The 243,793-nt window shown below is 41.7% G+C and overlaps 14 protein-coding genes, 4 long non-coding RNA genes and 1 other non-coding gene across 55 annotated transcripts; 10 read left to right on the forward strand and 9 right to left on the reverse strand.

Moving 5' to 3' along the window:
• Window positions 1-8,115: 8,115 nt before the first annotated feature.
• Window positions 8,116-14,424, reverse strand: LOC105283589. Of its 2 annotated transcripts, none has more exons than XR_002193598.2 (3): window positions 14,340-14,424; window positions 14,114-14,255; window positions 8,116-9,622 (listed from the first exon to the last, which is right to left on the reverse strand). It is a non-coding gene; the product is annotated as an uncharacterized LOC105283589 (long non-coding RNA). The 2 variants fall into 2 exon arrangements; XR_894709.3 differs by lacking the exon at window positions 8,116-9,622 and adding an exon at window positions 13,837-14,040.
• A 972-nt stretch (window positions 14,425-15,396) lies between these two features.
• LOC105283588 (homeodomain-interacting protein kinase 2) lies at window positions 15,397-42,114 on the forward strand. Of its 10 annotated transcripts, none has more exons than XM_011346458.3 (18): window positions 15,397-15,788; window positions 26,400-26,747; window positions 29,611-29,919; window positions 30,037-30,129; window positions 30,247-30,465; window positions 30,551-30,923; window positions 31,011-31,228; window positions 31,326-31,649; window positions 31,798-31,974; window positions 32,255-32,401; window positions 32,480-32,644; window positions 32,837-33,267; window positions 33,513-33,602; window positions 34,295-34,561; window positions 34,768-34,927; window positions 35,140-35,363; window positions 35,802-36,089; window positions 36,797-42,114. In XM_011346458.3, exons 2-18 carry the CDS (start codon window positions 26,403-26,405, stop codon window positions 36,963-36,965), a joined length of 3,999 nt encoding a protein of 1,332 aa, XP_011344760.1. In that variant the 5' UTR covers window positions 15,397-15,788; window positions 26,400-26,402; the 3' UTR covers window positions 36,966-42,114. The 10 variants fall into 10 exon arrangements, with proteins under 10 accessions (XP_011344760.1, XP_011344757.1, XP_011344759.1 ...); XM_011346455.3 differs by having other exon boundaries at window positions 34,771-34,927; window positions 36,767-42,114; XM_011346457.3 differs by having other exon boundaries at window positions 32,492-32,644; window positions 36,767-42,114.
• A 7,365-nt stretch (window positions 42,115-49,479) lies between these two features.
• On the reverse strand, window positions 49,480-52,583 carry LOC105283590 (protein YIPF1). Its single transcript, XM_011346464.3, has 4 exons — window positions 52,254-52,583; window positions 51,764-52,149; window positions 51,471-51,651; window positions 49,480-51,350 (listed from the first exon to the last, which is right to left on the reverse strand). The coding sequence occupies exons 1-4, from the start codon at window positions 52,441-52,443 to the stop codon at window positions 51,142-51,144; spliced, it is 966 nt and encodes a 321-aa protein (XP_011344766.1). The 5' UTR covers window positions 52,444-52,583; the 3' UTR covers window positions 49,480-51,141.
• A 275-nt stretch (window positions 52,584-52,858) lies between these two features.
• Window positions 52,859-56,337, forward strand: LOC105283592 (zinc transporter 9). Its single transcript, XM_011346466.3, has 11 exons — window positions 52,859-53,038; window positions 53,201-53,741; window positions 53,803-53,992; window positions 54,089-54,171; window positions 54,400-54,523; window positions 54,607-54,745; window positions 54,810-55,133; window positions 55,350-55,562; window positions 55,642-55,776; window positions 55,850-55,963; window positions 56,074-56,337. Exons 2-11 carry the CDS (start codon window positions 53,267-53,269, stop codon window positions 56,116-56,118), a joined length of 1,842 nt encoding a protein of 613 aa, XP_011344768.2. The 5' UTR covers window positions 52,859-53,038; window positions 53,201-53,266; the 3' UTR covers window positions 56,119-56,337.
• A 100-nt stretch (window positions 56,338-56,437) lies between these two features.
• On the forward strand, window positions 56,438-59,409 carry LOC105283591. Its single transcript, XM_011346465.2, has 6 exons — window positions 56,438-57,088; window positions 57,327-57,657; window positions 57,946-58,295; window positions 58,393-58,511; window positions 58,601-58,781; window positions 58,888-59,409. The coding sequence occupies exons 1-6, from the start codon at window positions 56,894-56,896 to the stop codon at window positions 59,065-59,067; spliced, it is 1,356 nt and encodes a 451-aa protein (XP_011344767.1). The 5' UTR covers window positions 56,438-56,893; the 3' UTR covers window positions 59,068-59,409.
• LOC105283599 (CD151 antigen) lies at window positions 59,312-148,752 on the reverse strand. 2 transcript variants are annotated; one of them, XM_011346492.3, is made up of 7 exons: window positions 148,311-148,752; window positions 123,781-123,875; window positions 92,807-92,985; window positions 77,960-78,151; window positions 64,844-65,017; window positions 61,749-61,910; window positions 59,312-61,437 (listed from the first exon to the last, which is right to left on the reverse strand). In XM_011346492.3, exons 3-7 carry the CDS (start codon window positions 92,924-92,926, stop codon window positions 61,291-61,293), a joined length of 795 nt encoding a protein of 264 aa, XP_011344794.2. In that variant the 5' UTR covers window positions 92,927-92,985; window positions 123,781-123,875; window positions 148,311-148,752; the 3' UTR covers window positions 59,312-61,290. The 2 variants fall into 2 exon arrangements, with proteins under 2 accessions (XP_011344794.2, XP_011344795.2); XM_011346493.3 differs by having other exon boundaries at window positions 148,307-148,752.
• A 1,688-nt stretch (window positions 148,753-150,440) lies between these two features.
• On the reverse strand, window positions 150,441-153,731 carry LOC105283653 (skin secretory protein xP2). The gene is made up of 5 exons (XM_026968857.1): window positions 153,666-153,731; window positions 152,914-153,166; window positions 152,526-152,753; window positions 151,898-152,110; window positions 150,441-151,595 (listed from the first exon to the last, which is right to left on the reverse strand). Exons 1-5 carry the CDS (start codon window positions 153,729-153,731, stop codon window positions 151,474-151,476), a joined length of 882 nt encoding a protein of 293 aa, XP_026824658.1. The 3' UTR covers window positions 150,441-151,473.
• A 1,184-nt stretch (window positions 153,732-154,915) lies between these two features.
• Window positions 154,916-180,702, reverse strand: LOC105283597 (troponin I). Of its 19 annotated transcripts, none has more exons than XM_011346476.3 (10): window positions 180,577-180,702; window positions 177,869-177,912; window positions 174,510-174,527; window positions 173,801-173,929; window positions 172,229-172,352; window positions 168,014-168,114; window positions 160,985-161,028; window positions 160,705-160,846; window positions 156,419-156,436; window positions 154,916-155,610 (listed from the first exon to the last, which is right to left on the reverse strand). In XM_011346476.3, exons 2-10 carry the CDS (start codon window positions 177,881-177,883, stop codon window positions 155,542-155,544), a joined length of 660 nt encoding a protein of 219 aa, XP_011344778.1. In that variant the 5' UTR covers window positions 177,884-177,912; window positions 180,577-180,702; the 3' UTR covers window positions 154,916-155,541. The 19 variants fall into 19 exon arrangements, with proteins under 19 accessions (XP_011344778.1, XP_011344777.1, XP_011344776.1 ...); XM_011346475.3 differs by lacking the exon at window positions 168,014-168,114 and adding an exon at window positions 168,835-168,935; XM_011346474.3 differs by lacking the exon at window positions 168,014-168,114 and adding an exon at window positions 166,339-166,439 and having other exon boundaries at window positions 180,577-180,700.
• A 7,689-nt stretch (window positions 180,703-188,391) lies between these two features.
• On the forward strand, window positions 188,392-209,762 carry LOC105283596. Of its 2 annotated transcripts, none has more exons than XR_003406400.1 (3): window positions 188,392-193,403; window positions 208,856-209,072; window positions 209,236-209,762. It is a non-coding gene; the product is annotated as an uncharacterized LOC105283596 (long non-coding RNA). The 2 variants fall into 2 exon arrangements; XR_002193593.2 differs by having other exon boundaries at window positions 188,703-189,351.
• Window positions 204,409-205,731, reverse strand: LOC109611256. The gene is made up of 2 exons (XR_002193594.2): window positions 205,647-205,731; window positions 204,409-205,506 (listed from the first exon to the last, which is right to left on the reverse strand). It is a non-coding gene; the product is annotated as an uncharacterized LOC109611256 (long non-coding RNA).
• Window positions 206,381-208,328, forward strand: LOC105283595. Its single transcript, XR_894710.3, has 2 exons — window positions 206,381-206,474; window positions 206,592-208,328. It is a non-coding gene; the product is annotated as an uncharacterized LOC105283595 (long non-coding RNA).
• LOC105283594 (tetratricopeptide repeat protein 17) lies at window positions 209,185-216,042 on the reverse strand. Of its 4 annotated transcripts, none has more exons than XM_011346472.3 (16): window positions 215,324-216,039; window positions 214,884-215,140; window positions 214,683-214,794; window positions 214,364-214,590; window positions 213,955-214,242; window positions 213,487-213,818; window positions 213,185-213,398; window positions 212,840-213,083; window positions 212,539-212,763; window positions 212,216-212,396; window positions 211,655-211,816; window positions 211,098-211,246; window positions 210,799-211,019; window positions 210,500-210,728; window positions 210,155-210,244; window positions 209,185-210,059 (listed from the first exon to the last, which is right to left on the reverse strand). In XM_011346472.3, the coding sequence occupies exons 1-16, from the start codon at window positions 215,435-215,437 to the stop codon at window positions 209,904-209,906; spliced, it is 3,201 nt and encodes a 1,066-aa protein (XP_011344774.2). In that variant the 5' UTR covers window positions 215,438-216,039; the 3' UTR covers window positions 209,185-209,903. The 4 variants fall into 4 exon arrangements, with proteins under 4 accessions (XP_011344774.2, XP_011344772.2, XP_011344771.2 ...); XM_011346470.3 differs by having other exon boundaries at window positions 210,155-210,418; window positions 215,324-216,037; XM_011346469.3 differs by having other exon boundaries at window positions 210,155-210,728; window positions 215,324-216,042.
• Window positions 216,043-216,355: 313 nt separating this feature from the next.
• Window positions 216,356-218,955, forward strand: LOC105283593 (soma ferritin). 2 transcript variants are annotated; one of them, XM_011346468.3, is made up of 3 exons: window positions 216,356-216,674; window positions 217,392-217,599; window positions 218,324-218,955. In XM_011346468.3, exons 1-3 carry the CDS (start codon window positions 216,658-216,660, stop codon window positions 218,507-218,509), a joined length of 411 nt encoding a protein of 136 aa, XP_011344770.1. In that variant the 5' UTR covers window positions 216,356-216,657; the 3' UTR covers window positions 218,510-218,955. The 2 variants fall into 2 exon arrangements, with proteins under 2 accessions (XP_011344770.1, XP_011344769.1); XM_011346467.3 differs by having other exon boundaries at window positions 216,359-216,674; window positions 217,375-217,599.
• On the forward strand, window positions 218,084-218,155 carry Trnaa-cgc. Its single transcript has one exon. It is a non-coding gene; the product is annotated as a tRNA-Ala (tRNA).
• A 298-nt stretch (window positions 218,956-219,253) lies between the features above and the next one.
• Window positions 219,254-220,603, forward strand: LOC105283602 (ER membrane protein complex subunit 10). Its single transcript, XM_011346497.3, has 4 exons — window positions 219,254-219,543; window positions 219,626-219,889; window positions 220,131-220,397; window positions 220,506-220,603. Exons 1-4 carry the CDS (start codon window positions 219,460-219,462, stop codon window positions 220,593-220,595), a joined length of 705 nt encoding a protein of 234 aa, XP_011344799.1. The 5' UTR covers window positions 219,254-219,459; the 3' UTR covers window positions 220,596-220,603.
• Window positions 220,604-220,782: 179 nt separating this feature from the next.
• On the forward strand, window positions 220,783-225,105 carry LOC105283601 (Bardet-Biedl syndrome 2 protein homolog). Its single transcript, XM_011346496.2, has 12 exons — window positions 220,783-221,218; window positions 221,304-221,423; window positions 221,487-221,675; window positions 221,749-221,931; window positions 222,075-222,297; window positions 222,389-222,600; window positions 222,671-222,841; window positions 222,933-223,037; window positions 223,119-223,431; window positions 223,553-223,807; window positions 223,881-224,062; window positions 224,313-225,105. Exons 1-11 carry the CDS (start codon window positions 220,994-220,996, stop codon window positions 223,973-223,975), a joined length of 2,091 nt encoding a protein of 696 aa, XP_011344798.1. The 5' UTR covers window positions 220,783-220,993; the 3' UTR covers window positions 223,976-224,062; window positions 224,313-225,105.
• Window positions 223,902-226,893, reverse strand: LOC105283600 (ras-related and estrogen-regulated growth inhibitor). Of its 2 annotated transcripts, XM_011346495.3 has the most exons (5): window positions 225,936-226,893; window positions 225,547-225,769; window positions 225,218-225,404; window positions 224,404-224,503; window positions 223,902-224,043 (listed from the first exon to the last, which is right to left on the reverse strand). In XM_011346495.3, the coding sequence occupies exons 1-5, from the start codon at window positions 226,072-226,074 to the stop codon at window positions 224,027-224,029; spliced, it is 666 nt and encodes a 221-aa protein (XP_011344797.1). In that variant the 5' UTR covers window positions 226,075-226,893; the 3' UTR covers window positions 223,902-224,026. The 2 variants fall into 2 exon arrangements, with proteins under 2 accessions (XP_011344797.1, XP_011344796.1); XM_011346494.3 differs by lacking the exon at window positions 223,902-224,043 and having other exon boundaries at window positions 224,193-224,503; window positions 225,936-226,851.
• A 10,296-nt stretch (window positions 226,894-237,189) lies between these two features.
• Window positions 237,190-241,209, forward strand: LOC105283606 (insulin-like growth factor I). 2 transcript variants are annotated; one of them, XM_011346500.3, is made up of 3 exons: window positions 237,190-238,045; window positions 239,281-239,539; window positions 240,285-241,209. In XM_011346500.3, the coding sequence occupies exons 1-3, from the start codon at window positions 237,714-237,716 to the stop codon at window positions 240,372-240,374; spliced, it is 681 nt and encodes a 226-aa protein (XP_011344802.1). In that variant the 5' UTR covers window positions 237,190-237,713; the 3' UTR covers window positions 240,375-241,209. The 2 variants fall into 2 exon arrangements, with proteins under 2 accessions (XP_011344802.1, XP_011344803.1); XM_011346501.3 differs by having other exon boundaries at window positions 237,259-238,045; window positions 239,281-239,387.
• Window positions 240,970-243,227, reverse strand: LOC105283605. Its single transcript, XM_011346499.3, has 3 exons — window positions 242,432-243,227; window positions 241,849-242,093; window positions 240,970-241,593 (listed from the first exon to the last, which is right to left on the reverse strand). Exons 1-3 carry the CDS (start codon window positions 242,643-242,645, stop codon window positions 241,393-241,395), a joined length of 660 nt encoding a protein of 219 aa, XP_011344801.1. The 5' UTR covers window positions 242,646-243,227; the 3' UTR covers window positions 240,970-241,392.
• Between the last annotated feature and the right edge of the window lie 566 nt (window positions 243,228-243,793).

The raw sequence follows: 243,793 nt of genomic DNA on the forward strand, positions 1-243,793 counted from the left end.
TTTTTTGTTTCTGTCGTATCATTAACTCCTTTGTTAGCTTGACTCGTGCCAGTGTGCGTTTGCAATTGGGGCCCGGTGAAATAAACCCGTGCTCTTTCTACCCCCCCCCCCCTCCCCCGTGTGAGTACCCCTTTTCCGATTGCGGTGACTCGCGAGCGGTTGCGGTTTCGATTATTACCTGAATGTGCGGCATGTGGAGGCGGAGGCGGAATTTCTGTTGTGACAAAAGTCGCATTTGACGTGGTTGCACAACGCACCCCGCAGTCATTAATCACGCATTAAGGCCGGATCAATCGTCGCTGTTCTTTATTGCAACGCCATTATTCTTCCAGCTGCCTAATTCGCGGTCTTGCCTAATGTCAGGCACCATTGTCGTCCACCATTTCAGTCGCGTCGATACTCGATATAAAATACTGGATTTATTTCGTGTTATCGCCAAAGGTTCCCCGATAAAGGAATTTGGTGTGTCAATATACTGTTTACATTAGAATTAGTCAGTTGATAATTCGTTTCTTAAATAAAGGATAAATCCCTTTGACCCTCGTAAATAGTAAGATTTATCTTCTAATCATTTCCGAGATTTTTCAGAAGTGATAGTTGGGTATTCACAAAGTAAGGCTTATGTAAAAGAAAGTAGTGGTTAACTAAACGCGATTTCAATGGCATAGATGTACGTGTGTATGCATTTCCTTGGTTAATTTAACTCAGGTTTTGCTTTTTCTCTAGTTTTTTTTCTATAAAGAAGAATGGACTTATTTCTTGCCTCGCATTTAGTTATCTAGAATATCTATTCTTAGTATTTTTCTCCATCGGTTCCTGAACAGTGTCCTTTCTATTTCTATCTTTATCATTAAATAATTCATTTCTCTCAGTCCTCACTCACTAGGAAACTTGTTATAGATTGTTTGGCCTTTGGCGAGCAGAAGGTTAATGGCCTACCAGGTAATCTTCCGATATTGACCCACGGACTTTTGACAACGCTCAGGTCGTTTTCGTTCCGTTGACCATTGTAATTTTCGATCTAACCATCTTTTCTGAAATTTTGAAAGCAGCTTTGTTGTAGGATTATAGGATTATCAAAGAACAGGAAATCTCATTGTATGTATTTAAATAAAATGTTAATTGTTATGAAAATGTTGATGAAGCAAAACTGTCACTTTGAATCTTAAATTTATATTTCGCATGATTTTGAAAGTTTTCGACCTTCAACAATGTTTATTTAGTGCAATCGTTGACGATATCGTGATTCAATGCTTTTATTCGAACCATTTAATCTGCTCTGCAAATGTACCCCGGAATAATAAAAATACGATAACAGAAACGCAATATCGCGAGCACGTTACATCTGTTGTATTATAAAATCGTGTATTAGCCGATCGTTATCTGAAAATCATTAGAATAAATGTCGGGGAACGGGTGGGCCCGCACCCCCGCAGAGTCGCTACGTCAAGATTTCGACAGATCAAATCGGAGATTGATTTTGTGTTCACTCCACCATCTGTCCGATCGAAGGACTATTTGCGCCAACCCTTTTCCTGGACCTGTGGACATTTACGTGCGAATGGTTACCCACAAAGCAAAAGGTGCAACAACAATGCAATAACGAACGAACGGTTACATCGATTGCTGCATTCATGCCAGCAACATTCTTCGAGCAATGCCGGCTGTGACTGTCGAGTTAAAATCATCATCTCTGCTACTCAAAGTAATCTCAGAAATTACGGGCGAATTCATGTTGACTCGTATGATAATTATAATTTTCATTATGTGTACTTTGTAACGGTTCGTGGAATCACTTTTCGTAATGCCAGGTCTATCTTCATACGAAAGCATTGTTTCTCTATCACGCACGTGTGTACTAGTAGTGTCGAGCCGTGATTTTTATGAGAACTAGAACCGGAAGTGATCCAATTAACGGCTGGCCGTTGGCTCGATAATTTATGTGTGAGTGCGCGTAACGTGGAAATTCCCACAAAAATTCGTACTAGGCAAGTGCGTTTCCACCCCGTATACGCCCGCGCGCGCGTGCAGGCTTTCCCATAGAACACCCCCGACGATAAATAATATATGTCGATCTGCTCTCCGTTCCGTGGCGATTTCACGCGGAGCGTGACAGCGAGACGGGACAACTGGACAAAAGGGAGATTTACACGGATTCCGCTTCTCGTACGAGTCGACATCGCCCGAGATTGGCGCTTCTGATAGACTTTTGCAAATGCGTTTATGGGAAAATTAACAGAGGAAATCACGAATCGGAGGAAAACTCCATATTATCGTGGGAGGATCTGGAAGTGTTCATGAATGGACACAAGTATGAACGCGTGCGTTATCTCTGTGATTCTATCGTGTATACTTCGGTGTATGTAAGTTATGTGAGCTCGTATTCGCGTATTCGCGTCCGTGTGTGCACCTTGCCAGTGTGAGAGCGAATTAAATTAACGACTACAGTCGGAGGAGAGCTCATTGCATAGGCAATGGTCTGCGTACCTGGAATATGCAAATTCATAAAGTTTTGCGCTGCATGTTACCGAGTACCGATCATCATCCGCGGTGGTCAATGCTGGAACGAAATTTGTTGGAACGAAAGGTGTATCAGATAACGTTTCTCATTACGTTTTACAGCGCATTACTTCTTGTTTTCTTTTTGTCACTTATTTCTTTATTTATTTCTGTTTCCTTTTGTATAATAAATTTATTTTATGCATATGCCGTGCCCAAATATCTACAAAGACTGTGAAGATTATTTTGCAATATTTAGCTCTTCTACAGTTCTTTTCGCTTTTATACTGTTGATTTATTCTAAATTACGCAAATATCTTTAACCAAGTATTTAAAATTTAAATTACCGCAGAAGCTTCCAATTGATTTTGATACCACATTTTATTTGGCCTTTTAAGCAATGATTTTTTTCACACGCATGCGAAACGCTACGCATCGCGGAGTAGCTAATTTTTGCTTGACTCGATATAATTACAGGGGGAGCATTAACTTGCCCGTTAACTCAATTTCGGCTACCCTCCCATCGCGTCGCAGATTAACATACGGTCCGAGAGCCGATACGCGTAAATTGTGCGAAACTTTCGCGAGGAACACCTGCAAAGACTCGAAAAGAGATGGTACGAGCACGGTTCCACGCGTAAAATTTATGTTGCGTGAAGTAACCGTCCTTTTGCAAGAATACTTTTTCCTTTGTGAGAAACGGCTGCATTGGCGATCGCCCGTAACACGTCGAACCGTAAAAAGTTTTACGAGATGATTGTAATGCCTGCAAATAACGCGTTGGTATGCGAACGAGAAGTTTTCGCAGAGAGTTCGAAGGAAACAACTGAATTTCGTTTATTATGAAGCCAATCTTTTACTCATATAATTTCAGTAATAATAATTGAGAGAAAAAGAGAAAAAGAGAGATATCGATCGTTGAGAAAATGTGTATTGTTAAAATATAAAACGTTTAATTAGTTTATATTACGAAATTTTGTTATTATCGTTCTTCTTTGTTATTACCGTATTTCTCGCATTGCATTTTGATATTATTGTTCATTCATTATTCATTTACGTAATTCAGTACCTGCATTTTATACACACACGAATATATCATAATTTGCTGCCGGTTTCATAATCAACGTCATTCATCGCTTTCTACCGTTCATAAAAGTGTATCCGCAACATTGCAATCTCGGTCCGAATGGCAACCTCGACATGCCATGAGTTTCATAAACATTAAAATTTCCGTTAGCACGTTGCAGGAAATGGCGAACGGAATCCTTTGAAGGTATTTCCTTTTGAAGAAATCAACTTCCGGATTAAGAGCCCATCGCTGCGAAATCGATCGGGACGGGGGAGCACGCGCTTCCTGTGTCGGTCGTTTGGCTTCCAGTAAACGCATAGTCATTGATATTAATTAAATGCATTGATCTTGACAGAAGAAAAACGACTCTAATTGTTGAAAATAAAACTTCCGAACAAAAACGTTTTTTATTTAATTGGTAAAAATTATATTTTATAAATATCGAAGTTCGCATTATTATTATTATCTTTTAACTGTCATGAACTCAATTTTTATTATTATTCTCCAATTTATAACAGTCAGAATGAGAGATGCGAAATTGTACCACACCTATTTTTTTCATGATTGCGCATTATCATTCTTTCGGAGAAAAGGGGGGAAAATCAATCGGGCTTATCGGACGCACAACAATGCCAACGACCATCATGAGTCGCGATAACGCATCGATTGGCCTTCACGAATAAAACGAACGCAATAAAAGAAGAGTCGTAAACTTTATCGGATGCTAATGCGCCAATCGGCCATGCAAATCGACGAACGTTGCCGATAAATACTGGAACGCGTGAAAACTCGCATACGCATATGCCAACACCGATAATATGTGCGAGAATTGTTTCCATTTAACGCGATCGCGTTTTCTATAACATCTGCACCGTGTATCCGCTTTCGGATAGGTAAAGACAGATCGCCGTTCAGACGAGGGTCTTCTTTATGTAACCGTGACCCATTACTTCCATGCTGGGGGCACGCGAACCATATGGTTCGCGTGATCGATCATGCACGCGTTGGCAATCAAGCTATCGAATTCGCGAAATTCAAACTTTGCACGCGCATCAAGTCATCGTCACACTTGATTAGCTGGGAAACGGAGTCTTTATGGAACGCCTCCGATGTCTTTTGTGTTGCGTGTTTTTAAACGCGTCATTAAAGCTGATAAAGGATAAAGATTGAGTGATTTTCTATATAGTTTATCGATTTCGGAAATTATCATGATTCAAGATAATATTTAGACAATATTTATTTCTGAAGTTAATTTAGTTAATGAAAGAAACATACGATTAATTAATTTCATTCCTCGGATGCTTCCATTATTTAGTATGCGAAACGTTTCATTAATGAAAAATATAAACAATGAGAACGGAAAGAAGAATAATCGGATGAGCAGCGGACTCTGAGCACCAATTATCGTTTGATTAAGATCAATTAGCGAAAATTAAATTAATTTACAGCGCTGAGAGAAAATATTGTTGAAAATGCTGCCAATTTGTCTGCAATAATGCAGACGTTTCTTGTTTTGCGTATACCCACGTTTGTGCTGCAAACTACAGTTGCATAATTCCTGGATTCGTTCTAAGTGTTTGAGCATTGTTCATTGTGTGACAAGTTGCACCTGCAGTTTTACGATTACTAAAAGCGGAAGAACTCCCCCACGTGCATGCTTCACCTGTGCTTTTCTGTTCTGGGACTTGCGCGGGACGCGATAAAGGGACAATGGGCGTGTGTCAAAAACGGCATTTATCTGCATAAAAATCGCTGTCCAAATGCTATGAATGCAAACATGACGCATTTTAAATACTTCACGCAGGCAATCGTCGTCAGTGATTATAATTTAGTCGTTACTTAATTTATGTGAAGACTAGTACAAAAATTGTGATATAATGGATTTTATGCGAAAATTAAAGTCATAACTCTTTTTTTGCAAATTAGTATTATCTTACAATGGCTGATCTATTTTTTTATGACAAATTTGATCCATTGCTCCCAAACATTTTTGCATACATATAAAATTACAATTATACTTTATAATATGAGACGATTTTAGATATACTATTTTAAAATGTTGTTATTTATTATTATTTATTTTAACTAACGTGTCGAAATTTTATGCATATCTATTCCCAGACTATTTTATCAATATAAAATATATTATATTTTATAGTTGATTTCTGCATTATTATAGTTTTTAATGTGCCTTACTTATTTTCTGTTGGTAACAGCTAATCCTCTTTTACTTTCTTTTGCCTTGCCGACGCAAGAAATGCAGGCGAAATACATGCAATCGGTTCAACTGTCCGTTTTTAGGGAATAATGAGCGTAATCAAATACATTAGTACATACACACAAATCTATTTAATATTTATTATGGATGAATAATTTAACTTGGTAGGATAAAACAAACACTACATGGTCAAATCTACAGTTACCATCAGTAGCACAATTGACAGTCAAGGGTTCTCGATTACTACTCGCTGAAAACCATGCTTTCTCGTCTCGGTACAGTAGATTTTTTTATTTAGAGAAAAAGGAGAGAGTAGAGTATATAGGGATTCTAGAAGAAAGGCCTTGATAGCGCCATCCGGCCAGAAAGGTATACATTACTTGTACATGTGGTCAGTAAGGAAGTACGTGGAAAGATACAATGAAATATTGATCGGTAAAAGAACCAGGAGCTGTTGCCCTCTTGCGACCAACGCTGCAGTAGGATGACGATATATGTATATATCATATAAAGAAAATGGGTGCTTTCGAGCAAAGAAAATTGTATTACGCACATATTACACACATTTTATATATTATTTTCGAAGATATTTTAGATAATATGTAGCTAATAAAATACCTTTATGTAACACAACGTTCTTTACTGGATTGCATCCAGTATAATTCTGAATATCTCGACTTTGCCTCATAATATATCTCCACTTGTAGAGTATATAGAGAAAAAAATAAAAACAGTTTTATAGTGTAAAGTGAACCTGAGCTATTTATTAAGCTATCGATTAGGAACTTGATTCGTTTAACCGTTACTGAATGAGATCTCATGATGGTACGCTCAACTAGTTGAGCGTATAATTTGATTTATTGTAGCATTTAAGTGGATTTTGTGTTAATGAAGCTATAAGCTGATATGCTATATAGATATTTCTTTTATACATATAAGGGTATGCAATTACTAGTCTTTCCTTCTTTTATTTCCGTCTGTATTATCAAGTTTTTAAAAGTAGATTTGAATTGTTTGTACTGTAGGATTATTTTTATACTCACCCGCGATCAGATACTACTAAATCTGTCTTAAGTTTTGAATGCAAAATGTTTTGACATTTTTCATACTTTACTGCAGCAGAATATGCCGAACGAAATTCTACACGAACGTGATCATACGTGAACCGAATGCTAAGTAGAAAGTAACCGAAGATTCACTGAAGACTGGTAAGTCTTATAACAATAAATACTTTGTGTTTTTTCAGTTTTTAATTGAACAAAGTGAGCTTTTATTATATTAACTTTCTGCATGTGTAAAAATCATGTATGAATTTTACTTAAAATTTCTGAAGATGTTTCGTCTGGAATAGACTTTAATAATGGTAATTTACTTACTGATAGTTGATTGTTCAATTCCCAAGATAATGGAAAGTTGTATGGCCCAATTCCATTATTCCCGACTGATCGCTATTTTCGACACGGTATTGTCTTTTGAAAGTTTCCTCGATCGAGTGAAAGTTGACAGTTACATTCGATAAAAAACTGTTCGTTGGAGTTTTTAACATATTAAATACTTTCGTTAATAAACTCGTAATGTAAGAGTAAATATATTTTATTCGCACCAAAATTAGGCATGACACTAAAAAATTTCATATAGTTAAATTGTACGATCTATTATTAAGAACACTACATGTATGTTATTACGATATTAATTAATTGTTTACATAAAAATTTAAGTAGTTACAACTTGATTGTTAATTCTAATTTTTTATCATAACTAAATATCGTCGAAATCTAAAGCAACCTTCCGAGAAGTTGTAAGCGCGAAGTATTGTATAAAGATTTCATATAGTGAGTGCATCGTGGAATCGCGTGTATGTCGAACTATACATACATATATACATACGAAGTGGATAGATATCAAGGTGGAGGACTCGCCGACCAACCACCACTGATAAATTTATCATTTGCTTCTATTTACAACTGAATCAATAATCGATGTCTTAGGTGTACTTCGCGTGTAGACGCAATCGTGCAATCGCATCGTGGAAACGTGACTTCAAAGTATTTTGTCCTGTCGATTTCAACTTTCATATCGAACATTTCGTGCGGACATCTGCTCGTAAAAATTGCACTTCTATCTATCAAGTAGAATATTTGTCCAAAACTGTTTCTCGTTCAATAAAATCGTAGAAGAGTACACGAAAAATATTTTCACGCAAACAGTTATGTGAAACTGGAGAATGCGCTTGGTAATTGTAAATGTTGAAGTCATAAAACTCAGATAGATCAACATTCCTTCAGGAAAAGGGACAAACAAAAAGCGAGTAAAATTTTACACAAATAAAATTGTACGAAATATTTGTATTGTTCTCTGAAAAACATATAGAATATTTTCAACTTAAAACTAGTAAAACTGGTATACTCTAGACTTATAATTCGCATACAAATATACATATATTATACAATTAAATGAATCGTGAACTTATGTCTTGTCTGCAAAATAAATATTTGAGTGAACGTTAAGATACAATATAAATAAAAAACTTAAATCCGTTGGCGAAATTATTAACATTGCTGATTATGTTTTAACGAACAATGCTAGTGAATTAATTGCGCTCTTTGCAATCTTGCGCATGTATAATACAATCTGTATTCGTGTATACATATACATCGCCAAATAAACCGTTGTTTATCGTTGCCGATTGCAAAGCGATAGATAAACAGTACGTGCTACGCACACGTTCGAATTTAAGATTACGACCGGTACCACCGATAGGGTCAGCATTTCCGCGATTGTCGCATATACGAATGCATGTACATATACACACACACGCGCGCGCGCGAACATATACAGATCGTATATCTCGTTTCTACATATGTATATATTCCGTACATGCGCAACTGTATGAATGGATTCGCGTGATTGGCTTCATCTCGATTAAATTGAAAACCCATCGAGAGACAGCGGAAAATACCGTCTCGAGACGCAAGCATTAACCGCACCTAACTATAAATATTATTCGTTCAAACAATACCGCAATTGTCGTCGCAATTTGATCTGTGTATTACATACCGTATAATGCAAGTTGCACGTACATTGTCGCATTGCCTTAGGCAGAAAGTAATTACACATACATGTTTCGCTATGTAATCTAGCGTGCCGCATCCCGTGTAAAAAAATGTATAGGGTCCTAAGTAGGACCCGATTAATTTTCCTCAATATTAATATGGCCCTAGAATGGTATGTAACAAATATTTTTTCGGGACCTTATAAGGAAATAATAAAAAATATAATATCTAATCGGGCCACGATGTGGCAATGATAGGGCATCTCTTTTTAGGACATCCCTATTTATTCCTTATAGGGGCCTTTACTTTCATACTAGGCCCTAACAATTTTCTGCACGGGATCTGTATAGAAATATCTCGTTTAGTTGGATTGCGTTGCACATACAAACATTCAATTTACATTTGGTATAATTTTTCGGTGATGCAAAATTGGGACGTTGCGTTCTCTACATGAAATTCACGTGTTTTTAATTGCAATAATTCGACATAGCGGATGAAAAATATATCATCCAGCTGTAATAATAATTAGTGTGTTGGCAACGCGATTTTAAGCAAAGCAAAACACGTAGCGTCAGAATTTAACGTTAAAATGTGTATTTTGAAACTAAATTCGCGCAAATAATACGAAATATCGTTTCATATTTCCAGTTATTCCAAGCGATTCGACATTTACTTGCATATATTTGCGCTGGGCTACTGCACGTAGAAACATCACAAGTATAATACCTGATATTATCTGATTGTATTGTTCATGCAGACTTCTTCATAGAATCGATTTTTTTGCTGTAACAGTTAAAATGTGATTGTTACAATGAGCCCAGTTGACCGATGTATTGATTTTAAACATAAATAGAATTCAAGCTAGAATGCCTACATGAAAATATAAAGCCATCTTATGAGTACACATTATTTAATTGTTGCACTCCATTAGCAAGTATATTATCTTGACTATATTATCTATAGACCCGAAAATATATCTAAAATTTGGAGGTCGCTCGAAAAATTCACATTTCACACACACACGCACGCACGCCCACACGCACGCACGCACGCACGCACGCACGCGCACACACTCTCTCTCTCTCTCTCTCTCTCTACTTTTATTATACTCTTCTTTTTTTCATGATTTTTCATTGTATTTCATTATATATTCAGGACTTCGTCCTCAGAGTTCTTTTCTTAGTAAACGGTCCAGGGCCACTCGCGAAGCAAGCCTTCGAGTAAAGCGACTTTCAGAGTCCGCAATAATGTACTTTCACATTTGCGAGATCAAGGCATTGAATCGTTGGAAACTCGTTTCGTATTACGAGAGCCAGAGGAAGACGGAGGATGATTCGAGGTACGGGGGGAATAAAGATGAGAAAAGAACGAGGAAGAGAAGAAAGCAGGGAACGAAGGAGGAAACCGAGTTGTGTTTTTCGCGATCGGCGATTTGTAGATTTCCCAGCGAGAATCACGTTCTATAAACGAGTCACCTATCGATTATCTGAGCAACGTGAGACAATGCGTGAATTTGGATCGCGCGCTGATAAATGACAAAAAATCTTTATTGTTATATAATAATCTCGCATCGACATAATCGAGTCATGTCGAGGATGTCATCGAGGATGTCATTGCGATCGTAGATTTTTACCTTCGTCGACGAGCACGAACCAGTATGTTCTCATTGTACTCCGGAAACACCGAGTGTGAGCATCGGCGTTACGATATATTTAGGGAGTGATTTGTATTCACGTCCTCGCACGCCAGGATACCCGGGATACGGTGACCCAGTGACACGTGGGAAATCTCGACGTGCAACGCGTAACGTCGTGCCACACCACCGTAATTGTCAGCCAGCCTGGATAGGATTGACCGTTGATTGAAAGTTGTAAAAACGGATGCGCGTCAATGGGTTTATGGGCTAATGTTCGACGACGATCGGCTGAGATGATAGTGATCGGCGTCAGTATCCGTAACACGGCCTTTATTACTTGAGAGGCATATATGTGCTGGCACATATAAGCTATTCGATGCACAATAACCGTGTAAATTGATGGTACTAGTGGCCATACAAATTCGAGTCTGGTGTGAAATATAAAAACAGTTGTTTTGATATATGAGACATAGCTTCCAGTTCAAAATACTACTGCATTTTCTCAATAGAAGTTAACAGTATCGTCCTTGGATGCGCATTCAAAAAGTTTGGAAGATAAAAGTTCAATAGGGAAAATTGTATTTTTTAAGTTTCTTTTAAATTATGTCTTTCAAAATTGATCTATTTTAGCAGGAAGTTTTGTCTGAAAAGTTCAACAGAAAACGTTAGAAAACATGTTGAGAAGTGCAATACGTTTGATACTTAAATCTGGATTTCATAAATTTTAAGACACAAACACTACCATAGACAATAGTAACGAATAACGACCTTTTCCCGTGACAGAGAAAAGAGAAAGTTTTAGCAAGAGTACATGCTGTATTGTATTGTATCTCGTCTTTTTTATCTGGCCGACATATCGAATTAAAGCAAAAATGTTGGGTTGCTACATATATTCATCCAGTTTTTTAATGTTTTTAATATGGGTTGTAACGTATATTCTTTATTTATTAAAAACACTAAAAAACAGGACGAATATATGTTACAACCCAATACATCTGGTCAATATACAAATGGATGTTTTGAATATCATTTATTTCATTTATATTGTATATCATATTTCATTTATATGCAAATGTTTTGATTTTTAGCCGTTCCAAGAATTGGCGCAATTTGTAATCGGAAATTTGAATTCGTAGAATTAGTGTCTGCATATTCGTCGGATTTCTCGATGAATCGTGGTTTCGGCCCGAAATCGCCGACCGGGTTATCACGAATCGTAAAAACTGCTTTCTGGTTATCGCCTAAAATTACTTGTGATGGAGTTGGAAATGCACGCACGGGTTCTGCCGCGTGCACCGAATTAGAAGTATTTCGCGCCGACCGTCTTTATATTGGCACTGACGATGCGCCGCGTTCCTTCGAAGATCCGGTTTCACTTGGCTCGCAGACGGCAAGATATTGCGGTGGTACGCAAGTGATTCAAGATTTCTTATTATATTATCACCTCTCGCGATGTAACACAGTGGCAGACATTCGCGAGCAAAGAAGACAATCTCAGGTGCACCGCAGAATCTTGTACACATAGTCAAACACGCATTATCATCATTATCACACGAGGAAACGATGATGATGCGAATGATAATTTCGGATTTTAATGCGTACATGTTTGAATATTATTCCCTGCATGTTTGCATTCTTGGCTTGATATATTTGCATGTCATGTCTTCGACTTTTTTTTAAACGTCAAAACGAACGCGTGGCGTCGCTTGGAACCGCTATGTCCGCGACGCACGGTTGCGCTATTTTTATAATTTACAAAGAGACAGCCGGCACGTTATTAATACTTCCAACCGTCCGATGAAACGGTTATGGAGAAATCGTTCTCGCTTTGCGGCGCATCAGCAACAACTTGGCTCCTCCGCGAAGCAAATGATCGCACAGGAGCACAGTACATTGTGTGCAGTTTCTTTCCATTCGCGAGGATCCTCTAGATTTTCGGCAGAACGCCAAATCGCCGATTGATAGTTTCGCTCGAGTTACGAGTTTCAAAGTCGACGACGTGGACCTCACGGAATAGGCCAAAAAAACCACGAATCTGCCCTGTCCGAACGGAGATTTCTGCCTGACGGAACTTTCGAGTGACGTGGACAAAGTTAAGAATTTTTCAGGAAGCATGACGATGACGTAAAAGGAGAAAGCAAAATGTGTATATGTACGAGAAGATTCAGAGAACATATCGTTATTGTAGATGCAAAAATAGAATTAACTCTGCAATTCAAGATAACAGTAATTCTTTATCACATGCAACAGATAGACGCGAGCAAGTCGTCATTAATACTATCAATCCCGTAAATCATTATTATTCTCGGAAACAGGCGTTCCGTGCGCCTCGGTCATTTTGTTTAAATTCACGAGTAACACGCATTGGAGTGATGTTTTTTTTTACAAAAGCAATCCAAGAGGCTGACGTCATCATATGTGTTATCGTAAATCACATCGTCGCTAAAAACTCCGTGTCTGTTATATTTAGCTGGACATCCGCGCGGCTCGACCGTGTCGATACGACGCAGTTGTTCGTTCGCGTGTTTTATTATTTGAGCTGCGTTTTTCTGCCACGGTGCGCCCGCGATGCCTGACGCAATCGCGTCGTGAAAGTGCTTAGGACGTTGAAATTTTGCTCGTCTTTGCGCGCACCGGTTTCACACCGACGCGGTCATAAATCGCCGACTTAACTTCAGCGTGGGTCCATTGTTTTCGCACTTTTTCATGAGGAATCGCATCAGGCGCAGCGCGACGCGACGAGACGAGACGGGACGCGAAAGGAGAATAAGAAACCGCCGACGATGGAAATTGTTACGCTCGCGCACTACATAGCTCGATGTCGAATATTACGGGGAATCGGCGACGAGCCATAAGGAGGACGTAACCGTGCAAAACATCCAACAGAAAAACAACGAGCCGAGATCCGTTTCAAACAAATAATCGACTTTTAGATCGATATCTTGTCTTCATAAAAATGCGAGTTTTTAGGCTTCCTTCGTAGTCGTACGTAAAGTCGTAAATAACGCATCATTCAGCCTGTAATTCTGCACGATATTTGACAATGCGGGACAAATTGGCTGAATTTCCGGGATTACGAGTGAAATTCGCCTCGAATGTAAAAACGAGCCGAAGCGGTGATAAAAGATAAAACGCAGATTACCGCAGCAATAATAGATAATGAACGAACGGAGCGTAATCCTGGGTTTCTCTTTTATTATCCTTATCTGGTCTGCACCTATCGCAGTTAGGGGAAAATAAGGATGGCATAAATAGAGATTACTCCGATAAAATTTCTGATCTCTGGATCAGAATTTCTGGAAATTTCTTGACGAGATCGCTATACGATACTCGTAAACATCCAAGAGTTTGACGAATTTAAGCACGAAAATGTATATTTCCAAACTTTCTTATTGAGCTATTATACATATAAGTATATATTAATATAAAATAATATACAAGTATATAATGGAGTCAATTTATCTGCGAATGTTTGTGAACATATAAAAGATTCTATTTATACGTAAATTTGAGCAAAAAGATTGTCAAAATTGGCTGCCATCGGATTGTGTCCATTGCGAAGCAACTTGAAAGAAATTTGTGACAAGATGATGGAAAAATCTCGCAATTTCTCAATTGAGGAACATAATAAAACTTACCTGCATTCGCGTTACACGAACGAGCCTCGTTTCCTAACCTCACAATTCACCTTACTACAGCTTCACGATTCGTGCCTCACCACTAACGATCACTAGTGACTCCTTCGCTTGTTTCGCCCTGAATCTTCGAGTTACTTCAAGTCTGGATTGAAAATCAACTTTTATCCATATATTTTTATCATTTATAATGAAATTACAAATGAAAGTTTTCATGTTCCTTTATTACCAATTAGCTCCTTTTCCGTATTAAAAATATTTTAATTATGCGAAGCTGGTCTCTGTATTCATTCTAATTAAAAACCCGAGGGCGTCAACGGCGCCCGCGTGTCGGCCGCTCCTGCGGTCGGCCGAGTGACGGCGAAGATTCACGAACGTGGCCGCGTCACGGTCGTCACGCGGCTCCGAAAGCCGCCGAGCCTGATTCAGACATTTCGGAGCGACCCAGTCCGAGCGCGGCCGTGTCACCGTGTAGTAACGTTTGGTGGAGTGCGGTTATAGGAACAAATCGACGGTGTTAACCGCGACGGTAGTATCACACTACCTAGCTAGAGCAAGAAAAAAAGAGACGAAGAAGGCAGTGTAAGTAAGTAAGAGGTTAGGGGAAGAGAAAACGCGGACAGGCAAGGATATATGATCGCTGGAGTTGACCGAGACGAGTCGCGTGTAACTAGGACGTCGCGTCGCCGCATCGCGAGGCAGCCTCCTCGCGTGAATCGCTCGAATACAACGAACATTGACGACACGCGAACGCGCGCGAGCGTGCGCGCGTGTAAAGGATAGAAGGAAAAGGATTCTGAGAGACGTACGTCACCATTCGTTCGCTGTCTACCGCGTGGAACATGTACGTGACGGAGGTGGCCGGGGATCGTCGTATCGCGAAAAAGTGGCCGAAACCGTAAGGAAGAAAGGTGGTGCAGTGCGCCTACGTCGGTGGCGATAGTAGTCCGCAGTAGCGGCGACGGCGACGACGGCGACGGCGACGGTGACGGTGACGGTAGCAGCGGTGCTAACGGTAGTGACAGTAGTGGATGGTAATGGTGCCGAGGTGCACTCCGATGGTACTTCGGTGTGAGCCTGTACGCTAAGGAGAGAATAGGAGAAAAGAGGAGTCGCATGGTGTGTTACGTGTACACTGGTGCCCGGTGGTGTACGCGCGCGCCCCTGTGTTAGTGCGACACGCACCTCGTCGGCGAGGCCGCGTCTCGTCCTCCTCCTCGTCGCCTCCATCGTCGCCGTCCTCGTCGTTGTCGTCGTCGTTGTCATTGTTATCACCATCATCATCATCGTCATTATCGTCGCCGTCGTTGTCATCGTCATCAACATCATCTCAACATCGTTCTGCTCCGTCCTCCGTGCCGTCGCGCGTCGTCATTGGGCGGCGCAGTGGTCGTCTCGCTCGTTGGCCAGCGGCATCTTCCCCCTCCACAACACATCGCCTCCACCGTCGTCGCCGCCGTCGTCATCGCTTCTCTCAGTCGCTCTCGCCGGGGGCCACCGCACCGAAGGTGTCCGTGCGACGGGCCAGACCAGCCGCTACGCAAGATGGCTGTGTGTCGCTGACGAGGACCGACAGACCGGACCGGGGATACAAACAGTCTGTGGATAAGTCGAACATGCGGCTACGTGATCGTCGGGCCCGTCCCTGAAGCGAGAGACACTGGCCAAGAAGCGAGAGGTGAGATTTCTCCGCTTACGTGCGCAATTTCTGCTGTTCCGTCTTTCTTTCCTTTTCCCTTGGCCTCTCTCCTTCTCTCCTCTCGCAACACCAGATTTTTTCATCATCTGTCTCCGTCGGGAGACGATCTCCGACGGTCGGTTGTTCGTTCGTTCGCTCGCTCGTTCATCCGTTTTTCTGCCTTCTCCGTTCGTCGGAAGCAGGAAGCCCTGATCGAGAACGATACTTTCGGAGTATTTTCGCTTTGCATTCGCAATAGTATTCGTGATACACCGGTGACGTGACAGGCGAGGGTACGTCCGGTCCGATTCGTTGAACGGTGTGCCCGATCCCGTCGCACGTCGCACGCGAGCGACGGACGAGCGAGCCATACGTGGACTCTACCAGCCCCGAACGAGCAGAAGCTCACGCACGTACGCACCGTACGGTTCGCGTATATATCGGGTGTGTGAGAAGCGTAAACAAGTTGGGATCTGCTGCGTGCTCGTCTCTTCGGGTAATCTTCTTCAGCGACGTTACGCCCGCGCGCTCGTTTTTGCAACTTTGCGATAACAACCTGTCTGACAGTATCACACACATACATACACTCTTTCTTTGTGTCTGTCTGTCTTTCTCTTCCTTCTCACATGTAGATATTCGTACAAAGATATCTTTTCTCTCTCTCTCTCTTTCTTTTTAGCCAAAAATCCACTTATCATCGGGTATCTTCCGTGACGATGTGGAATTGCACCGCGTGCTCTCGTGCCTCGCGCAAAATTGTCGCGTATCGATAACGACCTGTCTCTTCTCCTTTCCTGTGCCCGTCGCTATTCCTCCCTGTTCTCGCATCTCTGTGGTCGTCCTTTTTCTTCTCTTTCTCTCTCTCTCTATATATATATCTCTCCCCTGGCTAGCCGTACGTCTGCCTGCGTGGCTGTCTATCAGTGTCTGCACTTTGTCGGTCCGCACTTTCCCCCGTGCCAGGCTCCGTTCCGTCAATTGAATGGTCCCCGCTCTACTCATTGCTCGCTATACAATCGCGGAATAGGAAACCGAGGACCCCGGGAACATCTGTCGCGCGGCCACTGTTTATCGCACTAACCTCGAAAACTTTAGGGTAAAAGCTCGACATCATCGTCGTCGTCGTCGTCAGCGCGACGGTGCGCGCGTGCGACGCCCCGGTGGCATTTCCCGGCACATCGATGCGCGTCTTATTTTTGAATCGCGTCCGCGAGCAATCCGATCCGGCCGTAACCGTGTTCCACCGTCCGCGTCGTGCACGTCTCTCTTCGTGCGACGTGCGGTTGTATTTTATCCAAAAGGAAACGACTCTTCCATCTTTCTCTCTCTCTCTCTCTCTCCTCGTTTCGCATGACTCCGTTCCCTCTCTCTCACTTACTCTCAATCTCTCTTTCTCGCCCTCGACACGAGGCGCACCGGTTCTTTTCCATGTACGCCGCATTACACTTTGCGATGCAATTTTCGCTTGGCGATCTTATCATTGCGATACCATCCCAATCCCGTTTTTGATCCCCTCAAAGTTGCCGATTATGCCGGATCCTGTCTCTTCCGCGTGCGTTCTCTCGCGCGCTCCCGGCCGCACTCGAAAACTCGAGCAAAAGTACGAAAAATACGACGACGGAGAGGGAGAACGAGAACGTGCGTTTTTTGCAAGACGACTCGATACGCTTTCCCCGTGAGTCGAGTTGACCAGCTGAACATAACCTAGAAATTGCGGTGCTATATTCGCTGAATGACGAAGGCATTCCTTACGTCGTATGTCGCGGCGCCGAAATGGGCGTAACTGCGTTAAGAAACCTCCTGTCATCGGTATTGCGAATTAGTCGTTACGGTCTCCCTCGTCTTTTTGTCGTTTTCTTTGCCATCTATTCTCGCCTGTTCTCGCATTGTTCGACGAAAATGGTAAACCTTCGCAATTTGCCCTATTTTTTCTTACCTGTGAACACTGCTATGTTCCAGAAATGATTTTGGGTACAGGTCATTGACTTTCTTCGATTTTGGGTACACAGGTATACTGACCTTCCTCGATTTTGGGTATACAGGTATACTGACCTTCCTCGATGCAGCATGAAGTTTCAAATTGCTAACATTATTACCCTTTACAAAAATCGTTGTGGATTTGCTTCTGTTCTACACTATATTATACCACTTCTTTATACGTCAGGACTTTTTACATAAATATTGCCGCTCTATCGCACTGAGCATGAATAATCTAGTCATAAAACCGTGTACGTGTCGTTAAGACTTATTCAGCTGTTCGAGCGTGATTAGAGCCAGGTTTGCCTTGGCTCCGCTTTAAAACGTAGTGGACCGCTACAACCGGCAGCCATTCTACTCACTTTCATTTTATTCATTTAAGACACGCTGAGTTTTAATCGCGCGTAACCAATCGTCCGCGTTACGTGCCGACGGAACGCCGAGCCACTCGCAGGTAAAACTCGCAGGTAAAACTCGCAGGCAAAACGCGCAGGTGTTCCCGGAACCTCGAGGTCTGGATGGAACCCTGCCGTCGTTATTGTCCGCAAAAGTTCGCTTTCTGTGCGCCGATAATGTGACCGTTTGTAGCTTAATGTCGTATTCTTGTACTCGACCAGGCCTCAGGGCCGTGCCGTCGTGCAAGGTAACGTCCACGACGAAACATCTGTCGCGTTGTAGTCGGCGTAACGCGTCGCAGAAACCTTTCTGGATCGCGATTTCCTCGCGTCACGCTATTGCTCGCGATTGTCGGCGCGCCGAGCGGCGCGGATGCAGTCGTTGCCTCCGTGCCTGACGTCGACGATGTTGTGTTAACACACACACACACACACACACGAATGTAGATTGATCTATACATGTCAGTAGCGAAGCTTCGAAAGAAATCTTGTAAAAGTATTTTTTTACTGTTACATCACATTGCGAGATATTTATTTATTTATTACACCTTGCAAGGATATCTTGAATGCCTCTTTTTACGTTAATCGCTCTGGGTTTTGCCGTTGTGACTGCGCTTGAACGACTCGACCATCGCATCATACAGGGTCGCAATATTGGCTGTGAAAAATCGTTCCGGCGCCGCACGACGTGGTGTGCGCGTAACGTGTATTGGTGTTGCGTGTATGTGTGTGTGCGTGTGTTGATTTTCGGGCACACCCCATATATGCGCGTGGTAGTTCCTATCGAGCATCAATGCTTCGACCGTTTCATGCGGGTATCTCCCTATACCTGAGCATTAGCATGGAGAGCCCGTCGGCTTCGTTTTCGGTAGTAGACATTGTCCTGGACGTAAACGGGGATTTCAGTCCACTCTCGTTGGTGCGCGCTGAAACGCGCGCCGGGGAGCGCCCCGACCGAGCGCCCGTAATGAGCAATTTTGCGAGGAGGTAGGTAGGCAGGCAGGCAGGCCTGAATTCGGTAAGAGCTTATCGATTCGCTCGCTTGGCCCGTGGTTACGTTTCGGCGTAGCTCGCCGCCAGGAAATTCGGTTTCGCTTGCTCGCGACAGCAAGCCGTGTCGTTTTCGTGCGTGTCACGCGAGAAAAAGTCGTCTCGCGCTCGAACGGAAACGGCCAAACTCTCCCTTGCCAGAAGAAGAAAATTGAGAATGACACGTCGCGAAGAACAAAAAACGGTTTTTTTAATCATTCCTCATGATGAGTCACTATTTGCCTTCTAGGTAGATATTTCTCTCGTTCCAGCTGTATCGGCTTGAGCAAATGTTTCCTTGGGTAATGGAAAGTCTTTCGACGTAATGGCTTTTAACGTGCTGCTATACGTTCATTGGCACGTCTGGTGGCGCGAGTTGTGAGACGAATGCGAGATATGACAAGAGATAATGTAACGATTCGCAGCGACTCGTATACTCGAGATAGCAGACCAGCCAAAGTATTAGGCATTGCAGTGTGCCACATTTCAGAAATATTAGCGACGCTCGAAATGGTTCATCACTCCGCTCCGAACGACACAATATTTCACAAAGAGCTCGTTTGAGTGATAGATTAAACCCCGTCACTTAAAAGAGACAAATGTATCTTATTTTCCAAAAATTCTTCATACGCTTAGAAACTTCTTCTCTGGAACAGGCTATTTAGTTACTGTTCATTTAATGACGTGTTTGAGTTCTATGAAAATTTCAGTTCTATGAAAATGCATTGCTTGCAATTTTCATCATGAAATTATTATTATACGTTGAATATTGCTCGAGCAAAAAATTCTTAATTCTTTTTGATCTCGGAGCAGAATGGTGTACAAACTGATGACGAACTAATGTACTGCGTAAAAAGTGGATTGTGAAGCTACACGGTAGAATGATACATGACAGCTCGTACGCACACGATGCGGGTTTTCTCGATCGGGCTTGAGAGCCTTCTGCTCTCGAGTCTTTTTCGAGTGAACCTTGCAACGTGGATACAGCTATGACGTCGCGTTACACCTATACGTGTAGGCATTTAACGACACACGTTGCCTGTCCGTTAGAGCATTTTTATATGGCGGTTCTCCCTCACGGAGGCATACATGGAGACATGTGTGCAAGTGCGTCAACACGTGCACACGCACGCACGCACGCACGCACGCACAACTCACGTACTCGTATTCGGAGTACGTTGCACCGGCCGTTAAGCAGTGGTGACACGTCCATCGTTCCGAAGGAACGCATCGTACTACTATGGAAATTTTAACTATGTAAGTTCCATCTCTTGAAATCGGCAATCACATCCAATCGACAAACGCATCGCATTAATTGTGTGCATCTTTGCTTTTTGCGAATTTGCTTCTACGCGTATAGAGGAATAGAGCATTTCTTCGCCGAATCGGAGATTTTTGGTATTGTGTAGGATATTGTTGTTTTTTATATATTATAATACACGATATACCTATATATGTATCTGTATATAGTCGATTTGGCTTTATGCCTGAAGGTGCAGCTTTCGATACTTTCGTATGCGTCTTAAATTTCAATTTGCGAGAAAACATATAACTTCTCGGACGGGGGGAAAACATTCGGAAAACGGGTGGAAATTGTGGTCCGGGATACAGTGGTAAATTGAATCCTCGTATCCTCGACGGTTGTGGAGGTTTCAGCCGAAGAAAAGATACCTTTTCGGGCCATAATGACGCGCCGCCGTCATATGTTTCCCTCGCACAATGTTCTATGTTCGTTTATGTCTGTACAGGCTCTGCAGGTCACAGTATTATTATAGGCTGCGGAGGGTTTCCACAGCTTCTCGTTCAGCAAGAGTCCGTTCACTCCGGAATCCAACTGCGTTAAATATACGTCGCTCCAAGTGTCTTCTCCCGTTGCGAGGAGAGGCGTCACGTCGTCCTTCCATCGTCCAAAGGAGTTTGATCGATATAAATATCGTCTGGCGTTCGTTCGGGCGCGGTCCCTCCTCACAAAACACACTCGATGTTTTATCGGTCATGTATGTATGCACACAGCAAAAATAAAAAATGGAGAACGATTCGGCGAAGCGTGCGAGCGCGCAGTTCGGGTCTCTTGAGCTGCGAGGAAAATTAAAGATCGTCTTCGCGCGGAATTTTCGCGGTCGCCTGAACAGGAAGCGAGCGTTTTTCGATGAGTACTGACGTCATAAGGACGTGCACGTGGTCCCCATTGTTTGTTAATCCTATGTAACAATTACCTAATCGTCATTGGCTCGTCGGCGCTCCTCATGTTCCTCGAAAAGCCGCGCGTTTGTGCCTCGGCGAGGCACACCTTGCGTAATAATTACGAGCGGGCGATTTATTCCGCGTGGACGCACGTTTATTTGCGCAAGGGTGGGTTTACGTAAAAATTATAATTAGACCCCACGGAGACGACGTACATCGACGAATCTTGCTTCGATGGCGAGTCTTTTACTGACGCACATGCGTACGCGAGAGCATAGAGTGCATCTCTCGGCGCGCTGCGACGTAACGATGTCTGCTCGCTCGCGCAAAACGGTTTCGATTGAGATTCATTAAACGAAACCATTCCCTGAAAGTGAAAACCTCGAACTTCTGCAATCCTTCTTCAATCAAGCATTTAGTTTTAAAAAGAGTAAACGTAAAACATTCTTAAAGAGTAAACGTGGAAGAAAATAAAATAAAGAGAAACTTCTGCAGCGCATCTTTGAGGAAGTGCAAAGCGCAAAGCTCTATAGAAAGTGTCATTATATTTTATTTCCATGTCATTATATTATTTTCAGCTTCTTTTGAAGTATTGAAATTATCGTCATAACGTCAAGAAGCTTTATAGAGGACTTCTCCGTCTTCTTTATTCTCCCCATCATTCGTAATTTTGTAAACTGCGGGTAATATGCAAGGGACGATTCGGAAATATCAGCGCGTTCATCGCGGCGCTGACGCGCGTCTTTATTGGGCGCTCGCGGGAGGGGGATTATACATTACGCAGTTACATTTGCATTAGGCGCGATTATTTACGGTGCACCATTTGCGAAGGATTACTCGGCACCCTCGATTGTTGGCGATGCCGTTTCACTCGGCGCCTCCGCGCAAATGAAACCCAAACGCACGAACGCTTCCAATTTGTCGGCGAACTTTTGCGCGCGCCAGCGAATCGCCGCTAGTTATAAATACAGGGGAACGTAACGCCGGGGACGTTTATGGTCGCGATACCGGGGCGCTAATTTACAACAGGCCGGTGCCTCCCTGCGCTGCGCCGGGAATTAATATAATACCGCATTAAGAGCTGCGCGCGCGTCTCGTTTGCGTCACGCGTCTGATTAGTCGGCTCTCGAGGGCAACTAAAAGCTGCCCGTGATAATGCTAAACGAGCGCTGATGCTTCTTCCGGCGACTTCTTGGTATCGTACGTCGCACGTTCTGCTAGACATTTTAAAAGTGACTTCTCGCAGCTGTCGAGAGGCATATCGATTGCGTACTATCAATGTGCACGTCGCGCGGGGTGCATGCATCAGTGAATGACCGGTCACCGGTGTATGACCGCTGAATCTACGCTTTATTTCTGTGGCCACGTGAGCCGATGCGCGTTCTCCTCCCCGCGGAAATGAAAACATGATACCGCCGTGTGTCGCCGGTCACGCAGATCATGGACGAAATCCCGATGAGGCCGAGTATAAAGGAGCAATTTCCTGTGTACGTGTACGCGAATGAACGGAAAACGCGCAATCGTCTTTATTATCCGCATTTAGCCGCGTGCTTTTGCTCTTTCGCGGGCATTGAAAAAATATTCCACGTATCTCGTCTCTCGGAACATGCAGCCGTATTACGCTTACGTACGCACACACGCACGCACGCAGGCCGTGAATACGGTACGAGACGCGCGCGTGTTCTTCCGCTGATTTTGCGGGCTTCCCCATGTTAAGAGCCTCCTACGCGCGGCAACAACCCAGAAAAGTGTGACACCCTTAAAAATGAATAACCTTCCCGTCGTCTTGTGGGCGACGGTTTCTCCCGGCGATATCGCAGGTGTTTCTCTAAAGATAAGCTTAGATGTGCCACCAGTCTCCCTCCGACGATTCTTTTTACGGTATGCACTCATCGGGGTGCACTGTCGGGGAGCGAACTCGGAGTCACGACACAGGCGGGTCCCGGTATTGTTAAATGCGCGGTTCTCCGTAGCGATTTTCGAAAAATACACGAAAATATACGACGTACACGGTAAATCTGTCGGCGTGCGCAGCGAGAGGTTAACGCATTATTTGTGTCCCGCTTGTGTTCACTGACTCGCGGTAAAACACCCGTAGCCGGATGTACCCGCGTACAGGTCGCTCCAGAAAACACGAGAAAAATATACGGATAATAAAACGTAATTACCTTTTGCATGCGCGCAAGTCAAGATAAATACCGCATTAGAGGAAATTTAACGCATGCGATTTAATCTGAGAATAATCAGAGATAATTTCATATTGAAAGTTGGAGAATTTTCCGTGCGCTTCGAACTGCTTCAAATTTACGGCGACGCAGAAATTTCACTCTTAGAAAGTTGCCGTTACCGACTGCCTAATAAATCCGCTCGATTATTAACTCATTTAATGTTTTACGCGTGACTCGATCACCCTTGATCGCGAGTCTTGATCTCTCCACCATCGCGTTGGTCTCTTGAGTTTCGCTGGACGTTCTTGATCACCTCTCGAATCTCTCGTCAGGAAAGTTTTCGACGAGCTCGGATTTCATCAATCGATCGGCTTGACTCATCGCGCGGAATATAAGCGCGTGCGATGCATACCTATATACGTATCTCCGGACACGCGGTACATATACGGATTACGTGTAGCGGGGGTGGGCTGCTACAGGGTGACGCAAAGTTTTATTACTTTCATCCACAAGGCGGTGAGTCATCGTGACGTGACCTGACGAATTACCGCGAAGCCACGCTCACCCCAGATCCTTCCGCAAACGCCGGCGGCTTTCGCGGAGCTGCCGCCGGCTACTTATTATTTCACCGAAGCGGATTACCGGCAATTTTCCCGATTTGCAATTCGCGAGACTTCCTGATACGCCCTGTACGTCCCTCTTGTTCTCCGTGCAATTTTGAGTAAGATGCGCGCGCGATCATTACGTACGTATCAACAGGTGCTGCATTGTTTTCTATACGCGTTAATTACTATAATTATGCTATAGTTGATCGTGATTGTCGAGGATTGCCGGTTAAACGGTGCGAACGCACCGCAAATCTAAACCACGAAGCGTATTGAATGCGACTCTCCGATCGCTCCAATCGATATTATGATATCAGTCCCTCGATCTCCGATCTCGCAGATTGCCGAGTACGAAGAGAGTGTGTCACTTTGCGACTGACGACGAAGCTGCGTCGTCGGGAGAGAGAGAGAGAGAGAGAGAGATGTCGTGTTTCTCTTTTTTATTTTCTTCCACGGCTTGCCAGACAACCAGCACGATCTCGTGCTACTTGTTTGCACCAGTTTGTTAAGATCCGACGGGTGTCGAGCCGGTTAACTCAAACGTAACTGTACCTCATGGTACCGTAGATCGTTCATAATGCGGACCAGCACTATTTCTGACAGTCAGTGGTATAATTAGAGCACGTCGCGCACGCAGTTAAATTGACGATCAGAACAATAGAGGGAACAGAAAGAGAGGAGGAGAAAACGAGATGTGTGCCGATAGATCGATAGATAACGACAGAGGAGAGCAGAGGAGGAGCCATGACGGTGGAATTGAAATCGCGCTGTGTTCCCGAGACATTTAGGATAGCGATCGATCGGATGTGTTTTCGTTCGCCCGGTATTCTTCGTCCGGCAACTCCGGCTATGAGTCACAAATGCATTGTGCAATATTGCGTATCTAGGTACGATCAGGGGGAATTACGTGAACGTACGGTGTGCGTTGACAGCGAACGGGAAAATAACCGTCCACGATATACCATGAGGACCAGGGAACTTCAAAATGTTCTTTTTACTTTGATAAAAATTTGATAAAAATTCAATTTGAGGCTAAACTCTTCTTTTTCTTAATTAATTCTGCATCACACTTGATATTCTATAAAATTATAGAGGTTGAAAGTGGTAGTACGTGAAGTTTCTATGTATTCCTGCTGTATATTCATGCTTCTCATCTTTCCCGAGTTTCTCCGTATTGCCAGCGTCATTTTCGCATTTATGGCAACGATAATTTTTAATGCGCGACGTCGCTGCGCGTTCAGATTTACGAGGAGCATTTTTTTGGGGAGACTCGCAAAGCCAAGTGGTATTCTTAAAATAGCCATGAAACTGGCAAGTTGTTTCGAAACATTTAATATATTCGAATGATAAGAGCGAACAAGCAACGAGAACTCTCAATCAGAACGAGAACGACGAGACAGAGAAGATAAAAGGCCGTTCCTAGAACGGCGCGACCAATAAATCCGTGGAGACTGTTTGCTCCTCACAAACGTGTGCGGGCAGTCAGTATTTATTGAAAAAACGGAAAGCGGCCACTCTTCTCTCTGATGACCATTTGCGCGTGGAAATATGATATCCAGTGATGCTTCTTTGAGAATCACTGACCCAAACCGACGTTGGTGCCTTATGTGAACGCACGTCGGTGAAGGAGACTCTAAAATATTCATGGTCGTTGGCCTTACTGACTTTTTCTACTCTCTCTCTCTCTGGTGTTTTTCCGCTATGGCAACTCACGCTTTTGTCGAGGTTTCTTTCAAATGCCCAAGGAACTTGGCGTCACTCTTGTGAGCGCGAGAGTACCATTGTCATTGAGTTACAGCTGGTATGCGCAGGTCTCGGTTCAGTTGATAATAGTGTGACTATTTTGGTAGCATATTCTAGCATTAATAGTTATCAGAATTATTGTGTCCAAAGTCATAGTGCAATAACGCCGGTTTGAGAATATTACAACGTGTCAATTATTTCAAGGTATCGGCAGTCAAGAAAGAAGACAATCATCCAGATTACTTAGACCTCATTGTACGTGGTGCATTGTCAGCAGTGCTAACCTTTAGCTTTAGGATCTCTATTTGAAAAATTTATTACAATTATACACACATTAATATCTCTGTGCTTCAATAACGTCAGGCGGACAGAATTATCATCTTGATGCGCATTCATCCCGATTAAGGACACATATAGTACCGAATGATTATCTATAGTACAATGGAATTTCCAAGTTTTATAATAGTAGTTTTATCATTATTCGTAAGACCATGTTCTTTCCTATTGCAGGGAATGTGTGACATGTTCATCCAAACACAGCAGACGAGTAGCGTCAACGGCAGCAGCAGCAGCAGCAGCAGCAGCAGTAACAACACCGTTCATCATCCTAGCAAGAAGCGCAAGTTAGATTACAACGTGAGCCAACCGGTGATCCAGCACGCATTGGTCCAATCGGCCGGCGAATATCAATTGGACAGTACTGGTCTGCAACAACGGTATTCCGTGAACGGTGCTAATACTGCATTTAGCTCGCTGCACAACAATAATGCGCTGCAGAAGAGTAGCCCGAACCAGCAGACCCTGGTACGAGCCTCGACGATCAAGCTCTTAGACACGTACCAACGCTGTGGCCAGAAGGTTGGTGCCACTTCCTGCACTGTTGTATCTTGCCGCGCTTTCGGGGAATCAGAATCATACAGACAGAAATCATACAGTACGTCGCTTCTGCGACAGTGCTCTACTTTTTTTTATTCGACTTTTATTTAATTATGAAGATTGTGTTTGAATTAGGATTTCGCTCTGTAACCAGCCGCGGGATCCAAGATTTGCGTTACTTTCGTTGCTCGATTATTACGTATTATTTCGCAATCAAGTTTTCAATGCCGTGACCTCCTTTTCAGTTGCGCTCAGGATCAACATGGGTCGTGTTTAAGCGCTTAATGCGCGGCGCAAAGTATCGACTTCGGTTTGTTTCCTTTCTTTGGTATCGTGCATAATCTGCACAATGAGAAAACAATCGCGGCGATGTTTCAGTGTCATTTGTTTGCCAGTTTCGTGTTTCGCGGTAGCCTGTCGTAGTTGTTACGCCATCGCTCTCGTATACTTACGGAGCCAACCGCACCGTGCACGGTGCACGTGTAATTACGAGAGCGCGAATAACTGTGGCCGGCAGTGCAGCAGTTACAGTTTTCTATATTGTTCTTAACAGCAGGCAAGCAGGAAGAACTTTCTTTCACGGTCTTGTACGTGTCGTCCTTAGCTCTGGCGAATAAAACTTAATGACTACTAACCGCTTATTGGCATACAGCGCAGCCTGAGAGTCAAGTCATTTTCTGTCGAGGGGAGGCTACGTTTGGCAACGAGTCGTGATACTTCTTGCTTCGCAACTGATGCCTCTTGCTACAAGCCAGGCGAAAGGGAAAGGCTCGATCTCTAGCTTGCAGCAAGAAGACACAGCGTACTGTTCGCTCGCGTGTCGCTTGCCACTCGTGTTCGCATAGCGATCTATTGTCGATTAAGCCGCTCTTTCTCCGATTATTTCCCAATAAGTGTATCACGATCGTGCGACGAAGACTGTCCCCTCGATTAAATTGGGTAAAAGGAAGCGAAATTTAATTCCGCTACTCGCAGCTTGTGGAGCTGTGGATCTGGTTTCTGGTGTGCGTGGCACGAAGCCGTTCCGAGTGCACTTAAGAACCGTATCCCGTACTAATATCTCGTTTAATAATCGTCCCCGGTACGCTCGTACGCTTAGTGTTCCCTCTTCCTTTTCACCTCCTCACCAAGTTTCCAAAACTGCGCTCGCTCACGTCGCTCGTAACTCGACCACCGATCCGGTAACGTCGGACGGGTAATGTTTGCCGCAATATTGCCCTCGCTGATTCATTGCGTTCGCGATACCGAATGTCTCCTAACGTTCTCGCTCGCCGTGCGATACGCAAACGTCTCGCAACGTTCGTCGCCACACGCTGCGCCGCGCGATTCTCCTCGCTGTCCTCGTTGCGATCGAGACCCAATGCGTTCGCTCTCGACGGCCAAAGTTCTAAATCGACGTACGTTGGACTAATCTAGGCGTTCGTGCCATTTCGAATATACACATAGTAGGCGTGACCGAGTCCATTTGGCACGTTGATTCACGATACATCGTCCGTGATTTAACGTCGCAAGCCGAAGAGTCGCGTTTGCGCATCTGAGAGTTAACGAGCTCTCCCTTCTAATAGCGAGGAAAAATACCTCTCGGCATCCTCTCTCGGCGCTCATTAATTTTCCGATCGCGGGATCAACGACGCGTGCGTCTCGACGTCTCGTGGGAAAATGACGTCTAGTACCGGGAACTTATGAATACTAATACTCCCGAGTAGGCGAGCGCGATACCCGTGCATTTATACGTCATCCTCTCGCGATCGATTCGAAGGAGCGCCGACGAAATCAGGCGACGAGATAAAATACTGTTTGACTGCTGGTCGTCGGGCGAGTCACGCGGGAGAGATAGCCGTCAGAGTGCGATATCGCGGTCCGTCCGGACGGACGCGGAGCACTCACCGCATCGGTCGGTTGCCACCCGGAAACGGGTGTATCGGTATCGTTGATGGGCCAAGGAGAGCCTTCACGCGGATAATCCGATTCCTCGAAGCCGTAAAGGCTCTCCCTCCCGTTTACGCTTGTGTCCGTCGCTCTTCCTCGTCCTCGCCCTCGCAGTCGTTCTCCTTTCTTTTCTGACTTTCGTCTTTCCGAAAAATCCGAACGGATTTATTAACGTGCACACCGAGCGCGTGTGTGCACTCGAATTGCGCATCGAGGATCAGGGCGTGTGGCGATCGTGTTTCGGTAGTTGTCTATCGTTGCACCGGGGTGTCACGAGCGCGCCGCCAGCGTAGATAACATTTCCGTATGGCGTAGTTAACTATCGATTGCCTTCAAGGTTCCCATTACATATTTCATGCCGAGCATCATGCGAATGTGTGCACGTTGTCGGACGTGCGCGCACCGCATGTATCGCCGTGATGTTCGCGAAATTCTGCCGGCGTAGCGAGCTCGTGGAATCACGATTTCGATGACCATGCGCGACTCCGAGAGCGACTCGCCAAAGAGGACGAAAATGCTCGCGAATCAGACCATCGGGAGTACGTTTTCCTCCTCGATCATCACTGATAAGTGACCAGCCGACCAAGCGGATGGTTGTTGATTCACGACGTCACGCAGCACGAAAATGTACGGTACCAGCGTTCGCCGCGTGGATACGCGTCCGTTAATTAATCTCCAACGGCGCGCGAGCGCGAATCACGCAATCGGGCTGTAACCGCGGCGATCGAAGCTCTCCTTTTGCGTCGTAGATGTCGACGCGGCAAATTCTCCAGCTCTCGGTATTTGTCTAGCGTTTGTTACGGATATCTGTTTGCCGGTCTTTCTTCCTACTACTACCATCACTTATTCCTCATGTCCTACCGGTGATAAATTTTCAATGTAAAAGAATGGTACGTAAGACATGTTCTTTCTACAGAGAAAAACTTGGTCGAGAGAGGGTAATGACGGTCTGGCAGTCCATTCCGCCAACGCGATTGAAGCGGCGAGTAATATAGTGCCGCTGCATCAGACCCAAACTCAGCAACAGCAGCTGCAACAACAGCACAGCAAGCAGACGGGCATGACGGCGCATAGCAAGCAAGTGGCCAACGCGGCCAACGGAGGTGGCGGCGGTAGCAATCCCCAAGGCGACGGGGATTATCATTTGGTGCAGCACGAAGTCCTCTATTCTATGACCAACCAGTACGAGGTCCTCGAGTTTCTTGGCAGGGGTACTTTTGGGCAGGTACGTATCGCGTATAAACTTTGCCGTTTGTCCAGGACGTTTGTGCGAGACTACATGCAGCTATAAGTAAAGCAGCTACAAATGAGAAACCTGTAAAAACGTACCGTTTCCTTGCAGGTCGTGAAGTGTTGGAAGAAAGGAACAAACGAGATAGTAGCCATCAAAATTTTAAAGAACCATCCATCGTACGCGCGCCAAGGTCAGATTGAGGTAAGAAATGTTAAGGACGGAAGCACTCGTGCTCCTGTACTCGCGTATCTCTGTGTAGTAAGTACAGTGTAGTATATGTATAGTGCGCTTTATCATGTTTCCATATGCGTCTCGTAGGTCTCCATCCTGTCTCGACTTAGTCAGGAAAATGCGGATGAGTTCAATTTTGTGCGCGCCTACGAGTGCTTCCAGCACAAATCGCACACCTGCTTGGTATTCGAAATGTTGGAGCAGAACCTCTACGACTTCCTGAAACAGAACAAATTCTCACCCCTACCTCTCAAGTACATCAGGCCCATCCTCCAACAAGTTCTCACCGCCTTATTGAAACTGAAGGTAGATGTGGCTCGATATGTGAATGAATATTCTAATGAATATCTAATGAACTGTGAATTAACTGTGTAAATCTTCGTCCTCGCAGCAATTAGGATTGATACACGCTGATCTGAAGCCGGAGAATATTATGCTGGTGGACCCGATGCGTCAGCCCTATCGCGTGAAGGTCATCGATTTCGGATCAGCCTCGCATGTGTCCAAAGCTGTCTGTAATACTTACTTGCAGTCGCGATATTACCGCGCACCCGAGATCATACTGGGACTTCCGTATTGTGAAGCGATAGATATGTGGTCGCTCGGCTGTGTAGTCGCGGAGTTGTTCCTGGGATGGCCTCTATACCCGGGCAGCTCCGAGTACGATCAGATACGATACATAAGTCAAACACAGGGCCTACCGACGGAGCACATGCTAAACAGCGCCAGCAAAACCACCAAATTCTTTTACCGAGACGTGGACAGTACGTAACTCGATCGTAGCAGAGTAATAATCACTGACATCGCGCAGTCGACACCCGTCTCACGTATTTTACACGTATATCTTGTAGGTACATATCCATTTTGGCGGTTAAAGACACCAGAAGAGCACGAGGCGGAGACTGGTATCAAATCCAAGGAAGCGAGGAAGTATATTTTTAATTGCCTTGACGATATCGGTCAGGTTAATGTACCAACTGACTTGGATGGCGGTCAACTCTTGCCAGAGAAAGCGGACAGGAGAGAGTTCATTGACCTATTGAAGAGGATGCTTACGATGGACCAGGTAGTAATATCTAATTGATGCTTCTGATTACTTGGGCCGTTGAAGTTTCTCATGCTTATTCAACGTGAATCTCTCTCACCTTTGCTTCGGCAATGCGTAGGAGCGGCGTATAACACCGGGCGAGGCACTGAACCATGCATTTGTGACCCTGGCTCACCTAGTCGATTACGCGCACTGTAACAACGTCAAAGCTTCCGTCCAGATGATGGAGATTTGCAGGCGCGCCGGGGACTTCACCGCGAGTCCTGCGCACCATCAGGCTCCACCGGCACCTCAACCACCTCCACCAACGTCTTTAGTAGCCAATTTTGTACCGACCACGAATGGCAGCGCGGTGACGCTCACCTTCAATAACCAACTGACGAATCAAGTGCAACGATTGGTTAGAGAACACCGTACTGCGCAGACAGGATATGACAATCTGGTATATATTTCCATACTTTACTATTCTTTTGCATTTGCTGATTAACTGCAATATGTTATCGGAAAATTCAATATTTAACGTTAGCGATGGAAACTTATTTCTACAGCTAATAGTTTCTTTGTATAATTCATAGATTTTCGAATTTCAGTATCAGATATACAGCAACAGTAGTCGACGCGCACAGTACAGCAGTTCGTCCAGCGGATCGAATAGTGCGCGAAGCGGCGTGCACGACTTCCCGCATCAGCTGGTGCCTGGTATATTGTGTCCGCCGCCTGGCTATCAAACCATGCCGAGCCCCGCGAAGCATGTGGTTGTCGCTCAGGTGACGCAGATATTATTTACGCGTATGAATATGTATCAGGCTGGTGCAAAAATAATCGCGGGTTTTAACCGTGAACCAAAAACCGCCAGAATTTTTGCACCAGCCTAATATGATACTATTAGGTGCGTGAATAAGTTCTACCCGCTGTTAATATTCATCTATTAATAGTGGGTAGAACTTATTTGCGCATCTACTAGCTTATTAGATGCTGCACATATATATATATATATAGCTAATTAGAATGATTAATTATTAACAATTTGATTGATTTACACAACAGCCACCACAAGCGCAACAAGCACCGCTACAAATTCAGTCGTCGATCATATCGCAGCAAGCCGTGGCCGCGGCAGCCGCGGCCGCTCAACAACAGTATGCTGCGGTTCCCGTTTCGATGGTCGAAACCGGTCGACAAATGTTACTTACGGTAAGTAAAACGAGACCGTGCTCCCTTATAAGTGACCTGATGGTCTGGTATGTTGATGTACGTTTATGATCATCATAGAATGCTGTACAGACTTCTTGGCCTGGTGGGAGCCGTCAGATGGCCGCGATCGTACCATCGTGGCAGCAGTTGCCACCGCAGCACGCAGCCATCCAGCAGCCATTGCTGAGTGACGCCGGGGACTGGGGAAGACCTCTCATCGTTGACAGTTCCGCTATTCTACAGGTAGGACTCGTCGATAAACAATTCGTACATATTTTGGAATTATTTTATTTTATTGAATTATTAATTATTATTTTATTGTTTCTCCTTACATAATATTTTTTACACTTTCACGTATAGAATAATGTCTTTTAATAAAAGAAAAGATATTTTTTAACGATCAGTGTTTAACTAATCTCCCTTGTTTTGGGGAAGGATCAGCGACCGGTATTCCCTGTCGCGGCGGAAGTGTATAACGCTAGTGCACTCGTTGAGCATCCGTCGCAAAGTTGGGGCAAACGCACTGTCACGAAACACCATCAGCACCACGTTGCGATACCTCAGCAGACTCAGCACAGGCACGAACACAAGAAGGAGACGCAACAGCTGAGCCCGGTGAAGAAACGGGTGAAGGAAAGTACACCGCCCAGCAGCATGCGACGGCACTCGCCGGCGAGTAGTCATTGGCAGGATCAGCCGGTGCAGTCTCACCATCACAGCGGCAAGCATAGCAGTAGTAGTCACAACGTGGAGCATCAACCGGTTGCAACGGCGCGACAGCAAACCATCACGATCGACGACACGCCTTCGCCGGCCGTCTCGGTTATTACGATCAGCGATAGTGAAGACGAGGTAGCTGGAAAGTGGTAAGTGCACGAGTCGAATGTACAAGTCGATTGGCGAGTCGAGACCGCGCTAAAAAAAAATTAAGACTACTACTCAAAAATCGTGCATATCCGAAGCCGAAGAAAAACATTGAAATTGCATTCTCTCACTTTTCCAACAGTAACGTTAACTGATTCCCTTTGTAAGAAATATTTGGTTAGGTACGCGTCTATCTGTTATTGCATTATTAGTTGGTAGTAGAATCACGCATGGGTATCCTTAACAGCTGCGGAGACCGTCAGTGCAGCGCCTGTCAAAGTTTGGCAACTCGCCTGTCGGGCGACGGACGTCCTGTCCGTGAAGAAGTCATACGAAGGTACATTAATGTGTGTAACGTGCCATTGCGGGCGATCTTGTTGTGATTAACGATCATTAATGGAGCCTCGTTAAGAATACGCAATTAACAGAATGGATCAGGATTGATTTCTTACTTTACTTTATGATATCGAGCCTACTTTGCTCCTAAGTGTTGTTCGAGACCGGGTTTTCCTCTTAACACGTGTGCTTTGCTTTCTCGGAAGGGATCGATATTTAGTTCCTTATCTGGATTTCGAAGAGTCTTATAAATTTTGTACTTACATGATTACGCAATAATAATCTTGATGTACTCGGATACGTTTTGCGAAATAAATGTACAGGCTATTCAGGGATCTGGTTGCGGAGCTTAGTGTGAAACAACTGTCAACTAACACAAACTCAAAGACTCGTATACACGGTTTGTCCAGGCTCTGGTGCGACTGATTTTTTAAAAGTTAAAATATATCGATTCAGGAGGAGTGTATCGTGAATGAGAAAAAATAATCGACTACTTTTTTCGGCACCAGTCGCAGTCCAGAGCCTGGACACAGTCATACAGCGTAACATTATTGCAAATCTGTGTATCTGTGGCATGTGATATTTCACGGATGTGGCGCTAGCTTGCCGATGGTCGAAGCACGCAGTGCTTCTTGACGTCTCTATGATTTTATTAACTAGATCAAATGGATTAACGTCCTGCTTGCATTACAGCAGGCAATCGCCACCGGTTGTCGTACCGATCCACCAGGTCACGCACACCAGCAGCCATGCTACGGCTCACGGCAGCTCTTCGTCGCATCGAACATCGCAACGCAAGAATATCATCAGCTGCGTCACCGTTGGCGACAGCGATGGCGAAGTCAGCCCGAGCCGAACGCATGCTTATTTGTATCAACATCTGGCTCAACAACCGACTCAGAGTCAACAGGCCACGCAGTTAATCAAACACGAGCCACAACAGCCACTTCACGTTAGCAAGTGAGTATTCGTTTAATAAATAAGTGATGTTGATGGTATTATCAGGTTTTGAACTTTATCTGACATTTTTATTAAAAGCAATTTAGCAATTTAGAGAATGAAGAACATTCTTACTGTAAATAATTTTACTACCATTTCATATCATTTATATTTTTATTTATTTTATTATCTATATTATAAATTTGTAAAACTATCAATGTTTGCAGCAGTAGCTCGGGATATTGCTCACAAAAGAAACGGCTGTTGGCAAAGGTGCAATCCGAGTGCAACATGATAAACGTTGCGACGAAACCGGAACCCGGCGTCGAGTACCTCGCTCCACATCCGTGCCATGCGCCAGCTTGCAAAGAGCCACCGACCTATCAGGTTGACTACAATTCTTTTTTGGCATTTTGTCGCTGGCATTGATTTGATTTAAATCTCATTCCTTTCATTTGCAATTTCCTCGGAATTGCCGAACCGCTCCGTTTATTTGGCATTTTGCAGAACGTCCTGAAGGGAGAAGTGCGCGTATAGGACGGTATTCTTTACGCTTTTTTCGTTTTTTAAATAATTTCCTTTGGTTAATGTTTTTCTAGGATGACGTCTATGACATGCATGACCACTTCTTGCAGTATGTGACCACGAGTAGTGCGCATCCTCACCTCCAAGAACAGCATATCGTGTATACAACTGGCACGGATAAACGAGTCTCCTGGCCTGGAAAACGCGCCGAGTACAAGCACGAGTATGTTCAACCACCGGCTGCTCATTCGAGAGATCATCAGAAGTGGGTAGTGGCCAATCCGGTGCATCAGTATAGGTAAGAATCCCCTTCGGCATGATCCCCTTTTCGTCCGTATGTCTTCTCGGGGCATGTATCGTGATTACGGAACCGAGTAACCGTGCTGGGTAGAATGATTTATGCGATACGACACAGCGACGTGCGATGCATGCTCCGCGTCGAAAACAATAGGCGCTACGTGCATGCAAACTCCCCTTTCTTTTCCTAAAAAACGATACGATCGAGCCCGATGCCGAGCAGTTTGCACACCCTGGGCAAGTAAATTTGATCTTCGTACTGCATGGTGGATCTTGATACGAGTTTTCGTAGAGAGCAACATATGTACCGTGAACCAGTCGATCATCTCGGGAGCGCATCCGTTAATTCTCCGTCTTTCCCCTTAAAGAGCGACGTGTTGCAGTAAGTAATTGAGGCATGTGAACCGCATAACGGACGGGTGCATTTTGCGTTTTGTAGGCAGAACCAGGTAGTAGGTTCGGCGGCCCATCCGGGTCATACTCACAGCCATCACGGACACCCAGCTCATCTGAGCCCCGGCGGCAGTGGCAGCGGCAGAAGTCCCACGGGCGGGCCTGTACTAAGCAGTGCTCAGCATTTAGGACAACCTCTCTACCAGGAGTACGCTCATGTGCGCACGAGGCCTCATGCGGTGCCACCGCCGGTGTACGTTACTGCCGCGCCGTCACAGGCTGCTACCGCTATCCAGCAGCCGCAAGTGCCCACTTATCAAGGATTCACGCCCGGGTGTGTATCTAGTGACTTAGATGATGCATGCATGTGTACCATATATATATATATATATATATATATATATATATATATATATCGTTACTACAATTTTGTTCTAACGTTCAATATCACCATACATGTGTGTGCGTCTGTGTCCTTTCGAAGTAGAGTTGCGAATTGTGAATTCTTTCCCTTTATGAATCCACACACCGTTCCAGATGCATGTTTCTCGGTGGGACGACAAAAAGAATCAATTGCTCAATTTACATATCTCCCGATACGTATCATGGTTTCCTTGCAATTCTTGATTCGTAGAATCGTGCCTTGATCTTTGAGCACTCGCGTCGTATTTAATGTATGATTTAATGTATAAAAATATTTCATGTTATTTATTTCGCGTTTCGCGTGGAATGAGTATTCATGCCGAGACTGCATTGAGTTCAGACATTATGAGAATATGCGCCAGTGCTTAAACATTAAGTGCAACAATATCCTGCTCAAGAAAATTTATAATCTCGTTGCAATCTTATTGAATGTTCAAGTTGATCACTCTCTGATTCTTGAGTTTATTCTCAAGGAAATATGCATATATAAATCCGTAAATCAGCCAATCTCTATTATAAGAAAAACTTATAATTTCTTTTTTAGAGCTTTATGAAGACTTTCTAATGTGCGTTATCCGTTTTTTACAGCTCGTCTCCATTAACGTTGTATGATTCTAGTCGAGCGTTGCCACCGCCAGCTCATCACAGCTCGGCCAGACCATTACTGGCAAGTCACGCAGCACATCCGCTGCCTGCGCATATGCAACCTACAGCAGTCTACGGATTGGCCCCGCTTTCGCCAGCCAAACACCAATATCAACCTTCTGGTTTGTGGTTCACCGAATAAATTAATTACCGTCGAGCGTTATAAATTAAGAATCGTATGAGGGAATAAATATGGATAACCATATGATTTTCTGGGAACTTACGAGCCGCTCATGCCAAAACCAGTGAAACATCAGTCCGGGTAAATATAATAGAAAAAAAAGAACGCATTCTATCGTGCATATTTTTTCTCGTCTCCTTCGTGTGCTTTTGGCCAGTAGATGGCTTCGGTGGCGAGGGAACGTCCGCATCGCTGCGATTTGTCAGTACGATCGGTGTTACGGTACATCTCGCAGGGATTTTATGACCGAGCATAATGTGGTAAAAGGAAAGGAAAAAAAAACGATGGGCAGGTGCGCGTTTAAAAGTGAAAATTTTTGACAATCCGTCCTTGGCAGCGACCACTCCCTTCCGACCATTCTAGGAAGAGTAACACGAGACAATGCAACAAAATCTTTTGGAATGTTTGTTATACACCACTTGTGTGTCTATAACAGCCTCCTCTTCGTGACAATTTCGAGATCAGTCGAGAAAAGATCACGTGCGATTGTACGTAAATTGATCTACTTGTGAAACTGTGCATGTTTTTTCCTTTTCTCCTTCGTGCGAATTTGAAGACACGTTATTTTGGCGTATGCGGCATGCTATAAATTTCGTAAGTTTCCAGAGACCGAAGTTTTATTACGGAAGAGGTAGAGTTTATATACGGACATTGTACAGACCAAAATTTTCTATCGAGGTGTCCCGATCTATTTAACGTTTATACGCATAGTTTCTATTGTACATATACATATATACGCATATAAGAAACACATTGGTATGCAACTTAAACGGGTCGGGAACACCGATAGCGATAGAGATACGCTGCACGTAGTGGCAGCAGCAGCAATTCACGTATGTGTACGTGAATGAAAACTGTTAATGAACGTCATTCATATGTGATTCATTACGCGATTTGTATTTTGCGATTGACTTTAAACCGCAAAATGAGTTTGCATTTCTTCATGGTATGCCGTGGAGCATATTGCGCGCATGCGCACAGATATCTTGTTTTATAATCCTCTTTAACAAGATTATTTTAGTGAATTAAGTTCCCTGATTGTCGACGTAGCGATCGGCTTTGTTTTCCGCTGGTGGGATTTTTCGATTATATTAAGAGTTTCGCTATGGGGGTGTATAATGCTGTAGTCTTTTACAATATTTTATTTATAACGGGCACTCAAGACTAACGAGGTAGCCACATTATCCTTTGTAGCTTGCGTGTTATACTGAAGTATACGTTAACAAATAAATACACACACACACACACACACACATTACACAGATACAAAATTTAGTTCTATCACATGTTCGGAACTTTAGGAAGTTCTTTGCGTAGGATTATTCCGGTTGTCGTAAACGTAGTCGCGAAGACTACTTGTCAGTAAGTAATTTCACACAAGACACCAATTTCTTCAAGATGATTCGTACGACATCCGAATTGACGAAAGCTTGACGTGCCTTTTTTGGAACAGTCCCGTTATTTATTACCTTTGTGTTATATATATATATACGTACATATCTTTTTTTAGAAATCGTCTTCATTCTCATCGTCGTTTTCATCATTGTCATCGTCGTATTAATTTCTCATTATATTCATCATTGTTGCTACTGATCATCATTGTTCACATGCACAATATCTTGTTTCGAATTGTACAAAGAAGCGTTATTGTACGCTATTTCAAGCATGTTACTTGAAATACGAAATTGTGACCGCAATTTTAAAGCTTTCATAAAAATTGTACATAAGTTTAACTATCATTAATTAATATTCAGTAATATTTCTTTCTCCCATGCACTAACATTTCGAAAGTGCAAATTGAGAGATTTCTTTTTCGGATATTGAGAGAGAGAAACAGAAGAGGAAGAAGTGTATGCCAAACAGCAATAAAATGTTATAGTGGGTCTTACGATAAAGAGTATCTCGCGGATATCACAAAATCGCATGTAGCACATTTCTTTTCCGCGCATACATAGACTTTTTGTATGATAACAATAAGAATATCTATAGGAAAAGGGAGGGAGGGGGGGGAGAGGCAGGGAGAACAGAGAGCTCTATTTATAGATAGTTTTCATAAAACGAGTTTTTTCGCAATTCCGTTCTTCTCGTCTAATCGCGTTCTTCCTTATCGCAGACTTTCTGTGTGAGTGTCCAAACTGAAATCAATAGCATCAATTCGTAACATCATCGTAGCTCATCCCATTACATCAATTTTCACTCTTCAGGATCATTATTCTCAGGCGGTATCGTTATAGTACGCGTATACATATTCTTTAGATACCGGCATCATATATGCAATCACTAATATACATTTCGTGATTTTATGGAATAACGCTTAAGGCATTGTTTTTTGCTAATTCTATATTATGATAAGTGTATAGAAAGTTCTAACGGTAATATATTCGGCGTATATGGGATTAATTGCGATATGTTGTTTAGAGAGTGATTCACGTCCAGAGTTTAATTAGAGATATTGTACACATAGGGTGAGAGAGGGAGAGAGAAAGAGACAGAGAGTGTGGAAGAGAGTGAAAGAGAGAGAGAGAGTGAGAGAGAGGAAAGAAGGGAGGAAAAATATAGAGTATATGAATATATGGAGGTACATAAGTGTAGCATAGGTGTGTAACGGAGTTTTAAACATGTTACCGGTATCACGAGAAAAGAAAAAGAAAGAACCCTTTACGCGATACAATAAAGTTAAGTAACAATCGATATACAACTGCAATTTCGCTACATTTAACTTATAGAGCAGGGCCGTTACGGCTATCGGGTCCATGATAGCCTCGCAAATCTCTCGAGTGCCTTTATATCGAGAGGCATCAGACGAATCAGTGTAAATCTAACGATGCCGAACTAGCTTTCGGCAAAAGCGACGTTTAGACTTCTTCGTTTCTTCACGCTCTTCTTCTCCTTTCTTTATACGCGATTATGCAGTTTACTCCCCTTAAGATTTAAGCAGTTTGTGCCCGACATCCTTTCGTATACGCATCAGTACGTTTACGCATTGTACGAAAAGAAAAAAAAGAAAAGAAATATTTAACCAACTCGATGTGCCTGTTTAATCGTATTTATACTATAACGGGAAAAGAGAAAGATTAGTAGAGAGGTGGCGAGTCTTTTTTTTCGTTTTCTTCAACATAGACTGAACGCGCTATGACGTTATCAGTGATAAAGCATCGAGATCACCGCACGGAACCGTGCGTGTTGCATGCTGTATCCACTCTTCTCGGTTTTCGGGCCACTTAGACGGCCTTTAGATGTGCCCGAGTTTGCGTGTACATACATGAATACATACATACATGCTTCCACGTATGGCAGTAGAGATACTCGTGTCGCATTGAACAGAAACTACCATACCCTTCTTCGCAGTAAGTCATGTGAAAAACCAAGTCATATCCTTTAGGTTTTCATCCTCCACGTAACGTCGGATACGCCCCCGGATGTGCGCGTGTACGCACGGTCTGCACGCACGCACGCACGTACGTGCGTACTCCGCAGTAGTCGTATAACAATATAAGTATATCGCATTTCTTGTTTTTCGTCCTCGTATACGTATTGCGCCTATTGTCCAGATCTACGAATCTACTTTTAGTCATAGTTTATTTCTTCTCATTCTGCGAGCAAGTCTTGACTGACGACGGGATCGGTGATTGATCGGAAGATTGTTCGGATCGTAGAATCTATAATGATCGCGCTAGCGTTCGATTCATTTTCTTTTCTTAGAATTACGATGTGTAGGAAGAATACGCGAGCAGAAAGGGGAGGCTTTCGAACAGCATCGACATATCGACTATTTTAAGGGTACAAAAAGGACCAACCATTCAGGTCGGCTTGATTTCGCATCGATATGTTGTTTGGGTTGTCTCGGACCTTGATCGTCGGTCAATGCGTGCTCCGAGTCACGTTTTACGCTCTCATATTTGATTTTATTTTAGAGCATACGTTATACAATGTATAGTGAAAATACACGCATACACACATGCATACACGTACACGTACACACAAGAAAACACACTAACACACGTAATAAACTACCTAAATAAAAAGAAGTAGAGACGCTATAAAACGCTGTGTGGAAAAAATTAAGTAAAGGATACCATAACTGTATCAATGATTCTAGTTGTGATATTTTATTATAATACGATAATCGTGTGCAGTTAAGTTCGATCGGGCACAATCGCGTGTGCCCGATGGTATATACATATATTACGCGATATAAAGCGCATAGGAGAGTGTATCTTAATCTCGACATATTAATTAAACGCAGAAGCAAGATTACACGTTGCAAAAGCTGTTTATAAAACTAATTCACGATGATCGATGGGACGACGTGACGTTACACGCGACTGTTTGACAGTGTTATGGATAAGTGGTTCCTTATTTTCTTCCTATTTTAATTCCGAAGTCCAAGTTATATTGTATTAGCTTATCATGGATGTTTTCTCTCGTTGTAACATCAGTCTGACATCTCTAATTGATAAATTGCACAAAAATATTCGGCATTATTTTTGGTTCAAGGAATTTGGAATTATTTCACGTTGGAATCGCAACTGTATTAAATCTTTTTCTTTTCGTTCTGTTAACTATACAATTGATAGAAAGTTTTTAGAGACAAAACTGAATTTTTCATTGTTCGTGCATACAATCGTGCGTAATTGCAGCAGTTGTACTTTTCGGTCAGATAGTACGATAATAACACGCATTACAAGTAGATATCTAGTTCTTTTAATCGTTTTGAAATATGTACATATGTTTCTTATTACATCGGGGTGGGGGAGTGATATATTAGTCTTAGATGTAGTGCCTAAAGTGATGAGATTGTGTGTCTAGTAATAAGATTTATTTAGTGTAGAATCTCCAAATCAGTCCTGCACCGATAAAAGCAAAATTTAAGTCGTGATAGATTGAAAACTGAAACTTGATTTATATTAAAACTACTAAAAATTTTCAAATTATGAAGTTTTAATATGTCAAGGATGTAAAAAGTGAAAGGAAAAAGGAGAGGTGTAATAAATCACATGACTCATATTTTTCTTGTATCGGTTTCGGGTTATAAAGTCATGCAAAATTGGGAAACGCTTGGATGTGCTTAGCGTGGGAAGATATTCGTGTAAAAATAATCAACCGCAAAGAAAAAAGAAAAAAAGAACATAGATTAAGGGGGCAAGCTTACAGTTTCATTGTGGAGTTAGGATTATAATATTCATCGCGTGGTACGGATAGTTCTTATAAAAATCATATTATCATTGTAAACAAAGTAACGCTGACTTTTACTGAGAGATATAGATATGTAGCTATATATATATATATATATATATATATATATATATAAAATATAGGAAAAGAATAACATATTTTTGGAGTTAATAGAAGATTGATATTGTACTGTGCTCCGTAAGTTATTGAACATTTCTCTTTCTTAGGTTCTTGGTCTCTATTTGCTAGGTCGCTCGTCATAATCGGACCACATTTGCGAGTATAGACAATTGTTAGCGAAAGTACGGCCAGCTTCGCCAATAAATCGAGTTAATTATCGAATTTTATTGATCGCAAATTGTCTTGCAAATTATTCTCATCTACTTGACTGTATTCGATTAAGTGTTTCTTGAGATGTTTCTATCGAGGTTCTAGCAAAACCCCAGTTTTACATCCCAAATTTATAAAAGGGTTTAATATTCAAAGAAAGTTCTTAAAAAATGCAATTCTGTATATTTACGTCTGAAACTTAAGCGAGCTTGTGAAATATTTTATCGAAAGCAGAATATTATACATAGTATCGAAGTTGACCACACACAAGAGAGTTCTAAAAGTTGTCGTTACTAGGATAAATGAAGTCCGATTAGGAAGGCAAGGAGATGAATAGTTTATGGTGCGGATAATTATACGAAGTAGGGATGACGAGATTCACTATCTGACTGTTCTTCGATGTTCTTAATGTTCACTATTATACTATAGTAACGTAACGGCAAATAATAATTAACAGTGGGTCTTGTATTATATACGTTTATCGATTTATGCATAATGCTGTACTATAAAGATTAATCGTAGATGAAGATAATCCCCTTGTATGTATAGATACATCACTGTTTAGATTCTTTGACTGTTTTACGAGTTTCATCTCTGCGTGGCTGGTAGAGGCAACTCTCAAATTCTAGGCATGTCTTTTTTGTGAATAGAACAGTGAACAGAAGATACATTTCTCTCTACGAGTCGGATAGTAGATTCGGAGTTAATTTTGCAGATTGGATGTTTCAGGTTCTATCTTCTACGTATCGTAGAAAACAATCCGGTCACTCATGTTCGACAGATCGCTTGTGCACATTGGACTAGATAGAAATCAGTCGTTACACTCGTATTTGTAAAATCAAAAAGAAAAAGAGAAGAGATGTACATAATTAGGAGAAACTTTTTTCTATGGATGTAGATCGTCCGTTTGCTTCTTCAACTTTTTTCAAATTGTCGTTTCGTGCTTTGAGGGACCGAAGTCATTTCCTTAGTATTCAGCGACGTGCAAAACTCGTATCGTAGCTCGAAATGGGCAGTATTTCTTTGCTATTCATGACACTTAGATGATTGTTTCTTAGTCATTCAAATTCGAGATAATCAGAATAATAACTGGGAGGGAGGAGGAAATAAATTGTAGCAGAGATGCGTAAATGTGCGCTCACTTTGATTTCTACAACTATGTATTACTGTGAGTGCCGGACTTGCTACTTTATCGATAAATTTTATATGGCTACGCTATTTATACCGTATGTAAATTTATACATTCTCTTTCGCGGTAGCGGTAAAATATAATTTTGCACACTTATTGATACGTCGTTTTGGTAGGAATCGTGCAAAAGTTTATCATCGCATCGTCCGGATCACGGGTTTTTTCAATTTAAGCATCTGTGTTATTTGCGTTCTCGATACAATAATCACCAATACGTCAATTTTCAAATTTGTGTTTATCTCTATATTTATATTTCGTATTTAGTCTATACTTGGTCCTGAGTTCTATTCATCCGTACGGAAGATTTCGTATAGCTGAGTCTTATGTGATAATAACTGCTTTTAGCTCTAATGCGATTTACGCGATTTAAACGCGACCCCCTCAAATTATCAGATAATATCGAACTTCGTTCGGAAAAGAATTTTCGTATAGCGTTGCCTTATTAATGGATTATTGTCGATATATATATACAGTAATCACTGTACACACATACATACATAACATATATGCATATATACATACATACATACGTACACGTTGTCGAGTAAATTGAGCTGTTAAAGTCTCATCGATTAACGTACTGTAACTCTGCCAAATCTTTTTCTCTTATATCAATGAACAAACGTCACACGCACTGCATCTAATTGCGGAGGATCCATGTTGTGCGAAAATTTAGTACGAGTATTTCTGGCAATCGTGAATCATCAGGCTATCATCTGATTAATTAAATCGGAGGCATCACGATAAACTGGAAACGCTATCGACGTTCCTAGGTTGCGCGTGCAAGGTGGAACCTTCTCTCGACCACGCATACATGCATACGACAAGAATTCTAGCAACCCCAATCGATCGCCCAAAGTGGCGAGTAAGTTAAAGTTTCTAAAGTATGATTACTAAGTGTATAGAATGTTTTTAAGCTTTCGCAAAAAATCTCTCAAAGTATTGCAACAAATTAGATGAGAGAGAGAGAGAGAGAGAGCAAAACTGTCTCCGCTTGCACATGTGGTGATCCTTTGCGGATTCGTTCATTAACATACAGAGGCACACAGGTCGTAGAGTCATAAATGTTTGGAACATAATACCTAAGTACGGATAGCTGTCGAACAATTAATCGTTTTAACGTTTTCATATTCATGATTATTCCGAAATTTAATAACATAAAAAGATATGATGAAAGAGATTCACTTTTGTACACTGATTCTTTTACTGATCTTTTTGTTTGTACAGTTTCTTTTTCAACATGAGCATCAGATTTATCAACTTTTTTCTCTTTCTATTTCATTTTCATGTATTATCATGATGAAACTAAATTGTTTTTAGAAAGTTGTTGTTTGGATCTGTCATTTATGTTTTATGTAATTCAACCAACAACGGATTGCAGTCTCCTGAACATTTGACACATTTTTATGATTTGCTCAAGATTTGTTCACGTTTCAAACTGGACAAATCATAGAAGTGGGTGTCAGATATACGCAAAACTAATGGAAACTCGAAGCAACATAGAATAGTAAGAAAACATAGTTACTATTGTAAAGTATAAAGAGAAATTCTAATTAAGAGATCTAGAATAGATTTAGATAGAGCGTGCCTTGCGTTACCGTGATAACGTCTGGATATCACTTTTTCGGGATCATATCCACACTAATCCGTACTTAGGCACTCGACAAGTGTGCATCTGAGCGTACATCGCGTGTGCAACCGATCATCAACAAATACATATATAAATGTACACATACACCTACATCAATATAGATGCATATAGATAATAGAATTACGCAATATATATATATATAAAATAAATATATACATACTGTGTAATACCAAGCTTGTGCACGTGCAACGGATTATTCTGGAGGTCGACCAGAGTACAAAGCGTAGATTTAGTTTGGCCTCGGAAATACTCCGTGCATGAAATCGAAATGAGACGTCATCGACGAGAATGTTAGCATACCGAAACATATATTTAACATTTAAAAAAAGTATGCATAGAGGGTGCAGAAAAAGAGCCGCCGACCGCCACGTTGTAAACGTTGTCGCGTCGACTGAGAGCGGACTGTTGTCTTTACTTTTCAATTGACAATAAGTAAAACTTGCGACGAACAACAATCTGATTGAGCAGGAAAGTGAAAATTTCTCTAATGAAAATTTTAATATGGAATTTCTTTTTATATGTTAATGGAGATTAAGATCCGTGTAACGTTAGCAGTGTCTGTCAATCGACAAATTTTGGAAATGGAAATTGCCTGTAAAGAGGAAGTTCCGCCTCTCCATCGATGCGGCGTGACACTTGGCAAAACCGAACGTATATGTAAGCTATCAAAAAATTCTAATCTCGTCGCGATGCAGCTCGTGACTATTGAGGAATCAAATCTCAAGAAACTCTCTTTCCAGAAGGGAGAGAAAATAAAAAAAGAAAGAAAGTCGAAAAGTGTTTCGTAATAAATCCACGATTTTGAGGTATCCCCTAGCGGTCACGAGGTTCTTCGCTCTTCCGATAATAGAGGTTTTAATAATCGATGACACTTACTTAATGACTAGCGTGCGCGCGCGAGAGAGAGAGAGAGAGTGTGTATGTGTGTTTCTGAATTTTTTAAGTCACGCATCGACATTAAGGTGCATATATCCTGTGGGCGCAAGATGTCTATTTGATATTTATATTTTAATACACACACACATACACACGAGCCGATTATATTTAGTATAATTGTAATTATCGAGTACATTGAGTAACGATGCCCGATCGTTCACTTGTTCGTCGCGGATTCCGCTGGAGGCTCCTTGGGTGATCAAACTGATTGGAACAAAGGTGAAGAGCGGGGTGCTTGTGAACGATCGGGCGTGCCACGATTTTCTGTATATTACTGTAGTATAATAATCAAACACTAAAGACTAATGCTTAAGGTGATCGATGATGAAGCTCCGTTGTAGCTCGGGGTCGCGTGTAATTATATTCGAATTAATATGCAATGTAAACGGCATGAGAGAGAGGGAGAGGAAGGGAGAGAAAGGAAAGAAATTTAAGTATAAAACAAAGATGCGAAAAAAATCAAGAAGCACATTTAACTAAGTTAACAAAGGTCGGGTACACGCATCGGTACAGACGTCACTTAGTTGTCTAGTGTCTTAGTTCATAAATAAATGTCCACATGGACAGTCTGTGAACTAAGTTGAGTAGTGTTAAGTGCACTCTTCTTTTTTTATTCAACATTTTCCTTGATTAGATGATCATTCAGCAATTCCCATGCCTGCACTGATAAAACATCTCATAATCCGTTCCTACTTCCTGACGTTCTCTGCTTGTATGAGAAATCCTTTTGTTTTATCGAGTTCAGTAGTTTTAAGTGCACTCTTTATTTTTTTTATCCAGTGATCTGAATTACACGCTCTTGTGTCCCTTGATAACGTCCAAATCAAACCAGCAGATATTCCATATCTGAAAAATCACTGTCACTTCTTGCATCTGCTGTTTTATATGTGCAAGATTCTTTTTATCCGTTTGCAATAAGAGCATTCTTGTCGTCAAATGAGAAAACGCCGCTTCCTCGCGAGAGGTTTTCCTAATACCAATTTTATGTATTTTTTAAAGAGGAAAAATGAGTGAGCTCGAAACTCGAGCTTCACGTAACAGTGAAACATTTTCATTTGCTGTAGCATAAACGTCAATTATCTTAATATTTGCGACTCTCAGTCAAGAACTGAAAAATAGCAGTTACTGAATACGCCTAAATTAGCTTGTCGCATCTAAGAAAGTCTTACTCGCTTCGCCGAATGTTTTGTCGGGTAGCAGCATTGCGACGCAGCGATTTCGGAACGGCGGCTTCCGAGGAAGAGGGACGGAGAAGTGTTTTGTGACTCTTACGTACCTGTTCTCTATACGTCTATAAGTGCGTAATCAAAGTAACCGTTTCACCGAAAGTAAGTGATCAAAATGAGACGTCGATCAAAAAGCCTCGCTTTTGTAATAATAACGTAGAATCTGTAGGCGACGTGAGACCCGAATCGTCCCTTTTTATATGACATTGTATCGAATCCAGTAGCACGACTTACGTGATTAACGATTAGAGGAATATTCACTTCGTCTCGTCGGAGCCGTTCTGTACTTTGCTGTGCTGTCATGTAACTTTAATCAACGTTTCTTGGGATTAGATCAACGAATGTGATTCTGTGGCTTAGCACCCTCGATCCCCCGTTTGCATTCCCACTCGAATCCAGCAAAATTGGACCTGCCGCTTTCAGAACGGCACGGTCGTATCCCGTAATCGAATACACCACTTCCTTTCCTCTACTTTCGAGCTGTAGAATAACATTGATTGTGACACCGATAAAACGTTTTCGGGCATTTAAAGAGAATCACACAAATATAGATAGCCGCATAGCCGTTAAAAATTAAATCTGTAAGATAGATCCTTCGCTGTAAGTTCCATAGTTTTTCATCAAGTAGAACGTAAGAATTTTTACTCTAACATTAACGTGTTGGCAAAGATGTACCGATTTCGTGAGGTAGTATCGGGATCGCTGAAAAACGCGAGATCTGTGTATAACGTTGTATATTCACTATATTGTAGTCTTTATCGGCCAAATTCCGCATTAGATTACACGAACGAAGAAAATTATTGCCTATGATGCCTCCACATCTCATAAACCGGGAAAGTTTATTAATAAATGTGAATAATTTGTTGCAATTATTGCTTGTAAATATTTTTTTTCTAAAGAGTTCTGTCTTGAATCAATTTTGAGGCAGAATTCAATTTCCCAACGCAAAAGAACATATCAAAATAACTGTACTACAGACTCCAACAATTTTCACTAAAAAATAATAAAAGGAAACGCAAACTATTACTGAGCGTTTTAATAATGCTTTCTATTTATGCATAAAATTAGCATAAAAACAAATCGCAAAATTATATCGTGTAGCCAATAACTGCACGAGCAATAGCGAGGAAAAATTTAAAACATTTTTAAACTTTGCATATTATAAGAACGTAAGTTCTTTCAAAATTACTTTCATATTATGTTTAATTAGAGCTTGCAAAATTGCACTTTGAATAAAGAATCGGACGCAAGATTGTGCTCATTTGCGTCGATCAATCATCAATAGAACCGCTATGGTGAACCAGCACATAGTCTACTTTTCGTTACCATGAGACTTCGAGTTTAATACACACGCGTTGTTATTTGAATGACAGATTACATAGTTGTTAACTAAGCATGCGACTGAATAATCAACCTGAAATTCCTGTAACAAAAAGAGGTATGGTGGGATATATATATATATATACACGTGTATGCTGCTAAATGTATAGTTTATCCGTAAATGACGTGTTCGCTTCGTATGTTGTTGGTCCGTTATGTACGCGCTATGATGCAGCGAACCGATTTCGTATAAATCGAACGCTTCAATTATGAGCATTGTTGCATACGTATATTGTAATGTAATGATTGATAAAACCAGGGTACATATTAATATATATATATATATATATATGTATATGTGTAACGCATTAACACGGTGGTTCATTTACGTCACATGCGAGCATCGTCGTGAGCAATGAACGAAACAGTTACATTGTATGTATTATAATAACGGACCGCGAGGCGCGATTATATTGTAAATAAACGGTGGCATATTTCACCAATTTCGGTTGTCGAGCACGTGCTATCATACGAACGTGTAAATGTATTGACCCACACAGCACAGAAGCTTGCAGCAACGTTGTTGCAAGATTCTGTGATGTCTAGGAAGGATTATATAGTAGGGGAAAAGGGAAAAGTAGCGTTGCGTGTGTGTAACATTGAAAATATATTAATAGAACAGAAAAAAAAATAACGAGAAGCAGTAACTCGATACTAGACTGTCATAGATTTATCAACTATTATTATTATTATCGTTCCTGCCTATTCGCAATCTTTGACTGCAATATCTGGTAAACATGTCGGACCAACGTCGTTGTGAGCACTTAGCTGTATTAAATTTCAACAGCCGTTACAGCCTCTCATTGTCGAGCACCACTTCCTGAAAAGAGGAAAGAAAAGATATTACATGCTTGGACATAGGCACATTTGGCCTTCTCTACCAAGTCACAAAAAGATTAGATTTCTTGTTCGTATATCATGTTTATATAAGATAAATGTCTCTCTTCTCTAGATGATAGCGTTAGCTATAACACGTGTAGCTACTCTATATATTGCATACGTACACGTAGAAGGAGAAAATTCAATTATTCAAGATTAATCAACCTTGACGTGACTAAACGATCAATAGTTTCTAACTTGCGATAAACGCAAGTGTGATTTCTCCGTGTTTCAATATATAATAAATTGCTTCGTGAGAATTAAAAGAATTCGACACTAACAATCTCGAGTCATCTGTATAATTGAAGACGATGTAATGTAAAAGAAGAAGAAATCTGGTGCTCGACCAAGTGTAATAATTCTAGACTTTTATCCGTAGCATTCTCTGGTATTTTATACGTACGCTCACATCGACAAGGCTTGTAAGCAAATCATCACCGAGACGAACGATCCGTTGGAGCGTTCCGGTGATGTTTCGAAAGAATACGATTTTTCGAAAAATTAGTTTTCGAGATACGTCGGACTCTCTCTTTGTGGATACGTGCGGTGCATTATTGATAGAGAGCAGATTTCCTTTAGCCGCGGCTTTTCTCGAAATCCGCGATTTCTTTTTTTAGGGAGTGCGAATTATCCCTCGCGGGAGAGACTCAACGGAAAACGGAGTCAGAATCGAGCGGCATGTGCATATATTTCACCGGCACACCGCAACGCGAGCAAATTACTATTGTCATGGCATATGTATTAGACTACACCGACGATAATAACACTAACGATTAACAATTACAAAATAAATGTTGCCTTTTGTCACATCGGTAAAATGAGCAAGACACTAATGAATTATGTGCGATCAATAATGTAATCTACTGTATATTATAAGTGCTGAATACCGCGCGATCACATTATTGTACAACGTCGTGGAGATTATTTCGTATGATTATAAATGATATGTGTGTTGCGTTGATGTGGTGACGCACCCCTATATTGCCATAGGGCTGTGAAATAAATCAACCGTACACTCTCTTCGGTACTCTTGTGTCATTTTACCCTTAGTTTACGCGACTGAGGACGACGGACATCGAGCCGACGGGTAATTTTGGCTCCGCGGAAAAACGTGGAACCAGTCAATGTACAATATTTTTCTTTATTATTAATATATTATAGCTTACAATCACAGTATAAATGCTAAATTTACACGAGCAAAGCTGACACGTTGATTAGCGCCATGTGCGATGAAGTATGTCGAACGAACATCGGGGTAACGATATCTCTTTGCATAAAACGACGTTCGATACGCGAATAAATGAGTTCTCCCGATTCAATCCGAGGAGTTACGTCTATCTTTATCATCAGATTTCATCATATTTGAATGATTCAAGATGCTGGCGTTGACCCCACGTTTAAACTGCTGTTTTGTGCTACTTTGTGCAACATATTAGCGTGTTGCGTTGTGGAAGCTATTACTTCAGCCACGTTTGACACACCTTTCTTGTATGGCACATGAAAGAAGTACAGCATAAATCCTGCTGCTAACAGTAGATGCATCCCCAGAATTACAGCGACGTATATGATCCTATGTTTCCCTGCAAAATCAATTGGCGATTCTATTTATTTCGCTTGGTATCACATTAATATTTACAAAATTCATTTGATCGTTTCTTATACTACGTTATGTTAACAATATTTGCATGTCTTGTTTCTACCTGCAATAATTGGCAATAATGATCTGAGTAAGACACCGCCAGATAAGATCGTTGCCAGTATGACTAAACACCACTGTAACCAACCAATTTGAATTGTCCACAGAAATGTCACTGGGATATATATCGCCAGAGAATAGCCATATAAGCATAACAATTCCAGAAGACCGGGAACAGCTTGAGACTAGGGAGGAAGATTCAGATTACATAATAGACATGGAACATTCGGATAGCGAGATAATAAACCTTATGGACTAGTACACAAGACGAACAAAGGACAAAGCTCCATGACGAACCTCGATCAGCTCTTCTTCCGTGTTTCTCGAGCTGCTACTCCATTTTAATGTGCCCCACAGGGCTATTGGCAATAACCAGGCATATAAAAATATAAAAGTAGCTGCGTACGACACTACGTGGAAGTCATATTTCCAATGATACTTGGCGGAGTCAGCGGTTTGTAAATAGTTAGCCATATTTTCGCTGACCGCAATGGAGAACACCAGCGTCACGCATATCCAGAACGGACCGTACAAATCCGGATTCGGTCTGATGTGCGTTAGGAGATAATTGTCACTACCGTGCGGTATCATGGATCTCTTGAGTCGTTCCAGAACATCGTTCGTATTGACATTGAAAAACTTTTGATAATATTCGACGGTCCAGAAGCTGTGCTCGGTAGTAGCTGAAAGAAACATTTGTAGATAAGACTTCATGAAATGATCTCATAGAAAATGAAAATAAATTTGTATTCATTAAGCGTAACTAACAGTTGATGTAATCACTAACCTTCGCTTCTGCCCGGTATTCCTTGCAAATCCTCTATAATGCCAATGCCCGTAGAATCATTTGACAGGTTATTGAACGGTTGAGTAGAAGCGCCTAGCTGTCCCTCGGCATTGCCAGCGTAACTTATTGATGGGAAGTCCTGAAAGGACATAAATTGCGGATCCGTGTTTTTTGGTTGACCGCCGTCCATCGTTTAGCGTGAAATTCCTTTTTATTCTCGATTTGACATACGCACTCCGTTCGGTTAATCAATGTATCTCCATGACATTCGTGACAGCTCACCACGAAGTAGAAATGACACGTACTATTTGAAATTACGGCTGACTCAATATTGACTCGTACTATTACCTCGTTTCTCTGTCAAAAACAGTGGAGGCTCGTAGCGGAGTTTTCGAGAACTAAAAAAATGGAAGTTTATACGCCAGATGCGATAGAACAAGGGTCCAGTTGACGTTTCAAATGCTACATATATCTATCTTTTTTTCTTTTCAAAAATTAGTTCCTAGAATGTCCGCTACGAGCCTCCACTGTCTTTGATCGCCAGGTGAGATAGTAGTACAACTCAATGTCGAATGCGACATTACCGACAATCTTTGTAGCAGCTATTCTGCGACGAATGTAATTATTGACAGTTCGAACAGTGGCACTATACGTTTGTGATATTTTTGCTCGCTTTTTTTACGACCAATCTGTTAAAAGGTGCTAATATTGTAGTTACATTACAATGCGTATTCTATATTGACTGGAAACAAATAGGAGGAACCTGGAATTTGTAAGAAGGAAAGGTAAACATTAGCGCAGTTAATATTTTCAAGAGAAATGCCTTGTCTTTTTTACGTTATAACCTACACGAATTCTGAGAATTATTTCGTTGCTTTTCACGTACAGTTATCTGCGATTTTTTATTTTTGCAGATATTAATTTTAGATGAATTTATTTCTTTATAGATCAGGTGATGCGCGTTCTTGTAATTATACAATCTCCGTGAAAAAGGAAGAAGGGAAGCTACAACGATGTTGCTGCAATCTCGCACTTTTTTGAGCTATGTTAGGAACATAAATTGGTATCATATCGATCAGTTGTGTATATATCAGATAGGACTAACTAGAAGACATGCTAGTATTTTAATAATGCCCAAGTATGGTACACGATACAAAATACATACGCTTTCGAGCTCTCAACGAGTACTTGCTAACAGAAAGGTGGATAAGTACGAAGGCTGCACTTACGCAAAAAGATTTTCATCCGATACAAAGGCCAAGAAGGACAAGCTTGAGAAGAAACTGACTGAAGAATCTCAGCAGAGAGTGATAGAACTAAATGAAGAGAAATTAGGTAAATTAAAAGAAAGAGTATTAGATATAGAAGCAATTAGTTCTACCGACGAGAGGGAGGATGAGAAAGGAGAAGCTACAAAGCTTGCTGAGAAACAGTCCGAGTCTAAGGAGTCTAAAGAAGCGACAAAAGACGATATTACATCGAAAAAAGGTAATTTTAATACTCGAAGTACTAATTTATACCTCAGATTACTGATTTCTGACATTTGTAGCGAAAAAGAAGGTCAGAGTTAATAAGTCGACGTCGTCGTTGGAACGTAATTTCATTACGCCTGTGAGAGCTATGTCAGACTTTTTATTGAAGCCATCCGATTTGGAGTCTCTACCGAAAACGAAGAGACGTTCCCCGTATGAGTTTGAACCGCCCATCACGGTTTACTGGAGGAAGGACGTCGAGGCTAAGTAAGATAATTATTCATGAACGCGATTGGCTGTGTAATACCTCGTACATTGCACGAAAGTAATTCATTTAAACGTTGAAGCATTATTCGTTTGCAGAGCTCTGGAAGTTTGGGGGTCTCAAGAGGCCCTCTTGAAGGAACGTCTGAAGAAGGAAATTGAGCGGAAGATCTATCAACAAAGTAAATAGTCCCGCGTATACGATTTTCCACTTGCTCGATCCAGAGTTGTTCCTATGAAAGAAAAATTGATTGTCTCTTGTCAGGACAAAGAATGATCGTGCTTAGAAATCGTTTCATCTTACGCACAGGCATATTACTGACATGACCTAATAATATGATAGGAACATCCTCTTGAGAGAGCAATAAATCCGTACAGAACCTAATTGAAACCTAAGCTTTCCGTCGTAGATCTTTTTACGGTCAAACGAAGACTGAGGGACTACAGGCGAGAAATCGGCAGTAAGACGGAGATAGTTCAGAAGGAAGGCCTCTTCGGCAGATCCGGCAAAGTAGTACTGACTGCGATAGTAATGTACGTATACGTAAAAAAAACCGAGTGTATATTCGTCATTAAATTTTAGATTGTTTCTAATTATTCTATTTCTTTCTTTCCAGAAATGCCAGTAACTTCTTTTGCAAATTGATTGCTTGGCTATATACTGGGTCGCATAGTATGTTCTCCGAGTGTATACACTCCGCAGCGGACACTTGTAATCAACTGATTTTAGCGTATGGGATCCATAAATCGGTGCAGGTAAGTAACTAACGCGAAGAGTGCTAATTTATTTATTAACAATCTTGATCTGTCGTGCTTTCAGAATCCTGATCCTGATCATCCGTACGGTTACACGAACATGAAATACGTATCGTCATTGATATCAGGCGTGGGTATCTTCTGCGTTGGCACGGGTCTTTCCGTCTATCACGGGATTCACGGTCTCCTCTTCCCCGCGCCATTGGACTCTCTTTTCTGGGCGTATTTCGTCCTAGGCGGCTCCTTGCTATCCGAGGGAGCGACCTTAATGATAGCGTTGAATTCTATAAAGCAAGGTGCGAAAGAGAAGAAAGAGAGCTTCAAACAGTTTGTTCTGGAAGGACAGGATCCATCCGTGAACGTTGTACTGATGGAAGATTTCGCAGCTGTAAGAATTGTCGTTTTTATCTTTTGAACCCGTTTGTCATCTGAATTTTTATCTTAAATTAATCGAGAGAGTTTCATTAGTTTGATGATAAAGATTTATTTAGTGAAAGGGAATATCCTTATATATTGAGAGAGAAGACACTTGTAATAAAACTCTCGAAAGTCTCCTTAGAGTTAAGTGTTTTATGCATTCAAAAATATCTAATCCTCGTCGTAGGTACTTGGAGTCGTTGTCGCAGCTGGGTGTATGGGCTTGACCTCCTATTTTGGGAATTCAATGTTTGACGCAATCGGTTCGCTCCTCGTTGGCGGACTGCTCGGTGGAGTGGCTTCCTTCATAATTTATTCCAATATCGCTGCGCTCGTAGGCAGGAGTATTTCGCAAGAGGATCTCGATAAAATTAATGCCCAATTGGAGGCGGACATAATGGTAAGCGTCTCGAGAGTTGGCTGTCTCGATATCTCAGTTGTTTAAATGCATTGATTTTTATGTCATATGTCAAATTCAGGTGCGCGCGATTCACGATGTGAAGGGTATTGACATGGGTAATAATTTAGTAAGGTACAAAGCCGAAGTAGACTTTGACGGGCGGGAACTTACAAGATTTTACCTGGATAAGCATGATCTCACTGCAATATTGGAGGTACTGATTATCCTGTTTTTATTGAAGTTGTAGTAGTAACGAACAACGAAATAATCGTTTTGTTTTTATGTAGGAAGTGAAAAATATGCAAAATATCGATGAGTTTGAAGCGTTTTTATTGGGACTTGGTGAAAATATCGTAGACATGATTGGAGGAGAAATTGATAGAATAGAAATGGAGTTAAAGGTGAGCACACAAAGTTATATATTTGCATAAACAATCTAAGATGATTTGTGATAATATAAAATTATTAGCAATATTGTATAATTCACTCCATTATTTGTTTTTACTTTCAGAAAAATCATCCGGAAATACGACATTGTGATTTGGAGATCTTATGAAGATTCACCTACGTAGCTTTTAAGTTAAATTTGAAAATAAAATTGGATGTAAATTATTCTTTTAATGTGTTAAAGTAATTACTTCGTAGGCATTCGTAAGATAGAAACTGTGCTTTGTTTAGTATCGAAGAACAATTATTTTGTAAATTATGTCTTACATAACTTGTGTGAACTAAGATTATTACACACTCAGTACAATAAAACAACTGAAATTTCTTAGAAATATTGCAATGTGTTTATCCTCCATTCATCCGAGAATTAAAATAAAAAAAATCCTTATTGCACTTTCTTAATTTTCTATTCCTCTTTTTATATGTAGTAAGCATAACATCTTTTAATAGGAACTTGACTAAAATAAAATAGTCTTTCGTTTATTTTATTCTACTTTTATCCTTTGAAACCAATTAATGAAAAATATTGATACAAATTAATAAAATAGAAATAATTCCACTAGCGACAGACCGGTGCTTTCTCGCATCGATTCCTTTAACTGGTTTCCACAGAGCCGCATGATGACAACAAAGCGTTACTATGAGCGCGTTGTGGCAGACCAGGCAGACCTTACCCTAGTCGACACGACAATTTGATACAGAATTAAGCCATTAAACATACTCAGAGTTTTGTTTTGTGTTCTCTCGATACAATCGTTAGTGTCATATTTCAAATTCTTTTCCAAAGAAAGCTCTAGGAATTGCGTGTACGTTTGAAATTTGTTGTGAAATGCTTGCGAATCGATAGAAAGGCGGATTGAACAATTGATGTGTCTGAGTCGAAAATGTCACGCGGAAGTCGAACTTCCCGTGAACGAAGATCTACGGTTGCTGAACCACTCGAGCAGGATGACAGCGAGGATGAAGCGTCGGTTCGCGCTGCGACGAATAACAGTCATGCGAGACGTGATAGCACACCGTTGCAGAAACGATGGAGCAGCTCGGAAGAATCAAATCAACCTTACAGCCGAGAAATTAAAGTTTGTAACTTGTATTGTATTGGGATGATTAATAATTAATCGAAGTTCGCGTTTGCTTGCTGTGTAAAAATTAAACCAATTTTTATTAAGCGCGAGTTGATTCCTCACACGGCAAAAATAAAATTGCAGTGTTCGCAATCAAGACGATTATTTCCATTAAATTATTGGTATGGTAATCTCGTGAATTGTCAATTGTAATAACAAATGGTCATTGCGTTCTCTTTATTCAACATCTCAGAGCTTGCCTTTGAAAGGAGACAACACCGAAGATACAGAGACCGAGTCTCCGGACGTTAAGAGTAATGACGAACCCCATAGAAGTGAGAAACACGCTCGTGGAAAAGCGCGCTATTCTGACGTGCATGCGAGTGAAGAAAGAATCGCAAAGTCTCTTGGAGAGAGAAGGAGGAAACGCAGTAAACGGATTGAAAGACGGAAGCTTGGAGAACGGCCTCGCACGGCAGATCGCGATCGTGATCGAACCGACACTGGATCTTCCACGAGACGCTATAATGGAGAAAGTAGCCTCACCGATAAGTCACGAAAAAGAGACAAGAACATTTCTCGAGGTAAAGAAAGATTTTCTAGCTTTCCAAACGTAAATAAATTCGAATTCATCACTCTCACAAAACTATGAATTCTCGAAAATAAAAATTATGACTCAATAAAATACTTTTGTATTTTGAGATTCTTGATTAATTAATCGAGAATTAAAATTTTATAATCTAAAACGTTTGGTCAAAAAGAAATAAGTATCTTAAAGTTTTACAAAGTTACAATGTTAACAAAATCCTCATGTTTGCGAAAATGAAATCTAACAGATCTCATTTTCACACGGAGATTAATAATTGTTCTAGGAAAGCAAGCGGACGATGAAATGCCTATCACGGAGATTTTAAAGAAAGCTCAAGAAAATGCTCGCACCAAGTACGAGGAACCTGTACCGCTTCTGGAACTGTCTACGGACACGATCTATATTCAAGGCAGGAGTGGCTTTAGCGCCGTGAAAATTGGCGGATTTAGACGTGCTTTGGAGAACGATACGACGCGTGCGACAAAAGGTGGAATGGCAGACGATCGCGATTTCGCCGAGACTCAAACGCACACACTCATAAGGGTGGCAATTACGGCCCAGAAGTTCTGGAAACGCACAGGGCTCGTTTATCAGGGCCTCTTGGGTGGGATGGCGCTTTTGCATTTCATGATGGTGAATGTCTCCTTTTAATTGTAGCAAGTATTCTTTGACTAAGAGAAATTGGAATATTGCATTTATTTTAAAAATAAACGTCACCTGTGATTTGCAGATTCACTTCTTTTTCGACACTTCGAGAGAGTTTGTATCGAATTACTCAATTTTTTCCGAGGCGTATGCAAATATATTCTCCTTCTTGATCACTCTTTGTGTCATCTCTATCTTCGATAAGTACGCGCACTTGCTTAATGTTTCGAAAAAAACTGACGTGATTTGATGTATATGTGTATCAATTTCAGGCAAGATATTTACTGTTCCAGATTCGATCTAGTGCGGCTTGATATGGATCACTTGCGCGAGATTTATGCGGACCATGCGAAAACTGCGCTCTCCATTCCACTTTACCTAGTAACGTTCGGTCTTCATCAAGTGTCGTCGAAGATCGATGATCAGTTAGCTTTGGCGCATTATTATAACAACAACGAAACCACGTGGTCAAATGTAAGAATACCGTAACGATGAGTATAATTAATGTATAATTTATAAATGGCAAAAGTTATTTAATTATATGCAATTTGTATGAAAAGAGTACGTGACAATTTTTTAGAACACAATGTCGGAAAACTTTTTCGATGAATTAAACGGCTGGCAGAAGATAACGACGACAAAAGACCTGCTAGCGGTTTTCGCTTGGTTGTTCGTCGCTCTCGGAACGCGGGATAACATGCTATTGATGCATCTCGAGTCAATGGAGAAGTATGCGAGCGATGAGGAATCCCCTACATGATGCGGAATTCCCTACATGATGCTCGACAAACGCGTCGAATTGCGATGAACATTTAGAAAGTTGTTCCGCGTCGGAGATTACGCGTAGAAATTGATTTTTATGAAATACTAAAACTCAGAAATATTTTTCAAATGATGATTCGTTCTCCTGAATATTATATTACTTACCCCATCCTTGATGCAAAGAATACGTATTGATATTTACAGGATATTTACAGGTATCAACGCAACGCAAAGGAAAAGTACAGTTTAAACATTTATTCGTAACAGAATAGCGTTTGATATGTACAATATGTATAAAGTTTACCTACATGCTAATCGATAATATATTTATATATATATATATATATATATATTTATTTATGTGTACATAATAGCAAAGAGAGGACAATAATATATATTAAGATTAAAATAACATATGACACAATACAGTAGTAAAATATGTTTGGACTTTCTCGAGCGCGGCAATCGGCAGAATCCGCAATTGAGAGATAATAGTCGTCGTTTCGGTGCTGTCGGTGCCGAAAATAAATGACGTATCAAAATTCTTAAACGCGAACGCGACGAGAAGACAAATGGGCAATCGTCGTTAAATACGTTAGAACGGAGAGATTTCAGTGACTCGCAATCGCTGATTCAAGCGGCCGCGCTCTCGTTATACGAGAAAGGAAGCGTTCGTTATTATAAATAATGTGCAAAGGCTTGTACTCATTCGCGAAGCAACGGATAGATATATACATGCCGTCTGGGTGAAATTTATTACACGCTAGTCTCTCTCTTATTTTTTCCCTCGCTGGTTCTTCCTCAACAATATACACCGCGCCGCCACGGCATTTTCTCTTTCACGCGTACGCTAAAATATCTCTGAGCTTAACAAATATATCATCAAGGCACTGTTTACAGTTCTATCCGATGTCTAAGTCGAGTTTAGTATCGTCTTCGCGCTGCCAATCCGTCATCGCATTTATGGCGGATGATAATCCGATTACTGCTTGTCCATTGAACGCGCGGAGAACGCGTAAAGAATCGTGCACGTAACTGGATTCGATGATGCGCGCAATCCGATTGCAGAAAAATTGACATTACTCGACCGGATCAGATCTCTTTGTTACGTGGGAGAAGTTAGACGATTGTATATGATACGCGAAAGAATTTCTCCTTGTCATGGCTTATCACTAGAATCACTAAAAATCGGTACACTTGACCCGAATGAAAAATTGTGCAAATTCGCAAATGGCAGTATCGAGCGAAGTCGTCGTTTACGCGAAATTTTCGTCGAGCTTGTGTAAAAAATATTACGTTCGGCGGAGATTAGCGGGTATGTATTTAACGTCACGTCTGACAACGCGTTATAAAAAGGGGTCCGAGTTCATTCCTATCCGCGATAAAATACCACAGAAAGTATTCGTACTCCATTGTCACAGCGAGAATTACAATCGCGCTAGTCATAAATTACACAATTGATTTGTTGATCACGAATGATCTCAGACGCATATTCGAGACGATTTTACTGGTCCAGCGTGCAATCCACACATTCTCCACATTTCAAAATCGTTTATGTTTTCCTAATTTCTTGCGTGGCAACGCTGTTTTAGAAGACATTAAAGCCAGATTTAACTCGGAGCAAAGTATTGCTCCGATCTCGTAAAGATTCCTGCAACCACGCCACAAAGATAGTATCATTACAACGTAAATGGAAAGCAAGAACAAAGTCCGTCGACTTTTGGAAGTAATTCTCGTTCTAGAGATTCTACGTTTCCCTTCGCGTAATGATACTATTCTTGAGGAAATGTTCGTAGTTTAAACCAACTTCAGTGTGCAGACAACGGCGACAAGCACCTCTTTTATCTTCAAATCGCGATCCAAGACGATGGCTCGATAGGTTCCTACACGTGTTTTTATCCTTAAACTTTCACTTCTCCCTTCGATTGTTCGTCCAATCGCGAGAAGCGAGACGATATTTCGTGAAGCCAGCACGGTTTCGTCTTCGCCGCTTCCGTTTTCACTTTGTTGATGCCTTTCTGAGAGTTATGGAAAGAGGAGGGAGTCGCAAACGAGGGTTTGCGGCCGCGGATGAACGATATCCGTCGTCCAGGCAATTCTGCGGTTGCAATTGCGCGTCCTCCCGCCCCTACTCCGACGATCAAACGGTCCCCGGGTTGTTCTGCATATACCTGCACCACGACTGGCCGTTGTTGTTGCCCTCGGGGCATGGAAGCAATTCTCAGTCATCGAAGTCGTGCCTGAGCTTTATATAAAGGCAGGAGCCGAGAACGATGCCGAAAAGCTCGAGAACTGATAGGCCGAGTCCGACGGCGCCCAGGATTATCAAGTGGTCCTTCGTCGTCTCCAGGAACTTGTAAATGCAGCCCTGATATATAAAAAATAATAAGATTTATCGATCTGCAGTGATTCGCGTAATAACGCTGCTTCATTCAGCTTTACAAGCTCGAGTTTTATGTTGATTTATCTCAAAACTAAATGTTTCGAGCTAAATGTGCAAACTCGCGGATATGACTTCTGGCTATATTTTATTTCATGCCAATACCGCGTTAAAAATTGCAATCTTATCCTAAGATTAGCCAAGAGAAAATAGATTGAACAGTATTGAAGCAGAGTTAATATCGCATCTGATAATCAGGTAAGGAAAGCCGGAGAGAAGCTCGAAGCCGCGGGACATACCGTGTATTGAATATTGGAAGGATGATCCCTTTTCCCGCAAAGAAATGTTGGCGTCTTGCAGCAGCTGTCAGGCACGACGCTGCCGTTCTTCAGGACCTTCTCATCCTTATGCCACTCGCTCACGAGCCAATCCTCGAATCTTAACGCTCCGCAGCATTTGAACTGCAAATTTCGGTAATAACGTTTTCTGTGATAATATGGAGAAATAGAAAAAAATGAACTAAGAACTCTCATCTTTTACATACATATATACTTTCTCTTTGAATCGTTATAATATCAAAAAGAAAATCTGATTGATTATTAAAAATTTTAATGATTTTAAATAAAACAATATTCCTAAATTTTGAGTTTATCAAATTATTATAAGTATCGCGTTTAGTCGGAAAATAATTTCGATTTTTTAAAACTCGTAAAATAGGAAAATAAGATATCTTGAGCCAAAAAGAACACTAGACTTTCCACATAATCTTGATAAAAAATCCTTATTTTAACGAGGATCACGTTAGAATAAAAAAAGATGATAGGCTTTTAGCTACACTGACTAATAGCGACAAGCTCACCCTTCTTATTTCCCAGTTCCGTTGTACGAAGTGTGCAATAAAGCACACGCGGATAACGCAGAAAGGGGGACGATGATAGCGGCGATAACAACGATAATAGCCGTGCACGATAATAACGATAGCGGGACGCGTTGTACGCCGGAACATCGCGGAGTCATTCAAAGGGGAGGACGGGTCCGAGGAAGGATGGAGAGGGCAGATTAATGGAGGTGAGAAACGTATTCCGGCAGCGGCAGCAAGTTAAATGGTAACTTTAATGCGGGCACGTAATCCCGCGGGATTCATCGCGCGCCGGAACCATTAGTCGCGATAAACACTTCTGCAGGCCCTTTACACGTGCAGGTGCTACGGTCAACGAATCCCGTCCGTGTCCTTCCGGAACATGCACAATTTGGCGTCTCGCCTTTCTGGACGCGACGCTGGTCGGCGATCTACTCCAAAGATCTACGAAACATTCTTGATCCATTAACGATCCGCGTTTTCAGAATAAAGAGCTTGCGAAGGATGATTACAGAGATTAACTTGCGGATTATCTTCTTTCAAGATTCATAGAATATTCAAACATTTTGCAGGCTGGTAGCTCAATGCGTTTGCGTAGAACGGCAGGGGCTACGGCTGCGATCAATTATTCACCGTCCTCTAAGCGGATGCCCCGGATACTTCTTTTGAGGGGGAACGCCGGAAGGTAGAGGTCGAGGATCAAAGAATCTTCTAGGTCTTCCGGAAAAAGGGCGCGGAACGCATTTGCACGTGTAGACGTGTACACATTACATATGAATGGTATATCAGCGGCGCAAAAGAAACGTGTAAAAGATGCGCGCGAGTGATACAGAAAACACATCAGATTTTTTTCTCCGTAACAATGCGATTTACATGAATCGAAATAGGAGTCGCTCGATCTTGTCTCTTCGTCCCCGGAGCGAATCTAAATCAAGACGAATGAGCAGGAAATAAAGGGTTGCGTGGAACCCCGGCGAAAACCGCGGAATGAAAGACACATCGATAAACTTCCGAGCACGTTGCGAATGCGAGGGAGAGCGCGCGCGCGAGACATTTATTTCCGTTCACGGAGTCGTTCTAAAAATTTCCGACAAGCGCTGTCGCGGATAAAACCCGATTTCCCGAATGGAATGAAATGCTTGTACACGTAGATCCACCGCGTGTATAAATAAAATACTGGATCCTGAATTTCCCGCTCGCCCGACGGCTTCGCCAATTTCGGCGGAGGATGGGGAAGGGTTTAGCAGTGAGCGCCCGGAAGTACGGCGTGAAGAAATGGAAACGGAAATCCTCAGACGGCCAATGAGACCCGACAGAAGGGTGAAATTGCGGGGCTCGATTTATCAGAGCAATGGCATAGAGAGAACGACTCAGCTCCCCGGTCCATTATCAGCGCCGTAAATCGCATCACGCGTACTTACAAGCCTAATCCAAACCAAGATGTTGCACTCGACATAAAGTGGATCCAACTGGAGAACGGACGTGATTAATACCTCATGTGACTGACGTTAAGAACAACTTTCTTAAGAACAGTATGGCGATTATGTACTCGATTAATATTTTTCGATTGTGACTCGATTATGTTTAATATTTTTCAAATATATAAGTTTATTAAAAATATACCCGTCGGTTCAAATAGAAATCCTCAAGATACGAACCAATTTAATCTTTTGCTGTTATAATATTTTGCGCAATCTTGCAAGTCGCGTTGCGCAAGTATATTTTGAGGATAAAGTGCAAAGTGAAGATATCTCGCGAAAGCGCGGGACGAAAATGTGAATTTTTCGGCGCGAATTTACTACGGCGCTAATCGATTTATAGCGAATGGCCGGAAACTGTTCCGCGACACGATACGATGATTTATCGCTGTAAAGTCTCTCGTAAGAGAGTGCCCCATCGTCCCGACGAGGACGTAAATAAAACCGCTGCCAGGTGATATCACGGGAGCCGCCATCGAGTCATTTTGATTCGATGCATTCGTAAATTAACGTCGAGCACTGCGAAGTGACGCGGGTGCGGCTTACTACCAATCAAGGGGATGAAAGGGCACGGCATGTCACGGCAGCATCATCGCTGTGAAAGATGAATACCGTTATGGATCGAATTAAATGATCGATTCACATCTTCATTGACGGAAAATCATTCCCGAATTGATCGAAGGACGTGCGATTACAAGGACACTCGCCGTTTTCGGGGTAGTCTCTATTTTCCAACGGCGATCGTGTTACGCGTCGACGATGCATGCGAAATGTTTTCGTGTGTATGTAAATGCTTGACGCGAGTGTCGCGTTGTCGTATTTCTGGTAACGTCGCAACAAGCGAAGCACCATCGAGGCCACCGGAGAAACGTGCGCGCGGGGACACAACGGGTCAGGAAATAAAACTGACAACGAGAGAACCGATACGGAGGGAAAAAGCAACATCGTTCGCTTCGCAAAACTGTTCGATGGCAAAGGTTTCGTTTCCACCAAGCCAAGAGCTTGAGTCGGTTTGAGAAATGGCCAAAGAAATTCCTCCCGATGGCACGATACTTACTTCTTTCTGCATCTGGTCGATGGCCGCCGTCTCCCTGGATCGTACCGAATAGTTCTCGAGGAAGGTGCGGTTCAAATTCATCTTCAATTCTGGGCCGACTTGTTCCTCGTAAAGACGCGCGAGCGCGCCGACCCCGGCCTCCAGCACGAGCACCGCCATCACCACGAAGACGTACTGCGGCAGAAAGAAAGAACGGGGGTGAAATTAGAGCCGGTTGAAACAACGTCGGACAATCTTGCCGGAATTGCGCGGCGATCTCCGCTTGCATAAATGCCCCTGCCTCGGCTAATGAAAGGGACGGAGCAATGAAAGAGCACCGAATGGCTCTTCCAGCTAATTAAATGGAAACCCTGAAAAAACCTGTCGAACGAATTCTGCGAGCACAATGGAGGACTGCTTTCAATAAAAACCGGTTTATTCCCAGGTACATGCGCGCTCGTGCAGTTCCACGTCCCGAAGTACATTTTTTTTAGAAACCGTGCGGTGCGAGAGGAAGTTTTTGACACGGTGACATCCGGGCCGTGATTTCGCAGACCCGTGTGTCGCTTGGTTCTCAGAGCGCAACGCGCGTTATGTAACGATATTTATTTCTCGATGCTCTCTCAATGCTCCCGCACGGCCTTTTCGTGTGACTGAAATCATCGATTCACTTGGGATCCAAGGTATAAATATCTTTCGTGCAATGCCACCCTCGCGCTGCAGCCGCGTGCAGCGGCACGCATGGCATGTATTCCTGTATTCCTTCTCCGTGGAATGCTAATACAGAGGCAGCGTCCTAAGCGAGCGATGTTTAATACCGTGTTCTCGCATAATTTGTAATACGGATTTACGGAGTCAAGTCAAGCGCCGGAACGTACCAGGTGAATCGCCTCGCTCGCTTGGAGTCAACGTGCCCTCTTTCTCATGGAAGAGCGAGCGACGTATTAAAATTGCGTAATGCTTTTCAGACTTTTCATGAATACAAACCCCCGGCGAGAACCGGCGCGTGCTCCAGGACGGTCCCGGTTCCCATGAATATTCAAACCGCGGCGACTAACTATCGCTCGTTCGAGAGATTTCGCGGCAGGAACGCGCGTTCAGCGCAGGAAAATCTTTTCTTATTTAATAATACGAAGTTTATTAATACCGCTTCTTAAATATACATTGCGGCATCGCGATTAGCGCTCCTGAAACTTTTCGTCGAGCTACGAACACCGCGAGAGAGTTAGATCGACGAAATATACCGCCGAGAGCAGAAGAACAGGACGAGAAGGAGGCGGAAGAGAGGGAGAGAGAGCTGCATCGGCGGCTAATTTGTGATCAATTCTCGGTGTCGCCGGGAATTAAGCTGTATCATGCGAGATGAGTAAAGGATGCTTTCGTGCAGGCACTTAACGAGTTTCGAACTGACGCGTTTAGCGACGAAGAGAGAAAATAGCTATTTTCTCTCCATTGCACCGGGAGATAGATGAAAGTTCGGTGAACTTCACGATTTGAGTGTTTCAAAAGAAGGCAGCTGCGCGTCGCGTTTCGCGAAACGTTCCGTCTCACAGAATTCGAAAGTTCTTGGACCCCGTTGCTATGAAATATGAAAATTACGCGTTACGTTTTCTCAACCTGAAAGACTTTGGGGCGGTTTGCAAATAAGTCCCCCTCAATTGCGACCGGAATGAACTGTGCGGGACATACGTCGTCTTTGCGAGAGACCGCCTTACCTCGGCTTTAAAGCTGATTAACAACGTGCTCTTTCAGCTCTCTAATTAGATCAGGGCGTTCAAGTCGAGCATGTGTGTGCGCGCGTCTGTACGTGCATGTGCGCGAAATTAGAGCAGCCGAGAGACCGAGAGACGGCGCGCGCAATGATCGATCGCGTGCACGCGCGCGGAGACGAAGCGAAGTAAAACACGGAGTTCCCTGACGGATGACGCAATAATGCATAATTCGCAATACATTAGAGCGCTCAACGAGCGAGCAAACGACGCGGGGTGAACGCTCGCTCCGTCGGTTTCCATCTTTGTAATCGTTAGTCAGTATCCGTTTCAGTCATTACGTCAAGCACAGAGAGGAAACGAAGACGAGCAGACAGGGATGAACGCAGATCGCGATGCTCTTCCGTTTCCTCCCTTCCCGCCGTTTGCTCGGAACCGACTGCGTCGGAGTACACCGAGAGGCCTGTGACGTCTGAGTACACCGATCGTATCTCTATGTACTACCTAAGTGTACATACGTATTAATACCTAAGTCAATAAATCGCACGGGGTATATAATATATATACGTTATGGCGAAAACGGTTACGGCGGGAGGGGGTGGGAAGAGGATAGGAATGGCAATCGACAGTTTGGGATTGGTGAGCAAGCTGACAGTGAACGGGAGAGACGATAGATCAAACGCACCAATTGCTTTCCCGCTATACGGCCTTCTGTGTATCGCGTACACGTACGCGCGAGTGATGATACACCGAGAGGAAAAGCTCGAACGTGCCGCATCCTGGAATAATTGTCAAAGACCGATGCTTTCGTCGCGAGTGCTTTCGCCGGAAAACGTGAAATCTCGACTATCCGATAAAGTTTGTAAAATACGGATCGTTGCGCGGTGTCACGCGAGCTGAGATAATAAAAAGTGATCTATGAAGATAAAAAAAAGTGACGGGAAGAGACACGCGTCATAAAATTGGATATCTAGATTCTGAGATTTTTCATTTGCCTCTATAATTTTTAGTACGCGACTGAACGTAGCGATTGAATAATCGCTGATAATCTGAAATGCCAAATTGCAAAAGCGAAGAAAATATTACCTTCCCATAACGCTTCGGAGACATAAATTTTTTAAATCGACAAAGACATTCATCTCCTCGCAGCGCTCGAAGCGTAGCTGCAAGATCATGATGAACATCGGAAGTTGCAATAAATTTGGCTAATGTTTTTAATCTCCTAACACGGATAACGTATTCTATTGTGTCTGTCCGACGTAGCGCATAGCGCAGCAAGATAAACTTCGTCTTGGGATTACTGTCACGAGACATCGAGAATGTAGTTTAAGCTGGTCATGGTTCTTGGACTTAACACGAGCCTGCGACGGAAACACGAGAAATCACGGAATTGCGAGCTGCATGGAGAAGACAGACTGTGAATATACGGATGAATACTACGCTTGATGAGATGTCAATTACAACTAGTGCTCCTGGTGAAGACCGTAATGGAAAATAACCGCACGCTATCATTCGACGCTGTTGATTACCCGTTTGTTAACGAGATTTGTCCATCCGTTAGATGCGCCTGCAAATCTCAGAACATTTTACTAAAGCGAGCGTATAATAAAATTGCTATCGTTCAAACATCGCCGTTTTTAGATGTTTTATTCGATAAAACGTAGTTAAAAAAGGAAGAGATTAAATGTTTTTTCATACGCGAAATTCCAGATCAGAATCTGACTTAGAAATGCTGAGCGCTCGATGCAAAATCGAGCTGATCGCAAAAAAGCCGAACAGGCTCCGTACTTGACTTTCTCCGTACATCGATAAAGTCTCTCTCCCTTCCATAGGATCTCCATCGTGTTCATTATCTGGATTTACCTACCTACCATCAGCAAAAATTTTAATTGAGCGCCATATAAGGCCGCGGCTAATGAGACGATTCGCTCGTGCCATTCGTGTATGGGTGGTGAAAGGGAGCAGGACCAACGGGAAAGCCGAGGCAAAAGGTTGTCGAGCAAGAAGGGAGGAGGTGGCCTTCTTGCGCCGAGAATCGCCGATAGTTTATCGCCAGCACGGTGGATTAAGCTCGTTACTTTGCCGTTATTAAGAAGCGAACGACGTTTCGGGGATCGTAAAAACGAGTAATGACAGTATTATATTTCATATCAATAATACACCCTGCGAGAGATTAACATCCATACGGCACTTATTAAAACGGTAATAAAGTAGCACAATAAATTCGGGTGTTCCCAAAAGCGATACGGGATAAAACCGTATACGAGCGCGATAAGAGCGGCGACATCGAGCAAGATAGGAGCGCAAGCTGTTGACTGGTTAAACCGTGAACGCGCTTCGCGTTCTTGCGTTGATTATCGATAGTTTCGCTAACAACAACGTGACTTGTTATTTTCTGATTATCAAGGCACGGGAGAGAGGGCCATGTGAAGGCAACCGCTATTACCAGGCCTGTCTTCTTAGAGGGAAACTAACGGTTGACTCGCTCCAGCGGTATCAGAATTTGCCAATCAATGAGTCGGCTGTGCGGTAAAAAGCGTTACAATAGTGCTGACACATGTTGTCGCTGGCTCTATTTTGTTCCGTTTGTATTCCAACATTGTACTCGTATTCATTAGCACCGTTGTCGTAACAGATATTATTTTCTGCCGTAACAATGGTCGTTGGCGGAATTTCGATGCACGTCGCTCGTCAAATGTCCCCTCCCTCCGTCTTCCGCGCTTCCTTTCAACTGCGAATCCTCTGATCATTTTCACGCATTGTCAGAGAGGATAATTATCAGTTATCACGTTTCGCGCGTTCGGAGCTTCGCGATTCCAGGAGGAAAATGACCGGTGTTTAAAGCGTTTTATTCTGCAAAACGCCCCAGCTGTGTTTCCCATCTCTGTAGTTGAACAACTAGCGGCTCTGTTATCTCGCAATAATTACGCAACTCGACAACTCGAGAGCCAGAAACGTAATTAGGAAAAAAGTTACCGGCTCCGCGACAGCATCCGCAATAAGCGGAATAAAGCGGCGCGCGAGACAACAGAACGTTACCGAGGGAGAAGGAGAGAAAGAGGCGGAAGTTAAGAAGAAGGAAGTTGAGAAAATGCTAGGAGAGTAACTTCTCTCGGAGATCACCGATAACTTTGTTAAAGGCGGAGTAAAATCGTTATTCCGCCATCGCGAGGTACGCGCGCGCGCGAGCACATCCCACGCGGATGCGAGCTCACGAATTTTCCGCAGGGCGGAAATTATGCTTCTCGTCGGCGGGACAGCGACTACAATCAGACGGGATATTGTTCGTTTTCGCGACGCTGAAAATTCGCCGGGCACACGTACACGTGCGCACACGTGCGCACGTCGGGAACACAATGAAAATACGAGGAAAAATTTTGCATCCCGCCGTGATTGCAGCGCACGATTTTCCACATGAATTCCCAAATTCCGCAAGTGTCGCGGCAACGGTACAACGAATACCTTTCTCTATCGTGTCTCGTTCTCTGGCACGATATAATCCCAATATTGAATTTTCCAACGAAATTGTTTGGCTCATATTGCAGTGCGGCTTGTGTATCTTGTTCACCATTTGTCAACAGAATTGAATATGAGCTAATGCGGCTTAATGATGCAAAATAAATTCGAGCTTGATGCATCTTCGTTCGTATGTGAAGGGTCGAATTGAATGGTATATAAGCAGGATAACATTGAGAGTTTCCTGAGTGGTAGCTAAGGAGATGCGATCCTCCTCGAAAGGCATGGAAGCGCGCTTTATTCCTTTCGAGATCCGGAACGATCGAAGGGAATGAAGGCATAAAAATGAAACAATAATGGCTAATACCATGCAAAGTGCTTCGAGCCCGTCGTGAAGCTCTCAACTTTATGCCTTTGAATTAAATTGCCCCGTGAACTTGCGCGGCTGTTATTCCAAGAGCGGCACGTGCGGAAATACGACGTGGCGTATCTATTTTTATGTCGCATGTTACATAATACACTGCCTTCAACGTTCTATTATTAAAAGCTTACACGATAAATTTCCCACATAAAATAAAATAACTCTGTGGGTTCGCGTTTCGCGCAACTCGCGCAAAAAAAGTCGATGTATCCTTCAACGAGCTTGTTACATTGTACAATGTACATTGTACAAAGCATGAAATAATGACATCGTGAGTTAAAAGCGAATAATTCCGAAATATTTGTTACTTCTGCCGCGTAATATCTGTCCAATCTGCGAACGTAAAATACTCGAGATTCAGGGGTTAATACCGTATGTGAGATTAAATTATTCGCGGGAGTATCATCCACGTGAAGTGGCAATTAAGAAAGTAACGTAGGCCATTAAGTACGCGTCGCGCTGAAATATGTCAAGTAACGTGCAAGCTGCACTTGCCGTGGTAGAAAAAAGACGAAACTTCCGACGAAACTTTATTAAGCTATTACGAATGCCCTGTCTGAAGGGCCGTCGAGATAATTAACGATAAGAAACAAGCTCGTTTCGCGAGCGGCGTTTTCCCTTTCGTCGCGATTGCACGCGCGCCCGCGGAGAGACAGATGGAAGAAAGACGCAAGAAAATGTCGGTTACCGTTCGTTCCGTCCGTGGAGTACCGAGGGAACTGCGCAATTATAAAGACATTAAATCTGACGAGAGCTCGTAGGGCCGCGGCTCGTTTCTCATTGAATCTTTACTGCCGCCGAAGATTGCCGCACCTGCAAAAAAGGGCGCGACGTTGAATTCCAGGCTCGCCTTACGAGCAATTCGCTTCAGATAACCCGGAGGCATCCGTCTCGAAACGTCTCGTATAACGAAGACCACCCACTCCAACCGACAAGGCGAAACGAGGAATTTTATAGGAATACATTCGAGTCGGACGAAGTGTCGGCGCATCGCGCGAATTCATTGGTCCGAAAGTGAATCTCGTCGTTGAACGTCGTTCACTGCCGCGGACGAACGTCTTTCGCGTTCGATACGTCGCGAGTAAGGCAAGATCGAGATACTACGGTGAATGAATCTATTAATATGAAACAGCTGCAATCGCGTTCAGCCCGGCAGAGCTTCTTATGTCAAGAGAGCGTTTTGTCTTAAAATGTTAAAGCGATAAAACGCTACGTTGCTGGCAGATGAAGGTTTCTAATATTATTTTTTAGAAGAATTTATCGTTATGATAACATGGTTTATTTTTTAAAGGGAGAATCAGTTTCCACAGAATTATGGAATACTGTGTTCTCGTTCTTTTATAATAGGAATTAGTTAATGCTGTGTTCTCGCGTTCCCGAATACCCGCGTATGTACAACTCAATCTGTAATCGTATGTACAGGAAACACGTAGCGCTTTCGCGCACGTCTTGGCGCACAATCTCAAGATTCACGATCGAGGAGGTCGTTATTCTTCGACGTGGACACGTTTTAACAAGGTGCTCGCCATCATGCTTCGAAGATCTCCGTTTACGTCCCATCGTAACTCTAACGAGCTTTGTCATGTGCTTTCAAGAAGAAAACTCTGTCCCGAGTTCTTCAGATTTCACCGTCAATCACGGGACGTTGTCAATTACTTAAACTTGTATAAAATAGTATGAAAATATACAATCTTCTTGTGTCTCAGTAAATGACAAAATCAATTACCGTAAATTTATTATTATTATTAAATCAATTTTTATCGCAAGTTTGCACAAAAAGTATTATACATATAAGAAAAACTTATATGCACGATAAATTATTCCTTCTTCAGGATCTGCAAAATCAGCTGAACAAGAGAATTTAGAAGAGTGATGCCTGGAGACATTCATACTCCATTGTATCCCTCTTATTGAGCCTTTAAACCAGCCATTACGTGATTCCTGTGCAATTTCGCGTGTATCATCGATCCGGCCTCGACAATAAACATGCCAAATAGCATTTTGCGGTTTGCGATATACCTGTCGAATCGACTCGCTCGTCTTCTTCCCCTCCGGCGGCTTATTGTACGTATGTGTTCCCGCATAAATTGGCCACGGGCATCGCAATCGCGGCGCGTCAGATACTTAGAATGTAATGCGGTCTCGCCCGGAGCATTCGGATCGAAGCACCCGAGGGACGTTAAACTGGTTCAGAACCAGTCCGAGGCGTCAAGCTCCGCATTCGTAGATCCCACCGCCGCGATACGTCATTCCCGCGATTGCAAAATCGAAAACGTGGACTGGCGGCGCCCGAGCGCTCCAAAAAGCCGACGGCGTTCCAAAAAGTCGATCGCCACTTATTTTGATTGCGACTTCAACCGCGTTCCATTCGACGTTCTACTTCGCCTTCGAGAAGCTCGAGAGGTAGGATAAAGTTCGGAGAGATCGGCTCGGTCGGGATTTCTATCAGTGCGCGGTGAATCATTATCATGTCCCTTTCCTTCGAGCGGACTCTGGAGAAAATCACTTTCGTACGTTTGGATTACAGCTCGTATGTATTTATTAAAGGATCACAAATCTGCGCGGCGCGGCGCCGCTATCTAATGACGTCCATTTACCATTTAATAACATGCACCGTAAATAAAAAGAAGATCAACCGAGTAAAAGGTCCACGAGCTACGAGTAGTCTCTTTTGCATCCGTTCGCCGGCACATCGGCTGGATGTAATGTGGAGTGGAGTGGAGTGCGCGAGATGCGCTCGGGAAAGTCTTATGCAATTAAGATCGAACGGATGGATAGAGTCGTGATTGGAGAACGCGCAGCGACCGCGCAAGTAGTAGTATTACCTGGTGATTAGTGACGGTTGTTACCGGTTGATTTAACGTTTCTTTTGCGCCACGGACGGCAAGGCACGCGGTATGCGAGCCTGTCGAAGCGCAGGCGATTTATCACGTTGGCAAAAGCGCGGGATAGCCGTTCGATGTCCGATAATGTGCGAAAATAATCAGAGGATTATGGTTGTAATACTGTTGTAAACGGCCGATTAAAAAGTTCGTAACCCAGGTGCTTTGGAGGAAAATCGTGCAATTAAGACTAGTCTAATGATCCGAAAGGAGGCTTAAATGGAATTATCTAGTGATTAGCGACGGTTATTACGAGTGATTTAACTCTCATCTTTATGAATAGATGAATCGACTACGCGGAAAACGCATTACGTGCCGATTGGAATTAAGTGAACAAATGAAAAAATTTTCTCTCCCGAGCATCTGAATCGGATTCCGATTAATGTTTTACGCATCGACTATAATTCTTTTCGCGTAAATGGACATTTTATTAAATATCAGTCCGCAATCGTTAAATTTTCACGAATACCTCTAATGTATCATACATTTTTCAAGCTATATGATTTAAAAAAGCATCATCATGTGAAATAATATTCTCTGGTGACTGGAGAAGTCTAAAAATTGTGAGTGACTTATTGAATAACAAGCGAGGAAAAATAATTCGTCTCGCTATATAGCGATCACTCGCGTAATTAAGATCGTGTGCGTGAATAGAGTCGTGATTTGAGTGTGTACACAGGCCTCATTGGCCAATGACGATTGTAAAAGAACTTTAACTGGGAGGCAGATTGAATAAAAGATAATTCAATTGCTCCGATTAGACACTTCACGGAGTCTTCTGTTGGCAATGATGGTGTTGAAACTTGATTTCTTGTGCAGCGATTCCTGCACAAGAAAATGATCGAAGGGAAAGTAAAACTTGCAGCAGTCATAATCAGTAAGAGCTCTATGGCTCTCAAAATATAATAAATACTGTAAAAGTTAGGATATTAAATTTATTTGAAGATATTTGTAAGCACATTTGTTTTAATTATTTTTATTCATGTATCAATATATCGTTGAAAATTTATTTATATCCAGATAAATCATAAAATAATTTGTTTAACAGAATAATGCATCGAAAAGATATATGTATATCTATATTTCTTCAAGTGCATGCTCTAACATTACACATAAGGAAAGAGAGATTCATATCTCGGAGTTTTGTTGGAAACAAACTTATGTGGTCGAGTGGCGGCATAATTCCAACGAGAGCCACGTGGCGGAGAACAGTTGCGGTTAGTAATGATCGGCAAAGCTCGTTACTGGTGTTTAACTATCATTTAGACAGGATTAAAGATAATCCAGTCGGTGTTGTTGGAGATATAGCCAAAGCGCGAGTTACCACTTACGGTCGCCGCGCTAACTCCCGATTAAGGTCGATTTATTACCCAGTGTAGGGTGCCCCTCCTGAAAGAGAGGACCCGAACGGAGATAGAGGAAGATCGCTAAATATATCTTTAAGTAGGTTTATCGTGCGTAACCGTTATAATTCCCGGAAGTAAGGAACTCTCCATTGGAGAAAACAATTTATAAAAATAATCGATTGACATAAAAAATGAAAGCTAAACGGTTCTTTTGACGTAGTACACATCTTCTGTAGAAGCCAAATATAAAACAAACTAAACCATTTAACGAGTCCCTGAGGGAAATATCGCGCCGCAGTTTTAGAGAGGTCTTAGAGAATTTATCGCCGCTCGTGATGGCTCGGTCGTAAAATAATAAATCGCGAGACGACGTATGAATTTGTCAAATTTGCACAATTTGTCAAACTCGAAGCACAACGTGGATGATTCAGAATAGCGTTTCGCGTTTAAATCTTTCTCTCGAAAAGATGACATTTTTCCACATACATCGTATTACATAATCATCCGCAAAAACGTAGTAAAGTTATTGTGCGACGTAGCTTGCCGTGATACATTTCGGGACATGATATTTCCGTTTTATTCCATAAGTTCGCATTAATACGTGTTTTAAGCCCCTGTCTCGTGGGTGTCCGTGTGCAGCCGCATTTCCGATGAATAGTCCTCCCTTTGCGCGAGAGTTAAGCCGCTTTCAAAAGTACCACCATAGACGACTGCGAGCTGGCCTCAGGCGACGTCGAGGGAAAGACTTTGTCGGCCGACGGCGATAATGTCGGAGGTGGTAGACTATGGGTAAGGTCAAAGGCGAGCTCTGAAACCGTCTCCCCTTTTTACCTGAAGGACCGAAGGAGGAGACCGGGCATTGTTAGTAGCGACTTATGGAGAGAAGGAAAGCCCGACGCCCAAGTCGCGTCGCTGGCATGGTGAATTATCCCGTATCGACATTACGGTTCATTGTAATCGGCCGCGAGGTTATCGATTTTTCATTTATAAACCAGCAGAGAGAGAGAAGGACTTCTTTCCTGCACGACATCGTGCAAAAAAGGTCGAAGGCCAAAGGCGCATATTTTTAACGAAGTACGTGGGAGAACTTCGCGAGTGTGAAATCTACGGAAATGCAACTTGCGATCTCGTTCGCGACAAAAACCTGCATTGCTACTGCGAGAGAATGGCGCTCCACAAATCTGTAACGTTGCAAACAATTGTACAATAACCAAATTGTAATATCGTCAGCGGTATCGAACAGTACTCATAGTTGCTGTAAAATTAAAATTGGAATAATGAAATCAAAAATTGCATGTTTTGTATCAAAATAAAAAATACCGTAATTTTTGTTTTCAATAACTGTGGATGGGGATTACTTTTCGCGGAACGGAGATTATTTCGCTTTGAGTAACAGTTTTTAATTTACTCGCATAACTCCCATCTCCCTCCCACCTATCATGCTGCTTTTCCCGCTGGTCACGTAACTAACTGACTTCCAACAAAGACTGCAGACTGCACTGCCTCGGGCAATAATGTTAAAGCCGCCGCTCGGCTAAGTCAAAGGAATGTTCGAGCCCGTAGGTGAAGAGCGACTCGACTCCGAGGAGCATGCTCCCGATACTTTAACAAAGTCCTTCATGAAACTTCTAAAGAACGATATTAACAACGAACGGCATAAATAAATTCTTTTGAAGTCGCGGGGGTATCCCGTGATATTCAGGATTGACAAGAGATCATTAAATGGGATACTGATAAACGGATAAATGTAACCAGAGCGGAGTGAGGACCTCAGAGGGACGCATAAAATTAAATTGATATTGAAACTAGTTGATTTACGAGCGCCGAGTTAATTGAACATTCCTCTTTCCGTCCGCGTCATAAACGGCATTGTGTGTGATTCCGCAGTTCGGAGACGGGGAGTTGGCTAAATTATAATTGGAGTTAACTGATGCGGAGAGGTGTAAAACTGTATTCGTTATTTGGATAATATAAACTTTCTTTAATAGCCTTGCGCGCATCCACCTGCAGAAATAATTTTCATCATGCTGTATGCATGCAACTTCCATGCGACTAACTTAGTTTAAATACCACCGGTGTCTCTGTATCTATATATATTATACCATTCTCCTTCTCACTCTCTAATTTACAGACTCCGTATCTGTACCGGTCGCTGATATCTCTACTCCCAAAGCTCCGTGTGAGTTATACAATACATACAAGGTGACCGCAAAATTTGCGCTATAACTGAAAAAGAAATAATACCAAGAAAAGATTTATCGAATCTCTTGTCTTGTCGCGAGGAACGTTTTCTTTCTCAGTTGCGCGTCGCTTTTCAACTGTTTTAAAACGAGTAATTTTAAAAAGAACAATTTCAAAGAAAATTTTCGAGCATATTAATTTAAAACTTTATTTAATTTACTTCTAAGTAGTGAATTACGAATGAATTCTTTTTGCAGGCGTCATGATGATTTTTGATAATACTGAGAGAGTGCTCGACGTGACAAAGCTTGTAAAATATCGCGACATTGCGAGCAATCGCGTGTGAAAGCACGTCTAGCTTGCCAGATAGAGGTACTTTTTAGAGCGATAGGGCTCGTCTTAGCCTAATACTCGACTGCGATATCCACTTCCCCGCCTTTTCAAGCCGAGGAGACGCTCTCGCGGTGCTCTGGCAATCTCGATTTGGCAGATCGGGGGATTAATTAATCAGACGACGCCGCCTGGCTGATAAATGATTCTTCCCGGGATCGATAAAATCAACGAAAGGGCTTCGTGCGATGTTCCTCGATATTTCTTTAAGCAAAAATAACGCTGGTTGACAAACTCGTTATCTCCCATCGTTTTAGCGCATCTACTTCCGAAGAGCGGGGCGAAGGCGAAGTGAATTACGTAATTTATTTGCCATTTATCATCTAATGAATTAAGACTCCCGCGAGAACTGACGAGGGTGCTGGAAGCGGGATTATTACTGCAATCGATCCGACTATATTACTTCGCGTCAAACTCCCTCGCGCACTTCGCATCAGTTTCCGGAAGTCGATTAATGCAGTTTGGACGCGCAATTTGATTAATGAATAATTGCGCAGCGTGATCCGTAGCTCTAAAAAGAACAGCAAAGGTAAAAGTTGCGACGCAATTGCTTTTAAATGGCGTATCCTGTATGTGACGCAGTGTGCAGTCCGACGAAGTGAAATGAATTAACTTGTTCGGTCGAACAGGCTTCATTGATAAAACCTGCGGTATTGAATAATCGAACGAGTTTATTTCCTGCGACTTTCCGTGTCGACGTCGCGGCAAGAATTATTACGGGCGACGAACGTTGATATACGAGCAGGACTTACCACGAGGAGGACACATCGATTTTCAGAAGTTACCCCGCCGCATCCGAGCCAGCTACCGATGACAGCCAGTACACCTGCGACGATCAAGGCGTAGGCCAAAGTGGGATACGTCGAGGTGGACATCAGGGACACGTAGCTGTGCTTCGCCACTACTGTCCAGATACCGATGCCACCCACCACCAGTCCGGACAGCTGCAACATGAGAAATCTTCGAGTTAATCTTACGAGGGGATGAAACGTGTCACGAAACATCCGCCGTAATATTTCGCGACGTAAACGTGCACGATAGCGACGAAACGCGATCACACGAACGAATTTAGCTTATCGATCCCCGCGTTTCACCTTTGCTGGCACAAATAATTAAAAGCAGCAGAATCTCTTTTAGTAACTATGTATTTTTAACGGAAGGATCTATTCTGGCACCCGCTGAAATAAAAATTTTTATCGTCGCCGATATGGGAGAGACTGAATAAACTTTTCCGCCGGACGGAACTTTGCTCCTTGCCGGAAATGAATTCTTGTTCTTTAGAAGTTGGCAAACTGAGGCCGGATCCTGTGAGGAGAATTCAGTGAGGAAAACTCGAGACCACTTATATTAATCCCGCCGACGTGTGTCGTCGACGAAAATCTCATCATCCGTGTAATCGATACGGCCGATCATCGGACGGACATAATAACCGGAGCGTGTGGTTGTCTGCGTCCGCGGGAACTTCCGATAGAATCGGACCACGGACAGTGCGTTTTATTCAATTTCATACGTGCCCGCACCGGTTCCACCGCGGGCGTAAAGTCGGTTCGATGACTGGTCGGATATCGTCGCCGCCCACGACAGCTGGCACGAGAGAGCATGAATAACGGATATCGGCCCGATAACTGCACGCACCGTTGCATGTGTGCATTGCGTATATAGGGTGCTCGGTAATTAGCACCGTTCAATAAGCAACGCCCATGCTGCTGCAGAGTGACGTTCACAGAGAGACTCAAGACACCGTTTTAATCTCCATATTTAATTGCAAATCAAGATTTCAAATCGTCATCTTAAAGTTCAGGCTCGATCTAAGAGAGAAGACCAGAATGATCAGGAAAGAAGCATTGGAAGAATTATTTTTAAAGTTTCTTCATCTCTCCTCAGGTATCCATGCAGAATGGAGTGTCTTCGGAGTTGGTTTCGTTTCTCTCTCGATCGACAGGTGCAGATTTCTCGCATAACGTTCTGTTCACCCCGTGAGCGCGTAATGGACGTGTTGTCCTCAAACGTCATGGATCGCGTCGGTTAAACGCCGTGTCCCGCCGCGATTTCCCCGCCGGTCTTTTTGCTCCCCGTGCCTCGAACCTCGTTTTTCTTGCGGCACGGTATTTTTTCCCGCCCGTCTCGCTCCCCGTGACACACCGAGCGCAGATATCTCCCGCGGGAGAACAGTCGAAGGTATTCCGGGATATACGAGCCACACCGACGTAAATATCGGTCGACACGCGCGATATTTACGGTATCGGGGGAATGCGCTGTGCACGCGGAAGTGCACTCTGTCCCGGGAAACAATGAGCAAGTTACGGGCCGCTCGTACGCCCCGCAAATGGCGCAAATGTGCGATTTTATAATTACGTGTTGCATCCCTCGGATAATCGTTATTACCCGGCAGAAGAGGCGATCTCCATGGTAATGCCGAGGTGTCGGCGGAAATAAATGGATATTGCTTGAATGGCGCGATAATTCCTGTTTAATTAAAACTCATTGATCTTGTTTGGTCATTGATTGACTCGCTGGAACTTTTAATCTCGCTGGGAGACTCGAGAAAAAATTATATTCGAAACAATTTGCGTGATATGTATCGTAGAAATTATTACGTCAAGGCGAAAATTAATTATCGTGTGATATTAGTAGAGAGGTTATTATCGAATATAAAATTTATCTCAGAATCAGAAAGCTCGTGCAGTTAACGTTTTTCACCAAATGCTGCAGTGATAATAATTCGTAATGCTGCAGCCGTTTTAATCACGATTAAAAGTTTCGTGCAAATTTCGTTTGCAAGTAACTATGAAAAGTCGACGCTGGAAAAGTATGTGAGATGCAAAGTGATATTTACAAACCAGGTGAATATCGAGTTTGCCATGCGGTATTTACGATATTGAGGAATGCGGCACGTGAGTGGGCGCGTGTTCATCGTTGTTCAACGTGGAGGCTCAAATTATGAGAGGGAACTTGTGGCACGCGTAAATGCGCGTGTAACAGACGACGTTATAACGGCGCGTTACGATAAATTTGCCTTATGGCACGCTGTTACCAGTCGGGGAATAAAAAGGCCGCAATTTCGCTCGCAGTTTCCGGGGAATGCCGCGCCACCGCAAAGTATCGATCCAACGTCGCAGGTAATCACAGAGAACCGCTCGTAAACAGAAAATAATTGATCACCCGCGCCTAATTAGACGGCATTACCGTGCGATCATTCATGCGAGAAGAAATCACTTTCGGAGACGGAACAGATGCGCGGCTCGTCGCTCGCGTGACCGTTGTAAGAACACCGGTTCGACAAAAAAAAACAGCTGGTATCACCCGTCGTGTAACAATACGCATTATGATACGTCATAAAACCGGCCAGGTAGTAATATTTTATACGACGGAGTTTATGTCATTTCGCGCGCGACTTTCTCGCGCCAAATCATACGCGACAATTTTACTCCGGTATCGCGGCCCGCGTAGCATCACGTTACACCGTTTCCCGGAGACTGTTCCTGCGTATAAATAACAAATGGCCCGATGTATCCGCGCGGACCGTAATGCATCCATTAAAGATCCAGAGTCAACGGCGACGTGGCCGGGCAATATTCCAATCGGTCACCGCGCTCGCGTCTCGAGGCAGCGCGTGCACACGTACGTACATCGGAGGAACTCGATTCGATCCCGTGCGGATAGCTTATGGGGCCATCCGCGGCAGCGAGCCGCAATTTATTATTTTATCATTGTCCCGATGGCACAAGCGAAGCCGCCGCGCGCACGTACGACCCTCCCGGTGTGCGCCAGATCGAGCATGTATCGTAAATCGTATGTATCGCGCCGATATTCTTCGCGTCTACGTGCTCGTATTTCCGATCACCGCGCCATATCCCTGTGTCCGCTCTGACCGAGAAATAAAGCGAGAAAACGGAACGCCGCGACGAAATTGCAGCGCGAAACTTGGAGTCTCGGCGAGACGTCTCTCCTCCGATCGCTCTCGCCGCAGCGTCGCGACGCGTCGACCGCGCGATCCCGCTCGCATCGGGAATGGTTTTACATAATTGATCCACAACGGCGAGGGAGTCGTGGCATGAATTAAGCATGAATTACGCGGTCTCCGTGAAATACGCAATGGGAAAATGCGCCAGAGTTTAAATTTGCGGTGGCGGTGGCGGTGGCGGTTGTCGAACGGCATAAACTCATGACGGCGTTTGCAAAATATTTTTGTGATGCAATGTTCGTTTTCTGACACGTAATAAATGGCAGATAAATAAAAGAAACATTTTTCACGTAAATTTTTACACCTCTGTGGAACACTCTTGGTGCAACCTTGTTTCTTTCATTGTTCGCGGTACGTTGTTCGAGTATGCTTCAGTAAGCGATCGCTTATGTACTTATGCATATAGTGCAACCGCCGCGCGAACTGCATCCAATGTAACGAGACAGCTGGTGAACCGAACGTGCCGGCCAATGCAAGCGCGCGATCAGCTCCGAGTTAAACTACGTTGCAACTTGGGCCAGTGTTATGCTAATCCGTTCACGTACCCGTTAAATTTCGCCGGGTAACGCGATGCGCGAACACGGTGCGGAAAACGAGACGGAAGTGACGAAATTAAAAATCATACATCACGCAGCTGAATAAACATCGTGGAAATTATTGTCGGCTCGCGTGAATTATGATGCAACGCGAACGCGATGAAATATCCTCGTTGCAAGAAACGATTTAATTTCTTTATAGTGCATTGAGTCTGGTCGACGTATTTTTTTGTTTTTCTACAGAAAGCGTTTAATTAACATTCACGCGATTAACATTCGCGCTTAATTAACATTCACGCGATTTCGTGAAAAACGCTGAAAAAAGGGACGCAACGTTGTTTAAGTACTAATTAAATGCATTTTGCGCCAGGAGTTTCCACCTATTTGTTACTTTTTACCACCGCGACGTTTAAAAGAGGGAAAAAGAGCGGACGAATGAGAGATATACATTAAACCGTCCGTGTGCTTATACAACTTTAATTCCGCCCACTGATCGTGCGCGACGAGGCGTTTACGATCTCTACTAGATCGTAACTTTCAACGAGTCGTCTATCGAAAACACGCGCGCCGTGACAGCCACGGAAATCTCGTTCGGACTGGTTTTCTGGTATTCTCAAAGGGACATAAGAGCGGCTTCTCCCCTCGGTCGACGCCCGTCCTCTCATCTCATTTTATTTTATTTTTTATCTCCTTTCCCGGATGATCGACCGCGGCTTATCTCTCCTCCGCGTCCGCCCAGTCCTCCTCCACCTCCTCCTCATCGTTACCAATCTACGGGGCAAATAAAGTCCTTAAGATGTAACGGTGTTTAGTCCCTTTTTATTGCATTCCCCGATATAATTCTTTGTGGACCATTCCGGATGTGGAAAGCCGGCGGGCACGATCTCCCGAAAGAAATTCCGTATCGATACAACAGCGAACAAACGGTCGGGAGACACAGTATAAAGCACAGAGTGAAAAGCGGCGACGGCGGTATTCCCCGCGATCCGACTTTTTCCACTTTATTCCACCGCGCCCCCGGATCTCTCACAGATCTATCGCCGGAATTGGAAGCATCTGTTTCCCGGACCCGAGAGTTACTCGAGGGTTACCCTCTCATTCGAGAGCAGAATAAATGCTCGCTCCGTTAGAATGGAGAATCGGGCGGAATGAAGGCGAAGTGGAATTAAAGGCAACGCGATACTTCGAATTTGTACTTTCTTCTTCTCTCTCTCTCTCTCTTCCTCTCTCGCTCTTCCTTTCTGCTGCGCCTTTCTCTCTCCGTTCCTCTCTGTGCGCGCAATCTCCTCCTAATAAAAATTCACCTCGTTGCTCCGGCTTCTCCGTTAAGAGAGGAAAAAAATGCAGTCGTCGTGCAATTACCGTCGCGCAATAATTGCGTTGGGGAAGCGCGATTCAGGATACATGGTATCCTACAGGACGCGCGAGGGAAACGGTATAATGTAACGGCGAAAAGGGCAGAATCACGTAAGGAGTCAACAAAACTGCACAACGTCTCTCGTCGAGCGTTTTGGTGCCAGCCGAACGAAATTCCAGACGCCTTGAAACGACGTTCTGCATTCCTGGGGATAAGTATTTCGTCCGGGTTTCCTCCGCAGAACTTCGATCGCAAATACCTGACATTCTTTACATAATTAAATTATCCCCGCCTCCATAAAACGAGCGTTTATTCGATGCCGTTAAGATTTGAGTACCCTTGAGACCTACAACGTCGATGTTGACGACTCGTTGAATCTCCACGTAATCGACGTGATTCTGGAACGCTTAGATGACTAAAAGAAGTAAAAATTTCGAATACGAGTCACTCATATTTTATTCTCTATCTTTTTTTTCGTTTGGATCCAGAAAGATGAAAAAATAAAAAATAGTTCGAGAGTTGCCAATGTGAAACTACATCTCAATTTAAAAATAATAAAGGAAGAAAATCGATTTGAAGAACAATGTTTATTCACGGGGTTATAATCAGAATTAATGACACATTATTTATAGCGAATAACGCGAAGTTAATTAAAAGAGGATCACATCGACCGCGCTCAGCGCCGTCAGTCTACCGCGGCAAAAAGTAACCGTACAATGGCGCAATTAGAGAGTCATTAGAAAGATAATTCGCGAGAAAAAAATCGAGGTAGAAATTTCGCAAGAATCGAGGAAATTATGTAGAGATTATCTTAATTATGTTTTATTTGACCGAATTCTAGAAAGAGAGAGAAAGGGAGTTCATTTCGTTAACTTCAAAGTACTATTTATCTTTCAATAATGTTCTGAAAATAATCTTATCATTTTTAATTTAATCTTAACAAGTTTACAGTCATGATACTGAATTTTTCATGTCTCATTTCGGCAGCGATCCGGCAAAGCTATTTTGTGGGACATGCCAGCTTGCCAAATGCATTCGGGCGCCAGAAATCAATCTTTTTTTCCTATCGATGCTGGCGCCGACCAGCATTTTTATTACATTAGACATCAGGATTTCAATATCTCGACGATGTACGACCGGACGACGAGGAAATAAATTTTTGCGCGCAGTACCGTTGGCTATGCAGTACGTGAGAGCCATCCCATTACCGGGACCAGCATCCGAAATCTGTGCCGGACAACGCGTATTCGCCGTGTAAAGTCCAGTCGCGCCTGTTTACGCCGGATATACTCGTTTCCATTTTAATTGCACCGACAACATTTTGCGATGCGCTTCCGGCGATTTCATTCGCCATACCGGTATTGGGAAACTGTGCTATTGTTTTACCATTCCCCTCTGGCGTCTAAAATTTGCGAGGTCGCGAAATTGTCTCGTCCGGCTCTTTCTCTTTTCTCGTACATATTAATTCGCGCGTGAAGTTGCAAAATATTTGCATGGTATCGTGTGTTTCGTGTGTGTGTGGTACCACGATATTATTTATAGCGGGTAATTTGATCAAGATTTCTGGGAAAACCTGTTGTTTATGATTTATTCGATGGTATGTGAGCAATCGTTTCCATGCTTCTCGACTGAAATTCGACACAACGAGATTCGCAGAATTCTATGAAACACGAACCAAAAAGACATCCCAATGCAATAGCATCATGTCTAATAACAGAACGCGTACCAAAGTAGAATTCGCGCGAGCAAACAAAAATGTACCGCTGCTTCTCCCTTATTTCGGTGGAAGAAGCGTTTGTACACGGCCGTAGTTTAGTTTATCGCTCCGTATTGTGTTTCGTCTTGTCTACTACAGATACCTGCAAACGTGGTTATCTATCTACATTTCGTTGCGGTATACTGCTTGGTGTACTGCTATGACTGACATAATCAGGTTCGGAATATGCACTTACGTAATTCCGGCCGCTCCGCTTGGAGTTGCGTATCTGCTCGAAGTATGTCGGGGTTGCGTCTAATTTTAGGTTTCGCTTGCAGCCTCAAAACTACGCGTCTGGACCTGTGCAGGCGCACGCGAATTTCGCACGACATCCGGCTTTGCGCTCGCTCGAATGAGGTTTGTGTGAATAAAATTCCCGTATTTATCTCTTCCATTTATATCTCCCTAGTCGCATCTTCCGAGCGGTTGATCATGCAACTTGAGTTTGCCAATCCCTCTCCGTTCGCGGAACGCATAAGTAATCGGCGCACGCGAGTCTGTTATAATATTATATGTGCTGTCACGTGTTTCTTCAGTGAGTTCCAGGCGCATGTACGTCTTCGCGGATATTTCCCGACATTTTCCTCGATAATTCTCGTAAACTTCCGTGGTCCTCTCTGTCTCGCGTTCTCCGTCTTTCCTGAGGCTTTATGCGGGCGCATAAACACTGCCGTGAATTCATAAGTATGCATTACGATCCGGAATGATTACGTACGACACGGTAATACCCCAGCACAACCTTATTCAAAAATACAGCCCGGATGCTGCCGTCGCGCGAGATATCATCTGCCGTGTGCACTTTCTTCCAGCTTCTCCCGTCCTCTTTACGACCCAACGATGGCATTGCGGGTGCGCAGTTGTATCTTATATGTGTGTGTATATATGCATGTGCGTGTGTACCCGGCAACCGAGCTTTGCATGATTTACGGCAAACGAGTTAAGAGTGCTGCCGCCGCCGCCACCGCGTAATGATAAACATTTTCGACGTTGCGTGCACAAGTTGCAGACTCTGCGATTCTCAGACCACGAGAGTGCCTAAGCGCGCCGCATGTAATTTAATAGAATCGTTTACGAGGAGAACTTTATGATAATCGAAGTCCTGAGGCCGCATTGGACATCAGACAGACGGACGCGCATTTTCACGCCTCGTCTTCGTCTCTTTGAGAAATCGTCAAATTATTTTCGTCCGTCCTTTCTCTCGCCGCTTCTTCTTTCTAATCTTCGCAAATGCTCGAAACTAGCGCACGACATCCTTTGTTCAAGAGCAGGTCTCTCACGCTAAATGCGAGACGCGAAGCAGCGACAGCTGCGTCGAGCGCTAAATATACTGAGAGAAAACGAGCTATTATCTTTATTAGATGCTTTCTAAAGTAAATTGGCGGCCGATTGCTACCGCGGTACGGATGCGATCGAAAGTTTCTAATGCTCGGCGCATTATTCCGGTGCGAAACCGAGGGAAAAATGGTCCGTCGTGGCGGAAGTACGAGTGCTCGCGCGAGTGCTCCCGCGAGTGCTCGTTCCGTGCGAGTCGAGCACAGTCGATACACTCGCGGAATATACTTACTCGCCACCCAAGTCGTCTCGTGTTTGCACCCGTACATTAATATCATTTTGTGTTAAACGCATTTAATTCGATTTAACGGCGAACATCGCGTGGGAACATAAAGTACGGCTGCGGCGTTGAGCGGAAACGGCAGTTTCCGTGTGTACTTTCCTCCTCTCCCTGCATCTGTTCCCGTATTTTAAGCTACTTTACTTCGCGGGCCGGCTTTTATCGCACAAAGGATCTATTGATCTACCGTGAGCCGATAGCCGTCTCCGATTAAAACTCGGCTTGTAATAGCGGCCGATAAATTTCGCTTCGGCAACAACGACGGCATTTAATCGGCCGCGGCGCGTAGAGCTGCATCTCTCGATCGAGGAAGCTTGCTCGTAACGTACGTATGTCGATGCCGAGGCGAAGGTAAGATATCCATTAGCATAAGGCTCGGAGAAGATCTCCGGTCGAAGATAGCCAGCCCCCCTTATTTATATAGTCAGGACCAATCAGCCGTTCTTAGGCGTCCTGAACGCGCAACTCTGATAAAAGCCAGACCCTGTGTCTGATACTGAACGAGCGTTGGGTCATTTATAACGCCAACTATCATTAAATGCACCACCTCAAACAGAAAACATGGGAACGATGATTTACAATTATCGCGTTGTAATTCGATCGAATGATATTTTCGATAAATATGCTATGAGAAAAAATAAAGGGGAGATGACGAAGGAAGATTGCATGTTAAAGGAAATGTAATGGGATGCGTGAAGCAGCAGAGAGGAATAGAGAAAAAGGCCGAGAGAACAACACCGGAATATATACGTTAATAATTATTACGATGATAACGAGATTATTTCTTTATTATGTAATATGCATGACAACAGTAAATTAAATAATAATCCATCACTGGACAGGAGAAGTGAAAATTAATGTTGTCGTCACGCGCATCAATAATCCGCGCTTGCGTTCAGATTATTTAGAGATATATCGGGTCCCGTGAAAGTACAATTTATCAATTTATTATTCTCCCAGCTACCCCCTCTCTCTCCGCCTTCGCCTCCGATAGTCGATCCAGAAATGTCATTTCATGGCGCATTGGATTATTATTCCGCGATGGCGAGCGTGAAACTGGCCTTAAGCCGTCGGAATATTCCAAGATCCAATCTCGTGGAGGCACGTAAATCCTCGTGAGGAAACCCGGAGGTGAACCCGTTGTATCCCGGGGCGAAATTAGAATAATTACACGTATATTCTAGCTCGCTTCACCGTCGTCTGCTTCTTGGCCGACTTTAAGGAGAACGCGCGCATCGCATCCCTCCACTCTTTCGGGAGTATTTAGCGCCGAGTTGCATTCCCAGCGTTCCGCACAATGATATGCAACTGGAGAAATCCAGTTGATCCCCTTTTCCACCCGTTTCTGGACGCTATCCTAGTTTCGCAGCATGAAAAGATTACTCGCATCTGCAAAAAATTAATTCGCGCCAACTCGGCGCGAGTTTTATCAACTGATACCTAACACTGACGTTTTAACGTTCATTCACAGTAAATTCGTTAAATCTGATTGCCAATTTCCACGCCGCGCAATTAGTCCATCAATGATTCGGGGAATTTATACCGGAGAATATTTTACGAGAATATTAATCGAAAAATGTTCATCATTGTTGCTACTTCGAATGTTCTGAAACATTTCGGAAAAATATTCGAGAAATTTTCGAGTGACTCCATTCTGTCACGTTCTCGTTCTCCAGAGCAATTTTCGTCATCAATTTTCGTCACCACGAGTGTCTCTTTCACGCGTATCGCGTTTAATCAAAAGAGTCAATGTCCGTGCAGGTGGATGGACGGACGGACGGATTGAATGATCTCGTGTCTGAGCCTCGACGTTATTCGTCGCACGTTACAGGACGCGACGTTTGGTAATTAAGCGAAATGCCTGCGGGACGTGAAATAATTCAGCACACGATTCCTCCGCGTGAAAGGGATTTCGGTCGGCGCTCCATGTTCGCAATCGTTCCCGCCAGCACGTCGATCGCATTCTATCGAATGCGTCGAGCGCGTCGGCATGTGCGTTGCGTTGCATTGCGTTGCATTGCGTGCGTGCAAACGCAATGAAACCCAAGTACGGAAATCCTGAGGGATCGCATCGTCAGGATGCGTCGACTGTCTCGCGCCAACCGCACGCGACGCGACAGTCGAATCGCGAATATAATTAATGATCAAAGTGCCTGCAACGTGATTCATTCACGATGAGAGGGAGAAGATACAAAGTTTAGCAAGCAACTGCGAGCGATCCATTGATTTCATTCGCTTGAAAGTGTTGCTCTTAAGAGAGCATCTTTCCGTTGGTGCTTACAATGGTCTCTGAACGTTATTATTATTATTATTATTTTGTTGATGGAAAAGCAACCTTTTCGTACTGCGAGGTGCACGTGAACACAGACGCATCGCGTAAGAAAATGAAATGAAAATGACTCTTTTGTACGAAATGAGTAAAATGGTAATGTTACGTCGGTAGAGTTAACGAATTCGTGAACGCGTAATTGCAACGTCTGTTCCGCGTTGTATCGGAAGACGTAAAAGTTTTTCGCAGATAAACTTTCTGCTAAACTTTCGCGTAATATAATTAATTGCGCGCTGTAACTCTTCAGTTGAATTATTATAAATAGTTTCTGAATGAAAATTTGTATTGGTGACAAAAATTAATAACTTCGTAATATGGTTGAAGAAGTGAAAAATAATCGGAAATTATTAATGACTACAATAACACATCAGATATTATTATTTAATGTAGCGTAAAGAGAGCCGCCTCTCTCATTTCATCTAAACACTGTCAATAAAATTAGAGCGCAATATTAAGAACACGAGTAAGAGAAATTGCGACAACAGAATCAAGCGAAACGCTTCATTTGAGCACCGAAAGTACTTATTAGTCAGTAATTAGCGACTCTGTCGGCGATATAGTTAATTATTACAATTAAGCTGTTCTGAGAGTATCCCAATTCCCCGCGGAAACTTGCTCGTGCATGTACGGAACTATTGCATTATTACTCACGCCTGGATTTAGCGCAGTCTCGCACAAATTCAAATTGCGAATGAAACATTGCACCTCCAAGAGCGTTTGCAAAAACTGCTGGTAAGCAGTAGGCAAGTAAAACGAGATTACGGAACGCGCAGGAATTTATCGTGAAATGTGTACCACAGCGTAAAATTATTTTATTAAGAATGTGCAAACGCAAACTTCACCGAAGGCGCGGATTTACGCGAGTGTCTTTCTTATATCTCGTTAAAACTTTATCAGGAAAAACTTTAAGCTCTAAGCTGTATCTTATTTAAGTCTAACAGACTTTTCGACTTTCCTTGATTAATTAGATCAATCCTCACTCTTTTATCAACCGATATACGGTCAAGAGCAAGAGGAAAAGAGAGAGAAGGAACAGCTGGTCATTTTTCTTGAGTAATGTAATCACTTAATGGAATGAAGTAGCAGTAATTACTTTATTATCTCTTCATATTTCCAAGAAGCTATTATATTTCCAAGAAGAAAACTTCCGCGGAAAGTCGACGCATTTTCTTCGCACGGTCAACAAAAATTCAAATAATATTACGTTGAAAATACTTTAACGTGCACACGAAATTAACTTAATCAAGACGCGTAGTATTGAAATTCTTCCTCTTCGGTGCACGATCGCTGACGTTAACAAAATAATTACTTCAAGAAACCTCAAATAATTAGTTTAGCGAGTATATATTAAACTAATTTCAACGTACCAACATAATTATGGCCAATTTGTGCAGCATCTGCCCGGAGAAGAAATTTACGTCCTCGTCAAGTAGATCTTTTGCAAATGTGTCTGATTGTAACCGCGTCATTAAAGTGAAATGAAACCGCTCTTCGGTTTGCTCAAAGTACCTGCTCCAAGTTACAGTTCCAACAATTACGTACTTACATTAATGTCTTGCCTCATCGCTAAGGCGACGGTAACATTGAATTCACTGACTTTAGTCTAACAGATTCCACTTCTCTGAATGCGATCAATGAGCGTAAACGCACGTGTTAAGCGATCGGCATTGTTGCACCAGCATTGTTCGGAGCTGGTTATTGTTACATTATGTCCGCATTATTGAACCTTATTACGCGCAGACGTTTAAAGCCATGCATTCAGTGCGACTTATGTCACTGCACAAACGCAGCTCAAATGCGAGGAATGCATTTCATGTAATAAAAAAAAGACAAGGATATATAAAGTATTTCGAAACTTTTGAAAAAGTTAATTGCATTTATTGTCACTTTACGTATTATTCTTATCGAGGGAAGCAAAGTTGTTAGATATTAAAAGCAGAGTTACTTCGTCTCAGATCGGAGCGTGTCTTTTCTTCCCTTTCGCGAAGCCACGCAGCGCGAAACTCGCGCGTATTACTTTTAATTACATGATAATGATCTTCATTAAAAGTTTTGGCGTTCCGGTGATCAAGATTCGTCGGTGCGTATCGTCACGGCGCGGGAAGGAAAGTGATCTCGGCGAATAGGGATGCCGAGAGAAAAAGAAAGCGACGGTATATTGGATCGCAATCTCGTCGATCAAGATTCTTGTTGATTTAATCAGGGAATCGGTCGTCCACCGGCATCACGCTTTTTAACGAGGTGCCGACGTGCAGGACCGAAATTATAAAGCCTGTATGTTGGCGGACTATACATCGATTTTCCCCTATTCTTTTTTTTATCCTATCATCCTTTTTTTCTCGCGTCTCCGCCTTTAAAACGCTCTGTCGTCTCTGTCGCCCTTCGTCGCTCGCGCTTATATTCCAGGCAACGTACAAGGTGTCTGCACTTTACGACGAGGACTTTATTAGCATTTTACGGCATGTATCACCGCGCGAGAGTCGATGTAGGTGCCCTACCTTTTTGTAATATCGAGAATGGAAGGGTGAGAACAAGTGGCGGCAGGAGAGAAAAGAGGATCGCTTGCTACGGAGCAGAGGTGTCGAGTTTTTCGAAAAATAAGACTACCTTCTCTCGTAAAGCCAGAGAACAAGCGAGCGGGCGAGCGTCTCGTGTGCTGCACAATAATCCTACAGTGATCCGGAGCTGCGTACTTTTTGGAGCACACGCCATTCCGTGGAACATTGTTTACTTTCCACCAAAGCGATCACTGTTCAATCATTATAAAAATCTAATAATTTGCGACTTGCGTAATAGGATTATCCGCGTATTAGAACGTGAAGCCTCTCTTTCCATTGAAAGAGACAGAGAGAGAGAAAGAAAGAGAATGCCTCCCGTTCATTTGACGCAATATCTATTCTTTCCTTCAATTATTCGCTCCCCGCATGCGGTTCAAGATTATTTCTCGTTATACTTCTCGTCGATTTATTTCTATCGGTTTCCTTTGCGCGCCGCACACGCGATAGAGTTCCTTTACAAGAGCGTGCACGAGATCAAAGAAACGCCCCGTTCGCTAGTTCGGCGAGTTCTCGCGACGCGGCTCATTTGCGCGGCGATTCGTTCCGCCTGTTAATTTCATCCGCGCTGAAAGCACGCGGGGAGTCGCGATAACAATTAAAGGCAGATAACCGCGCTGCTGGTCAGCACGTCGGTGATTGCAAAAGCTCGCCGGATATCCGGCGAGGCGATGACCGAGGGAACGGCCCGTCTTTACGTTAAACGCACCCTGCGACAACGAGTAATCCTCCCGTCGCTTTAATCCCCCGTAAATTGTGCAAACGGAAGCGAGATGAGAATAATTGCCGGACAATGCCGCGCTTTTTTCGCCTTATTTCAGCTTCGATCGCCTCGGTGTTCACGAGCGGAGCACTGCATGGAACGTCCGTATTATCGTATTTCCTTGTGTGAGAGCGAAAGGCCGAGACGTTTTTCTTAATTGTTGCTACCTTTTTGAGTAACATTAGTGCAGGCATATATTACAAAGGATTCGCTTGATATATCAAGTTATCAAGTATCAAGGGTCTCATGTACGTAAAAGTAAAAGGATATCCAATTTGTTCCGAAGGACTCTTACATTGAAGCTTGACGTACTCCATAATGACCCTCGCAAGAGAATCGCGTATGTGCTCTATGAAAATTTTACATCACTCGGCACTTCGGCACCGAGGGATTTACGGTTTAAAAAATTCGGGATCGATTTTGTCGCTACACTCGCGGTGGTACGATCTCGGTTGATACGACCGAGCGATTTTACGTCTCACGCCGGAAAATCTGCAACTGTATGAGCCGCTCGCAAAAACGAGGTTTTGATTAAAGCGGTTCTGTCGGGGAGGTGAGAGCGTAAGGGGCGACCGTCAAGCGGGACGTCCGTCATAAAGCGAGACAGCGAGTTTCACGGTCCGCGTCTTTCATTTATGCTAACGCGCGCTCGTAAACAGCGTTTCCAAATAAAATATTCTGCGCTCGTGCGCGTGCCTGTGTGGCGGCAAAAATGTAGACCACTTACAAACAGCACCACGTTGTATATGTGAAGAACGTATTTCAAGAAATTCACGGAACAGCAACCGTCGTCCCTGGTCCTAAGTCTGGTGGAGGTACTGGGCAATCTCTCAGCGCTCTTGGCCATTTTCAATCAATTGTTGGCTGTGTGCGTTACCGTTCCTCGTTGTCACCTCGTCACCGTTGCTGTAAAATAGAAATAAAAAAGAAAAAATGAATACATCAGAGAGGAATCGCGCAGAAAAGTAAAATCGCGGGTGGGCTGGAAAAATAAGTCCATTTTGTATTAAAAATACAGGCGAAATGTAGTACGAAGAATAACATGGCTGAATACGACTGCAATATGTAAATTGTATTAGTGCAGTTGTAGTAAAAACTTTGCAAGTGATGTTAACTAGTGGTACCATCAGATAAACATTGAAAGAATTACTTTCGTAGCGGGGGAAAAAACAAAAGGAGCATTTTGTTGCTTCCTTAAACAACGTTTAAGAAAGTAATCAACAAGTTTTCGACCGTCTACCGCCCAAGAAAGTAATCAACGAGTTTTAACGTCGGAATCTGCGTTGCTTGCTTACACTTGCTTGGACACTGGATAAAGTTAAAGCTCTTTTTGTTCCGGTTCGACGTAACTTTGTTGAAGCAACATCATCCGGCTCCTCACGGTTGCTGTAAGTCAATACAAATCGAAAACACGAGTGTAAAATATACATCAAACTGCACTCTTTAAAAATCGCTCTTTAATCACCAGAGTAATTTGCATTTTCGCGTCGATTCCCGCAAAGAATTTATTCTTAATGACGAAAAAAATATGCACCAGTGAATAGTAGAAATTTGCATATCGACGCCTGCAAACGAACGCTGATAAAAATTGCACGATTTCTCGTTAAGGTTAATTTAATTGCTGTAATTGCACCGAGAAAACGTATCGCGTTTCCTCTTGGAGAAAAGCAGAAGAGCGAGTTAGCTTTAACGTCGTCAGGATTCTCAGGAGGGCAAAAGATGTTCCATCGTGCCATTACGTCGTTACGTCGCCGGTTGAGATACAGAGAAACTGATGTAATTTGATAATCACGTTTTCGATGGCCGTGCCAGATGCATGTGTGCATACCGGGTGCAGGTATGAGGGATGACGACGACGTAGGACGTTGATCGAGGACCCGGGGAGCAACTTCATGCCGGTTCCAAGTGAAAGCAGCGCGTGCTGGCACGCGGCCAACCAAGAGCCCAACCAAGAGCGTTCGTACATTTTGATCCGAGAGGGCCGTGATTAGAGATAGGGACACTTTCGTTGCATAGACTGTTTATCGAACTAATGACGCGATATGTCAACTTCAACAAAATCTTTAACGAAAAGTCGATGTTATGTTATGCTCGAAATGAATAAACGATTCACAAACACGAATATATAAGTACGTAAAATCTTTTCAGATTTATTCATATGTTACAAAATATTACTGTTTTCTTTTATTTTTGTTATAACGTGCGTCTCCACAACGCAATGCACAATGCAAAGTTCGTAAATCTGAAACGAGGAGAGGGGTACGGCCTTCCGGTCCGCTATAGCCAGCCTTGGGCCTGCGTAATGTCGTTTCACGTTGCCAAGAAATGCGAGGGTCTGCTCCTACGCTCTAATGCATCGTGTTCTCCACCGGTGCTTTCCTCCTCCCTATTTTTTCCACGATTCTCTCGTTTGTGTACGCGAATCGCATACCACGAAAGAATGCATGAGAACGCCAAGTATTTCGCGTCCCCTCTTGCACGAGATCTGACACGACAGATTGCGCGAAATATTTCCGTCTTTTTTATGCGTGACCATTTCGCGAGAGAGATGCGAGAGAGAGAGAGAAAGAAAGAAAAAACGGTGAGACAGAGTCGGACACATGACAAACATATGTTGAGTAATACGGCTCGCGGGCTGTAAAACATCGTAAAAATTTGTAATACGCGATTTACCACAACGAATGCCATCATGATACTGCCTTAATCAAACATTCGTGCAATCGCATTTCACAATACCACACAAGTTCCCGCAGGATTTAACCTTAGGATATTGCAAAAGATAGGCTGTGTCGGGACACGGCCGCAAGTTTAACGTGAATACGTCATGTTAATGGAAAGAGTTCAAAGAAAGATAGTAGTTTCAATCAACTGTGTATATTTTCAATATCACAATATTACAAGTTTCTCGGGTTGGTCAAATCGGACACCCTATATATTTAAATCAAAAGTCGACACCGAGAATATTATAAAATCGCAAATAAAAATTTTTCGGTTGGTCAATAAAAATCGGACACCCTATATATTATAATCCAAAGTCGACACCTTGTATATTATAATAAGATAAAGTGAGATACCCTATATATTATAATTATAATTAAAATGAGACTGTATATTAAAATTGAATGAAAGAAATTTCGTTACGCGTCCCGTGACGCGTGACGCTCAACTTTTCAAATTGGCATCCATCGAGTTATAAGACGTATTCACGTCAAAAACGTTGAATAATTCATACTTTGATCATGGTGCCGCACTATCCTGCGAATTTTGACCCAGCAAAATTGCAATTCACCGGAGGAAAATTACATTTGTTGTGGCCGACATTCATTCGCACGCAGCTTGCGTAGCGAGCGAGAATAATGCGCGATCATTCGATCTTCTCGATCAGCAAACACGAACGACAATCTCACAGAAGACAACTCTCTAAATAATACAAAAGAAAAAGTAGAAATTCTACGTCCTGGAAAATAACTGGAATTATCTTTCATCCTTTCTCTTCAAATCTTCATGGAAATTACACGCATACATTTTCGAGATTAAAGTCCGAAGATCTTTGAAATAATTAATGCTAAGAAAAAAGGGAACATTTCTGTTTACTCAGATAAATATTTTTATTCTTATAGGGTGAATGCACCGTTTGTGGCCATTGCGCCTATTTTGGCCATCTTCGTCATTTATTAAGATTTTCTAAGTTAGGGTTGGCTGTAGTGCGCAGCAATTTATATAAAATTGTGTAAGATATATTTATATATTCATTTCGCGATTGCTGCGCACTACAGCCAACCCTATAACTTAGAAAATCTTAATAAATGACGAAGATGGCCAAAATAGGCGCAATGGCCACAAACGGTGCATTCACCCTATTTCGATACAAATTTCACATTTTACATTTCACATCATCGATCATTGCATCGTCATTTGGTAGTGTTCAATGAAAAATCGAATGAAATCGAATAACGAAGCGAATAACTGTCCCTTTTAGTATCTCGAGGTGTTCCTCTCAGCCGATGATCTCGCGACGAGAGCGCGAAGAATAAATGGCGCATAATGAGGAGCAGAAGGGAGGAGCATGCGGAGGATCACGTCGAGAATTGGAAGGTGGATGGAGAGCGGAAGACAGACATGATTACAGCAACGGGGCCCCGAAGAAACTCGAGGAGGGAAGATGAAAGAAGAGAAACCGCGAAATTAAATGGGTGTGACCTGTCTCGCGTGTGGGCGAAGTCGCTCCGAGCGCGCGCGCACGAGTATGTAGAAAACTTCCCTGACGTGTGCGTGAATAAATTTTTCTCTCCGCCGCGAGTGCAAGGTCAAAGCTTTTAATGCAAGGCGGACGGTTCGATGCACCTAGCGGTTATTGGCCTCCTGAAGTTTATCGGTTATATCTTCCCGTAGCCATCGCCAACATCTCGCCCCTGATAGAACGGGAGCTATCGACGTCATCGTGGTACTTTAACGGATGATCTAATGATATTTTACGGCTAGCGATATATACATCACTACGCGATGTATACATCGTGCAGAGATGCAAGAACGCGTAACTTTAACTTCGGCACATGTAAGCTAACTTTCTGAGTTGCCACAATGTCGCGGATGTGACATTTATACATGCAAATTATTGGTATTGATTTATCGACGAACACATACCTACACGCCAATAATCAAGAAAAACGAATTCATGATGGATGCTGTTAATTTAATCGCCTGAATTAATGCGCAACGTTGAACTTCATATGCAAACGAGACCACAACGTTTATCTCGAATTTCCGCTGTCCATCGCCCTTTACTTCGATTTCGTCACAGATATCAGGTTTATTATCAATCTCTCGCTTATTAAATAATCGCGTATAAAATATTCAAATATTGCCGATTGCTCTCGAATGCAGGAGCAATCTTCGCAGGTTTTGCGGATTTTCGTTATTCACTTTCGACTCGCAGAAGAACCCCATTAATTCGCACCATGGAAAGTTCACGGGGATACTTCGTTGGTCGCACCGTTTATTCGGGTGAGGGAGATCCAGGGTCGCAAAGTTCCCCGGAAATATCGTCCATTATCCCAATGCTCCCCGTGGAAAACAGACGCGGATCGCGAGGCAACGGCGTAAACAACTTTGCGGTTTTCCACATTGGCAAGCACGTACTCCATTCATCCCGATGCGAAAAAGAAACTCGCGAGGAAACACGCACTCGCTTTCGCGCAACGTCGCGCATGCAATGTTGAAGTCTGGATATAAATTTATTAATCATCTAATCCCATTTTTGTGAATAAGGAACGAAACGAAAGCGAAAAGTGTACATACATACGCCAGTCCAATTCGAATAAATGAATTAATCGATAAAAAAAGCAATTTGAATTGTGCCGAACATATCGTTTAATTAAGGATACATATAACCATGCGCATGCGAAGAGAAAAAGATAAAAAAGCCGAAAAATGAAATTTATATTTTGACAAAATGGTAATTTTATGGAAATTGCACGAGAAGATGAACATGCGCACAATATCTAAATTTAAAATCCCATGAATGTATCTGAATACAATAATGCGCCAAGCTAATGGAAATATTTTCAGTCTTCCGATTATATGTATGTGACCAAACGCGATCAAATAAATCGTAATATACTTTCATGAAATGTTAATACTTGGCAAAACTACGGTATGTTATATTGATATCTCCTGACTGGAAATGCGAAATGATGATACATAATTTTCACATATATTTCAGGAAGAAATATTGATGTATTAAGTAAAATAAATATAGCAATTAAGTAAAATAAATATAGCAAATTTGACAGATATTACTAAATAATAAATATATCACCATGGAAATCAATATTGACTCTGTTGAAAATTAATGAATAAATATCATTCTAGTTATACTAACATAATGCATCGCATGTCAATTCGAGGATATAATATTTTACAACTGATAAATTGTAACGCGATTCGTCAATTCAAGTTTGTGCAAAAAATATCGTCAATGCGACGTTAATGTCGTTAATCGTTCAATACTCTGATATTTGCGACGCGCTGAAAGGAAATTAGAAGGGATCGTAATGCTCGTCGCTTTTCTTGAATATCTGCAACGTTTCAGCTGCAGTCGTGTAAAAAGAACAATTTCCAAAGGGAGATAAAATTTCAATGGTTGCGGATAATCGATTCACGTCTCAACGGCGATGCGCGAAAGAATTTTTCGTGGGTGTTTTCGTAACATTTCCGCGGCAAACGCTCGATCCTTAATGCAAGGCGTAAATAGTCGACGAATATGAACTGTGAATAAAAAATCGCACAGCTGCACAGGAGGTGCTCACAGTGTTCACCAAGAGTAAAGTCACGACTGCGGTGGTACAGTTGAATTTTTTATGGATCGCGCGTACGCCATGGTTTATGGTTCGGAAATTTATGGCGAGAGCGCAATTCGAAGGAAGGTACCGGACGGTCGTGCCAAGAGTTGTACGCGCTAAAGTTCCACCGACAATTCGTACGCGAATTAGCGGTACAGTGCACAGTAAACTTTGACAATTCTAGCCGGGAAGTTTTCCTCTTTCAAAAAATTTTTTATCTCGTAAGTAATGGTTCTCTATTTCGAGTCAAAAGTGAAATCACTTGTTGAGACTGTTGAGATTGCGAATTTTTCCGATTCTTTGCGGCATAATTTTAAAATTCCGTTTCAAGCTAAAGCGCAGACTTTCAGTATACTATATAGTATGAACATGTGCATACGAGCAGTCTTTTGCAATTTGGCTCATCATAAATTTTATAACCGGATGTCCCATTACGTCAGTAAATTTAATCTCTCTGGGCAAATGGAGTATTTATTAATATTAATAAGTCAATCGCAGCGGATTAATCCAAGCGAGCGGCCATCGCTCGTCGAAGCGAAATCCGAATATTATGCATCCGGGATCCGGATATCGGCGTCGTACGCGACATCCGTATCGTTATCATCGTTATCACAAAAAGCCACGTAATGCACGTACTTTTCTGGCGAGCAAGTAAAAACGGGCAATGGTAATAACCCCGACGAGGGAAACGCCGTCGTCAGCACGGGACACGCGCACCATTTGCGCAATGGAGTTTCTTACGACGGCCCACGTGTTAGGAAGTCGCGCGAGGACGCCTACTTGAAGATACGACCCACGTCGTACCGGATGACGCATCGATATGCGCCTTCGATGCTTTTATAGACCCCCGGTGGGCCAGAAAAAGCCAGCAGAGCCGGCGGGCCTCGTCGACGAGACGCTTCATCTTCCAGATGCGCCAGCTAAATCGATCGACGATTCGTTCGACTACCACGATCTGGACTCGTGAGTTACGCGCGACTCTGTTTCTGACTCCCCCTTTACGATCTGGTGATTATTAAAACATCATCATCCTCTCTGGTCCTCGAGACGATTCGTATTTGCATGGACATTTACGGGAGACGTCAGATGACTGAAGAGATACTTCATGAACATTTAAGTGTCGAACTAATATTTCCCTCTTCCCTCTTACGTAGGGAACGAACGTCGGGATATTGATGTCACGTCACGTTGAATTAAACGCTTGGATTTTTATGCGAGGTTTTCAATCAGAAAGTCTGTTCAGATAATGTCTCCTTACTCAGCCTTTCGAATCTATAGGTCGTAAATGTATTATTAAAGTACATGCGTATAAATATTTTAAGTATACGTGTATTTCAGGGAAATAAAATCATACATAATTAATCAGAATTTATTGAATTTAAATAAAAATGTTCACTTTATAAATTTTAATGTACAAAACAACAATGTCGCGCGTATGATCATGTAGATTCGCGTAAATTCCAAATACACGTGTGTGGATATAACATTATCAAAAACTGCGGCTGGTATCAGCAACGACATCAGCGTGTCGTACCGAGCCCTTCCCATCAATTTGCCCCGGTGCCATGTTCCCAGCATAGACATATCCTCATTTATCCCAATGTCCTATACGTTGACGACCAATTTGCTAATCGAGCCAATCATCCAATCGCATTAACCTTGCCGGCCATTCAGCGACCCCGGTCTCGTTTTTATTGGACGGTTCCTGCAACAGATTTTAAATTTGCGCTCCGCGATAATAATCGCGCGATCGCACTGACGATCGTCTCCACTTGATCTGATTACACCGCGGAAATCCGCTGCAATCCGCTGCTTACAGCCATTGCTACGTGCATTAATTATCATTTGGAAACGTTGCATTATGAAGACGTCTTGCGCCATTCTCCGCTTCATTCATCTTGGAATTACATGCACTCGAAGTCCGCCTTCCGACAATCGTTTAGACAATAATGTCAGCTTGTGCATTCCGGTACGGATGCAATTCAGCGTATGCCACGATGAAGCTGCAATAATGCATAACGCGGCTGCATCTAGTCACGCTCAAGCTATAGGGTAGAACAACTACACGAACCGGCGCGCGGCGATAGAACGTTGCGAACGTTGCCAACACGAGAGTTTATTTAACGTCGAGGCGCAAAACTGAAAAATGTGGAATTTGTAACGTGCGTGCTTTTTTTTTAACACGGGATATCCATCAGAAATAATTAAACCGGCACATGCATACACGTTCCTTTCATCGAGAGCGCTCCGGGAATTTAGCCGCGGAATCAATCATGGAGATGGTCCAAAATGCGATGAATAATTTTTCGACGATATTCCATTGGAGTGCTCATTTCGATGGTAATTTTTCGGAGAGTACTTTTATCCAAAGTGCCATGAAAACACGTCGGGTTGGCGATTTCGGTTTTTAACGCGAATTTTCGCATGCACGCGCGCAACGCGCACGAGCGCTGCATAAAATCGTGAAATTTTGCGGCGCGCTCCATCGCACGCTCGATTTGAGATGGAATCGTGATCTCGATGTTCCCTTTTCCCCCTCTGCCTCGCAACGGCGCTCTTATTCCGTGGGAAACGTTTGACGCGCGGCTCCTCGGGCAGTGTCGTAAAATTTAAACGGGAAAAGTGGAATAACCCGCGACCGACATAGACTATTGGATTTTATACTAGCGGTCTCTCAATCAGCGCAAGAAAAATACCCCGTAGAGCAGAGGTAATAAAGCAGAAGACTATAAAGTTATAATACGTTTCACGCGGACTTCAACTCGCTCGTCAAGATTTCCTCCGTATTTACCAATGCTGATATAAATCCCGACAGTTTACATTTCCGGTCGTAATTGTTTATAACTTTATTATTTCCGCTAAATACACTCAATTGCGTTATAGCCCGAATAATACGAAGAAAATTTCCGGTTTACCGTCCCGTAAAGTATAATTGTTGTATCACCTTCAAGAATAAACAAAATTTAGATATAACGACGAACGCAAGCGACGATAAATATAAGGATAAATATATAAGGAGAGAATACATGTATTATGTGTCGACACGCTCAAAAAATGGAAAATTTATTACATCGTGCGGAGAGTAGAGTCGCTTCTCACGAACAAAGACGCGATGGCGCACAGTGATAGGGATAATCGACGATGCACGAGGAAAGAAAACTCGTGGGCTGGTTACATAGAACAGGGCGACTGCATCCATGATGTCTCTGTCGCGCAGCTGCACGTACTCCCACGATCGGTACGCCGACTTGCTTCCGGAACAATTTATTATTCAGTGGTCGAGATTTAAAAAGTTCCTCAACCATCCTCGTGATTAAGGGCGAATGTATCGCTGGCGGATATCAAGCTGTTCGACGAATAAGATCGCTTCCAGTCCTCAATGAAAAAGATCGATGAAACGACCCTCATTGCACATCACTACGTGTTAGGATAGAAGAGAGATACGTTGGAGCATGTACCAAGAGAGCAAATCTGCACGAGTTAAACATCGCGTGTTGCGTAATAAGATCAAAGCTGCTCGCACTCATTGAAAATGCAAAGATGCCGGCGATTCTGCCGCAATACCGAATGTCGAAATTGCTCGAACGTATTCCCGAGACCGGAATGTGTCGTCTGCTCTCCCACGACGACGACGACGGTAATCAAGGGCCATCATCGTGGCTCGCAGGCTCATTGGCGGCGTAATCGAGGCCGGTATCTACGAATTGGCATCGGCAACGCGCCACACGTTGCGCCAGCGTTACACCAGCGCTGGCTGCAGCAACCTTGGACCATGTAAAACTGCAACGGGAGAACCAAGAGAACGAGCGACCGAGCTACTGCCCACGCCATCCGCCCGTACACGTCGGGATTGCACCGCGGAAAATTGGATAATGCCGCGATCGCCGACGCCGCCGCCGTCGCGTGAATATAAACGACGACCATCGAGGGTCGCGTTGTGGTTCGTTGCTGCGACCGCGCGCCGAGGCAAACGGATTTTGCGAATTTTCTGCCATTTTGCCAGCGCGATCCGAAACGTGCGTGTGTTTCGTTCCATCTCGACGCTTAACCAGTTAACGAGCGAGATGCTGAGCATTCCCGAAATACTCGCTTTTATCCCGCGCGATTAACGCCACGCGGGAAATGAAGTGCGTGGAATTTTCATGAACAATGATCACTTCTGCAACGTGCGATCTGTTATCGACGGTGCGGATAAAATTTTGCGAGTGGAACTCGCGCTAATTCCTCCCCTGTTCATTTTCCTCGTTCGGAAAAAATTATCCAGATCCTTTTCCCCTGCGATTTGATGCCGCGATGAAAATTTGTCGCAAGTTACTAACTGTAGCGAGCCGAGTGAATAACGAGAGAATAACGAATATTTTTTTAAACGGCGAATGTGTATATTTATATAAGATATATGGAGAGAAAAAAAGCGGCTGTTTGTTCCGTGTCGTACCCGCGAATGCAAGCGCGTGTCACGAACCGTTATTTATCGGATTATCACGCCGAATGTTGTCCGTAGCGCGGAAATAACGTGGCAACATTTAAGCGATCGTAAAGACCCGCCTGTCCCCGTCTCTTTCACGTCACTCTTCTAGTTCCGAAGTGAAGGATTATTTTGCGCGCGGCTGTTACCCGCGCGATGATAAAAACTCTGTCACGAGGCATAAATAAGCTGCCTATACATATCGGAACAAGCTGTATATCGAAAATGGCTGCATTTGCACCAAAAGCGTCTATAAATCCCACTGAGGTTTGCATACTTGGTTAATTAATTTTGCAAACGAGGAAACTGCGTTTCATGGTGCACGGTTCACGGTCAATAAGCGAAACATCGAAGGATCATTTTGATCCTTCTGGTGTCATACTCGGCGCGTCGCTCGGGCGCATTTTAATTGCCTCTCTCGCAGTACAATTTACGTCTTAATTAATCAAGTCACGGTTAACGGCGCTTTTTTTCATAAGTCGCGCGAGGTAATTAATGAGTAAAGTTCGCCGTCGTAAAACTCGCGTCCGTGAAAAATACAGGCCGCCGTCGTTGAAACAATATTTCACGTTTACGATTACGGGTTTTTTCCTGCCATGATCGTAAAGCGGCGTATATGGGTTGGTCGCAACAAATTCGCGCGCAATATGTTTGCTTCGCTTTAAATGGAAAATGTACAAACAAGTGTAATCTAAAAAGTGTACGGTAAGTGTACTATTCCATACTATATGTGCAATATTCCTGGATGCACTTAGTTTTTACAACTAGGTAATCTACAACTCACTCACATTATTGATTATTTAATAAAAATTATTTAATAATCTCGCAATATTCTGGCTGTTTTATTCTTTCTGGAAATTTCACATTCTTCCCGTATGCGTTGCGGAGAGGCGCATCATCACATTGCTGAATATTGGAATTTCCGTAGCGAGGGGTCAAACGGCAGGAGAAGCTTGCACACGCGCTTCTATCTCGCCACGAAAAATATCTAATTTTCCGCAGAGTTAGAAATTTTGATACAGGGCGCTCGTAAAAATTCCACGACTCGCCGCACCAGCCGCAGTATTCTCTGCTGTCGTGGATGAACCACCGTACCGAGCGTAATGTTCCCCGGGAGCGTTCGTTCCGTTGCAATATGAGCTAAAGTAGCCAAGAAAAGTGTAACGCCGTCGTTGTCGGGGAAGGAAAAAAAGCCGTACGTAAATAAAGAACGTACATTTCGCCTTGTTCCCTGAATTACGACGCGCGTAATTACGGTCGCTGCGGCAGTGAGAAGAGATTAATGAGGCTGGTAAAATGAGAGCCGAACGTTAGCAAAGGTTACTCCACTCCGCTACTCTGGCCGATATCGCGTGTGCTTTATTCAGTGTCGGACCAGGAATCGGAAGTGTCTTTCCGTGTGTGTGTGTGCGTGTGCGTGCGTGCGTGCGTGCGTGCGTGCGTGCGTGCGTGCGTGCATGCGCGCGTGCGTGTGTATGTAGCAGGGCCCGATTTTCCGTGTACGAAATTGCTGTGTTTCGCATGGTTCGCGCGCACGCGCTTCGTCGATTCCAATTTTTCCAGCGGCCTTTTAATTAAGCGACCCGAATCCGGCCATTTCTAAAGCTGTGGCAAACACTTCGCGCTCGGCTGATCACTTTGACAGCGTTGCAAAGAAAAAAAAAGCGCGCAGTGTGTAACCCGTGTTGCTTCGACTGGTTACTACAATATGGGGTACCATTTCGGCGTCGAGCCCGATACTATTTCTATTGTTCTGTTATGGCGGTGCGCTTAATTCTAGACAAAAATGTAACAAATAACTGTAGGGAATACCATAGACTATTTTATTACATAGAAAATTTTATAACCGTTAAATGCAATCATAGCAAAATAAATAAAAAGATATTCTTTTACATACAAGTCAGCTTAAAAAAGATTTTTCCTTAATTTATGGCGATTATTACTAGAAATGAGGAATTTGTTATTAAAATATAATCGTCCATCGTTATAACTTTAAACTTTATAAAGTGTATTTTTGTTACGTGTGGATTTTATTTTTATTATTCTGTAAAACTGCAAGAAAGCGTCGCGCGTTCATTTACGAGATCCATTAACGCTTAACGTTGGCATTAAAAAAATTCTGTCATAAATACGTATTCATCCGACGGGTGTAAAAAGTTTGATGATAAACCATGCATGCATCAGGGGAGAAACGGGCGAACAGCGTAGCTTGATCAAGCTCCCACGTATTTTGTCGTTGCATCTCGAGACGCGTCGAAAAATTAACGAACCGTGTCGTGGATGTGGCTGTCATCGGGGTCGGAGGGACTAAAAAACCTGTCGTTTCGCGCGAACAGTTCACGACGAATTAATACATTTTCGCGATTCGGGACCGCCGTAAATTAGCGTACCCGCGCGCGCGACTCTATCACGCGATGGTCGCGATAAATTGGCGAACGTTAACAGCCACGTCAAAACAGCTGCTACGTGAATTTTTTCCCGCTGCGCAATCAGCGCACAAATCGTACGCGTGCAACCGGAATCGTTCTCTTCCGCCCTCTTTTTTTTCGCCGTTTATTGTCACCACGCGAAAAACGCAGATTGCTGCAACGTCGACGGGGAACCGCGCGAGATGTATGTCTGGTAGAACAAGACAAATGCACGGATACAACTGGAGGAATTTGTGTTTCATCCGTTGACTGCAAGCGTTAATACGCGCGTGGATCCACGTAGCTGATCCTTTTATTGGATTATACTAAATAAATCTTTGCGAGTTTGATGTATACACACATTCAAGTGATTTCGAAGCTAGATCGTGCAAATCCAATTCGCGAAATCGCGGGATTCAATTTAAACATCCAGTCGGTACTTCAAGTACCTAACACTCACGGGGGCTGCGCCACAAACGAGAAACGACAGTGATTTCTTTAACGAATATGCAAACTGAGGTCGTCGACCGAATGATGGTCGACGTTACAATGGAGAGCGATCTCCGAGCGACAATCAACTCCAGGATGACGACGAGTGATCCCGCTCAGGGTAAAGTTAAAGCGACGGAAGTTAAAGGGACCGATTACAGCTACCGAAGGAAGCTACACTGACCATCAAGCGACGTGCACAATGGCGCAACGTCGAGCGATTTTCTCTGTCCGCGATCGCCGGAAATCTAAATGTTCATGCAAACGGCGGTATCCACCATTTAGAGACATCGTTTAGAGACGATTAGACGAAACGGGTACACAATCCTTAGAAGGTACTTGGAAGTGTTTCGCCACCGGCGATTTGCATGAAGACCGAAGCGACGCTCTTGGCGCAAAGTCTCTCGCGAAATTCGAAATGACTAATTCATTACCGCGAAGCGATCATCATTAGCCGGAGAAGATCGCAAACAATCGATCTGAGTTTTTGAAGTGTGTGTGAAGCTGGCGTATCATTTCGCGGAAAATCATTAATTATTGAGAGTTCTGGCTCCCTTTTTAATAGTTCTAAAATTCCTGATAGGTTAAACACACAGTTCTGGCTATTGAAGCGAAAAAATCGTATAGTGCAAAGTGAGACGCCACCTTCACGCAGCGTCTCACTTTGTCTTGTGACAGTTTCCGCCATAATTCCGGCTAGATTTTAAAAGATCTACAGTTCTACATGAGTTTTAGAAAGAGTTCTAGCGAAAAAAATTTTTTTTCATCTTTTTATAATTATTAAAGCTAACAAAATGTTTAAGGGAATGACGACTGGTTAATTTCAGAGAGTTCTGTGCTTTATGAAATATTTTTCGTGTAGTTCTGAACATATTTAACCATTTTCCAGAGTTCTGAATGCAAACATTAACAATTATTTAATAAAAAATTTTTATCATCCGAGAAAGACGTATTTACGGAGATATATGTGAGACGCTGGTCGATTTTCGAGAGTTCTGTGAAGATTAAAATATTTCTCGTATAGTTCTGAACGTATTTAAGCGTATTCCAAAGAGTTCTGACCGCAAACATTAACAATTATTTAACAAAAAATTTTTATCGTCCGAGAAAGACGTATCTACGGAGATATATGTGAGACGCTGGTTGATTTTTGAGAGTTCTGCTTATTCTAAAACAGTTCTCGTATAGTTCGGGACATGTACAATGCCTTTCCAAAGAGTTCTGACAGGAACAACGATTAGAAAATTTTTTAAAAAGTTATTTCACCCGAAGAGTGGACGTTTTCGACTTTACCAGTGAGACGCTGGCCGAAATGTCGGAGTTCTGGCTTTCCTAAAATACTTTTCGTATAGTTCCACACGTAATTATGAATTTCCTAAAGAGCGCTATGCACCAGCGACATTGCACAATTTTTAAAACAATTAAAACTGCTCGAAAAGTGAACTTTCAGACAGAAAAGGTGAGACGCTGGCCGAAATGTCGGAGTTCTGGCTTTCCTAATATACTTTTCGTATAGTTCCACACGTACTTATGATTTTCCTACAGAGTGCTATGCGCTAGCGACATTGTACAATTTAAAAAAAAAATTATTTCGCCCGAAGAGTGGACGTTTTCGAATTTATCAGTGAGACGCTGGCCGAAATGTCGGAGTTCTGTCTTTCCTAAAATACTTTTATAGTTCTGCATGTACTTATGATTTTCCTAGAGAGTGCTATGTATGAGAGGTGCATAGAACTCTTTAGGAAATTCATAATTACGTGCGGAACTATACGAAAAGTATATTAGGAAAGCCAGAACTCCGACATTTCGGCCAGCGTCTCACCTTTTCTGTCTGAAAGTTCACTTTTCGAGCAGTTTTAATTGTTTTAAAAATTGTGCAATGTCGCTGGTGCATAGCGCTCTTTAGGAAATTCATAATTACGTGTGGAACTATACGAAAAGTATTTTAGGAAAGCCAGAACTCCGACATTTCGGCCAGCGTCTCACTGGTAAAGTCGAAAACGTCCACTCTTCGGGTGAAATAACTTTTTAAAAAATTTTCTAATCGTTGTTCCTGTCAGAACTCTTTGGAAAGGCATTGTACATGTCGCGAACTATACGAGAACTGTTTTAGAATAAGCAGAACTCTCAAAAATCAACCAGCGTCTCACATATATCTCCGTAGATACGTCTTTCTCGGATGATAAAAATTTTTTATTAAATAATTGTTAATGTTTGCATTCAGAACTCTTTGGAATACGCTTAAATACGTTCAGAACTATACGAGAACTGTTTTAGAATAAGCAGAACTCTCAAAAATCAACCAGCGTCTCACATATATCTCCGTAGATACGTCTTTCTCGGACGATAAAAATTTTTTGTTAAATAATTGTTAATGTTTGCGGTCAGAACTCTTTGGAATACGCTTAAATACGTTCAGAACTATACGAGAAATATTTTAATCTTCACAGAACTCTCGAAAATCGACCAGCGTCTCACATATATCTCCGTAAATACGTCTTTCTCGGATGATAAAAATTTTTTATTAAATAATTGTTAATGTTTGCATTCAGAACTCTGGAAAATGGTTAAATATGTTCAGAACTACACGAAAAATATTTCATAAAGCACAGAACTCTCTGAAATTAACCAGTCGTCATTCCCTTAAACATTTTGTTAGCTTTAATAATTATAAAAAGATGAAAAAAAATTTTTTTCGCTAGAACTCTTTCTAAAACTCATGTAGAACTGTAGATCTTTTAAAATCTAGCCGGAATTATGGCGGAAACTGTCGCAAGACAAAGTGAGACGCTGCGTGAAGGTGGCGTCTCACTTTGCACTATACGATTTTTTCGCTTTAATAGCCAGAACTGTGTGTTTAACCTATCAGGAATTCTAGAACTATAGACTATCAATAATTAATGATTTTCCGCGAAATGATACGCCAGCTTCACACACACGAGTTTGAAAAACGTCGCAATCATGAATTTCAAATAATATTCACAGATTTACAAAATATTTTATTCACAAATCATCAGAAATTCAAGTAGAAATCTTGTAGTTATTCTCAGAATTAAAGATACTAAAATCGTAGATCAAATTGTTCTACAAAAGAAAATGTAACAACTGTATGTTGGACTATCAACGCGATGTCAATAGACGGCGGACACGTTGCTCAAATATTGAAGCAGACCCATGAATATATCTTGTCGATGAGACAAGCTGTCTACATACGGATCTCTCTGTATCTTATCGTTGTTACGCATTGAGATTTAAATATAAATATTATTAATAGAAATTAAGATTCGTATTCCGACACAAAAAGATTCACATTTGTGGCAAGATACATGCAAAATATTTCAACCTTCAGCTAACGATGTGATCTTTCTGTGTGCCTTGAAACGCTTGCAATTATTCTGTAGATCGTAATTTTAATGAATCTTCCTACTAAATAAATTGTATTTCAAAGAACATTATTATTATTATATCTTATTTATAAGAAAATAGATGCATAATGCATCATCATACACGTTTTTGAACGAAAAATAATGCACTTATGTAATATTCATACACTGTCCCACGCAATGCCATGCAATATTGTTAAACTTACGAAGCGTATGTGAATGAGAATAATTTAACATTCCAAGTGCGAATATCCTCTACATCAACTCAACTCACCGTATAACCATATAACTGTATAATGCCATAACTACTAATCACCCGACTGCGATGATGCGCTTTCATGGTGCCACTGGCGAAAATAGAATTTTAGATTTGAGCGCAGAATGCCGGAATCACAGAGATAAAACCGTTCAGCTTCATAAAACGCGGGAAGTACAGAAAATTTCTAAATTTTAAATTATCATACTAAAATACCGAAGTCGCTCTTAGTGTTCTATGTATAGTTAAATGGCACCATCAAGCTTCACCTACATCATATCGTTTACATAATTTTGTCGTCGTCTGGCTTCTCGGAACGCCATATCGTGATATTATACCCCAACACAGCACAAGAGTGTAAGACGATAGCTTGATAAGCACATAACTCTCGAAGTACGACTAGAAAAAACACCAAGAGAAATGATTCAAAATCGCTCAGCCTTTCGATCTAAAAATGATTAAAAATCGAAACAGCATCTGGCAGTAAAGTTAATAATTTTTAAACAATGGCAAATGACAACAGTTTGAACATTTCATCACGCGACGCAAACTGCAAAACGGAAAAAGTATAATTTTTAGTTTCCAACTAATTTAAAAAAATTAATTTTCTGAGCTTATTCTTGCGATAATCGAGATGCAGTCGTCAGCGAGTAAAAGAAGATACGGTGTCGAACGAAACCGCAGAAGGTACGTCTAAGGCAACCTTCCCGAGAGTTCAGCAAATCCATTTAGTTTCGTACCTTGAATACCTCGAACGCCAAAGTTGGATTGGTTCGACGTTACGAGCAGGGAAATAGACGCGTCGGGAAACTGGAATTAAACGCGTCGATGCGATTCACGCTATTTAGCACGATCGCCCGTCTATCGGTCTGGCGTACGTACGGCTTAAATAATTTTCGTAATCTTGGAAAGAAACTTGAAACTGCACGTGATAATAGGATTGAAACAGCGCTTTCTTACATAGGTTATCTGCACAGCTACACGCATGTGAAATTAACAAAAAAATTAGAATTGCAGAGAAAAATAAAAGATTATTTTATTATTAATTAGAATTCTTAATGTTACGTCTATCTTACACAAGAGACTTTTTCAAATTTTTGAACTTTGATTCAACAATCTTATCACTACACGAATTTTTTCAAATAAGAATAGCAAAACTTCTAAATTTCATGAACGTTTCGTTGTGTCATGGGCAAAAAGCGATGGGATGAATTAGAACGCGTAAAAATTAGGAAGATATCATGAGAGATGGCGTGCAAGCGGCGGCGTAACAGCGGCGCTTCGATAATGGTATTCTGATTTCGTTGCACGCGATATGGCCAGGAACGATACGTTGTTGAGGGTTTGCTTTTAGGTCACAGGGTAGTGCAAGATTCTCGCGTGCCACCAGACGTCCGGGATTAATAAAATATCGACCGAACGTAAACTGGCGCTCGATTAAAGCCGCTGCTAACAGAGCTTCGTTTACGTCCGTCGTTGACAGGACGGACGGAGCTTTTCGTTTGACGTGACCGACTAAAAAAGAGCTTGATAAACGCAGAATAGATGAAAAGTCCGCGAGCGAAAAAGCTGAAAGGGAGTACACACACATTGTCGTGTATGGAAAAAAGAACAAAATAATATCTCATGTTATGGTAACTGTTAGCTGCATTCAGACTCATATTTAGTTAAACAAAAGTTAAACTAAAAAGATCAGATATATCGATGATATTGACATATTCGTGAGCATATTTCAGGATTAATCAGTATGAATGTATCAATGCGACCACTCTCAAACCCATCAGGAAATCTTGAAATATAGCTTCGAATGCACTCACAAAATCGGCAAAAATCCCTTGCATTGTACCGAATTCCCTGAGACAAAACAATCTCGTGATTCAGGACTCCTAAAAGATTCTCTTCATCCTTCTCTCAGCAAATCACAATGTCGACTATCTACCGGGAAATCTCATCCGGTCATGGCACGATCGCGTTCTTACCATCGCTGTCGAATTCCGAGCACGCGTTTCTATCGTTTTCCGGCGGGGGAAGGGTTGAAAACGGAGGAGGGAAAAGAAATAAGTGACGTAAGAGTCAGAAAGGGTGGCGCGGAGCGCGCGAGTAGAAACCATCCAATCTGACTAAAACGAGGTCCTCTGTCCGCAGAACGTGGCATGAAACCTCATGGTTTCCCTTGGAAGACCGTTTTTTACCGTGGTTCTTGAACGCCAGAAAAAGGGGAGAAACGGGAGGTAGTGCGGATGGTTGACGCGGTTTTTTTGATTTGCTTTTTTTCCTGCATTTCTTCCTTTCTCTCTCTATTCCTCTCAAGGAGGATCGGGTGAGCGAACTCATTTTATCACTGCCAGCGTGTGGTTGCTCTCGGAAATGGAAATTTCGTCGCGACATTATGGATCTCGCGCCGGAAAATACGGTGGACCGTGAAGACTAGACGTTAACTGAATATTCGATCCAAGACATGACAGATAGATCTTTGCAATAAGTTATAGTTATAGTTACCAATCGTCGCGGCAATGAGGACTATACGTTATTAAATTTTGTCCGAATGTTATTAATCTTCGCGGGAAACGGAAGACGGATCGTGATAGGTGGATATTAATTAAACAGCCGATCGATAGATATGATAGATCGCGAAGATTTCCGTGATAAATCGTCTGTTGAAATGAACGGACGTTATTAAATCTCGATGCGGAATACTATGAAGAATGGAAAAATAGATCGAACTGCAGATAGATCCAAATTAATTGATATTCGGTTGAAGATCTTCGTCACTATACATAAACTATACATCGAAATCGAAGATAAGCGGTGAGCTTACAAGTACCTCGCATCGATCGATGCACGACATTTAGCCCTCGGAACGATTATCGCATCGCGGATTCCCTTCGTCGGAAACGGCGAGGATTTATCGCCCGAGCATCCCGCTGCGCGCCTCCACGAAATGATTGAAATTAATTACCTGTTTCCCCCTAGCTTTGCTTGAATATGATATACGACACGACGTATCCCAGGAGTCCCGCTGAATCGTAACCCATCGGGTGTTAGATGAAGAAAAAGCGTGACGGATACTGAATTCTGTTTTGAGTAGCATTCGCAATTGAAAAATTTAAGTGCTATTACGACTCCAATACCGACGTTCGTTTCATCTTATTACGAACGCTAATTTCTCTACGAAAGTATCTCTTTTTGTAAGGTAGAGATGAAGCAGCGTCTCCTTTGAAACGCGAATTTCCACGCCACCGCCCGCTCGCTCGCCCTGCGCGTAAAAGAGTCTTTGTATCCGCGCAAAGAGGGAAACTGGATAGAATGAATTATCATGAAACTTGGGGGCGAATTATATAAGAGCACGAAACCCGCTGTTAGACGGGAGAGAAATCTTATGGTAGCATTGCAACAGTATCGGATAATAATAATGTCCCTCTGACGGCTCAAGACAAGAACGGGCGTCGACCATTTCCGGCTATCTTTCCACTCCACTCTCTCTCCATCGTCTTATCGCTCTCTTATTTGCGGAGAGATATTCTCTCTAAATGCCGAAATTACGACAGCGAGGATAGACTTAACGAAGAGAACTTTAATCGTGTATTAATGCCTACATAATTAAGAGCCTTTAGGGCTTTTTCTCCGAAGCATCTTATTGAATTTTCCAATGAAAGTTCCGTTTCCGGTGAGCGAGCCCCTCAGAGTGAATGCTGGCGAGAAGGTGTCGAGAACTTTATCGCGACTTTTTTCCTCTCATTCGTGCGAGCTGCTTATCTCCTCTTAATCTCGCCGATAAAACTTTTAAGTAGGTACGAAAGTCGTTTATTTTCAGTCACGGCACTTTAATTGATTTTGAGAAATCCTTTATTCCGCTTGGTGTAAATTATATCTGAATAATTTCAGAAGCGTATTACAGTAATAATGAAGAACGCAATTACATTTTGATATTGGAGACGTGTACGTAAATGAAGTTATATATTTAAGAACAAATTTATGTGAAAAGTGAGGAAATCTATAGCATTTTGTAGTATTTTTTTTACATCATTTTCCTAAAATGCTAATGCACATGTCCATATATGATATACGTGCTGATAGCTTCTTTGCGGGCGTCTCCCGAATTGAGAGATAGAGTTGCGCGTATATAAAAGCCTAGAGAATCCGTCAGTCGGCAAACTCGAGAGCGTGCCTTTCCATCAATCTTTGTCCATGCTTCTGCAAAAGAAGCCTTTAAAGCGTCACAAAAATCGCGCAGATAGAAAGACATCAGTCAGACTGAGTGAAAAGAATTTTTAGCACTTTACCTATCCACAAACGCGACTTGCTAAAGAAAGTTTTTAGCGCTTAATCCCCTTCTAATTACTGTCGACCACAAGCGCGATTTCATAAAAGGACATGCATATTTCAATTTTTTCCTCAATTTAGTTATCTCAGGTCTCTGTCGCACGCAGATTCGTGATATCTGTATTTCAGATTTTTCGATAATCTTTATACACATTTCGTACATGTATAAAATATATGAATTTTCATTTTTATTCTCTATTAATTTTTTCATCGTTTGTTCAAAGAAGTTAAAATTCAGTGAAAGAACATGGAAGATAATTGTTCTCCATATGAATTTCAGTAATTTCAGTATGTCGGATGTAGTAGCCACTCACACAATAACATGGAATCACCCTCCCGCGTAATTTTTTGTGGTTTTATTTCGAGCTCGCGTGTACAATACCACGATTATAATGAGCATAGACGTGGAGATGCGTATTCGAGGGGCGTGTCGACGCAGTCAGCGGTGAAAACAAAAGAGTGATCCGGCAGTGACTCTCGACATACAAACAGGGCTAACCACCCCTCCAAAAAGCCATTACTCACCGGTCGTGTCCTGCTGTCAGGTACAATTTGTTCTACTCGCGAAAGCGAGAAGAACGACGCGCGCCTCATGCTGGCTGTGACAGATGAGCTCGGACCATGTACGGACAAAAAAGAAAGAAAATCGCTTGACGATGACGACGACGGCGACGATGACGACGACGGCGACGACGGCGACGACGACGATGCACCATATCGAGCAAGATTTCCGCGGACATAAATCAAGCTGTATAAAATTAACGCGCGATCCATGTGCATTCAATGGTGCGGACTCTAAAAGTCATACATTTGTCGGTACGCGCGTTGTTAAACGAAAATAACAAACGGTGTCCTAATTAGCAATATTAAAAAAAATGCAATTAAAATAAAAATACTATTCGCGATGTATGTACATGTATTCTTAAAACTACTGTCAAAAATTACTGTTGAAAAAGCTCTGGCAGCTCTAATTTTAGAACAAATTTTTCAAAGTACGCCGTGCGCGATGGAAAGAGACGACTAACTCTGATTAAATTTTATTCGCTACAATAGCAAATACTTCTACCATTATAGTGCATAGAAATATTTTGTGAAATAAATACATGTCATTCTTATTTGCGCAATTTTTTTCTGTGAATATCGGAACATACCGGAAACATGTCGCATATAATTCCGGTTTTATTCGCATATTATACAACGCGACGTATTTAGCATAAAAGATAAATCGGATCGCGAGCACTAAATTATGACGACTCATAAATGCAAAATATTACACGTCATACATATTTAATAAAACTTTCAGATTGTATTTTCAAATTGTTGATATTAATTCCAAATGTAAAACTGACGAGATTTCTCCGGCAAGGAAAGAAAAAGCCTGTAAATTGACTCATGCATATACATTTGAATTATTTTGCTTGGCGTTTTAAACAAAAAGGTGTGCACGCGCGTCTGCGATTGAGATAAATTAAAACCATTAGTTTCGATCTCCCTTTATATCGTTGAATATACCATCTTAACACGAGGTCGAGATCAAGTCACAAAGTTAGCCACGCGAGCGAAGGCATTAAAATGCTAAAATGCGATAATTAAAGCGTTCAGCTTGAAGAACGAACGTTGTCGGACTCCGTTTCGCATTCGCCTTGAATCGTTGAATCCATCAAGCTATCTACGAGATGCGAAGCGCATGCAAACTCCCGCAGTTACCGGAACTGGAGAGACGAAGAAAATCAAGAGAGATGTCTCAAGTTTGACCCACTCTCGCGGAAACGAGGAGATAAAGACGCAGGCAAACCCTCACGGCCGACTGGAATAAACGCTAAGAAAATAATCCCGCGGGTTGCAAACGAGATGCCGCCCCCTAAGGCTGGCTGCGAAGCTCTTAAACCAACGTATTCATGAGAATACCATAGAAGAGTATCGCCGCGCAGGTGGATATACGACGCATTCAACGCGCGAAAGAGGCCTTTCCCGACTTCCCCTTTCCGGCCATTTTCTCGTTTATTTCCTCCGGCGATGTCGCTGAGCTCCGCGCGTTCTTAAGCGCATTCGTGCTCACGCATATGAAGCGCGAGACGAAAAAAATAATCTGATTCCGAGGGAGTCGGAAAAGCCGCCTTTCGTTCGTGTGATTAATAAACGAAAGCTGAGGAGCTGGAGTATCGATAAAAAGTTTGCGAACTCGGGCAAATGGTAAAAGCAGATTTCTACTTGTTCTCTTTTGCTCCCATAATTATAATATAGAGAATTACAATTAAATTATCGTTGTACTTATATAATAAAATCTATTAACAATTACATTATATATATCGAGAGATATGCATAATATATATTATATATATTATGTATGTCTCTCGATTACGTACTCAATTAATTGAGTCAAGCATGATGTTAACAAATATTTAGTTTATTAAATTGCTATTTATGAATATTAACAAATATTAATTTAATTGAAAAACATAAACAATGTTAATTACGTTTACTTTTATTAAATGCCAGCGAATCAGTGAGCCGATACGAGAAGCTAATATCACGGCGTACTCGGGGAATCTTTCGATTTGTCTTGTTATTCGCGCAGTATTTAGCGGAGCGTTTCCCGTTAATGAGATGCGCCAACAACTCGGCGACTGCAAAAATGTTTACCGAGCAAACAACACTGGCCGCAGCAAGGTTCCCTGGATAGAATAGGCCCCTCCGTGAGATCGATGCTGTACTTTGTGCGGTACAATTGACTTCATCGTGCCGGTTTGACATCGAACGATGTGTCAACATTGCTTTGATTCGATTCTGCCTGCCACCTCTCTCATCTTACAAGCTTCCTCTAGCTGATGGAGAATCTCAAATTGAAAACCGTATGCCTAGCACTAATGAAACCTGATACACTCCATTGTCCGCTGCACGTTTACCAGGGAGATACTTTATATCCATTTGTGATAATTCGTTCTACAAGCGAAGCTTTTTGGTGCGGAAAACAATACGGAAATGAAAAAACTCTGAAAATCTAAATCTGAAAATATAAAACGTATATTTCCATGGATTTTATTCGTTCACGTTTTGTGTGTCTACGATAAATACGTAAACGTCATTCGCAGGTACTAGCTTAATTAACTGCAGTTGAAATTCCGGATTAATACACGCAATTATTTTATTTACAGAATCCGTCGGTACCCGATACGCATCGGTTGAACGTGTAAATATTTAGAAGAGACGTGGTAACTGTAGGGCTTTTAAATTTATTTCGCGATAGGCATCGCGCTGTTCAATACGCAATCTCGTTTGAACAAGTGAAAAAAACGCGAAAAAGGCGACGGAATAATGGTCAAATGGTTTTTTATAGCAACATGAGAATTTTAAATTCGCTGGGCAAACAAGAGAGAAATAGAGTGAGCTGAAAATAAACATTTCTCTGTAACAATAATCCGCACTGTCCCGAAGAGCTTTTCTTCGTTAATTAAATCATATGAGATTACAACGCCCGAGGGAATTTCTGCTGATTTAACCAAACGCGATTAAGATGTCTCGGGAGAATAAAAGAAACTCCCGGCGAGAACATCGATATTCTTCAAGGGGCACTTCCGAGATTTGAATTTGCAGGATAACGGTAGAGCAAGCTTTCCTTCCCGGCAGCTTTCGCCGAGTACTCCACGTCAGCCGGGAGGACTACAATGGTGCAAAGATTTAATCGCGTCCGGAGGGAGAAGATGAAGGGGGAGGGAAAAAAGTAGGAAACCGTAAGCAGCAATTTGTCTCGCCGGAAGGAAGACACGATGAAAGGGCATTTAAAGTTTGCGGACAAGCGCGTCGACTTCACGGTACGCTAAACAAAGGGGTTTGGTTTACAAGGATAAATACGGCGAACTTACTTACTTCCTTCCTTCCTTCCTTCCTTCCTTCCTTCCTTCCTCTTCCTCTTTGCGACGCCTTTTGTTCAGATGAATGAAAAGAGGTAGTATCGGAAAGAAGAGCGGCGGGGGAGAACGAAGAAGAAGAAGTCATGGAAGTACCCGACAGAAGAAATCGAGAAACTTATCGTTCGAGGGTCCAATATACTTAAGCCGCCATTTCGTCCCTTACCCGGGCCCTTTTCTTTCTCTCTCTCACTTTCGCTGCGCTCGAGCGCCCTTTTACGACGTGGCTGACATCCAATAAGAAAGCTCGACAACCCTGTGAGAGCGCACCTCGTCTCCGCTCCAGATCGAGGTGGAATCGGGAGAACGATTCTGGTTACCGATTGCGAAAACAGACGGGTGACCGGAGACTCCCACGGGTTGACGGCTAGTGCGGAGGCTGGATGCTTAATTGCTCCAGAAATCCCTTCAAATGATAGAAAAGGCAGAGGAATCCTTCGGCACTCTTGACGAAATTCATGATTTGCTTGGCCATTCCGTCGCACCTGCGATTCCCACGAGCGAAATAATTTATTCGCGCTTGTGATTGAGAACTGGCAGTCTACACCTGATACCGCGGGGAGCTGTTTGCATTGCCGCGCGGAACCAACGGATCAATTTTCCGTTTCGGACGTGAAAGCTCGGCGTGAAAGCGAAATTCGTGATGCCAGAAACGTCGTGCAGGAAAACGTCGTACCTGGACAAATACAATATTTTTACCACCTTTTTCCTCATTATTCGTTGCGATAAAGGACTTCAGCTATCCGTCTAATTAGCAATCTTCGCCGTTCAAGTCTCGCGTTTGCTGCAACGCAATTACACAGAATGCATCTAAGTTTAGGGTTAAACAGATCTGACTAGTGTGTGTGTGTGTGTGTGCGTTTGTGAGTATATAAACGCGATAGTAGTTAGTTCGAGAGGACTTCACGCGACGCTGGCACGCTCAGAATGCTGCGCTACCAGCGAGCAAGGAAGCGCGGGATCTGGTGCAAGGTGAAGCGAGCGGTTGCTGCGCGAGAGACCGCGAGAACTCGCGCTTTAGATTGCACGAAACATCGTCGCTTTGACACGGTTCGATGCGGCTTCACAGTGCGGCGCCTTGTGTACGCGCAACTTGCGCATTGTGCGGGTGCAACGGCGCCTCACGGCACGAGGGTTCCGAGTGTTGTACGCAAGCCGCGGGGGGTTATATTGAATTCACGTTCCAGTGCCAGCTTATTACCGGTTGCCGCGCGATAATGCACCGTTCCACGCGGCGGGACGCCTTTGCGCGCGTGCAAGCCCCCGGAAAGCAAGTGATTTCCAACTCTTAAACTGCACGAGAGCATGTCCGATCGATTCCGCGGAATCTGCATCGCGTGGACCACGACCTGCTTCACTGCTGAAGGAGCGTCACGCGCAACGAAACGATATTACGATATTACACGGAGAGAATGACGGTTCTTTTCAACTGCACGCTAGCAAATCTTCAGCGTTTCTGTCTCGCACATCCGACACAAGCGTATTTTTTTTCTTTACAAGTGGAAGCGCGCAAAGGTTTATGCTCTGACGGCGTGTGAGAGAGAGGAAGAGAGAAAAAGAGAGAGAGAGAGAGAGAGAGAGAGAGGAGAGAAAGATTTCAGCTGTTATATCTCATTTTATAAACGGATATTTTTTTCTACTAGCGAGCTATTCCAACTGCATAATTTTGGAAAAAAATACATGTCAACGCTATCCCCGAGTATGTACGCGCCTCGTTGTAATGCCGGGTAAAAGTTTCTCCAGCGGTAGTTATTTTAGTCCAACTCTGCCGTCGTTCGTCGCGTGTGTATATGTATACAGAGTAACGCAATGCAAAGGATAGTGGGCCAAAGTTTCTACTTTTTGTTTTCGATCATTAATATTTATGCAGCGCCGAGCTCGCTACGTTGCAACTACAATACAAGTTAATAAACTTTGAACATCGATCTGCGGTGCCAAGATACGATAATTGCAATTACGTTAACCGCTCGGGAATAATTCCCTCTTAACGAATTACGGTATAGAAAATCGCTCGAAGCAATTCTAGCAATTCTAGTGCGCCTTGCACCCAGGTGAGGTGAAATCCTTTTTTACTTATTTATAACTAAATCTCGACTTGATTATGCAATCTGCTTTGTGCAATCGGGGAACATTTCTACTACGCACGGAAATGCATTACCCTTTCCATGGTTTCCACGAGCGAGTATAAAGCTGCCGACGAGATTTCGAGCAAGGAATTCAACACTGAATTCGCTCGCGTCGTGAAAAATGCAAACGCGCGAAAGTGAAAAAAAAGGGAAGAGAGGTGAGGGAGAAAGAGAGAAAGAAAGTCGAGCTTCAAGTGGTACCCCTGGGGGTAAGAGAAAAACTGGAGAAATAGTTTGAACTTCGAATTACCTGGCGGAATATACGCGGGCTTTGCTAGATTACGAGCATTCGCGCTACACTTTACGCAAAAAGAGAAATACCGAGGAGACGAGCGGTAAACTCCGTTGAATGGAATTCTCATTATTTACAACTTGCTGGTTTATCTTCTCGCTGGAGGTATATCAAAGTCGTATTTCTTCGGGAGTCAATACCGCGGACGCGGCATTCATAAACTTCATAACTTACTTTAATAAAGCGGTTGCGTTTAGCGCTGGCAGTTGTTGCGCGAATCTACCGTGCCGAGAGAGAGACGGAAATAAAGAGTATTCTCCTACAATGAGGAGTTCTCTTCTCCTCGGATTTTTTTCAACATTGTTACGAGAGTTTTAACTCGACCTTCGGTCCACAGTTCTGCACGTCGTTTTATACAGACTTTGTTTCCGTGGAAATAAATCGCGCGAAAACAAAACTTGCTCGTTAAATTCATTAATTAGCTCTTCGTCATTTTCCAGCTTAGTGGATATTAAATTAGCACCCTGCAATTGTAAACTTTCTTTTTGCGGGCACGCAATTATCGACCTAGAAACGCGGGGATTTGCAATCCACCTTTGTCTAAAACTATGCTGTCGGTAGCCAGCGCGTCTGAATGGTGGTGCCTTCAAGTATACTTCCGCGGGAATGACTGCCGCGGACAGCAAAGAATGTCACGAAGTGGCAAGAAGGGCGCCAGCAAAAACTATGGAGCCGCAGTAACAAGCTACGGCGGAAAATGAGGGAAGCGAAGAAGTCCCTTCGAAAGAACGTCTGACTCGGGCGGCTCTGTCTCTCGCTCGTACTAATGATTAATGAAGATTGAAAACGCAATAAATTACATAAAAATCGATCGCGTCATAAGCAATCTTCGCCGGATGCAACGAACTTCACGCCCATAGGAATTCAATTTCGTCGGTCTCAAACCAGTCTAGACGCAAGTTGCGCTCGGAAATTGATCCCACGACGCGGCCGGAAAGACCGCGATCGCGTTTGGTAAAAAGAACCCACCGCGCGTGATGGGATGAATAGAAGGAACGAACGAACGGAGGCGGAGAATTTTCCAGCATGATGATTCAACTCGAAAAGGTGCGGGAGCCCGAAGGCGCGGAAGAATGAAGTCGGAAGAAGAAATCTTTTCCAGTCGCTCTCGCGACGCGTATTCTCCTTCTTCGCGCGATTGTCTGAGCGAACGCAGAGAATGCGGAACAATTCCGGTTGTGCTCATGCGAGATCTCATGCGTGACATATACGCGTGTACGTCGTGTGCGCAAAACGAAATTGTGCGTCGAGGTTGGTCCTTTATGGAACGAAACTCGACCGCAAGGGCGGCAGGCGTCCCTTGTTATCAGTGCGAGATATGTACGGAAGAAAATATGGTCGCGTCGCTCTCTATAATTTGCGATGGCGGCGAACAGGCGAGAAATCGGCGAGATCCGCGCGGATGCAAAAGCCATCCACGTTGACAGAGATTGAGGGTGCATCGGCAGAGATCACGCCGGTGGATGCGAATCCCCTCGGTTAATATCTTATGCCGTCTGTCGTGATCGCAGAAGCGCATCAAGCTGTGCAAACGAAAGGCATCGGAATTTGAGTGACACTACTAACTCGACAAATGATCGTCGAATCCCGGACTGACGTGTAATCAATAAATTGTGATGGACGCAAATACCAAATTGCACGGAGAAACGGCGGAATTATCCCATTTGCGGCGATTTTAGATTACATGTAAATCAGGAACATTGTGGTCCCGCTTATTTCGACGTATGTAATTTAATAAAAGCACATGAATAAAGCAAGTGAACTGTGTTTTTGATAAAATCAGTAGACAAAGAATGAATCAATCGCGTAGTTTTACGTTCAATTTGGCTGTTGACGTTTCCAAATTGAAAACGAAATTCCAGAACTGCCACGCACTCTTTGTGTCTCGTCATGATGCTGCGGGGAAAGAGAAAAATATCGCTTTTGTTCGGACGATATCGGGAATGGAATGAAAAAAAAGAGATCATAGGTTTGTATGCGCGAAAGGCATACGAAAAATGCAGCAGAAAAAATCGCGACAACACATACCTTTCTCAACAATGAAAACTGGCGAATACCCGAAAAGCTGCCTCATACAAATCGTTATCGTGCGCGATTTCAGTATACCATCTGTGAAACATTTCGAATTTACGTGACAATTTTATTCGTCGCTTTAGAGAATAAAATATTTAGCGTAACGATGCTTTTTGCAACAAAGCTGTTAGCATGATGCTACAATCTGCTGCGTAGAGTAACAATGTAGAGGTCAGTTTTACCCGAAAATTTCGTGAACGAATTGGCGCATCGCACCGTAACAAACGCTACGATCGCGTGATAATGCTCGCGTTCTTCCTTTCCATGTCGTCTGATCCGCTCGTACGTTCGTTACGTTGCGGCGCAGATAAAAGTTATGCAAGCTCGGAAATTAAAATTCAATCGATAAATCACTCGGCCTGTCGATTTCCACACGAGGTGGAAATTCGCCAAGGCGAGTCCCAAACAGCCCTGCGCGAGACATAGGTATATAACGCCGCTCACAAGCATTATTTCGGCCAATTAGTTATCCACACAGCATCGCAAAAAACGTCGCGAGTAACAAACAACACAACATCAATTTAGTCAAAAGTTTAAATAAAGCTCGTTAAGAACATACATCAAATGCGTGGAATTCGAAACAAATAAAATATTATATTATTACTTTGATATTCGATAGAAAAAGATACCAAGGATGCTGTGCTTTTGGCGAATTTATTGTGTTTAGAATAAAATTTGCAAAATATAGAATAGAATTATAGAATAGAAATTTTTTGAAATAGAATTTGCAAAATACTTTGTATTGTTTCCATATAAAATCTTATAAGACTCTCCCAGCATGCGACATGTAAGGAGCTTTGAAAATTCCATGGGTGCGCTGCACCATCGCGGTCTCTTTTTCAACAATGTCTTTCAAGTCGCCGAGAATACCGCCTAACGAGGCGGTTCAACCCGTTACCTCGTTTAACGACGACACAAAGGATCTGAGACTTTGTGACGTTTCGCGGAAGAGAGGAGAGCAAGTTAATGGGGTTATTTTTCACATTTCGTGCGCGGCCGAGAACAAAACGGGAAGCACCGTATCGCGCGGCCGTTAAAAGCCGTATCAGCTTTAATCGGGCTTAATGAGAAAAAGGGAGATCGGGATCGAGAAGGGATGGCCCCGAGGAGGGCCTTTCACTTAATGGTTTGAGAAACCATATCCGCCGGTGTACGCGCCCAGCCATTTATGGCCGTGCAAACTGATCGCACGGTAATGCACATCGATTGAGCGCCGGATGTGTGTTCCCTTTTGCTTTGCCATGTCTTCATGAGTCCCTTTTCCTCGGTTTTCCTCGGAAATTAATGCGATCGATCGTATGAAAAAGGCAGGGAGTCGGATGGAACAGAAGAAAACGTATGCCGTGCGTAGTAGTAGTAGTAGCTCCCGCAAAACGCAGACGCACGTAAGTGTATGTGTGACGATGATAGCAAAATTTGAGGGCGAAATACTCTTTTGCGATTACACAGTAAAGCGATTAGCACATTATTATTATTCACGGTCAGTGTCGGGGAGGATATTTGGTCTCGGGCGAAGCTTTGTCGGAGGAATCAGCACGCAGCATATTAATCAATGTCTGCTCGATATCATCACGTTTGGTGCATCATAAAAGCAATCCGAGAAGGGGAAGATATTAATGCGGTGCCGGATTACTCACCCTGCGTCATTGGCGAACAACGTCCGGTTGATCTTCGACGCACATATCTATTTCGAAGTCCTCGAAGTTAACTGCTCCACTCGTCTCTATTCAATCTGAAACAAATTTTAATTATGTTTAGTCGACAACCATCGAGGGCGATGGCATGCACTTTTAAATAACAGCCGGCAGCGGCCATGTGAAATTTTAGCTTCAAAGTCAATAACGTCGACACGCATCGGTTAAATCCGATATTTGATGACGTTCGAGTCCTCGTATCAAACGCTTTTAAAGCCAGCGAGTTGCGCGAGTAAATTAATCGCGTCACGAATTTTTATCTGCGCCAGCGGTGATTTATCGTCTGGAAAAATTACAGCGAATAAAATTCATGATTTGGTGACAAAATAAATATAAACCGAGCGTGGTTAATATTATTTTGTTTTTTTTATATGAGCAAGCAAGTTATTCAAGCATTTCGAGGATGTGCGCTTAAAGTTGGATGAAGAGAAAAGTACGATATTTACAAATAGGATGATTTACTGCCTTTATTTGCGCATTGTACTCGCACGGACGCTAGGAATTAGCGAGATAGCCTAGAGATTACGACAGTAAAAGTAGTTGTTTCTCTCGGCACTGGTGGTTAACGCAGGCAGTAAAGCACACTTTAGCTGAATCGTTCTGCACCATGAAAGGGAAGCGAGTTATAAACGATGCTCGAAACAACGTTAACTCGTTGCAGGATGCACCATGTAAACGCGATCAGATTTATAGCATTTACAACGATAAGCCCCATGACCCACTAATGAGAGATGCCGCGCGGATAAAACGTTAAGCTGATTCTCGCAATGGAAGAAGCGATATCTTGGTGGATTACGCGCTTCTTGCGGCAATCGAGAATACAGAATCCATTTCTCGTTTGTAAAAGAAGAATGACATTTTGTGACATTTCATTTTTATTAATTTTTATTTTAGTATTATTAATTAGAACAAAATACGTTCGAATATATCTGCAAATGTTTCGTCATGAGCACGTTGGTATAAAACTACTGCAAATGATAATTAAAAATATTTAATAATTATTCGTGAATCTCCTATGAAAACGAACTCCCTAAAAACTAAACAAATTTTAGTTTTATCTCGATGGCGGATGTAGCGCGAACACTTTATGAAATGGCTTTCAAAAAATATTACATGTGCTTCCAGCGCCTTTCTAATATCTATATTTTCGCGAGAACATCTCGTTGCGCTATTGCATAATTCCTCGCCGTAACGGATTGTTTTCTTTCGGACGGATGTCGCGTCGTGTTCGTGGACCGTCGCGTCGTTGTTGCACTTTGCATTTTTCAGCGAGTTATACGGTCCCATACGCTGTAGCGCGGCAACAGCAGCAATAGCAGCAGCTGCAACTGCAAATCCCCGGTACTGGTGCATCATCCGGAATGCAGAAGGAATAGAAACGATGGCGCATCGGGGACAACCCTCTTGGGCCGGTCGACTTCCGGTGCACCGTCTGCAATTCCGTTTTGCAATATTAAACCCGTCCGGGGATGAGTACGCTCCGAGAGGTGCACGGAAGAACGATAACGTTCGGATCTCCGTTGGGAGAAAAAAAAATAGATATAGTAAGCGAGGCAAACTGTCCCGTAAACTTCGTTGAAAGGGAACGAATCGACTCTTCGTTCCCAAGCATTCACGGAAAAACACACACGAACATCCTTTCTCGAGGATCAAGATATTTCTCGAAATATGAATTGATAAAAGCAATTTGCGAAATGAAGATTTAACTTTAAGATGAAATATGTAATCTGACGTCGATTATTTTAAGAGAATCAATGGACGAGTGAGTTCTTGCGACAAGAGCAAGTAATCTTTTCGTGGCTCTTGCCACGGAAATTCTTAATATCCGATTTACGTATTTATCCTCGTTTCTCGAGAGAAATAACTTCTCATCTGAAGCAAATTAACATGAGAACACATCGAGTCTCATATGGCACACGAGGTCGGAGTACGTCATAGCCGACAAAAACACATTAGTCGGATTTATCTCGAGTTTGTGCGAGACGCATTAGCGAAATATTCTTTGTAGAATATTAAAAATTGCAATACGGCAAAATCTGTGAGCCCAAAGCAAATAACCGTTTGAAAAAACAACGTTGCGTAACGGGAAATTCATAAATAATGTATTGTTCGTTCAGTATATTAGCCTTAGTGTACACGTAAAACGAGTAGGATTATTTCAAGCTTTTTTCGGCGGTCTATATTTCACGATTTATTTTCTGTAGAGAAGCCTGCGCGCTCTTCGACATTATGCGTAATGCATGTCGCGCTTTATCTTTTATCGAATCTTTATCTTTTATTATTCCATCCGCGATGTACGCTTTTTTCTCATGGGCTTGATACTCTCATCTCCTCATATCGTCACGTCACACGCGGCGATACGGAGAACGAAAAAAGGGTGCTTTCAGATCCTTGAAAGTTTGGAAGTTTGAATTGAATGCCGAACAATCGCGAGATAGGCTGAAGGTAGAAAGAGAAAGTCGACCGTGGAAGGAAACTGATGTGGCGAAGACGAAGGGATCCTCACGAGGAAACTTTTTCTCCTATCGGACGGTGGAAAGTTTCCTTTGACTCACTTTTCGTGGTGAGTCGTCGACAATATCCGACGTATCAAAAAACCTCGAATCGAAAAACCGCGAGACTCGAATCGTCACAATTGGAAGATAGATATACATATCTCAAAAACATTTCCATTACTACATCTATATGTAATGTAATATTTTGTAATTTCCTTTTGTTACAATATCATTGTATCTTTCATAAGCAGTCTTTGTAAAAATATGTTTAATTAACAACGAATACTAAGTGTGTGTATGTACTTTTACTTGGGGATATTTTTACTATAATTGCCAGCATTTTAGGCAATATTTCACGATAACACTCTCACCGTCTGCCAATCGAAAAAACTGTGGTCGATGGGAGCTCGCTCGTTTATTGCAGACTAAAACAGAGAACGGAAATCCCTGACTGCTGCTAGAATAGTAATCCACGCACGAATCGCGTAGAGAATCGTTTCGCTCGAGTATCTCGATTATTCGAGCAATGCGCAAGCCATTTGTGCGATATTCAAATATTATGTGTCTATCGCAAACACGTTCACCCGTTCGCGTTTCGTCGTTCCGCAATTTTGAATTGCACTCAATCTTCCGTCGTGTCTCATCAACGAGATGAATTCCCTGCGGTTTATAGGATTTGTATGACGCATTGTCTCGTCGTCGTACACGAATATTTCAGGGAATAATGTCTCTCGAGTCGCAAAAAAACACTGAGAATTATTGTTAATGTTTTAGAGCCACGATGACGTAAATGCAAGAAAAATAAATTGGACGCAACGCTGAGTAATCTCTACATGTTTTCGTTTTGTGCATGTGATGGATTTGAATATGAATTTAATTCATTACAAAACAAAATTATGCATATATTTTATATATTTTACATAATTGATTTTATATAATTTGCGACTGTTGTGCTCGGTATCGGAATGATTCGCGATGGATAATACAATTTCGTTAGCAGCGCAACTGCAATTTAAAATGTGAGGTTTGGAAACGTTGCGTTATTAGAAAATAATGTAATAATACTTTGCAAGATGCATACATATACACCATACGCATTCACGGAGCAGTTCGTACAAACCAATTTACCAAAACCGGAAGGAAAGCATCCAATAGATCGATAACAAAAATAAAATTCTATTCGTATTTCGCGGAATAGAGAACGGAAATCGGCAAAATGCTGATGCGCACATCGCTCTGGGCGAGTATCAGCGTTTTTTGTAATGAGTATTCCGACTTGCGTGCTAGCAATATCGAAGCAATCTTCTCTGGGAGGTATTACGCGCCGTCTCAATCGACCTTTTTTAAATGCATCGTTTTTTTTCATGCTCCTCATTAAAACACTTTGCATTTATCGCAGGAAATTGCGATTGCTCAAATGCCCCCTGCAAAGAGAGAAAATCAGGCCGTTTCGATAATCTACACCCACTTTTTTAATCGTTTCATTCATTTACCCCGACAATCGTCAATATGATATCCAAATATTAGGTATCCGCCGGCGGTGTTGGGCATCCACTTTCCATCGATCCCGATGCGATTCGAAATCCACCGGATCCTTCGTAGTGCAGAGCGCTGCAGACCGCAGCCAGATCCGTTTTATCGTCGTCCGTAGCGAGTAATAAAGTTTTCATCGTTTCGACCACCGGCTGCGCGGAAATGCAGTTTCCCTGTTAGCGGCTGAACGTACACACAATTCCGAATAGAGGGAACGGGCGGAAGTATAGGGCAGCGTAGCTAGAGCACGAGTTCGTGTGCGGATCGCCAGCTCATTTTAATCAATCACCGATTACCGATCTAATCACCACACAAATCCTAAAGAATGTGACGAAAACAAAGTAAATATAATATCTTAGACATTATGAACGCGCGATAGCGAGTCGAATTTGCGACTTCTTTATCGTTCTATTAATTATGCTATTAATTATTTTAGAGAATATATTCATGTAACAGTTTTTCAGGCGTTCAAAGAAAATTTCTGTATCTCACGACGAGAAGATTTTCACGGTAATTTCACGTGATATGCCGAGGAACGTCGATCCGATCGGAGTATTTTTAAGACTTTAGCGAAAGTTCAATTCTCCGAAGAATGCTATTGTGTTTCCTCGATGAAATTCTCGGGGCAATCTCGAAACCGGTACAAACGAGTCACCGATCGTTTCGGAAGCGGAAACTTTTGTGGATCGGCTCCAATTTTCCCGCGACGACCGCCGACGCGCTATGTCACGTTTCTACGACTTTTAACCAATGGATTTGCCTCATCCTCGTTCCGTAGCAAAACGAGTACCACTATTGACCAGCGGGACATGTCTAATGGAGTTCTCAGCTAACGCTCTTTCAAAATAAAATCTGAAACACTCCATCACATGTTTCCACCAATAGAAGAATGTAATTTTAATACCTTAATGTTTTAATTGAGAATTTGATAAAAGTGTTCAACGGATGTTACCGTTTTATTTTTGATTAGTAACCTTATCGTGTATAACTCACTCTCAAGATAAAGTCAGTCCGCCGGAAAGACTTCGTCTCACTCGTTACCCGGGAATTGATGCTCCTGTGTTTCTAAGCTCCGCTGATTGCCTTTCCGTTCGACGAGAAACTCGAAGACGACATCACTTAACGAAGTAAATGCGGAAACTCGTCTGAGGCAGTATCCTCCTAAAGCGATTGCCCGCGACTCTTTATCAGTTAACATTTTCCCATTTAATTCTCTCTCGAAACCGCATTCTTCATTATCAGCTAAGACACTTCTCTCTAGCAGCATCTATTAAACTGACAATTAAGCCAATAGCACGTTCTAATTGTACGAGCGAACTTGTGATATCAAATTCTTTTAAACGATTATTACGTCGCATCTTAGGTCTCATTTCCCTTTCCTCCAGACACGATACGTTTAATTAATAGCCACAAGCCCGTGGTACTTGCTTGCAAGACGCGCTTATCGCGAACCGTATTCGGTGCGGGCCTGCAAGATCGTAACCAGGGGGTTCGATGTAGAAAAGGAGGTACGTTGACGTCGTAGCGTTGCCTCACAATGCGGCGTGCACTTCGCCGTAATTTGGACGGTCAATGGCAGGAGATAACTACGTTATGTGGGATTTCGACCATCCTCGAGCGGGAGAAATTTCAGCGGGGTGACGCAAGCGGACCCTGGGGTGCAATCCACTTACATAGCTAATATCCACCACCGCTAGCCATGCACCGGCGACCAGCAGGTATTCTATTAACGTCAGAACACCTTGGCGATGTCAGAGTCGAAGGATACACATGCCTAAAATGTAGCTTTGTGGATTCCTTGAAGGCATCGGTAACATCATCATCAAAGAGAAGCATCTTTCGATGAGAAAATAAATATAAATAAATATTATTCTCTTTCTGAGTTTTCTGTTTTTCTTTCTTTTCATATGTGTCTTTTAATATTTTAATATTTTAATATTTTATAATGTAAAATTAATGTAACATAAATTTGTCATTTAAAGTACATGCAAAGAGAGTGATTTCGGCATTAATTAAAATTAACATACCTTCAATAATGGATATTGCAAATCATTCGGATGATTTGCGCTTGCTCTCTTCTTTTATGCCGACAGATTAACATCCCGTATAATGATACGATCGCTGAATATGTAATTAATCAGAGTTGTATGTAATGATTGCGTATGTAATGATTATGTAATTTAACGTTATTCATTGGGACTTCATCAAATTTCTATCCATGTATCAGATTCGGGATTCGTCACGCCACTCATAATGGCATCCGCCACAGCGATGCGCAATAGAGCGATCAATCCGGATCGGACTAACGTATCGACGAGGCTCACGTGCCAAGCTATCATGCAACCGGTATAATCTTCACAGCTGCTTAATCGGTCGACTCAGCGATCGGAACTTGCGATAGCACTCACGAATATAGGAATCCACGGATACGTGAGTGCGCGCGATACTCGCGCGTGATTGAGGCAATCGGTGCCACTTTGTCGCGCCGAACGATGTCCGACAATTTCATTGAATAAGAGCAAAGGCCAGATTTATTTGAGAAGTAGGACGAACGGATTAGATCGTGCATTACGTATGATCGCAGCGTACAGCGACGACCACGATTAAGAAATGGGAACGGAATCGGTAAAGCGGATCGTTTCGCACGACCTATTGTACGCCGGTTGTCCGTTCGTGCGTACGTACATAAGTACGGGCCACGTTTATTGTATTAAGGAGCTGTCATTAGCACGCACCTGCCATTAGCTCACAGTACAGCTATTTAGCTGGCGTGCCTGTTGAAATATCGCTTGCCTCCATGGAACTTAATTGATTCGTCGAGGGAATTCTTAATTGCGACAGGTATAGCGCGCGAATGCGTCGACCACACGGCGATTTTTCCCAATCAATGGATACGTTTAATTAATTTTGCGCGATAGCATCGCGGCCGACGGGTGACGCGGAAATGGTGGCGAACCGGTTTACAAGTCCCAGATTCGATACGCACGCATATTACGATTCGATAATTTACACGTTTTACGCCATTAATATTTCCTCGACATAAGTAACTCCATTATTGTCAACGCACCGAAAAAGCTGCGTTTCTGCATTACAACGAAATTGCGAAAATACGAGATGTCGAGATTACTTCTTTCGCATATCAATTTGCGGTTTCGTCCACGAGATATCGACCATTTGTGAGGAAGACGGATATGGAACCGCAGAGAATCGGCGAAAGGATCGTCATGTACCGCGACATCGGAGCTTATGTCACGATTCACATCGTGACTCACGATATATTATTAGTGGTTGTTCGTTCTCGTGACTTCGACACAGAGAACGGCCACCAATTGATCTCCGATGTTTCTCCTTTCTCGTAGTCAGTCCGCCTGAGCCCGCGGACAGGAAGTTGCGAAGCCGTAGGGGATGTGTCGAGCAACTCGATAAATCCATCTATTCGTTTAAACGAAGCTATACACGTATTTGCTACACTATGCAACAGTACTGATACCTCATAAACTACGAAATTTGATATATAACGCTCTCTATTCCTTTTCTTCTGTCATAAAATATGTAAAGAAAGGAGGAGTTATTAAAACAATTGAATATCAATTTTCTAACATTCGTATACTACATCGTTGCTAATAGTTGTTCTTCATGCGGAAACACCGACAAGTTCTTGTTCGTACGGTCTAGTCGTGGCCTCAGCACAGTAGACTGACTTGTAATAATTCAAGATCCATTAAACTATTGCTAACAAGCGAACGACGAGTATAAGACAAAATAAGCGAAAAGTTTCATGAGCGAATATTCTTGTAATTATCGGAACGATTTATTACCATAATGACAATTATAGCAATTGTAATTAAAACTTTTCACACGTTAGTCCGAATATGCTCGAATGCATTTCAATTAATTGATTGATTTTAGCGCGCGATGCGCGCCTGGATTTTTTGCGAGAAAGTTGAGGGCAGCCTTCGCTGTGGCGCCGAAGCGTACGATCTTAATCGCGAGGCCGAAGTAAATGAGGCTAATTAGGATTTAACGTATGCGGTTGGACTAATGAAGCTCAACGACCGGTGGTAAGTTTGCGCCGGAACCAGTAGTTGGCGTAACCGAGGCAACTTTGCGCTCAAAAGACGAGATATAGCTTCCTGCCGTTTTAATGCGCCTTACTGAGTATAAATGGCATCACAGGAGGCCGGCGAGATAGTGGCTCGCTATAAAGTAGCGCCTTGTGTAACTCGAGGATAAATATCGGCATTTAAATTCATATTTTCTGTAAAATTAGAAGCCGGGATATCAAGACGCATTCGTTATGTGCAATAACGTAGCTGCGTCGAAAACTGTTTTAAAATAAATTCAGTTCTTGTGACATTAAATGAGCAGTTCCGAAAACAATGTCTTATGTAATTGAGCAATGTTTTCGAGAACTCGAGAAGAGTTATCAGGAAGTCTAAAGAAGGTTCGATCATAATAATAAAATGTGTGCGTCACATTTAAATGTAGGCGGTTCGCCTACATCTCCTAATGCTTTCTACAGACGAGAGGAGGAGAGGACGCGTCAAGACGATACCGAGTTAAAGTCGTTCGATAGAAGTGTCGACTGTAAGATAAAAATCAGTAGCTCGTACGTGATCACGCCTTTTAACGAGATACTTTCACGGCATTTCTACCATCAGAGTGTGTGTAGTTGCCGTATACATATATTCTTCTATAAGTATATCCCAAGGAGCGTCCCTCTCTGGATCCTAAAAAAAAGTAGTCCAGATGTGATAAGAGATGTTATAGCACCAACATCTATGAATGTGAATCTGGTGTTTGACTTTAAGGGAAGTAAAAATTCCAAATATGGTTCACGTCTGTGTCTTAATTTGTATCGAGATTCTTGTAGCTGGACACCGAACATTTCTTAATCATCTCAAGTTTTTTTACCCTGTACAGCATAGACGAAAAACGGGTGGATAGCTGCGCTATAATGTTAAGCATAACCGTGAGTAAAGTCGTTCCCACGATTGGGACGCTGAACACAAGAGATGCCTAGTATTCCTTCGAGGCTAGAATCATTTCCATGAAAGAGCAGCCGCGCCAACACAACGCGACCACTAACGAACGAAGTATGTGTTGTGTGTGCCCGTACGCGTGCGCGGGATTGTGCATCTGTGTGTGAGGAAATAATGTCCCGAGTGAAAAATTCGAATTTCAAGGTACGAACACCCCACGGGCGGGGACGTAAATAACGTCTTCGAACGAATCCGAACGGCCGGAAAGAAACTCCCTGTGGATTTAGGAGGCGTAACAGGTGATTTCTCCTCATCGCGGGACGCATCTCCGGTGGTACTTTGAAATACGATTTGGCCAGGATCTTATGTCGCCTATGCCGCAATTAATGTCAACGTACGCCAACAATGATCATTCATTATCCATTTCAATGAAAAGCGATGATTTATGTTCATCTATATTAAATTCCAATCGGAAAAATAGGCACCTCGTAAATTTTCACGTTCTGCTTGAGTGAAGAACTTTTGAATGTTAATTCACGCAAAACTAAATTAATTTTGAAAAGAAAAGTGGATATTTTTGTATATTAATCCACAATATTAATCCAAGTAAACTGAACAATTTATAATAGGTGTTTTACGTGAAAAATCAGATAAATTTTCCTCTCTTCATCTCTTAATATCTCGCGTTTACTAATTAAATTGTTCGTATACGTGCCGTCGCGCAAATTGCCCTACGGGGTTACGGTATAAATTACTGAGAGCACACTCGTGTCGCTCAAATGTTGCACTTAATACGGATAAAGCGGCAACGTTTAATTTTAGATATAGCTGCGACGAACTATTCCGTACTGCGTGAGCGCGCGCGAAGCGTTCATCAGGTTACGCTCAGGGGATTATGCTTAACCCTGACGCACAGGATACCTCTATCCTCCACCGATCTTTATCCCTCTCCACTACCTGAAGATTATGGGACCCACCGGCACGCCGGGATCACTCGACCACGTAATTCTTCTGTCCTTCCAGAGAAATCTCGGCCGGTTTTATTTCCAAGACAGGTACAAATACCCCGAGCGGTACGATTCCTGACGGAGACGGAGACCAGCTCGTGGAAAAGCTCATAGAAAAGTTAGTTCTACCGCGATATTTCGAGTGGTCAAAGTACAATATAATGAGAATAATTAAAGAAGGGATTAAGGTAATTAAAATAATCATAATTGTGTAATATAGTTTAAATCAGAATCAGAAACATTCTCTTGGTAGATATCTACAGATTTATTTCTATGTAAATAAATTTCGGGGAACGAAACAGTTATAACCCTAATTTAAATTTAAAGATGTGTGTGAAGCTGGCGTATCATTTCGCAGAAAATCATTAATTATTGAGAGTTCTGGCTCCCTTTTTAATAGTTCTAGAATTCCTGATAGGTTAAACACACAGTTCTGGCTATTAAAGCGAAAAAATCGCATAGTGCAAAGTGAGACGCCAACTTCACGCAGCGTCTCACTTTGTCCTGCGACAGTTTCCGCCATAATTCCGGCTAGATTTTAAAAGATCTACAGTTCTACATGAGTTCTAGAAAGAGTTCTAGCGATAAAAGTTTTTTTCATCTTTTTATAATTATTAAAGCTAAAAACTGTTTAAGGGAATGACAACTGGTTAATTTCAGAGAGTTCTGTGCTTTATGAAATATTTCTCGTGTAGTTTTGAACATATTTAACCATTTTCCAAAGAATTCTGAATGCAAACATTAACAATTATTTAATAAAATATTTTTATCGTCCGAGAAAGACGGATATACGGAGATATGGATGAGACGCTGGTCGATTTTCGAGAGTTCTGCTTATTCTAAAACAGTTCTCGTATAGTTCCGGACATGTGCAATGCCTTTCCAAAGAGTTCTGATAGGAACAACGATTAGAAAATTTTTTAAAGAATTATTTCACCCGAAAAGTGGACGTTTTCGACTTTACCAGTGAGACGCTGGCCGAAATGTCGGAGTTCTGGCTTTCCTAAAATACTTTTCGTATGGTTCCACACGTAATTATGAATTTCCTAAAGAGTGCTATGCACCAGCGACATTGCACAATTTAAAAAAAAATTAAAACTGCTCAAAAAGTGAATTTTCATACAGAAAAGGTGAGACGCTGGCCGAAATGTCGGAGTTCTGGCTTTCCTAAAATACTTTTATAGTTCCGCACGTACTTATGATTTTCCTAGAGAGTGCTATGTATGAGAGGTGCATAGAACTCTTTAGGAAATTCATAATTAAGTGTGGAACTATACGAAAAGTATTTTAGGAAAGCCAGAACTTCGACATTTCAGCCAGCGTCTCACTGGTAAAGTCGAAAACGTCCACTCTTCGGGCGAAATAATTTTTTCAAAAATTTTCTACTCGTTGTTCCTATCAGAACTCTTTGGAAAGGCATTGTACATGTCACGAATTATATGAGAACTGTTTTAGAATAAGCAGAACTCTCGAAAATCAACCAGCGTCTCACATATATCTCCGTAGATACGTCTTTCTCGGACGATAAAAATTTTTTATTAAATAATTGTTAATGTTTGCGGTCAGAACTCTTTGGAATACGCTTAAATACGTTCAGAACTATACGAGAAATATTTTAATCTTCACAGAACTCTCGAAAATCGACCAGCGTCTCACCCATATCTCTGTATATCCGTCTTTCTCGGACGATAAACATTTTTTATTAAATAATTGTTAATGTTTGCGGTCGGAACTCTTTGGAATATTCTTAAATACGTTCAGAACTACACGAGAAATATTTTAGTCTTCACAGAACTCTCGAAAATCGACCAGCGTCTCATCCATATCTCCGTATATCCGTCTTTCTCGGACGATAAAAATATTTTATTAAATAATTGTTAATGTTTGCATTCAGAATTCTTTGGAAAATGGTTAAATATGTTCAAAACTACACGAGAAATATTTCATAAAGCACAGAACTCTCTGAAACCAGTCGTCATTTCCTTAAACATTTTTTAGCTTTAATAATTATAAAAAGATGAAAAAAACTTTTTTCGCTAGAACTCTTTCTAGAACTCATGTAGAACTGTAGATCTTTTAAAATCTAGCCGGAATTATGGCGGAAACTGTCGCAGGACAAAGTGAGACGCTGCGTGAAGGTGGCGTCTCACTTTGCACTATACGATTTTTTCGCTTTAATGGCCAGAACTGTGTGTTTAACCTATCAGGAACTCTAGAACTATTAAAAAGGGAGCCAGAACTCTCAATAATTAATGATTTTCCGCGAAATGATACGCCGGCTTCACACACACAATTTAAAGATAAGAAAATATAAAGAATAACCTTATAAAGTCGTCATAAAGCAAAAAGTTGATATGTGCATCAGTACATGTTTTACAGTACACGTGTAAAATGAGATTACTTTGTTAAATTAGACGAAGAAAAATGCGCGACCTGATGCAATTACAATTGCGTGAAAAATTGGAAGTAAATTGCATTCTCTTATTTCGTTGGAGCACCAAAAGATGATACGCGTAAACGGATTCTTCATGAGAAAATGGAAGGAAATATTCAATTTTTTCATCACTTTTATGTCGTATTAATATTTAACTTGATTATGTCACAGGATGCTAAAAATTAATTACTGCATTTTAAATGATAGCACAATCGAATGAGTAAACTTAAATTCACTTCTATTATACGTTTCTCTCAGTCTGCAAATGGCATTAGATACCGGGCATTGAATTAATCTCTTTTCCTCTATCTGTCTCTTTCTCTTTCTCACAAATGCAATACTTTTCATAACGATCTCCTCGTAATCAAGATCTACTGTACAATATGGGAAAAGATAATTTTCATTCTTGAAACAGTAGAATTGAAAAACAAAGCCTTGATTGCACGATATATCCGCGCGCGTTTTTGCTCGGATCTCTCATTCCGTCGTCATTAGCAACATCCAATTAACGAATATTTTCGATTCGACGAAAAGGGGTTTCATCATGAACGGAAAATCGCGCTTCGTGCTCAAACAGCCGCGGGAGTACGGCGAGCTGGTTTCCCTCTGTTTAATAGCTCTCGATTTTCGTCCGTGCGTTCGAATCGCCGATCCACGATTCGATGCGTCAATTAAATGAGTGCAAGAATCAATGACCGGAAGTAATAGTCGATCGGGAATCATGGAAAAGGTCTCTAACGGTTGCAGAGATACTATCGAAGTCCAGTCGTGGCGCGCAAGAGCTTTTAATATTCATCGCTTACTACCGCGTGTATACTTCCCGAGAACAGTGTTGCAATATGATTCAGCTACATATTAAAAGCGTCTCTACTCGCGCGCGTAAGAGACTGTGCGATAAAAGTTTTAATACGAGGCCATAAAGATAACGACCGGCTCCTTTCGTCTCGATTCTTTCGCACGTAAATTTTATGCATAAGTTCTTATTTTCAGGCGGGAATACCGGTTTCTCGCACATTCGACCATTGGAGGGAAATAACTCCGGAGCCAAAGAGCGCAAGGCAATTTAATTCCAGTAGCATCATCGCATGCCAGTACGTTCGTTCATCAATGCGCGCGTTTACGTGCGCAAATCGATCCCGCGCGCAATTTCATTGTGATGAATAAATAGATTTATCGATCATTCGTTTCGCCAAGTGGAAATTCCGCCGGTGCTAACTTTCGGGCCAATCGCTCATTGGGCGACAACAGTTGGCGTACCTCTGCGAGAACATTGTCGGACATTGCAGCTTTGAATTAACGTGGACAGGCCGAGATATGCGCGGAAACAAGTGATGAGAGGGAACAGGGAGGAAGAGGCGGAGGGCGAAAGCGAGCGGCTGACACATAACGCGTCGATACGCACGTATGTACGCGGTCGGATTTATGCGAACGTATCTATTGCTCATGCGGCATCGCGAGCGAGATCGCGTAGGCGCAAAACGGAGACACGAAATTCCGATGCACGTTGTCCGATCTCCGTTGTGAACGGCTCTTCATAATCGGAACGCGAGCACCAGTCAGCCACGCGCCCACGCACGTGCTTGCGTGCGTGAATGCGGCACGAGTGCGTGACTACGTGCCTACGTGCGTGCATGGGCGGCCGAAGGTGGGCATTTTTCAAACACGTACGGCTCCGTATTGAGACGTTTTCCGCGGTGGAAAATCACGGCCTGGGAAACGTATGGGCTGTTACACTTGCGGCGGAACATTAGCCTGCGTGATTTATCAGCGGCGAGATCGAAGCGAGCGACTCGTGATTGACTTAGGGCTTGGTTGTCGCTCGGTTATAATTTTCGCGCGGCACTGTCATATATCAGTACATTCTGTGGTGCACCTGCATGCGGTTTTCCTTCGTACTATAATTTAATTTGCTGCGTCGTTGCGTAAGTTTATTGATACGGTATCGTTGCCTTAATAGATGTCCGTGATATTTCAGCGTCTCTAGCAGATTGATTGAATGCACATTAATAAATAATATATCGCAAATATGATATGAAATTTTATGTTGCATGATATTGTAAAGTAGGATTTTATTATTCTTGAATAAATTATGTTTATAAATTGCACTTTCTTGATTTCTTAATTTCATTCGGTATGCGTGAAAAAATGTGTGAATATTTTGCTAATATTTTTTTAAAACTTTGCTTTACAAAATCATATTCATTGAGTGTAATACATTATCGCGAGTAAATATTACTTAGATGAGATAAGGTTAATGTCATGTACGTAATTTGAGTGAATTAAATGAAAGAAACATTCACGTCAAATTTCAATGGCGCTTTCTGTCTTCAATTAATCTCGTTCTTCTATTTCTATCAATTTTACTGCACTTTATTTAAGCAGAGAACTGATATCTTGGTGAAACTTCCCTTAACTCAATTTTCATTGCCGTCGATGCGCGAAATGTATTTAAGGTAATCCTCATTCTATCTCTCCGCGTTTTACTCCGTCATTTTTAACAGGAGACAACCACTATTTGCATAAAAATGAGAAACCCGTACGAACGGTTCTGAATACTTAATCACATGAATGGAGATTAATTTAATCTAATAACGTTACTTGCGATCAAAGTATATAAAACTGTAACGAGATCCATATTAAGTAATTTCTTTATGCAGAACAAATACTTTTTTCATTATTACTTCATATTTGTTCCAATCTCATTGTCAACATAAACGGATATATGCATTTTTCAAACATAATTCTCGGTATTAATCTCAATATAAATCTTTGTTCAATTTTGATTTAATACATGCATCACTTTCTGCTGAATGAGCTTTATTTCTGAGCGTGAACTACACGTGGATCGTATACTTTTCTTGTTTAACACACCTACGCACCATCGTTATCGCGGCGTACACACTTTCGGTTCGCCGACTTCAGTCCCATGACGTTTGAATTATTCAGCGGAATTATTTATGAAGTTTCGCTACGAGAACGACGAGATCGAAAATATTAAATTCACACACGCGACCCCTTGTTCGGCCGCGCGCGAATCACCGGCCGTATAAATTCATCGGGTTTGGTACTCGCCATCGTCATGCCACTCTGGCACAACAGTAATGCGTGCAATTATTAAAGACGATGTTTCCTCTGCGCGTGTACATAACACTTAATAGGTTTACCCTTTGCCGAATGGAGGCCCGTCTTTATGAGATGTAAACTCATGGCACCATTAATTGCGATCGTATCTTCCGAGCGGTACCCCGCTGGGAGCCGTGTGCCGTGCGTCCGTAAGTGCGTAATAGATGCTGCATTAGGATTAACGATAATTTAAATGCTTTAATTGGATTTCGGTTGTAATGTAATTTGCTATGCGCAATTATCACTTTGCAATTGGCATTGCGCGATCAACACGTTAATACGCTTTCCCGACTTCACGGCTGCTGAAAAATATTGATTTAAATTGAATTTATAATCCTTGTCTTGCGAAATGCAGATAATGATTTGTCTACGAGATATGTAGAAATATTTTTTTACAAATACCCGTTGCCCAACCTTTTCGCATGTTCTTTCGCGAATAGACCAATTTTATCTGTTTGAGAAAAAAATTCTCTCTCTCTCTCTCTCTTTCTCGTAGACTTAAATTCTACTTTTATTTACATTTTCACGGAAATTTGCAGAACGCGATAAAGTCCAGAAATAAACATCGGAGAAAATGCGTTTGTCCACTAAAGAGATGAGAAACAGCATGATTTCGCTTAGACATTACTTTGAATTCTGGAAGCCGAGGAAAAAAGCTTTTCATTGCTGATCCTCATGGAAACGTGGCGGATCACCATGAATACGTGAACTATGTAAGTCGTATTAGTATCAAGCATCTCCGCAACGTGCATACCGCGCGCGTGTGTATATCGGAAAATACGGAAAAGTTCGCGCACAAAGGATGCCGGAACACGTCGTAAAACGTGCCCGCCATACGCGACGACGCTTTACGCGCGTGAACTTCTGTTCATAAAATTTAACAATGCCGCAAGCATTTAAAAGGTCTTGTCGTAACTTTTCTTGGGTCTCCGTGACTCCTATAATTTCATCTCTGACAGACCTCCACGGATCTCGCGATATACGTTCCAATAAACGTCGCTCTTATTGCCTTTCTTTCTTCGTGGCACTTTCGCTCTAAGGGGAACAAACGTTCGCGCGTCTCGCCTCGCGTATGACGCTGAATTATTTCCGGAAAAGGAATGGAGAGAGTGATATTTCGACTTCAAAAGCCGAACGTTTATTTGGTTCTCGAGCTCTTCGAGAGCGCTCGCGTTTACCTTTTCGCGATTCGATCTCATACACCAATTCAAATATATGCGTACCGAATCTCGAGCCCTCGTTGCTGCTGCTTGGAAAGGAGCGTTTTAATTGGCGGCACAGTTAGAGGGAACACCGCATACCGCAAATTTGCATGAAGAGACAGAGGCAACGGCAGGATTCAAAAGGAAGGGAGAGGGAAGGGCACAGGAGACATGCCTTTTAAGGCGGTGAATCGGCGAGATTTAAAGGGCAACGAAAAGACGTGATCGAACGAACGACATACAAAAGGTTATTAGCGTAATTAGTACAGACTACCTGGCTGAATGCCGACCGATCCGGCGATCTCTCGCGGATACTGAAATGGGTAAGAGTGGCGGAATTAACGAGGTGTAAATCGCGGAGATACGTTTTAATTAATGTGCCGACGTGGAAATTCGTATTGTCGAGGGCCCGGAGGAAATGATCATGGAATGGGCGACGTTAATGAAGCGCAAATATCACGAGATACGCGTAATGACACGACATAAGGACTATCGCAAGAAAAACATCAATGGACCAATACTATGTTGCTGATATCGTAGCGAGATAAATGGCCGCCGATGATTAGTCACGTCGCGATAAAAATACGAAGATAAGGAAAAGCGAGTCTTCAAAATGTTTAAGAGCAGAAACCAGTCGCGCGATTTATTAAACTGCGCGCGCTGCGGTTAAATACTAGAGGCAACGAGCATCGATGAACGTGCGATAAATCTATGTACAGCGCGCAACATTTTGCAGTGTGAGTAAATGCATAAAATCACAAACATGGCGCGATAAATCTTACGCAATCCCGTTCCATACATACATGCGGCCGGACAAAAATCAATCACGTACAATGAGACGAGACCGTCCGATTTATTTCACAGGAAACCACAAATTTTTTGCGTGTATCCGAGATCGTTAGATAAATAAATGCGCTTCGATCGGGACGTGCATTGTTTCGCTCAATGCGCACGTGCGACACAGATGGAACGTCGCACTTTCATGAATTCACACGCACATTTCTGCAAAAGTAATATTAACTTTACCGTAAACACGTGCCGCACGTCACACCAATGTCGCGTGAAAGCAGAAGTATTATAGAACCGAAAGATATCCTTCAACGTTACCATTTTCATCATTCTATTCGATCCAGTTTGTGGAATTTCTTACGGCAGTTGCGGATTTTATAGCCATACATTCTCCTTCGTTCGACGCGCGCGCGAACAACCCATTGCGGGAATGCATGCCACGTGGAAAGGCGACGCGATATTACAAACGCCTTTATTGTGCGAGATAATGCTTCGTTAAATCCATGTTACCGCACGCATGGCAGGTAATAACCGATGCAGCGGCTCCGATCGTAAACCCCCGCAATTTTGACGTTACGTTCCGACAACACAAGTTTACACTCGCGCGCTATTACGACATAATTATGTAAATATTTAAATCGTATAATCAACATGTCTTATCTTCCCCACTTATTCTTATTCGTGACAACTTCGTTGAGTCCATTTTTCGGAGTGATGTTACTTGAAATCTTCTTAGTTTTGCTTGTTGATCTTTACGATTAACAAGAAGAGATTTTCCGTGAAAAATTACAGCGGCAGAATACTGTGAAGTACAAGTGACGCTAATCGTTACTGAACGACTACGTCATTTCGCTTAACCACGGACGATCAGTGACTGCATAATTGCTTGACATTCCTCACAGGCAAACCTCATCCCGTACTGTTAATGAATCACGACGCATCCGTTTTATGAGCACTCCGGCTAACAAAAGACTTTCTTCTCTATGAAATTTATTTTTTGTTCACTTTTACAAACAGAAATATATATATATAACTCTAAATGTCATTAAATCCTGAAAATATAAAAATGGTTTTCATCATCCAATTTTCTACTTTACGAGGTAAAAATTTTATCACAGATAAAATGATTTTAATAACATACATTTTTGTGATTTACTTCCATAGATATGAGCGAAAATGAGAAAAAATATTGGAATATAAGCTAGTTGAATGACATTTTCGAAATGGAAAATTCTATTATCTCGTGGAGTTACGGAATCGTTGAATTTTTGGTGGCGCTGTCGCGAATTTCACAATGACGTGGGATAAAATCACATGTAGTTGAAACTTCATTACGTTCGTATCCGGAAACGCGCTGATCGACTGGATGTACGGCAGCGTTACACGGGTCACGTAATTTTCCAGCAAATTAGAAGATTAAGTACGAGCAGTAAGAATGCCGCACACTCGGATAGAGCGAGACCAAGGGTGCACCTCCGCAATTTCACCGTGCAAACACGGATGCGGGACCGAAATTGGAATGCGGTTGGCCGCGGGGACAATGCCGGACGTTTTTAATTTTAATGCTTTCATTAGGAGTAATCTCGTGGGCCGTAGCGATGAGATGTGAGATATAGGTCAGCCTACGATGCTATCTCGTTTCGCCTCGGGCTCCGTTATCTAAACATCTTTTCTCTTTTCATGCAGCCACCGCGATGCAACACAAATCAAGTGTAAGCAATCCTCAGGTGGAGTCCCATGCACACTGTGGACGCTGTTTTCATTGAACTTTACGCGCTTTGTGCCGAGTGCAAAGTTGCACGGGAGGCACAGATTTCTGATCTGTCTACCGTAATTACGCGCGTTCTTACACGTGGCATTCTTACAGCGTATTGTCGAGGGTCATTGTCTTTCCAGCACACACGTTGCCTCTCCTTTCATTCACGACATACGCGCATATCGATACGCCGTATTGAAATGAAAAAGACGCGTTGCCGCGAGATGTGTATCGACTTTTTCGCTTGTTCCTGCAGGAATGCATTTTGCCGATTATTTCAAAAAAACAACGCTACGAATGACGCAACGTAGGCAAATTAGCTCGACTCGCTTCATCCTATCTTCTGTCTGTATCATATTCGCAACAGGTAAAAAACGAATGGCGCCTCCGGTTACGATTGACTGTCGGATAACGAGGATATTTCGCAATTTGCTCAAAAAAACGAGGCAGTTAAGGATAATTGAATTAGTTTCTTATACGTGGAACTTATATTCCGCAATGTACGAATGCAAGAACAGTGGTGACCGTTAATCGCTGGCTCCGAAATAAATTTTTCGGGCGAATTAATAGCGGAATTCTATATTTCAACGGAGAGAGAGGAGATCTGAATATAAATATCTTTGCTGATCGATAATATCTTTCTTGAACCATATGTAAGATAAGAAAATTACGCGCTCCAGATTCCCAAAATATTCATATCAAAAAAGTAATATCTGAATACATATCTGTGAATATAACTTTGCTATGAGGTAATGTATCTTTCAAAGAGAGCAAAAGTTTCGATCCATCAGCATCCACATTTCGGTCAAGACTCTCTTTCTCGATCTTTGCCGGGACGGAAATTGGTTACGTTCGCCGCCGGAAATAAAAGAGAGATGCGCAACACCGTGCGATCCCGCATCACGCTGCTTACGTCGTGAAATATTCATTTTCTTTCGCCAGAGTTAAATTTTCAACGAGGATCTCTTTCTCTTCCTCTCACGAGATCTGTGAGGAAGAATCGTCCAAGCGGATTTAATTTAAGTTTTGCTGCAAGTTTCGCAAGTCAGGTGTCGACTGTATTCCAGCGGCGTGTATAATTTTGCCGTTGTTCTACGCTCCGGAAACACATCGCGATCCCTCGCTTTGGCGGATGCGGGCTGCTGACGGCGCGTAAGACAACTCGCCGCGCAGTATGGCTAATGCGCGCTAGATAACGACGATAACGAGACACTTGACACCCAGAACGAGCACACTCGGTCTACGCACCTGCGAAGCAACTGTTAAGCAACCAACGACGATGACGACGACGAAGTGCAACATCGACAGCGCGTCACGTTCTCGCGCAATCCATCAGTATTAGAGACCCATCTGCACACCCACGCCTCTTCCCTGAGCTAGGATTGCCTTAACCCTTTTGATGCTGAACAGCGTAGCGGCATATACTACTCGGATGATCCGCATAATTGATTACCACGCGTCAAAACTGAATTTGAATCGATAAAATCGCTTGATAAAAGGAACGTAAAAAAGAGCAGAATTTTATGAAGCTAAATTTTTGGAGAATATTTAGAGAGACATTTTTTTAAAACTAGCAAGCTCTTTTTCATGAAAACCGAAACACGTGAATTTACGGCGTACAAAAGTATCGTTCACCAGATCGAAATAGTTTTTGCGAATTTTATATTCATTTTATATAAAACTGTGCGAAGTTAAAAATCCTTGTCGCGCAAACGGAAATAGTAGACCAGCTTCACCATTCAATCACCATTAGATGATGTAACTATTGCCGCGAAAAATATTGTTGGTACCGCCAGGCCTACATCCTTTACGCCGGCATAGATTTATTGCGCGTTGGCGAACAAGGTAAATCAAATTAGGAACGTATAGAGCGTGGTACAACCTAGATTCGCGGCAGAGATTATTTTAAGGAGGAGCCTCGAGGCGGCCTACTCGGTAGCGCGATGAATATGAAACGTGCGAAAGAGCCATGCCGAATCGTTACGCTAAATCTCACGACGAAGGCGTTGCGGCGCTCTGCGTAACGAGAAAATGACTCAGTCTCGATTTAACACTTTCTTTCTCTCTCTCTCTTTCTCTTCTCTTAAGGATTCACTTAACGAAACCGCAAAATGCCTTTAAACTGAAATTTTAACGATCGAGACATGCGCTTCCGCATTGCCTCGATCTATCTTGTATACAAGATATATCTTGTATCTACGCGATACGATAAGATCCACTGCAAGCACATTTCTGATACGTTGCTGTTTATTTACGTCTGATATAACTGATATTATAAACAATTCCTCAGCGAAAATTCTTTATCGCGCGTGTACACAGTCGCGTGCGGCTGGCAGGAAGTATCTTAATCATCCTAACGTCGATTACGTAACTGCAGAGATACAGAATAATGAAATCTTTGTGCATTCTATCGTATTATAAATTAAGCAGGTCTCCTCCACAGATTTACGTACATATATGTGTCACAAAGCGCGTCACAAAACGCTACTTGTTTACAATTTTCGTGAAACTGTAAACCGTTCGTGTTCCGCTTTAATCCCGGAGCAGCGAAACGGCGGATTTCTGTCGAGCTCCAGCGCGAATCTCGGAGCAGGATGTCTAAGCTCTTTCATAAGACCCTGAATTTGAACCCCGTCACATCGCTCCGGCAAGCAGCGCGTCGACCGGAAGGCTCACCTTATTTCTCCGGCAACTTCGGTCGAGGGAGAGATAAATCCCGTCAACGTTCGCGGCAACTTCCGAGCCCGCGGAACCGAATAACGGATATTACGGAGGAGCAACTCTCTGGGCTTCGGCGGGAGCGACAACTCTGGGACTCGAATAAGCCTCGAATTGTGCCGCGCGTGCCCGACCGACACGCAATATTCCCGGAGAAAGAGACACATGTGGTGCCGGTGTTGCACAAACGTCGCTTTAGCGCGAAAGCCTGTTCGACGTGTATCCCGACGGCACTTGTGTGAGGTATTTTGGTACCCCCGTGGTGCAGGATACCCAAGAGACATTTTAGTTTATAAGCTCGATGTTATCACTTAAGAGCGTAAACTCAATTCCCGCACAAACACGCAAGGCACGTAACAGGTTTGCTAATCTTACGTTCGGACGCTTTGAATATCTCATGTATTGTTTGACAAGAATATATATACATATATACAATAGACTTAACATTTCTATCTATAACTTATTATTGCAATACGTAGGGAGGAATTAAAAGGGAGAATTAAATGAATAATATATCTTTTATATAGATAATATGAAAAATATATCTTTTATATCAGATTTTATCAGATCTCTAGATATGCCGGCAGCAGATGTTCCAGACAAAAAAAAGGTCGATTAACTTCACGTAACTCAAGTAGCGCATAGTTATAAAATTAATTAGTTTCGCTAATGACCTCACAGTATGGGGCATTGATATCCTCGAGCACCCCGGCACTGCGGCAAGAGGAAGTCGTACGATGACGAACACGACGGATTTCTTGTCGACCAACTACTTCTCTCCCCCTCTCCTGATGCGCTCTATCCACGCGTCTCCTTCGCAGGCTCCTCACGACGTGAACCGGTACGACCGGAAAGAACCGGCGGAATTCTCTATTCCTCCTCCCTCTCACACTGACCCAACACATAATCTCATTCCCCACGCATTGTCAAAACAACGATCCGTACAGTCAAATCTCGAGGCATTTAACTCGAAAGAGTCGGTCTACATTTCTATCTTATTCAAAATTTTATACAGTTTCCTATTATTCCTATATGATATTTTTCTTTTCTTGTTTTTTTCTTTATTTTCAAAATGCGTTAGCTGTACTGTCAACTGTTATGTCGGACTGAAAGTACTACATATAATGCCGTGAATATGCGCCATTTCTACCACGTCGTATTATCTTCGTAGAAGTGCAAGCACGTTCAACGAGTGACATTGATATTGCCAGCTTGATCCTTTACATCTCATTTTTCGCTGAACTGCGGATTCGTTATGAATAAAATAAAAATAATATGAATAGGATATGTGTGTGCAAAAATATTATTCAATTTGAAACACAGAAGCGCAATGAAATATTTTTAAAATATTCTGTATATGTATAAACACTAAAATTTTCGCTTTTTTAATAAAAGAAGAAAAACAGTAATTAATAATTTTTTAAATCTCAATATCGTACAGATATATTCCGCTATTGACTGAAAGGAGCGCGATATGTCATTGATTCCACGGCAATACGGTAGAAATGATGTATAGCATTCCGACTGGTTTTATTACAAAAAAGAAAGAATTGCCGACTCTCGAGTAATATAGTTTCAATAGTCATCCATACCAGGAATATCGACGCAAATAGAATGTGTGCTTGTATTCGCCACGATTCTACCTTCGTCAGCATATTTACAGTCTGGGACGGCGTAAAGAGCGGCAGCGTAAGCTCCAATTTTTCGAAGTGTGTGTGTGCGTGTGCATATTGCGTTCTACAGATATGAAAAATTCGCACGCTTAAATGAGCAATCTAAATTTGCGGCGCGCGAGAAACTGCTGACCGGATCCTGAGAATACATAAGCGTTTCCAGCTCACTGAGACATCTACATCTGCGTCTCTTCAGGATGCAGAAAAACGTGAAAAAGGACCCCCTCCCATGTAGGACATTGGAGTACGGGATGAACGCGATTTAAATAGCTTTTGCAACTTTTGTTATCTTTGTTTACCTCGAGGGTGACATGCACGCCGAGCTATTTTTTATAATAAACTTTTGTGCATATCGCGTATTTATTTGACGAAATGAAATGTACGTGTCGCGCTGCAAGCCTGCAGACACATTCATCGCCATGGTTATCCGAGCGTTTTTTGTTCCGTGTGGGATAAAAGGCGGGCGAAATCGATATATCCTATTCCAATGACGGGATGGAATATTTCATTAAATATTCGTACACGCTGTTTTTTACGGAGCAACGGAGGGACGTCGCGCGACTGGCGGCAACTTCGTTTTCGGAACGCGGACGAGAAACGCGCGGGTCACGTGATCGCGTTATGTATAATTCGAAAACGCAAAGTACGTGTCGCGACGCTGCTCACCTGGGATTCTAATCCCATTGGCGCGAATAGCTTCGCGCTGTCGCCCCGCACACGCACACGCACACGCATGTACAGTATACGTGACACATACTTACTTGGCAGTCCTTGAGACGATCCCGCGGCAGCTGAAGAGACGTAAGAAGCATCCACCGATGATGATCTCTCGTGTCGAGCACCGTCCACCGTGTCGACAAGCGGCCTCGTGTAATGGCGTACTTTTGCACTGACGATCGAACCGAACCGAACCGAGTGCGATTACGCGACACTCGCGCGTTTACGATCGTACGTCACTCCACGGTAACACACGGTAACACGGGCGCGATAACGCGGTCACGGAGGAGAACGATCACGCGTATCGTATCGTAGACGGCAAGACCGGGCGAACCGGACGGAGCGAGAAGCGTAACGCGACCCCACCGCAACGAAGGTCGGAGCACGACTGAACTGACTTGAAGCGCGTCGCTCTCGCGCCCGCTCGAACACCGGCGACGGTCCGCCGTGAAGTGCGCGCCGCTTGCACTTGCGAACACTTGGCCTGCGAGGTCTCGCGAGGTACCTGTCAATCTCTCGCGCGCGCAGGGCAGCCTCACACGATTATTTCCTACGCGTCGACAAGCTAACTGCTCCGCTCGCCTCTGCGATCTGCAATTTTATAATCTCGCGCAATTATCGTCCGGTAATGCGTCGCGCTGCGACCGCGTTAAGCCACACGCTCACCCGCGCTTTTCTGCCCAATGAGAACATCCTGAGAACGCGATGCGGCGCTAAATTCACGCGGCACGATCCTTCGAGAATCGAAACTTGATCGAGCACTGTTAACGAACTTTAGAGTCTCGCGCAATGGCGAGTAATGGCCGGCCTCTGATCGCGTTTATGGGTACGTAATTCGCGGTGCTTTGTAATTCCGTGCAGTTAAATACGCGGTGCGAAAGAGGCCGCGAATCGTACTAAATACCACCTTGCTCGTTGCATTTCAGTGCGGCACTGCAACGGGAGCACTGCAAAAAGAGTAATCCTGATTTCATGTACGCGACGCTCCGTCAATCGGCATCTTGTACCTGTCAATCTCCTCGGCCTCACACGATTATTCCCGATGATCCCACCGTCAGAAGATGATCGTGCCCGCGGTATGTAATTTACAATTTTATAATACGGTGTAATTACCATGTGACCGAGCCGAAGTTACAATTGCCTCTGTCAAATGCCTCTCTTTATCTCCGATATGGAAGCATTATCAAATATTTCAACTGCGGTTAACATGCACCGATGATGATTTCCTGCTTATGACTTTACGCGAGCCTATCATCCGATTTGACTTACAGATGAAATTATCGATCGTTATTATATTATTAAATACCTTTGCGTTGAACGCTCGTGCGGAACATGTTACATGTTACAGTATTTTGTGATAGGAATTATTACAGTATGGCCGTATCGCGCGGATTACTGATGTACGAGAATCGCGGAATTAACATGGATGAGTCTTTCCGAGCGAGTGAGAATTATCATTCTCAATCAAGAACAGATCATAATCGACGATAGACGGAATAACACGTATTTGCAATCTCGACGCGTAACGAGCGATGAAAATTTTATATCGCGACTTTAACGCGCGCGCGCGCTGTTGATTCGCGCGTCATTTGTTTATTCGCCCAATGCTCTAATTTATCATCAACGTAGTTCAATTATTCTTCTTGTACGCACATTCGCGGGAAATGTCATGCAGAGTGACAAACAGATCGCGCGCGGTACGACTGGGTGCACAATAAGACAGCCCTACGCAGACTCCATTACGAAGGGCCGTCTATTATTTCTCCCCGTATACGTGTCCTGAAACAAAACGACAAAGCGCAAAACACGTAACCGGGCTATGAACAAATGCTTGTCAACCGTCCAAAACATCCTGCCCTCCAACTGGCAATGAGCATTGAATTATGGTCCAAGAAGTAGTGCGATCTATATATCACACAATAGACCATTTGAAGAGAAGATATTATTTTGAAATGTAAAACACACGTGAAAGCAGGATTCATATACATTCGTGCTTTAGCACAGCTTTAACACTTCAGAGAGTCATAATAAATTGTTTTGCGTATCTCTCGATTATTTATCTGAGTCACTGCACGCAACAAGCGCGTTAAAAATAAGCGACGAAATAAATCTTGTTGCGAGATGGGGACAGGGAGAGAGAGCGGGCGTGGTCGTTGAATGAGAAATATTATCGGTAATCGAAGAAAAGCGATTTTATTACGAAATCCAATTTTTCATGTACAGAAGATACGTTCGTAGCGTGTCGACGTAGACGACTGCGACGAGACGTGCCGCGGATTATTTACAGAATTCCAACACGAAGGGCTGGTTATATACTCGTGCACCATCGTCGCGATGAGCAGCGACTGTTTGATCGCGTACGATGGAAAAGTAAATCGGACGAACGTGACAAAACGCGAATAATCTCGATTAGCAATCGCAACATCGTCGCGAATAAGAACGGCCCCGTGGCATTTTAATGACGTGCGTATATGTGTTTCTCATGGAACGGATACGAAGCATAGCTTCGCCATGATCGGAACCGTCATGATTCGCGACTACCAGAGAAATATTCCGTTCGAGACTCGCACGCGACCCTTCCTCGTATACGTGCGTTCCTTCTTTCCCTTAAACCTTGCCCTGTGCGGCACATGCGGGTTTCCGTGATGTATGAGTGATGAATATGCAAGGCGTGTGCGATGGAGACGACGACAACGACTCGGCGGTGGCGGCGACGAGATGTAAATGACGCTAACGATGGGCTGGCGATGATGATAATGATAATGACGATGAGAAAGGCGCGAGTCGCGACGTCGAGTACAGCATATTGTACTTTAGTATTGGCCGTGTAGGTGTTCCACAAAGTTTGACGTCAAACAAGAGGAAAGTACGCGACGAAGTGACCCTTTTTCCACTTGCGCTGCCGAGTTACGATGCGGGCGCTGTACAGAGAAAAAAAAGAGAATATATTAATATGGAAAGCAACTTATACGAGCGAGACACAAGAGTGAATAATTGCAAGCTAAGATTAATGATAAATCGATGAGTTGTCGAGGAAGGTAGCTCTCGTCGATTTTCCTCCGAAACTGAAACATGAGCACTACTGTAGATGATGTCCTGATCGATGATATTATTGCATAATTAGTTTGCAATAATTAGTTCGTCTGTGACATGTCAGCGCGATGCTGGATTAGATTATTTTAGTCCGTCGAAAATGACTCTCTAAGTTTAGTTCGTTGCATTTCTTATACCTGCTGGTTCTGACATACCGTTCATGATGTATTTCTCACTCTTTAGCATGGGATTGCCTCGGATGCGGATTGTAACTCGCAATATGATAACTAGATTAGCTAAAAATCAAGTGCAAAATGCAAAATTAATACGAGCCATTTTACCGGGTCACGTAAAATTGGCAATTGAAAAATTCGATCACTGCCGTGTAATTTGGCTTTTCCTGTTTGTTTTGTTTTTTCTCTAGAAACGTAAAACGCGATAAAATGTTTACTTTCAAAAGGCAAAATTTCCGAATCAAAGCTCGATCGCTCGAATTGTTTATGGAAAAATTGGGAACAGTAGATTTATGATCTAAATAACTCGCTGTGTGACCTGAAAAATAAAACAAGTTTAACGGTATACAAAATATTTTACGTGCCTTCGGCGGGTGCAGGTTCAGCTTCTGCTGGAGCTGCGGGTGTCGCGTCTGCGGGGGCAGCTGCAGGAACAGCCCCTTCGGCGGGTACGGCTGGTCCACCTTCCGCTGGAGCAGCAGCGGCAGGAGCAGCTCCTTCAGCTGGAGCAGTTCCTTCGGCTGGAGGTGCTCCTTCCGCTGGCGGAGCCGCAGGAGCTCCTTCCGCTGGTGGTGCACCTGTAGAGATTTCTTCTTATTAGAGAATACTACAATTTCTGCTACAGAGAACAGATCAGTCACAATCCGTTTTTATCTCTTTGGCATTAGAGAAGTGCAAAAAACGCGAGACTGAGATTAACAATGATTGATCGATATCAACCTTTTAGCTGAGACATGAAACAGTACAGAACAGTCTTTTCGAAATTATCTAACAAACTATTACGTTAATTCATCTCTGTTATCTCTATTAATCAGCATCGAGTAACGATATTATAAATTTAAAAAAGACGGAAAGTTTTAATTAGATTATCTACTTTTGCCGTAAATATGCCAGAGTAGTTAGCGGACGTGTATAATCGATGTTTACGGCTTGATGCATAATCAGGATTAATGTTTTAAAAATTCAATGTTTAAAGTAAAGATTAAAATTAACCTTCCGCTGGAGGTGCTCCTTCCGCAGGTGCGCCTTCAGTAGGAGCGGCGGCGGGCGCAGCACCTTCAGCCGGAGGTGCTCCTTCGGCGGGTGCACCCTCTGCAAGCGGTGCCGCTCCTTCCGCAGGTGCAGCTCCTTCCGCTGGTGGAGCAGCTCCTTCTGCCGGTGGTGCGGTACCTTCCGTAGGTGGTGCGGCACCTTCTGCTGGGGCTGCTGCGGGTGCGCCTTCTACAAATGTGACAAATAATTAATACTTTGCTATGATCGAAATGAATTCTTATACAAGCATCATATTGACTATTAACAAATATGCTGTAGTACATGTAAGAAATGTTTAATTCAAAAAGCTGAAGTATTTCGGAATATCTTGAAGTTTAAAGATACGTACCAGCAGGTGCCGGCGCAGCTCCTTCCGTTGGAGGTGCGCCTTCCGCGGGAGGTGCTGCTGGAGCACCTTCAGCTGGAGGTACTGGTGAGGGTGTCGCTACTGGTACTGGTGATGGCGTAGGGACTGGTGCGGGTACCGCTGGCGGAGGCGCAGGAGCCGGAGCTGGAGTTGGGGCTGGGGCTGGCGCCGGTTCTGGCGTCGGTGTCGGTTCCGGTGGTGGTTCCACCACAGGTGCTTCAGCTTGTTCACCCTCCTACACAGGAAATACGTATTTCAGCAAAACGCATTTATAACTCGGCTGCATTCGTAAGATGTATCATCTAAAACGTACATAATATTAAAGCAATATGTAGGGACATTTTAGAAGGAGTTTAAGACAGAATACATAATCATAATATATAATCATAATATTGAATTTTGAAGGGAGTGGGCATTTCTTTTCCAAATGAAATTTGTTTTAATTGTACAAATGATAAAATGAAAATAAAAGTAACGTGGGATATTTTATTAGAATTAACACACGAACAACCGGAACGGACTCGTCATTGTGTGAGGATGATCATAGAAAGCGTTCGAATGGACAAAACAGAGTTACGCGTGAGTCGTCGTCGACATGCGTATTAAATTGCATGATTAACGGTCAGCGCACACGTTTCGCAAATGTACTCGCATTAAACCGCCGTTTATAGATACGTCATTTGTCCCACTGCCGATAATATAATGCTATATACAACGTTCGCTCATGAGCTTACAAGCGCGTCGCGCGCTTCCCTTTCCCCGACTTCACTCCGGCATTTTGCGCCATAAATCATCGCCATTATGATTGCGAATATTGTCAAGATAATTAAACAATGTGCACGACACCAGATACGATTATAAATACGGTTGAATGGATGGAACATGTGTCAAACGGAGCGGCAGGTTCATGCCAGCGTGTGGAAAACGATCGATAAATTGCAAAATAAACAGCGAGATTGAAAATCGACACATGTAGCACGCGAGCGAATAGAAAAGGGAGCCTGACATTTGTCCGGAGTTGATGTATAATGCTGTTTTGTTAGAAATACGATTTAATTGGATACATCAACGTCCATTATCGACACGCAAATTGACACGATAATTAATAATAAACATGTAGCAAAGAAATCGTGCGATACGATTGTAAATATTGAACATGAAGTTAATACGTGATTCGAAAAAATCTATAAAAATGAAAAAAGTTTATAACATGTAAAATATGAAATTGCAAGTGCGATGTTCTTAATCAATTTGAAAAAGTAAATTTGAAAATTGTTGGATACTTTACAAAAATCAGATTTATATGATTTTAATTGAATTAAGTACTTTAACATTAGAATTAAGAGAAATCAACCGAAATCAACATTTCGTTTCTGAATACGTTGACCAAGGCGAAACATTTCTCGAAACAGAAAGGAAATTATGATTCATCGTAATAAAGTAGATCAAAATTATCAAAGCACATAAGAGCGTGTGTCATAGCAAACGTGATGAAGCTGTGTCGAAAGCGTCACTCAATAGCGAATGGTTATGAAGCGAAATCCGGTTAGTGGCATACCTACCATATCTCTGGACATTTGTTTCCTGCGAATTCAAAAGCTTTCGGCATTATTCTTATCTGAAAACAATGCACTAATAATCGAAAATATTTCTTACTAATATTAGCATATTGTTATTTTATTATAATTAAAAATTACGCAAATGACAAGAAAAATGCCAAAAACTGAATATCTTTAATTAATCAGTTTTTTAATCAGTTAATTGTGCTGTTTTATCAAAAAATTCGTTAAACTAATTTATCTGATTCTGTGCTTCTATACACAATACTAAAGATAAAAAGCTGAGAAAGATATATAAATATCAATAGAAATGGAATTTAAAAATTAAACTTGTTTCAAGTATTGGATACTATTATATATTTTATAATTACTGCGGATAAGTTAGTCAATATTTTTGGTATTTGACGAGAAGTACATTTAAAAAATGACACTCAATAATTATTATTAGATATAACAAACACGGTACATAATTCTGTTACACAGCATAGGTTAACACAGATATTGTCACAAGTAGAGTACGACAGGAGTATGAAAAAACATAGGAAAATGATTACACATAGAGGTTTTCAATATTGTTAAATATTTTGCTTTACAATAAACCTTAAGTAACATTTCCCCCCATTACTCTCTTTACAATCTCTCCTCACGCATTCAGTTTGCAGAAAACTAATTTCATTTTTTTTATGGATCTTGCACGCAACAGAGTTTTACGGTGATTTACAGGGACCATTAAAAAAGAAAAAAATACGTCACTTCCATAAAAAAGATAGGACAGGCACGAGTAGAGTGCGAGCTACGGATCGGATATTGGATGTCAAAATATTTCGATACAATCTGTGGAACGTATGAGCAACCATAACGGATAGACAGGCGAACAAGATTTTTGCGTGCAACTCACGACAGTGGGATATATTAAATTAATGAATCGATCGTTAAAAAATATATAGGAAGTTCTTTTGGTGCGGTGCCTGCATCGAGCGGTTATTGGCGATGACGGTCAGAAGTGATCCTATGTTTCTCTCGGGAACGCCACGAACGAGATTTTCAATTTTCATGCCTCCACCGGCTCCTCCTCCTTTACCTTCTTTTCGTCGCCCTTCTTCGACCAGTCGGGTTTCTTCTGCAAAATCGAGAAAACGTTGCATCAGTTACGTGGAAATCTCGTTACACGTTCGAATTAGACTCGCACACTGGTTAGCAGTGTCGGGGTGAACGTTCGCAAAGCAGAGGGGAGTGGGGGGTGCTGCTCAAGGGTGAAAACTTCCGTAAGGGGCCATTCAGTCGGACAGGACTGTACACCAAAAAATCTACGAGAACAATCTAGACAAAAATCTCTTCATGGTCTTGGATCGTCGTCGTCGTCTCAGACTGCGTCGCCATACGCCGTTCAATTGCCAATTTTTTGCGCCACTTTCCGGCAGAATCGCCAATTCTGTACGTATCTCTTTACTATCAAAAAATTCTCCCGACGTTTCTGAAAATGTTGCCTGGCAGTGCGCTCAGCTTCAAGCATCTACAAAGCCATGCGAGAACTGTTAGTGAAAATAAGAGCGGTAGAATAGCTACGAGAGTTCGCGAAATAACAAAACATTAAATAAAGATGACTTGAAATTAAGGTAATGGCTTGCAGCATTGTTACAAGTACCGGCAACTACGCGTCTAAACATCGTGACGTCTCGTGTACGAAGTGGAACAAGATATTGAAGTGTAACAAAATATCAAGAAAACATTTGCATCAAATACTGCGTCACTACTACGAACGTTAAAAACGAGAAAAGCTTGTCCTCTGTCTCATCTTTTCGTTCTCTCATTTTCACGCGCATACATACGCATAGTCTATTTGTTCCTCTATCTATTTTCATCTATCGCACACGTCATTCTCTCCTACGCGAGCATGCCGAACTACAAGTTGGTCGTTAAAGTTTTACCTTATCTTTTGACGCGTTCTGCGAACATAATGCAAGAGCAATATTATTAGTCAACAGATGACATGGACATTGATTAAGCGTACAATTAAATATCACTTAACGAGTAACGCATCGTTCATAGCTCACGTCCGAAGTCGAGACACGCTCAAATCGTGAGCCACGATCGACATCGCGGCATCGACACGCACGTTGATCGTCAAGAGCACTTTCCAGAAAAGAAATTATTGCCATTGCAAAAATGTAAAGAAAGATGTTTGGCAAGACGTTAACGTGCGTGCACGACCGCAATCAAACAGAAAGACAGAGCAACAAATTTTACACATGTACAGCCTGGAAGCATGGCAGCCAAGTGATGGCGATAAGGCAAGCTGCAAAAGAGCTTCAACTGCGTGACCAAATGATTTTAGTTTCAGAGAGTGCATGTTTCAGTTTCCTTCTATTCAGGCGAGCTTGGACTCTTCTTGTTACATGGCCTTTTTTTAACATGTTGCATAGCACGCGGCAGACATTCGCCGAACGAACGATCTTGCGTGAGAGAATGCGCGGCAATTAACACGTGTAAAGAGAAGATAAACGAGGCGAGTGTGGGGGAAAAAACGGGTGGTAATAGTATAATTAGATAGTGAAGAATAGAGAAATGCGCGAGTGGGCAGGCATGTGTGAGTAAAGCGCTTGTGCCGTTATGTACGAAATAAAAGTGGAACTGTGTGCGTCAAATATATGCTTCACAAGCTATTCTCACCTTTTTGCGACCCAATTAATCTTATATCTTTAATTATACTTTGCGCTCTACCGCGAAGATTTTTGTGAAATTACGTGGATGGAAGTGAGGAAGACGCGTGATAAAGAAAGATACGTGTACCGAAAACAAATTGGACAATGCTCTAATCGCCGTGATAGGTCGGAGAAAAAGGGAGATAAAGGAAATTAAACGACGTCCCAGAGAAAGAGAATTAGTAAAGTTATATAGAAGAAAAAAGAAAGAAGGAGAAAGAAAGAGAGCGGGAGAGTGAAAGAGACGGTACGATGCTCGATAACACTCGACCTTTTTCCTTATCGAATATTTGAAATACGCGCTCGCGCAACGTCGTCGTAGAAGAATTTCTCTTATCGGACGACAAAGAAATACGAGCACGCCCGAGCGAAAATCGTATCTGATTTTGCATAAAATATATCAAAACGGTACCTATGATCGCATTAACATTCTCGTACACAGCGTCACATTTCCATTACGTAGGACGAAAAAGAATCGAGACTTGAGTTGATTCAAATTATCGAGTTTCGTTAACCACAATGGACGGAAATAAAGAAAAATGGAGAGAAAATTGAAAATCAAGAGCAATTTATCGGAGAGATAGAAAGAATGAATCGCGAAAACAAGAAAAAAAAGAATTGAGATATCGATATTGAGGAAGAAACCTTTCGATGGGAGGATCGTGACGAAAGAATTGAGAACACGAGGGAAACTTCTAACTTATCCACGTGTGCTTTCTTCGATCGTTTATTGTCATAACTTATTGCTTTTTTATATAACAGTTATACGTGAATATTTTACGTAGAGTCAGTTACTCTCTCTATGTCGTTCGTTTCAACCATTTAGTCCGAAAGAGGGATATAATTAAATATCGGCCAACTCCTAGGATTGTCTCTGTGCAATTTTCACTCCTCACTCGTTAATTTGTTCCGTAGCGCTAACGAACTAGTTTGCCAACAATTCCAACGAACGTGACGGCGAAAACACGTTCGCACGAATACACGAGATGTCGATAGAAACGGTATCAAAAGTGTTTCACGCGCTTACGCATCTGTTCCTCTTTTCTTTTTTTTCCGTTTTCCCATGCTTTTTCATGGGTCATGGCGCGAGCGCGCGGATATCGGATCGAGTGCACAAACGCGATCGTGTTAGTGTCTCGTTGTATGCGTGTTGTATTTGTATAGAAATTTTTGGGGTTTTTCGTTTGTTCTCGATTTTTTGCGTCAATAATCTTTTGTGTTTTATTTGTGAGATTTCGCACTCAAACTTTTTTACTTTCTTATATTAAATCTACTTCTTGGTCTGCCACTCTGCCTTCTCGGACTTCTTGGGCTGTGAAGAACAACACAAATTGCCTAGTCAACTACCACTACTGCTACTATTAATAGAATACTGTACATATATGAGAAAGGATGTACGAATGCAGTCCTTTTAAGGAGATCGCACATTTCCGACGAGGTGTTCATTCGTTTATTTGCGTATCGACGTTTATTGTTTAAATTAATGCGGTGCATTGATAATTGGAACGATACATTTTGCGGTAATCGATTTGCATAAATTCGACGGCCTCGAAACGACAATGCCCTCATTTAACTGAAAGTGTTTCGCTTCGATGAACCAATGATTAATTACCGCGCGATTATCCATTGCGTGAGATTTTCGGGAAATTTAGTTCCCAAATTAACTGATGAAATAGTGTTCCAACGGAGAAATATATCATGATAAATATTTTATGGCAGCAATATCGAAATGCAAACAAGGGCGAATGATATGCGGATCTCCTGAATTGGACGCGATATACTGAATAAAAAAGAACTGCTGATACGAAGAAAACCTGCCAATCGGGTTTTGTACACAAAAAGAAAACCAGGGTCACAAAAACTGTTTTTTTTTTTTGGTTCACTGATAAAACTCCTACACTACTACTACACGTCTACCCGTCTGTCATGTAGTCATAAAAAATAAACGTCCTTTGCAGAATTCAAAAATTATCTGTATAAATGTATCAAATGAAAATAAATTTCACAGAAATATATACATAAATGAATATGTATCGAAATCATGTGTTTATACAGTGCTGGCAAAAAGTTCCGGAACGGTTAAAAATCTTGGAAAATAATGATTTAGTGGAAAAATGTTTCAAATAAAAAGTATAGGGCTTAAAAAAATCTATTAGATGATGATATCTATTTGACCTTGGTATGACCTTGGAAAGCCCGGTCATGGTCAACATAAAAATCTGAAATGGAAACCCCTATTTTTTATTACATATTCTTGTAGCTTAGCTCGAGAGCTTTTCGAAACGCTATAATAAATTTTTTTTCTCTTACGTACCTTTTGACTTATAAGGCTTGAAGGTTACACAGTACCGCCGGCATTAGAATTACCCAAGGTGTACCGCGTGGAGGTTGCACGGTCGGATTTACACCTCTTTTGTGCGTGCGTGCGTGCGTGCGTGCGTGCGTGCGTGCGTGCGTGCGTGCGTGCGTATGTGTGCGTGTATGAGTGCTGTGTGTGTGCGCGCGCGGGTGTGTGTGTTCTTCATAAACTAACTTCACAAAAATAGTTTATACTCGTATGTACGAACAACGGCATTAATGCCGTCCGAATACCCGTGTGATCGCACACAACGATCGGGTCGCTTACACAATGCCGGTTGTAGGTGAGGTAAACACGAGCGAGCAAAATAGTTATCGGAACACCTCACCCATACGCGAGAAAGTTTATAAGTGACGCGCTTTCTTAGTGTGCGTCACACGTATTTTCGGACGGCATTAATGCCATTGTTCGTACATACGAGTATAAACTATTTTTGTGAAGTTAGTTTTATGAAGAACACACACACCCGCGCGCGCACACACACAGCACTCATACACGCACACATACGCACGCACGCACGCACGCACGCACGCACAAAAGAGGTGTAAATCCGACCGTGCAACCTCCACGCGGTACACCTTGGGTAATTCTAATGCCGGCGGTACTGTGTAACCTTCAAGCCTTATAAGTCAAAAAGTACGTAAGAGAAAAAAAATTTATTATAGCGTTTCGAAAAGCTCTCGAGCTAAGCTACAAGAATATGTAATAAAAAATAGAGGTTTCCATTTCAGATTTTTATGTTGATCATGACCGGGCTTTCCAAGGTCATACCAAGGTCAAATATATATCATCATCTAATAGATTTTTTTAAGCCCTATACTTTTTGTTTGAAACATTTTTCCACTAAATCATTATTTTCCAAGATTTTTAACCGTTCCGGAACTTTTTGCCAGCACTGTATATACGTACGTATATACGTAAATTATGTATATACGTACGGATCTAAAATAAAAATCGAACTACATGTTACTGAAACAAGTAGAAACATTATAACGCGGAAGTTAAATATCAGTTGGTATTTCTGGAAAATTTTTTTCATTTTGACAAATCCAAAGGACGCTTGAACAGACTTTGGGCAGTGAGAAAAACAATTTCGCAGAAGATATTCACGTCGACTAGACGTGAGAATTGTATCGAAAACGATCATCCTTACCTCCTTATCTTCCTCTTCCAAGGTGAATTCCTTCTTCTTGACTTGTTTCAGCTGATTACGGAAATTAAACTCGGCGGCTTTCTTCTGAAGCTTGGCGAACTTGTTCTCGTATTTCGACACCTTCTTCAGGGTTGGTTTCATGCTAGAATAGCGAGAGGATGTTGTACGATAATATATATTCAAACTTTTCGTTAATATTCTTGAGAATATTGACGAGAAGTTTCGTGATAGAGATTGCAAGTTTTTCTGTTATTATTCTTATAAAGAGAGGAATACTTACAATTTACCTCGGAGATCGTTGACCTGGCTGTTCAAGTCCGCGATCTGCATGTATTGAATATTTCTATTAACGTCTTTATTTATTTATATTTGACATTACAATATAATTTATTCATGCGCATTTTTATACGTGATCTTTTTGCAAACAAATTAGGGAATAAGTTCATGATTCTGAATATGCACATTGCACAATCTTATCTTTATTTGCAATGTAATCATATTCATATTTACAGAGATACTTTACAACAAATATATGCAAACTTGTAAATTCAATTAATTATATTATTTCAAATTATATATTTTATTCCATATAATAAAAAAAAATGTAAATATTTTTTCAAAGGGTAAAAAGATACTATGCAAACGAAAATTTCATCTAGCAACAGGAAAATAGAATAGTACAATAATATTCTTGTATATGATAAAGAAACATCGCATAAAACGCGGATTAGCAGAGTCACATGAACAACCAGCCGCAAACGATTAATTGAAAAAAGAGGAAAAAAACGGAGAAACAAATCCAATCGTATTGCATGCATCCTGCGTGGCAAAAGCAGATAAAAGAGAAAGGGAGAACGGGGTTACACATGTTGAGCAAGCGCGCGGATATTCAGTTGGCGAGCCACTCGGCAAATCGAGATTGACAGTAAATTGGCTTGCGGATTAACTGCAATAGCGGGTGACGGTGATGATCTGGAATAGAGGAGTGGTTTAGCAACGGAAGACGGATGAATAGTTACAAAAAATTGGGGACGTGGGGACAGGAAATCGTCAAATAGATAATAATCAGGGAGCTTTTTTGGAAAAAAATTCAGCAATCAAAACCTTATGATGTATTTTTGCAAACGTTTCCCAAAAACGCGTATGCGATGGAAAGTAAAAGTTTTAGCAGAATCGTGAATTAATCCGACAATACGCGTCATTCACACACAATTACGGTAATTGCATGATGAAATAATAATATATCACCGCGTTTAAGGTGAAACTGATTTAAATTGGGATTAAATAGAATTTATTCAATTTTCCAAAGCAAAGAAAAATTATACAATATGTATACACGGAGTTCGAGAAAAAATGATCTTGGTAATGATAACGAAAAGTTTCTAGACTATTATAGAAATAAGTTTTTGCATGGCAAACGGGCAATTTTTGATCTGACACATACACAGATGGACTGTATAAAATAGGCAGAATTGTTTCCGCAGGTTGAACGAATATTTGTTGTCGTACAAATCCGCACAAAGAATATAGAAAATCGTCGAATTTTCCGTATTATGTACGCAGAATTTCGCGACAGATTAAATCAATATGTAGTATTTCCATTTGATTTCTGTCATCATAGTCGTCACTGAATAAAGTCTCCATTCCTGAAAATGTTTTTATTACTTTTACAAATGACACTGGTTATTCTACATTTCTAGAACAGCTTCTTCGGGAGCGAAGCTTTGTTCGAAAGCCACTTGTCGGATTCTCTCCCTTTCTTCCCAAGAATCGTTCGACCATTTCGTCCTTTTTTTCTTCTTCTCCCGCAAGTTAAGAAAGGGAGAGACTGGGAACGACATAAGAGAGACAAAGAAAAAGATAGAAAAGTAAGGGATGGGTTACGATGGAGTGTGAATTTCATTCTGGCCAATCAGGGGACCGGCTGGTCACGAACAGCTCTTTCGTCCGCCGTGGATGATGAGAAAAAAATTACAAAATCCACTACAATCCGTTTTCTAGACTGCCAGAGCTCTGTTCCTCTCATTCGAAGCGTGAAACTAATCTGTCGGAATCAATATACGTGGTTATCGGTATTTTATACTCGAACGCTTGGTAACAATACGTTAATGTTGGGATTTAATTATGCGAATCAATAATATCGCCATCTTTTATAAACTGCAGAATATGTGTTGAATCATTCATTAATTAGAAGATATTATAAATTGTAACCACAAATACTGATATGTAAAATTAGATTTAGGTTACCGGAAAGTGACATCTGCTTTATTATACAGCATTGAAACACGTTGAAACCGTTATAAATGCTGCAAAATTGTTAGCGTGATTTGTAATAAATATACTGCGTAATTATACAGATGATAATTATTCAGCAGTATTACTTGAACGTTGTGTGAATGTGGCAAGCTCTGTTAAAAATGTTAAAAATTGTAAAACTTCTCAAGGAATCTTGTAAAAGGAGAACAGAGTTCTGCCAAGAGGAATCCGCTATTTACAGCCTAATTCAACACCATACAAGAGGTCACTGACAATCTGTGGTGCGTGCGAATCGGTGCAAAATCAATTTCGCTTCAATTTAAGAACATCGTAGACGCCTGTACGTGTTCGCTCTAACGTCTCTCTCGGAGGGAAGGGTCGAAAATTCTATATACACATTTATTGTCCATCTCACAAAGGTCAATCGAATGGGGCGGGGGTTAGATTCGACGAGTCGAACGACAAAAATAAGAAATAATAGAACAAGAGGAGGGAGTTGCGGCCTGAAGAGATTTTCATAGCATGGCACTTCGGTCTCATGATCTTTTATCCATTCTTGAGCCAGTCCACCTTTGTGAGAGTTAAGTATGGAGAAGAAAAAAGAGAGAAGCGTGGCACAAGGAGACAGACAACTTTAACTTTCTACAATTCTACTGCAACTTTCGGGGGTGTCTGGGCAGGGAATGCACGATAATCGTTTTCCGAAGTGCTACGAAAATGATTTGCGGATTGTACGGTAAATCCATGGTACGGTAAATCGATGTAATAATTTTCCCACTACGATCTTATGAGTAGCGCAAAATGATTACGGTTTTATCAAGTTTTGGCAGGCTACAAAGTATTCTCAATGATACTTTTTTCTGTAAAATGCTAAAAAAAAGTTAAAATTATATATGGAAATTTAAATGTATCAAGAATAATATAATAATATGATTGTGATTTTAAGATGACTCATGAAAAATGGCTTCTTCCTCCTTCGCGACGAATATGAAGTGCCATACTTATCGTATAGCTATGAATATTTTACTCTTTTGTGATGTTCGTTCACAAACAATATTCAATCTTAATTGCGTTTACCGCACGTAATTAATAGAAGAATAAGCGATAGGCAAGCGCTCATGCTGTTAATTTGGCTGCAAACTCGAAATCATTTTATTTTCATAAATCACCATTATCGTATGCTTTTAATCAGTGCCGCCTAAATTATTCCGCGGCGATAATTAAACCGGTGCTGCGATTGACGTTACGAATATTTCATCTTTTTAAAGCCGTCGCGACGTAAAATAATTTGCATCTAAATAACTACCCCGAAATAAATCTGATTTACGAGAATTCAAAAGATCAAGGAAAGATCGAGGAAAAAGAATGTAATTTCTGCAAATTTACGTGTACATATTATTCAATCGCAATTATTTTACGAATAAATTAATACAATATGTCATATACGCGAAGCATTGCCTCCGAATATATTAATATTAACAAGGTTATGTGGTAATAATTAATTTCCGTGACGAGATATGTGATTCCAACAACAGATATTTTATCGGAGCACGAATATCTATCGTTAATCACATCGGGGCTTCGAAATATCAGATAGTGATCCATCAAGTCCTCAATTACACGAAATTAATCAACACGATAATGTGAAACCGTTCACACGTTTTCTCATACTCCTGCTTCCGTATTCAACAGTGCTAATTAACTCGCGCTTATTATGCATGTATAATGCATACCTTAAACAGTTTATTAGCTAAATAAGCCATGCATGCTGTATGCGCTGAAGCAAATCTGTTTGCGCTTGATAAAGGTTTTTTCGTACATATTCTTATTGCGTGATGAAGAATAGGCAGGGTTAGAAAATATAACGAGACACAGAATAAGCGGAAAAGCAAGAAAGAGGGGGAGAGAGAGACAGAGACAGAGAAGGAAATGTTCGTGTGAAAAGGGTGGAGAGAGACGTGTGAAATACAAGAGACGAAACAAAGACAAGAGGAAGACACCGAAGAAACCGTAACGATCGATGTATTTTCTCGACGTACTATCGTTTCTTTCCTTCCACTTACTTTTTCTGATTTTGCACCGCACACATACGCACGCACGCGCGCGCGCGCGCGCACACACACGCGCGCGTAGTCTCAGGCATACAGTGTCAGTTTAGTTCTCGCGTGAGACCAGGGGGCGATCATCCCTTTCGATGATTCCCGTGGGTGATATACTTTCTTCGATTGCGTATTATTCTTTTTTTTTCTCGTTTTTTGGCAACAAATCTAGGGCAGCTCTCTTGCTATCAGCGGAATCGCGCGCCTTTCTCGTTTCACGATCATTTCTCTCGGTGCACAAAGCGCAACATTAAACGAGCTTGCGATCAGCGATCGCGGTATCGCGCGTGAATCGACATTGTACATGGACGATTATGCTACAAATTTCGTGAGAAAATGTGTGAAGGAGAGTACAGAGTATAAAATAGAATTACGAGTATGGTAACACAATAATGGCGTCTTCATAAGCTTGCCCAGCCCTGACTCGAAGCTGCTTGTTTTTATTTTCGTTGGCGAGTTAGTAGAAAGCTCAAAGAGATATATTTGCGTTATGGTTAGATAAGAGAGAGACAGTATAGAATTGTGACAAATAGAGACACGTTATAAGAGAGAAAGAGAAAGAGAGAGCGAGTGGATACAGTATGCGTTCAGCCAGACAGCGAAGATAGACGTGGAGAAGTGAACAGGCGGGTAGAGACAGAGTCACGCGGCACGTTACGCAGTGAAAAAAAAAGAGTAAAAAGAGAAAAGAAAACAAAGTAGGACAGAAAAAAGACAGAGCAAAAAATGCATGACCGACAAAAATGTTGCGGCACTTCATATCCGCGAGGAAAAAAGAAAAATTCTGTCTGTCCGATCGCGATTTTCCGCGAGGCAATGGTCGGTCGCAACGTTGCACAAAGATCTCGCATCCGGAATGCGGATTATCAGTTAGATCGAGACAGGACTGATCAAGATTACGAAGATTATAAAACGGCAATCACGTGGTCGCCGAAGGTCCTTCTCCATTCCGTGGGGCTCCATTCCTTTATCGGTTTATGTCCTGGAGTGGATCCGCGTTCGCGCCACAAGTGCTTTCTTCCAAGAAAAAACATCGTGAAAGAGAAAGAAAGAGAACAACAAATCGAAAGAGAAACGTATGTACAGAAATCGGGGAGTGCGAAGAACGAGAGACAACGCGAAAAGAGAGACGGGTGGGTCGGTGCCCTTATTGTCTGATACACGGGGGGGCTCGGCTAAGGGAAGAAAAATAATCAAAAGGGGCTGTGCGATTCGACATGGTTGCTCTCTTTCTCCTCGCATTGTTCGCCGTTGTCGCTGCTTTTCACTTTTCCTGTACCTCGTAGTCCCTTTTCCGAACTTCACGCTCCAAATCCCACTTCTGACCCTCACAAAGGTAGACGCGGTCGTAATACATTTGGCAAATCTTCTTCAACTCCACTACAAAGAATACGGAAAGTCTCTCAGAAATTTTTGGTTTCTTCTATATGTTTGCTGTTCTGACAGCTTAGACAGTGAGAGGCACAGACAGAGCGAGAGACGGACAGCACGTGTGATTGATCTCGCGCAATGTGTGATATGACCGTGCTAAAATCGGAGAACTTCGTGAAATCTCATGAAAAAGTCGAAGTTAAACTAATCGTGCTCAGAAGAACCTAATCTTTATGGAATCCAATGACGCGTAATATTAAATGACAGTTTATAAAATTAAATTTCTCGATTCTATAAAATAGAATTACAAAAGATTCTAATGGCTAATTACAAATTAATCTCTGGAAACTCCGGGAAAATATCTTTGAAGATCTATAAGTGCCCATAATAACCCACAACACGAACCAATTACATTATCCCTGATTACATCGTCCCTGAAATAAAATTATTGCGCAGATGCAATATTTACAATTTCTTTAGCTCCGCGTAAAAGTTAATTCAATTTAGCTTTACATATTTTAGCGGAGAATATAAGGCGCGTGGGTTGAATACTAATGGGCACATCACGGTGTACGACGCCGGAATCTCAATGAGGGATGCCCCGATCCCGCAATACGCAAAATTTCCAAAATCTTTCTGATTCAAGTAAATTGGCCGGTCCCTCTCTCGCTCCACGCGCATGGTAATAAAAGTTGCGCGGCGCTCGAATGCTTAATCGCGCGAGACGTCGGGAAAAACCGTGATGTTCCTCTCGACGTGAACGAGCTCGAGCGTGATTCCGCTCTGAAGTCTCTTCTTTTGGCAAATGTGAGGGTCGCCCTGTCGGCTCTAAGGGCGTATCGCGAGGATACACGCCGCGGCCTTGGCTGCACACCTTCGAAGCTTCGATCTTCGACCATTCGCACGTCCCGGGCTATCCTGAACGTGATTGGAAGCAAACACGGATGAAAAGAGGTCAAAATCACCGGGCACGATCGCGGATAACTTCGTGCTGGCGCGATACGATTTCCTGGGGGGAAGTGCCCATTCTCTCTGAGCTATCTACCGTTGTCCATCTGCTTCTCTAATTCTAAATACATAGCATAACGTAGGACAATTAAACAAATGTCAATTAAGTGAAAACGCGATCGCTTCCGTTCCTCATGCTCAGCGAGTGCTTCTCGATGCGATCTCCGTCAAAGCAATCTCGCAGCTGCAATGGTACGAAGTAAAATTAGAAATAAAAACTACAAAGAAAAAGAGAGAACGTTAGATCCATTGCAGCGATGCAGACAAGTTAATAAGTTGGTTACGTTTCTTCAAGTTGCCTCAGAGTCTCATAGAGAGTTTGGAACATTAGTGTCTCGCGACATTTCCCTATCTAAGAGACGTGCAAACGTGCTCGAACCGAAGGTTCAAAGACCCGTCAACCAGAAACGCCTTCGAAAACCGTTCGACCAAGGGTGTCGCTCGGTCAAGCACGTGGCGGAGTTAAAAAAAATAGAATAAGTGGATAAGTCGGGGTGTGTGAAAATCGGACAAAAATAATTTATGCAAGTGACGCGACAGGCTCTCTCTTCTTTAGGCAAGCCGAACGTAATTACCTCCATCTCTTTCAACTTAATTTGCCTCTCGAGGTCAAACTTATCGCCCTCGAGGGAGTACATTCTGTTCCAATATGCCGAACAAATCGTCTGCAACTCGGCTAAAAGAACAAAAAGTTAATGGAATAGAGGCGTCTGCTAAGTGTGTTTCGTCATCCCCGTAGTCATCTTAAAAATTAACGCGCGATAAAAAATAACGTACGCACGAAAAATAACTGACGACTTGTTATTTCTCCCCTAATGGCTTGCATCGTGATCGCGAGGGATTATTCGTGAGGAAATGAGATTATCGTGGGGAGTGTAAAGAAGAAATGAGTCTTTCGCGTTGGAAGCGAGAAGCACGAAGCTGACAATTGCGTGATCGTTAACCTGACACGGAGAGGCGAGGGTACTTTGAAGGAAAATTCAACGGGAGGAGGTCGCGAGGTGAGAAATACGAGTGCGTTTGTGAAGGGTGTTTGGTCTGGTGGTGCTGGTGGCCTAGCGCGCAAATAAATGAACAAAATTCTGTCTACTCATGGCGTCTGTGAGAAAGAGTAACATTATGTGAGACAAATCTATGCAGGAGCGATTCTACGAGTCGCGTGCGATGCTACGTTAGAGCTGCTGCTAGGAAAAGTACTCAGCCTCGACGTCTATGCCTAATTAATATTACGGACAGCTTGAGTATGCAAATCGGAACAGTCGCGAGACGTGCCTCGCGCATCGGACAAGAAAAGACGAAAAAAAAAGAAGACTGAACAGGAAAGTATTGGTATTTGGCGTTAATCGCTCAGCGCTCGCGCTCATCTTTCTGTTTGTCACGAAAAAAGTTTTTCGACCTCCATATCCTTCCGGGCGACTTCGTACTCAAGGTCGTACTTCTCCCCTTCGAGAACGTTGATCCTCTTATGATACTGGTTCAGAATGGACTTCACGCTAGCTGTTAAAATTCAAGTCACTCCTTGAGAAATGCTCTCTTACAATTGGCAGACACGACGGGCTCCTAAAAGTGTCTGTTGCGCTCGCGAATTAACCATTTACTTTTTACGTTTCACGCGAATACCATATATGTAGCTATACGTATTTTATGACAACTGTATATTACAGCGAGTGTCTGTTTTGCGCGAGTAACCTCGAATGATGGATGAAGTATGAAGGCGGGAACAAGAATGGAAGTGAAACTGGTGTAAAAGCTAAATTAAGGTGTTATAAAGTGTGCAAATATCGTCCTGTAATGACATGAAGACTGTCTCAAGTTTTTAGCGGTGCGAATGAGCTCGGAAATGGCTGTCCAAAATGACTTTCGAGCATACGTGTGGACATCGCTGTGAAATTTGAAACAATCTCGGATTTGAAAGTGATGGCGTAAATACATAAGTATATGTTCGCAAGTATAGATCGGAAGTAATGCGAGAGAAAATAGCGAAATGTGTCACAATATTTTACAAATTACAAAACAAGCACCACGTTACGCTTCTTGTAAATAATACAATGAAAAATAGAAAAGAGTATTATAGAGCACGTTGTGAAGCAGTAATAATATATCGGACATCTAAACGTTCCAAAGTGATGTTATTCTGTTATTCTGACGATACACGCGTTTCGTGCGAGAATAGAAAGTGAGTAATAAGCCGTATTAACACAAAAAATTTTTTTATCACCATTAAATTCGCCAGAAATTCGTGAAGGGATTAAACGAAAAGAGCAAAAAGATCGACGAGAGTAAGAGAAATCGCGCGTACATTAATGCGAAATAAGACAGGGTGCGAGACAAGACAAGAAAAATTCAAGAAAATCGTCGGCAGTGTTGTATCTGTGTTACGTATATATAAAACATAAAGAAAAAAAGAAAAGTGTGAATAGAAAACGGTGCGAGACGAAATAATGCGAAGCTCGTGTCTCTTGCCAGATTGCAAAACGGTAGCTACGACGAAACGATTCGAGTTTCAGCAAAGAGTCATTTGTCATTTGCAAACTTGCTCGATAACGATTATTCATCGGCTCATTGATTGATGAAAATAACAATGAGAATCAAAGCGTCGAGAAGATAAAAGGTGAAAGTTATTTATACGCTCTTGAACACTACGACAAAACAAAAAATATTTGATCGATCTCGCCATTTTCGAGTTGAATTTGATTGAACTATTTCAACCGGCATTTTATTTGTCTAATTATTCGGTATTACTTTCTCTAGTTGTGTACGTTTTTGTCGACTGCTAAAAATAGCGAACGTGGAATTGTGCAATCAGTGGTCCCGCGCGCGATTCCATGGTCTCTCTGCCAAAACTTCAATTACATTTGTCGTTGCTCTACGCAAATATGCAACCAGACAAATATCAACCGGTGCGTTACACAAGTGCAACAACATTGAGCATCGTTATTGTGTCGGTGAGTGCCGCGTTATTATTCTGCACGTCGCGTAAACGTTCTCGCAACTGTTGCTCTCTCAAAAGTACCTCGAAGTCCTTCTTCTTAACAATATACTCGATGTCAAACTTTTTATCCTCCAATGCCGCTATCCTACTGTGGTACTCGCGCAGCACACGTTTTACGTTCTCTGTGTAGTTCATCAGAAACAAATATGTAAAATAAAATCAAGACATGGGAAATGTTCGCATAATACGTGCGTGTCTGAAATGTATCGTGCTTCTATATATCATGTTTTTTTTGTTTTTATTGAAGGTTTCTCCAATAATAAGATAGAAGTTTTTAAATTATGAGATCTAATCTTGAAAATTTTATACCAATCATCGCGTCTTCATCGCGCTTTCTTTATCTTCAAAAAGAGAATTAAGTAAACGACGATCTGCAAAAATATCGATGAAACGGTAAGCAATGAAATAACGTGAATAAAAATCCGCCCTGTGAAACTGAAGGAGTGAATATTATGAATTATTATAAATTACTAGGATTTAATGAAAGTTCTTATCATCTAGCTAATTTTACCTTCATTCAAAAGACCATTACACAGATTTTTCAGAATTCAAGACAAAAAAGAAATTTTCAAATCTTAAATTATCCGAAATATACAGTGCTGGCAAAAAGTTCCGGAACGGTTAAAAATCTTGGAAAATAATGATTTAGTGGAAAAATGTTTCAAACAAAAAGTATAGGGCTTAAAAAAATCTATTAGATGATGATATCTATTTGACCTTGGTATGACCTTGGAAAGCCCGGTCATGGTCAACATAAAAATCTGAAATGGAAACCCCTATTTTTTATTACATATTCTTGTAGCTTAGTTCGAGAGCTTTTCGAAACGCTATAATAAATTTTTTTCTCTTACGTAATTTTTGACTTATAGGCTTGAAGGTTACACAGTACCGCCGGCATTAGAATTACCCAAGGTGTACCGCGTGGAGGTTGCACGGTCGGATTTACACTTCTTTTGTGCGTGTGTGTGTGTGTGTGCCTGCGTGCGTGTATGAGAGTGGTGTGCGCGCGCGCGCGTGTGTGTGTGAGTGTGTGTGTGTGTTCTTCATAAAACTAACTTCACAAAAATAGTTTATACTCGTATGTACGAACAACGGCATTACACACACACACACGCACGCACGCACGCACATACACTCAACACACACACACACACAGCCACGCACACGCGCGCGCGCACACACACACACACGCACAAAAGAAGTGTAAATCCGACCGTGCAACCTCCACGCGGTACACCTTGGGTAATTCTAATGCCGGCAGTACTGTGTAACCTTCAAGCCTATAAGTCAAAAATTACGTAAGAGAAAAAAATTTATTATAGCGTTTCGAAAAGCTCTCGAACTAAGCTACAAGAATATGTAATAAAAAATAGGGGTTTCCATTTCAGATTTTTATGTTGACCATGACTGGGCTTTCCAAGGTCATACCAAGGTCAAATAGATATCATCATCTAATAGAGTTTTTTAAGCCCTATGCTTTTTGTTTGAAACAATTTTCCACTAAATCATTATTTTCCAAGATTTTTAACCGTTCCGGAACTTTTTGCCAGCACTGTATGTAATACAAGCGAATTAATATTAGATTAATATTTGAGATGTATTTCCTGCGTAATAATCTTTGCTAATGACCAAGCACTAACATCATGAACTATTTATAACTTTTGATAGATAGCGAATTAAAAATAAATGTGAATATATCTGTCTGAATTTAAAATATTTTTCAAAATATTTTTGTATAATTTCAAACGCGTAATTTGTGCATTCCTATCAAGATTACATGAATGAAGCAAAGTTGTACCTTCGTTAGCATCATCGACGTTTTTCGGTTTTCCGCAACGCTCCTCGATTATGCGCCTTCTCTCGGCTGCTTTTCTCTCTTGTTCCTTCTTCAGTTCCTCAGCGGCTTTCTTACGCAACAGCAACTGATGACACACGAGAAGAGAATCCGTAAATTTAGGCTCAGTAGGAAGGAACACATTTCGCAAACGGGCGAGTAAAGCTTTGCCAGAGATATTTACGCAGTTCACTGAAGAATCGATCTCTAATGGTACAACATTGGTGTAATTTAAATGGAAATACGAGCTTACAGAGAACACTCTGGATATATTGATAACTCGCCGCTGTAAATCGAATAAACAATTAAAATCGCATGTCGCGAAGCAGATTAGTATTATGTTGGCCTAATTTAATGAATATAAAGCCGTTCATTACACCGGCCAATTGTTTGTGTAGTCATGTAACTACATGTTAAAATAATTAAAATAGCTATTGAAACTAAATTGCAATGCAATATATTGATTTCCGTATTTGTAAATGTACTCTGTATGATAACGCAAAATCAAACTAGAAATGAGTAAATATCGATATCATGGTTCTATAAATATCGGAATATATTTATTAAGAAGTGATTGACGTGTCAATATTTGCAAATTTACTAACCAAATTTTGGTGCAATGATATGATTCAATATTCGGAGAGAGAAACATCTATCTCCCTATTCATGGGGTTTATTCACGAAATAATTTGCGCCCACGGCCAGAGCCTCTCTCTTTCGGTTAGCAAACGAGATAACGTCAGTTGAAATTCGGCGGATCGCAAATATTGACATAGCGGTAAGGATGAAGCGGAAAGAAGGATGAAAGAAAGGTGGATTTACGAGAAAATAACATTCCGCGGGACACCGGCAAACGCGAAAAGATTTTCCAAGACGTAATCTGCATACACACGGGAAACTTTATGTATTGTGAATGTTTGCGATGGTGCATGAAGAGGAATGTAAATCGGGACCAGGGGAGGAAAGGTGCGTGGTGTCCTGGAAGACGTTGCGCGACGATGGAAACAGAATGGCGAATGTAAGGCGGGTCCATAAAGTAAAGGAAAAAAGATGAGAAAAAGTTGGAAATTCTCGGACGCACCGCGTCGCGGTGGTTGGAAAACGATGCATCTGAAAGAAGGGAGTAGAACAAGGAGAAGCAATGGAAGCACGAATGCGACCGTTACGAGAAATATTTCATGAGAGAATCCGTACAAAGCAGAAGGGATTACCGCGATATTACTGCGAGGCTCGCTAAAACTATCGCGTGCAACGAAGCAGTTAGATAAATCGGAAACGGAAATCACGATTCCGCGATCAATGATGAGCGCTCGGTGGCATTGATGTAATGCGAAACGTAATCTCTGAAAGATCTAGCGCGGCATTACTTTAACACGAGAAGCACCGTTACGTTGAAAGTAGGAATGAAATATGACGAAAGATTCGCGCGAGACTTACGGCGAACGAGATTTTAAAGAGGATATTCCGCGAACACTCACCTCGGTCGGTGCTGCGAAATTCGAAAAGGAAGAAGCAAAAAGCGATTCGTGGACTTACCCTAAGCTTCTTCTTCCTGTCGGGGGTCATGAAACCCTTCTTCGCCTTCTTGGCTTTGGAAGCCTCTTCGAGGCGGGCGCGGACCTCCGCCCTCTTCCTCTCGGTCTCTGCCTGTTTCCTCTTCTTTTCCTGCATTTTTCGTGCGAAACTCCCTTAAAACATCTCATCTGAGAAAGCCCCGGAGCGCAACGCGAATTCGGAAAGTGTTGCGCGACTCAAACTCATCTAACATTTTTCGCGCTTTCCTTCTTTTATGCTGCTTCAGCTAAACATTCGTGAATCTTAGAAATGAAAATAATTGAGGTAAGGAGATTCACGATAATTGCTACGATTCTTTCAAGCAAGTAAAAGATAACATTATTGAAACATTAATCCTTGATATTAAAGTTTCCTAATACGTGTAGGTTTTTCTTGCTTATATTAAAATTGCAATATGTGTAAGTACATCGAACATATTCGTTATTATCGTTGTATATAAATATTCGTTACATATTTATACATATTTATCCTAGAAAGAAACGTAACCGCGGACCGCGGATTATTTTTGTTAATCTGATACATCGCTAATTTGAGATATCTAAAGTGGATTTCTACAATAAAACGAGCGTAAACTCTGTTCCGACGAAAGGATTTCTTTCGTTCGCCTGATAAATGGCCGTCCTTTAAGAGGCGACTCTACGTTTCATAGTTAGTTGCCTCTCTTACGTACATCCTCGATGCGCTTCCTCTGCAAAAGAAAGAAAGAAAATTTCTCGTTAGTATGTTCCGTGTCGTGAGTCACATGCACACGCGATACCTGGAACACTTTTTCGCAGTGCGATTCTTTCGACTGTGTGAAAGGATTTCTCAGCGATAGTAAAGGGGAGGGTGAGAAAGGAAGGAAGATGAGAAAGAAGGAAAAAGAAGAGATTACGCCTCTCCCCAGTGTTCCAGATTTCGCCATCAAGAAATACCTTACAAAGCATTAGCGTAGCGACCGTGTTTTCGCGTGTCTCACGGCAATGCAGAGCTAATGGAGTCTGTCTTAAGTGATATAACTTTGTCGCTGTTAAGCGGTACAACAAGCGAGCGTATCCAGCGAGCATCTCGTAATATCGTTTTGTGCGAACTGTCGCGTTCGCTTATGGCGTTTCGACTCGTTGCGACTTTATTATGCGACCATTCGGCTCTCTGCATTCCGTAAACTGCGCAAATTTTGACGATACGGAGCAAGAATAAAAAATAGTAATATTCATAATGGTAGCGTATATACGGTGCAGAAGTGACGACATGCAAATTTTCATGGCGCGACTCTCTGAACCTTGGCACCGCAAAAAATATCGTTGGGCAACGTTGGCAACAGCGTTTCTTTATTGCGAACACTATTAATAACTGACGATCACAGTTTACAATTATCGTTTTTTTCGTGCCTCGATGTAAAATTCTGGTCGAGATTTACTTGATACAAATATGCAAAATTTTTTACAAGTACATATCGCGTGAAGTAAATATGCTGCGAGCTGCGTGATAACGTGAAATAAATACCAATGTACATTTTCGCATTTACACATTTATAAGGAAAACATAAAGCGTTAGAGACATGCAATACTACAAAGGAAGTCTCACACCGGAAGACAGAAATCAATCCTCATGCGAGTTTGGTATCTACTTTACCCCAGGTTTGCTTGTTCTACATTTGTCTGTGGTCTCGTTTTCGAGATTTCTACTATAATTGTTCTTCAGTTAGGTCTAATTGAAGAAGAAGCAAGGATACATTCACAAGGAGACTGTCGAACGTCACGATGGCACATGAAATAATATTGATTATAAATCAATATTATATAACTTTATATAATGTAATAATAAGACACTCTGAACTCATACTTAAAAAATATTTAAGAATTATTACGAATGTAAAATATTTTAAATTAATTACGTTCTTTCTTGTGAAAAACGTGAATGTTGGAAACACGTAACATCCTCTGTACAGTTTAAACAACGATGAAACTAAAATAAAACTCGAGCTGTGCGCATGAAGTGACACAGCATAATGCTTGCTTACTCGCGATTCCGTACGAGCGAGCCGTTTGCAAAACTGCATTCATATAAGTTAACTTTAATCAGTAAATGGAGGTTCTCTAAGTGATCTTTATGGTAGACGTCGTTTCCATTGAGTGCACTCGTCCCGAGTTTTACCTCGCAACGCACCCTGACAAATATCAAGCATTTTCGTATCTCAAAGACAAAATTTTTCTCATTCGTCGGGCCATCGTGAACGAGAGAGGAGTAAAACCGCATTGAAAGGATAGACCGTTCTATAAATATTATCGGGAAGAAATAACGGAGAGAAACGGAAGGTCGATCTGAAAAGACGGATGGCGGTGAAATACAGAGTAAAGTATAAATTACTACGGTATACCGGAAGATCGGCAAATCAGGGAGGGAAACGAATCTTCTCTTGAACGTGAATCCGCAATTGAAAATCTGGAAAGATTTTGTTCCGTTGAGGATATCGCGAGGTGACAAATAGCTCGCTCGAGCAGCAAGAAAGAGGAGACATAAAGTAAGGAAGGGATCCGGAACGAGCGGGGAGCAACTGCGTTAAATAATACCGAAATAAGGGCGAGAGTGTGACGATAAATCAGGCAAAAAGTCAGGTCGTGGAGCATATAACGGAGACAACGGACATGTCGGTCGTAATACGACCGGAGCCATTTCCCGCTCTTACAGAACGGAAATTTTACGGTGAAATTCGCGGAATATATGTTCCTCACCGCGCCGGACCAAGAACCTTCATTAACTTTTACATTTGCGGTTCGCGCCGTGCAAATTGGCTTCATTATACGAAAGAAAACTCTATCCGATGCTGTAAACGAAGAATTATCATCTCCGATGTAAACATTATAGAGGAATGATGACGCAATTGTCAAGACAAAGAATCCCATAGAAAATATATTACCCGTTAAAGAACTCAGAGATAAGAATCGCTGAAAGTTGGCGAGTACCAAATTCTTCTTAAAGAATCTTTGGAGAAGTACTTTTTTATACGAAACTCAACGTTCGATTTAAAAACGAAAGGAGTGCTAAGCTACAAACGAATGAAAAATGGACGAACGACCGAGGGTGAAACGACCGAAAGATATTGGGGAGAAAACTGGATCGTGGAAAGTTTCTTACGGAAGGAAGAAGAGAGAAAGAGGAAGAAAGAGGAACGGGAGATAATCGCGACGAGGAGCGAGCTTCTATGATCGCCTCGTCATTCTACGTAGCATATAAACCTTTTTCAGGCCGCACAAACTATGTGGTTCATCCTTGACCACCATCTATATCTTCTACTAAGCTGCTTGAAAATGCTATTGTAGGGAAAAAGAAACGAGGTTCGGTCTATTCGAAGTCCTCAGCAGTTTTATACATCGGCAGATCGGAATTTTATACATGAGAGCTTGATACCGTAATAATACAAGGGCAAATTGTTTATTTATGGAAACGTGTATTTGAAATTAAATTCTTATGAAAATTTTCTCGCGCATTTTTGAGAGAACCGCGAGATTATTTCAACTGGAAATAATTTTAATTTACAACACCGCAATTAAATTACGAAATTAATTATATTACTTGTTTTAAGTTAAACTGGACACTCAGATCAAAATTCATCAAATACACTTTTCGATTATGTAGGTCGAGCAAAATTCGCGGTGGAACATTCAGCAGAACCACCGTTCTATTTTTATTGACAAGGTCTATGCTACCTTCGTTAAGAATACAGTTTATACTAGCATTTCACAGAATCGCAGAACACACAAACGATGCATACCTTTCGATAGTAACGCTAATTTTACTGCACCGGACAAAATGTAAGATGCATGGCGTTTCAGCGTTTCCGGTCGAAGAATGAAGATCAGCAACGTCGAAAATCCAGCAATGATGACGTAATATGAAAAAAGAGATGTAACATTAAGGAATTTCCGGCATGTGCCTTTATGAAACTACTCGTCGTAGTTTTCTCTTGATACTTGATGCTCTTTTATAAATATTAAAGGCCACGAGAGAACATGATGGCATTAATTCAGATCTGAGTACACACCTAACCTCGTCGTCCGCCATGATGGTGTCTGGTTGTTACACGCGTCTACCTAAAAGAGAGAAACAGAAAGAAACGGGATGACAAAACGTTACAAATGTTTTTTATTAGCACATATGCGCACTGATGAAAATCTCTCGTCACACCGGCGCGCTATTAATAGCGCGCGGCATCGGGGAACCCTGGTCGTTAAAATAAAATAGGGGCGTGTATAAGCGGGCGCAATAAACGTGCATGCGAAGACCGCGGCTCGCCACATTCGCGCGCATATGGAACAAGGTTTCGCGGGAGCTGCCACATGGAGTTTTTGCATATGCATATTTACTCGACGCCGTCACACGGCACGCGGAAACGCTTTTGCGCTTCCGTGATGTATGCGTCGGTTACAAATGGGGTGGACGAAAATAATGACAGAGTGACGTCAATGGTAAATGGCACGGTCGGACGTTCGTCGCTCGTGTCCGCGTCACGTACGATCGCGGAAATATAATAATGGCGGATCGGAAGAAATTTATATCGCCGTCTCCGACGTCTTTCCTCCGCCCCCGTTTCTCTCGTGCTCGATAAACACGATCGATTCGGTGCCCCCGCAGGGGGGAGACGATAAATCGCGCGTGGATCTCGCTAAACGAGCGCGAGGGGTGCACGCTTGCTGAGACTCGTCGACGACGACGACGGCGATGACGATGACGGTATAGAATATCCGGCGCGCGAAAATAGACGCCAGCCGTCCCCACTTTCCGCGCCGCGCGTCGTCGAGACGTCGGGCTACATCGGCGATCCAAATTTGGATGCAACGACCTGGTGGATAGATCCCGCCGTCGGCGGCTTCAACTGGATTCGATGTCGAAACGGAGGGACGAACGGATATAAACAAAGTTGTAGAACTTGAGGGAGGAGCTTGCTGTCGAATATGCGCGTCAGCGTGTTGCGCTATTTGCGAACGACATTTCGTTCAAAAGAGAACGTTTGCGCTTGCCGAGGGAAAATGTCACGCGTTGCAGCGAAACACACATTGCGATCTCCCTTATTAGCCGAGTTTCCGTCGCACCTACTCTCGGCGAAGTCGCCGACCGAAGTAACACGCGCAATTCGGGATCGCATATTGAGTCGTCGAGAGGCAAGGTGAGACAACAAAGTTTCAGAGCGGATAACTTATATAGGTAAACTTCTGTGCACGCCTACCGAAATTGTGCAATTCGGTTACGGACGTAATAATTGCGCATTTAGCGGCGCTTGCACCGCGGCCAACGACGTGCTCGCTGTCAGAGCTCCAAAACATACAAGAAGATGGATTATGCTTGCTACGACATTCCACATCCCGAAAATACTTTAGGAACGTTAACGGTTACGAGTCACGTTCGACGAAATATAGCGCAACGTTCTAACGACTGCTCAACAATGTTGAAACGACGTGTCATTAATGCTGCATAGAATATATCCATTCATATCAGTTATATAAATTCATTTATCATTTATATAAATATTTTTATATAATTGATTAAAGAAGTAACGTCATTTTTTTAATATTATCGTAAAATTAATTAGATCTTCATTAAATAATCAATAATAGTTTTTACACAAACTATGATAGAACAAAGTTTTGAAAATTTTTTCTAGATGTCTTACATATTTTTTATCTTTGTATATCTTTATATTCTAGAATTGATTTAAAATTTAAGTAAGCATTTGAGACGTAATTTCAAAAGATAAGTTCTTGCGTCATATAAATGACACGGATTCGTCAGAATAAGTACTTATTAATATTGATGTTACTTTGCGAGAATATTCTATGCGATGCATTGAAATTTTATGGAAATCATAAATTGATCAGGCTCTTATTTCTCTATTTGTACGACATGCTGTTGCACCTCCTTTTATATTTGTAACGAGCGATCTCCTTCTCGCTAAGTATAGATTTTCTCTCGCCCGAACCATTCCAAGACACATCTTAGCGCAATGTGCGTATCGTCTCCGATGTCAAAGAGGCAAGCTGCACCGTAAAAATAGATGATTCGCTAAATCTCACTAAACTATTTAAAGCGCCTTGGAAAAACATACGTATTATATTATGTCAAAACAAGATAATGATAATCTGATTCATTTAAAAAATGAAGAAAATCCGTGGAAATAATGATAATGACATACGTCTCTACACCACCCACCGATAGAGACGCAAGACCCAAGATCATCTCTCTTAATCAAGATTAAAAAGTAGAAAAAGCTTTGCAGAAGAATTTTTCCATTGATGCACATGGCATATATTCTGTTGGAATACCCAGAGCAACGATTCGGACGGATCAACGGAAGAAGCTCTTGTACATCACTTTCAACTTTCTGTCACTTTCGAAGCGAACGATTACCCGTGGTTGATCGCTGATCCGTCACTGTCCTAGGATTTTTGCACAGATCAATCATCGTGACCTTGAAGAGATATTTTTCGTACAACCACTCGTCTCACTGACACTCGGCAGAACGCAGAAGCTCTTCTTCGCACATGGAAACTTTTTCGAAGAGTGATGACGTATTCTCGGGAAAAGAGATTGCGAGTTTTCCATCTTTCCATCTCTTGCGAATCGAAGGTTCTCCAGATTCTCCATACCTCGAAGAACGCGGAGAACGGTTGACACCCTCCAAGACACCCTCGCGATGCGACAACGGCGAGAACGGCCGAGAACGTAGCGTAGGAAGTACCTTGTAGTACCGAAGAGCTTACCTTGTGGAGAAAGCTTGCTGGCTGCGACTAGCCAACCGGACCTTAGGCAGCTGACTGTGCCATCGTGGATACCTAGTCGACTTCGTGAACCTCCATCGTAGGCCGTTCACGTGGTGTGATACGACCAATGGCGGTGCGCCATTGGTCGTAAGCATTTTTAGGCGAGAGCTCTGCCTGCTCTGCTTGCTGCCAAAAATAATCGGAAACTGAAAACGGAGCCGAGTCCTCTTGGTACGCCGCTTAGCTTGCTCGCTCGCTTCGTCGTCGAATCGCCTTCTGATCTGGCTTACTGTATTATTGTGGCCGTTATGAGGTGAGAACAGAACGGTCTTGAACTCGTTCACCTTCGAACGCCACTGTATTGTTTAATGATAATTTGATAAAATTTTGATCAAATAATGAGTCATTAATAAAATGACGATGTTAACTTTTTTCTTTACATACATTTCTCCTACGTAATATAATTTCGGAGATAATTTTAGTACATGGATAAATTTACACATAATAAAAAGAATGTACGGTGTAAATGGAAAGTTACGACAGTCGTTGGCAGGCAGCTCAAGTGCGTAATACCTGCGTAGGGATACGCACGAGAAACATCGTGAAAAATGAGAAGCTTGTGTGTTGAAAGCTTAGAAAAAATTATTAATGTCTCGTTCGCTGCTCGGTGGGGCAAAACTGAGATATTATCGGCACCTTCTGAATTTCACGCGCTTGCTGCTGTTTGGCACTAAACGTGGTAACGGTGGCGGAAACGTCGGAACACTCCAACGTAACACAATCGTATCGGCGTAATGTCATCGATGAATTTCAATGAAGCTCTTCGCTCGAAAGTAGAAGTTGCATACGCACTATGAGGGAGCTTGTAGAACATTCCTTATCTGTAAAAGCTGCCAAACTCACTCCCGTAACGCTAATTATATATAATACTAATTATAAATGGAACATTGATACTGATACTGATGCATATTCGCTTTTATAAATACATGGTGGTATTAGCAGATAATCCATATTTCTTGCGCGTTGATAATTATTATTGTAAATAATGATATATTATGTTACGTACGTTACAAATCATTGTATGATATTTATAGTATCGTATTGCATGCAAAGCATGCCTATTGTTATTAACATCAATATAATTACATTGATACATTTAAACGAAGAAAACATCTTTAATGTTTAATGTTGTATGTTTAAAATAATTCAAAGCCAACAAACATTATTATATTATTATTATATTACTAAATGTTTGCGCGTTTATATAAGTTTTATAAATCAAGAAATATTAAAATAAATTTTCAGAATGGTTAGAAATAATTTTAAAAATTATTTTAAAAATCGATAAAATAACGTGGCAGAGAGTTATCTGAAAAGTAGAGACTGAGGAGCAAGTAGAACAAGCCTGCCGAGTCAGCCACGCGATAGCGAGCGACATCGACCACTATCTTCAGTAGTGGTAATATATCTTCGGTAAACTTTGTTATCGGTACAATTACTCGTGTATTCTTAACTTTTATTACTGATGGAAGATTTTTATTTACAATAATTGTATTCAGAAAACAAAGATTTCTTAAGATGAATAAAAATAAGTAGAACAAGTGCGCGTGAACAGATGTCTACCTGGTTAGATAATTTAGTGAGGATGGATAATACAGCTTCCTACAGGGTTGTAGTAGACAGAGTTGTAGTAGCTCGTGACGTAAATGCTGTATACCCCGAAAAGATGGCGGAATGGTTTAAATGGATCCTGCAGTGGTCTGTTTAACCGACGAAATGTTAATTTCTTTTCAAATCTTTATGTTTATTCGCTGCAGAAAAATAAAAATCCTTTTCCAGGATTAATGTGTGCATGCATACGCAAACAAAAACATTCTTTTTTTATAATTAGAAACAAGAAATATTATAAAATTGTATGTTTATTTGTTTTTTTATGAATACAATAAATATTCAAAGGCCGAAGTATATAGTAAAACAGTTAGAGAGAAATAAGAAGAAAATGTTAAAAATCTATAAAAGTTATATAGACAAAAATTATATATATATGAATTCATAGGAACCTGTGATTACCTATGTGAACTTCGCACCTCACTTTTAATAATGAAGTTTTGAACATACAAAATTTTAACATTTTCTTTCGTGGTTATTTATAATAAAAATAATTTATAGTTTAACGCAGAGAAGATTATAGCATTTAGGAAAATGATTGACACTCGACTATAAGATAAAAACATTTTGATAATATATATTGATTCAGAGTCGTTTGTTTCGAGAGTGCTTTTACTTTCGCTTGTAGTTGCTCAGTTGGAAAGTGAGTTAAATATGCAAAGTAGGCAACTTTGTCAGTTAGCGTAATAGCTCATACTAAAGACGATGCCAGAATAATTGTTCATTGTTTTGCACGTTCCAATGGGAATTTTAAGAGAATACGCAAATACAATGAATTTTCTCTCCACCTCGCTCGATCTTCTTGACTTTATTGAGATCTACAGTGCCTGCATTGACCGCAAACCAATCGCTGAACATCAAGACCGTAATTATACACGGGACACTCTCGATGCATCGCTCAATCAGCCCTACGTAATCGTCCTCCTTGACGCTCACCTCTGATATTAGAGCCTAAATCCTGCACAACTAGTGCGTACACGCAAGCAAAAGACAGACTTACATGCATGCGGAAAGAAAGAGGAAGAGAGAGAGAGAGAGGAAGAGGGAGAATGGAAGGGGGAGGGGAGGATTCCAGGTGGAGGAGTAAGAGACAGGTTTCCCTGATGCGTGCACCATCGATGCCGTAACCTCTAACCTATTCCCTCTTGTCAGAAGGAGTCGCAGGTAGAGGGGCTCCAGAGGGTAGGCCGAGGAGAGGTGAATACGGTGCGCCCGAGAGAACCACGGGAAAAGGGTGAAAGGGGAATGATAGCGAGGAAGAGAGAGAGGGCTACCTCTGAACTGGAGGTGATTGACCCAGCGTCCCTGTTGCCACGACAACGATCCCGTGACGTCACGGGACAAACCGGGGTTTATGGGTGACCCACATTCCAAAAATAACCGTCACCGACCTGTTCCCCCCGCCCACTATCCCTTTCTCCCCATCCCATCGGCTGGCGTTCTCACCCTTTGCCTTCTCCACCGTCGCACATGTACGTGTACACACGCACACACATGCTCGACTCGAATCACCGACGTTTTCTTCGCGTATTTTTAGCTTTCTACAATCTCTTCCTCTTCTTGACGATGTATTATTCTTTCTTTTTGTTTCTCTTGCATGATCGTCCCCATGGATGAAAAAGAAGGTTGTTGCCGCGTGTTAAAGCATCCTCAGATCTCGGCAGGTGACTGTATGACGAACAAGTGGTGAAGGATTTGAGGATGCTTGCAGGGGCACTCGAATGCTCTTGTTATCGATTGACAAGTGACGAGAAACGCACGTAAATGTACCAAGCTGATCGTTCGTTGTCAATGCGATCCCTCTGTGGATCTATTGCAGAACTGCGCAAATCCGTCAGAATGAAGCGGACCGGAAGAGGGTTGCGAAAGAATGATGATGACGTCATGTTGGGTAAGATCAGGAAGACTTCAGCCGGCATGGATTTTATTCAATATACTTAAATAACAAATTGATGCTCTCTAAAGAATTATTGGTTAAAGATTAATTCTTAATTCGTGACTTTATTTTTTCACGATTTTTTCAAAGTAATACGTTTGTAAATTACATGTCTAATATTAAACCTGCAATAACCGTGAACACTCATCTACACACTGAGATGTACAATATTTTGAAAATATAGTCTTGAATATTCCGGCAATATTTCGACGTCCGACTGCAATTTGCCTTTCATTTATGCAAAGATGCACTTGCCAATTTAAAAGTCGTCTTGTTTATGGCGCGATCTCAATCTGTCTGCACTGCAATTGCCTACTAAATCTTGCTAAATTTTCCGCGATGCAAGCTTAACGATTCACACCAATCACGAGTACGCTGTAAGATATAATAGTTCACTTACATATAGTTCGGCCCAGAATTCCGCTAAACAAATAAACGGGTCATTTATCAGTGCTTTTCTTACGTAAGAATTTCTGTGGAGTACGTGGGACACGTGTGACGTATACAGCGTAGATGTTTTTCATGGCGCAGCCATGATGACCGCTCGATGCACCATACGATTTAACGCGCCGGCGAATAATAGATAATACCTATTATTGCGGAGTCGTGTGCAGAAACGCGCGGTTTTATATGAAAACCATCCAGATCTAACAGGGCATCCTTTATCTACGGTATGTTCAACCAACCTGGAGTCAATTTTTCCGAGTACCATTTTCCATGATTCGCCATACGCATTTCATATCAAAGAATCCCAAATCTTTTGATCATTTTAACTTCTTCGTTCACACTGCACAGTGTCTTATATCGATGCGAGTACGAGATATAACGTTTACCTATTACCTTCTGCGGAGATTGAGAACACAACGAGGATTGCGAGTGGAGCGGAAACATTATTTTTTAAATAGTTGTAAGATGCAACTGTGATATCACAAAGTGCATAAGTGTCAAAGGGTTAACGTTCACGTTCTTGTTATTTTTCTTTTCTTTTTTATAACGAAGAAATCTCGGTTGGTTGCGCGATAGACGGCGGACATGCAAGAACGTCCGGCTTCGACGGCAGTAACCATTTTAATCCCGCTCCTTTTTTTCAATGAATCGGGCGACCGAGCAAGGGGGCAAGTATCCACGGGAAGTCGATGGGGTGCTTCGACCCCACGACCCAGTTTGCGCCCCCGTGACGTCACGCCGACGTCATTGCCCGGGGAAAACTAGGTCGAGCGGACCCAGGCGGACCGCCGGAAGAGAGGTCGGAGGGTTTATTGAGAAATTCCCTCGACTCAGATTCGGTCCCTCTATCAAGAATAAATTTTAAATTATCAGAAAGAACTTCGTCCTCCTCCGTATATTGCATTCGGCATTAATAAGAGTTGCGTCTTGCGTGCATCTCTGAATAAATCCGAAGTATCTTCATTCTGTCTAGTGTTTCTTATATCTGATAAAAATTATTAGTGTTGTATCTGATAATTTAATTTTAAAATAAAAATGTGTGTAATTGGTTTGGTTTTGCCTATGTCATTCATATTCGTGAATCGTTTTTCTCTTTTTCTTTGAAGAAGTAAAAATATATGAGTTTACTGTCTGGAACTTTACTCCACAACTGGCAATTTCTTGGTTTTGCTTTATAATAAAAAATTCAGGATCTTGTTAAGCTATATTTTACTTGGTCACGAGTTATCAAGGAAAATTTATTTTGTTGCTGAAGATGTTACACTATTATTTAAAATTATTCTTCAGCAATCATTATCATCAGCATCAAAGTTTTGTTAAATTAATCTTTTTTTGTTTTAATTGAGATGCGACTCAAGATTCAAATGAGATAAAATCACCAAACAATTTATTAAAATTATAATATGCCTGTATTGAATGACATGAATGCAATAAGCTATAAAACAAATTTTACCTCTCCCAAGAAAATCTATTGACATTGAGTCGAGTGATTCCTATTATAGAATAGATATGTTTGTTTATATTATATCTCAAGAATTGAAATAAATCAGGAAGCAATTCATCGTTATTTGCGTACACTGGGAGAGAGGCAAGATAAATGACAAAAAAACTTATTCATTCTTGAAGCTCTCCATTCAGTTGGCGTACTTTCTCAGTCGGGAAAATTGGAGGAAAAAGGATTCGCGGCCGCAATTATAGGGATCGCTAAGACAATATCGGCCTGCGATGGGGCAACATGGGAAGAAGTTTGGAAAAAGTTGTGGGATATGCCGAAAGCTCGAAAGCCGAAACGGTTGGCAAATCTCATGAATGGCCGCGTAATGTGAATGAAGCTCCAGTGACCCAGTTTTGCTTGGCGCCCCTGTATCCCCCGGCCTTTCTACCCCTCGCTCTCGATCGAAGAAAGAGGAAGGAGAAAGGGTGAGAGTGAGAGGGAAAGAGCACCTCCCCCGCCAACTGCATCGCGTGGGCGTTACGTCAGGGACAGGTTATCGACTGCACCAGCGGCCGCACCGAGAATATTAATTCGCGACATCGATTGGAAATTCGCGCAATAACACGCCAATCGCCATGCCGGATCTAACGAACGAGCGGCGAGATTCCGATGTAATCACAATGATCTTTTGCGAAGGAACCGAGTGTTCTGCTTGACGCTATGCAACAGACTAAATCGCATGTAATTGTTGAGCTAAAGAAACATATTTAAAATTGATTAGATGGACATTTAAAATCGGATTGCACAACAAGTGCATTTCTTTACGTTTTTTACGAATCATTATCATTAATCATTGGAATTTATGCTGTTAAAACAAAACTAATACGTAAATAAATCTGCAGTGTGCATTAAGCAGTATTAATGTCATTATAATTGGATTGTACAAAGTATCATAATTTATTAATAATTTGCTAATGAAGATCATTTATTATTATACGATATAAATTAATATTAGATCCGTAACACACATATGCATTTACTGACGCTGGATAATCTCGAGAGATCTCTTGCGTTTTAAAGGATTACATTCAAAGCGGACAAAGCCGCAGGGTAAATCGCGCGAGTGGAAATCGCTTTTGGGAAATTCGGGGTAAGTAACTAAGAAACAATTCCAAGGCGACGTAAATGATCCAAGCGAGAGGGGCCCGATCTACTTTCCAAAGGACGAAAATTCGGTCTGGTTGACTCCCACTAGTGCATCCGTGTCGGCGCGCGAGGGGATAACCCGGGATCGTGGGTAGGGTAGAATGACGTCAGGGGATGACGCGGGGCGTCGAACTCTCGCTGGCAAGCGAGCATAGGGGTGCATCGACCTGAAACCCTCGGTTGCCTGGCTAGAATTCTCTGTCTCTTTCTCTTTCTCTCTCTTCCTCTCCGTTCCGCCCGCGTTTTCCCCGCTCATTCCGTTTCTTTCGCTCGCGCGGACCAACATCAGTCTGCTGCATCTCGACTTTGCCGAGTCGGGGGAGACAGGTGGGAATTATGAAAGGGTGACGAAGCGCGTGCGACGAAAAAATAGCGTTGCGAGGGCGCTAAGAATGCAGTGAACATCGCTGCTTCATCTAACTCAACAATCCTCGAAAATGTTGCATCTGAAAAAAAACGAGAAAAATGGCAATTTATCAAACCTGAGAAATGACATTATTGATGTTGTCTTGTACCATTATGGATTTTTATTGTTATAGATTCTTTATAGATAGAAGAACAGAGAGATCATAGATACTTGTTGGAAACATCGAAAGTGCCAATGATAGCTAAAGCTGATTACCAACTCGCGTTGCAGTTGCACTATCAAACGTACATGACGACTGATCGATGAAAGATCAGATACGATCTTTCTACACGAAGGTCGAGTCAGGAGAGCCACATGACGCGTTGCGATCGAAGGGAGTGAACCACTACCGCTACGAAAAAATCGACACCTTGGGAGTAACTAGCGTGTATCCTAAGAATGATCGGCACGATATGAAGATGTACGTTGGATCGTCTCTCGTTCGAGTTGGTGTATGAGGGTCAAATGACACGAAGGGGGCTCATTGCTCATACAGGAGCTCAAATCTGAAGGGAAGGGATGGAAACTGGGTGAATGAGGTTGCTGGACAAGAGAGCATCGCTGGTAGTGGTGACTGCATCGTTGCTGGTTCTCCAACCAAACGAGTATTTTTGGAGTCGTTGAATTAGGCATTCGGGACAGACGTCACTCCTGGGGCACTGCCTGGGCATGAGTTCCGGAGTACGTAGCTATGGGTAGGCGATGAGGATGAGAGAGATGGTTCTTTCGAATGAGGAAACAGGCTGATGATGTCTTCACTCAAGACGATTCGAGCGCGATCAGCTATGATTAATCACCGTAACCAGTCATCAGATCATTCTCATCGCAATTTTTCGTGGATTCTTTGGTGAAGTTATAGTCAGTCTTCTGCTGTTGCTATATTCAATTTTGGTTTATGATATGCAATTATAAAAGTCGTTGGGAGGGATATTTTGTACTCCTGAGGAAAAAGTAACGAGAGGAAGAATTTAAAAAATCCTCCTCTCTCTACTGCATATCCTGCAAATAGTCTTCAGCCAGACCATAAGAGCGACAAGCACAAGAGTAGGTAGAGGAGGACAGACAGGTCAGAGGGAGGAACAGGGAGAAAGGGTGATCTTCGGGGAGCCACGTGGTGCGGCATGCGCGGGACAATCAATGCAGTGACGTCATCACCACCGTTAACCCGACCAATCACGGATCCGCTCCATTCAAACCCGCCAGCCTCGGGGCCTCCAAGTGGAAACTCGGCGAGTTCCATCGGACTTTGGCCCGACTGCAGTTCAGCCTCGATCACTGAGAGGCGCGAATTCGAGCGGTCGGATGCGCTCCGCACTGCGTACCGTTCACGTCGCTTTCGACAAACGATTCTTCACAGAGAATCATCGAGTCCATCCATGACAACGCATCTTGGGATCACTAATGGTATCACGGCCCGCGATCGAATCCTCAGGTGGCGTGACAGAGCTGGCAAATTGCTTGCTGGCTCTTTGCTTACCTGAGAACGAGAAACCATGGTGACTAATGGTCCAGAAGCAGGGACGAGTTCTCACAAGTCGTTGGAGAACGAAACATCCTGTGCTTGGCATCTGGACCCAACGATGATGGTGCACGAGGAAATCCTGCGAGGAGAAGCAATAAAACTGGTGACAGTTCTGGTGATGGTTCTGACTTAGCGGAGAAATGACGAAGAGAGAGGTAAGTGGTGTGTAAAAATAAAAATAGTATTCGTTTATTCTTCTTATCACAAGATGTGAAATTTGAGAAATAGTGAATCAAGTTTCGTTTACATAAGAATGTAAACGGTATAAATCGGATCACTTCAATCTGTCACGTGAAAGCTCTGCGAATGGAGAGAAATATTAATACTTTTTTATCTTAGATATAGCAATGCATTGTATTTCCTTATTTCCTGGACAAGCAAATAGCTATATAGATGGTACTTGTTTCTAATTTAATGACTCTTGAGTCAAGTTCTACCAGACCATCGAGTAGTACGAGATTGAACATAATAAGTGTGCGTAGATATAGTGGACAATATAGCAAAGATTTAGATTTAGAAAGCAGAAAATAAAATCTTGATATTTACGATACTATTTACGATACATAATTTACGAAAATCGTAAACAAATTCCCGAATTAAATAATTTGTGCTGTGAAATTATCTAAATTTGGAAAAATGTGAAACGTGTCAGTGCCGTTATTGTAGCACGTGATTCAAAGGATACCCAAACACACGCCTACGCGGAATTCTCCGCAGACGAGACGCCCACGTTTCGGAAAATCACCGTACAGCCGTCGCTTTCTCATGAAAGTGAGAGTACAACGACCTCACTCTTGTCTTGAGAGGCCAGAATGTTGCAAAGGAAAGAGAAGCTTAACTTTCTTGTCCTCCGCATAAAAACGTAACTTTGCAAAGTCTCAAATGCGCGACAAATAATAAACAATGACTAAAATTAGAATTGACGTTAACGCTAAATTTGGCTGCATCTAAAGTCTCAATTTAGAAACAATACTATATGCAAAATTATTGTCAAAGTTGGGAAAGATTTGTTAAACTTGTGCATCTAAGTTTCAAGACACATGCATTCCTTCTTTCAGAAAAATCTCATGAATTATTATAATTTTATCGTAATTCTTATTGTGAAGAGAAAAACAACGAATATATTAATTATCCATTTCTTCTTAATGTTTGGACAATGATAGCTTGCGCAAAAAACTCATTGCGGTATGACGCATCTCCGTCACCGTCACCATCATTGCCCTACTTTTCAGCCGGTGTACTCGATCGAGCGGGTTAGGTCTAGATGCTTCCGCCGCGGCGCGCCACGTAAATTCTGTGTGTAACTTAAGAAACGATTTATAAAATTAATAACAAAATTTATTTACCGCCCTGCTCGTTTTCTTCTCCGATATAACGAAATATTCGGAGAAAAAAAATATTAGTAATCTTATTGACACGAAAATTTATACGCGTTATACTAATATCCAACCATCTAAGATTTAATGGCTTTGATGTTAATTAATAATTAAAGTTAATTTAACACTTACAACAACAATTATGTTTACTTAGCTTTTAAAACGTTAATACATGAATATATTAATGCGAAAAATTTTCTATATTAATTCGAATGAGATAGTAGGAGAAAATTCGTCAGAAGAAGGGGAAGAATTTTCTTTGAATATTCATGCACCTTGATGACATGGGCTTTGATACCCTGAATATAATTCGGTAAAATGCGAGGATACGTTATTATGGGACATCCTAGGGAACGGGCAAATTTTCATAGCGGTCGTTTAGTCCAATTAATTGGGTCAAAATATGGCCCCTCATCCTTGTCATCCTGCACCTTCCGTCGTCATCGTCGTCGTCTCACCCCTTCCCCTTCCTCCCGATGCACCACGGCAACCCTGTTACCGAACCCTTGCCCACCCCCCTTTCTCCTTGGAATGCACGTCACAACGGGGGAGGTTGTGACGTCGGTAGAATGCGGACATGCGATTGGCTGAAAGCTCGCTGACGTCACGGGGGTGAGTCTCTCTACATGCGCTTGTATGCAATCCCCCCTTGGACCCCCTGCTATCTCGATCGCAGGTACCCCCTCCTCACGTTCCGCGTCTCACGCGGAAAGGCGCAATAGGCATCGAGAAATGGTGCATGCCAGTTCAAAGCCACAGTTTTCCAAGGCTGTCCGATTCGAGAGGTCGCCGTGCGTCTCCCATATCTTCTTCGCCGTTCTCCAATTCTTCGGTTCTCTCCAAGACACCCCTCTACCGCCATAAAAACCATTCATCGCGCATTCTTCCCGTTCACGTCGACATACGCACGCTGCGTTCCATTAATCCGTTCATTTCATCTCGTTTCATGGGGTTTCGCATCTCTTCGTGGTAGATCATCCCTCTCTCGTCGTTCACCGTAACGTAATTTATCTTAGTATCCGTATTGTTCAACGAAGAAACGTTACACGATTTTCTTATCTCGAGAAATACAGAAGAGAAGTTTATAAAAATTCATCATGTAAATCCCCATTATTGTGATTGTCTTCTCATAATAATCCTCCTAATTGATTAAGGAAACATTAAAGTTGTGTGTGATCATTATTATAGATTATTATTTCGAAATAACTGTGCGCGAAAATTGGCATATATGTTACTAAAAGCAGTTTAGTTTTCAAAATTTCATTCTTGAATTCTTAATTTATTTCGTTGTACCTGTTTCGTGTCTTCCACGCTCGATCTTCTAAATTACTGATATTATTATCATCCAATCAACATGTAATATGTAAACAGTATAATCAATTGTACGTCTGTGGTCTGTGTCTAGGAATATGATTAATAAATAAAAGTTCGATTTTCTAGAAGCTCTGTAATACTTTTTATACCGCTGGTAGTTGAGCTGCTTTAGCCTGACCGAGTTTCCGTGACCTTCGGTAGAAGCGGATCGATAAATCGTTGACATTGTCAAATGCGGTAATTTCTTCTGTACCTTGATATAGCAAGCCGTTATTGATTAACAAATATTCGCTGTTCTGCTTGTTTAAATTCGTCTGCATTGTAAAAACCGTATATTAATAGTCTCTTCTGTCGAATCTTTTTATAACACCTTCACAAATTAGTTAACCCATGTATTCTTTCGCAGTATATATATTTAGAAAATAGTTTCTTACACTTAAAGATTTTTCTTAAGAGAACGATATGTCTTTAAATCTAAAAATAAAGAAGTAAAAGGTACATAATAAAGTTCTCTAAATACGTACGAAATAATTATTTCAAAAATCCAAACTTGTCGTTAATTACTATCTCTCAAAACATTAAAATAATATTTCGAAGAGGAAGTAATTTATTGAGGTAATAAGTATATATATAATTAACAATTAATATATATATATATATATTCTTGATTCATGTACTCTAAAATAAATTTATTCTTGAAAGAATAAAACAAGAATAATACATGGGATATCAGAGTGTTTTACGAAAGAGCACGGTGCTTCACGAAAGGCGATCGTTCATCGGCTACGAGGCATCCAGTTGAAATCTCATTGAGGCCGCGCTCCTTGGAGCAACATCCGGGCGAGATCATTCATGATCGGCGCGTTAATCGCGCACCGCGCGATCCTATCCGCACATCGGTAGGTGCATCCTTGGCCGGGCGACATCGAGTTTCATAAATAAAGCCCCATTGAAGAGAAGTTCACCGGGGGATGGGGTAGCATGACCTGCTGACCCAGATTTCCCATGACTTGCGTCATTCACAATCTCTCCCCACCAAACGCGCGCGCGAGCCTCGGAGACTACACGCATCTAAAATAGTCGACGATACAAAGGAAAGTGGCGAGAGGGAATGAACGGATGGTGAATCGCGGTACTGCGAGCGGCAGACAATCGCGAATTGAGCAGCATCCCCGGTTGAGCAGCCTCCGATCGACAGTACCAACTCCTTTCAGTCTTCTTTCAAGGACGCGCGATCGAAAGGTGGTACCGAACCGCGTAAACCATCTTCGCGAGCGGCTATTGGAATCATGACTCAATTATAGAAACAAAGACAATAATTGTCGATTAATATTCAGCAAACAGTGCTCTAACATTTCCATTGGATTCGTATAAGAATCTTTCTTACGACAGTCGGGATTAACCCGATGAACTATAGTTTCGATATATCCGCGGCGTGAGTTCTGAAGAGATGAAACAACAACCCGCGAGGGTCGTTTCCGGTCCGTGCCGAAACTTCAAAGCAGCCTGTCGTCGAGGTAAGTCGAGGGTGACAAAGGAAAGGAAGATATCCTCTAGTTTGTGTGTGCATCCGCTGCCTAACGAGTATCTTGGTGTGTACGCGTACACATGGAAGAATGTGGGTCAACCTGTGAGACCTGTGAAGAAAAAGGAATACTTTCCTGATGAGGTTTTGCAGCGCGAGGATGTGTCCGGCCGCACATCCCAAACGCTTTCATACGAGCCGTATATCTCCGTGGAAGGGTGCGCTATAAAAACGTACGGGTCGGATTTACGGGAGGCCGGGACACCCTCGTCCGGATGTCGTAAAGCAAATTCGCGTAAGGAAACATTTATGGCCTGAGGTTCGTGCATCGTAGCGAGTCGTTTCGTGCTGCCAATCTGAGAAGAGACAATCTCCTCTCAGGTAAGCTTTATGACGAGAATTGTTCTTGCTAAACGAGTCTCTAAAATTTCTATTACAACGGTACTTGCGTGTGACGAAGTAATGGATGCAGAATTTTCAGCAGAGAAGGTCGGCTGGTGAGGGTGATTGTTCTAGACAAAAATCGTGCTTTGTAGAAAATCTTGAGCTCGCCCTTGGCTCGTCTTCGTAGTCTCTCCTAGTGACCCGAATACCTATATACGGGGTGGCGCGCTATTTATAGAACCACCCCCGATGAACGACCCCACGAGCGCAACGTAACGAAGGTCTGTATCAAACGCGAACAAGGAGACGCAGCAAACGCGCGCGCAAATGCACTCCTGTAATTTTATTAGCATGACAACCCGACATTGCAAGAGCGACAGCGTTCGATCGAGAATCTTATCAAATGCACTCCTATAATTTTGTTAACATGACATCTCGACATCGCAAGAGCGACAGCGTTCGATTGAGAATCTTATCAAAAACAGAAGTATAACGTGGATACAACCAAGAAAGACATTCTTGTGCCTTCTTGTGCGATATCCCAGGTTAAGAGATTAACATGGAATATATTATATATTTTATAACGTTGTGTGTGTGTGTGTGTGTGTGTGTGTGTGTGTGTGTGTGTGTGTGTGAGTGAGAGAGAGAGAGAGAGAGAGAGAGAGAGATTACGATATATTATATATCAATTTACACTATATAAACATATTTTTTTCTTTAATCGCTCATAGAGCTCCCTTGTATTCTTCTTCGATACAAGATCACACATATGAAGATTAGTTTATTAAAAAGTCAGGAACGGCCAACATTGACCTTTAAGATATTCACAGGTGGGCTCTATTTATATCGTAAGGTCGATAGTTTGATATCGCGAGTACTGCCAAGAAAGTGGCTCGAGTATATCTTTAATTCAACGAGAAATGCTTCATTTTATCTATCTTCCAAGCTGCGATGAGTTCTTATGGATATTTTTCACAGAGGTTTGCATGCTCCTTAAACATGTACAATCGCGAGAGCTTTCAAGAACGTTTAAGCGCTGAAAGCCGTCACTTCGATCGTTAAAATTCCACTTCTTAACTGTGTTACGACGTACGCTCAACGATACGTACGCTGCTGGTTATTCTTACACTATCTTCTACCCCCTTTGCCCTGGTTTCATACCTTGCCTCTCTTTCTGCCACGGTGACCTCGCTTCCACCCCCTGGCGCAACGAGTTCAATGCCCCGGTTGCAAGCGTGTTTCCCTCTGACGTCATCGGCCACCCTCGCGTCACCGAGCGCCGCTGCCTGACATTGTCGTTACACATATGAACGCTGATGTGTGAAAAAAATATCTTTTAAATAATGACGTCAAGTACTTCGCCTCGATGCGTTACTTCAAAGGCGCGGCGGACACCGTTGACGTACTCCCGAAGATCTATTAACACGTCTTTGGCTGTAAATAATACAAGGCGCTTTCTTATCGCTTGGCAGTAGATAACGCATCGCGTTAACGTTGAATCGTATTTTCCATGGGAAAGCCAATACCTTGGGAAAATAATCCGCGAATGCGAAGTAGCTGCAGTACCGATGTAGGCCGATAGAGTACTGTGTATTGGTAATCTAGGTAGAGCGCTGGTAAACACTGATATGTTATTTTCTTATGGTACGTAAAGCATTCAACGACTTGGTCGACACATTTCCCTTCGCGGTAAAACCATCGCGTTATTCGGCGAGCAGACGTGCGTCTCGGTCGCAGCGAAAACTTGTCTGATCTAGCACACCGCTTTTCCACTGAGAGATCAAGGCAGATTCGCGGTGCGATCGGTGGAAGAAGTCTTCTCGTACGAATTGAGATGTTCATTAAATGTTCATTAAATGTAGTCAATTTGAAATTTGGTTTTAAATTTGTAGTAATTTTAACATCACGATAAGATTATTTGCACTTGCTTTTAAGTTTTTAAATTTCTGATGTCATATTTGTAGTTGAATGATTTAAAGACGTTAAACATTTAAATAACATGTAAAAACAAATATTACTACGGTAATAAAATAAATATCAAATATTATTAAAAGTGGCAAAATTTAATCTGGATAAATAAAAGACATTTGATTTTACATTGAAACTTGCATGTATATGTGCGTGCATGTTATGTGATTTACTTACTGCCTTAAAAAGTACCTGATAGTTACGAGTTGATATAATTTCAGCCCGAAAAGCAATTTTACCGTATCGACATTATACTCTTCAACGAAATGACTTAGTGAAATATTAACATACAAAGGAGATCGATATTTTTCTGCCGTTAGTATTCTGCCTGCACGAATATTAATCGACGTACTTGGATTATGCACGCACAAGATACATCCTGACCAATTACTTTTACATTAACGATTACACATTTTTATGCTAATTAATAATAAGTTCTATGTATACACTATATAAACTAGCATAATAGATTACAAGCATAATAGATTACAAATATATTTAATTAATATGAATGCCTATAAAGCCTTCATATTAGCATCAAAATTATTGGAGAACATTTCAGGATACAATTTCCAACATGATATTAAATCTGAATGCAACACTTCTCTTTGTTAAATATTCTTATTCTTGAAACTGATCTCGATGTAGAGACTTTAACTTGAAATTTCTTTCTACTCTCGATAATTACTTAATCAATCGATGGCAATTGATGTTCTCCATAAACAAATGCTATTACTATCAAGATTCCCATCGAAAATTTGAAAATATACTTTGTTCCAAGTTCATATAAAATATTGATGTTTAGTCGACTTAGGTTTTGAAATGAAGGGAAAGGGCTTGTAGGAAATTTTGCAACGTTCCCATCTCTAAAAAAAATAGGAGAAATTAAAAATGCTGTTCAGGCGATTATAGACAACTTCACAAATAGGCTTATCGATCACTCACTAGATCCGGATTTCTTTTAGGGGAAAGATCGCGAGATCATCGAATAATTGTTGCAAACATTTTAAATAACAAGAAAAGCCGCTAGTGCTGCATCCGCGTACCAGATGGCAGACCAAACTCCGAGAAACTGGTAAATTGATCTGCCACACGCTCGCATCCAGGCAGTCGCTTCGCGGGCATCTGCTATGTCAATTATCTGGAGAAAGCGTGGATCCGCGAGATTGCTACGCGGCAGTTTGCCTTCGATCTCATTGCAATTAGAATGCGCGATCGCCGATATGTGATCGCGCCGAAAACCGTCGCCGTCGCCGCTCGACGTCGAGTAGCTGCCGCCGTCGGACGGCGTCGCCTGCCGTCGCTCGAGATCGACGACGCGGCCTCTGTCGCTTTGCGCCCGTAAAGAAATTCGCCAATTTCCCGCCGTTAGGTACGTATGCAAAATTTTCTGCAACCCGCAATTTGTTCATCGAAGCTTCCCTGATCGTTTCACGACAATCCTTTGATCGCGTACCGCATGGAATCTCAAAAATTCTCGCGGCGGTCGGATGGTGTGCGATCTTTGATCGCTTGATCAAATAAGTCGCTTTTCTTTTTAATGCCTTTTTAATTTAATGAAATAAGGAATGTAAAACGTGAGCGAAAGATAATCACATGCAAATGATACGTTGCGTTTGTGATATCTTGATGCGGCTTGTTTAATTGAGAAGATCTTCGACTGCTCAGAAAAGTAACTGTTGTTCTTAATTTTAATCGAAAAAAACACGAAAAATTAAATGTTCTTAATGTTAATTTCTGGTTTTGCACGTTATTATTTCTATTAATTGTTGTTTGCAAGTTATATGTTAGTTTAGTTAGTGTATTAGCATGTTACGGGCGCGATTGTTATAAAAAACTTGAATTTTTGTTTTAAAAGCAAGCGATTAATGATGAAAATGTAATTATGAGTACCAACTATTTTGATTAGAAGTTATTTCTCTTTATGATGTAATTTTTCTTAATACCTGTAAGGAAATTCTATCTTGAAACTTTATATACTAGTGATATATTAACGATATTGATACGCATGCATGTAATTTTGATATATTTCTATCGATGTATCATTATTTCCATATAATCATCACGAAAACAACGAATTAATTATATATATAACATTTTATTTTATATAACTAATTCCACATTAAAATTTGGGAAATTTAGAATTAATTTTGGCAACAAAAATTTTCAATTGCAATATCTTAGACTTAGATCTTAATATTCAATTAAAATCACTGCAATTATTCATTACTCTCTCCTTATATGCGACGGCAACTGAAGACAGAATATTTATTTAAAGAAAATTCTTATTTAAAGAAAATCATATCATATTAAATTTTGTACAAAACGTTGGACCAATTTTTTCTTAAGGTTTTACAAATTCTAATATGTTACTTTTTATTTTAAGAATAAATAAGAATAAATTTGCAAAAGGCAGTTATAATATAACTGCCTTTATTCTTTATTATAATTAGAAAATATTATTAAAATTTGCTTCGAAATCTGTTCTTGCTGACATCATCATTTTCGTAATTTTTTGTAATTAGCAATTACATTTAATGCTTAAGTAAAATAAAAAGTAACATATTAAATTTTGTAAAACCTTAAGAAAAACTTGGTTTAACGTTTTGTACAAAATTTATGATATTTATCGAAATATGAGATCTTTTGCTACAATATATCCGCGCACATGTAGGCCAAAAATTTACGAAATAATCTTTATTGTAAACTTAACAAATTTGCAATGTTACTTGATAATTTAACCAGTAATATGAAACAGACGCAATAATTTTTTTACAGAGAAGTGCATTATCATAAAAAACGTATTAATTTCCGAAAATGATGCATCCTGCTTTTACAAAGACGATTATTTCAATAATTAATCTTTGAATTATAAAATTTGAGCATTTTAGTTGTCATATTTTTCTTGAAACAATTATTTAGAATATTAAGACAGAGATTTGCTATCAAATCTCATAATTTTCATATAAATTCGATATAAATGCGACATATTAATATTAAAAATATAGCCATATTTATTAACCAATAAATTTTCTATTAAAATTACTAGTTGTAGGCAAAATTTACAGCTTAAAAATTGGCAAAGAAATCAGATTCTCCATTTCAGAATTCTCTGACGTCATTATACATCAAGTTTTAGGAATCACAAAGAAATTTTTTAATTGTATTATAATATTCCATTGAAAGAAGTTGAGTTTGGAATGATAAAGAAGTATAAATGTGCTATTTCTTAATGTAACAAATACGTAAGTTTCGAATTAATTTCTAACATACTATTTGTGTCTATTCTCTTAAATAATAGCGACCATAATTGTTTAACGATAAATCTTATATGTGACATAAAATATCGTCAATTTTATTACATGAAATTGAGGTAGGCATCATTTGTATTGTATTACCGCATTGAAAGAAGTGAATTTTCGAATCATAAAGAAATATATTAGTGCTACTTCCTAATATAACAAATATATAAGTTTTGAATAAACTTCTGACACATTATTTGTGTCAGTTCTCTTAAATAATAGTGGCCACGAATTGTTTAACACTAGATCTTGCATACGATTACACTACGATTTAAATATCGTCAATTTAACATGAAATTGACGAAGGTATCAATTGTATTATAATACCATATTAAAAGAAATGGATTTTCGAATCATAAAGTATTATAATTGTGCTATTTCTTAATGTAACAAATATGTAAACTTTGAACTAACTTCTGAAGTATTATTTGCGCCAATTTTCTTAAATAATTGCGACCACGGATTGTTTAACAATAGATCTTACATATTACGATTAAACAGCCATCAATTTCACATGAAAATGACGTAAGCATCAATTGTATTATAATACCGTATTAAAACAAGTGAAATTTAGAATCATAAAGAAGTATATTTAGACTATTCCTAAATATGACAAATATGTAAGCTTTGAACTAATTTTTGACGTATTATTTGTGCCAGTTTTTTTAAATAATGGCGGCCACGGATTGTTTAACAATAGATCTCTCATGCAACTATACTACGATTAAAAAATCATCAATTTTACATGAAAATGTAATAAGCATCAATTGTATATTATAATACCGCATTGAAAGAAGTAGATTTTCGAATCTTAAAGAACTATAGTTGTGTTATTTTTTAATGTAACAAATATATAAGCTTTGAATTAACTTCTGAAGGATTATTTGTGTCAGTTCTCTAAAGTAATAACGGTCACAAATTGTTTAACGATAGATCTTGCATTCACCTGCATTAAAATTACAAAATCATCAATTTAACATGAAATTGACGTAGGTATCACTTGCATTATAATACCGCATTGAAAGAAGTGAATTTTCGAATCATAAAGAAATATATTAGTGCTATTTCTTAATATAACAAACATATAAGCCCTTTGAATTAACTTCTGACTATTATTTGTGCCAGATTTTTTAAATAATAGTGGCCACGAATTGTTTAACGGTAGATCTTGCATATAACTGAACTATGATTTCCAAATCGTTAATTTAACATGAAATTGACGTAGGCATCAATTATATTGTAATGCCACACGGAAAGAAATGAGTTTTCGAATTCTAAAGAAGTATAGTTGTGCTATTTCTTAATATAACAAATATATAAGCTTTGAATTAACATTTGACGTATTATTTGTGCTAGTTCGCTTAAGTAATGGCGGCCACAAATTATTTAACGATAGAACTTACATACGACTGCACTACGATTAAAAAATCGTCAATTTAACATGAAATTGAGGTAGGCATCACTTGTATTGTAATACCGCATTGAAAGAAGTGAATTTTCGAATCATAAAGAAATATAGTTGTGCTATTTCTGAATATAATAAATATATAAGCTTTGGAGTAACTTCTGACGTATTATCTATGTCAGTTCTCGTAAATAATTCTCGTAAACAAATTATTTGACGATAGATTTTGCATGCAACTGCACTACGATTAAGAAATCGTTAATTAAACATGTAATTGACGTAGGCATCATATATATTGTAATACCTCACTGAAAGAAATGATAAAGACATTTAGTTGTGCTATTTTTGAAAGTAACAAGTATGTAAGCTCTTTGAATTAACGTTTGACATCTTATTTGTGCTAGTTCCCTTAAATAATAGCAGTCACAAGTTATTTAACGATAGATCTTGCATGCAACTGTACTACGATTAAAAAATCGTCAATTTAACATGAAATTGACGTAGGCATCATGAAAATGGCGGTTCTATTGTTAAACGATCAATGTCTTGAGGCGCATCGCGATACTACGACGATAGTATGTTCAACTTGAACGTATCAAGGTTGAACGTGTGGAAGGCAGAGGCCGTCATAGCACAAAAAAATATTAGCTTCATAAGGGAAGATGATCTTTCTACGCCAATGAGATCGGCAAGGCTTCGCGTGGGGTGGACAGGATTAATCTCGTTTACCTCAGGCAGATTTAAGGCTTCTTATGCAACTCTTCGTACCTACACATGCATGTGCCCGTCTCTACGCCTATACACACACTAATCAACGAAATAAATACGACCCTTGCAGACGGATCTCATGACAGTCCAGCGGACGATCTTTTCAGCTTTTTTCTCTCTTCTATCGGGCTGTTGAACGCTGATTTATATCGATATAATTGAATAGCTGTCAAACGAATCAGGTTCAGACTGCATTCTGATGAAATACAGAAATTAGATATTTAGACAAAATTTAAATGATTTATGTTTTAAGAATGTATAAATAAATCAAAGTAAATCTAAGTAGAAAGTGAGCAAAGTATTTGTTTCTCAATAAGAGGATATACAACATAAATATATCTTCAAGTTTATGTAATTATTTACTACTACCACTACTACTACTACGAAGTCTTCCCTTTATGTTTCGTTCTGTTGTTCCCTACGAATCTACTTGACTCATTTTTATCATTCAAGTGGAATGATTCTCTACGTATCACATCTATAATAACTTTAGGCTCAGTAATTTCGTCGTAACCTTTAATTCCTGAACAGATTTGAGGAACGAAAAGTACAAATTCATTACTGGCTATACGCGAAACGTCATAAATTCGTTACGTAAGATTGCATACGTGATATAAGAACTTTACTTCTATCCTACCACTTCTATAAGTTACATTAGATAACACGTCGCATAGAGGTAATGTAAATGTCCCCTCAGCCCGATATTATTAACTCTTAGATGACAATTTATAATAGGTCATCTTACGCTACATATCTGATGGCCATAATCGATAAATTTATAATATATTTATAAACTATTTTTAAATGTGATTAGAATGTCATTAATACGATACAACTGACAAAATGTATCATTTCCCTTGCTTCTGAGATGAACCTTAAACAAATGATAACAAGAAAGATTCATAGAAAATTATATCGAGCTTGGGACATATCAAATAAATAATAAATAGATAGTTTAAACTTAAATCTTTCCTAATCTTAACTTTTTAGCTGCTTTTGAGTATTTTTTAGCCCAAAAAATTTGTCTGAAATTATGGAAAACACAAAATAGAGTTGCAGTTGTGATGCTCTGCGCTGATTTATTATTTTCGTATTAACCAGCATGAAATAACAATATTAGAAGTTAACACGGCGGAGAGAATGTCTTAAATAATAGTTTATTTAAAATTTTACTTTTATTCCAAATGTTTCGAGTTGCTGAAAGCATAAAATATGCAATTTGCATATAAGTATATAAATACACGATTTACGAGAGTATATTTGCAGCTAAAAAGATAATAGTTTTCTACTCATAAAGAAATCACGTGTATCTTGTCATTAACCACGAATGAAGAAAAATTGTAAGCAATGTCAGAGGACGGCAGACAAAGATAAAGGAAAAGGCATATCATAAGCAAACCGTCTTATGTTTCTGTCTTATTTCATTGTAAATTTACGAGATGAAATATGACATAAACTTAAGGTGGGTGCTTATATGATCGACAAGTCCGACGATGGATATCTACAATCATCGTGGAAAAAAATCAAACGAAATCCAAAGACTGATAGCATCCGTTGTGAGGCCTGAAACGACGAATAGATTGGACGTATCTGTCATCGGCATGTGCATCCTACGTCTGTTTCAAACTATCATAATGCAGCTGTTTATAACCACGCGTCGCCACGTATGTGTGTTATTTAAATGTCAGTATATCGTTTTCTGCGTTGGAGCAATAAGAGTCAAGATCAGTCAGCTGTTTGACAATCTTATGTTCTTCGTGAGAAACTTTAAGGAGGAAAAATTCACACAAACTGCAATTTTGTGATATTAATCCTAACAATGAAATCTTAGCTAATAGAGAATCGATAAGAATATTATTTATCACGTATTTTCAGACTTCCAACGCTTGTAGAATCTTCAGAAATGCGATAAAATTACATAATAATGTTATAGAAATTTTACGGAGGCAAAATGCTTAAAGTACGTAATTCATAATTGACTTCCAAAAAGATGTGTGATAAGCAATGTGTTAGTTCGTAACAGATAATCGATTATTTCGTGCATTTTTCTCGTAGTATTCTTCGTCGTTTGCAACATGTATCTATTATGTTAATTGCTGTTAATCATGTTTAGTATGTCTAAAAATCTGGTTCGAGATAAATGCTTCATTCTAGGCGATCTACCGACGGGCTGCTTGGGGGTGAATTATATCGAAGTATGAAACGATGACTGCGAGAGAGAGAGAGAGAGAGATAGAACGCGTAGCTTGCGAAATCACTTCGATTGAGGGTAACGTGAGCACCGCGTAAGGCGTAAGCTAAGAAGTTCCTGGTATAGAATGACGGGACGTGAGCTGTCCGAGTCAGTGGTGGAGGCTCGGCTCAGGCCAGGCAGACGTGAAGCCTGAGGAGCCGGGGGTGCTAAGCCGTGAATCCTGAAAAGTGTCGCGAAGCTTACTCGGCTAGTGTTACCTGCGCGACACTCGCACCTTCCTCGCACTCCGACGCTGTACCCCCTTCATGCAAAGGATGCACGCGGCAAGGGTGTAAAGTTGGTGCCCCGGCTGCCCACGTTCTCCACGTCTGTGCACATTCCACCCTCGTCGCACCCCGTTTACCCCGACAACATTTCCCCCGTTTCGGGGAATTAATTGAACGTTCGATAATTAGATACCTTGGCAGCACGAGAGAAAATTATTTATTACCGAGATCGTTCTAGCCATAATAAAACTTTTGTCTCGAACGTGAAACATGGAGATCAACTGGATTAAATTATGCGGAATTGATTACTTTATTCGATCAATGATTATTATGATCTGTCTTCTAAGATTTTTCGATAAAGGACACTGGAAAAAAGAATCTAGATTTTACTTTTTTAGTTCTACTACTTCATAAAATCTGGCGAATGTCAACATTTCTATTAGTTTCATTCTGCAAACGAAACTACGTATGAATTCGTGCCGAATATTGCCAAGCGGCCGAGTCCCTTGCTGTCTCTACCTTGCATCGATGTTCCTTGCGTAGGTCTCTGGCTACGGGTTCAACGTCTCTGTGGAGGTTCACGAAAATCTCCATCCTTCATTACGTATAACAATTTGCATTAGCTATGCAATCTGGATCCTTCTCGGTTGTCTGACGACAACGTATAGTCTCAATTTCGTTATACGTATCTTCCGTAAGAAGCAACAAGATTTTTCTCATAATCTTTATTAATACTTGTCCGATTAAGTTATATAATTGTATTAACTGACAACGTACATGAGACGTTTGAGTTCTATTTGAATCAACTAACTCGATTGATGATACAGATACTAATCCGCACTTTTTTATAAAGTCAACAAAATTGTGACTCCAACGCAATTATGGCATAGTAATAATCTAGTGCATCAACAGAGTGTATGGGCGGACAAAAGAAAGATTCACATATCATATTTTTGCTGTGTAAGCTTTTAATCGCTTTCTACTTTATATTTCCTCTTCCTACCTTATATTTGTATCTATATTAATATCGAACGCATATGTTTAGAAAAAGAAAATAGGAAATTTATTAAAGTAACGTACGAATCTCACTGGTCACGTTATTTTACTATGGTTCGATGAAATGGTAAAATACGGTGTAGACACCTTCCATAGAATTAATAATAATTAACTAGGTACTTGCAATTTTGTAAGCCATTTTTGTAATTTTGCAATTTTGTAAAATGCATGTGACAAGAGTGGTTAAGTTGAGTTTCTCTTTTCTTCTTGTGCGATGTGTAACGCATGTGCAACACATAAGCATGCGGCGGAATTTCGCAGCAAGAGCAAACAACGATATTCGATCCTGAGGAAACACCACAGCGCAAAGTCGTCCACGTTGCACGCGAGGACGCGATCACGCGTGAACGTATTAAAAGATGTGCAAATTAGGTCGACCTAATGCCGGATCCCACTATTTACCGAACGGAGTACTTGCTTCACGTCGGTATGTATGTGGGGTACGTTTTAGGGATTCACCTCTTCACAATATCATTAAACACTACCACCACACCAGCAGCACCGTCGCCAGCGCCAGCGAGAAACGATAGCAGCCAGGTCAGAGCCTAACTCTTATGTAAGTCCACTGGGAAGGCTTTACGCAATCAGCAAAAACACGACGTCCCAGTTATCCTCGGGAATAAAAGGTTCCGGATGCAAGTCTCCTCCGCGTGGAAGGACCTCCACCCCAAAGATAAACTTGTTGGTACTCCCCCTCGATCTGGACAATGCAGTACGTCTCCGCTTGAATGATGAACGATTACCATGTGTTCCTATGTAAAATTAGAAGGGGGGCTAAAGTTGTGGTAACGTGTTGTCATCTTTAATGAATGTCTTTGATCAATTAATTCATCGTGATCTCATCGTGATGGACTCATTATATTCAGTAGCAGATCAAAACGACGATTCGTACTTGGTGCTCTTCGGGATTCAAAGTGGTGAACGTGTTCTCCAACGACTGGTGTACGCGTTTCTTCAAGATTTCGAATGATCGGCACGACTCATCAGGATTGAGGACAGAGACAAGAGTCGAACGTGCAAACAGCACGCTGAGCGGTCACCATTCGATCGGCCAACTTCGATAACGCAAATACGATTTCGTCCGTAATTCCTATGCCCTTATTTCCCAAGAAACACGTGTCTTGCAACCTTAAAGCGGAACGTCCATTGGCCCCTCCTGTCTAAAGCCACCCTACTATTGGTCGATGGATTAGATGACCACGTGGTGTCGTGCTATATAATCAAGGGTGAACTAGGATGGTATCGGCAGTTGTGCTCGACCAGTGGTGGACGGAAGGAACGCGAACGTTTTCCGATTGTCTTTCGCGTGAACTTCGCGTTCGCGAGGGTAGTACCATCACGGACACTCGAGAGACTTCTTTCATGGTGCAACTCATCAAGCTTCACAACTTCTGTTCTTTGGATCTCGAGCACCTCAATCTGAAGAATAATTTCCATCGCACGCCGCTGTCGCGAGAAATTATTTAAGGAAATATTATCTGCGAGGAAGATGTAACACAAAGTGGGTGAGAAGATGACAATGAACTGCGTCAGTAATGCGTCGTCAACTGGTGCCCATAAGTCTAAGTGATTTTACGAATCCTGTCATTTACTGCCAAGTCTGTTCGGAACTCTATGAAAACTTTATTTTGATCTTTGATCGTGACAAAAGGATACGAATCACTTCAGAAATAATGCGATATTAGTTTGAAATGGATGACACGTATGAAATCCTTTGAATGTGAGTAATTTTTATTTTCGTATGGTGAACATATAAAAAGCTTGCTAAACTTGCGACATATAAGATGCTAAACTTGCTAGTTTAGCAATACAAGTAAATCGTTCCTTTGTTCTTCAGCAAGACAGACATCGGGATTAAACGCCGATTTGCTTTAGGAAACTATTGTGTTCAAGGATGATATTTTTCGACATCGATAATTTTTATATCGATAATTTTTGTTACAATCGCCCTATGAGTGACTTGAGTCTCCGGACGGGGTGGCATTAAACAAGCAACACAATTTTTAGCCTAACGCTCCGCAAACGGCAGTAGGTCTGTCGCGGGTTAGCACGGATAGGAAGATCGAACACGTTGAATTTTGTATTTGAACTGAACTGTCCTACCGGCCTATAGAATCGCCAGATGTCCAAGTCCCCACAGCTTACTTTACTGCAGGAACGTGTGTTTCATTGATATTCTTCGTATCGCGTTACGACTTCTCAAATTAGTTATAAAGCGCTTTCTATTTTCGAAATTTGCAAATCTGAAGTGTGATTCGAACGGTCGGAAAGGCAATTGTACTTGTCAATGTTTCTTTGTGACAGATGTATATATTAATGATATTTTGTGAAATTTTAGTAACAATTCGATAAAGAAACGCTTTTAAAAGACCAACAAAAGTTCATCAAAATTACGAGCGAATATAGTGAAAAGAAAAAATTTATCAGATAGTAATATGAAACAGTTGGACTTTTATTATGTATCATTTATTCATTCCGTTGCTTGTATACATCCTTGACTATTACCGTTCAACCTTCCTAACGATTATACATGATGGAAACGATGACAAACTTGATATTAAATAAGGACAAAAGGTCTTAAACATGTTAAATGCCACGTCGAAAATATCTGGTCACGTTGCATTATGCGCTGAGGTGTGCAATCAAATGTTAAACGGCCTGCATCTGTTAAAGTAAATGAGAGAGATAAATCGTGCATATGCACGCATAGATTTATTCGATTCACTCATTAGACGCTGGCTCTTTGGCCACGTGTATTAATTAGTGTAAATGAAAACGAGAATAAAGCAGAAACCGCAGAATCCAATATACGTAACAAGATTTTGTGATGTCGTCGTTCGTTGCATCAAAGAAATAATACGTGGACTGCATTTTCATACGAGTTGAAGATTGTTTGGACTGCATAATAATAATTAGGAGAAAGCATTCTTGAAAAATATCTCAACTGGCTGAGTTCTAAATTTGAAATTTTAGCGATTAATAGCTATCTCAAATCCGATTGTCTGCTCTGTCATTCATTTAGCGAATGTAGACCGTAATTTTAGCTGAAACATGATTCTGTCACTCTAATCACCGATACCACTAGAGTGTGTAACTTGCAACCGTTACCTATATAAATTGGTTCGTGTTTTTGTTTCCCTATAAGGGACATTAAAGATAATTCGCAAATTGCGCGAAACACCTCGTATAAGTCTACGCATAGACCGAGCCAAGTTCAATCGAGTGGAAGTGACCAGAAACCCGTAAGACATAGTGTGAAATAATGTGGGAATAACGTTGGACCCCAGTGCAGCTGCTGGCCACTGCACAAGATTAGAGATAACACTCTTGTGCGTGTGACAGCAACTATAATGGGGCTTCTATGGCACATCACACTTCGACATTGGGAATCTATCACGAGAAGCGCAAGAGAAAAGTATGAAGGTATTGTAATTACTCGTCGTCGTGGAAAATGTATTGCTTAATTCTCTTTGAAAGCGTCAGGAAGCAATTGTAATAAGACGACTGAAATATGTATATGCGTAAAACTAGACGTTAATTTTAATTAAAATATATTCTATGTTTACAAAATGGATGTTTTATGTTTTATTTAAATATTTATGAAAAACGCTTCTCCAAAAATGCGTTTTAATGTCTCTTAAAACAGTATAGCTAGATTAATGCCAGAGTGATCTCCGTATTGCGTATCGACTTTCTGCACTGAAATTCTAGACTTAAAAAAAGAATATTTCGAATCTTTAATGTCTTCTGATTGGCCAAAACTCTTTTGACGTTTTATTTTAAAGCTCAATTGGAATGATTTATTTTTGAGGCTACAAAATAGGATTTTTATTATATCATAATAGTATGATAAGTTTTTTCCGCTACTAAGTTATATTTGCAAATAAATTTATTAGTCTTCTTATATTTTATATTTTATAACTTTGGAAGTAGAATGATATTTATAACATAATATCAAATATTATAACATCTTTTTATAAGAAATAAATATACATGTTCATTTCATAAAAATAATATCTGTAATTAGGTATGTATATATATAAAATATTAATAATAATTTGCTTCAAACGTTTTTTTATTCATCGATTATTTTTGTTACAGAATTATTTGACCTATCGTGACCTGTTGATAACTTATCTGTATAAGTGCGCTTATCAACGTGGTAGTTTCGTATGCGTGCACCATCGGCAAGATCCTATGAAATTTGAAGCTGGATGGTATTCGTGTCCAACAAGTGGGTCTATCACCCCGAGAATAACTGGAGAGCGCTGACAAACCGATCGTCGATGGATCAGAGCTATATAAATAAATACTTCAGGTAGTTTCTCTTTTGTTCTATCTGTTCGCTCGCGTAATATAAATTAAATAGTTTAGTAAATTAAAACTGAGCGGAAGCAAAGAAAGGAAGTAAAAAAAACATTAGAATCGAATCATTGCAAAATTCATTTTTATTCAATTTATTTCTGTTGTTTACATTTCAGTAATATAACTATAACAGTAACATAATATATAACTATCAATGGACAAACAGGAAAAATTATCACATTCAGATGGAGATAAAAAATATTTGTTAAATAATTTCAACTTCCGCTATACCATGCGGAATCACGTATATGTAACACATGTTTGTAAGGAACTAATGTCACATATGTATAACGACGATATTTTTACATTTTATTTTATTTTTATAAAGATAAAGAAAGATCTTATCAATAACAAAAATTTTAAAAATGTATCTTGGTCTCTGGTGAACAATTCTCCACCGCAATGGTAATAGCGAATGTATTTAATAATAATTAATATATCCTTTAAAATGTATTAATGTTTTTTCAATTTGGTTTTTGCTGTCAATCTAGACATCAAAATATACGCTGACACTAGATTTAAAAGTTCGATGTAAAAAAGTATCCAATCCATAAAATTGTAATATTTAACACGTATTTGCCATGTCGTCAGCCTCAATAATTTTTTCTTAAATTTTAAATAAAAATATCACAGTATACATGTACAATACAGTCTTTCGCAATTGCTTTTTTATTATCTCCAAGTAATATGCATGCTCCCTCATTTTCTCGTTGGCAATATAAAAGGCACTTTTAACAATCCATCAAAATTTGATTGCGTCAAAAATTTACAGGAGATCCAGGACTCACAAAATATTCAATAGTATCTCACTCATCGCAGTTACCTTATCATCGAAAAATAAAAAACATTGTATCACCCGCAACCTCGTGATGGCTGGCTCAAAATTTGGATCGAGTTCGAGCGAGGACTTGTAGTAACTCGCCGCAATCTTGAAATTGCCCTGCAACAAAAAACGCGGTTAATCTCAATCCGATTACACAACGTGTGATTTACATCTGCTGAGATAACGTCAAGATAAGCACGACTTGAATTTACCAAAGCGGCGTGCAGATTGGCGAGAACGTAATGATTCACTACGAAGTTCGGAGAGATCGAGAGCGCCATCTCAGCTGCCTTAAGAGCATCCTGAAAATAATTTTGCGAGTTGAGCAAAGACGCCAGATTTATGAGAAATATGTCCTTCATATCATTCGGGATATAGTCCTGGCTTTGCAACATGCAGTCCAGGGCTTTGCGGCTGTCGCCTATCACGCGCCAGTAAAATGAAGCAGCAATCGTCAAGGTCCATGAAGAGTAGTTCTGATTCGACAAGATCAATTGTGACATGATATAACGAGAAGAACAAATGAGAGGATGCGATTGCGGCGAACGGTGAAGTACCTTTTGCAAGGCGAAAGCTATCTTGGTTCCGAGTCCCTGCAAAGTGTCGCTCCGCGTTCCGGTGATCATCATTAGCCATTCAACCATGTCGAGCTCGACTTTGTTCTCCAGCAACTGCGGTTCCTCCACCTCGATGAGAGGACTCAATTTGGAGTTACCTTGCACTCTGTTGCACTTGGGCTGCAAAATCAGGGTGTCATCGCCTAGTGATTCAATCTGGTCCTCGACGCTGAAATCGAAAACCAGAGATAATTTGATACGGCATGATCATGCTTAGGCATAACTTGTCCGTTACGTACGTCATGTTTCGTCGTAGAAATTTATCGAATACGAATAGGGAAGCAGCCCAATCTTTGTATTTCAGCTTGTCGCATTCGTCCTTACTCGGGTAATGCAATTCTTTCTGATTATTAGTTATTTTACCAAACGTCGAATCAGAATACGTTCGTAGCACGTAGTTCGATGTAGAGGCATAAAAGTTACTGCGAACCGTCTCGGCTAGTTCATTTATATAAAAAATCTGTGGATCAAACATAAAGCAACAGTATTTTATTGCGCTACATTATCCAGCGGGATGATTGACATATCGTCTGCTTACATTGTCCATGTACGGTTCATGCAAATTGGTTGCACTATTGGGAAGTAACAATGAAGGTACAAGATCTTGGCGCATGAGTATTCTTATCTTACGCTCCTCCTTATCGTAGTGTGATGCACCCGATAATCCAACTTTGTGATAATTCGCCTCTACAAATAACAATTTTTTCAACCAAGATTTGACAATGGAAAATGTATATCCAATTCAGAAAAAAGCGTAAATTCCGTTTAAAGAAGTTGCACCATCACATTGCAATATATTATAAAAAAGTAAAATTACATGAAAAACACATTCAAAGCAGGTAAAATAATAGAGACGGCATAGATAAGTAACAATAATCTTTATTACTATTTTCTACAAGGAGAAAAAACAGCAAATAACAAGACAAGATTATAACAACGTAAAACATAAAATGCACAAACCAAAATATTTCACTGATAAGAATGCAAGCAGAAATAAGATTAATGTAACAATAAATACGCAATTGGTGTCAAATATAAAATCTAGCATAAAGACTGCGTCCATTCTTAAGAAGACACACGTGCGAAAATACGCACCTATTTCTTCTGTCTTTATTGACGTGTATTTAACGCGTTTAAAATTCTTGACTTGTCGTTTGCGTATAAGTATATCACTCGCTTGCAAATTATACTTGGTAAGTAGCATAGAAGGCAGGTTCATAGAATATCTGTGTAAATTAATCCCTTGTCTGTCACAGCCTGTGATTATGACAATGTTTGCCATTATTCACACAGATTAACACAATAATCTGCATTTTTAGAACATGTTACCATCAACAGTGAACAAAATTAATCAACTGAAAACAAACACGATAAATTCTAAATTCAATCACATACAATCATCGCAGGAATCCTATTCTAAAAAAGGCATAACAAAAAAAAATCAAAGCAAAAAATTTTTTTTACTCAGGAGCTCGTTCATGCAAACGGAGAAACAGATAAATTAAACAAAGAGTGAGGAAACGTAGATTAGTGTTTCTTATTTTCCCTCATTTTCCCAATTTTCTTTCTACCTTAATATATTCGATGAAAAAATACATTAAGGACTTATAAAACGTGTCCGACATGAAATAGCCATAATTATATAAATCTACCTACCTGGTTTATAACCCGTAATAACATTAAATTTTTCGTAACACGCCAATGTCTTGAGCAACATTAGCGCCCTACCGTCATACAAGTGCGGATCCACCCTTAATGCTTGTTTCAAGTAATGCATAGCTCCCGTGTAATTTCCGTTTACATTCAATAATATACCAAACAAAAAATTAGTCATTGGCTGAAATACATCAATTATTACAAAATCATTTTCTTATCCAATTAACAATGAACGATGTAATTGTTTTTTAAACCGTAAGTAGAACACTTTTCTTAGAATGAATTCTTCAGAAGAATTTATTAGTTTTATGCTTCACACGTACCTCAACTGCGTTAGTTTGCAGGGCTTCATCCGCGATTCTCAACGCATCGTCGATCAAGCCGACTTTATGGTGTATCGAAGCTATGCTAACTAAAGGAACATCCCTGAACTCGCATGGAACATCGTCCAGTGCTAATTGAAGGCAATCTAAGGCTAAACGAGGTTTCCCTACCACTCGCCAGTATAAAGACGCGAGCATGGACAAGACCCAAGGAGCCGTTATTTTCTGTTTCGATGATGCAACTGGTTAATTGTCTTTCGAGGAAAAAATTGTAATAATACTGAAAATCGTGAAATCGTACCCTCTCGGTTGCCGTTAGTATCCTCTGACCGATTTCCGCAAAGTCCGCGGTTTGTGCCAGATTCTGCAGAAACGGTTTCAGAGAAACGTCCGACGGGTGCTGTTGCACGGTCGCATCCAGTACGATGCGCGTGATGTACTTATCGTTATATGACTTAGGCGTTTGGCACGTCGGCGGACGCCACGGTAACGGATGCTTCTTCCCCGGCTCTACATCAATCAATTCGTTTACGAACAAATGCGTTCTAATGCACACAGGGAAAAGAAAATCCATACTGTTAGGCAGGTAGTTGCGTCACAGCGCAAATGCAGTACGAAGCCCTCTTGAAGCTCGAGGAATACTTACGCGTAGCCTTTGTTCTCGGGCGACAGGTAAACAGGCAAGTACTGCTTCCCGTCGCCGAACGTCAGCATAGACCCGTCGCAATCGGATATCTTTGGCCAATTCTCAGCCTCGAAAGCTCCATTTCCTCTCTTGATCTCAACGTTCTGATACTTCGGGCTCTTCGTTGGTGACGCGAACAAATGGTTGTACTCCACGTTTAGTTCTGGCATTATACCTGTTAGTCACATAAGTAGATCTTAGTTTGCGACGCGACGTGCGAAATGCTTGCAGAGCATTACACGCTCGCGTATCGCGAAAGTTACCTTGGCTAGCGTGATTGAGCTCCTTCACTTGTTTCTGTAGATTTTTTAGCAAGTGCAGAAGATGCACGTTCTGCAGCATGCTCTCAGCTATCTTCTTTCTGTCGTCCAGGTCCATGTAAGACGTGACGACATTGTTGTCGATACTGTGCAGCGACTTCTCCATGAGATCTATCGCGAGCAGCTGCAGATTTTGTTCCCGTGCGAAGGCGAGCTTGATTTCCCGCGTGGCAGACTTGATGTCTTGCTCCCAGAGCATGCGTTCGTAGAGTTTGAACCATTCCTCCTTCCAGTCGTGATACGCGTGTATCTCCGACAGCACGTTCCGCAAGCGTCTGCACAATGATCAAAAATAAAAAAAAAAATAATTAAATTAAATTAAAAAATAATACAAAATTCGGTGTTTTATTATTATTTTGTATTCCTATTATTTTTATTTATCATTAACCAGACGGCATAACGTTTACTTACTGATCAAACAGTAGCAGAGTCGTTTCCAGCAGGCGATGGCACAATATCGTGTATTTCATCTGCTTGGCCTCCATCGTGTCGGGCGATAGCTTCAGACAGTTATCGTAGCACGCTACGGACCGATCAAAGTCGCCGAGGGACGCGTAAACGTGGCCCAGCGCCAGATGATGGTAGCTCTCTGTCGGATTGTGATCTATCGCCGCGTGTAAAATAACGGCCGCCTCCCCGGAACGTTTCGCAGCGTGTAAAATGCCGGCGGTAGTCAGTAATGGGATATCGCGGTACTGCCTTATAATCACGCACACAATGCTCTCGTTATGCCAGTCAGACCAGTAAGATTACGAGAGACGGTCTTCCAAGCGACGCTTCTCTCGACAGTATCTCCTAAATGAATTTGTTATCACATTACCTTGGAGCGCAAACGATCGCTCTGCGACTGCATTCTAAAGCATTGTACGCATTCCCCTTGATTCGCCAGTAAATCGACGCCAGGTTCAAGTATATCCAGGAGGTTCTGTTGCGAGACAAGCTGTAGGCCAGCTGATGACCAAACTGATCGAGGTCAGTACTGGGTGGAAAATAACTCGTCAATCTGAGCTCTTTGTGCTGCGTGAGATTTCTCCGATTCTGCATCGCCTGGCACAGCAATACATGTACGTGTATTATGTCATGTATTTTTGTATGAAAAATTGTATTCGACCTCTGTACAAGGAACAAGTGATACTTACTTTCAGATGCTCGAACGTGTATATACTAAAGTCCAATGAAAATGTGCTTTGGCAATCTGGAACAGTCTGTTTGTCACTAGCCGCTACGTTGTACAACATGAGGTCACTTTGGCTGCAAGGAAAAGTTTGATCGCGATGTTTAGTATCTAACGGCTGTTTCTCTAGAAATTAATTTAAATGGCGTTACTGGTAACCACGTACTCTATCCCATTTCTAAGTCCGGGATCAAGCACTATGCTAGCGTGTACATCCACGTCAAGCATCGACTTGTCCCACAAGAAGCAGTCGGAATTTGAGCTTTCCACATCAGCCATACCTAGGCCCATGAACTGATTGTCAATGGAAACCTCCGTCCTTGAGATCTTTTTGTATATGGCATTGGCCGCTTCTCTGCGTTTCTCCTGCTCCATGAATGCCATGAGGTCGTCCGGTCGACGCATATCGAAAACGCTGTCATGCTGAAAACGCAGAAAAGAATTCAGTGCACGGTAAAGCAACGTTGCAATCATATGACAAAATTGCCGAGTCATTAGAAGATAACGTGGCTTGTGTCAAAACAATTGTTTTTAATTTCCGTAAGTCAATTCAAGACAGATAATTAATTACATTAACGTCAAATCGTATCAGAGAGAAACGCATACCTGCGGCTGAATCCTTCCATGTTCGGTGACTCGCCAATGTTGGACAGCTAAGGCGGCTTCTAGCATCACCGTGAATACCGTGATAACTCTGTACCACACGCCGCTCCGGATCATGTTTTCGGCGATATAACCTCATACGTAATACCTCAGATCTCACCGATTTTGCGCGTTTTCTGAGAGAAACGTGACGGCGTGGTTCATGGGTGTGAAAATTCGTGCGTTTTTACACAGATATACCGCGCAGGATTCACATAAAATGCACGAGAACGATTATGCGTCACGTTTTTATTTCTCGTTACGACTCGCGAGTTGAAGTCCGGCCGAAACGGGTTCGAGTTTCGAAGTTCGAAACGCGTGACAACGGTAACCAATGAGTGTCACTGAGAAGGGCAACAACACGGCGTTTGATATTTTCGGGTTGAACGATGAAAAAAATAGAAAAAATAGCGAAGCTAATTAACCTTGTACGTTATGTTACTTCCTTCGAGAGAGACTGTTACTAAATTATATCTACGTATTAAAATAAAACTGTGACTAATATGCTCTTGAGTTGTACTACTTGAAAATAAGGCAAATTCTGACTCGTCATTGGGTCGTACCATTTTTCCGTCAAAGATAGTGGAGGCTCGTAGCGGACGTTTGTGTAACTAAATTTAAAGATAAATTACCGTAGAGCGGAAACGCATCTGCTGTTTGAGTAATATGTTTTAACATAATTTATTTTTAAATTGGCCAATTTAACGGTGAATAAAAAAATGTTAGATAATCAAATAGTAAGATTAATTAATAGATAACAAATTGTCGTTATCTATTAGCAATATTATATTATAATTTCGTATTATACGTGGTCGCGATTTCTCTACTGATCACAATTGTAATTAGTATCCACACGTTTAAATATTTTTATCGGTCTTTTAGATATATTTTTGTAACAATTCGTCCTTCGCAAATTTCTGCCACGCAGTTCCTGACCAAGGCCGGGGCAGATTCTCTTTTCCTACCGCTACATCAAAGAGACCGCGCGCTTGCGTACAGTCGCGGCGTGCACCGTCGCGCTGACTATCCGCTGACTGCAGAATGTTTTGAAAGCCCGTAGACTCACGTCGTACGCGCGGCACACGTAATTGCGTGCAGTTATCCTCCTGACGAATCACCCGAATCGCGTCCCGATCGAATCGGGTCTACTCGTCGGCCGCGAGTCCTCCAGTGTCCTCCTTTCGGCGCGGACGTGTGTTCGCTCGTTCGCGCGATCATGAGTCTGGTGCGGCAGAACTTCCACGAGGAGTGCGAGGAAGCGCTCAACAAGCAGATCAATCTGGAGCTGTTCGCCAGTTATGTCTATCTGTCTATGGTCAGTCGGCGTATCGATCAGAGCCCCAGCCTTTGACGTGTACCTTCGCCCGTGCTCCTTCAACCGCGCGATCGAAACGTGTATCCGCTGTATACATATATACGAGAGCGTTTAACAATATTTCATGACGCCTCTATTCTTTGAGCAACCTTGTTGGTTGTAACAGCTATTCCGGGTGCTTTTCGTCATCGATTATGATAGAGCCAGCCCCCTTTACCCTTCCTTTGCGTCAGGCACGTGTCGCCTTCCCGCATTGGCCCTAATCCTTTCGAACAGTTTGGCGTTACGCAGAAGTGTTACGCTGCTGGAATCGAAACTAGATAAAAGCACTCGTCTCCGGTCCTGATGGAATATCTTGAGAAATGATTTGTCACGCTGGATTACGCCACGGAATTTCGTTGCGATTATACTGATTGGATGAATAATAAATTGTGATAAATTTTGATACAATATGTATTTTTTATTCACTATATTTACGAAACTATGTTCAGTCTTTCAAGGTCATTACAACAAAATTCCACTGTCGATCGAATAATTGCGTAAATAGAATTACAAATTGGATTAAGAAGTTTAAGAATAAATTAATAAATGCCAATGAAAGTTGCTCGATTATAAATAACAGATTCTAAATAACGAAATGTTATTTCCCTTCGGCGTGTGCATTCCGCGTTTGTCGCATCGACAATGCATTTCATTGCAGGCGTGCTACTTCGACAGGAGCGACGTCGCGTTACCGGGGCTTTACAAGTACTTCAAGAAAGCGTCGGACGAGGAGCGCGAGCATGCCATGAAGTTTCTGACTTATCAGAACAAGCGGGGCGGCGACGTCGTGCTGATGGACATCGCCGCACCGTCGAGGAGGAACTGGAACAGCGCAAAAGACGCCATGACCGAGGCTCTGCAGCTGGAGAAGAAAGTAAACCAGGTGCGTGCGCAGGCGGCATTGCAGGCGCATAATCGATTGTAGTTGACAATAGCGCAGTTATAAAACAAAAACTATATTCTCTGAAGTTTTAATCGACGAAATGAAATTTCTGATTGACTTTTATTTTATTATCAAATTGCGAACTATGGATCTAATTTTCACTTTAATTGTTTAAACTTTCTTACTAACATTATTATAAGCGCCGAATTCATATTTTTGATAACTATTTTCTGATAGATTTCGCGGTAATTATTAATATATTTCTCAGATATTACTGATTACCGGTGCTTTAATGATACGATCGAGCACTCTAAGAGCACTGTCGATGACTAACAGCAAAATTAAAGTTTATGCACTTCGCTAATCGAGGTTCAAGGTTTTTTTTGCACCTTCTGCTAATTTAATTATCATAAATGGTGTAACTTCGTTGCTAAAGTGAGATATCTGCTGAGGCAGTACCGTTTTAAGTCACATTCTAGCAATCGGGGGTGTAACTCAGTGGTAGAGTGTCCGCTTCGCATGCGGAAAGTCCTGGGTTCAAATCCCAGCTCCTCCAAAATATTTTTTTTCTTTTTGATTTTTCTCATTATTACAAGAAATAGAAGATACACGTAATAAAACATATGTATTTTTTATTTTACGTAGTTTAATTTGTTTTATAAAACTTATATATACTTTAATAAAAATTGATAGGTACCACTACGATCTTTTCCTCAATTTTCAGAAACTGCTGGAGCTGCACGGAATTGCTTCGACGCACAACGACGCAAATTTCATGGATTTTCTGGAGACTGAATTCTTGCAAGAGCAAGTGGATGCAATAAAAGAGATAGCCAATCACGTGACAAATTTAGAGAGAGTGGGGGAAGGCCTCGGTGTTTATATCTTCGATAAGGAGTTGAAGGATTGAGAAAAAGAGAGAGAGACAGACAGACTTGATTGACTATAACATCGCCAATTTAAGTAGGATTTTAAATAAATATAAAGTGCAGAGCGTTACTCATATCGCATTTTAAAAAAGCGCTGTAAGTGATGAGTAGATCGATAGGCGGAGGAGCAGACGTTTAAACATAATTGTTGTTTGTATTTGCATTCTGATCTTGAAGAAGAGCACAGCTAACGGGATCTTACTCTGACTACTCGTATCAATTATCTTGATGGTGCAATTAATGATCTAGCAACTATAATATATAGCAACTAACTTTGTAAGGAATGTATTCTTAGCCTCTACAAATTGTAATTGCGCACTGTTGTATTGTTTTCAACTAAATAATAATGATTAAAAACATATATTATTGCAATTGCAACATGGGGTCTCCTCACTCAGCTCCCATAATAAAATTTTCTGTGCTACCATATAATACCTTGTCTTCATTATATTCATAGAAATAATTGTAAAACTTAAAAAAGTTTTTTAATGTTATTTTTGTCAACTTGTTTTAACTGCCCATTTTGTATCTTGCCGTAATCTTCCTTTTATATATTTTTTAATTTATATTTTTATACTTTTTAATTTATAATTTTTATATTTACGTATCAAAACTTGAATATTTGCATGTTTTTATTTATATAAATGCAGAAGAGATTCAATGCAGGAGAAAAATGTAGTTACACGCGTAATAAATAAACCTCTCTTCAGCAACTAGCTTCTATAATCGTCTTATAACCTATGTAGTGCAATGGCTGTCGCCATCGGTTCAAGTCAGTCCTATCGTTAGTCAGCAGTGCTTAGTGTGCTTGCGATCTAGCATGATCGTAATAGTAAAAAATAGTTCACTCAAAAGCAGCGTTGTGCAATGAAACGTAGCCTTCCGTTAATGACTTTCTAATCGTTGTCGATATATTATATTTGCTGTTGCGATGTACATCGAACCGCTGGGAAAAATGTATTTACCTTACATTGTCATCACCACCCTGGTCTGCGTATCTTCGGTCGTTCACGGGGTTAGTAGTTACTTCGACGTTCCCTGAAAGTCATACAAGTCTCCAATGACGCCTGCACGATCCTAACATGTAGCAATTTCAGAGCGAAATCGAGTACGACGGTTGGCTGCAATTGAGGTTATGGCACGCGTTCAACGACGATCCGGTGCCCGAGTTCGTGGAGCGAGGGAACGTCACGGTGTCCAGCGTGCGTAGCGGCGCGTCCGTTGTCGGACAGAATGGTCTGTTGTCGGCGCAGATAAACACGCTGAAGAACCTTGCCGAGCACGACGGCAAGTACAAGCTGATGGCGCGAGCACGCAGCTCCTCCGGCATCGAGTACACCTTCCTCACCTCGGTGCCAGCGGTAATGACACATATTGTAATATAAGTTACCAGGCGTCACCCACGTCTTCTTCTCATTTCCTCTCACTTGAACTCTTGAGAAGGAGCAAATTTATTTTTAAAAACTGCTTTATTCAAATGAGGCAAGCCTATCTGGGATTGCTCGTCACTTTGATGGAAGAGCGTGGGTGATTTCTGTGAATATATTCTATACTAATGGTACTTGAACGTGAGCTAATGTCTCTGACGATTGATATATATAGTGTTATCTGCTTGGATCCGATCTGGAAGACATCATAACGATATGGCTGGACAGTGCTGCCGAACCGATAGCTGTAAGCGTTTCATCGTTGGGTCCGTGCACGTTGCAGAATCCTTTCACGAATATGTGGACGACGAATGTCGTGGTCAGGTATACGGATGGTGGTCCAATCCCAAACACGGCTGTGTATCTTGAGAAACTTGAACGAGAACGGGAATCAAGGGAGAAAGGCGAGAGCAAGGACAACCGTTCGTTCCTCGCGAAATACGTAAGTGCATTGTTTCGATAAGATTTTGTACTTGAGAAGGAGATGTCACGTACTTGTTTGTTTATGACAAATTTGATTTAACAAGCGATTTCTTTATCTCTGTTACAGTGGATGTATCTTGTCCCCTTGATGCTCATTCTGTTCCTGGCGTCCGCGAATGCAGAAGCTAACGTAGAGGCAAGTGCACAAAGACAATGATCTCCGAACGAAGATAATTTCCATGTCCTTGCGTGTGCAGCGTATCCCAAGGGGTGGTCTTGCGAAACTTGTCCACATTTATAGGATAATTTAATATAATAATAGCCATAATATATACATACATATTAAAGTGATGTAATTATAAGCATTATTGTATAATAACGGTTCTGCAAAAATAAATAAAATTATTAAATTAAATATCTTTGGACTATGTATATCTCATTGCGCTAAATAACATGATGCAGTGATACCGATAATGCGACATATTTACAGTCGCGTGGAAGGGGGGTTACTATGTATATAGAACTGTGAAAAATCAATATTCTCCATCACCGTGCCAATGGCAGAGGCACAACATTAGCAGGGCGCGCTATGACAATGCCTGATGCCTGCTCAGAATGGCAGAGTTCTCGCTGAACATACAAAAGCATATTAAAGCAGGCCTCGTTGTAAGTGGAAAATTCGATGGGTCACACGCGTGTCTCGCGGCCGCCACGCCTGGTGGGACCATCCTGGTGCACAGTCCTCACAGGCAACCGTCGATCAACCTCAACGATCACAAGCAATCCAGCAAAAGATTGTCATGGAGCGGAGAACTCGCAGAGCTTCAAATTGGTACCGAGGTCTGAGCGCTTTAAAGTCGACACGTTAGAAATTTTTTTGCACGACAAGTCTGTGCACTCTTCTCTATATTCTTCTCGCATTTAGGTAAAATCATTGTGCGTCGGTCGTCTCGGAGAAGATGAACGAGATATTCTCTTGGTCGGTACTATTTCCCACGTGTTAGCTTACCACATCGAGGACAACGCCGATGTCTTTTACAAAGAGGTATCATAGAGATTGCAGACTGAAAAGTCTTAGGACCGGTTTAATCGTGTCTAATAATTTTAGATGTCGGACGGCGCGAATTGTATGATTGTTGCGAAAGTTGGGTGGGTACCGAATTACGTTGTGGTAGTAGGTGGCAACTGCTCGGTGACTCTCTTAGACGCGCAGGGTACAGAAATCTTTTGGACAGTGATGGGAGGTATTGTCACTTCACTAGCGGTCTTTGATTTCGACGGGGATGGAGAGAATGAGGTAGATCAAATTACGCGTGTGGATTTAGCTCGTCTAGCTTGGATTTCCTTCTGCGAATTATTTCATCTTTTAGCTACTGAGTGGTACAACAGACTTTGAAATTAGAGTGCAAAAGGAAGATACCACACTCTGGGAAACCAAAGAAACGGGAGGGATCGTTGCCCTCACTGAACTCCCGCACAGACAGTTTGCTTACGCGATTGAAAATGGGACGATCGGCGTCTACGCAGCAGGACAAAGATTGTGGCGGTTGAAGGTAAAATCATTTATAGAAAATTATTATTTGCAGGATGATTGCATAAATCCTGCACAACCGCTATGTTTCCGCTGTTACTTTGGAGCTAAAAAATCAAGCACTGTTAGAATAATGCAATAAGACTTATGAGATCTAAATATCAGTCCAAGCACAAAATAGTGTCCATCGGAACTTTCGACATTAACGGTGACGGCGTGCCAGAGTTGGTCACCGGTTACAGCAGCGGGAAATTGGATGCGAGGACGTTCAGCACCGGTGAAGTCATGTTTAAGATTCAACTGCTCTCCGGTGTAGCGGGCATAGTGGAAGCTGATTACCGAAGAACGGGTAAACCCGACTTGGTAATAGTCTCTACCAATGGTGAAGGTGAGAGTTGTTGAAAATTATTATCTTCATCGCTATATTGTCTACAATTACCATTACGAAAATCTTAGCTCGTGCGTTACATTCCATACAGTGCGCGGATACAGCGCGGGTTCCGCGATGCAAACACCTGAACCCGGCGAGATGATACGCGATTTACTGGCCAAGAAACAGGCGCTGCAGATGGAATTGCGTCAAAGGGCTGCGACAGGTTCCAGCATGTATTACGGATCCAGATTAGCCGTCAGCTTGATGACCAACAGGAGCGCAGCCCGGATTGCGTTCGCTGCCGGACCTGGGCTTCTGGTAATATTCGTCGTTCACAGGAATCTTCTGAAATCACTTGATAATCTGATGAGCGTAAAACGATATCTAGGTGCATTGCGCCATCGTATTCGCTGAGGGTGTTTTCGAGGGTGAGACACTGGTCACGCATCCCAACCGGCCACAGGGAGAGCTAGAAATCGCACTCTATCCTACCAAGAACGATCCCGTGGATATCTTCGTCAAAGTGTACGTCGGGCCTCCCAGCACCGACCTGTTGCAGGTGTCTGATAATTATCTTTCTGTTGCTGTAATTACGTAGAGCGAGAGATTTTAAAGATTTCTGATCGCTCCATTTCTGGTATCCAATATAGGTCTTCGAAATCACACGGCAGTTGCCAAGATTCTGCATGTACGAGTTCATCCCGAAGCCGCAGCCTATCCCGGAGGAATTATTGAGCAATGGCGTCGTGGCGGAGGTAAGCCACGTTTGGAGTTTGCACTTGAACAAACATATCTGATCGACGTATAATGTATAAGTTCAAATGTGTAAATCACAGGTCGCAGAAAGACCGCAGCGCATCGCCATTTGGTTGAACCAGAGTCTCATCTTGAGCGAGGAACTGGAGGTGCCGGAGGGTGGTTCAGACGCCGGATGTATCGAAGTGTGGCTTCGTGGGATGCGGGACGACAAAGTGCACTGCTTCAAGTCAAACAACAGTGGAAAGGTGACGATCCAAACGAACGATGAAACGTTCGCCGGCGATATTATCCAGTCTCTCGCTATGTACTTGGGCGTCAGAGAGTTGAGCTCGGAGGCCACCTTCCCGGCGGAAGAGAGTAAAATGCTGGAAGCGTTGGAGCGTGTCAAAGGTAACGTCGCAGAAAGAGAGTAGACTTCGAATGTCGATAAATAGATTTCTGGCTGAAGAAATATTTTCGGATGAAATTAGCTGCTCCTAAGGAATGTTCTGATTAACATGATGCTTCTCAGGTCTGAAAGAGGTCGATGCACGACTCCAGGCGGAAGCTGCAGGAGGTTCCACTCTTCTGAAGAACATTGTGGTTCGCTTGGAGGACGCTCGGATTCTGGAGAACATCGACGACATGCGGAAGAGACTGATGCAGCTGAAGAACATCAACGGTGATTTAATCCGGGAGCATGAGATCCGAGTGAATAGCCATCGGGAGCTCGCGGCCAGTCTAAAAGAATTGAATGTTGGTGTCCAGCGCGCGGCGAGACTCAGAGGTAAAATTACTTTTCTTATTATAGAATTATTGCCGATTGCATAATCACGTTTCTTCTGCATTTGTTCTTGCAGTCGGGAAAGCTGCATCCAACGCAGTAGCTCGTTGCAGAGCGGCGATCCAAGATGAAAATCCGAAAGCTCTTGCGCTCGCGATAAGACACGGCTAGCCAAACTGTAGAACGTCCATCCATCCGCAAGACACTTGTCACGCAATACAATCACATGGATTCTGCAACTGCACCATGATTCTTCTTGTAAATACCTTTCATTACGTTCGTAAACGCGTTATCATTATCACCGACATCACCCTGCATGTGCGAATCTGTACTGATAAAGAAGATAATAAACCTTTCAACATTGTCCTAAAGTCGTGCACGCAAGCAATTTTTTTATAAGCACAGATTTATTAAAATGGTTAAAATACATCTATGTAGTGCACGCAACCCATAAAATAAAAATTAAACTAAACTTATAAAATAAAATAAAATAATTTAAATTTCTCAGGAGCAAATCTACAATAAATTTCCACGGGCGGAAATGCTAAATCTTCTTGATGGTGGTAGGGGTGATGGTCGGCGAAGAGTGTTTATGGTACCATCTGTGCAGGCCCTCAGTCTGAAAGGTCCTGCCGAGTATCCTGGACTGCCGGGCAGTTCGGCCAACAATCGTAATATGTTCATGAATATGACCATGACCTGTTAAATGAAAATATTCGTAAATCACAATCGCCGTTTACATAAAATATGAAAGAATAGTTATCAGTTGTTTCACTGAATCAGTTTTTTGCAGATATCATCAACGCTGTGAGAACATGATCAATCATGTGATATCTTTGTGTTTTCTCTTGATTTAGAGCTTATCTGCTACACGTGTGAAACTAATCACTTTTTATCTGCCGTCATACATCATTTATATAGACAATGTCGAAAATAGGAAATAAACATGTTTTTATTCTTGAACTTCATCTGAATTAGTTTTCTCAGAAACTAGATTTACTTCAGTTGCTTATAACTCTGGTATTCTTAGCCAATCCAGGCCGAGTCGTCATTACAATATAGATAAACGCACGAAAATGTTCTTGCTCGTATCGCCTCGCGTGCCTTGAGAACTAGTGTATAGATTTTGTTTGTGGCCTCGCGATCACGCGTAAATGCCATGACTGCGGAGTAAACAATCGTTTAGAATAATAATCTTCTCTATGATTAGCTGATAAACCTTCAGATATTTTGTCCGTCTATAATTCTTTCGAAATAATTATTTTTAGAACAATGTCTCTTTTAATAAACGATAAACAAGAGAGCTGAGTACTGAATTTAATTATTATTTCAAACGAGGAAACAAAACGTCCCTTACTTTATTTTCCAGCGTCATAAAAGGTACATTGTTTGCTCACTGATCGATTGACTTACCTGGTCGACTGATTCCCTCACGGAAATCTCATGGAAAGCGTGAGCCTCGATTTCTTCTGCCCTTTTCTGGCCTTCCAGGGCAGATACCATGCGCTCACCCGGCGAGCAAGAGAGATCGGCCTTGTTTCCCACAAGCAACACGACCGGTGGCACCTTTCTACCTCTCCTCGCGTGCGATACCAGGAACCTGAATGTACGCGACATATGTTTCACGTGCTCGAACGGAAGAATTCAATATCATAAACCGCGCGATCGCTCCGCGACACAGCATTTTTCGTTTTTCTCTGCACTTATTCGGACGAGACATGCGATTGTACATACAAACGCACCTGAGACGGGAAGTCTCATCGAAGCTGACGCGGTCTGTTACCGAGTAAACGAGGACTATCGCATCGGCCCATCGTAATTTCGGCTCGGCGGAGGTGGGCGGATATCCCGGCGGATCTGCTATTTCCCACGAGGATCCCAGATGATTGTCGACACGGTAGATCCTCTCGGTGGTGCAATCGTACTCGCCGATGAAGCGCCTCGTGGCAAATCGCACGGCCAAAGCTGCACGATATCAGAAAATTTGTTAGATTCTTCAATTAATGTCTATCTCATTTGTTTGAAAGAAAATCTGCGTCACTTATAATATATTTGTTCTACATAATATATTCTATTAATTAAATTTGCGCTCATCTTCTGTTGCTCGTTAAATTAAAGCGACACTACTCACCCGATTTCCCAACGCCGGGTTGTCCAAGTAAAATCACTTTAATCGTCTTGAAGGAGTCTTTATTGGTAAGACCCCAGCTGATCGGAGGACTAATCCTCTTCTTGGTGGAGCCTAACGGTGGACTACTATTACTGTCCATGTCTTAATCGCCACTGCCTTCTCTCCGGGGTGTTCCCTTGATTATGAACCCTCTCGCGTGTTCGATGGTATTTAATGGATGCATTATTCATAGCGATCTGTCGCGCGCTGCTTAAGGGGTGGGCACGTAATAAACAATGTGACGACTGCGTGTGCGTCATCGATTATTATTAGAACTATTGCGTAGGATTTTACTAGACTAGTTATAAAAACAAAGGAAGAACGCCTAATAATGCAATCGGCCTCGTATCTATTTTAGGTGCTTCTAATTATTCTAATTATATTTTGGGGCTAATTGCGGCTTGATCGCCGAAGCGATTAATGTGCGCCACACGTGACAACGGCGGACTGTTGTTGTTAATTTCACGTGAGACCTGGAATAGATTCCTGGCGTTCTTTTTCTTTTATCGCTTTGTTACACGTTCCGGCCTTCATATGCGCGTTCTTCCGCAAATATTGCGCACGTGTTGGTCGCCGGCTCTTCGTTGGATCAAGCTGCTGCGCGGTTCGATACATTTGCTATCCTCGCTCGTCAGTGAGTACAACTCGAATAAATCATTTTGATTATTCAGCACCGTGCATGCCATTGCTATTCGTTCTACTCTCTTCAAGAATTATCGGGAATCCGTCACTGAAATGCTCATCGCCAATATCTCGCTCGGGTATTGACAACGGTGTTGCGTGTTCACGTTCACTTCGATATGCTGAAGTCTTGCTCAGGTATTGCCCAGGTCTTGTACAGAACATGCGCGTCCTTTTTCTTCGGCCTTAAGCGAAATACAATGTCTTAAGAGAGCTATATTTAGTTTGCGCACCTGGTCCATCGATGAACGTATTGGATGAGGAAAGTATATTGGAGGGGAGGTCTGTAGGGAAACTAATTTATTTAAATTTCTATTAATGTGATAGCAGCAGGAAACTTGTGAGTAGAATGATCTCTTTTATATATAATTTATTGGATGGATATTTTGAATAATCATATCTTTTCTATTAATTAACGATTTTTTAATTCGTCTCTTTATTTCTTGCCTTAATCTAGATCCACTTTATATATGCGTTTTCCATAAATGACCTGACCGGATAATAGCTTGTCATTTATGGAATGTGCGTACATTATTGCTCTTTAAGGTGGCTTAACCCTTGCAATTTCAAGCCGCGTTAAGCCTCATCGATTATTATCATATATACATAGGTAAGAATAGGGTCACGATTATGTATATTCTAAGGAAACGTTGTACATGTAAAAACGAACTTCTCGTCATTAATTTACATAATCCCGAAATATTCGTAAAGTAACCTATATATTTTTATTTTGAGAAAAGTTGCAAATAATATCGACTGATGAAAATAAGATAACTCGAAACAACTCGAAAGAGATAAATGTTTCGTTAGAAATAAAATAGGTCTCTCTCTATCTCTCTCTGTGTCAGATATATTTCTCGTGATATTAGGGCATCGGTTGTTCGGAAATAGAACTTCCTTGCAGTTGGCCGATAAACGAAGGGAAAAGATATTTAAAGTATCATGATAAATTTACTTGGTTGCATTGACACGTCCGGTTCAGGAACCGAGATTATTTTCTGCGTCTAGATTCTTTGAGGACTGTTGCGTGCTGTTTGGATGATGTAATTACCGTTCTCCGGATTATTAATGAAGGCTCAATGTAGAATAAATAAAGTGTGGGATATAGCTGAAATAAGACCTGAAAGTAACTTTGGAAGAGAACGATAATTATAGTTCAATACGTTTATTTAAGGGTTTTCTATAATAAACTCCATTTTTGCGTAGGTGAATGCTATTGGATGATCAGATTGTTATTTAATCTTTCTCGTAGACGGATTTTTATTTTCGTTCTACAGGTTTCTCTCTTCTGAAATTGATCATCTTATCGCCAGTAGTCTCGCCCAATATGAGTCTGTTATCGACATAATCGTGTGGGAATTACTAGAAAAATCCACATGTTCTCCATTTTTTCTCGGAATTCCATCGGCAATTGTTGGTAATCTGTACACGTTTTCTGGTTATCCGGTTCAATTGATAATCTAAATATAGATGGACGCCGTCGCTGCCGCCGTCCTGCCGGGTTGAAGAAAAGCGTGCCGCCGCTCGTTGACCTCCTGCGAGTTTCACGGGGTTATCAACTGGGCGAGTTCCCCTGTCTCTTATGTGTTATCTATAAAAAACTATCCCAAATTCATTTACGCAAAAAAAAGCCTAAAGGGTCGCGGCGCGTCACCTCAAAGAGACACAGAAAAATAGGGAGGTATCCGCGGGGGCGACCACAACGTAGCTACACGCGGATAAGATAACGACGGATCTTTGGCGCATGAAAAACAAATAGGAAGCGCGGATGGTGAAAAAGTCATTAATTTCTTTCTTTTTCTCCCCCACGTTGTTTTCGCAACGGAATGTCGTCGTCTGTCCATCCGACTCGTACACACGAGGTCGGCAGATGGTGACCTCACTCGCACCTCATGCGCATGGCCTGCAATCAGGGTTGTTTCGCTGCGAAAGCACCCCGACAGTGCATCAGCAGAATTAAAAAGAAAGTAAGATAATAAAAAAACAGAAGTAAATCAAAATCATCTCTATCTCATCTTCGATGACGAAACGATTGCGTCTAGAACAGGAATCGATCACCCCGAGGAAGAAAAGGAGAACACGCAGGGTGGGAACAGCGTCTGGTATATGTTAAATTAGGACGGGACGATTTTTGCGACTGTTCAAGATACTTCGCAGAAGACGGAGGCAGTTGATAGGGGAATATCTTTATGGCGGTTTGCTGTGTGGCTGTTTGCTAAATTTGGCGGACAGCTGATACTGATGCACTGTTTACGAGCCGGGCAGGCAAGATATTGACACGCTATCGCACGCTGCATTAATAAAGTCCGACACCCGCAGATGGATTTGATAGTTTTTTAACGTCGCGTCAAAGATACGACAGGACGTCCCCTCCAAGGGGGCAAGGTGTTACGATCCGTTTTAGAGCGCCTTTACGCTCTGCTTTACCACGCCGTACGGCGGTGTAAACTCGGTTTATGGTCCCATCGTAATGGCAGGCCCCGTCTCAACGAAGAAAACGATACGTTCCCCCGATTACACAGTCGGCTGTATTTCAGCTCTAATCCGGGTTGGTGCCAGTCGCTGCATGATTGAAAGCTGAGCTTTTAGCGCGTCTAGCGCGAGCAAAAGGCCGGTTACTCGCGGTTACGGTTGCAATTCTTTGAACTTGAATTAATGGAGGCCTCCGGCGAATAATTAAACGAGCATGTGCAAGATGAAACGCGGGTACAATGTCTGAGAGTAAATCTGCCTACGACGTTTACAGCTTTTAGTACAGTTACGTTAAGAATTCCTTGCGAGATCGATTCATCGATCTTTTATCAACATGTGGACGATTCACGCATTGAATCGTTAGTCGTTGTTGTTATTCGATTTTTCTGACATCTGCGTTTCTGTCTGGACGCTTAGATTGTGGCTTGGCTCTGTCCGTTTCCTGTTTGTTCCTCGGCCCGTTCTCTAATCAGTCTTCTTGTAATCAAATTTATCGAAATGCTGACTCGGTGCGAACTTGACGTATAAATTCCCATGTGAAAGCTTAATTAAATTCCAACTGCAAAAAAATGCAAACATCTGATATACATCCTGCACCGTTTCTTGGAATATACACTTGTGACCTGACACGATTTTTCCCGTTATAAAAAGATTATTGGCAGCTGTATTATGAAGAAATACGAGTGCGGGCAGGCCTCCGAGCTTTCTATTAATAAATGACCAGCTTGCAAAAAAAAACTCTAACATTCTGCCAGGAATACTTGCACGATGATTGCACTTATAATTATAACCGCACAGGCATTAAAATGTCAGCTTCTTTTCATTCTTCTCCCATCCATAAACATTAATTCCATGTCGATGTTAATGTACCGGACAGCAGGGTGAAGTTTTGTTTTCGCACTGTTGCTTGTCATGCATCTTGCAATGCATGCCTGAGAAGCTGGTGGAACAGATCCGTATCGGAATACAAGACGTTGAAATACAGTTGAGCGTTATCGATAGAACGTACTCGTCTGCTTAATTAATTCCTTTCCGTCAGTTGGAAGAGTCTTTAGAAATTTTTAAATCGCCGAGTCTACGCGCGTGCGTTCGTTGTACCTTTTAGTTATTTCTTATTTTGTGATGAACCGGCGCGTGTTAACGAGCAGACTTGAGCTATAACTGGCGCCGGCGTGATAAGAAAAAAAAAAGAAAAGAAAAAATTCTGTCGCTTCCTCGATTACACGAGGAGCCAGGTCGAGCGTCGACTGAACTTGGACCCTACGGCGTAAACGAACGAAACAAGTTCGTTCCCACACGAGACGGCGCCATTCTTTATTAATCAATAGCAGAAAGGAATTTTCCGAGGCATCACTTGTCCCCTGCGGTACCCCTCGATCAGCAAGAAAAATTTCGTGCGTGTGTTAGATGACGTCACCAGGATGAATAATATACGCGATAAATAATAACGCGATTTTCGCTGACTTAATCGCGCGCTTCGCCGATTGAATCAGTCTTGCAGTGGCATTTCGACGCGTACGGTTCGGAAAAGCACGACGAATATTAATAGCACATCGCGGAACAAGTAACTTTGTAAGAATACACGGAAATATAATCTTACCGAGATTTATACCAGCAGAATTTCCATTCAAGAGAATTCCCATCAATAAGCGTCTTTTGAATTCGCCTGAAATCGTATTGTTTGCATTAAGAAACGTCTTTTCAATTAAAAAATTTAATTTAAAATCCTCGTAGTATCTTGGCGCCACGGAGATTATCGCCAACTGTCCCAAGTACATCCCGCTATTATTAAAGCGCAATATTAGTTATCATGCTACATAGTTACACTTATCAACGAGAAATTATGTCACTACATACGGTTCAAAACATGATGTTTGAGAACAACGTCCGAGAACGGTTTTTTTTAGATGAAATGCGACGCGTGGCCGCGGCGCAGGGAAAACGGCGCAGGGAAAACGGCGATACTATAAAACTATTCTCAACTAGCGTGAGAACTCTCGGCGATTTGCCAGGCGAAACGGTGCCGAGAATCGCATGCGGTGTGCAGTGAATTTTGTTAAAGGTCGTTGCAACAATAAACGGGATTTCGATTGTTTTGCGCACGCGGAAGCTTAACGAGAAAAAAAGTTATCGCATCTCTTTTTAATTAGTTGTTAACTCTATGGGTGCTCAAAAGTCGCACTATCTCTTGAAAAACAACTGTAAGTCTGTAAGAAACACGTTAATTTTGGAAATAGGTGGTTTCGCGGCTTGCGCATTGCGATAATAATGTTTATTAATAATTAAAATAGTTAATGTACCATTACGTCGAAGCGAAAATTCCCGCGTCGTCAGGTTCCCGTAAATGTATTTTAATTTCGTATCGATCAAGTTGGCGCGGAAGAAGATGCTCTGTCCTCGTAGATAAAGATCAGCGGTGCAGCGAGTAATTGGAAGATAGACCGATTGAATCATCTGTGCGATAAGTGTCATTGCTTCAAATACAGCCGCTCGTTTCTTACCGTTCGTTGATTCAGTCGTTGCGATGGCATCTCGACTGTTCTCGAATGTACGCACGATTGCTTCGCTGATCAGTCATCATTAATATTTCAAAAACGGACGTAACGCTGTTTGGCGATTCAAAGGGACAAGTTACGTTTCTGAAAATCCATAATAATGTCATATTACTATATGTCACTTTCGAGAGAGGCACTGCTTATATTTAATTGTTTATTGATCGAACGTCACTCCTCGATTGTTCTTTAAATCAATAACTTCGTCTGAAACGGACCTCAATAGAAAATATGGCAAATACATCGCTCTACGTAGGCCTGATAATTTTCACAGAGCTTTTCCGCTAGACTTTTGCTCCCTGCTTTGCTGCTTGCCCCCTTATTGTCTTATTGTTCATTTACGGTGCGATGCACCGTGATATGCCCCCCCGCGAACGCGCGAGCTATGTCAAAGTGCAACCAACGTTCGTGCACGTGATAGCTTCGCAGATCGGACCTAGATTCGGCCAGTTGCACGACCGAGTTTCTCGCTCACTCGCTCGCTCGTGGGCGGAAAAAGAATCGGTGGAAAAACAGCTGATACGCGGAGGATGATCGACGTGCGACCGATACCAACGTTGGCGCGTAGTCGAACTTAACCCCGTTTATAATACTCCCTTGGTTGCCGTTACCGCTGTTCAGCTACTCTTATCAACCCGGAGACTAAGTCTAAGCAACGCGATTTTTCGCCGACTTAATCGCGCGCTTCGCCGATTGAATCAGTCGTTGCGGCGGCATTTCGACTGCTCTCGAATGTGGCGCGTCTACTTCGCTGACCGGTCAAGCTATCGCTCTCGTAAACGCTGTTTGCTCATTCATCAGTTTCGCAGAAAACATCATTGATTGACTGATCGATGGGATGCTACATTGTGCTCGATAATCATTCACAGTGAAAAGAGGATTTTTGAGAATTTTCCAACAATAATGAAATATTATGATACGTCTCTCAAGAGCGGCATTTTCCGTCGATCCTCCTCGAGTCCGCCCGCGTCCGACCTTCCTCCTCCGACTCCGCTAGACGCAACGGATCCGCCGTTAAAACGTCGCGTCGAAATTTAACAGACGCGTTTATCGCATCTGGCCCCATCCTTCGATCCGCAATTAGATACCGAGGTGACGCGTGGGACATTTATTATGTCCCACATTTCGCGCTGCGGTGCTTTGGTCGCGGCGTTCGGTATTCCGCCCTCACGTGCACGGGTAAATGACTTTTCTGGCGTGTCACTTCACGCAGGCGGGTCTCGTAAAAGCGGTAGTCATTAGTTGGAGCTAACGAAAACTGATTCCTTCCAGATGGGTTCCCGTTTTCGTGCGATCAGATTCTGGTGGCTTCTTAAAAAAGAAGCAGCGTTAGGTGGCTCAGTACGAGCGAGCCGGCTTATTGACGCGTCCGACTTGTGTATTCACTCCTCCTCCGTTATTGAGTCGCAATTATTCGGTATTTATTGAAACTTCCGTTGAAGAATAAAAGCGCCGATACGGCGCGTTTATCGTGATGTTTCCCGTTTTCACAGTTTCGCAGAAAACATCATTGATTGACTGGTTGATGGGATGCTACATTGTGCTTGATAAACCGTTGACAAGAGGCATCCGGAGGCCTACATTGTTGTTACATTGTTGCTCGTAACGATATCTCGAGTTGTTAATAATAGACGACCGATGGCCGCTCCATAATACTTATTTGCCATCGCGACTGCTTATCAAATTGTTTCTCTTTCGACCGTGGCGCCGATCGGGGGACTCGGAATTTTCATCCCTCTCACGACACAATAATCGCTGCAAAATGAGCCAATTAGCGTCCGCAACCGCGTGTGATTTTCCTTTAATTAATTAATGTTTTTCTTCCGGTCGCTTAATTAATTGTTATTGCTGCTTGCCTGTTCACGTCTGGCTATATTCACTTTCTCAGACTCGTAAACATCCGCGTGCTCCTTCACTCACTGCGCAGATTGTAATCGAATGCAGCTTCGTGAATCATGGAAAACTCTAGCAGTAATATGACACGTGTTTTTTGGAAAGAATCGAAAGAGAGGAAAGAGAAATACGACAAATGTAAAGATATGTCTGCTTAATATCTCTTTTATTTGAAGCAATTAATTACTGCAAATTATGTTAAAAACATAATGTCAACTGCATTACCTCATTTCCCCCTTCTAATCACTTTTATATCGCAGCATAACTTTTTACAAGATTACCGTGAGAGATTTATCCGAAATTTATCCAAATGAAAGAGAGAGAGAGCCGGATTCTTCTATCGGTGCAAGCGAACAAAATATTTATCCCTTTCCTTTTCCTCGTCTCGCCGTATCGCTCTACTCCTTTCGACTTTTGTGATTCATTCTTGCTGATAATACAACTCTGAAAATACAAACATATTGTGCATCCCACGTATAAATTGTGGGTGCGAAGTGCAAACCGGGTCTCGCGCAGGAGATTACGCGGTCACTGCCGTGTGACAATCTGAAACGAGAGAGAAGCCACCCCCGATTGGCGTGACAGACAATTGTTTTCACGTAGCTGTAACGGTGCCTCGAATACATACACGGTGTGATATGATTAATTGCCGAGGAGGTAATAAAGTTAAAAAAAAAGTGTTTTTCGCGACGATAGGGGATGCGATAAGAGGATCACGAAGCTTACGAGTGCCGCGATAGCGTTGTGAGGCAATGCCGCGGGATTTGTCAATCGCAAATTAATCCCGGTTTTCGATACCTTGTTTGGGTTACGTGCTTCATCTGGATGCGATACAAGCGTTATGCTTTACGTGCTTTACTGTTGCCGCTTTTATCGCGTCTTTAACTTGTTTTTAATTCGTCAGTTTTTCACTCGTCGAGGAGGATGATGATACTAGGCGATTGTCGGCTGTAATGTAAGCTAATGCCGTTTAATGGTGATAAATCCATCTGCATTCACGCGCGTGGGTATATGCAGAAAATATTATTGGAAAATTGATTCCGTGATCTCATCGTCAGACAAAGACTGACGAATTAATTAATGACACTAATCGGTTAATAATGCAGACCAGGAAAAGTTCCTTAAAACGCGAATTAACGGCACAATCTTCAGAAGCACAGTGCTTCAGAAGGAAAGCAGTAATCAATGAATTATCATTTTTACGCATTCAGAGAGTTTCTTCTCACTTCTCTTCTTACTCCAGAAGTGCGCAGTTCTTCTTCCACCGATTGTGAAACAGGCTCGTTCTCGAGGTATTATATCCGCGCGCGCGAATCGATTCGGCCCCCAACGCGGAAATCTCCTGCACGTGGCGCGATGGCCCGAGAGATCCGGTTAACGATCCACACGAGTAGAGACCACTTGACGCTAGTTTTCCACGAGTTTTCTAAAGTGGACGGGCACCTCGTGCCGTGCCCGTGCATGTGCAGGCGGTTCACTTAGGCTCAATCAGATCCGTAAGTGGCAGCTATTACAACCGGCACCGGCACTTACAAGATCACGTGCGCGTACTCGGCACATGTTATAATCGCGATCAGCACGTGGACCGCGTGTCCTTGGCGGTCGGTTCTCTCTCGGCGTCCACGTTCTTGGTACCCTCCTCGAGATCGCAGGAACGTGCGGTCCGGAGGATTCCTTCCTGCGAAAAACGATCACGAGCCGGTGTATCGCATCTTGCGCGTGCAACACGACAGGTCGTCGCCGTATATGTACATTACGTGACGCGAACGTAAAACTACCCGGCTGCGGTTTCAGACTGCGGTCCGACTGCACAGAGAGAGACTGCTCACGATCGCGTCCGTAAATAGAACAGGATGCGAGGTGAGTCGCGCAGCGTGTCCTTCACCTGGAAATCGTCGGGTTTCAGCGATAACGCGATACTGACGTTCGTCGAGCATCTACGTCGAGCCTCGTCGTCGTCGACTCATCGTCGGTTGGAGTTCATCATTCATCAAAGTTCGCCGACGTTCCTCCCTCGACAAAAAATTACTCTCCGTGTCAATGAGAAGCTCCGCAGATAAAAGCTGGTTCATCGAACTGTGGCGATCTTCCAAAGCTTATCTGATTTCACGCATCCGCATTGCATTTGAATGCGAATAATAAATGGACGTTGATGACTTTTCTGCTGCGGAGAAGTGTCGTGAGAAATCCGCGAGTCGGCGAGATGAAATCCGCTGATGCAGAAGGTGCTTGTTTACAGTTATGCCTATGAATAGACGGGAAGATATCCATATTCGTCGAGAGATATCGAAATTGCCAAGATTGGGAGGGAAGAAACGAGGGTAGGAGGTCGCAATCGCGCGAGGAGCGACTCCGTATCTGCGAAAAAGTGCAACCGATATATCGAGCTGAGACAAAACAGGGCAATGTGATTAATTAAGCCCGATAACGGGGAGCCCACCCTTCGCCGATCGGCATCAAAGATCACTTCGCGTGATCCTTTCGCGTTTTTGCACGAGATTGGCCGATCAGGCGGCACCTCCCTCGGCTCTCCGATGAGTCTTTGAAAGATAATGCTTGTCTCATTGATGCAATGCTTCATTTTTGCTTCCAACGGCGTGTCTTGTACCGCGCACGTGATTGATAGTGTTTAAACGGCAATTAGTAGTGTCGAGTTCTTACAACACGCCGTGCGCGCGAATGGCGAAACGCGATCTATTTTCGTTGTATTTGATCCTGAAATGGATTTCGCCGCCATGCAGATCAATGCAGTATTATTGGCTTTGCATCGAGGGGAAAGCGCAGTTGACATTTTCTATTCCTGTATCGTGTGAAGTGAATTTTCATGACGCGAATTATCCAACAAACTTACTCGTAAAAATAACTGTATTAACTTTTACCGCAACATCTATAAAAATATTACTTGTTTTAAATTTAACTTAAATTAAAATATTTACTTACTTTAGTGAAATTGCTTACATCGAGCGTAACGGGAAATCAATCTTTTTCAGAAATTCCTCGATCAACTAATCCGCGGTCCAATATTATTTCTAGTCGTACAGATTCCTCGCGTCGCCGTTACATTGAACTCGATTGTCGGGCATTTTAGTGAGATCCGAGGGCACAATAGCATAATGCGGTATCATGTAACCGTCTGGCGGACTTGGTTTTGTCGCGAAGAGATCGAGACTTCGACACGGAGGTTGTCCGAAGAGACGACGTCTTGCAACCCCGATAAAAAGATCGCATTGTTCGTCTCCGGTCGGATTCACGAAGACGCGGCGGATGAAGTACGGCAAAGTGGTAGCCACGGTAAATGAATACGACGGAAATAGAAAACGGGTCTGTCTTCGTGGGCCAGACGGCAGGGCCCGCCGATACAAAAGGAGAACTTCGGTTGACAAAAGAATACATTACGGGAATACTTCGGGACTCGCTTAAAGTACGCGCCGATCCCGAAGTAGGAGCGAATCGTCCCCGTCTTTCATCTCGTCCCTCTACCTTCCGGACCCTTGCCGGCTTGCTTTCGGACGGGGGACGGGTCTCCCCCGTGGATGAAAAAAAAGCGAATTCGTGCCATCAGACGCGCGTCTGGTCGCCAACGACCCCTTCTCCCGTGTCGCTGGCCCCACGACCGGCGAGAGAGTCCATCGAGCCTCCTCTATTCCTCCTCCACCTCCTACCTCTTCTTCCACTGCTTCTCCCTCCTTATCGTACCTCTCTCCCCCTGAAATCTAGAACAAGAACCGCGTGGCGAGGCAGCCCGGTACCAGTGGCACCGACGAACTCGGTACCAACGGAGGTCTTTTCAAGGTTTCGAATCTTGTAGCATCGTCCACGCCGCGAGATTCCTCACGACAGCGTCGGGGAAACCAACGGGAAGACCGAAGAATCTTGAGAAGCAATTCGACTCGAAGAAAAAGAAAAGCCGTTTGAGCTATTGTTTGGCTGCAGAGGCTACCAAACGTTAGACCGCACATTGAGACTGAGGACCAGCTCGCGAGGATTCGATCCGAGCTAGCGAATGCGCCCACGAAGGATACTGAAGCATCAGGACTCTCGGAATCTAGACAGAGAGCGAGAAAGAGAGAGACAGCTTGCTGCCGGCTCGCCACTTTTTCCACAATCCTTACAGTGACCGTCCAAGTCAAGAAACGTGAAGATGAGACACGTGATGAACAAGACGAAAACGGTGCTTCTGCTCGCGCTGCTGCTCCTAAACGTCCTTCTCGCCGCCGGATACGTTCCCTACAAGAAGTCACATCTGAAGATGCAGAAGCTGTGCTCCAAGAGCCTGAGCGATGCCCTGTACGTCGTCTGCCGGGAGAGTGGCTACAATGAGCCCTTCTCGTACAGTGGTGAGGACGAGCCGAGGGCGGACACCGGGCCCGGACTTGTCGAGGAGTGCTGTTACCACTCGTGCAGCTACGATCAGCTCACGCAGTACTGCAAACCCTTGCCGGAAGAGAAACGAGCTGACTCGAGAGACGTCATGTGAGTGGATGTTAGTGGCCTTTTTGTTTTTACTCGTTTTTCTCCTCCCTCATTTTCCCCGCATGTTCTCCAGCACGATCAAGATTCATTTCCGACTCTCATCTATCATTTTACAAAAATTAAAGAAATTACTTCCTTCTTGTTTATCAATTGCGGCATATTTTAAGCGAGCTACTGATTTACATGACTGAATGGCAGTCGTACGTACGAGAGACGAGAACAGCTGATGTATCGACGTTCTAATTAATTTATCACGCTTTAATTTATGTTACTCATCGATTGTGATTCCTCACATAATCATAAAACAATTACGCGTGATTTGTAATGTATTTACCGCCGTGGATAAACGGATTTATCTCCATCCGTGACAAGAGTTTGCAAATTACTACATGATCGCGTGTTGTAAGTACACATAATGACAGCTTATAGTGTTAGTATTTATTAACGATATATTAATCGTTTCGCGTGTTTCAATTGATTACTAAACGATTGATTACTAAACGATCAGTATTGGACATCACTTGGTGTACTCAACGTGGGCACGTGTACTCTCGAGTGAGCGAGAAACCAAATTAGAGAGAAAGAGAGAGAGGGAATGAGAGGCCGTGTTATCGTTGGTTCGGTGATAATTTCCTTTTGCTTCTCCTAAAGTTCACGGTTGTACATGAACTGGCCTCAGGAGGAAGGTTAGTTCGAAGTACTAGGACAATTCGCTATCGTCGATGTATCTACTTTCTTCTCTCTTTTTCTCTCGTTTTCTTTCTGCTCTCTTGCTGTTTCGCGATGATGCCCTGTGGTTTATCGATTTGTATGACTTGTTTTTTTTCCTCGAAATCTCGGTCCAACTTTAATCTGGACATTTACACAAATGTTTATAGAACTGTTTGTCACGGCGTTCGCAAACCTGCGTTCATTATCAAGCAGCATGTTTATTATCGCACTTTTTTCAACAACTGCGTTTATCTCGTTAATTTTTCGCTCATTAGCCTCGACTTAGGGTCGACGTACTAACGCGGATTTTGAAGATCGTGGAATCACAATATTCATGCGCGGCTAAAGAAATGTGATCGGTACGGTTGAGAGCGAACGGGGAGTTTGACGAGTTTGCTTTGCTTGATAATATTAATATGACTAATATTTCTACAAGATACTAATATGAATGTTTCTACAAGAATAATAATTTTGCCGATTTTGTGTGTAACTTGTTCATTTATGTTTCCTGTTTTATCTTTCAGCGGGGAGTCGAACGTAGCGAATTTGCCTTATTCCACATCGACGAGAGATCTGTCGTCGGAGCAGAATCCACCATTGGAGATGGACCATGTCGGCGGTGCGATAAAACGTAAGGTCGATGATTTGAAAAGGGGACGGCACAGGGGGAAAGGTGGTCGCAATGATGATGAATGCAGGGGAAAGGCTGATGCGAAAAAGCGACATCGCGGCAGGCATTGCAGATGCCGGCATCGGCGTCTGCAGTGTCGCCGAGCTAGCAAGGTGCTTCCATAAAAAAAGAAAATGTCATGACGTCATTGCCTGGCTCTTTATTAACATTTTCGTTGCGCTCGCTATTGTAATCGATTGCCAATTGCATCCTCAATGCATTTCTACTGTTTCATAATCCATACATTCGCTTCGAAATATCTATGTCTAACATGTGTAGACATTACATGTGTACGCGCAATGAATGTTTTTCAGATATCTGTAATATAATTATTTGATATTTTTGTCGAATTTCAGATACAAGAATTCGTTTATTTCAAGATTTTGATTCAATTAATGTTTCAGTATTATTTCCTCTTGAAAGCGAAAGAGCTTGAGCTTGTTTAACATTGGATTATCTTTATCTGTTTTTAACTTCAACTTTTATTATCAAGAACTTAAACGAACATTCTAAATAATTCTTTTCCTTCTCTTTCTTTCACTGCAATTAGAAATACACTTGATATACACGTGTTTTTATTTACGATACCGTGCAATGTTTTTCCACCTTCTGTTTGTTCACTTCAACAATATAAATAGTTTACACTTGGCATCCAAAAATAAGTACAGATAGAGAATTTCTTTTTTTTTAATTTTGCATGTGCGATACTAGCTATTTGCTATTGCGGCAATTTTTGCATTGCAATGCAGCTTGAAATAACCACCGATATCCTTTGCATGTGCTGTCTTATTACGATGAAAGAACTGTTCATATTAATATTAAAAATATATTTTAATATATATGTTTCTGTCATTGTAGGTTTCCCATGGCAACGTTAAGCCTCTAGTTAACAAATTTACTACAGCACCGCCGACACAAAACACTACATCGTTTCCTGTTACATCATAATAGAACTTATAACGTTAAAAACGATAATCAATTAGCGACTGTCCACACGGAAAAAATAAGGATTAAAAAAAGTCTGCGAGAAGCGACGTGCTCGGAAAGAATCCTTTTCTTTCTTCAGTATCATCATTTGAACGTTTTGATTGATTAACAAAACTTAACAGAGGAAAACGTAATCCACGAAATACAATTTTTCGCGATCTTGGACGAATTTGGAAGGATTCACGATTAAGGAAGCAAAGAAGATCGATTATTTCGTGTGCGAGGCTACAACTTTTCTTTTACAATGCCAAGAACAATGCCTCTAAAGAAAAAGTGAAATTTGATGACATGTCTCAAAAACCATCACGGACTACATCGAATGCAATAATAATAATAAACTCGAATTAGAACACGATTCGAGTGATCAGGCCGTGATCTCGAAAAAAAGATTTCAACAAGTGACTCCGACGTAAGAGCTCCGACGAAGATTCGAGAAACAGCCGGATTCGGACATTCGCTAGTGATGTTAGTTTTATTGATGACTGATGATCTCATTAGTATTAAATTTCTCGTTATATAAATTTAAGGTTTAAGTTAAAGCAGAGTATGAAACATATCGACGAACGCGTACTTTATTAGTCCATCCATGCAGGTGGACAAAAACTAAATGCGGAATTGTAAATTTTAATAAAGACATATACATCTCCAGGTTGTAAGTAGAAGTTTTGTATCATCTACCACACATAGCATAGCATACATCTGAATTGTATCGCTCATTCGAAGAATCCTAGTTAATGTCTGCGTTAACAACCAATTATAGTTTTAATAATAATAGACCAATAAACGTTTATACAAATTAATCGATATGTCGTTTATCTTACGAAGTACCTATCCTTTTTGTATCACAATAAGAAAAATCGTGCAATAAATCAATAAATAAAACGACAAATCTAATGCTACGCTTTAATTTCTATTTTCGCATGTTTTAGTGCTAAATTTTTAATTACAATTAATTTTTGAACGTTTAAAGAATTTGAACTTAAACCGCAAGGCATGGTATATGCGTCGTTTCCTTTTTACACCTGTCGATATTTTGACAGCATTTCGATGCTGTCTCTAAGAAAGCTTTCCAAGCTTCCTCCTTCGGAGCTCTAGGTAGTCTTTCGTAGATATCGTTGTACAATTCTTCCAATTCTTCGTTATTCAGATCGAGACCGAAATCCTCGAAAATCCTGAGGGTCTATGGAACATTATGCAAGTTTATAATATCTTATTATTTCATATATATATATATACATGTTAATCACAAACGTTGTTCATTATTATATCGTCAGTGTTTCGTTATTGTTATTATATGTCATCGACACAAGCGGAACGACATGACCAAGCGTTATCAGCCTTCCAGCAACATGACGGATCGTAATATCGATCTCGACGAATCGATTGAATTCCCTTTCCCGAGAAATAGAATGGATTTCAGAAGCGAGTGGCTTACCGGAGCGCGAAAGGGCGTAATACTCTTGCCGGGCGGATAAGATGATGAGGGATAATATCCTGGCCGACCGTAAATGCGTTCTATCAGGCTCGGACCGGGATCGTAATATCCTGTCCCAGACGTGGTGTACGTTCTGGCTCTGTTTGCAGTCTCCACCGCAATCGGTAGGATGATGTCGCCGATTCGTCCGGGTGTCAGTTGTCTTTTCTGTGGTGCACTGAAGTCGTGAGACTCTGTCGAGTAGTCTGAAAGCAAACGGAATTGCCGTTGTTAATTAAATGCCACGAACCGAGATACAATCGACGTTCAGTTTTCCAAAACGGCAAAATCTCTCCGATCGAAAAGGTAACGAGAAACCATCGGCGTAACTGTCACACTAACACCATATTCGCAGTATGATATTTTATTCTCTTTTTTCTGTAGATCAATGATTGTGAACTACTAATAAATAATTCCTTGCAATTTTATAATTATAATTTTTATAATTACTATTTTTATTGTTACTGTGTTGTATTTTATTTTAAAGCGGCGGATATTTTTATCTAAATTGTCAGCGATTAACTTCATTAACTCGTCAGCTCACCGGGCCCTTCCTGCCTCTTGGACTTCTCGTCGTACTTCTGAAAATCGAATCTCTCCGTGGCTCTCTTGGTTCTACCAGCGCCGAGTCTGCATCTCCTCATGTGCACATCCATCACTACCATTTTGCATTGCATGCTGGCCCACGAGATTCCACATGTAATTAGCACCAGAATCAACACGATCCGATGCTCTCCGTTCCGATGCAGTCGCATCATCTTATTACAATTGGTTTACGATCGTTCGTTCCCGTTCGAGGTTGAGCTTCAATTATTCGCTTTCCACATTCGACACTCAAGATTCGTGGCTCGTCACGTTTTTAATAATGTTCTTATCCAACCGTACGTGTCGAAGACACGTTTATGTAACACGTGCTGATGCACTTTTATCTGGTGCACGTCGCATCATTACATGCAACGGCGTTAATTACAACATATCAAATGACCGATGATATGAGAATTGCTTTCGAGGTGAATTAATGATGACGGCGAGATCGTAGAGGAGAAAATATAGATAAAAAAAACGAGAACACTCGAGATACACGAATATATCTTGCTCAGCATTATACAATTTTCCAAAACTTGAATTTACAAGAATCATTTAAAATATGTAGATGCTATAACAGATTATTTGTCAATTATGATGCTCTTGAGGTGTTACTCTGTGGTTGTATCATTGACGTAATTATGCGGTTTAAAGTAATCTTGTGCGAGTAATAAACGGCGTTACCTCATCGTGTTGTGTGGGCGTTAATTGATACGAGGATAAAATGCTCTTTACGCGACGTGAAAATTGCATATTCTTGCACGTTATGGAAGATTGCACGAATGGAGATTCACTTAAAGACACGTGCTTGCAAAGCGTGCGTGCAATTACCCTCAAGGTATTCTAAACAATCGAAAAGCTACTGAAATTGCCTCATTCATCGTATAAGTATTTTATTTGTATAAATTTTTAGTATAGCATTATAGATCGGATAAGGATTATAGATGAATGGGCTAGGATATTGATGTAAATCAAATATTTAACTTTAAGCTGAAAATAAATTTGATAGTACAATTCTCAGATAGCACTGGACGTTTTAAGGATGTCCATTTTAAGTCCATTTTATATCCGTACGTCCGCGGACATAAAATGGACATTTAAGGAACGTCCATCGTTGGAATTGAAATGGATATCCTATTACGAGCATCCTTTGGATGTTCGATTTATGTCCGTATTTGGATATTACTTTTATGATCTTTTATTTATTATATATTTATTATTATTAGCAATATTTTTAATATACATTAATTTTTACATAATGTTATATAAATTGTATTAAAAATTTCACTTACATATTAAAAAATACATTTTATTATTTTAT

The sequence above is a fragment of the Ooceraea biroi genome, chromosome 4, assembly GCF_003672135.1.
Source record: "Ooceraea biroi isolate clonal line C1 chromosome 4, Obir_v5.4, whole genome shotgun sequence".
NCBI lineage: Eukaryota > Metazoa > Arthropoda > Insecta > Hymenoptera > Formicidae > Ooceraea > Ooceraea biroi.

Coding starts and splice junctions, on each gene's coding strand:
- LOC105283588 (XM_011346453.3), top strand. CDS start 26,403: ATGTGTGACATGTTCATCCAAACACAGCAGACGAGTAGCGTCAACGGC. Junction 29,920..30,036: donor GCAGGGGTACTTTTGGGCAG/GTACGTATCGCG, acceptor GTTTCCTTGCAG/GTCGTGAAGTGTTGGAAGAA. Junction 35,364..35,801: donor AATCCGGTGCATCAGTATAG/GTAAGAATCCCC, acceptor TGCGTTTTGTAG/GCAGAACCAGGTAGTAGGTT.
- LOC105283590 (XM_011346464.3), bottom strand. CDS start 52,443: ATGGACGGCGGTCAACCAAAAAACACGGATCCGCAATTTATGTCCTTT. Junction 52,150..52,253: donor AATACCGGGCAGAAGCGAAG/GTTAGTGATTAC, acceptor TGTTTCTTTCAG/CTACTACCGAGCACAGCTTC. Junction 51,351..51,470: donor ATTATTGCCAATTATTGCAG/GTAGAAACAAGA, acceptor TTGATTTTGCAG/GGAAACATAGGATCATATAC.
- LOC105283592 (XM_011346466.3), top strand. CDS start 53,267: ATGTTGCTGCAATCTCGCACTTTTTTGAGCTATGTTAGGAACATAAAT. Junction 54,746..54,809: donor GGATCCATAAATCGGTGCAG/GTAAGTAACTAA, acceptor TCGTGCTTTCAG/AATCCTGATCCTGATCATCC. Junction 55,777..55,849: donor ATCTCACTGCAATATTGGAG/GTACTGATTATC, acceptor GTTTTTATGTAG/GAAGTGAAAAATATGCAAAA.
- LOC105283591 (XM_011346465.2), top strand. CDS start 56,894: ATGTCACGCGGAAGTCGAACTTCCCGTGAACGAAGATCTACGGTTGCT. Junction 57,658..57,945: donor AGACAAGAACATTTCTCGAG/GTAAAGAAAGAT, acceptor TAATTGTTCTAG/GAAAGCAAGCGGACGATGAA. Junction 58,782..58,887: donor ACGAAACCACGTGGTCAAAT/GTAAGAATACCG, acceptor ACAATTTTTTAG/AACACAATGTCGGAAAACTT.
- LOC105283599 (XM_011346492.3), bottom strand. CDS start 92,926: ATGGCCAAGAGCGCTGAGAGATTGCCCAGTACCTCCACCAGACTTAGG. Junction 61,911..64,843: donor TCGACCAGATGCAGAAAGAA/GTAAGTATCGTG, acceptor CGAAATTTGCAG/TTCAAATGCTGCGGAGCGTT. Junction 61,438..61,748: donor CTTCCAATATTCAATACACG/GTATGTCCCGCG, acceptor TTTATATATCAG/GGCTGCATTTACAAGTTCCT.
- LOC105283653 (XM_026968857.1), bottom strand. CDS start 153,731: ATGGCGATGATTTATGGCGCAAAATGCCGGAGTGAAGTCGGGGAAAGG. Junction 153,167..153,665: donor GGGAAGCGCGCGACGCGCTT/GTAAGCTCATGA, acceptor TTTCCTGTGTAG/GAGGGTGAACAAGCTGAAGC. Junction 152,111..152,525: donor AGGAGCACCTCCAGCGGAAG/GTTAATTTTAAT, acceptor AAATCTCTACAG/GTGCACCACCAGCGGAAGGA.
- LOC105283597 (XM_011346476.3), bottom strand. Junction 168,115..172,228: donor CGTCGATGATGCTAACGAAG/GTACAACTTTGC, acceptor TTGTTCTTTTAG/CCGAGTTGCAGACGATTTGT. Junction 161,029..168,013: donor TTAAGTTGAAAGAGATGGAG/GTAATTACGTTC, acceptor CAATACATGCAG/ATCGCGGACTTGAACAGCCA.
- LOC105283594 (XM_011346469.3), bottom strand. CDS start 215,437: ATGATCCGGAGCGGCGTGTGGTACAGAGTTATCACGGTATTCACGGTG. Junction 213,084..213,184: donor CCCGAGAACAAAGGCTACGC/GTAAGTATTCCT, acceptor TGTGTGCATTAG/AACGCATTTGTTCGTAAACG. Junction 211,817..212,215: donor TATTACGGGTTATAAACCAG/GTAGGTAGATTT, acceptor TCATAATCACAG/GCTGTGACAGACAAGGGATT.
- LOC105283593 (XM_011346467.3), top strand. CDS start 216,576: ATGAGTCTGGTGCGGCAGAACTTCCACGAGGAGTGCGAGGAAGCGCTC. Junction 216,675..217,374: donor GTTATGTCTATCTGTCTATG/GTCAGTCGGCGT, acceptor ATTTCATTGCAG/GCGTGCTACTTCGACAGGAG. Junction 217,600..218,323: donor TGGAGAAGAAAGTAAACCAG/GTGCGTGCGCAG, acceptor CTCAATTTTCAG/AAACTGCTGGAGCTGCACGG.
- LOC105283602 (XM_011346497.3), top strand. CDS start 219,460: ATGTACATCGAACCGCTGGGAAAAATGTATTTACCTTACATTGTCATC. Junction 219,544..219,625: donor TATCTTCGGTCGTTCACGGG/GTTAGTAGTTAC, acceptor TAGCAATTTCAG/AGCGAAATCGAGTACGACGG. Junction 220,398..220,505: donor GTTCGTTCCTCGCGAAATAC/GTAAGTGCATTG, acceptor TCTCTGTTACAG/TGGATGTATCTTGTCCCCTT.
- LOC105283601 (XM_011346496.2), top strand. CDS start 220,994: ATGGCAGAGTTCTCGCTGAACATACAAAAGCATATTAAAGCAGGCCTC. Junction 221,676..221,748: donor ACGGGGATGGAGAGAATGAG/GTAGATCAAATT, acceptor TTCATCTTTTAG/CTACTGAGTGGTACAACAGA. Junction 223,432..223,552: donor AGCGTTGGAGCGTGTCAAAG/GTAACGTCGCAG, acceptor GATGCTTCTCAG/GTCTGAAAGAGGTCGATGCA.
- LOC105283600 (XM_011346494.3), bottom strand. CDS start 226,074: ATGGACAGTAATAGTAGTCCACCGTTAGGCTCCACCAAGAAGAGGATT. Junction 225,770..225,935: donor ACCCGGCGTTGGGAAATCGG/GTGAGTAGTGTC, acceptor GATATCGTGCAG/CTTTGGCCGTGCGATTTGCC. Junction 224,504..225,217: donor TGAGGGAATCAGTCGACCAG/GTAAGTCAATCG, acceptor TTCATTTAACAG/GTCATGGTCATATTCATGAA.
- LOC105283606 (XM_011346500.3), top strand. CDS start 237,714: ATGAGACACGTGATGAACAAGACGAAAACGGTGCTTCTGCTCGCGCTG. Junction 238,046..239,280: donor GCTGACTCGAGAGACGTCAT/GTGAGTGGATGT, acceptor TTTATCTTTCAG/CGGGGAGTCGAACGTAGCGA. Junction 239,540..240,284: donor AGTGTCGCCGAGCTAGCAAG/GTGCTTCCATAA, acceptor CTGTCATTGTAG/GTTTCCCATGGCAACGTTAA.
- LOC105283605 (XM_011346499.3), bottom strand. CDS start 242,645: ATGATGCGACTGCATCGGAACGGAGAGCATCGGATCGTGTTGATTCTG. Junction 242,094..242,431: donor CAAGAGGCAGGAAGGGCCCG/GTGAGCTGACGA, acceptor GTTTGCTTTCAG/ACTACTCGACAGAGTCTCAC. Junction 241,594..241,848: donor TTACGCCCTTTCGCGCTCCG/GTAAGCCACTCG, acceptor AATGTTCCATAG/ACCCTCAGGATTTTCGAGGA.